The sequence below is a fragment of the Acipenser ruthenus genome, chromosome 4 (assembly GCF_902713425.1).
Source record: "Acipenser ruthenus chromosome 4, fAciRut3.2 maternal haplotype, whole genome shotgun sequence".
In the NCBI taxonomy this organism is placed as follows: Eukaryota; Metazoa; Chordata; class Actinopteri; order Acipenseriformes; family Acipenseridae; genus Acipenser; species Acipenser ruthenus.
Window position 1 is genome coordinate 96,322,941 of NC_081192.1, and position 255,986 is coordinate 96,578,926.

The 255,986-nt window shown below is 37.1% G+C and overlaps 6 protein-coding genes across 12 annotated transcripts; 4 read left to right on the forward strand and 2 right to left on the reverse strand.

The window, feature by feature from the left end:
* Window positions 1-12,135: 12,135 nt before the first annotated feature.
* On the forward strand, window positions 12,136-22,755 carry LOC117399529 (V-type proton ATPase subunit d 2-like). Its single transcript, XM_033998786.3, has 8 exons — window positions 12,136-12,384; window positions 14,097-14,268; window positions 15,650-15,828; window positions 16,558-16,637; window positions 17,108-17,185; window positions 17,824-18,000; window positions 20,032-20,109; window positions 21,873-22,755. The coding sequence occupies exons 1-8, from the start codon at window positions 12,255-12,257 to the stop codon at window positions 22,032-22,034; spliced, it is 1,056 nt and encodes a 351-aa protein (XP_033854677.1). The 5' UTR covers window positions 12,136-12,254; the 3' UTR covers window positions 22,035-22,755.
* A 3,098-nt stretch (window positions 22,756-25,853) lies between these two features.
* LOC117400357 (NEDD4-like E3 ubiquitin-protein ligase WWP1) lies at window positions 25,854-83,214 on the forward strand. Of its 5 annotated transcripts, none has more exons than XM_034000192.3 (26): window positions 25,902-26,038; window positions 42,739-42,796; window positions 46,924-47,014; window positions 50,871-51,009; window positions 52,115-52,239; window positions 55,472-55,609; window positions 55,672-55,759; window positions 56,485-56,657; window positions 60,449-60,541; window positions 62,563-62,890; window positions 70,187-70,282; window positions 70,721-70,895; window positions 71,894-71,948; window positions 72,037-72,121; window positions 72,564-72,692; window positions 72,803-72,875; window positions 72,981-73,052; window positions 73,321-73,409; window positions 74,644-74,803; window positions 75,220-75,353; window positions 75,468-75,608; window positions 75,852-75,972; window positions 78,898-79,002; window positions 79,140-79,236; window positions 79,668-79,740; window positions 80,816-83,214. In XM_034000192.3, the coding sequence occupies exons 3-26, from the start codon at window positions 46,945-46,947 to the stop codon at window positions 80,913-80,915; spliced, it is 2,859 nt and encodes a 952-aa protein (XP_033856083.1). In that variant the 5' UTR covers window positions 25,902-26,038; window positions 42,739-42,796; window positions 46,924-46,944; the 3' UTR covers window positions 80,916-83,214. The 5 variants fall into 5 exon arrangements, with proteins under 5 accessions (XP_033856086.1, XP_033856087.1, XP_033856083.1 ...); XM_034000193.3 differs by having other exon boundaries at window positions 55,693-55,759; XM_034000194.3 differs by having other exon boundaries at window positions 55,696-55,759.
* A 1,929-nt stretch (window positions 83,215-85,143) lies between these two features.
* Window positions 85,144-100,477, reverse strand: LOC117400105 (regulator of microtubule dynamics protein 1-like). Its single transcript, XM_059023446.1, has 9 exons — window positions 100,439-100,477; window positions 92,057-92,165; window positions 89,197-89,284; window positions 88,842-89,001; window positions 88,629-88,718; window positions 88,249-88,304; window positions 87,739-87,826; window positions 86,376-86,840; window positions 85,144-85,918 (listed from the first exon to the last, which is right to left on the reverse strand). The coding sequence occupies exons 1-8, from the start codon at window positions 100,475-100,477 to the stop codon at window positions 86,742-86,744; spliced, it is 729 nt and encodes a 242-aa protein (XP_058879429.1). The 3' UTR covers window positions 85,144-85,918; window positions 86,376-86,741.
* Window positions 94,062-115,703, forward strand: LOC117399563 (copine-3-like). The gene is made up of 16 exons (XM_033998837.3): window positions 94,062-94,221; window positions 100,537-100,674; window positions 100,924-101,103; window positions 102,031-102,105; window positions 102,390-102,461; window positions 102,991-103,071; window positions 103,486-103,575; window positions 107,689-107,787; window positions 108,474-108,560; window positions 109,136-109,195; window positions 109,396-109,529; window positions 109,955-110,009; window positions 110,102-110,153; window positions 110,454-110,599; window positions 110,949-111,185; window positions 111,797-115,703. The coding sequence occupies exons 2-16, from the start codon at window positions 100,543-100,545 to the stop codon at window positions 111,914-111,916; spliced, it is 1,620 nt and encodes a 539-aa protein (XP_033854728.3). The 5' UTR covers window positions 94,062-94,221; window positions 100,537-100,542; the 3' UTR covers window positions 111,917-115,703.
* A 156-nt stretch (window positions 115,704-115,859) lies between these two features.
* LOC117399561 (cyclic nucleotide-gated cation channel beta-3) lies at window positions 115,860-129,455 on the reverse strand. The gene is made up of 18 exons (XM_059023126.1): window positions 128,956-129,455; window positions 127,791-127,860; window positions 127,205-127,304; window positions 125,692-125,840; window positions 124,657-124,857; window positions 124,319-124,527; window positions 123,829-123,879; window positions 123,635-123,721; window positions 122,960-123,024; window positions 122,485-122,607; window positions 121,157-121,298; window positions 120,433-120,592; window positions 119,373-119,470; window positions 119,030-119,113; window positions 118,542-118,660; window positions 117,865-118,011; window positions 117,244-117,415; window positions 115,860-116,188 (listed from the first exon to the last, which is right to left on the reverse strand). Exons 1-18 carry the CDS (start codon window positions 129,079-129,081, stop codon window positions 116,171-116,173), a joined length of 2,121 nt encoding a protein of 706 aa, XP_058879109.1. The 5' UTR covers window positions 129,082-129,455; the 3' UTR covers window positions 115,860-116,170.
* Window positions 129,456-130,856: 1,401 nt separating this feature from the next.
* cnbd1 (cyclic nucleotide binding domain containing 1) lies at window positions 130,857-201,145 on the forward strand. Of its 3 annotated transcripts, XM_033998888.3 has the most exons (13): window positions 130,857-130,960; window positions 132,010-132,082; window positions 132,390-132,503; window positions 134,557-134,709; window positions 152,684-152,829; window positions 158,883-159,016; window positions 161,651-161,788; window positions 166,690-166,822; window positions 179,138-179,247; window positions 183,217-183,367; window positions 184,122-184,189; window positions 191,778-191,837; window positions 198,977-201,144. In XM_033998888.3, the coding sequence occupies exons 1-13, from the start codon at window positions 130,915-130,917 to the stop codon at window positions 199,100-199,102; spliced, it is 1,452 nt and encodes a 483-aa protein (XP_033854779.2). In that variant the 5' UTR covers window positions 130,857-130,914; the 3' UTR covers window positions 199,103-201,144. The 3 variants fall into 3 exon arrangements, with proteins under 3 accessions (XP_033854779.2, XP_033854780.2, XP_033854781.2); XM_033998889.3 differs by lacking the exon at window positions 191,778-191,837 and having other exon boundaries at window positions 198,977-201,145; XM_033998890.3 differs by lacking the exon at window positions 161,651-161,788 and having other exon boundaries at window positions 198,977-201,145.
* The last annotated feature ends 54,841 nt before the right edge of the window (window positions 201,146-255,986 follow it).

Sequence of the window (255,986 nt, forward strand, 5' to 3'; positions counted from 1 at the left end):
ATTTCAGATACTGTACTTTGTGGAAATTTCATGAAAGCGTTCCCTACAAAGAGTTTCTTGAAAAGTAGCCTGGTGTAACATACTATACTGTTCTACTAAAAGTAATCTTGATGTTTCAATAAGAAGTCTTTTTTTTTTAGTAATACTGAAGAGTAGTGGTTCTACACATACACCTTGAATGTTATACTTACAGTCATGAGGTATTGACAATGTCGACCCAGGGGACTCTTTCGACCTGAAAAAAGAAACAAGGACCAGGGGTCACAAATGGAGATTAGATAAAGGGGCATTCAGAACAGAAAATAGGGGGCACTTTTTTTACACAGAGAACTGTGAGGGTCTGGAACCAACTCCCCAGTAATGTTGTTGAAGCTGACACCCTGGGATCCTTCAAGAAGCTGCTTGATGAGATTCTGGGATCAATAAGCTACTAACAACCAAATGAGCAAGATGGATCGAATGGCCTCCTCTCATTTGTAAACTTTCTTATGTTCTTATGTTCTTATGAGTGGATCATTTTTTTTTGATAACTCCTTGGTTATCACAATGTTAGTGTGAGGGTGCCCTGCCAAGTCTCCAGAGCTGTGCTTAAGAGCTGTGGACAAGCATGTAATGATTAGTTTCAATGAAGGGCACACTGTCAACTCTTAATCAACATAAAAATGTAGTTTTCCAGATAATTAATTTTTCATGCCAGCTGAGAGTTTTAAAAAGTGGCTTCTATCAAATATACAATGATAAACTGCTCTAGATTATTCGGGTTGGGAAGTATTTTCATCCTCCGTCTAACAACTGTTCTTTTCAAAAGAGCTTTGCATGTAAAGCTTTGTGTAAAAGAAAAATATCTTGACTTGAAAAAGAAAAATACTGAGGTAGTACAGAAACAAATAAGAGAAAGTCTCTACTTACTTTCCAAAGTGTGGAAATCAAATTAGTCTTTCTATTGAATAGGCACTAGGAACAAAAAAAGTGGGTTAGTGCATGTAAGAAGAAGATCAGCATTGCACCGTGTGACATGGGAGCCAGGAAAACAACGGAACATGTGATTGTACATAGCCCAAGGTACAATAAAGACATGACAACAGATTAGAAGCTTGACTCTGCGGAGACCAGTTCATCGCTGCCCCCTCTCCACCTGTGATCTTCCTCTTTCCACACTGAGGCATACATTAAATTAAAGTTTATGGCACAGCCGTATTTATACTTTTAATGTCTATGCTGCCATCACCATTCTTTTGTTTGAATCCTGAGTGTTGCAGTGGATTTTGTATCAGTATCATGCTGGAAGTGAAATCCTAGGGTATTTCTACTTAGTAGGGAACGTTCGGTCAGTTTATTGTAGTCTTGCTTCTTATTTATGATGCCTTTAATCTTGACCAGATCTCCAGTTTAAAAAAAAAAAACACCAGCAGCCACACACAGTACTCTGTTTTAAACTTTTATCTTTTGGGTCAAGGGCAAATTACTAAAACATAATTTTTTGATGTTTGCCATTGATACAAAAGATTATATTGTTCTATTCCTGTGATGAATGGCACAAATTGACTTTCTTCTTGTCCATTAAATTAGAGCTACCCAAACTTTTTAGCGTTTGATCCAGCTCCAGTCTTAACCTCAAAAGCTTGATACCACTTGATTGCTTAACTATAATCTAGTTTTGAAACAGTGATATCATAGATGGGCTTTGCCTAGAACGGCAAGTTGCCTAGCACTGGCCCTGATCCAATACAATTACGAATCCCACACTCGCTGAGTTATTTTTCATTCGTCACCATATAAGCATTTTCATAACAAATCGGTAAAGATTCTTAAGTTAATTCTTAAGTCAAGGTTCTGCCTATAGAAAAAAGTACCGGAATGCAGTTCCAGCGTGTTCCGGCGCGTTCCGGCACGTTCCGGCTCGACCACACCAGTGCTGCCCACACACTACCCCCTAGGAGCTTGCAGGCTCTCCTTAAGTGTCCCTAGCCTGCCAACAACATTACAACATTGTATCACATTTTCGATCCCCTGACGAGGGGTCATTGCTGGTGCAAAATTGCACCAATGACTGTGAGGTAGACTGTTTATTGCAGTAACTTATTGAATTTGAGCTTTAATGGCATAACAAGATGGCTAAATGTAAAATGACATGTTCTATACAACGTTTCTTCTCTAGACAACATAACACAGTGTAACAAATTTTTTTTTTTTTTTGGTTCCTCTGTAGTAAGTGTTATTTCCTAATTGCTTATGCCTCAAAAGTATAGAAAATGGCTATTTATTCCCCACAAACTTTGCTTTTGTGACAAGGACAGTGATATTTTGAAATTTACCTATTTTCCAGAACATTCCAGATAGATTCAGTGCTGAGTAAACTTGGAGTAACTTCTAGAACTTTCTAGAACTTTCCAGTAATATAAATAGTAGTATAAATACAGGGGCCATAAGCCCACCAGTTCAGTTTAGTCCCAGCTGCCTAAGTGGATACATATCTCCATTTTTCTGAGATGGCATCAAGAGGCTGCAAGCATCCGGCAGACGCATTTTGCTATGTCTGCGGCCAATTTATCAAGACAAGAGCGAAAAAGTACTCGTGGAAGCATCTGCTAAGATGTGTGAGGCCTACAAGGCATATTTCGGCATGCCTGTCGGGGATCAAGACAAACCCTGGGCATCTCATTTCACCTGCGAGCACTGCAAAAAAACTCTGGAAGGTAAGATGGACAATTGTTGCTCGGAATTTTATGTTATAAAATTTGTTAAAATTTTTAAAATTGTAAAAGTTTTTAATTTTAAAATGTTTTACAATTTTCAATGTTATTGAAAAAATATATCATATATGAAAAATGTTGCGAGAATCTCTTACACATTAGTCATGGGTGAAATAAATGTATTTTTGTAGGATGGTACAGAGGGGAAAAGAGAGCCATGAAGTTCGCCATCCCAAGAATTTGGTGGGAACCCACTGACCACTCAAGCAACTGCTTCTTCTGCATGGTGGACCCTTCCAAATGTCGGACTGGCAAGAATGCACCTGCTATCACGTATCCGGACCTTCCTTCATCCATCGCCCCGGTGCCACACTGCCATGAGCTCCCCGTACCCACTCCTCTGGAGAGAGAGCAGCCGTCTTTAGAAGAGAGCAGCAAGTCAGAGAGCGAGGAAGACGTTGTAGATCCAGATGACAATTTCAGAGGTGGAGCTGAGGAGAGAAACCCATACTACCCCAACCAAAAAGACCTCAACGACTTGATTAGAGATCTTGGTCTCACCAAGTCCAATGCCGAGCTTTTGACGTCTAGGCTAAAGCAGTGGAACATGTTGGATGAAAGTGTGCAAGTCACAGATCAGAGGAAGCGTCACCAACCTTTTTCCAGCTTCTTCATCCGTCAAGATGGGCTCTGCTTCTGCCACAATGTGACCAGTCTGTTCGAGGCAATCGGAATCGCCTGTAACCAGAATGAGTGGCGCCTCTTCATTGACAGCTCATCCAGGAGCCTCAAAGCCGTGCTGCTCCATAATGGTAACAAGTACCCGTCTCTTCCCCTGGCTCACTCGGTGCACCTCAAAGAGGATTACAACAGCATCAAGACCTTTCTGGACGCCTTGAAGTATGATGAGTACGGCTGGGAGGTCATAGGAGACTTCAAAATGGTGGCATTCCTGATGGGTCTCCAAGGCGGTTTTACCAAGTTTCCCTGCTATCTTTGCCTTTGGGACAGCAGGGACACCAAGGCGCACTACCACAGGCGGGACTGGCCACAGCAGACCGAGTTCTCTGTGGGGAGGAACAACGTCAAGTGGGAGCCACTGGTGGACCCCCGGAAGGTGCTGATGCCACCACTGCACATCAAATTGGGCCTTATGAAACAATTTGTCAGAGCTCTAGATAAGGAGTCGGCAGCCTTCAAGTACGTTCAAGACTTCTTCCCTAAGCTGTCTGAGGCAAAGGTCAAAGCCGGTGTCTTCGTCGGACCACAGATAAAGAAGATCCTGGAGTGCAATGAATTCCCCAAGAAGCTCACTAGTAAGGAGAAAGCGGCTTGGAACAGCTTTGTCGCAGTGGTTCGGGGCTTCCTGGGCAATCATAAGGCCGAAAACTATGTGGAGCTGGTTGAGACTCTGGTGAAGAACTACGGCACAATGGGCTGTAGGATGTCCCTCAAAGTCCATATCCTTGATGCTCATCTTGATAAATTCAAGGAGAACATGGGAGCGTACTCGGAGGAGCAAGGCGAGCGCTTCCACCAGGATATACTGGACTTTGAACGCCGCTACCAAGGACAGTATAACGAGAACATGATGGGAGACTACATTTGGGGGCTGATTCGTGAAAGTGATTTACAGTATAATCGTAAATCTCGAAAAACTACTCACTTCTAAATCTTTTGTAGTCATTTTTGTATTACTTTAGTATAAATACATGTTAATTTGGATTCATATGTTGTTTTTTTCTGACTTTATGTGAACGAAAAGACACAAATTCACCTGTTTTCTCATTGGAAATAGGTCAATTTCAAAATATCACTGTCCTGGTCACAAAAGCAAAGTTTGTGGGGAATAATAGCCATTTTCTATACTTTTGAGGCATAAGCAATTAGGAAATAACACTTACTACCCAGGAACAAACTTGTGTTACATAGTGTAATTATTTTAAATTACTTTTTTTAATTACTTTTAGTGCGCTGTTTGTTCTTGTGCTTCACTACACTTTGCTATGCTTTAATTATTATTTTTAGCAGACACTTTTATCCAAAGCGACTTACAGAGACTAGGGGGTGAACTATGCAGCAACAACTGCTGCAGAGTGTGACCGAGCTGTTGTTGAGTGGCGTGTGGGTGGTGACGTCACGGACCAGAAAACCAAAACAAGGAATGGCGGTGGTGAAACTGCAGCGCTATGGCGCTCAGTGTATTTATTAAATAATAAATAAACAAAAGGTTTAAACAAACACAAAACAAAAAGGCACGTTGGCCAAACGAACAAGCCAGCAGTCTAGCAATTGGTTTACTCTCACTCTCCCACAGCCTTACGTCTCTCCTCTGACACTCTCCGCTTTCTGAGAGTGGGTCTACACGAGTTTAGTAAGGATGCGTTACTGTCAGCTAGTTAAATAAATCACTAGCTGATCAGTCACGCATACTCACAAGGTTTTTAAAATCAAGACACAAAACAATAACAAATACGTGGCGCTTCATCGTGGTATAAACATATAAAAATCATAATATAAATAAATAATAAACAAAGGGGCGGGACACTCCGCCACACAGAGTCACATACAATCAGATTTCGGTTTTATGTTTCATCCGAAGAACAGGGCACAAGGAGGTTAAGTGACTTGCTCAGGTCACACACAGTTAGTGGCTGAGTGGGGAATAGAACCAGGGACCTCCTGGTATCAAGCCCTTAGCTTTAATCATTCATCTATGAATCATTAAATAAAGTTGGCCTGACATGGCACCAGGGTGCTCCAAAGGGGTGAGGCCAAACACCAAACAAGTTTTTGATTTCTGTTTGCCAGAGATAATATACTTTTTACATAGCAAGACATTAACATGAATTTACTGTAGGCTTGAATGTAGGTTTGATTTCCATGCGTTTTTTTTTTCCTGCTTTGTTCCAAAATTTAAATTAATGCAACAGTAAATGACCTTCCCTGATATTGATACATTCCAGCCTTGAAAAGAGACAGATAGGGTCATTTGGATCTGGACAAGAGAAAATACTCTGAATTTGTGGAAAGACTATAAGAGGCTGTTTGATATCACATTTTAAAAGGGGTTGTGAACAGAGTGCTTGCTGTTTGTGTTGTTTATCAGAACTGTTGTGATATGATTTCTGCCTTCAAGGCAGCTTCACAAGTTTTTCTGTGGTTAGTCAAAATAGCACAAGAATGGTCTGTATCAGTGTGACAGAGAAAGAATGATTCTTGGTGATGAATCTCCCTCCCGATCTGTGACGGTGCTGCTAAAGGGAACAGAGTGCCCTGGACTGGATGGCCAGACAATCCATTCCCAGGGTTAGGCGGAAGTCGGCCATCTAGAAAGGGGGCAGAGCTAAGTTACACTAAATCATCGACCAGGAAGGGAAACGATGTGGCAGCCGCGGATTGGAGGAGCGGTTGCAATCGTTAACCAAGGGGGTGTGATTGACGGCATATAAGGGGACGTAGCGAGGTGATCTGTTCCTTTGTTATGGTTAATGCTGAACCGGAAGGAGAACCCGTATTGTTATCGCAAGTGTTTTGTTTGTTTTGTTGTGTCTAATTATACTTGTTTGTTATTATTAGACAGCTAAGACGATCCGGAGCTGGCGCTACAGGCCAGCACGAAACCCGGACAACACTGCACTTGAGTCACGTTTAACTGTATTTGCACAAGGAGTACTACAGCACTCACTACAGACTTGTGATTGTGTTTGTGTTTATTGTTGGTGATTATATATCGGGACTGAACCGTGGATTAAACAGAGCAATACACCACGCTGTGTACTGCCTGTTCTCACTTATTATTTACTGTTGTCATCAGACTGTGGATTACAAATAAATAAACCATCACTTCACCAGTACTGTGTTGTTTGTCCTTGTCTTGAGCACTGCAAACCACTTTGCCACAATTGGTGACAAAGTCTGCTTGTAATAATTTCCCTTGATTCAATATCTGCAGTAGAAAAAGTGTCCAGGATGATTCATGGATTGCAGAAATAGCTGTTTAAAAAATTCAAAATTTGAGCAGTCAGTATGATGATGATGATGGTTCTCCAGATACATGCAAAAATGTCAGTGTGACGTAAAGACAGACGCTTCCATTATACTGTATTCAAAATCTCAAACTATTAGTGGGGTATGCTAATTAATGTTAATACTAAGTTTCATGTCAATTGCAGATCTATGCAAGCATGTGAAGTGTGACATACAGACAGTTGGACGTCCTCAGAATCTGTTCAGCTAGGCTAAATAATGTTAATACAAAATTCCACGTCAGCTGGATAAGTGCTTATTCAGATATGCAAAATTGTGAAGTGTGACATACAGATGGATTGATGTAGAGACAGACAGACATACCCCAAAATCTGATATTTTCATAATTTACGCTAAATAACAGACAACTGTAGAGAACCAGAACAAACGGACGCTTTCAACATCAGCCTTGGAGCGAATGGTTCAATCTACCCCTTAATGTATAGACTGTGGGCCCATAAAGTACAGAAAGACTATTTTAAGCCAGATAAACTAGCTGATGTGTTACAGTTACATGTGAGCTAATATGTTTAGATATAAAATTAAAACACAGAACATGGAAAGAGCTAGAGCTATCAGAATTATTTTTACCAAGAACAAACTGGTTAGACTATGACAAGGGAGTCATTGCAGTTACTCTGACTAAGGCAGAATAAAGTAGGAAAATACTGTGACTATTTATGAACCCAAACAAACTTTTTGTTGTAAATCTAGGGTATTGTCACAGCTATCCCAGTTGTTTAAGTGCCATACAGATTATTTTTCTTGATAGCTACAAACACTAGAACAGGGGTGGCCAACCCTGGTCCTGGAAAGCCACAATCCTGCAGGTTTTCTGTGTACTGTGTTGAATGACCCCTACTGGCCGAATAGGCCCATTGTATGTGTGCATAACAGACATGACTACAAACCCACTACGGGGGAGTCCCCTTTAGTGAAACTGCAGTGTGTCTGCCTTTAGAGCTGAGTGTCAGTGGCTCAAATCCGGACCGCAGAGGAGGTAAAAATAATAAATAATAATAATAAAAAAAGCATTACAGTACCCTTAAATCACCAATGGCTAAATACCTGGAAGAAATGTTAGTGTTGACTAATTAAGAAAATATGTGGTCCAATTAAGTAATTGAGAACTCAGGTTGAACAAAAACTAGAAGCCTCAAAGTTTGACCACCCGTGCACCAGCTTATTAAACAAGTTTTTGTTATTTCTCTGGGTTATTAGGAAGGAGAGGCAGTCAAAGAGTTGAAAAAACTCCTGGCTCGGATCGGCTCTCCCGGGCTTTCTGTGTATTCAGGGTTAAAGAGTATTTTGCTTATCCCCTAGTATCTGGAATTCCCTGCAAAGATGGACACACACCACTACAGAAAATCGCAAACTGGCCCCAGTAGTCAGAGATAGACCCATTATTATTACTATCATCAGTCAAATATATGAAAGAAACTCAGTGCTGCTCTGTCTCGTGTTTACTGCTCTTTGTTTATCCACAACTTCAAACACTCAATCCCTTGTTATAACTTCTATTATTTAAAATATCAACACATAGCTGATCACTGACTCCCTCTGCTGGTTTTGCAAAGCAGGAACGAACAATTTAAAGCCCTGCACTCAATAGAAAAGGTTTAACTTCTCGTACCAGTAGTAAAATGTTAATGGCAGATTAGATATAGATGGACACAGAGCAACACAGAGAAAACTGGTTTCCAGTGGTACCTAGTCAGATTACTGTAAACAGTTAGCACTGCCTGATCATTTCTGCGAGTGGTAATCATGGAAACAGATGATAGGTCCAATCCTCTGTGAAACTGAAGAGGCTTGAGGAGGGCGGTCCTACAGCCAGGTAAAGTACTTGGATCATACTTGGAAATGGCAGGGGCTAAACCAGAAATTGACTAAAATGCATTTCAGCTTCAATGTTTTGTGACAGTGATTTTGATAGTTTTTAAAGTGCCCTAAAAATCGACCACAGACCCTCTATTCAAGAGAATGAACCTCAATAGAACCGAATTTTAGGGTGAAACTCTATCTTGTGTACTGTAACTCTGTGCTCTGTTCTGGACAGCACAACATGCTTAGATTATTGTCTACTGCATCTCCTCATGTGAGTACAGGGTTTTCTATCCAGGTAGTTGATAGTTTTAAGCAAGTGTTGAAGTTATTATTATTATTATTATTATTATTATTATTATTATTATTATTATTATCATTATTATTATTATTATTATTATTATTATTATTACCCCTACAAGAAGCCATGGGTTGTGACCACAACGACTACAACCACTTTTTTGTATTGATTTTGTGAATTAAAAGGTCCTGAAACAGGGGTATTCTGTTACTGTGTGTATCCGCTGAGAAACGAGAGCATTCAGGTTTTATTTAATAGGCTGTTGCAGTGGCCCTAGTGTGGAAGGACATACACACAGGTATACATAATACAAAAATGCAAAACAAAACATAGTGGGAAAACAACTAACAAAATGTGGCCAAGCTCGGGCCATGAGCTGCTCCCACTAAAAGGGAGGTCCCGTACCAGGAACCTTCTTCTTGCACAAACTAAATAAACTTAGGAGGGATTAAAATCCCTTAAATGCATCCCTCTGCTATGGTCCTAAGGATCCTGGTTAAACACACGGTGGTCCTCGGTCTTGGTTCACTTTCCCTGGATATCCACACAGCCATGAGTCTCCACACTGGTACACAAAGAACAGAACAAAGAAACTTCTACTTCTTCTTTTTAGGGGTTGTTGGCGCATGCCATCTCAATGGAGATGATGAGCGCCCTCTACCTTTATATACAGGTATGTACATTTCTGTTTCCCATTATTCCTCCCATTTCCCTGTACTTTTTATAAATTTGACTATACATGTCTCTTTCTCCATTTTTTTCTCTCCCTTCTACCTTCAAAATATAATTTACTGTTGTTACTTCAATTCCTATTTCCCTTAATTTTCTGTTTAATGTTTCTTTGCTGAATATATGTCTTGCATTTCATGAATATATGCTCCAGTTTTTTGTTCACTACAATTATTACATAACCCATTCTTATGGCTCCCAATCCTGTATAAATGACAATTTAATGCTATATGTCCTAACCTTAGTCTATTTATATTAGTTTTTTCCTCCCTGTTTTTCCCTTTCCCCATATTTCTCTACTTTTGAGTGCTTTTTATAACTAATATAATATAATATAATCTTCCCTTTCTGCTGTTTTCGCATTGTTTTTGCCATACGTCCATTACGTTTGCTTTAGCCACAGCATTCACCTCTGCAGGACTCAAAGGTATTATTATGTCTATTTCTTTATTTAGAGTTGCTTTTTTTGCTTCAAAATCCACAATTTAATTTCCTAAGATACCCGAGTGACTTGGAATCCAGGCTATCAGAATATTTTTACCATTTGTATAGCTTGTATGTAATTTCTGAATAATTTCATATATGATGTCTATCCTATCTCCTGTTTCCAGTTCTAATGCCTGTATTGAGCTCAGAGAATCTGTAAAAATCACAATATCCATTTCTTTAAATTCCTGTATTTTGTCTGTGGCCATAAGAATTGCCATCAACTCTGCATTAAATACTGATAAATAATATGATAATCTTTCCTTTTTACATATTTCAAATTTTTGTATGTAATAAGCATATCCTGTTTATCTGTTTATATATCTGTCAGGTCTATTCCTTATTTTTAACAGATTCCTGTCCTTTTATCTTATTTTCCATTTTATTTCCTTTCTTGCTAATTGTTGTGGTTAACAGTTTACATATTTTTGGTTTCTTAAACATCCATTTTGGCATCAATATTGTATCTCTATTTTCCATTCTTTTTATTTCCTCAATCTTAATCTCTTTTACCCAGTTTGTCATATGCAATGTGAATGTTCCACCAGCTTTTTCACATTTTCCTTTTTTATCTTTATGATACCAATTTTGATTTGCACCCCATGTGTTACCTGCTATTGCTCTCAGCAAATGTAATTTTCTTTACACTTATCTGTTGCAATTTTGATGTTTATGTCGCATCATTTTTTTTAATCTAAGTAAACCCCCAAATATCTGGCCTCATCCACTTCTTTAATTATATGTTGTCCATATTTTATGGCCACCTGCTGCACATTAGATTTCAATCAGGCACACACTTTGTTTTACAAAATCTAAACAAATGTTATTTTTAAACAAAACAAACCTATATTTTCTTTATCAACCCCATCAACTTTACTATTTATAAGATTTATTTAAAAAAAATAAAAGGACGTTTCTTAAAATACTCCAATTTAAACCCTTTTTGCAATAACACTAATAGAGATCTGTCCAAAAATATTTCACATGTACAAAATCAACCAAGTTTGCAGCAAGCCATATAAAGATATGATATCTATAAAAGGGGCCATGTTATATACTCAGAAAAGATCAGCCCTGTAAAGATAAGGTGACCATATGGCTTCGTGTTCAGTGGGACAGTTTGGGAGAGTTCAGGTTTTTCAACTCACAACCCAATGCATTCTGGTACGTTTTACCTGTCTCAGGTACCATTCTTACCTTTAATGAAGCAGGACTACGCTTAGAAGAATTGGTAAGAATTGGGTTGCGAGTTGAAAAGCCTGAACTGTCCCAAACTGTCCCGCTGAACACGGAGCCATATGGTCACCTTATGTAAAGCTTTTATGTAAAAGTGAAACAAGACACAATTGGGGCAAACTTGGCTCACACTTTTTTATTCATGTTGCTACTAGATCCTACAGCAATAAAAATGGGGAGCCAAGCTTGCCCCAATTCTGTCTGGTTTAACTTAGTCAATTGTATTATATCTTTACAGGACTGATCTTTTTTGTTTATGTAACTTGGCCCTTTTATAGATATCAAATGGTTGGACCCTTTATGCAAACTTGGTGGTTTTGTATATGTGAAATATTTTTGGACAGATTTTATATTTAAAAAAAACCCAGAACAACATGTTTTTTTGTTCACTTTTTGTCTCCCTATCTCTCCCAATATATCCACATATATAAAAATATTGTTCTGCACGTGATGTCGAGTGTTAAGAGCTGTCCAGAAAATGATATGAATGATGTTAAAATAACTGGGCTAGCTCTGGCAGCACTCTAGATTTCCTATAAAGTTCGGTCCTATATCGGTAATCCCAGTTGTTTTTCTCCATCTGTTATTCTAACTTGGATGAAGTTGTAATGTAGTATTCTGCACTCATATAAGCTATATTTGGTCACTTTATAGTGAAAAAAAATACTTATCTATAAACATGTTTCACATAACAGCCATAATTTGGAGTTTAAATACCATAACATGCAAATCCCTCAGCTTACTCAAACAGCAGCTCTGAGTTACATCAATGGGAGGAGACTGTGAGACCGAGTAAGAAGGGGAGGAGCTGTAATCAGCAGGATCAATGATCAGCTGATCTGTCTGTACTGTCTGTGTAATCCTGTGTGATAGGAAAGGGTTCTAAAATTCAGGCAGAACAGAAAGGTCAAGAGACAAAGACCAGCAGGTGCTGTAGATAAAGAGGTCACTGCAAGATGGCAGGGTACTCAGAATTGTACTTCAATGTGGACAGCGGCTACTTGGAGGGTCTTGTTAGGGGTTTTAAGGCTGGCATCCTCAAACAGATTGACTATCAGAACCTGGTACAGTGTGAAACAGTGGAAGGTAAGGAGCTGCTCTTTAAGCTTTCTGTTGTATTGTGTGGTAATAATAAGCACCAAGTCTGTTTTTCTGTTTATTGCTATCACAGGGTTATTTATAACAAAATAGAGTGAACGTAATGAACAAGAGTTTTGCTAAAACTGTGGGCGAGTTTTTATGGGATGTTATTTGGATGTTGAAATGCTTTGTGTCAATTGTCTGATAGTTTCAACACAGAAATGGCTCCATATAGTGTTGCTTAAAATTTGTGCAGACAACTAAACAATTGCAACTGAAGGTCACCCTGTTAGAATTAATGAAGTGAAACTGTGGGGGGAGGAAACAGCTTTTTCCAACTTGAAACTGGTAAAGGCTGGGGAGAACAGGAAGATTGATGTGTAAAGACTTGTGGCAGGCAGCACAGTCATACATACACTTTGTACAGTTGAAAAGATTATTAAAGAATGATTATTCCCAGTAGATTTGTTATTTCATGTGACAGATAAATCAGAAAATAAATGAAATTAACAAATACCTGTCCTGGGTTGCCAAATCTATTGAAAAGGATAAAAAAAAAACAATAGCAGCCAGGAACCAAGAGAGTGTACTTTCCAAAATAATCTCACCAGAGAAACCTTTCATGACTAAAGTGAATGATGTCAGCCACTGGTTCACTGGAACAAATGTTGAACACTGGAACTGTTCAGGCAAAGCACTGTGCCACCTCTCCTGCTTTACCACGGCAAACCATCTTTAATTACCATATTTTACCATGGGTTCTTTGCCATATTTGCATGTGCTTAGATCTGCAGATGATAACTAAGCAAAAAAGTCTTATTTTTCTGTAATGTCTGTGTCTTGAGGACTGTAGACTATCAACCAAAAATGTAATACTTTGTATACGGCATTCTAAATACCTGAGTTACCAGTGTAGCTTTGGCATTTTCTAACGTGTGCTATATACTAAACAAGATGTGCTCCGTTTGTTTGCATAAAACATATTTACTCTCATTGCTACAACTGAAACTGACCATTCAGTTCAGGTTTTACCCAGTTTCACTCCTGCACCAGATTAAGTCCTTATCTTTGTATCTACACATTATGTTATGGGTCAGGTAAAGTCAGTGTTTTTAGTATACAGACTGTTACATTCTATGCATAATAAATATCTGCTCCAAGAACTGAAATTGAAACATAGCATACCATAGTTGTCTTATGCTATTTAAATGTACGATAGGACATTTATTGTAATAAAAAATAGATAGGTTGTAGTTTAAACTATGGGCAACAAAACATTTGCTCCTAAGCAATCATTCTTCGTGCTTTGATGGACACTACAAAATACATTTTAATCATGTCTTGGGGCACACGCATATATTATGTAATTTTCCAATTTCAACTACGTATGGAATGATTTAGTGAAACTACATAGCAAGTTAGTGACAGAATTAAATATGACTTCTGAACGGGACTGTGCATGTCTGGGGAGCTCATCTAGACTTCAATACCCGTGGACCAATGGAGTAGTGTTCTCTGTACTGTACAGGTGTAGGAGAATGTATTTGGCTTTGAACATCATAACACTAAATCCCAATACATATTGCAGAAGGTAGAGTTTCAGTGCTCTTTTGCTTGGGTAATGGAGAATTGGAAACGCATCTTAATTATGGCCTGTGCCAAGTGAAGTTAACTTTAAAATATATCATTACAAGAAAATCTACTATTTCTTTTTTCAGATCTGAAGCTACACCTCCAGAGTACAGATTATGGCAACTTTCTAGCAAATGAAACTGGTCCACTTACAGTGACAACGATTGATGACAAGCTGAAGGAGAAACTGTTAACTGAGTTTCGATACTTCAGAAACCATTCCTTGGAACCACTGGCAACTTTCCTCAACTTTATCACGTAAGTTGAATGAACTCTCTGATTTACATCAAACTTGTATTCGCGAAATAAAACTAATAATTGCCTGCTTTTACAGTTCCCTTAAGCACTAAACATTTGGAAAAAGGAAGCAGGCTTATTCATGGTCTGATTTTAGTAAGGGTATTATTGTTGAAGGAAAATATTCCTTACAGGGCTAAACAAGTGCAGCTAGACGATCACCTGACATGAGTGATGTGATTAGGTACAGTGTGGCATATGATTATTCATGTCTCTATGACCCTGTATAATTACTGGGCAGTACTTCTGTCCCATAGTCACTGCTTTTACAGTTCTGATATTTAACTTCAGCATTTCAGAGGAATGATTTACCATTGAAAAGGTTGATGTTCAGTCAGAGACTGATTTCCAATGCCTGCACTACATAATGTCATGCTTCCTGGCTATTTGTTTGTTAACTACTGTTATCTATTCAAAGAGTTTTCTCCTGTTTGTTGTGCAATGCATGCAATTACAATACTGCTGGGGAACCACAAAACTGCCACATTATGTACTTTTTTCAAATCAGTTTTGAGCCAAAAAAGCAATCGGAAATGTTCAGATTTTAGAAACACAATTTGCTAAAGTAGTAACCTTTACACAGCTCTAAATCCTCTATTCTACAACGTCTTAAGGCCTCTACACACCGGACGCGATACGACAAGCGGATGTGTCGTACGACACACCATACCATCACAAAAAAAATCAAAAATGTATGCATTTCACACTGCATGCGATGCGACGGGCGACACTTTTGTGTCACTGAAGCGATACGAAAAAAAAATTGGATTGGTGTCTATATTTTGTCGCACTGCAACTATGGAACTGACCAATAAGGAACAGCTTCCCTTGTGCGCCTTCAGTAAACAATGGCAGAAGCATCTGGCAGCCCGTTTCCAGGGAACTGGATATAGCTGGTGTGTATGATTTGTTTACCTTACTGAAATAAGTATTCTGAAAAGCTATTATGTATTCTACATTTTATCGCAGGACAAATCGCATCGCGTCCCGTGTGTGGAGTCTTGCCACACTAATTATTTTGTCCTTCAACATCTCTTTAACTGTGTGGTGTCAAAGGCTTGTTTGTTCGTTTTTTTTTATTGATTTGTTATTAGTATTAACACCAGGCATTCCAATTCACATAAACCTTGTTAAGGGAAATCAGTTTTATGAATTGACCTACTCTAAATATATAAATGATAATAACGCAATATGCGAGAAACCTAGAACCACTACAGCTGATTGCGCACCATACAGTAGTAAGGAGAATGTTTTTTGTTTTGTTTTATTTTAAGGAAAAAAAACAATAAAAATGACATCTGCAGCTACTGCCTTACTTCAATACATTGATTGTTTGTTTTAGCTTCAGTTACATGATTGACAATGTGATTCTGCTGATCACTGGCACTCTGCGTCAGCGGCCCATAGCTGAACTGGTTCCAAAATGTCACCCTTTGGGAAGCTTTGACCAGATGGAAGCTGTCAGTATTGCTCAGACTCCTGCTGAGCTCTATAATGCCATACTTGTCGACACACCTCTAGGTAAATATATATAGTGAATATTTCGTTTTTCTCTTAACTATAAACTCAGTGGACCATAGGAAGTGACAGTGTTGACTGCTTTGTGGCTACAAGCACAGCAACAAAACAGCTGTATCATGGTGTTTAGACTACTATCATATCTTGTGGAGGTAACAAAGAAACCCAGACAAATAGAAATAATATGCAATGTGGTCTTCCACCAAATACAATATAAGTAAGATGTAGTTGATTCCCGCTTCTTGTACCGCTTTGTATGGCAAAGATCATGTGAGTGAATTTGACTTCCATCTTGAAGATGAAGTTCTGGGAATCAGTTAGTATTTGAAACCAGGTGAGCACTGATGGGCCACATGTTCTTATGTTCTTTTGATGAACCTGTGTGGCCACTAGGTGCCACTGTTTCTCCAAAGTTGAACCCAAACAGGTTTGGCACATCGTTGGATTAAATGGTTCACTGATGGTTAAATAATAATAATAATAATAATAATAATAATAATAATAATAATAATAATAATAATAATAATAATAATAATAAAAATAGATTTAAAAGTCACTTTAAGGGTACTGATGCCATAATACAAAAAATTGTCACCCCTTAATCATACATTACGAAGTATGAATCTATTTACTGAAACAAATGTCTTTGTTCTGGTGTGTAAATGTGTTAAATGTATTGAATATGTTGGGGTTGACAATTGCTACACTTGAATTTACTGGTTTTCATTTTAGCTCAGTTTTTCCAAGACTGTTTATCTGAGACCGACATGGATGAAATGAATGTTGAGATCATGAGAAATAAGCTGTATAAGGTATGTTGGTGTCTGTTTACTACATCCTTCCATGGCTGAGCTTTCACTCTTCTTTATCAGATAGGAGATCCAGTCATGCCATCCCCAAAGGTGGTTAAAGAGGCAGTATCACCGTTTAACCTTCAGAGTGTTGTACATGGATTATTTTTCCATTACAAACAATTTTACCTTACGCAACGACTCCAGCAAACTTGGGGAATTGTTTGTTTTTTCAGAATGGTGTTTCCGTTAGGCTCAGTAAAAAAGTTGGTCTTTTCTAACTATTTGTCCATCAATGCAATGTACTTGTCTTTCAGTACACCTTTCTTGGGCTGTATGAGAACTGTAGTGACATAATTTAAACTTAAGCAGTAATAAGACAATTATGGTTTCATATGATACCATACATGATCTATTTTACAGTGTGGTAAACACAACAGTAACATTGACATTTGTAGCATGCAAAATTAAAGTTTTTTGTTTTTTTTTAGTCTTATATAGAATCCTTCCATAAATTCTGTAAAGAACAGGGAGGTGCGACCGAGGAAACAATGTGCCCCATTCTTGAGGTAAGTGTAAAGTTTAGTAATGAAGACAACAGGGCAGGTTTTCAAAGTGTTTATTCCAGCCTGGGATTTACTGCTGGTTCTCATTTTGGTACATGAAGATGGATTTATGTCCTTTCAAAAAACAGAAGTCATTTACCGACTGGAGTGCAAGCTCAAACACTTAACTAAAGAGACTTACAATTAAGGGTCAGTATTACTGGACTGCAGGATATTAGTTAATGACTGATTTAAAAAAAAATAAAGAATAAAGTCATTCCTGGATATCACAAATAAAAGTGAAAAAAAAACTGACAAAAAAGTAGATAGATTGTAATGTCCTTTCGCAAAACCTTCCACAACTATTGAGTTTTTAGGGATTTACACCTATGCAATGTATTATTCTAGTTAAGCTGCAAAGTTACTTTCAATCAATAGGTAGCACTGTGGTAGTGCACGTTTGCAGATTTATAAGGTATAGAGATGGCTTTTCGTTCACTGTGGCCAGAGGGATATCAAAGGTTCACAGAAAACAGGGAGCTCTGTTAACACTGCAGACATGTACATTGAAGAAGTCTAGGAAAGATAACATACTTCTTTGAATATCATATTTTCTCTAATCCATTGTTTCTGCTTGGATCATTATTTTTGTTTTACCACAGTTTGAAGCAGACCGACGTGCCTTCATAATCACAGTGAACTCTTTCGGTACGGAGCTGAAAAAGGAAGACAGGCAGATGCTGTTCCCAACTTGTGGAAAGCTTTACCCAGAAGGCTTACGAAGGCTGGCCAATGCAGAAGACTATGAGCATGTGAAGGCCACTGCTGATTACTATGCTGTAAGTCACATGATTGGCTGCTGTTTGCAGAGATAACTGTAAGAATCAGTAAACTGCAAGGTCTGTGAATTGGGGGAACTGTAGCCTTACATCAGACATGTATAAGCAAAATATATATATATATATATATATATATATATATATATATATATATATATATATATATATATATACACTACCGGTCAAAAGTTTTAGAACACCCCCATTTTTCCAGTTTTTATTGAAATTTAAGCAGTTCAAGTCCAGTGAATAACCTGAAATGGTACAAAGGTAAGCGGTAAACTGCCAGAGGTAAAAAAAAAAGTTTAGGTTACCAAAAACTGAAAAATAATGTACATTTCAGAGTTATACAAAAAGGCCTTTTTCAGGGAACAAGTAATGGGTTAACAACTTACAGCTGTTCTGCAGCAATGGAAGTAAATTAAGCCTTGAAAGTTGATGCTAACAATTCCTACAGGTGTCCCAACTTTTGTTGATTACTTACAAACCCTCTGTCTGTATAAAAGCAGTGTTGGAACAGACTGTGTTACTACACCCTCTTAAGCATTATTTGGACAGTATTGTACTGCAGGAAGTAGTATATTGCTCTCATAATGGCGAGAAAAAGTTAATTAACAAAGGAAGACAGACAGACCATTATAACCCTTAAAAGTGTAGGTCTTTCCTTTAGAGAAATTGCAAAGAAAGCCAAGGTGTCAGTGAGTACAGTTTCCTACACCATCAAAAGGCACTTGGAAACTGGAGGAAACTCTGACAGGAAGAGGTCTGGCAGACCCAAAGCCACAACAGAATCAGAAGACAAGTTTCTGAGTGTCAACAGCTTGCGTGATAGGCGGCTCACAGGACAACAGCTTCAAGCACAGCTTAACACTGGTCAAAGTAAGCAAGTCTCAGTTTCAACTGTGAAGAGAAGACTTCGAGCTGCAGGTTTGACAGGTCGAGTGGCAGAAAGAAAGCCATTGCTAAGATGGCAAAATAAGAAAAAGAGGCTTGCCTGGGCCATGAAGCACCGCCAGTGGACTACTGAAGACTGGAAGAAGGTCTTATGGACCGATGAATTAAAATTTGAAATCTTCGGTTCATCACGCAGGGTTTTTGTGCGCCGTTGAGTAGGCAAAAGGATGGTTCCTTGGTGTGTGTCACCAACTGTCAAACATGGAGGAGGAAGCGTGATGGTCTGGGGCTCTTTTGCTGGATCCAGAGTCGACGACTTGCACAGAGTGAGTGGCACCCTGAACCAAAACTGCTACCACAGCATTTTGCAGCGCCATGCAATACCCTCTGGTATACGCCTAGTTGGTCAGGGGTTCATCCTACAGCAAGATAATGACCCAAAACCTACCTCCAGGCTATGTCAGAACTACCTTAGAAGAAAAGAACAAGACGGTAGGCTTCAAATCATGGAATGGCCAGCACAGTCTCCAGACTTAAACCCCATCGAGCTGGTTTGGGATGAACTGGACAGAAGGGTGAAAGCAAACCAACCTACAAGTGCAACAAATTTGTGGGAACTTCTGCAACAGTGTTGGGAAGAACTTTCCGAACAATATTTGATTTCCATTGTAGAAAGAATGCCACGAGTGTGTTCGGCTGTTATATCTGCAAAAGGTGGCTACTTTGATGAGTCAAAAATTTAGATTAAATTTTGTTAAACAAAACGATTCCATGATTTTTTTTTTTATCTCCAATTGTTTATTTGTTCTATGCTTTAATTTCAGAGTACATTGAGACATTAAACTGCGTAAATTTCAATAAAAACTGGAAAAATTGAGGTGTTCTAAAACTTTTGACCGGTAGTGTGTATATATATATAAAGTATATACGCAGTCCATTTTAAAGATCTAATCAACAAGAGGTAAAAATCCTGACACTGAATAGTAGTCCTTCTAATGTTTACCCCCAGGAGTGATTTCGTAAATTCATCAATAGAATAAAAACACAGTGAAAAGATGAGTGGATATTATTAAAAGAGTGATGAGGGACCATTTCATGCTATTTTTTTCTGACTGTGTGTGCTGTATTTCCCCACAGGAATACAAATTTCTCTTTGAAGGATCAGGACGAGGTCTGGATGAAAAGACACTAGAAGATAAATTCTTTGAACATGAGGTGAGCAATGTATATATATATATTTCCAATTCTTGTTTTGTTTATGTTTTCATTACATCCTGACGTTACTACTTTTGAACACGTTTGAGCACAGCAAGGCTCATAGCAATATATCCGTTACTATGTACAATTACAATTCTTCTTGTCTTCTTATTAGTTCCTTGCAAGGGCTTTTTGCAGCATCAACGTGAGACTAAAGAGACTAATTTAATGATTATTCTAACCTGTGCCATGAAAAACAAAACCAAAACAAGAATTGGAAACCGAACACCATGAATGATACATGGGTGAGAGAATGTACACACTATTTATTTTCATTTTAACCATCACAAAGCAGGGTCAATTAATAGTATGAGGATGGCAACAGCAAGGTAACATTACAGCACATATTTCTCATGTTAAACATGTATACAGCATACAGTAAACATTTATAGTGAGGACTACAGTTTGTCTGTGGAAAACTAAACAGGATTAAGCATTGATTTAGTTCTTGTATTTCTGTTTTCAATCTTAAAGCAGCATGAGTAAAACGGAGCCTCTTTTTTAGTTGAGAGCCAATGAGAAACACAAGTGGTGCAAACAAAAAGGATACGCCTCTTTGAAAACAAGAGTCTGTAACTCATGGGGCTAAACTGGTGAACAAAATGAAATAACAAATAATAAATGACTAAGATACAATGACGAATGCTTTTACCATATTGTTTTGTCCGATAGTTCCCTGTCATAGTCCATTTATAACAGACAAGCCTAAATAATTGCATACTAGACTTTTTTCCGTTCAGTGCGCATTTGTTTCCTACTTAAAATGCTTGGACATCATAGACATGCACATCATAAACTCTACAAAACATATGAGAAATACAAGTATCTTTGTTATACAGTATATTGGTATTTGTCACAGGGCTACCTCTTATCGTTTTAGGAGGACTGTCGCATGCATTCTTTGAAGGTAAAGCCTACAACAGCAAAGACAGCAATCCTAAATGATAAGAGGTTGCCCAGCAACACATATAAACAAATTAAGTTGTGTTACTGCAAATAGAATTGCTATTATTTTTTATTTTTATTTTACTGTAATATGTTCAATATCATCTATGTCTGAAATAAGAATGTATTGAATCACAGTGCTAGTTGAGAACATACAATGATAAAACCATACTGTAAAGAACAGTAAAGGTACTAACACTTGTGTAAACAATTACCTAAATGAGTGCCACTATATTATTATTATTTATTTCTTAGCAGACGCCCTTATCCAGGGCAACTTACAATTGTTACAAGATGTCACATTATTTTTTACATATAATTACCCATTTATACAGTTGGGTTTTTACTGGAGCAATCTAGGTAAAGTACCTTGCTCAAGGGTACAGCAGCAGTGTCTCCCACTGGGGATTGAAACCACGACCCTCCGGTCAAGAGTCCAGACCCCTAACCACTACTCCACACTGCTGCCTATATTTGTAACTTAAGATAGTGTGACCAAAATGCATAAAAGCATAGAATAATCATGTAGAAACTGCAAAATCACTGTGTAAATGTGTCATGGTAAACTTGAGGGAAGCTCTTGTTGGGCTGAACTGAATGCATACGGGTGGCAATGTTGGGAATGGAGCCATGCTCTGTTGTATTTGAGTTCTATTATCAGAACACAGGCTAGGGAAGTGATTGTTGCACATATGTGAGGAAAATGGGTTTTAAAAACGCTAGCATGCATTTAAAATGGCATTTTGTAAATGACCTGTTTCCTCTGTCTCTGTCAGGTCAAGTTGAATACTCTAGCCTTCATGAACCAGTTCCACTTCGGAGTGTTCTATGCCTACATCAAGCTGAAGGAACAAGAATGCAGGAACATCGTCTGGATTGCTGAATGCATAGCTCAGAGGCACAGAACCAAGATTGATCATTACATTCCTATTTTCTAAATCAGAAAATCAACGAGCAGAACATTTGACATGTTTGTTTTCACGTGAAATATTTCTAATGTAAAAAATATTAATTTAAATACTAATATGGTAACACAAGGAGCCTATGTGTTGTGATCTAGCAGTATAATATTTTGTATTAGCCCTGTGCTTATATGTGGCCAGGTTAAATTGGCAATCAGTCATCCAATTTAACCTGACCACATTCCGTACATGGTTTTCATTCCCTTCCAGTTTGGTCAGGCCTTTCATTGAACCATACACATTTTCACATGTTTGGTTGGTCTGCACAACTGGAGAAAAACTAAACAGCAACTCACTTTGGCACAGGCTTTCCCCCAGCCTGTGCCATCAAAACACATGACAGGGACCACTCACCCTGCCACACCAATGTTTGTTGGTTCTTTGCTTGTATTCTTTTTTATGTCAATCTGGAATATGTAGATATTTCAAAGACTGAAATCAGACCATGTGACCAATCGCAATGTTACCAGAGAGCATGACTTTATCTATAGCATTGTACAATACATGAAATATTTGTATATCCTTAATTAATGTCAAAAAGGAGTAAATCAACATATTCTTAACATTTGTACAGACCAAAAGGACAAAAAAGATCCAAACATTTATTATTATTATTATTATTATTATTATTATTATTATTATTATTATAGTTTGAGTACTGACACTTTTCCTAATAAAAGTAATCTACAGCATCTTTCCACTGCTCAAACCCTGTTTTGGAAACAATTGCTAAAACAACTGATTATCAATCTACAATTTACTGTATAAACAAACTGGTTGCACATCCTATGAGTTCCTATAGTGCAGATTCTTTATCGTGTATTGTGACTCAGAAGATCTGGCTGTCCTGGCAGCAGATAGAATAACTGTACTGGCCAGCTGAATGACACATCTCATCACATGAGCACCAGCAGATACAATACTGTAGTGTTTCTGCTGTAACAAGTGACCTGGATTGATGTGGAAAGAAATGCAGCAGATAGCTGACTCAGTGGACTTTAACTAAGGCAGTCTAATAAACACAGAACATCAAACTAGGGTCTTTTATGCGATTGCCACTTTGAAACAGGACTTTAGTTCTAATACAACAGACGCTGCCTCACACTCTAATGAAAACATTAAAAAAAAAACTATTTTCAGCCAGATTAGGTGGCTTCAAACTCAGTCACTCTTACAGTGAAAGTATATAAAAAGGAATAAGCGCTGTACATAAATGTGATGCAAAGGCATTCTCATAAAATGTGCATTATATCCATGACTGCATGTGAATAGCCTGAATGAAAGTGAACAGATTTACCTGAATGCAAACCCCTTTCTTAACTTGCCCATGTTTTTAAAGATACTTGATATTTGAAATTAAATATCAGTATATTTTGAAATATGTATATGTTAAACATATGTAACAACGGTGTAAAGTCAATTTTTAGAATCTTTGAATCGATCATTTTGTTTTAGCGGTTATATAGACAGTAGCCAGAAAGTTTCAAGATATAAAACCATTTTTCTAAATTTTATATTAGAAAACGTAACTCTCTATGTTATACGTTACTCTTCTTAAACAGCAGCAGTCTGTATTTAATATTAAATCAATTGGTTAAATATACAGTAAATGTACAATCATTGCTACTATGTCACCATGTGATCTAAATGGGCATGGTCCTGTAACCACTTGTACCAGTAAGGGCTGTAAAGTACATCTTAAAGCTCTTCCATATATCACAGGAAAATAAAAAAAATTACTTTCCAAGAGGCGTTTTTGCTGTATGATAACTGTTACTTTCAAAATAGTTATTATGTTAAAATATTGTACAATAAATGTAAAACCTAAAAAACTTACAAGAAACTATAACTTTACAGATCCAAAAAAAGAAAAAACTTACAAAAAACACAAATTACTGTTAATACCGTACGAAAACCACATATGAAGATACAAACACCAGACATTTCAGGATTTTTCAAACTGGATCGAAACAATGTCAGAACTTTTCTGTTCAGCATATTGGGCTTGTTGGCCGTTATAATAACCGCACCAAAATGTAATCCCAATGCAGTCGCTAAGGTAGAAACAAACTTATTAGAACTGCTGTAGACATTATACAGCAAACAAAGATTTTGTATCATAGTCCAATCAAAGCACAAAGTACAATGCCATCTTAAAACAGCCCTTTTTGCATGAAGTTGACTTTATACTTAGATTTTACCATTCCAGTCTCGCTAATCTTGGAAATAAATTATATATCCTGTCCTAAATGCTTGACACCCTAAATATTCCTGACGCTGCTGCCTGCAACTGGTATTGCAGTGCCTGGTTCTAAAGGGGAGTCTACATCACTGAACAGAATCTTGAGAGGAACTGCCAGGAGCCAACCCTTAATTAAATATGATGAACTTTGGCAGTAGCCAGAAATGTTGAGATCGTGCTTGTATTTAGCTGGCTCTGATGTCTTCATATGTTAACCTTTTTATTACTCTAAAGTAATTTAGAAACACAAAATGCCGTAGAAGCTAAAAGCCACACGTTTTGCATTTAAAAATGAAGGGTGATCTGACTCATACTTTGGCTACACTAAAAGTATTTGTGAAAACGAGTGATGTTACACAATAAACAAACAGTTAAATCTTGAATTATCATTACCGTATATGGAATAATATTAGAAAATGCAAAAAACTCAAGTTAGCGACACAATTAGTTGACCCATGATACAAATGTAAATTGGTTTCCTGGTTATATTGTTGTCAAGCCCTAAACACACCCTGGAAATGTATGCTGTAATTATATTTTCTAAACACCTCTCATGACGGACACGTTTTGGATATTTAGAAAATTCATAAAATAGAAACGTCAAGGTTTCAAATGATGTGCAATACTTATATGTAAAATTAAAACTGTATCCCCAGTTTGGGAGAATTTATTTAATGTGGGTCTAATGATGTTGCCTATTAATCACAGTTTTTGTTATTGCACATTATATATCCTCTGTTTGTATCCTGGGACACTATCACCCTTCATGTAAATGTGCTTTATTTTGCTCTTATCAGCCCCTATTTTACTGCATTTAATCCTGTACTTCAGAATACTGTAATCTGCCAAGTTTTTAACCTGTAGTACTTTGTATTTAATCACATCCTGATGTAACTATCACTATTTAATCATATCCTGATGTAACTATCACTATTACCTGCTGTATTATTGAATTGTGGTTTGTCAAACTTGTACTTTACTTGAACAAAAGTTATTGTATTTCTTGCTCTTATTGTATACTTGTATTGTAACGCTTGAAATGTTTTTGCTTACCATTGTAAGTCGCCCTGGATAAGGGCGTCTGCTAAGAAATAAATAATAATAATAATAATAATAATAATAATAATAATAATAATAATAATAATAATAATATATCTCCAACACAACTCACTTCAATAATCTCCAACACAACTAATAATTATTTGTATCTATGACAGCAACACTTGAAATATCACATTGGAAATCATTTATGTTTGTGTTTGAACTAGGGTTCCCAACTCTGATTTCCAAAAAACCAGGACACCAGAGTAATTTCGTACAAAAATAAATAAATAATAATAATAAAAAAATCTTATACTTTGAAATCATTAATGTCTCGGGAAGTCTTACAGATTTCCCGGAATAGATGCCTCAAAAAAACAACAATCCAGACAAAACCAGAACAGATGACAACCCTAGTTTGAAGCAAAATAGAATTTAAATAATCAAATAAATAAATATATCCCTAAGAATGTGACTTGTGTACCAACTATGCGTGATGACGTCTTGGAGGCGCTCTCCGCCTGCTACGTACGGTTTGCTGCGGCGTGGGTCTGCTGCTTGTGTGATATGGCATTCAGAGCTAGGTGCCGAGTTTGTGACTGAAACAGAAGCGGGCAGTGAGACTAGTGCTGCTGTAAGTGTAACCTCAAAGACAGCTAGGGAAAGATCCGGTGGGGAGCTACGGCTGCACACCACGGTAAGGGCCAGGAGACTCCATACATCACGGCAATGGTCACAATTTAAGACCGGTGTAAATCTTGATAAGGTGTATAATTTTGATGACCTGACTTTCTTTCTGTTTTGAATTCTGGCGACTGCGAATCTGCGATCGCAGAGAGTTGTTTGTGTGTTTTACGCTGTCGAATTGGATAATAAGATGGCGGGTGTACTGTACTGGTCACTGTTCTGTGCACGGCACATTGTGGGCCGTCTCCAGTGTTGATAAGGTTGTGTTTCACTCCTGGTTTTATACAGTTTGTCCCGAAGCGAATCTTAACAGAATTGTTAGTTGAGAGTTGGATTTGTTTAGTCTCGTCTTGTAAATTACAGCCTGACAGCTGCCCCGGTGTTTACAAATATTTTGTTGTACAAAGTGAACTTTATGACCTGGCTTGCCTCAGCACAGTTGTGTTGCAAGCGTTAATCACAGTAATGTATAGCTCTAGGGAACACCGCATGCTTGGACACTTTCATTAACGTGATTTCTCAATCTGCAAAAACGGCGCTTTTGCAGGCGTATAGGTATTTGATACTGAAGTGTCTTAAAAAGACGTGTATTTCTGACACGAAGGAGACGCACCTCGCTTTTTAATATCATACGCAGTGTGCGTAATGGTTGCCCTAAAGAAAACAAACTTATTCTTTTCGACAAAGCAAGGTTGTAGAGCTGTATTATTTGCTCGTCCGTTGTTTTGTATTTTGTTCTACATTAGGTAACTTCTTACTGCATTGTGATGCATGATGCGAGAACGAGAGTTCAAACTCTTATTAATTTTTTTTTTTGTTGATTTAAACATGCATACCGTTTAATACTGGTGGTGGCAGAGCAATGCAACTAACAAGGGGAATTAGGTATGTATCAGTACGGTTTTATGGAGCACAATCTTTACAGCACTCAGTAGTCGATTAGTGAACAACAACAACGTTTGAAGCTCATATTGGAGATGGGTGTCTTGACCATGATGCTGTAAATACAGTACTTCACTCAAGTCACAGCTCCAGATCTCAAAGAATTCTGGAGGACCAAAAACGGTTGCAATTTACCAAATTTGCATAATTGTGTGATGACAACCCGACGTATTGCATTACTTAAAGTATAATATACAGTAGTGGTTTCTTAAATGTGTGTTTTTCAAATCATTACATTAGTAGTACATTACAATACAAACCATGTATTGCATGAAATCAAATACAAATACGGGGCCTGTTTCACAAAAGTCCTGCGATTTGCTAGCGATGAGGTTGCGAGGACTCAGAGGTCAGCGCTGCGTGCGTTTCATAAAAGCACATCGGTTGCGCTCACTCTTGCGATCAGCGATGTGTGAAATCACTAGGTAATCAATTTTAAATTTAAGGCACTAACTGATTAGGTAAATACACAATAGCAGGGTTGCAAAGGAAAGCTTTTTTTTTTATAAGGGGAAAAAATGATAAAATTATTGAAATGGCAGGTCGACACAAATGTGTTTCATATAGCAAGTTTTCTGGAAGTTTTAGTTACGAAGAAAAAAAAAAGTTGCAGATGATCACTGGTGCAGTAAACAGTGTTTGGGAGGAGCAAATAACAGTAGCCAAAATAAGAAAGAAATTAAAAGGAGGTGAAAAAGCTGTAACGTTGATTGAGGAACTCCAAAATACCTCACTGTCAACAGATTTTGAGCTGTGTAGTGACAGGCTGTACTCTGAAGTTCTATATCTACAAAAGGAAAGCCCTTAAGCAGTGTAGAAAAAAAATCAACGTTGTGCAGTAAATGTATGTAAAGAAAAATGTATTGATCTGTCTTTACTTTTCTTTCTACACAGTCGAAAGTGGGCTTTTACACTCACTACCTTGACACTTGTGTTAGTCTTTACTGGCATGCCTGATAATCAGTTGCGTTTAGCTTCGTTATTTAAACATGTGGGGCAGGTAATAACATTGTGGCTGCTGCAACAAAGCTTTGCTATTGCTGTGGTGAACTGTAGCTGAGACGAATTGAAGATTATTAATTAATTAATTAATTAATTAATTAATTAAATTATTATTATTATTATTATTATTATTATTATTATTATTATTATTATTATTCACGTAATAATTGCTGACGGCATTCTCACCAGTTTAAAGCAAGGTAGCCTGCCCAATACTGCTGTTATCATACTGAATAAATCGAGACTTATGGTATATGATTGCATTTAATAAATAAACCGTGTTTATTTTTACAACTTGGCTTTGCCTCAGTTACTGTTATTTTTCATCCACATAACTTTGAGTTACACGTCATTAAATAATTAATTTTGTTTTGTAATTATTTAAACCTTTTGTATCTATCCAAATAAATAAATACATACATAGTATACTGCAGTTATACCTCAATTTCAGCCCTATATATATGTGTGTGTGTGTGTGTGTGTGTGTGTGTGTGTGTGGAATTAAGTACAATCTTAATTCCATATACACACACAGGGCAGCAGTGTGGAGTAGTGGTTAGGGCTTTGGGCTCTTGACCGGAGGGTTGTGGGTTCAATCCCAGGAGAGGGACACTGCTGCTGTACCCTTGAGCAAGATACTTTACCTAGATTGCTCCAGTAAAAACCGAGCTGTATAAATGGGTAATTGTATGTAAAAATAATGTGATATCTTGTAACAATTGTAAGTCGCCCTGGATAAGAAATAAATAATATATATATATATATATATATATATATATATATATATATATATATTATTGTGTGTGTGTGTGTGTTGTCATCAGAATGTTTTTCCTGAGAAAGCCGTTCAATAAAGTGTACAGTTCCACAGTGAGCTAGTACTATGATCGCCATAGTATGTCCTAAAACAGGATCTGTGATGAAAATTGCTACTTGCAGCTGCTGTCTGGCAGTCACAGGTTTCTGGTGAAAATCTGCGATCTCACAGCCCCGCGAAAGTTTTATGAAACCCAATGTTTTATTTGCGAGGTGCTTGCATTACTCGACGAAATTGATTTACCTGATTTTTAAAAGGATTTTGGACATGTGCATTATAAATATCATATGGGAGATACTGAAATTGAAGAAGGGAACTATGAAAAAGACCTAGGAGTTTATGTTGACTCAGAAATGTCTTCATCTAGACAATGTGGGGAAGCTATAAAAAAGGCCAACAAGATGCTCGGATATAATAGTGAGAAGTGTTGAATTTAAATCAAGGGAAGTAATGTTAAAACTTTACAATGCATTAGTAACACCTCACCTATTGTGTTCAGTTCTGCTCACCTCGTTAGAAAAAGGATATTGCTGCTCTAGAAAGAGTGCAAAGAAGAGCAACCAGAATTATCCTGGGTTTAAAAGGCATGTTGTATGCAGACAGGATAAAAGAATTGAATCTATTCAGTCTTGAACAAAGAAGACTACGCGGTGATCTGATTTCAAGCATTCAAAATCCTAAAAGGTATAAACAGTGTCGACCCAGGGGACTTTTTTGACCTGAAAAAAGAAACAAGGACCCGGGGTCACAAATGGAGATTAGATAAAGGGGCATTCAGAACAGAAAATAGGAGGCACTTTTTTACACAGAGAATTGTGAGGGTCTAGAACCAACTCCCCAGTAATGTTGTTGAAGCTGACACCCAGGGATCCTTCAAGAAGCTGCTTGATGAGATTCTGGGATCAATAAGCTACTAACAACCAAACGAGCAAGATGGGCTGAATGGGCTCCTCTCATTTGTAAACTTTCTTCTGTTCTTATGTGTATGTTCTGTGCATACATTTTATACCACTTATATTTTTGGTAGTCTCAGACTTGGGTACCATGGAAAAGTAATGCATACACTAGTGCTCTACAGTAGTGGATAACTTTATTAATGTCATTAAAAGATTTAAATGTGTACATATTGCAAGCACTTGTTTTTACATATTGTAACCTAACCTTATGTTTTGGTTGCCAGTGTAATCTCCTGGCATTTTATTTATTGTGTTAGTTAAACTAGGGGAATGAGATCAACTCCTCATGTACATGGGATCTATGTATCAACACTATTAGCAGTTATTGTGAATATCAGAGTCTGTATATACATGGATGGGAGTGTCTGTGTGTCCGTTCATCCATCTGTCTGTCACTTCTATTTTTGCATTCATTTGTAGAATGGCTTATAATTGTGATCAAACATTCCATTGCTGATTGCTATTCTGGGTAATTTCTCTGGCTGCAACAAAGTGAACATTTTGACCTTCGAAGGTTCGGAACACATTACCGAAGGAAGGTTCAAACCTTCGATGGTACTCATTTGCATAATTTACTGGTGACGTCACCATAGCTACTTGATTATATTTGATTGAAAATCATATTATTTTACAGGTAATCCATATAAATGGAATAAAACATTTACATGTACTTTATATTCTATATATTGTAAAAATATGATATATAGAACAGTAATCAGGTTTTTATAATTTAAATAAAAATAAAAATACACATTGTTTATTTTTACGTAATTGAAGATGTTTGCGATGCATACTGTAGCGGAGGTCCGCAGCAGAATAAAAGAAGACAACACAGGATGCAGCTTAAAACTGCTATTTTCATTGAAAGTGGAACAGCAGGCAAAAGGACGCTCTTTTTAGCATAAGGATAAGTAGCTCAGTAGGCAGGGTCAGCGACACAGCTACGCGCAGGTAGCTCATAAATAGAGATACCCCCCGAGCCCTATTGGCTCGCACACAAGGGCATGTTTACATACACACTGATCAATCGCTCAGACCCTCAGTCCCAGCTGACTGGTTGAACCGAACACAAATCATAGTGGTGCCAACACAGACCCCTCTCTCATACAGCTGCACTGTGCACGTGACGCCCTGGGTAGTACACTAGCACTGCCTAGACATGAAACACACTTCCACTCACAGACTCACGCAGGGTGACACACACACAAACGACGGGGAAGAGAGGACAGCACACACGCACACGCACACACACATACACCAATAACACGAACACTCCTGCTCCCCTCACAGCGTCCAGTCCCAAGCAGTGCAAAATGACTTGCCATTACAATACAGTAAGCTTTGCTTTGCTCCGTATAATGATTTGGTAGCAGATTTTATACAACAACATTTGTTTACGGAGTATGCATTGTACAAATCTAAAGATCGAATTCTGCATGTGAGTGACATTTATTGTGTGTTTTATAGTATTCATATACTGTCAAACTGTTTCTGTTAACTGGAAAAAAACCAAAAAAAAACCCACAGTGCATCAATGGCGTCTGACAAATCTTCAAAGGTTTAAAACAATCTTTGAATCCCTGGCTAGCGAACAAACCTTCGAACACAGCCCTAGTCATTTCGTGACAAATCAGGACACTTAAGGGTCATTTTAACACAATTCTGTCGCCAGATTTTAGTGAAACTTGTTACCTTTGATGATTTTTTTTTTTTTTTAAACCCATCTCAGAATTAAGTGCTAAATACCCTGACTTCAGTCTGCTTGACTTATATTTCACAGAGCAAATTCTGACACCTTTGGGCGATGAGTGTCGAAACTGGTGCTCAGGAGTGGAATAAAGTGAATGACTTTAAAATAGGATCATTCATATCCTGTGTAGAGTATATTACACTCATTTCAGATTTGGAGTGATTGAGAAGTCAAATTTGCTGATTTCCTCATCAGATTCGTGCACCCAAGTGGAATATCAACCCAGTTTTACTGACCAGAGGATGGTAGATGCTGGGTCCCAATGTGATCATCTACCAGGAAATACAATATCAGTCAAGCAGACTGATCAAAAACAGTCCGGTTATTCAACATGCATAACAATTCTGAGATGGGTGCACCTTTATCATTTTCCGCTGAAGTAATAAAGCAAATTGTGTCTCTAAAAGTGTGTTATTCTTTAGTTAATATGCTCAACTTTGTTCAGATTTTTTTAAAGGTGGGAAATTTAAAGATTGTTCGGATTAAAGGCCATTCACTTTTAATGTCATCAACGTGGTATTTTAATTAAATAACTTAACTGAGCAAGCAGTTTCCAACAAAATGACACCAAAACCATGTCTATCGCAAACCGATCCTGAGTTAGCGGTGGGTCTGCTCAAAACCTCAAACTATGACCCTGTATAACTTCTGATACACTGGTTCAGTCACGCTACAATTTGAAATGTAGTTTGCCAATAAAAAAAATAAATGGGTATTTTCATTACAGAGTGAGACGGTGCTGAGTTGGGGCTGTCCTGATTTGTCATGGAATTATTCTTCTACACTATTGTGTAATACTGTAGTGTCATGGTCATCAACATTTTCATTATACTGACTTCTCTAATCCTGAATTTACAGCTGTGGCTGGCAATGTAAGTTGCTGGCATACTTGTTTGAATACATGTTTGCTAGAATACAGTACTGTACTCAAGCTGCCCTCCAACAATGGACTAGTTTAACATTAAGTTAGTCATTATTGAGAGAGAAAATAAACTGTTCTGCACTGGTAGTATTAAACAAACAAGTATGCCGGTGACATGTAGGAAGTACACAGTGTTTTCATTTTTATTTAAAGTAAGAGGCTAGAAATCCTAAGGGTGCAGGTGGCAACGGCCCCCAGCGAAAATAAAATTCTGCGTTTTGCATATCCTGTGCCTAAATATGCTTTACTAGGGACCCAAAATTCAAAATAAGTGTAACTTTGTTATTTTTTTTTTATTTTAGGTGTCGAGATTTAAAGAGCAAGTAAACGTTATTTATATGTGTCTATGAAAAGTAATTACAAAGAAATGTATTTATATTAGAATTTTAAAACCACAAACTTGTCTTATCACACAGTAAATTTCAAACTAAGTAAAGACCACATATTTAAGCAAACTGTTTGGTTTTGCTATAATTTATTACACAGAATAAAGTGGTAAAAGACAGAACCAGACACCAATGAAACAGAAATTTTATTTCAGGCACAAAAACAAACAATGTTACATTATATCATTATATAGATACCATAATACCAAGTGAGGCAGAAGAGAAAAATGTGAAGCAATTTCTAAATTAAAGACAGAAGCAGTATTAATTGGGAGTACATTTGAATACAGAAAAGTTAAGCCATACGGTGTATTTTGTTTTCTATTTTTTCATGTATTCCATTTTCTTTTCCATTTTATACAAAAAAACAAGACCCATTAAGTTTCTAAAAATGTTAATGGAACCAACCTTACATACTTTTCCATGGTACTGAGTCTGAGAATGCGTCATAAATAAATAAATAATACATTTAAAAAAAAATGCACTTGCGAGAACTGCGATTTCAAACACTTGATTTTACAGTTTTCAGAAGTTTGTTTCTGTTGCATTTTCTGTAAACATTAATGTGATTTCTACAGTAAGTTGTATTATTTTTTTCTTTTGTTTAGTATTTTTTTTAATTCTGTTAACTGTTGCTTGATTAAAATAAATACAAATAATAATAAATAATGTATTGGCATTTACTTAAACAACATAGCTTGAAAGTAAAAGTCCAGTACATAAATATCAAGTTATAGGTATATGAAATGGAAACTACTTCAAATGGAAAAGAATAATGTTGAAACGGAAAAGCACTTTGGTCTACAAATTACATTTATATACAGAAATGGTTTTGGGTGTTTCTTATTTATTTTATTAATATAGACACAAACTGACATACCACTTCCTTAGGAGATTAGCATGAGCTGCTATAGGAAATCTGGAGAAGCTTCCCTTTTTGACTGGTGCTTGCAGTCTGCCACAAAACACTGCAATACACGGCCAACTAGCTTTAACTTGTATTAAATTAAAGTATGACTACTTACTGTAGAAATCACATTGATGTTTATGTAGGACCCTGGAAAAGGGTCAAAGTTATTAACGCAGATTATATACTCTACTTCAGACTTTCAATGTAATACTGTTGCAGCTCAAGTTTGCAAGAACGTGTCGCCACAAGAGGCACCCAGATCGATGAGCCAACTATACAGCTGGTGAGTGCGTAGGAGTAACAAGTTACAAAGTGAAAGCAAACACAGAGTTAACCCATTCATTAATGCCTACATTTATTACCCTCCCCTACTGTTGCCCTGGTCTAATATACAAAGAAAATATGGCTGTGTTTTGGGATGTGTGGCAAAGTGGTTTGTAGTGCATAGGTGTAGAGGTGATGCAGTGCTTAATAGTCCAACAACAGTTCAATGGTGAAAACAAAGTTTTATTAATTGCTTTTAAATAATAAGACTGACTATACACAACGATGTGTACAGCCAGTCAAACCCACGGGTTCAGTCTCGAAATAATAACACACACACTTTAAAACACCTACACGATCACCAATGCAACAGTGAGTGCTCCGGGTGCAAGTGGTGTTGTGAATACGAAACAAGTGCTAACAGTGGTGCAATGCAGTCGGGGTTGATGCTGACTTATCAGCGACAGCTCCCGGATATTTAGCCGTCTACAATGACAGTACAACACTTCATACTCACGGTTCCCTTATATTCCTCCAGGTCATTCTGTAACCATAACAGTGGAACAGATTCCTTGGCCACATCCCCTGATATACCTTCAGTCCCGCTCCCTTCAGTAGTGAGTGCAGTCACGTATCCTCCAATCCATGACTGACACCTCGCCTACCGTATTAGGGCGATGACTTCTGGCATTGTGGCTCCGCCCCCTTCCTGGATGGCCGACTTCCACCTGACCCTGGAATGAACTGTCAAACCATCCAGTCCGGGGCACACTGTTCCTGTTACACAGCAACCTCACAGGTCGAAAGGGAGATTGTTGACTCTGATTAATTTGCTCTCTGTCACAGAAGACATGGAAAGTGTGACATCAGAAGAGGAGGAGAAAGAAGAGATATGTACTGTACATAAGTTTGAACATACATTTCCGTTCGACTTGAACTTCTTAAAAAGGGAACAAACGTTAGTATTTAGTCATCTTAAGTACCGTGGCTATTTAAACAAGATAATCGCAGTATGTCTTTATGGTTATTTGTAGGTGTGTGTGCTTTTTATCTGCATTTTGTTTAACTGTCAATAATATCACTTGACCACAGTTTTACAGCAACTGATTATGCAGCAAAAGATCTGACCGGTACATCTTGTAGCTCATGTAGTGATAGGTTTCAGATCGATCTTCTAAGTTAGTGCATAAGAGATTTTACAATGCTATAACATATACTCACAGTATTTTGTACACTTCGAGTAAAAAAGACAATCTTACATAGAAAATGTAGGTTGTTTTTAAAAAAATGTTATACAATTTCATAACTCTGCTGTACGGTTACTGACAGGTACTGTATATGATTGTACAGTTCGGCCTTCATCACCAACATCGCTTGTAAGCTCGAAACTGATTGGTCCATCGCGATTCACGGTGTCCATGGAAACATAAGCCCGGAAACTAAATGCCCTCAGAAGAAATGTTTTACTCGACTTACATACGTAATGAATTGTGGAAATTTACTGGAAGAAAATCAACATTTTGAATACTAATCACTGGAACATACGAGCACTGTAAAATTGATTTATTTTTCTATTTGAAATAACTATTTTAGGCGGCTCATCTGGCAAAGTAGACGGCAATTTAGCCGCCGGCTGGAAATGAGAAGGCTGAGTACTCCCCCAACAAAAGCTAATATATCAGTAATACTCTATACAAATAATACACCGAGCTACGGGTGTTTATGCTTGGGTACACTATACTGCAGTATGCAAAACTCAGAAGTCAGGTATAAGCATCCCTAGCTGGTAATATCTTGAGTGCCACTTTATATGTTGTCAGAATTGCATGTAGCCTACTGTAGTTCATTATGGATTGATAAGTTCATGTGGTAGTGTACAACCTGTGCTAATAAACAAAGTGATCAACAGGTAAAACACTGTCAGAAAGGGTTCTCAAGAGTCATACTGGGTGATCTTCAAGCAGGATAACTTGGTGAAGATTAACCAGCCTCTGTTGTGTCGTGAAAATGGCAGGACAGCCTATTCCTCACATAAATAAAGCACTCAGGGAAAGGCATGCAATGTACTGTAATTGGCCAACACAGCAGCATCTGCTTTTTAATTACAAGAAAACAATTTTGAACATGATTTTTGTTTAGCATGAACATTTGCTGGTAATGGATTTACATAAGTGATAAACTTTTTTTTTTTTTTTTTTGAAAAGCTCATCGTATAGGTCAGAAATATGATCTATGTAAAAACTATAAAAGCAACATTGAAAATATCTAAATATTAAACATGTTTCAAAGGGAGGCATGATGTTGTGTTCTGCGGTATATCGATACCCACTGCTGCTGAAGAGCTGCAGAAAAGCAATAAAAAGCACATGCAGTTTATTATAGTAGCCAAAGTTGTTGTCTTTTGTCTAATTTACTTTCTTTGTGAGATTTTTTTACAACGAAAACAAGCATGATGGGCTGAATGGTCTCCCCTCATTCATAAAATGATGTTCTTATTTAAGGTGCACTGGGATGTTGTTTTGAGCGAGACATTTGGCTTGAATACTTTAAGTAGAATTCTGTTCGAATCGTACGTAAGAGGATGCATCTGCATAGGTAGCCTGTTTTGTTTTAGAAATGTAGCATTAAATATAATGCTTAACTTTGAATTTTTCAGTTGAATTGCCTTTTTTTTTACCAGTGTTTTTAGTAGCAGGTGTTTGCCAGTAATACATTTTCCTCCACTGAACTCATTTTATTAAATCATTTGGAAGTGGTGATTTTAAATATATAGCACTGTAAAAATGTAAAATGAATGGATAGTGTTTAAAATGAAGCCTTAGGAATACAATGGTTGTGTTAAATATCTAATGAAAGACAATACACATTTCGGTAGAATTTAACAGAGCATGTTATCCTTATACACAAACTGTATTACCTAATATAACACATTTCTGTGTTCATTAAAAAAAAAAAAAAAGTTTTTACATTTTCCATAAATCAATCAGATTAGTCTCGTTTACAATATAGTGATTACTTTATCTGTGCTGTTGCTAGGCATCAGGCTGGAAATTTCCAGCAGCAACACAAACTCGCAGTGGTAGAAACTACCGCTTCATCTTCTGCCAATCTATCTTTAAGTTCTTTCATCCTGTCAAACTAGTGACTTATGTTGTATATATGGGTGCATAATCCAGACAAATAATCATTGGCCAAGTCAACCAGTTTCTCCAGAGTGCTGAATCTTTTCTCTTGACGTGGATTTTGCTTTGAATTCTGTAAATGACCCATCTTTATGTTTTTTCTTTAGCAATGTGGTTTTTGTAACCCACTCTTCCCAAGAAATAAGTTTTTATTAAGTTTAGTTTGATGTTTTCATCTGTTGTGACAGGAAGTGTTTTGTTGCTGCATTTCTGACATGGCTGGTACATGCAGTCCATGTTGTCTTTGTTACAAACAGTCTCTACAAGTTCACTTGTTGATTTTGTTAAGATGACACCAAGCTGATGCAACTTCTTTATTTGTAGTTCAGAGTTCTCGTGGATTTTACAAGCACACTTTTCTCTGTCTGTCACTTGGTCTCACGATTCAAAAGGGTTGATGCTTACAAAACTGTGCCCTGGAGAGTTTTATTGCTGGATTTTCTGAAATACATTTTTTGTGAAGGTTTTCCAGTGTGTCCGTTAAATAGCTCTTCTTGAATATTTGTCCCTTTCTTCTGATTTCTAAATTTTCTCCATTTATTATGGTTGATGCATCATCTTGATGCAGGAATTTATGAACTACATACTTGTTTGTTGTTCCTTATGCTTCCTTTTGACAGACGGTTCGATAAGCCAGTTGGTATGTGTTTATTTTTTCTGTTGTAGTTCTAGAGTTTCTCGTTTTAAAGTTAACAATACTATTTTTCAATACAATTAGATAAAACAATTAGATAAAACAATACTTAATCCAATGAAGACGAACGCAAACCAAATGGAAAAAGTAGAAGCCTGTAGGTTTACGTTTTTTTGTTCACCTTGCCTGCGGTGTGCATAAGTTCATTTAAATTAACCTAATTATATATATTTTTTTAAATGGTAAAAACAGAAATCAGAAAAGAAAAAAAAAATGGGAATCAGAACAAAATAACACGAATTCCATAGGGCCCTAGTCTTAGTACTGTACATTATTTCAGTAAAGTGAATAGCCTGTGTGATTTAAGGCACCTCACGGCTCCATTCACGCCACAGTAAAACACTATAACACATTGGAAAAGAAAAACATGTAGCTACTATTTATTTATTTATAAAAAGAACAGCAAATAAAATGTCTGTTACAAAGTGCTTACACCTTTTTATTTGTCCATATTTTATTGTGTGTGTTCAACAGGACATCTGCAATTACAGAACAGCTTTTAGTATTCAAGCGAGCTGAAAGCTGGGAAAGAGAGGAAAGCTGGGAAATTAAGTCTTTATTTTTTCACGTGAATGCGCAAGCGCCGTTGTGAAGGGGAGGGACGCTGGGAACTAGTATTGTATCAGACAAGGGGTTTGATTTTTTAATGAAAAAAAAAAAGGTTATTGGTTCTGGACATCTTTTGTTTCCTGCCAACAATATACAAGTGAATGAAACTAAAAATGTAGTCTTGTCGCTGTGTTTTAAGTTTTACTCTAATTTAAATAGAGTGAATGTTTTTTCAATGTTGGATACGCACACTTTTTATGGAGCTTCTGGAGAAATGGTACGTTGTAAAATCGACTGTTTTTTTTATGCTATTAAAATAGATTACATTTTAGTGCTAATTTACAGTCCTCCTTTATGCTTTTATGTTTACCATTGTTTGTCTAAGTGGATCTATAGTACGCGCTTTGAATAACAAACCGAAGTTAACATATCCTCGAATCTCTGGAGAAACTTGAACAATTGTTACGGTAATGAGACAAATTGCTTTGGGCGTGTAGTTTTTCTCAAAAAAATCAGTAATTAAGGTGTACTTTTTTAACCCAAAGATTATTGTAAATTCTGAACAATTCTGAACAAAATACTTATTTGTCAGTGACATTTCTACATTTTTAATGAAGAAATGCTTAAGAAAATTAAAACAAAAACAAAACAAACAAACTTTGGACGCATTACGGTAATGAGATTAAGTGGAAAAAACAACAACAACATTTCATTTATATAGCGCCCTTCATAACAAGTATCCCAGGGCACTTCACAGAGGGGGAAAAAAACAAAACATAAACAATGTGAAAAATAAGAAAAAACAATAACCTTTTCTTTACTGATAGCACAATGTCCTTCTCCTTTGCAATGATTATAATTTTTTTTGTTACAGTTATGCATTCTTAAATACATATCCACCACAGACATGGTTTTACAGTCAGTTGGTGAGAATCACCCCATTGGTCATATTGATGAAGTTAGGCATATCTTAGTCCAGACATCCATGTTCGACATGCCGTGTGAATGGGGTGTGGGAGTGGGCGTGAGAACAGTGGATGCTGTCTGAAATGTGTACAGCGGTGGTGTTATAAAACCTCCGAGTGGGTGCTTTGATGAATGAGAAGCACAGCACATTTTTAATTGGCTTTTCTGATCTCTTGCAAGGGGTGAGATACTGTACTGTACCTGCATTTGCATAGTAATTTGGTATCAAACCCGGCACTTGGCTAATCGGTTTAAAACCCCTTGTTTGGTTTTACACACTATCAGCATTTTTCGTACTGTACATTGGCACAAACAGTAAGTTGTGCTGTTATCATTTGTAACTTGAACTGTATTTGAGGACATTTGTGCAAGAATGGAGCAATTGGTATAAACCACAATGAAGTCATCCCCACTGCTTCCTGCAGGCCTGATGCGCAGTAAACATTAGTCTTGTTTCATTTTGATAACACCGGATATAACAGTGTATTGGCGTACTTCATACTAATAAAAATGAATACTGATTGTTAGAAAAACAGAGACATTACTAACAAATTTGTAGTAATTCTAGTTTATTTTCCTGTCAAACTATGTGCGTGTTAACTTTTGTTTAGAATAAGCAGTTTTCCTTGTGATTTCTAGTTCTGTTTTTCAAATATATGTATTTTTTTGGTGCAAAATTCAAGTGCTCATTTAAAAAGGTACTGATCTAAAGGTATTTTTTATTTATTTATTTTTTAATTTTAGTAATCGCCAATTATTTTATTATTTTCTCCCAGTTTGGCATATCCAGTTATTTTCAGGCTCAGCTCACCGTTACCACCCCCGCGCTGACTCGGGAGCGGCGAAGACGAGCACGTCCAAAGCGCGTGCCGTCAGCCGACCGCTTTTTTTTTTTTTTTCTTCACACTGCAGACTCACCGTGCAGCCACCTCAGAGCTACAGCGTCGGAGGACAAGCCTGCAGGCGCTTGGCCAGACTACAGGGGTCGCTGCTGCGCGGTGAGCCGAGAACACCCTGCCCCCCCAGGGCGGCACTCGGCTAATTGTGCGCCACCCCCTGGGAGCTCATGTCTACGGTCAACAATAGAATAGCCTGGACTCGAACCGGCGACCTCCAGGCTATAGGGCGCATCCTGCACTCCACTCGGAGTGCCTTTACCAGATGCGCCACTAAAGGTATTCTAAATTTATTTTAACGCACTTTGCAGTATGGGAGGAATCAGACATGCATTCATTTATAGTCTGCCTTTTGTAGTTTCTTTTGACACATTTGAAAAGCTATTGTTTCCATTTTGCATTTGCACACTATTTTAATTATTGAGACTATCGTGATAATCTACACCAGGGGTCTCCAACTCAGGTCCTGGAGAGCCCCATATCCTGCAGGTTTTATAGGTGTCTTTACATCAGTGGATAAAGATCTGGAACACCTATTAATCTTTACGAATTAAGCCAATAATTGGTTCAATCAAGTAACTGAGAGATTGGTTGAAACGAAAACCAGCAGCCACAGTAGCTCTCCAGGACCAGGTTTGGAGACCCCTGATCGACACTAATCAGAAGATTACCAATAAAAATGGACATGTGAAATTGGTTAAATATTCCCAATAGTAAAAACAGCATTGACACGCAATACTGAGAGAAACATTGACAACTGGGGGAAATACGAGCATGATGATTGCGGCAGCAAAGGCCTTAGTAGCCATAATAAACAAAGACAGTTGGACATGGATCTTGTATAATAAAATGATGACTTGAAGTTATTGTGTAAAGTTTCCTGTTTCTGTACTGCCAGATCTGGCTAGAACACTAACAAGTTTTTGGAAAGATGTGATGTTTTCAGGACAAATTTATTACAAGCACACTATTCAAAACCCAGAGCATATTCTGTTCTCTTATTTTCAGTGGGAGTACAACAGAGATCCCACTCCATTGCGTGGGTCTCAAGTGTTGCTACAATCTGCAGATTCTTGTTTCACTTCAGCAACTGCCAATTGAGCAACAGACAAAAAATGAAAATGCTCATGAACATGGCCTATTGCATAGCAAAGAAGGGCAGGTCCCTGAGTGATGTGGAATCACTATATGAAATAAAATGCTGTTGCAGTTGGAGAAAACTACAGCAACCATAAACGATGCAGGGTTTTTATTCTTTATATTTAAGACCTTAAAACTAGAGATCAGGAGTGAAATTCACAGGGCCAGATGTGTCGGTGTTGGCTCATTGCAGTAGTGGTTTGTATGGAAAGACAAGCCCAAGACAGAATTGTCGGGTTTCGAGGCTGTGCAGCAGCAGTATGAAAGGCAATTGAAGATAGTCTCAATTCTGTTAATTTGACCTTAGAAAGCATGGGCTTATTTGAATAACCAAGCTCAAAACTAGTCTGTAAGCAGAAGAGAAATGGTCCGAGAGAAAGTGCTGCACTTTACCATATATTATTTTGTGTTCTCTATGACAGTGTTTCCCAAAGTTTTTGATTAGTGACCCAAATGAACACAGAAATAAAGAACCCACAACACAAAATTATTCACTATTCAGTATTTTAACTGAAATACTTCTTAACCAAAAGCGACATTTAATTTTTGTAACTACACTGCACTATATATTGATGGACTATGTGGATGGATTGAGATAATGGGTGGTGGGATGGCAATGCATGCCTGTGATCGGGGGAGCGCACACGACAGAGTGAAATGTAAGCTTGGCAGAGGGAGGGGCTAGGTGAAAACTCTGAGTTCTGGAACTGTGGGAGAGAACCTGTGAAACAAAATCTTAACAGTGTGCTCTAAACGTCCTATTCTTTAGATTGTTTGGCAACCCGTCCGAAACCAACGTTGCACTGTGGGTTTCGTAAGGCCAAGCAAAATTAATGTTGTGGTTCCGGTAACAGTGTGGAAAACAATAGTGTAGACAGGGCCAAAACCTTTCGGAAAATGGAATACAAAAACTAGGTGAAGCAAGTAACGTTAAACTATTTTTAAAAAATGTTTGTGTTTTTTTTTTAACTGAATGAAAACTGTCATTGTGAAACCGTATAATAAAGTGATTTACCTTTTTCTGTGTGTTTTTTTTTTTCTTAATGTTTATAAAGCAACATGAATAAGTCAGGTTTATTGCACTGTAAATATATATTTAATGTATTGGAATGGTTTTATAATGTTCCGACTGGAAATATTGTTTTTCAGTTGTTTTAATGTTGTGCTGTTAACTACTGGAAAACTGTTTAGAATTATTAGCACTATACTGTCATTGTCAACTAGTGTTCTTAAGATGAAAGTGTAGGAACCCATAAATGGATAATTAACTTTTTCTCCCCAAAGCTAAGGCCTGTTGGAGTGATACCGCTGATTTTTGTTTAATCTGTTTACAGTAAAATCATGGGCCACAGTGTTGGACTGGGATCATAAAGGCTTTGTAAACACACAATTGTAAGTAACCTTCATGTGCATTAATGTACAGTAGTGTCACTGACTTTGTAGAGCCATTATCATTGTCATAGCTATCAATCAATACATATATATATATATATATATATATATATATATATATATATATATATATATATATATATATATATACATACATACATAGAAGCACAGTCAACTTTGCTTTAAATTTACGTAAACATATGTCAAACATAAAACTGCTTCTGGTATTCAAGTTCAGTTTACTTCAATCATATCCAGAGCTGTTCAAAGATGGCGAAATCAATAAAAATCACCCCTAAAGATTGGGTCAACGAGTTTGGCAAGGACGAATTTCACATCGATGGTAATGTGCTGTTTTGTACTTCATGCAGCAAGGCTGTAGATTACACGCGTAGGTACACCATTGTAGAACACATGGGAAGTGCTAAAAACATAAAATGAATTAAAGGAAAAGTAAAAAAAAACAGCAGGGTCATCAAACACTGAAACGGACCAATCTGTTTGGATCATTTCAGCGTCTTACAACTGCCAAAGAACAGCGTGAAACTGCTGTTTCAGATTTTGTCAAAATGGAATGCTCTATTTTAACAATACCCATCGGATGACGAAGACTAACTCTGAGTTGAACTAACATGAACATATATGTGTACCGTATTGCTTTGAATTAATGCTGCTGCATTTATTTTAAATTGCTAAAAACATCTGCGGTGCTTATTCAAGGGCAACGGTAATTAGAAGCACTGTGGTTTTTAACTAAAATGTATTACTTTTCTTGCTAATTCCTAAATATGTAGTGCTTCTGTATTCATTCCTACACCAGTATCAGTACATAGTGCTGTGTACCTACGGAATTCTTTTTTTGTTGTTTTGGATTCCATAAACTTTGCAGTAAAATACTGGTATGCTCAATTGTGTAATTGTATTATTTTTAAATACATTGTATTCAAGTTTTATTAAATTAATTTTGTTTCTATTTGTAATGTTTTGCCATACTGTGTTTTGTATGTTTTTATTAAGTGCTGTGTTTATTTGAACTGGTGTAGGGAAAACATAACGTACATGTTTCATTACTGAGAGATGTATTTATTCGAGAGCGGCGTCTATTACAAATCTGATATCTGAGTGCAGGCTTATTCAAGGGCAGCGGTAATTCAGAGTAATGCGGTATATATATATATACAGTGCCTTGCGAAAGTATTCGGCCCCCTTGAACTTTGCGACCTTTTGCCACATTTCAGGCTTCAAACATAAAGATATGAAACTGTAATTTTTTGTGAAGAATCAACAACAAGTGGGACACAATCATGAAGTGGAACGAAATTTATTGGATATTTCAAACTTTTTTAACAAATAAAAAACTGAAAAATTGGGCGTGCAAAATTATTCAGCCCCCTTAAGTTAATACTTTGTAGCGCCACCTTTTGCTGCGATTACAGCTGTAAGTCGCTTGGGGTATGTCTCTATCAGTTTTGCACATCGAGAGACTGAAATTTTTGCCCATTCCTCCTTGCAAAACAGCTCGAGCTCAGTGAGGTTGGATGGAGAGCATTTGTGAACAGCAGTTTTTAGTTCTTTCCACAGATTCTCGATTGGATTCAGGTCTGGACTTTGACTTGGCCATTCTAACACCTGGATATGTTTATTTGTGAACCATTCCATTGTAGATTTTGCTTTATGTTTTGGATCATTGTCTTGTTGGAAGACAAATCTCCGTCCCAGTCTCAGGTCTTTTGCAGACTCCATTAGGTTTTCTTCCAGAATGGTCCTGTATTTGGCTCCATCCATCTTCCCATCAATTTTAACCATCTTCCCTGTCCCTGCTGAAGAAAAGCAGGCCCAAACCATGATGCTGCCACCACCATGTTTGACAGTGGGGATGGTGTGTTCAGGGTGATGAGCTGTGTTGCTTTTACGCCAAACATAACGTTTTGCATTGTTGCCAAAAAGTTCGATTTTGGTTTCATCTGACCAGAGCACCTTCTTCCACATGTTTGGTGTGTCTCCCAGGTGGCTTGTGGCAAACTGTAAACGACACTTTTTATGGATATCTTTAAGAAATGGCTTTCTTCTTGCCACTCTTCCATAAAGGCAAGATTTGTGCAGTATACGACTGATTGTTGTCCTATGGACAGAGTCTCCCACCTCAGCTGTAGATCTCTGCAGTTCATCCAGAGTGATCATGGGCCTCTTGGCTGCATCTCTGATCAGTCTTCTCCTTGTATGAGCTGAAAGTTTAGAGGGACGGCCAGGTCTTGGTAGATTTGCAGTGGTCTGATACTCCTTCCATTTCAATATTATCGCTTGCACAGTGCTCCTTGGGATGTTTAAAGCTTGGGAAATCTTTTTGTATCCAAATCCGGCTTTAAACTTCTCCACAACAGTATCTTGGACCTGCCTGGTGTGTTCCTTGTTCTTCATGATGCTCTCTGCGCTTTAAACGGACCTCTGAGACTATCACAGTGCAGGTGCATTTCTACGGAGACTTGATTACACACAGGTGGATTCTATTTATCATCATTAGTCATTTAGGTCAACACGGGCAGCAGTGTGGAGTAGTGGTTAGGGCTCTGGACTCTTGACCGGAGGGTTGTGGGTTCAATCCCCAGTGGGGGACACTGCTGTTGTACCCTTGAGCAAGGTACTTTACCTAGATTGCTTCAGTAAAAACCCAACTGTATAAATGGGTAATTGTATGTAAAATAATGTGATATCTGTATAATGTGAAATAATGTATAATGTGATATCTTGTAACAATTGTAAGTCGCCCTGGATAAGGGCGTCTGTTAAGAAATAAATAATAATAATAATAATAATAATAATAATAATAATAATAATAACATTGGATCATTCAGAGATCCTCACTGAACTTCTGGAGAGAGTTTGCTGCACTGAAAGTAAAGGGGCTGAATAATTTTGCACACCCAATTTTTCAGTTTTTTATTTGTTAAAAAAGTTTGAAATATCCAATAAATTTCGTTCCACTTCATGATTGTGTCCCACTTGTTGTTGGTTCTTCACAAAAAATTACAGTTTCATATCTTTATGTTTGAAGCCTGAAATGTGGCAAAAGGTCGCAAAGTTCAAGGGGGCCGAATACTTTCGCAAGGCACTGTATATATATATATATATATTTTTTTTTACAAAAGGGAACTATTTGTAATATTTGAAGTAAAAAAAAAAAAAAAAAGTAAGTTTGTTTGTTTTATTGATTAATGGCACTGGTTAGCTTGTAACATGTTTAGAATTTGAGGATTTTAAGGATGTAATGCATGTAGGTCATGCGGGAGGGCTTGTAAGTTGTTTGCATCCGCACTACTTTCATCATTTCATGAATCATTGCTACAATTCCTATGTACAGTAGCTATCTGTTTTGATATCACACTGATAGTTCTCCACTGTATCTTAAATACCAGGGGTACAATGTGCAATAATACGTTTATATTTACAGTACTTTTCATGTGTTAAGCATTATTTATAAACTCAAACCCAGGTACAGTGTAAAAGGTACCATAGCAAACTGTATCATTAAGGAAGATTAGTAGCCACTGTGGTAGCACTATAACATAGACCGGCAATGCTATCATAGGCCATCAATGTATTGTAGATACAAAGTTTGTACTGTAACTTTTTTTCCTTTTTTGACTTGAATAATGATGGTAAAGCTTCAAATGAAAAAAATATATAAATGAAAGAATAGTTGTCCTTTTGCAGTTGTATGTGGTTTATAGAAATGTGACACTGTAGACTTTATGCTGGTTAGATTAGAAATGCATATTATTATTCTTATTTATTTCTTAGCAGACGCCCTTATCCAGGGTGACTTACAGGGCATATATAACAGCCCTTGAAGGACAAAGTCCAGAGTTAATTCTAGCTTTATCTAGATCTACTGTACTCATGAATGCTTGCTTTGTAGTCCGTCGGCTGTATTTTTAAAATGGATACTGTATGTGGTGGATTTAGGTTAATACATGTGACTATTGTTAACCTAGCGATCATAATTTAATTATTTAGCCAGAATGTTTAATATGTCTTTAAAGCTGATGAGAAAACAAAAAACCTGTTTCTACAGTGGTGAAGAAAAGCTGACTGCCCTTTTTATTTTTTCTCTCCCCCCCCCCCCGCAGGCTAACACTGCAGCAAGTGACATGGCCACAGCTTCCCCAAGATGTGACAGCAGTAATAACCACAATGGGAGATCACAGCTGTATGCAACTGGTATGTGACTAATGCATGTTCCTGGATTCATTTGCTAAACAAGGAGTTTCTAATTAAGGTGCAATATGAGTCAAATATACTGCTCTTACTTGTGGATATTTGTTTTGCACTTAACACTGCATACCTGCATTCAGATCGAGGAAAGATAACTCCGCTCAAAAATGCAGACCAGTTAATTAGCTCAAAATAAAAAATGTCTGGTTACTTTTATTTATTTTTCTGTTAGACACTGAAACTACTAAATCCAGCTCTCTGATTGGCTAATGAGCATTCCAAGCTGACCGGGTATCTCAGCTCCCCAGGGCAGTTCAGATCTCCTTCACTTAATCACAAGCATGATATCCATACACACACAGAACTCAGCTGACCAACTGCCAAACCAGACACAAGGAGAAATAAATTAGAACACAAACAATGAGTGACTTCCCTGAAAGTCGCTTTGACATATAGCAGGCCAAAATGGATAAAGAAGGTGAAGATGACATAAAACACAGTAAGAATGAAAAATACAGAAACACAGTGTATGTGTCTCCATATTTACTGACCTGGTTAAAAGTTTCATCGGCATCAGTGCTGGATTAAACTATCAGTTGAACAGTATGGGGAGAGCGAGAATATATAATGTCACCGATAAGTTGCAGCACTGTCCACGAATAACATACGCTAATATAAAAATGAAGGCAGAGCCATGTATCATCCCCCAATACAGCTGTCAGCCTTGTGAGGAAGGTGTGGTTCGATCTTCATTTCTTCCTGGTTAGACAAGGTCAGGAGGGGCAGCAAGAAATGAAGAGTGACTGGTTTGTGTTGACACAAGACAAAAACGGGCTTCACTATATCTCTTTCACATTCAAACAGGAGACTAAGTCATAAGAACACCATGGGAATGAATAAAGGTAGTCTCTGCGGTTTCATGGTTGAGAAACTGGGAGATCCTCAGTACCCTGTGAAAAGCTTCAAGTAGAGTAAAACGTCGCAAATCTGAACGCCTCTGGGGATATACTTTCAGTTTGGAATTGTGGTCGTTCGGATTTGTGATTTTTAGTTCTTGTCCAATATCTAGTTTCTTTCTTGAATAAGTATGGTGTGTTGCATAGACAATACCAATATACAGTGCTTAATGGGGAAAAAAACTACAGTACTGCACATTTAAACACTGTTATATAAGTTTAAAACAACAATACGATTGAGTACATAGTACAGTACTGAAACGGTTTCAGAGTTTGTAGTAGCAGGCTACATCACTCTCAAAAGAAAAAAAGCCTAATATATAGTACAGTACGCTAGAAAAACAACACTACAGCACATACCTTGTGTTTTAATGTCCTTGGGTGAAAAAGTCCTTTTATAGTTTTTTGTATCCCTGACAACATTCTCTTTGATGCAGCATTCTGCTGCAAATTTCACAGTAGCAAGAAAGTGCTGGCTGGGATTCTGCCCACAATTATCACTTTCACTGCCTCTCTAGAGTTGGGGTTGGAGTATGATGTTGAACGGTCTCCGTCACTGGAGTCATCGTTGTTCTCTACGGTTGGCTGCGTAACATAATTCACAGTGTCTTTTTCAGTTAAATAAGTGCCATCTAAATTGTCATCAGACCTTATCCATTCATCAACTTAAGCCACATCAACATCATTTCCCACTACAACTCTTGCTAAATCCGCAAGGTTTTCATTCTCCATAGCGGGTGCACTTAGCACGTTCTTCCACGCATTTGCCAGGCCTGTGGCTTTCACAAGTGTGAAGCACAAGTGTAGATGACATAACGTAAGGTAACACTTAAGTACTGTACACTTTGCAGTGATACTCTTTCTGATGAACTGCTGTCTGGAGCGGGCTCTGATCCATTGAAAACGTGGAGCAGGAGTTTGCATCTGTAGAGGGTTTTCAAAGCCTGTCGTACCTCCTGGTCAACCAACTGAATTTTACAATTTGTGTTTGGGGAAAGAAACATGCAGCAAATCTTCCCATCCTATGATTGAAGCTCCTCGGGATGTCCCGGGCAGTTATCACACAGCAGCACAGCATTCATTTTTAGTTTAAGTGAGTTTTGATGAACTGTTACGGCACGCACAAAATCGTTGTGAAACCAGTCTTTAAACAGTTCTTTATTCATCCACGCACTTTTTTGGGCTGCATATCTCTCCGGCAGGTTTTGCATGTTCACGTGTTTAAAACATCTAGGTGATTTGGATTTGCCTATCAACATCAGAGGCAGTCAATGTGTTCCAGTAGTTGGCACATGGCAGCAAAGTACACGCACCTCGCACCTTGTACCCCTTGGCATGCTTTTCATTTCGGGATGCAAGTGTTTTGCTTGGCAAAGTTCTCCAGTACAGTGCTGTTTCATCTGCATTATACACTTGCTCCAAAGTTAGCCCGTGTTCTTCCATAACTTGAAGTTTTTCACAGAAAGAATCAATTCCCAACGTGTTAGCAGACAGCTGCTCACCTTCGATGTCTAGCTCCCTAATACCGTGATGTTCTTTAAAACGCTTTAGCCAGCCTGTGCTTCCAGTGGAATTCTCAGCATCATTGGGTTTGTTTCCATGCAAAAAAGTCCTTGCTTGTTCACAAAGAATTGCACCAGACAGTGTGGAGTGCCACGGGATTGTGCTTGCACAAACAAGGACCACATTGCATTATCCAGGTTTATCACCTGAAGTTTGCAGTGATTTTCCTTTCATTGCACTCACCGAATCTACATTTTGCATAAATGCTTAAATCATCTCACGACTTTTTTTTAATGTCAGAAACAGTGCTTTTACGAATTCCGAAATCGTCTGCGATCTTGCTTTGACTGTCAACATGAATAATTTGTTCAAGAACTGTCTGTTTTTCTTTTGTGTTAGTTGAATTTACTTTCATTTCGGTGCAGCCATTGTAATTTAAACCTTGTTTTAATGATATACTCTGTTTACTGGCACTGAACTAAAGTAGCTTTACCTTTTGCAGTTATTACAGGTTTTGCACATGTACACTGTTTCCTGGGTAATCTCTGCTGCCACTAATCTGATTGGCTGAATCTACATATATGCCTACAGTACTACAAAATCTCGGGACACCAACGTTGTTTGGATTTTTGATCAGTCCCGATTTTATTGATGTCTGGATTTGCAATGTTTTACTGTACCTTGAAAAAAAAGATGTCCAGTTCAAGCACATGAACCGCTGTAGCCTGCCTCCCTGCTAACATGTTGCTGCCACCAAGAGTAGAACAAACCAAACTGCCTTGCTTGCATCAGTGCACCATCAATGGAAATGTTAATTTTAATATTTATCAAAATGAAAAGTAAAAAAAAATGTAAATTTAATATTTGTCTTCAAAGAAAACATTACATCTATTGAAGGTTTTGCTTATTACAGTAAACATTTTGCAGGTGCATTAACATGAAAAGCAGATCTAATGGAACAGGGATTTAATGCTGTCTAACAGCTGAAAGTCTTCCAGAATGGCACAGCAGAACACTGAGGAGGGAACCCACTAAGTTACACAGTCACAGTCAGACTGCAGCATTTATTGTGTGCACATGTATGTGTCGTACTCAGTTGCACAATGATCTGCAGATATTAAACGCTAGTTATGCTGAACAGTAATACACAGTTTTTAATAATTTAAGTCATTATATAAACATAATTGTGGTATGGAGTGGGGTGCTTTGTAAAGCAGCTTATCAGGAATGTAACGGTCTGGCCTTATACTTAATGAATGACATTACTACTGGGTCCATAGTTATTTTTCAAAAACCTTGTATTGCTGTACAAGATTTAGTTCCAGGTCCAGATGGGTTTAATAGAAGTGTTGTCACTGTTGCATACATTTCTTAATACCATCTGTTTTGGTTTGTTTTAACAGTTTCCTGTGCCAAATTTAAAAGGAAAAAGAACTGGTTTGGAACTGCGATCTATGTTGAAGTAGCAGCTGACGGAGAAGCCAAGAAAACTGCAAAATCCAGCAGTTCTTCTCATCCAAAGTGGGAAGAACGTCTTACAGTGTAAGAACCACACATCTGTTTTACAAACCTTTTGTGCAGACCTTGGTTTGGTCCCCCCCAGCTGGTCTATATGCCCCATTATGCTTTCCACTTTTTGCCCCCCTGGACACTGCAGGATATAATATAATGACTATCCTATAAGATTATGGAAGTTTTCTTCACAAACAAATATGTTTTTCATTCTCTTCTAATCTAACCCGGGTCCGGAAGGAAGTTGGCTACGATTTGCTATGTGATGTAATTGCTCGCGCTCATGGCCTCAAGGCGTCGGCGGCATGCATTCATTTTTCATTGATAGTTCATCATTGTCCATAGTTGCTCTATAAACCTTTTCACAGTGGATTGGCAGAAAATTATATTCGATACTTTCTGGTTGAAATGTACTCTAAGAATTGCTGTTGCGTTGCTTAAATATGCATTTATCTGGAAAGACATGATTAGACAATGTTCTAAATTAAAATTATTAATGTTTTTTTTTTTTTTTCTAACACATTTTCATTGTATGTAAATATTGGTATTAGTTTGGTTTAAGCTTTCATTCTTTGGTCGCCGTCTGGTTTTTAAAGAGAATGTCCGTTGCAGTTTGCACCCCTAGCCTGCATGCATTACATAAGAAAAAAAACGATGTTGACAAAGCACAGCACGCTATCTCATTGTAAACACTCAGTTACTGCCTGGTTTTTCTCATCCATGATGCTATTTGAGATAGTGAATGTTCAGTGATGACACAACTTAGTTCCGCCTCGTTTCTTCTGTTGTAAGTTTGCCCCTCTTGTTGTTGTTCCAACAGAAGTTGATTGGAATAATAAATCAGACTGCATAGTTCTACAAAACTATTTGAAGAGGAATAATTCATCCTGTTCTTTGTGGTGTGTATTAAACAGATATGAAGACTTGAAACTATACAATTCAGTGCAGTGTTTCTATCTCAGAAACAATACATTGTGAAGTCTTTGAGAGTACAATGAGTGTTGGCAGACTGCAGTCCACCAAGAATATCCTTCCAAAGTCATGCAATCAATGACTTGCAAGGCTATATATGACACTTAGCTGAAGGAACTAGGTAGGTCTAAGGACTAACATCTTGTTTTGTTTTTGTCTGCAGGAATGTAACGCCACACACCGTATTGGAGTTCAAAGTATGGAGCCATCACACTTTAAAAGCAGATGCTTTACTAGGAAAAGCCACTCTAGATATAAGCCAGGCCCTGGAATTGCACAATAGAAAATGTAGGTTTTCAGTTTCTTACTCCTGCTGACATTTCCCATATTAACATTAAATGCAAGCAAAACGCATTCTGCTATTACTGATCTGTTTTAGATTTCTCAAATGTGAGCGTTTAGTTCCGCCTTAATCTTAGCACAAGCTTAATGTTGGAATGATCATTTCAAACACATGACTGATGTCTGCAGAAATGCATTACAAAAGCAACTGTTTTTTTGTTGTTGAAATGTTGTACAAATGTCTTAGATTTCAATTTAATGTATAGGCCAGCTATTACCTTGTTTCCACTGCACATCCCAAACAAGGCGTCACACAGAATTGATTCAAATTGATTTAGAACAAAAGCAATGCACGGGAAAGTGAAGCATAGTTTTATTATATATAAAGCGGTGCTATACCAACAAGGCACAGACCTGGAAAGTAACAATGTTACCTTTTCATCTCTTCACTCTTAATACAACACTGAAGGAAATTGTATGTATTTAGATTGCATTTTGTTTAACTTTAAAACCTATTATATTTGTAGTTAGCCTCTGTGATTTAACGCGTTCATTTCTCTGGAGATTCATTTTTTTTAACACGCCTTAATCACACTCCTCTGTCTTGATCCTCTTAGGGCCATTTTAATATCCGTGAGTGTAGTCAGCGTTTGCATAGAAAGTTAGTCATATAACTGCATTATGGGGCAAAGTACTAAAAGTGAAGGACTTGTGAAGGGGAAGTTTATTATAAATGAACTTTCTGATGTATCTGCTGTCAAATTTGAGTTTCAGTATCACAAACGTAGGCTACATCTAATCTGAAGTATCACCTGCGTGCTGAACACTCTTTCACATCTCAAAATACATTTTCTAGCAACAACACAACAAGAAACCTATCAGTTTAGACAAAGTACACTTTGTTTTTTTAGTTTTTTTTTAGAAATTCCGCATTGCTGCAAGCCCATCAATCAAGCTAACTATGATAATATAACCTATATATTCGCATCCTGAGCCATTCTAAAAAAAAAAAAAAAAAGGCATAATACCACAGTAGTGACGTCAAAAAGTGATAATTCCTCTAGAGGAAAATATTCTTGCTCTTTGACCCATTCGACTCCTCGAGACCATCACTTTCAATTCAGAGAAACGGATAACTTAGAGAAACGGATAACGACATAGAACGTCTACACAGCACTGAAACACTGTTGAAAAAAAAACAAACTGTACTGCTGAACCTCGTCTTCTTTAATGTTAGTATCACAAGGGTATCCATGTATTTTAAAAAAAAATAATAGATGGGCCTCTTCAGTGCGTTACAGGAAAACAATTCCATCTCAGGTTTCTGTGCCAGTTTATAAATTACTCGACCTTCAGTCTTATGACGAATATAAATTTATAAAAAAAATATAAAAAAGCCTGTGTCTTGATAAATAATCTAGTTATAAATACAGACACAAACAAATATGTTTTCAAACAGGGTTTAAAAGATTAAATTGTGTTAGCATTCCTGATATGAATCAAGAGCAAGTTCCAATGATGAGGGGCGTTATAACTAAATGCCCTGACTCCGACAGTGTTGAAACGAATTTTAGAGACTGTCAGAAGATTAGCATTTTCTGATCTCAGGGAACGACCCGGGACATATGGGGTCAGCAGAAGATAAGAAGGTCCAAGACCATGTAAGGCCTTATAGGTAATAAGAACTTTAAATTATTATTATTATTATTATTATTATTATTATTATTTATATTAATAATAATAATAAAAATAATAATAAAAAATAATTAATATCAGTAATAAAACATACTTGAATGAGCTGGATGCAGTAATTATTAGTTAAATATGCGATAAACCAAGATTGACTATGATAAAAAAAATAATCGCGAGATTAATCACAATTAATTTTTGTATTGCTTGACAGCCTGTGTGTGTGTCAGCGTGTGGGTGGGTGTGTGAGTGAGTGTGTGTCTCAGTGTCTCTACGGCAATGCAAGCGTTCACATTTCTTTCAGCCAAACTATATTTAAATGGCTTACCAAATGAAATTCATAATTTTGCTTCAAAGAGGTTTAAATACTTGACTCCCGCTCGTTTATATTCTTCATCAAAATCTCTTTATTGATTTAAAAAAAGGACATAGTTGTAAAACAAACAACCCGTTTCGACACTAACATGTCTTCATCAGGTATATTAACACCAGCAGAATACGTAAACCCCAGTTTCTTGCAACAGTTGTGATGGTGACCAAACGTGTGAGTACTGTTGTGTAAAAAAAGTAGCTTAAAATGAACAGTTGTTTAGGAAATGTAGAACAAGAACAGCAACAAATGAAAATAGACTTAAGGTTTGTGTCTTGCACACGTGCCATTAACAAAGTGCCCTGAAAACGTAACGTAATTAATGAGGGGCTGTAATGCAGCAAAAAGAGCAAAAATTAAACAAACAAGGACATGAAAAGGTTACTGTACCAAGCTGAAAATAAGTTGTCTGTGAACTCCAGTAAACCAGTGTTATCTTTCGCCAGTCAAATCGTAGAGTGCAAAAATAAAGTTTGGAGTCAACACGAATAGATTGTTTTCATCTCTTGCGTCTTACATCCCAGTAGATTTTGTTACATTGTTTACCGTCAGGAGTTTAAGTGATTTAATTGCACAAGATTCCATGGTTAGATGATGAGCTGATAATATATGAGCAACGTTAGCATTATGTAAAACAGTATGTAGCGCGAGCTTTGCGCTAAAGTAGGGGCAGCTGTTGAACAAAGTTTATTTCTCAAACTGACCATTTAAAAAATGCGAAAGCAGAACACACAGACACGCGTGCGGTCAGCTGGCTTGCATTCCCTTCCCTTCTCCCCTGCTCCAGCCATGATGTACAAAGACATTCAAACTTGATTATTTCGACCTACAGCCACAAACACTCGCACATTAGTTTGTAGTGCTTTAGGGGCAAAAACAGTGTAATTAACCCTTTCCAAGAATCAGGTAACCTGATTCCTAGAAGCCCTAAAACCGGCTCTACCCAATGTCATGCTTAATAAATATATATATATATATATATATATATATATAGCTGCCTCACTGCTTCTTTTTACTGCAGTTTTGTCTCCAATATTTTGATTTTTTTTAAACCACTGTACGCAATAGTTTTGTCTATGAACTGTGACAGTACCTTTTAAATTTCTTAACATTTATTTAGTGGTACAACAGCCCCTGGTAATGTTCTCTGTTTTTTTACTCATTTCTTTTCTATTATAGTGGAGAATGTAAAAGAAGTATTAAAACTCACTTTAGAAAACAAGAACGGGATTGTACAAACAGGGGAGTTGACTGTTGTACTTGATGGCTTGACTGTTGATCAGGAATCACTACCTAATGGCACTGCACCAGCAACCAGTAAGTAATTTGTGTACAGTTCACTCAGACAAATTAGGCAGATTTATTAAAAACTGAAAAAGTAATAATGTTCTGTTCCCTAGAAGTTCAGCAGAATGGTGATGCTATTCATGAAAACAGAGGTGAATCTTCTACAGGGGCTAGAACAAGGTAAAACCCCCTTTTTTTGTTTCTTTCAAATATATTGCTTTTTTGGGGGTGGGGGGGGGGGGGGTGTTAAAACCAGTTTAAGAGGGACTGAAATACCTTTACTGCCTAAACCAAAGTAGGTGGAAGGGACTCTTCTCCTGCATCCAGTCCTGGCTGTACAGGTGCCAGCAATGTGAACAGCCAGGGTCTTGCCAAGTCTGACCTGAACTGACTGCGTGTTACACAACACCCTGCAAAGTTTACAGAAAACAAATAGCATTACGTTTGCTGGGTCCTGTGTTGTCTGTATGTGTTATATATTTTTTAAACATATTCTGACTTTTGACATTTTTAATCACATATCATGGGTCATAAATCAAGAATTTCTCAAGAGTTACTTGGGAGTGTTGGCCAGGAGACGGAAAAAAAAAGTATTGTAGGATCGCAGTGTATCCAGATCACGTTCCCTCCTGCAGCAGTGCTGGCTTTCTGTTCCCACATGCCACTCGTTACCATCGGAGCACAAGCATTGTTGCAGGAGACAGCATGAACTGGATACACTGCGATGTTTAGAAGAAAAGTTCTTTCAACTGGCAAATGTTTCCAAGTAAAACGCTGGGGAAAAATGTAAGTCCTAGTTGATTTACCAATTTTATGTAAGAATAAAAAAAATTGCTGAGATATGGGCTACAGCAAAGTTAAAGATCTGTATGCTGAATTTGCATTTACTGATTGATTCATTTTAGATCCACTAGCGGTGCTTCCAACGGAATCGAGTGTCAAGCAGCATCCACATCTTCAGGGCAGAGTGAGTCGAGTACTCCTCTTGTAAATGGGGACGGCACACCATCTCCCTCTCATGTCGCTGCCAGACCTAATGCAACACTGTCTCCAAAACCACCCAATAACCATAGTACTGGTAAGTATTTGTAATGCTGCATAGTAATATAGGCGCTAGCATTTTCCAATAGATTTGTGATTTGGGAGACAGAAAAAAAAAATATATATATATATATATATATATATATATATATATATATATATATATATACACACACACACACACAGTGTCTTGCAAAAGTATTCAGACCCCTGACCAATTCTCTCATATTACTGAATTACAAATGGTACATTGAAATTTCGTTCTGTTTGATATTTTATTTTAAAACACTGAAACTCAAAATCAATTATTGTAAGGTGACATTGGTTTTATGTTGGGAAATATTTTTAAGAAAAATAAAAAACTGAAATATCTTGCTTGCATAAGTATTCAACCCCCACACATTAATATTTGGTAGAGCTACCTTTCGCTGCAATAACAGCTTTAAGTCTTTTGGGGTAAGTATATACCAGCTTTACACACAGTGTCGGAGTGATTTTGGCCCATTCTTCTTGGCAGATTTGCTCCAGGTTGTTCAGGTTGGTTGGACGACGCTTGTGGACCGCAATTTTCAAATAGTGCCACAGATTCTCAATGGGATTGAGATCAGGACTTTGACTGGGCCACTGTAGGACATTCACCTTTTTTTTTCTTGAGCCACTCCAATGTTGCTTTGGCCTTGTGCTTGGGATCATTGTCCTGCTGAAAGGTGAATTTCCTCCCAAGCTTCAATTTTTTAGTGGACTTAAGCAGGTTCTCTTGCAGTATTTCCCTGTATTTTGCTCCATCCATTCTTCCTTCAATTTTAACAAGATGCCCAGTCCCTGCTGATGAGAAACATCCCCACAGCATGATGCTGCCACCACCATACTTAACTGTAGGGATGGTGTGTCTTGAGGCATGGGCAGTGTTAGGTTTGCGCCACACATAACGCTTTGAGTTTTGGCCAAAAAGCTCTATCTTGGTCTCATCTGACCACAAAAGCTTTTCCCACATCGCAGCTGGGTCACTCTCATGCTTTCTGGCAAACTCCAGACGTGCTTTCAGATGGTACTTTTTGAGTAACGGCTTCTTTCTTGCCACCCTCCCATACAGGCCAGTGTTATGCAGAGCTCTTGATATGGTTGACTGGTGCACCATTACTCCACTCCCAGCCACTGAACTCTGTAGCTCCTTCAAAGTGATTGTTAGTCTCTCTGTGGCTTCTCTCACAAGTCTCCTTCTTGTTTGAGCGCTGAGTTTTGAGGGACGGCCTTTTCTTGGCAGTGCCTGGGTGGTGTGATGCAGCTTCCACTTCCTGATTATTGATCCAACTGTGCTCACTGGGATATCCAAACACTTGGATATTATTTTGTACCCTTTCCCTAATCTATGCATTTGTATTACTTTATCTCTAACTTCTGTAGAATGCTCTTTGGTCTTCATTTTCCTTCAGATTCACAGCCTGACCAATGATCCTTCAACAGTGGGGTTTTTATCCAGACAATGTGACAGCAACTTTAATGGTTCACAGGTGGAGGCCAATGGTAAGGTAATTGTGTCCTCGTTGACTGGGAGCTTCCACAGCACGGGTTGAATACTTATGCAAGCAAGAAATTTCAGCTTTTTATTTTTCTTAAATATTTCCCAACATAAAACCAATGACACCTTACAATAATTGATTTTGAGTTTCAGTGTTTTAAAATAAAATATCAAACAGAACGAAATTTCAATGTACCATTTGTAATTCAGTAATATGAGAGAATTGGTCAGGGGTCTGAATACTTTTGCAAGGCACTGTATATATGTATATGTGTATATATATATATATATATATAATATATCTATCACTAGAACCGCCACATGGATCACTGTGAGCCATACATTTTTAAACTGCTTTGTTATGAAAATTAGACATACTATCGGATACAACTGAAAAGTTTTATTCATGAACATCATATCTAACATTTGCATCGCAGAAACACCGTATTTAAATGGAAAATTAAACATAAAAGCTTTATTTTTAAAATGAGTGCATATACAGTACGACTACAAACAGTGACAAAATACAGTAAGATACATATAAAAAAAAACAGGTATGTACATACACCCGTGTACAGGTGTAAACAGGTTCATGTACACATAAAACTATAAAACCGAAATCATTGTTTCTAATACTACATAAAAAGAAAATATAACACTACTTCTGGTATGACGACTGCATTACTCTACGGAGGAGCGTACGCGTCTGCCAGCTGACTGTGCCTGCATCCAGGAGCTGTGTTGTAAACACAGACGCAGTTCCATTGAACACTATTGTGTAAACTGGTACATACAAACTTGTAAAACCAAAATGTTATTTTTTTTTCTAATATATAAAAAAATAATATATAACATGTTTCATATTAGGCACATAAGTTGTTATCCTACCTGTCATTTCAGTTTGCTGTATGCATCAGAGTGCAGCTTGCTGTATTCCAATCAAAATGACAACTTTCAAGATTAAATATCTCCTTCTGTTATATTCCCAGTTGCATTTGTGGAACAAAACGAAGGATTGTTGTCTCCAGGTACATTGAAAAATAAACAACTAGCCTTTCACCGAGTTTTATTTTTTTTGTTCTGTCGACTTAACTCTTTTAGGACCAGTTTAACTTTGTCAACTACTGTAAAAAAAAAAAAAAAAAAAAAACTATAAGTCTGGCTTCAGTGACCCCAATAGGCACCAGGCTTGGGGAATGTAGCGCAAGATTATTGCTCATCAGGGTGTCTCGTATGGAGAGAAACAAAAAAAAGTAAAAAAATATATATATTTTAAAACCTTGTATGACACGATGGCTGGTGGTGACATCAGACCCGGAAGAGACGGGACACTGAGTGCTGAGTGAAATGCGCTGTTGTGCCGGTTTATTATAAATAAAAGATTTAAACAAAAAAAATACTGAGACACCAGAATAAACGGCACACTGGCCAAAACAATCAGACACTAAACAAACATGTGAGACAAACCAAAAACAAGTAACGTGCTGATTTTAAAGTCAGCACGATAGCAATTGTGATTCTTTCTGTACCTCCCGACTCATTAGTTCTCTCCTCACCGAACACCCAGCCCCGAGTGAGTGATTCGTGCCTCTCTATATACAGCTGTGCCGGGATTCAATTGCTAATTAATCATTCACTTGAACCCTGGCACGTGAACTCAATCGTGCAATCCCCGTGCCCACATACTACACATTTTAAATCACTCGTGCTACACACCTTACACCCTGTGCACCAATACATACACAACAACAATAACACCCCACATAAAACATACAATACGCACAGTGATGGGGCGCCCCGCCACTCTTACTACTTAAACTTTTCTCATCCTCTCTTGGAGTTGAATTTGTTTCTGTTAATTGTCATTTTGATACCAGCAGTCATTGTCATTGTGTACAGTTTCCTCTTCTATTTAATTGGTTAACACTGGAAGCATATCTCTGGGCAGATCATTGTACACTACTGTACTAAAGTTGATACATGCAGCAGTTGGGTATCTGACCTCATCCAGCAACTACAATAATAAAATCCTCACCCCTGATCTTTAGGAGGAGTAATTATCCCTGTTGAACATTTATGTGTGTCTGTGTGTGTGTATGTATCTATCTATCTATCTATCTATCTATCTATCTATCTATCTATCTATCTATCTATCTATCCTATCTATCCTATCTATCTATCTATCTATCTAGTACAAGCAGGTGTATTTTTAGATACTGTGTCAATGTGCAGCTGAGTAATTAATTTTGGGATTGCAGTTTACTTGCATATCCCTCTTTTTAATAGATTTTTTTCTTTTTAAACCCTAGATGATCCCACCAGTGACCCTCAATTGAAGGACCACTTAGAGGAACCCCTCACTCTCAAGGAAATAGCACAGGCTGCCACAGCATTGCATCGTGGTAAGGCCCTGGGTCTTCATGGGTTTCCTATTAAGCGTTGCTTTGCTTAGTAGAAAAGCAGATATGCTCCTGCTTGTGCCCTGTCTCTGTCCTGTTACCCTTAAATAAATGTAGTTTCGTGTGCCCTATCTCTGGCCTGTTACCCTTACATAAATGTAGTTTCATGTGCCCTATCTCTGGCCTGTTACCCTTACATAAATGTAGTTTCATGTGCCCTATCTCTGGCCTGTTACCCTTACATAAATGTAGTTTAGTGTGCCCTATCTCTGTCCTCTTACCCTTACATAAATGTAGTTTCGTGTGCCCTATCTCTGGCCTATTACCCTTACATAAATGTAGTTTTGTGTGCCCTATCTCTGTCCTCTTACCCTTACATAAATGTAGTTTCGTGTGCCCTATCTCTGTCCTCTTACCCTTACATAAATGTAGTTTTTGCTAAAGCTGCAGCCTTCCCCCTGCCTTGGTTGTATCTGTTCTTCTGCATCTTTTTGTGCAGTCAGGCTTCATCATACACGGTGCTTGCCGTTTGTCTTATACTGTATTATGCAAGATCCCCTTTTAAACATTGTTGTCTTGAGATGCTACTTCCACAAGTTGCAGATTGTTGTGGGGGTTATTTAGTGGAAGTGAGATAAAGGGTATCCTTATATTCAAACAAGGGTCTTTAAAACTCAGTTGGCTAGATTTCTGTGTTCATCTCATTAAGCCATTTCAGGTGCCAACTTCATATTTACAGTGTTATGGAAAGTCTTTGGCAAACTCTAATAATGCCTCCCACCCTTGACTTGCTAGCTACAGTAATAAATGTGTGTGTGCTGTATTTGTGATCCTGTGTCAATTACACTGGGTAGTATACTGCATTATATTACCACTGTACTGTTTAAAAGTAGGCTTATGTACTGTAGTAGGAAATTCAACATTATTATTTTAGGCATTCTAAAGTTTTAAAATTGGAATTCACAAGGTTCACCCTTTTTTTTGCACTTTTTTTGTGATTGCATCCTCCTTTGCTTGCTTAATTTTATCCTACTGCCATTATTTGAATGCACAGGTTTTGAAGATTGCAGCATTCCTTCATATTAGTGGGATTTCATACTTTCTTGATACAGTTTGCAATATTGATGCCTGTCTACCAAAAATCTAGCCATGTTTTATAAGCCTGTGATGACTGCAAACAGATTTCTCTTTTTCATTTACTTGCATAATGTTCTTAAGGCTGGTCCCATTTTTACTCTTACTTTTATTGGTGTAGTTAAACGAGTGCTAACCAAGATTTTAAAATATAGATATTCTGACATCTTACCAGAGATTAGTAATGTCACGGTCCCCTTTTTTCCATTAAAGATAATGTAATACTAATACTTCATGTGCCTAGTTGTTCAGATCCTAACTCTCTCCAGTGCCAGGTCTAACTGCAATTAGACCATGTGACCTAAAGGACCAGGATGTCAGGGTTTTGCTTTGAGTTGTATTTAAAATATATGCGTAGTGAAGAACCAGAAGATTCTCCATCTCATAAAAAGGTGAGACCAGGAATACAGCTAATATCCATTAAACAAAATGGATATTACAAAATTGGTTGTCACTCCTTTAACACCTTAATCAGTGTATTGCTCTTTTCAGCACAGTGACTCTTTTTCAAATTTTCTTTGGCACACTTGCTTTGGCCAGACCCTTGTTCCTGATTAACCGAAAGCATGCAGCCCCACCCATGTCTGATTATTGACCGAGGTGCTGTACGAGATATTTAATTTTGTATGGGAGACATAACACTTTATGTTGTATATACAAATTGTGGGGGTAGTACTGGCTGCTGTCTTAAAAAAAACAATGTGCATTTTATTACCAGGCTTGATTTAAAAAGAAGCCATGCAGGTCTTGGCTGTAGTGGGTAACTGTAGTGTTTAACAGTAGAAAGACACAGTATTCAGAAGGAGTTGCTGCAACCCGTTGTTGATTGTTTGAATCATGCTGATAAATGATAAAGCACTCCCTAAAGACTACTTTTATTTTTCTTGCAGTAAACGGAGAGCCCTCACCCTTGACATCTACCACAGAAGCTGTTGAGTCCACCAGTGGTGCTTCTACAGAGTCTCCTGAAACTGCCATCCCCGGTCTTTCCACAAGTACTGCTGCAATGTCTGTATCCACTGTGCCAACTGCAAGTGTGTCAGAAGGCTCCCCGGCTGTGGCAAGCAGTAGTGCTTCCCCTTCAAGTACAACAACTACAACCAGTGGAGTGGCATCATCCACAGATTCCACGGTCAGCACAGCAGTGGATGGGGCAAAACCCAGACAGCAGCAGCAGCAGCCGCCTAACAACTCCAGCACTGAGCCGCTGCCGTCTGGGTGAGTGCAGTGCCTTGTAATCGCTGTAGCTCTTCTGGACATTGTCACAGTTTATTTCAGTCCCCCGTGCAAAACGCCATCAGAATCCACCTTGGGTTGCAGTAATATTGATGTTCTTTTTCTTTTTTTTAACCATGCTAAGAAACTTAAATCTACAGAAGAAAAAACTAAAGTTTATTAACATTCCTTTAGGCAGAGCTGTGAGCTTGTAAATACCTGTGCTTTGTCTCTCTGGCTCAGCCAGCTCTGTCTGGAAAGCAAGCGTCCGCATATATCAACATTTCATACTCCCCGTCGTTTATCTAATCTAGTGCTAAAATGAATAAATACAAAGAGTGGCTGCATATAACATTTCATACTTGCCGTCGTTTATCTAATCCAGTGCTAAAATGGATAAATACAAAGTAGTGGCTTCTGGGGGCAGAACTCACTTTTCACAGTACAGAGAACCATTTTATTTCTTCAGGTGTATTTTATGTAGAAGCAGTAGTAAGACATTTGATTTGGAAGTAATTCATATGTTGCCGAATACCCTTCAGAGTTGACAAGGAACTCATTCCTTTTGCTGTGTTCCGTATCGCAAAGGTTATATTTCTAAAGATACTGCCAAATCCTTTGAAGTTTATCACACATCATAAATCAACTGGGCAATACATTTCTCAACATTCACTCGCCAGGAGAAAGAAAAAAAAAAATTGTAAGCATTGCACTGTATCCTGATCTTGCATTGTTGCAGGAGGGAACATAACTTGATACTTGATCCTGGCAAAAGTTCCCAAGTAAAACATTGGAAAAATGTGTATCCCTTGTTCATTTACCTGTGATGTGTTCATAAAAATATTAAATCGAGAATATGTTAAAACAAAATGCATCGATACGAACAAGACGGGATACAGCAAAGGTAATGGATTCCTTGTAAACACTGCAGGGGGTCTGTAGGATAGCCGAGTGTTGATGACGTACCCAGACCATACACCTGACTATATGCCTACAAAATCCCTGATTTTGTGCAAGTGTACCTAGAAGAATTGATGCTGTTTTGAAGGCAAAGGGTGGTCACACCAAATATGGATTTGATGTAGATTTTTCTTCTGTTCACTCACTTTGCATTTTGTTAATTGATAAATATAAACTATTAACATGTCTATTTTTGAAAGCATTCTTACTTTACAGCATTTTTTCACACCTGCCTAAAACTTTTGCACAGTACTGTATATATTCATTCACATTTATATAGAACCTTATGTCACTCGACACCAAGGTGCTTTTGCACAAAGTTAAAAATCAATCCATTGTAATACCAGTTAAATACTAAATTTAGTAACAGAAAGAAAGCCAGTTCATATAAAGAATAAAAACAACATAGTAGGAACATTAATAAAATATGAAATTAGAAAGGACAACAGTAAAGCTGCTACGATTTTTGAGGTTCTGCTAGGGCGAAGGGGTATAACACTACGATTTGTATTCAATAAATAAATGATGGATACTGCCTGAACGTTAATGAAATATTATTTCAATACCATGTGTCTGTTTTCCCGTTTTCATTTTTTTAAACTAATTAATAGTTCTTAAATTAATACTGTATTTCACTGACAGTTTATTGTGGCATTTTAACTGACATACTAAAAGCTCTGAACCGGGTTGCTTAGTAACCAGTTTAGGGGTCCTTCAGAAACCGCTGCTCCAATGTCGCCTTGCTATTGTTATCAATCGCAAGTTTACTTGCTTGCTTGTCAGTAAGGCTATGGTGGACACGAGTTTGGTGATTTTAGTAGAGAACATTGAACTTTACCAACACAACTTGAAATTCCACCTTAACCAATAAAAAAAAAAAAAAAAATGTGTTCACGGTTTAGCTAATCATGTTGAACTAGCTCAGTTGCTTTACTGTACAATGTAGCCATTCACACTTTTGACTTTTTTCAGCGCTGTCAATTGATTTAAACATGCAGGTGCAACTCTACTGCCCGATTTTGTCAACCTGCAGCTGCATTTTTAAATGTCTGTCGGGTCTTTAACCCAAATCAAGTGAAGTATCTCGGCATAGCTAGCAGTGTTTTTGAGGCCATTGTACTGTTTGAAGACAACTGTGTAGCACAGCTTGAATACTGTGCTTACTGCGAAATTGTCAGTGAAATGAAATGCGACATTTACCAGTACTGGAAAAACATGGAAATGAGTTTCCCAGCTCTTGCTGTAATCATTTTCTGCATAAAAATGTTTTACGTAGGGATGACCTGCTCACCAGAAAGGCATCAAACATGTTGTATCAGAATATGTAAACAAACAAACAAACAAATCAAAACATAAAATAACTGCAAACTGTACCACAGCAGAAGCAATAGATGCACAGTCTTTCAACTTTAAAAAGTTATTTTTTTAATGGTATGTCAAACCTACAGTTTTTGTTTGCTGTCCTGTAGAAACCCAAACTTCAGAAACTTATCCATTATTAAAACAGGAATCACAAATCAAACTAAAAATGTCACTCTCCTCAATCAAAAAGATGGCTCGTCAGAAATATAGAGAGGAATTTACCACAGAATGGTTGTTCATTAAAAGAAGTTGAGTCTCTCAATCTAACGTCTACTGTGAATACTGCCGTACAGACTTCTTTGTGAAACAAATGGGTTTTAAGGTTAAACTCGCTTTAAATAAATAATTCATTATTGGATACTACACAGCATTTTGTGTTTTTTGATAGTTGCAGAGTAGTTAAAAATGTAAATTAAAAAAAAATCTGCTACTATATTTCCGCTACTATGCCACTTTTCTACTTTTATAGTTGGCAACTCTGTATAATAAACAACTATGATAAGAAGGCTAGTTTTGTAAAAATGTGTTTTCAGTCTTGATTTAAAGACAGTAAGAGTCCCAGCTTCTCTGACAGAATAAGGCAGAGTTCCATAGTGTTCGAGCCTTACAAGAAAACGCCCATCCTCCCATACTATTCACCCTCGGAATAACCAGCAGCCCCGCATCCTGTGATCTAATACGACTTTCACACACAAATGCCGCTACTGAGCCGTCTCGGACGTTTAAAAAATTCTTTAAAATACCCATTCACACAACACGAAATTGTGCAATCTATGCCGGTATAATACCGTCATAACCCTTTCACACAAGCAAAGGGATAGTGTGAGTACAACTTTCAAACCTGTCAGTCAACAGATCGTTTTCATGGCAACGGAAACAAAATAAATAAATAAGCAGAATAATGTGGGTAGACTACTTTAAAAAAAAAAAAAAAAAAAATAGAAATATAATATATTATTTATGCAGCAAAATGCTTTCTGTCTATTTGATTATAGTACTTCAGTGCAGGCATAGTCTTTCACACAGGAGTTGAGACGCTCTGTGACGGTATAGGCAATTCACACAGTCCAAAGTGCTGCATCAGTGCTGGTTCTGAGCCGTCATGACTCGTCTGTGAAAGGGGTATTGGAGTGCTCACATATTAAGTACTTTTAAGTGCCTAAATAAAATTATACATTTTAAATACTCGTGCTCATTACCCACTTTATATCCAGTGTATCAACTACAATACACCAACATTAACACACGCAACAAGTATAGCGAAGTGTCATCTGTGTATTTAATCTGCAGTATGCTTCAACGTTGTGTTTCAATCTCAATAGGAAAGTGTAGGTACTGTGATAAACTTGGAAAACAGCCCTATAAAAGATACAATTGTACAAATAAACTGTATTTACTTACTAAAGAACAGCCGCAGAATTAGAGAATTTGATGCAGAAATCGGAGCCCTGGCACAAAATGTGTAAACATGTGCCAAGCTTTTCAGAGGGAACTATTATTTGAATAATTTAAATGGTGGTGGATCTTTAACTCTGTCAGACACTAGAAAATTGCAGCTTCATCATGTAACCTTTGGCAAAGTCTCTAGAAAGGCAATATCTTGATTTGAATTTCGCTTTTAGTAAAGTGCACTGCTACAGTTTGAGGTGCGTCGCACACTGTACTCACAGCAGTGTCCCATGAGATCAGGGATCATTTACTCGTGTTGTTCAGACTGCTTAGTCAGCTGCATGCAAGCTCAGTCACTTTTATGTCTTGCTGTTTTTTGTTGGATCTGTATGGAGCAGAAGTAACTGCATTTTCACATGGTAATTAAACAGAACTTGCAATTGCTTTTTATTTGTTGGCATGATATCTTTACTTAAACAGGAGTTATAGTAAACCAAGTACCCATGGTTCTTGAAGATTATTATTATTTTTTTTTTACAAAATAATTAGCAAAGACAAATAATAATAATAATAAAGGTACTGCAATGTAGAAGGTTTACATTCATTCTTACTAATGTAATAATGCACATTGTGAGTAGTATTTAATGTGCCTTTTTTCCAAAGATTTTTCATGCAGCAGTGTGGAGTAGTGGTTAGGGCTCTGGACTCTTGACCGGAGGGTTGTGGGTTCAATGCCCAGTGGGGGACACTGCTGTTGTACCCTTGAGCAAGGTACTTTACCTAGATTGCTCCAGTAAAAACCTAACTGTATAAATGGGTAATTCTATGTAAAAATAACGTAACAATTGTAAGTCGCCCTGGATAAGGGTGTCTGCTAAGAAATAAATAATAATAAATAAATAAGAATTTAGGAAATTTCCCTAGATTCTGCTGTGAAGATACCCTTATTGAGGTCCTACCCCAACTGAGAGAGAGAATAAAATAATGTATTACAAAACCTGGAGATATGGAAAAAGTCATACATATTTACTTTTGTCTATATTCCAACTCTGTCCCAGCAAAATCCAGTATTTAAAGATGATACAAAAATGAAAAACAGTAATAATTCATAAATCATATATTACACAAACCGTACAACCAAATAGCCTCTTCATCCATTCTTTCAACCAGTCCTGCAGTGAAAGTTACACCATAACTTGATTTCGATTTCTTTTTACCTTAATATAAATTATTAACACAGAACAGCTTTGGAGGTGGCAAAATACCAAACATGTGTAGAAAAAGAAGTTGCGTGAGAAGTTATAGAGGAGTCATACAGAGTTAGGGTTCTTCTATTTTCAACAATGAAACCAGCTTTGAGTAACAGAAAGCAGACCTGGGGTCAGTTGTAGTTACAGCAGAATGGTTTGCTCAAATTTAAATTACAATGCTATTTTATTAAATTACAATGAGTTACAATTGTATTGCAGTAATTGCAATTACCCTGTAAAGTAACATAAATAGCAACACCCATGAACATGCTTTCTACCAAGTATTAACATATATATATATATAATATGCAATTTTTGAATATCATCAAGCAAGAAAAAGAGCCATAAGCTAATGCTAAGAAATATCATATTGAAACCAATATGATTATTTGTGTAATAGTTTTATTTATTGAGGAGTGAATGTTACAAACATGTTCATAAATATGAATAAAGGCTGTTCTCAATTCAGATCTGTCTGATTTTCTGTAACAAAGCCACACGCGAGCCAGGACAGATTTTATGGTCAATGGGGAACTTTACGGGAAATGTAACGGCTCATATTGTAATCATTGTGCCAGTAAAAACTCTTGGAATAGCTGTGCCATGTTTTGTTAATTAATGGAAAAACAAAGCAATATGTATGATTACACAGTGTAACAAATTTTTTTTTTTTTTTGGTTCCTGGGTAGTAAGTGTTATTTCCTAATTGCTTATGCCTCAAAAGTATAGAAAATGGCTATTATTCCCCACAAACTTTGCTTTTGTGACCAGGACAGTGATATTTTGAAATTTACCTATTTTCCAGAACATTCCAGATAGATTCAGTGCTGCGTAAACTTGGAGTAACTTCTAGAACTTTCAAGAACTTTCCAGTAATATAAATAGTAGTATAAATACAGGGGCCTTAAGCCCACCAGTTCATTTTAGTTCCAGCTGCCTAAGTGAGATGGCATCAAGGTCTGCCTAAGTGAGATGGCATCAAGGTCTGAGATGGCATCAAGGTCATAGGAGACTTCAAAATGGTGGCATTCCTGATGGGTCTCCAAGGCGGTTTTACCAAGTTTCCCTGCTATCTTTGCCTTTGGGACAGCAGGGACACCAAGGCGCACTACCACAGGCGAGACTGGCCACAGCGGACCGAGTTCTCTGTGGGGAGGAAAAACGTCAAGTGGGAGCCACTGGTGGACCTCCGGAAGGTGCTGATGCCACCACTGCACATCCAGTTGGGCCTTATGAAACAATTTGTCAGAGCTCTAGATAAGGAGTCGGCAGCCTTCAAACCTTCAAGACTTCTTCCCTAAGCTGTCTGAGGCAAAGGTCAAAGCCGGTGTCTTCGTCGGACCACAGATAAAGAAGATCCTGGAGTGCAATGAATTCCCCAAGAAGCTCACTAGTAAGGAGAAAGCGGCTTGAAACAGCTTTGTCGCAGTGGTTCGGGGCTTCCTGGGCAATCACAAGGCCGAAAACTATGTGGAGCTGGTTGAGACTCTGGTGAAGAACTACGGCACAATGGGCTGTAGGATGTCCCTCAAAGTCCATATCCTTGATGCTCATCTTGATAAATTCAAGGAGAACATGGGAGCGTACTCGGAGGAGCAAGGCGAGCGCTTCCACCAGGATATACTGGACTTTGAACGCCGCTACCAAGGACAGTATAACGAGGACATGATGGGAGACTACATTTGGGGGCTGATTCGTGAAAGTGATTTACAGTATAATCGTAAATCTCGAAAAACTACTCACTTCTAAATCTTTTGTAGTCATTTTTGTATTACTTTAGTATAAATACATGTTAATTTGGATTCATATGTTGTTTTTTTCTGACTTTATGTGAACGAAAAGACACAAATTCACCTGTTTTCTCATTGGAAATAGGTAAATTTCAAAATATCACTGTCCTGGTCACAAAAGCAAAGTTTGTGGGGAATAATAGCCATTTTCTATACTTTTGAGGCATAAGCAATTAGGAAATAACACTTACTACCCAGGAACAAAAATTGTGTTACATAGTGTTATGATGACATGCGTTCATTAAGTAGCTTGTTATCCTTAAATCGGTAATGGACCTTCTCGTTGAAAAAAAATAAAAATGTAATGAATAAATAGGCAAAATATTTATAATCAGAAAATACTATAGAGTGTAAATATTCCTAGGATATTAACACGACAGTTTTACCTGAGATTAACCGTGAGGTTTATAATTGTAATTAGAAGTTAATTTTGCATACAAATGATTACTTTGATTGGTGTAAGTTCAGGCACTTTCTGCCGAATCAACTCTCTGTTATTATTCTTACATGGCACCTGTCTAACTGATTTGAAATATTTAATTTGAAAGGTGGGAGCAGAGGAAAGATCTGCATGGTAGGACCTATTATGTTGATCACAACACCAGGACAACCACGTGGGAGAGACCGCAGCCATTACCACCAGGGTAAGTGTAGGGCAACTTCAATCTGCAATATACTGTCCAATACACAGAGATGCTATTCGAATTCTTTTATCCCGCTGGGATGGACGATATAGTAGAGGTGCAAACATGTGCACCTAGAGAGCTGCTTGTCCAATTTGTGATGAAACATAATAACTTTCTTTAGCACAAGTTATTGATAATATCGTAAGTTGGGTTATTGTCACATTTGCCCTTTTAGGCCATGTGTATGTAACTGACAAACTTGTTTAGTCTATTTAAAGCATCAATGTAATTTATGACATATGACTGTCATCCTAGGTCAGGATTATTTGTTAAAGATTCTGTGGATGGAGGGAGAATGAAATTGGCTCTTACGACTCTTTGGTAACCTACATCTAGCTACAAATCATAGAACTTGGTATTATAAATCCTGAACAATTTTTTTTTTCTCTTCTCCAGCTGGGAAAGACGCGTTGATGATCGAGGCAGGATTTACTATGTGGATCACAACACCAGAACGACCACTTGGCAACGACCCACAATGGAGTCTGTGAGGAATTTTGAACAATGGCAATCGCAGCGCAGTCAGCTACAGGGAGCTATGCAGCAGTTTAACCAGCGATACCTCTATTCGGTAACTACAGTCAAACTTCTGAGTTGTGAGTGTGGTACCAAATCTGGTTAGATGCATGTTATTCAAACTTCATTTCTTGTACTGCTTACTGTAGTTCAGTTAATTGCCTTTAAAAGCGAATTGAGTATCTTGCACAATTTGTTCTATTTCCATTTTTTCTTTATTTGAGTTTGTGAGTTGTAGTTATCACTGGCATCTAAGGCAGTTGAGAAAGTATGCACTATTAAAATATGTTTTTAGAGCATGACTAAGGTTAATTATTATTATTATTATTATTATTATTTGTTTATTTAGCAGACGCCTTTATCCAAGGCGACTTACAGAGACTAGGGTGTGTGAACTATGCATCAGCTGCAGAGTCACTTACAATTACGTCTCACCCGAAAGACGGAGCACAAGGAGGTTAAGTGACTTGCTCAGGGTCACACAATGAGTCAGTGGCTGAGGTGGGATTTGAACCGGGGACCTGCTGGTTACAAGCCCTTTTCTTTAACTACTGGACCACACAGCCTCCTATCGGTATTAATAATCGGTATTTCCCAAAATGATGTGATGCATAATATTTCCTGTACAGTATATTGAAAAGATTGATAGGCACTTTGTATGCCTTAAATAATTAATCCTTGGAATTTGCATTCAGTAGTTGTCTGTAAAGTTAGACAAAGCATGTTTTTTTCTGGTTTCTTGGTGTGTCTTCATCTTACCAGACTTTTTTGGAACTTGTCTACTGGCAGAAGTAACAGGCAAAGTTTGCTGCCAATAACATAGTGTTCTCATCAAATTATATAGACTAGAAATGGTTTATAATGTGTTGGAGTTTTTAAAATGCATATTTTTATTTTCTTGGGGTTGTTCAGCTGGAAGGACTACCACAGAAGCACTAGCATTGGCACAGAAGTGTCGTACCGCTATGGTAGAAAGATGATCTTTATCACACACACACACAATATCACTTCCATGCTTTTTCCATAATATATCTTTTTTACTCTTCTGAACAGGCTTCAATGTTGTCAGCAGAAAATGACCCACTTGGACCTTTGCCACCTGGATGGGGTATGTGGTTCATTTAGTATAATCTCTGTATTGATCAGAGTTCACATATATGCCATTTCTGTGCTAAAGTGGTAACTCTCCTTTTCAGAAAGACGAGTAGATTCCAACGACAGAGTATACTTTGTGAACCACAACACAAAAACCACACAGTGGGAAGATCCACGTACACAAGGGTAGGTGGTTATTGTTTTATTGTTAGATTCATGGGATAAAAGACACCAGGATTCAGGTGGACAATGTCTTTGTTTTGAGTAAGTGAATTGCTTTCTGTCTCCTGTGCTGTATGTCCTCCTGCAATACCTTGGAGGACATCTGTGATAACAGCTGTGAAGGTCCAACACTATAGAGCAGCTCTGTGCTTCATGTTGGTCTGCAGACATCAGACAAGTACAAGTGGACGAACTTGAATAGGTCTCCTTTAGGGCTGCTTTACTCGCGGGTCCCACACAGCAAAGAGTGCAAGAGAAAAATGTCCTCAACTTGATCAGCCCCCTAACACTTACAAGTGTACATTCACTGGTTTTCTGCCACTCTTTTTAATTAGACGTCAGCTGACATTTTTAGGTATGGGAGTACTATGTTTGTGAGTTACTTAAAAATTGTAAAATTTTGCAGCTTACAAAATGAAGATCCCCTTCCTGAAGGCTGGGAAATCAGATACACAAGAGAGGGTGTCCGATACTTTGTGGATCACAACACAAGAACCACGACTTTCAGTGATCCGCGCACTGGCAAGTCAACAGTGTAAGTGTAAACCAATGACACTTTTAGGATTGCTCGATATCAAATGGTTTCCAGTACATTTATTTGTGGACTGTTTATACTTGTGTTTTATTTGTATTTGTTTTTTGTAGTACAAAAGGCCCACAGATTGCATATGAGCGTAGCTTTAGATGGAAGCTAGCTCATTTCCGGTATCTATGCCAGGTAACTCTTCTTTAAGCATTATGTACATTTGGTCTCTTGGTAGACTTTCTGGTATTCCTGTTTCAGCAACACATACATGTTTTTAGTATTTATTTTTGTTTTCAGTCGAATGCACTTCCCAGCCATGTCAAGATCACTGTATCCCGACAGACATTGTTTGAGGATTCTTTCCAGCAAGTAAGGGCAATTCAATAATAGTACAATAAATTGTAAAGATATTTGATATGTGTTCCGTTCATGTGCCATTCAAATGTAAGTGATTGATTTGATACTTTTTATTGCTTTTATTAATTACCTGGTTTTGCATTTTTAGTTTAATACATTTGTTGTTTTAAACAAACAGTAATTATTTCACTTTAAAGTTTGTAATGCTGTGCTAAATAATGAACAATGTACTGTGTTGGAACTATATGCATTTTTATAAAAATTGATTTATACTTAACAGATCATGGCTTTAAAACCATATGACCTGCGGAGAAGACTGTATGTAATATTCCGAGGAGAGGAAGGGTTAGACTATGGTGGGCTAGCAAGGTAAGCTTTGTGTTTTGTTTAACTGTAATCTTGCGGATTTGTATCGACCACATTCCTTTGAACAATACGTTGCCCCATCAGTGATGTTACTGGCTCACTGGTGTGAGTCTCTTATTTTGTGGATTCGCTCAGTACAACAATTAGTCAGTTTATTACTAATACTTTAATATTAAACATCAAAATCGGCATGCAATACGAAAAACACACTTTATGCACGTATGCCAATTTTGGGGATGAAGGAGTGTGCAATCCTCATTCCTCTGGTCAAACAAATAAACTCTCTACAAGCCTTTTTATACCCAACCTGTGCTTACATCATTCTTTAACAATTCTTTTTTTGTAACTGTTTCGCAGTTATTGGTACTCCTCAATACATTTTGTAACTTTTTTCCATTACAGCTGTGGTATCCCGTTGGTCCTTGTATTAAAGATACTCATATTTGACACACACATACCCTGCTAATAATATATTATTACAAGAGATTACAACAGAAGAGTACCAGACACCGACAACTTCCATACCCAGATAAAGAATGTGTCCTTATCAGTAACTTGCCTTTACATATAAAATAGAAAAATATTACAAAAAACCAGTGAGGGATATCTTATATTACAGTGACTACAAAATGTGTCTGTAAAAGTCTGGCCAAACCTGACTTCAAGTCAGTGCTTTGGTCTAACCATGGCAAGATTAACATTATTTCCATGAAACAACTGGGTGTGCAGTGGGAGCAGGAGCATTATCACTCACTATCATTAAATTGCAGGAATGCTGGTAGAGGCGTGGTATGCAATTACGCATCTTGTAATTCAAAGTTCAGATAACCGCCTGTTACTTGTTTATCTATCTGCCTCAGTATCTTCTTGCCTCATCAAAGGTCATTTTTGAGCTTTTACATTTTACTGGAAGTGGCTTGGATGCTAGTTAGCTGTGAAACTGTTTGAAAAAATATCCCACTAATGTGGTAACCAATGACCATTAATCTTTGAGTCTGTCTGCTTTGAACTACACAGCAGACAGAGATCCTGTGGCCGGTGCAAGCTTCTATAACTCATGAAATGCATGTGATACAAACCAGCAGTCTCTAACATTTAAGCAGAGGGGGTGTCTCATTATCGAAAACAAAGGGAGTGTACATTGTAGAGAGCAGTGTTTAAGTGCTGTAATTATGCCAAGTGTAGTTACTCTTCCTCCTCCCCCAAGTAATATAATCCATTACTCTCTCTTTCTTAGAGAATGGTTCTTTCTGCTTTCCCACGAAGTGTTAAACCCCATGTACTGTCTATTTGAGTATGCTGGCAAAAGCAACTACTGTCTGCAGATCAATCCAGCCTCCACCATCAACCCAGATCACCTCTCCTATTTCTGTTTCATTGGGCGCTTCATTGCTATGGCAAGTATCTTGCTTTTCTCCAGTCATTTCTCAGAATTATTTATTTTGTTGACCCTGTACAGTTCTAGATATTGGCTTTTCATGGCCTGATCATCAGTACGTTAGCAATGTTAGGTGACATGTTAATCTTAAGAATAACATTTAACTGACAAATATGGGACCTTCCGGCCTTGTGGCATCAGCTGCATTCTGCTCACTGTTTTTCAGTACCGCAGTGGAGGCTGCTGTGCATATGCCAGTTTGTATCTTAAAAACAACTTGTCTAATTCCATTTAAACTTGGTTAGTAAATTTTAAATTTGTGCTTTAAGAATTTGAATAAGCAGAATCGGTCTCTACCCATAAGGTGCTGTTTAAGTATTTCCAAACTTGCCCTAACTTCTTTATTTTTTTTTCCTTTCTTTCTTTCTTAATCAGGCTCTCTTTCATGGCAAATTTATAGACACTGGGTTTTCACTACCATTCTATAAGCGCATGTTAAACAAGAAGCTTACAATCAAGGATTTGGAGTCTATTGATCCAGAATTCTACAACTCCCTAATCTGGATAAGGTTTGCGCTGTTTTTTTTTTTTTGTTTGTTTGTTTTAAAAATAAAATCCTAGACCAGCTGCCATTTTCTACTGCAAATTGGTAAAAAAATACAAACAACAATTGCTCATTCCAGGGATAACAACATTGAAGAGTGTGGTTTGGAAATGTACTTTTCAGTCGACATGGAAATTCTAGGAAAAGTTACCTCACATGATTTGAAGCTGGATGGTACTAACCTGTTAGTAACTGAAGAAAACAAGGAAGAATACATAGGGTAAGAGACGTTTTTTTGTTTTTTTTTAAATCCAAACTAATGTCAAAAAAGCAAAAAATATCAGAACTATGACATTGGCAATACCTAACACTTGATTTAGTTGTAATGTTACCAAGGCTATCCTATCAAATCCATGCAATACATATGATACACACTTGTATACCACATTGTTAGGATTCTAATATGTTCTGGTGAATGTGGTGGTTACACGTTGACATTAAAGTCTTCTATTATTTGTTTCAGCCTGATGGCAGAATGGAGGTTTTCTCGGGGAGTGGGAGAACAAACCAAAGCTTTTCTTGATGGCTTTAATGAAGTTGTTCCTCTTCAATGGCTCCAGTACTTTGATGAAAAGGAGCTGGAGGTAAATTATAACACACACACACACACACACACACACCCCTCGGTTAACTGTCATGTTGTGTACAATGTGTTCGGTCCGGTTGTAAATTGCCCTGAACAGCAAACTGTACTAGGGTTATTGATTTGTCATATTTTACCAATTATATATAATTGATTCTCCACAACCCCCTTGGTCCTAATTAGTTAAAGGATCATGGAAACACTTTTGTATTTTCTGCTCCTGGCAGAGATGTCACTCCTGCTTCTTCATTTGCATTACATGGATTATACTTGGGGCTTCTGATTTTAGTTTTAACCGATAAAACACCCAGATACAAAGAAAATGAAATCAGTGTATAACCAATAAACACCAGAAAACACTGGAAAAGCAGTGCAAATGGTTACTCAATTCACGTTGACCACCCCCTTTCCTTTTAAAAAATAAATAAATAAATAAATACCTTTCCCAGTGTATCTATCATTGATTCTTTATGAATACTTTAAATTCACCCAACTACTGAGTGACAGCACATTCCTACATTTCTATTGGAGAGATTTAAAACACGATTACAATTAGGAATGGAGGCTTGTTCGTGGGATTTAATGCTGTATTACAGTTCAGATAAGGAGGAGTTTAAAAGAGAATTGCAAATTGTGGTGAAATGTAAACAATGCCTACACACTAAAAACCCCAGAAGAATGTGCCCGTGACCATAGGGATGTCATTGTGGAAGACAGCAAAGGAAAGAAGCTCAACTTAAGTGTGCCAGTACTGTTGAGTTACTACTAAACATATTTTGACAGAAAAAAATGCTCAAGCATTTTGGAAAGTAACCGAAAACAATAATTTCATACAGTATATAAAAAGCGAAAGCTCTGGGGGGGGACGGGGGGGACCATTTTACATAAACCTCGATAATAGCTATATAAGCATCGAAAAATTAAATTAAGTAAAACAGAAGCCCTAATTATATTAGTGAATAATTTGATACTGCTGAGCTTATTAATCTTATTAATTAAGCAGCACATATACAGTACTGTGCAAAAGTTTTAGGCAGGTGTGAAAAAACGCTGTAAAGTAAGAATGCTTTCAAAAATAGACATGTTAATAGTTTATATTTATCAATTAACAAAATGCAAAGTGAGTGAACAGAAGAAAAATCTATATCAAATCAATATTTGGTGTGACCACCCTTTGCCTTCAAAACAGCATCAATTCTTCTAGGTACACTTGCACACAGTTTTTGAAGGAACTCGGGAGGTAGGTTGGCCCAAACATCTTGGAGAACTAACCACAGTTCTTCTGTGGATTTAGGCAGCCTCAGTTGCTTCTCTCTCTTCATGTAATCCCAGACAGACTCGATGATGTTGAGATCAGGGCTCTGTGGGGGCCATACCATCACTTCCAGGACTCCTTGTTCTTCTTTACGCTGAAGATAGTTCTTAATGACTTTCGCTGTATGTTTGGGGTCGTTGTCATGCTGCAGAATAAATTTGGGGCCAATCAGATGCCTCCCTGATGGTATTGCATGATAGATAAGTATCTGCCTGTAATTCTCAGCACTGAGGAGACCATTAATTCTGACCAAATCCCCAACTCCATGTGCAGAAATGCAGCCCCAAACTTGCAAGGAACCTCCACCATGCTTCACTGTTGCCTGCAGACACTCATTCGTGTACCGCTCTCCAGCCCTTTGGCGAACAAACTGCCTTCTGCTACAGCCAAATATTTCAAATTTTGACTCATCAGTCCAGAGCACCTGCTGCCATTTTTCTGCACCCCAGTTCCTGTGTTTTCGTGCATAGTTGAGTCGCTTGGCCTTGTTTCCACGTCGGAGGTATGGCTTTTTGGCCGCAAGTCTTCCATGAAGGCCACTTCTGACCAGACTTCTCCGGACAGTAGATGGGTGTACCAGGGTCCCACTGTTTTCTGCCAATTCTGAGCTGGACATCTTCCGATTGCGAAGGGAAGTAAGCATGATGTGTCTTTCATCTGCTGCAGTAAGTTTCCTTGGCCGACCACTGCGTCTACGGTCCTCAACGTTGCCCGTTTCTTTGTGCTTCTTCAAAAGAGCTTGGACAGCACATCTGGAAACCCCTGTCTGCCTTGAAATTTCTGCCTGGGAGAGACCTTGCTGATGCAGTATAACTACCTTGTGTCTTGTCCTGGTGTATGACTTTTGACAGTAAACTGTCTTCAGCAACCTCACCTTGTTAGCTGAGTTTGGCTGTTCTTCACCCAGTTTTATTCCTCCTATACAGCTGTTTCTGTTTCAGTTAATGATTGTGTTTCAACCTACATATTGAATTGATGATCATTAGCACCTGTTTGGTATAATTGTTTAATCATACACCTGACTATATGCCTACAAAATCCCTGACTTTGTGCAAGTGTACCTAGAAGAACTGATGCTGTTTTGAAGGCAAAGGGTGGTCACACCAAATATGGATATGATTTAGATTTGTCTTCTGTTCACTCACTTTGCATTTAGTTAATTGATAAATGTAATCTATTAACATGTCTATTTTTGAAAGCATTCTTACTTTACAGCATTTTTTCACACCTGCCTAAAACTTTTGCACAGTACTGTACATTGTGAAGTTTGTTTGCTAATGAAGACACTTGCCAATTTATTTGATTAGTTGTTTTGTTTGATAAGTTGCATCTTAATACAATTTACACATGGCTTGCAGTTTAGACGGCAATTCAATATTTATTTCACACAACTGAATATCATATTTAAAACACTGTTTATTCATTTTTAGGGTAACTGTCTGAATAGGTTTTGGTGGCACAATGTATTTTCCTAGTATAGCTAAAATAGGAGTGGTTTTGAAACACCCAAACGAAAGAAGTGTTGGCAATCGGCTCCTCAAATCTACATCATGGTAATAAACTTCTGATGCTTCATACTTTTATAACAAATAATCTCTTTGTGATTTCAAGGTTATGCTGTGTGGCATGCAGGAAGTTGACCTCCAGGACTGGCAAAGGAACACAGTGTACCGCCATTACACAAGAAACAGCAAGCAGATTATTTGGTTCTGGCAGGTATGAGCATATTTCTTGTTACACTTAATATGAAAATAATAATTTAAGGAAACAAAACATTTGGCATCATCACATTCATCATATAATATTGTGCTGTGTTGCCTTTTTAGTTAATATAAACATTTATTTTTTTTCAGTTTGTGAAAGAGATGGACAATGAGGTCCGTCTCCGGTTAATGCAGTTTGTTACCGGAACGTGCAGATTACCACTTGGAGGCTTTGCTGAGCTGATGGGTATGTTTTTATTCAACAGATGTGTTCATGGTTTAGATTCCATAGTAAACAGCCATTAGTGGTATGAAATGTGTGGGCACCCACATGACTCTGAGCTTTTTGCAATGAAATACAAGGTATTTACTTTCTTGTACAAAATACATTTGGATGGCGGACAGTGGATGTGGTGGTTTAGAAGAGTGAAACGCATGGTGTATTCTGGTGTATTGCAGGTGTGGTTTGGGACTGCCTATTTAGGCATCCCAGTGAGGGGAGCTTGCATGTTTTTATAAATCTGCCCCCACCACTTTAACAGCTTGTATCTCGTAAAGCATTTCAGATGGTGACTTCATATTTTCAGTGTTATAAAACTCCTTGTATCAATGATACAGGTCTTTTTCACATATCTGATTAGCCATACCCCTTACATTATGCTGTTTTATTTTGAATAGGGAGCAATGGTCCTCAAAAATTTTGCATTGAAAAGGTTGGTAAAGAAACATGGCTACCAAGAAGTCATACATGGTAAGTCCACATACATTTCTAATCCTCTCTCTCTCTCTCTCCTCTCTCTCTCCTCTTTCTCTCACTCTCTCTCACTCATATGTTCCGTTCAGTCACTCGTGCATAATTGTACCACGTAAAGTTTCCTATAGATGTATCTATTTTATAATGCATTATTTTTGTTTGCCAGGGCAACTTCTCGAACTCCAGAGTTCACACAAACTGTTACAACATTTCTTAAGTTGTGACCGACCAGAAGTTTTGCATCACCTTGAATTTTTAGGATTGAGACATAATTTAAAAAATTATTTAACATCATGTAATCATAGAAACTACAAAATGATATTGCAAGTGTGTACCGGAAGCCATAATAGTTATCCAGTATTTCATGTTAGATTTTCAAATGCCACATTTTTCAATTGTCAGTTTTTTTAAGTATATGGAAAACTACAAAGCGGTATGTAATTCAGTATGTTAACGTAACATTATTCAGCAGGTTTCATTCGGCTTTATGGAGCAAAATTAGTTAATTAAATAGGGTAGTGCAAAACTTTTGGCCATAGTTGGTATATATAATAAATTACCCTAAAAAAAAGGTTTTAAAAAATAAATGTAAAAATTGATCAACTGTTCCCAACAAGTTTTGGAAACCAATTTGCAGTACTTTTATTTAAAGTCTATGCTGATAGACTAATCCCACTGGTATGTCGAATAATGTCCTGTGTACCTGAACGTTGGTGCGGATCATGGCCACACCACAATAATACATATCAGGACACTACAATCCAGTTGAGCATCTGTGGAAGGAACTTGAACCACTCACTAATTTGTCGCAATCTTCTGCCTGCTTTATTGACCTAGATGTGAGCCATGTCACTGCAGGAACAGCCCACAGTCCTGCAAGACTCCTGTTCAGGCTTCTGGTGAAGACTGCCACACGTTAAATCTCATTTTTGGATAATTGCTTTATGGTTGAAAATAACCTTGGTTTTGGTTTGGTAAATCCAGAATTGGAAATTAATCAGCTGCTATGAAAGAGAATATCTACACAGTTGTCACTGACTATCTATCGTTCCTTTTTTTCCCTCCTTTTTAGTTTTAACCGATTGGATCTGCCACCATACAAAAGCTATGAACAGCTGAAAGAAAAACTCTTGTTTGCCATTGAAGAAACTGAGGGATTCGGACAGGAATAAATGGAGCACTTTGCCTTGTCTACAAAAATGGATCTCATAAGAGCAAAACTTCTCTCCTAATATAACCAGCCAAGTAAAAATTGCACAGATACCTATTGGTGTACATAAGCTATTTCTTGTTTAAAAGCATTTGGTTTCTGAAACTACAGAGCAAATGCAGTACATTCTTCCACATAAATATGCAATAGAGGGAGACGTATTACCTTTGGCTGGTTTTGGAAGCAGAGAAATGTTTTTTAGATTAAATACATAAAGCTCTAGTTTTATAGAGCTTCATAAAGACATATGGTAGGCAATTTGATAGGCCAAGCCTAAGTTGTTGCCCTTGATGCACACTTCTAGAAAACTGTGGGTGCTCCCCGTTTCCACTGATGCAACGTCACCTCAAACCGAGGTTATTTCTTGCATGTCTTTAAACTATTTAAGGCTAAAGCCAAACTGTGTCTTTTGAGTATCTAAAAAAAATATATGCTGCTGGCTTTTCTGAGACGAGAATGAGCAAACCCCTTGACAAGAAAATGTTTGAAGTTTTCACAAGTAGTTGCAGTTATCAGTCATTCCTTGTTACATCAAACAACCACAGTAACAGGGTAATCGTCTAACTGCAGTATACAATAGTAGTGATGTTGTGGAATGAATTCCAGGCACCTTACACCAAAGCCACTAAACCCACAAAAAGCTTGGGCAAGTATCAGTGGTTTTTGCCAGCTCAGAATGGACTTCTGTTTGAAAGAAGACATTGTTACAAGAGCTAAACTGAGGGGGCAATACTGCTCAACTTAACAGTTCCAGTGTAGGACCATCTGATTTGCAACTTGGGATGTTTGCAGATGTTCATGGCCTCCACTATCTGTCTGTTTATCCACTTCTTAAACAGCTGATTGTATTCACTCATGAGACACCGGACAAAAAGAGTTCCATGATTTAAAAGATCGCAAGGGCAAAACATGTATTTACAGCAAAGTGTTTCAACTGCTTATTAAAACTGCGATTCTAAAACAGTTGAATACTAATGTAACCATTTTAATTGTTGTGTACAGATGAACTACTAATGAAGTTCAGTTGGTAAAAAAGCCTGTGGAGGTCGATTTAATGACATCATTTTAAACCTTTATTGAAGTCATTGCCATGTTTAAAATGCTCTTCCCCATTCTGGCTGCTGCATTAGCACTTATCTTGGTCCTCTTCCACCAGTGTGAGGCTGGCTGATATGTCATTGCTGGAGCTTAACATTGTGATGCAAGAAATAGTGGTTAAATCGATTAGTTAAGCGCTTGAGGTTCTGATTTCTACCAATAAACTGCAAACAAAAGGACAAATGTGAACAACTTCTCACTGTGTGCTCTATCCAACTATTACCTCTTTGTGGCTTTTCTTTTTTTTTTCTTTAGTGAGTCTACCGGGAATTCAAAGCCCAATTTGAGTAACTAGTAATATGCTTTGCACATTATATGGAATAGTGTGTAATTACTATTTGTATGACAATATTTAGCTGCATCATGGTAATTACATTGATTTTCATTTCATTTCTGAATCTGCTTTATACTTGTAGATACTCCCCAAGTTTGTTCTTTATAACATGCAAGTGTTCTATATGTAATTTCAAATATATGTACAAAAAATAAATACATATTTGTAATTTACACTAGTGTTGACGGGATTTACAGTACTTCTAAAACAGTAATGTGAATCAAATTGCAAATACTACTTTTAGAAAATTGTTCTTCCTCACAAATAGCATATTTTAATTGTAAAATGTACTGTTTATAGCAATTGAATATACAGTGTATAATTCCATTACATTTTATTAAGTTTTCTAAACCCATGGCATTGATCTTTTTGGAGTTGTTATATTTTATTCCCATAATTGATAAATACTTTAACATATCAAGTGTAGTCAACACTGTTTAATATATATATATATATATATATATATATATATATATATATATATATATATATATATATATATATATATATATATACACACACATAAAATACACAAATGTACAGAAAATGTGATTGTTTTTACCTGATTTCTCATCTTAATAATTGGGTTGTCACTAATTCTTCCACTTGCAGTAAAATGTAGTTTTGGGTTACAAATTCTACCTTTTGCTTAGGATTTTTTTTCTCCCTCCGGTTACAACTTGCCTGTGGAGTTACTATTCAATAAATGTACCTGACCATCTTTTGAACTTTGTTTTTCATATGACCTTGATGCAAGTGATTACTACTTTTGAAATGCTGAGATTGCTGCAAGTTCCAATTTCACCAGCTCTGCTTTTTTTTTTTTTTTTGTAACACATCAGTTTCTTTAAATTCAGTATTGGGTTACTATTTAATTTACTATTGGTGGGATCTTGGAAACATCCACTGCCAGTGGCGGTTTTGTATAAGTGATATTTTCTGAGGAGGCGCTGGAAGGTGGTCAGGGACTGGGCAGTCCTGACATCTGTAGGAAGGTCATTCCACCACTGCAGGGCGAGGGTGGAGAAGGAGCGGGCTCTGAAGGCAGGGGAGCGTAGAGGAGGTAGAGCCAGTCTTCTAGTGAAGGAGGAGCGGAGAGGTCGAGTGGGGGTGTAGGGAGTGGCTTTACATCGCTCTATCTTATTAAAAATCACAAATGTTGTGCAATAATATAGGATTTCCCATAATCCTCTTAGCATACATGCTAACAGTCCCTATATGGTCAGGACAGTCCCATTTTCCTAGCAAATGTCCCACATCCTCATGCATCGGAAGAAAGTCCTGATATTTACCCATAGAAAAAAAAAAATTTATTCTGCACAGTAGTTAGTGAAAACCACATGCTGTGCTCTTCGTGCGGCTGACACATCTGCTGATCACTAACTTATACAAAGGTAAGAATGCTTCATTATGTTTATTTTTACTGTCATGATGGTCATGTTGTGTTGTGTTTTTCGGGAGGGGGGGGGGTGATATGTCTATTATATGATAATGACTGTTTTTTCGACTCCTCCCATGTGTATGATGCGTATGACCCCCCCCCCCCCCCCCCCCGAGACGAGCGTCCCGCTGAACAGTTTCCAAATGTTGGCAAGTATGTCTTAGTGCAAAACCATTGTATCTGCACAAAAATGGCTTTTCTGAGGAAAAAACGACTCACAGCTCTAAAAGCCTTAGAGCTAATTGCTAAAGGGCGGCAGTGTGGAGTAGTGGTTAGGGCTCTGGACCGGAGGGTCATGGGTTCAATCCCCGGTGGGGACACTGCTTCTGTACCCTTGAGCAAGGTACTTTACCTAGATTGCTCCAGTAAAAACCCAACTGTATAAATGGGTAATTGTATGTAAAAATAATGTGATATCTTGTAAGTCGCCCTGGCTAAGGCCGTCTGCTAAGAAATAAATTGTTATTATTATATTATTAAAGGCTTTGATTGTAAGTACTATTTTTATTGATTCATTTGGATTACAAGGTTATGTGAAACTTTCACTTATTTTTTATTGCAATTTTAGTTTATAATTTTGGTTACAACTAGTTTATTACCATGGTATAGTGTTTGTCTAAACTAGGCCGAAATGCAGCCTGCTGTATGTGGTAGGCCTCAGATTCATAAATACAGAAGTGAGGATGAGAATATTGAGCACACAGGAAGAAAAAGAGAATCCCGAAAGAGGAAGCAATATAAAAGTAATTGGAAGTGTACTGTACGTAGTAAACAATACAATTCTGGGAAGATTAGGCTGAAGTGGCAACGTTATATGGAAGAGATGTCAAAAGAGCTGTCACACATAAATTCAGATGAGCAAGTACAGATTCACAAGACCTTTTGGGGTCTTAGCAACCAGAAACAAAGAGCTGATTTTGTTGCTGCATATGTGTCCAGAAAACAACTGTTCATTTTAAGCTACTTTGTTTTACACAACAGTACTCACACATTTGGTCACCATTACAACTGTTGCAAGAAACTGGGGTTCATGTAGTCTGCTGGTGTTAATATACCTGATGAAGACACTTTAGTTGTTTGTTTTACAACTATGTCCTTTTTTTTTTTTTTTTTAAATCAATAAGAGATTTTGATGAAGAATATAAATGAGTGGGAGTCAAGTATTTAAACCTCTTTGAATATAGTTTGGCTGAAACAAATTTGAACGCTTGCATTGCCGTAGAGACTTTCAGTGTGTGAGTGTGAATATATATATATATATATATATATATATATATATATATATATATATATATATATATAAAAATCAGACCGACATCATGTCACATTCGTAAATATTGACACTTGCTTTAAAGGGAGATGCGGCTGTTTTTTTCGGTTGTTCTTGCATTTCTACCCATTTTAAGCACAGTCTGGAGCTCTGCATTATAGTTTCTCATTTGTCTGTTCTTTAGTGGTACAAACAGATTGATACACGATGGTGCGATTGACAGCAGTGTGTTTTGAGGCATCATATCGTCATAAAGAACTGTCGGTCTGTCCCATACCAGTAAAGGTACGCGCACCACAGGTTGAAAACCACTGGTCTAGCCGGTCAGGTCGAGTGGCTCCACTACAACAGGTCACGTGGAAAACTGAGACGATCGATTTTAGCAAAAAGGGATTCGAAGAGGAACTGAATCCTGAAAATGGATTCAGGAAATTGCCATGGCATCAAAAGTTCAGAAGTACCTCCACTGTTTATTTTCAAACACACTTTCCATTGACAAAGGTATGTTAAACATACTGAAACATTGGGAAGTTGGCTTCTTATTTTAATACATGATTATTATAGGAATACTACTGTACATTCACAGTAGTATGCCGATAACTAACTGACTTAAGATCAGGGTCTTCCTGGAAATGAAATACAATGTTTAATCTCTATTGTGTTTAGTGCATGTATGTGTTGATTTATCTATCCATTTCTTGATGTGAATAAAAGGATCTATTCAACAAGTGTATGAACAGTAGATAAAGCTACATGATTGTGCTTGGTCACATAGTTTTAACCACTAAGTGTTTTGAGAAGTTCCACCGCTTCTTTATGAATCTAGAAAAAAAGAATAAAAAAAAGCTCAGTTTTGTTTTTACTGATTTAAGAAGTTTGTTGTCATAGAAGACCAAAATATCAGCACTGTGTGTTTTAATGTTACTGGTAACAAACACAATTTGGAAGAGCTCAAACTTTAGGGGAAAGGAGCTTTCAACAGATATATTTAGTATGCACATGATTGCTGGACACTGCTACATTAAGGTACTTAACAGTATTCAACGGCATCCAATAGATGACCAGTAGGCAGATTTTTTTATATTTCATGCGCAGTTATAAAATCTAAAAATACTAAAAGAAACTTAATAAATGCAATGACAAACAATTTGACTACAAGGTTTTCTCAGTGTCTTCAACAAGGATGATTTCTAGATTCTTTCTTTTCCCTGCTGGGCTTTACTATTTCATTATTCCAGAACAGGGTTCAGGCTGTTGCACTGCAGCGTCAGGATCGTACCTGTTTATCCTCCTCTGTGTGAGCTGGGTAGTCCTTAGCTTTGCTGAGCCACAAGAGGGACGACTTCTGGTCCTTCAGCATCATGTAGCTTTTTCCCAGCATTAGCAAGTTTTTGCTATAAAAGGCGATATATATATAAGTCAGTAAGGGGATGCATTAAAATTCTGCATTGTCATTAAGCATGTTAATAACAAATCACTCAATGAATCTTAAAAGTGGTTTTGTTATGTAGAGAAAAAACAAAAAAAAACTATAAAATACATTCTGTACTAAAGTATTAATTAACATGTTAGTAAACAAAATGAACCATCATGACCTACCTCCACTGTGTGTACATATACAAATGTAACAACTTGACAATGCAAATTAAAATGGATCCCATTGCACAGACTGTAAACCATCTGCTCCACCTAATTCAATCTGTAGCTTCATACCTTCTTCAGCCTTGAGAAAGTAGCCAAGAGCCTGAAAGAATACACAAGGTGTTACTGAGTAACAGTTTGGCATAGTTAATATAATGTTTCCAGTCCCTCTCTGAGAGACAACAAGGACTGTCAGTAGTTACTCGGGACAGGAATTATGTACACTTGCATACTTTTCATGTATGCAAGTGTGGAGTAGTGGTTAGGGCTCTGGACTCTTGACCGGAGGGTTGTGGGTTCAATCCCCAGTGGGGGACACTGCTGTTGTACCCTTGAGCAAGGTACTTTACCTAGATTGCTCCAGTAAAAACCCAACTGTATAAATGGGTAATTGTATGTAAAAATAATGTGATATGTGAAATAATGTATAATGTGATATCTTGTAACAATTGTAAGTCGCCCTGGATAAGGGCGTCTGCTAAGAAATAAATAATAATAATAATAATTTTCCTTGAGAAACTATATAAAATAGGTAGTAAAAGAAAAAATGATTTAAAATAACTGATTAAAAAAAAAAAAATCAAGTGATTTAAATCGACTTGATTTAAATTCAGTCAACCCTGCCAGATGTGCTGTTGTATGCCTGTCAAAAGCTTTAAGATGCAGTCTTAGAATAAAGCAATGATGTCGGTGTACTAGTTGTCCTTACTTCTCATAAGTTTGAGGTCATGATCATTTTTCTCTCTTGATATTCCAAAATGTACAGGGATATTAAAATACAAAGTTACGAAAGTGCACAAAGAGATTTAGAGCCAGAGTAGTAGATTGCAATGCCTTTAGCTCTACTACTACATTATTATTGAAGGGTTCCAGATTGTGTCAGATGGTATCGAGTGCACAACACTGATCTTGCAGGCAAAACTTTGCCCACAGGCACAGCTTTAAGGACCACTGGTGAACTTGTTGCATCTAAAAACGCCCCTTCTGTAATTCTTCATTACCTCTTCATACGTTGAACTTGGTGGCGATGCAAATAGTATGGCAGCTATTTTGCGCTGGTACCAAGGTAGTTCCGCAAAGGCAAAGCACCTAGAAGAAAACAGTAAAAACATTCACACAGCAACACAGGTGCATACCACACCTCTGAACTGCAACCCTGGCTTCATTCAGTCGAATGTTCACTTAAGAAAGTGTCTGGTATGCACTGTCCAAAATATACAAGTAATATTAATGAAGAACAGTGAGCTGCACGTCTGGTCAGAAGAACTTTTATAAGGCAAGTGTGAGAACAGGGCCCCCTTCATCGACCACTCTTATAACATACAGATTTCATTCCTTCTGTAATCTAACATTTTTTTTATTTTTTATTTATTTTTTTTACATAAACTTGTTCTTGATAAAATATACACAAGCACTCAATAAAGTTCCCACATTTATTATAACTACCAATATAAATGTGTTGACATATACATATTTAAGATTTAAAAAAATCCTGCTCAATAAGTACTCACCACAGGCCCAAGATGTGGATTGCAGTGGCATCTTTTGGATTTAGCTCAATAGCTCTCTGAAAACAGTGTTTATTATTATTTATTTCTTAGCAGATGCCCTTATCCAGGGCAACTTACAATTGCTACAAGTTATCACATTATTTTTACTGGAGCAATCTAGGGAAAGTACCTTGCTCAAGGGTACAGCAGCAGTGTCCCCACCTGGGATTGACCCATGACCCTCCAGTCAAGAGTCCAGAGCCCTAACCACTACTTTATAATTAGATAGTTAATTAATATATTATAAACACAATAGTAAATTACTGGTTATCAATAAAACAAGTTGGATCTTTCACAATTAGTCTAAAGTCAAAGGCATTAATTTTTTTTTTTTTTCTTACCTGTAAATGTTCTTTTACTAAATAAGCGTTTCCAATTTTTATTTTAGTTCCTTCATAGTCTCCAATCTCACTGATACAAATAGCATACCACTATTTAAAAAAAAAAAAAAAAAAAAAAAAATTAAAAATTAAAGTATGTTAAATTCTGTATAATGTCATTTTAAAAGACCTGGAACATATTTTTACCAAACACTTCCTTTATAAATAACTCACCTTGTGTGCTGCTGAGCTAGATTCATTTTTCTCTAGTGCATTCCTTGAATAATCAAAGGCTTCATACATCAGTCTTTTCTTGTCTTCTGCAGATGTGCTGCTTAGAAGAGCCAGATCCCGTGAAGCCCGAGCTAGTCGCCATAGAAACTCAGCATTGTCACTGCAACCAAACACAGCTTTAATATCAGCATTGTCACTGCAACCAAACACAGCTTTAACATCAGCATTGTCACTGCAACCAAACACAGCTTTAATATCAACATTGTCACTGCAACCAAACACAGTTTTAATATCAACATTGTCACTGCAACCAAACACAGCTTTATTATCAGCATCTGCAAAATATGTATAGTACCTGTCTTTGTACTTTACTAATAGATGATAAAGCTTTTCTGTTTCTCCACTGCCATAAAGGTAATCAGCTTGTTCGATGATTTCTTCAACTAGAAAAAAATAATAAAAAGTGGTCTTAAATACTTTTAAACTTTTTCTTACTTTCAAGTACACACACACACACACATTTATCCCTGTCTCTACCCTGCCAAGTAGAGACAGGGATTTTAGTAATCACACACTGGCCATGAATTTAGCAGATATTAAAGGTTTGCTGACATAAGGCATAGGAACCGCAAATACTTTGTTTTGGGGGCCAGATTAGCTTTTGGCCCCCCAATAATCACAGGAAATGGTGTCACAATTATTATTTTTTTAAATATTTTGCTAGTCCAATGGAAATAACGTTAATTTGTTGATGCATGACTTAAGAACAACCAATGAGAATCGTGTAACAAGACCGGAAATTACAACATGCCTTTTTTTCACATGCAAGGAAGTCTTCTTGAAGAAGGCCTGGCAACAGTTCAGTGAAGAGCTAATGTATGTATTTTGCTATTTTTCTTAAGAGAATATTTAGACTACTAATGCGCATTACCCTACATGTAAGCCCCTTACAGACGAACAGCAAATAGCTCTGAGAATGTTTAATTTTAAATTACCGTAATATATTATTTTTCATTTTGGGTGATATGTCAGATGATGTTATGAGCCTAAGTTATTAATCAAGTTACTGTCTGTGCATATAAGATACGGTGTCACAAAAGCAGTTTTAAGTACTAAATGTCCCCGCAGATTTCCTTAGTTTTTTTCTTTGCCATCATTATTATGAATATTCTGGTGCCTTATCCACTGCCTTATCGATTCCAGGGTTTTTCAAGCATTACAATTATTATGCACCTGTAAGCATATTTTTCATTCCATTTTTTCTGTACTAATTTCACTGTTTGGCACACTGCCTGAATTTAACATTACAAGACATCGCTCGAAGTGCAAGTGTATTCGTGATGCTCTTGACTTTGCTGCAGAGTTAATCCAGTTAAGACAAGTGTTGTTTAAGCAGGTTAAAAGAAGTGACACACCTGGTTTAAAACCAGTCTGTCCACTAGGACAGGAGCCATAAGTGCAATTGTAGAAAACTAGGCCAGCCTGCATGAAACTCTGGATACATACCAGTGAGAACAGTGATGCGTAAGCCCAAAGAGAAGCAGTCTTCTTGCTATGCTGGAAAAGTACCATGCCTACTTTGGACTAAAATGGGCTCTACTGATTTTCTCTGCAGCTAAACAGCTCTCGGTTACCCTTCAAGGCAAAACGATATCTCTGCAGGATGCCCATAAAGCAGCAGAGGCATGCAAGAATGACTGTGAGCGTCATCAAATTGAAGCAGAGTTTGAACAATTCTACAGTGGTGTTGTAAAGACATCAGAAGGAATGACTGATCCACCTGTGCTACCACGCTGCAAACACATCCACCATAAGCTAGACTCTGGTTCTGAAAATCACAAACATAGGAGGTAAAAGTCTATTATCGGCAACAGCGCTGAGGTTCTGGACAGTGTAACAGGAGAATTTTGACTAGAAAAACTTCTTAGTGCTAATGGATATAGAAGCTATTCTCTTGTCTGCTGCCAATGGAAGGGACTGCATTGTTAGTGAGTCCATAAAAAAACCTCTTCAGAATGACATTAATCTCAGCAAGTTGGCCACTCACCTCACCATGGTCTAGGATGTTGTTAAGGTAGAATCTGTGCAGCAAGTAAGCCCACTGTTTTGTCTGTATTTAATCAAGTAGATTTAAAATAATTTAGGGGGGGGGGTTAACAGTAGAGTTTTAAGCAAAATACAGTTGAAAAACTGTCCCGGGAGAAGGGTTCAAAATACGCGAGACTCCCGGTGAATATGAGAGTGTTGACAGGTCTGCAATACCCAACTTCCTGAAAATGTTGTGTAGTGATTTTTATATAGACTGTGTATCAAGGCTCGAAGTGAACATATATTTGGTAGCATTTTGCTACCCAAAACTCTTAATTTGCAACTAGTTTTTTTTTTTTTATGCAGTAGCATTATTCTGATACCTTATGCTGCTGTATATGACCGACCCTGAGTGAACACGTACATAATTACTGATATTAGTTTTTTTTTGTTTTTTTTTTTAAACACACGGGCGGAGGGTGGGCTCGAACCCAGCCACGCCAGAGCTGGCTCTTTTGTACAGCGATATCTGCTCTATGCTTTAGTGTTAGAGGTTCCGGTTTCGCGTCCGCCCTCCGTCTGTGTGTGGATTGCCTCGCCCTGTGTGATGCATCTGCCTGCGTTAACCGAGATTGCTACAATATTTATAATATAATCCAGGTAGCTGAATCAGTTGACCAAAGTATCCATCTAATAGTCTAGTGGTCAGATCTAAGTGTACATACTTTAAAGAATTCTGTTTAACAAACTGTGTCAACTTGAGGCATAAACAAATCATTACAGACTTCCATGCTATTATACTGCACTAAATAGTGTTCCATATGTTATGGTGTGTATACAACTAAATGCAACCTTTTTTATGTAATATTGGGCCCTAGATAACTGTATAGCTATGTACAGTAATCTGCATCCCAGCTATCCAATATTCAGCTATGCATAGAAAGTAAATAACACTTGATTGTATATGAGACTGGTGCCCAAAAAAATTAATCCAGTAAACAAAATTCCTGTGTTCAGCTACCAGCTAAGTGTGGAGTGTAAGTATTAAGTACTTATCTAAATGTCATCTGATAACAAAGATAATATATACAATCAAATAATCTCCAGAAGAAAACCATTACCAGCACTTGGTGTGAGCAGACCCTCCCTCCCTCCTCACACTCACACACACACATTACAGTTTTTACCATTACACTGTGCATGAACCACTCCTGCATAGTTTATGTGTTTGTATGCTTCATATCCAAGATAAGGCAAAACTGGAAAAGTGAACAAAAATCCAGTATTCCCAGATGCCTGAAAAAGGTAGAAAATAGCAATCAGGTGAATGCAAGCTTGTCTATTTGTCAAGAAGAAACCAATACACAGATTCCCATTATAGGCCTAATCATAAAAACACAATTAAAAAGTCAGTTTTATTTAGTCAGAAGTATTGACCAAAGTGAATACACAACTTCGACTGAGAAAGCTTGTCATAAAGAGTTTTCTGTATTATCATGGTGTAATATTTGGGTTCGGATGTATTGAAGAAATGACTCTAATATCAACAACTCAATTAGATGCAGACAGATTACAATCCAACAGTTTTATTTAAAACAGCTCACACGATGTCAACAACAACTGCCACCCCTTACCCTCTCTTCCTGGTGTTGTCAATAAAGCTTATCAATACAAAACCTTTAAATAACTTTATACAAACAATTAGAAGGCAAACACTCATACACTATTAAAGCAATACTGCCAGGAGAGTTTAACCAACTTACTGCTAGCCTTTTAACAGTAAGTATTTTCATTTATTATTAATAATATCTTATTAATGCTGTTTTACATTAATTATTAATTTTGTAAATATAAATGTTAACCTAATTTTAAAATACTTAATAATCCTAAACAATAACAAAAATAATCTTACAATGGCATGGACGTTCACATTAAATTCCCACCAACGAAATATATTTGAACGTTTTATTAAAATGCTCAAAACGCAATCATGTCAAAAGAATAATATCGACATCGCATACTGACTATTTCAGATGCATTTCGTGCACATGAAATCATGAAGTTTGAAACATCTATAAAACACAACACATAAAATATCATTGCTCCCGCGGCCCACCCTTTGGGAACCCCTGTACAAGCTCAACTCTGACCCCGGCTCTGAAAAGAAACAAGAACAAACACCAATAGTTCCGCCTGCAGTCATGCAAACGCTGTTCGAATAGAAAACATTTTTAAAGAATTGAGACCATAGACATCGTAAATCATATGATGATTGAGAAATTTCTCAACTGAAAAAAAAAACTAGAAACAGTTCAACTGAAAAACTTTCTCTTCTCGGCTTGAGATCACCCACGATACATTGCGCGCCAAAGCCGCCTCGGTTGATTGGCGTGTTCGCTGGGTCCTAGTGGAGACCGTTTCTTTACTGACTACCGTAGTGATTGTATAACAATACTGTACTCTGCAGTAATACATTATTCAGAAACACAAGTGTGACCACTGCTGCAATTTGAGCGGGGCATAGCAAAAAAAAAAAAAAAAGATATCCACCATACATAATAAGATAGATAATTTTGCTTTACATAAGTAAACTGTAGTTCTTTCTGTGCATTTTAGCATGTTTAAAGCAGGGCATCTTCTAAGATGTGTATCTTAAAAACAGGGACAGTCCGATGCACAGGAAGAAAGTCCCGATATTTACCCATAGAGAAAAAAAAATATATATATATATTCTGCACAGTAGAGCGAGTGAAAACCCCACGCTGTGCTCTTCGTGCGGCTGGCACATCTGCTGATCACTATACAAAGAACGCTTCATTATGTCTATTTTTACTATTATGATTGAGTTGAGGGGATGCGTTATATGAAAATAAGTGTTTTCTTGCGTATGACTCCTCCCATGTGTATGATGATGCGTATGACCCCCCCGCGGGCAGAGCGTCCCGCCGAACAGTTTCCAAATGTTGGCAAGTATAAGTAACCCCTCGATTACGCGTAGTCTTTCTAGTATTACTAGGGGACTATATCACACTCCATTTGAAAACGTTTAAAATTATTGGTATGGCTGTATGCATGTTTTTTTTGTTTAAATCATGTGTATAATCTAGCCTTTCTACAAGTGGTGTCTATGGTTTTAATTTAAGACAGATGTCAATACACGTCATACAGCGCATGCTCAGTGAGTATGTTTGGGCAGAGCAAGAGTAACTTCCATCACAGTCAATCTCGGTTCATCTTGGTTTCAGCCAAATAAGTACAGTACGATCTGTGTAGAGGTACAGGTGATTGCACAGTCTGGATTAATACACTACGTTTTATTCCTAAAAATCTGTCTAATCGGTAATCTACTCGGGTAAGCAATAACAGTTTTTGTTTTTAATATATATATAGTTAAATCGTAAAACTGCCACACAATTGTAGTCCTAATTTTATCACGAAAAGGTTCAGGAAAATGCAAGTTAATGGAATTAGTTTTGTGTAATTTGAGATTTAAAATGTCTAACATTTTATTTCAGATTTAACACGATTGTGTAAAATATTGGTTGCTAAGTGTTTGGGTGTTATCCGTTAGTACGGTGCTGTGTGTTACACACCGCACTGTGGTGGGCGTAGGTTTTAACCAGGAAATGCTAATAAATTAAGTTTCACAACATTATTAATATTTATTTGTGTCTGTTAGATTACCCAGATTTATAACTTTAGATAGCGGATGAATGGATACACCATGTGCAAACTGTATAGTTTTATTTGACTATTGGTTCGCAGCTGTAAAAGGTACAATTCAACTCAAGAGGTTATCACATGCTGAACTTTTAATTAAAGCAAGAAAAAATGGACACACCTTTTTAGGGTAGGTAGGATATAGCAGTGGCGGCGCTAGGATTTACTGGGCCTGGTGCAAAACTGAAATAGACAGCTGCAACATCTGAATCGGTCGAAAACCTTTATTTTTCCTTCAACAAAACATATTCTAACGAGAGTAATCAATCACGTACCAGTATATGCAAACATTTTAATAAATCCATTATGTCATTGATATTTTTTTTTATTATTAACTCGATTTAGTTAATATTTAAACATATAGCTTCAAATTAGTCACACAACGGATTAATCCCAGGCATACTTTTTATATTTATGTTATAAAGTGCAAAAGTTAGTATGAAAACGTTTTTTAAAAAATGTGCGTCTCAAAACCTAACCCACTGCATTCGGTACAAATCATAAGCGAAAACATCACTCTATGAACACCCTTAACAAATAAATATCCCATGTTGTTGTTTTTTTTTTGAATTTTTACCATCCGTTAGTTAAGGCAGAGTTTTGTGAGGCAGATTCCAACACGTTCAACTTGTTCGCTGTGGAACAGGAACAGCTCAGCCTTTTCGCGAAATCATTCATTTTAGTTCCATTTCTGTTCCAGTTCATTCCAAGGGTGTGAACTCAACCCTCTGCTACAGTGAATGTACGATAACATTGAGCTGTTTCTTATGGTGGCCCTGAAGTGCAAAACACAAATACAAATTGAAAAACACAAATACAAAAAGCCCACAACACAACAGAAGTAACGATTGAGGCCACTTCCCCAGATACCCCAGCACAGTTGAGTCTTTAGTAACTTAGTTGGCTGTGGTATACTTTTGTCAGTTTTGTAATTGGTATTGCAGCAACAAGTATCATGTTTACCATAAATGAGTTTTGTGTTCAGTAATACTAGCGATTAAAAACTAAGTTAGTTAGACAACATTCGACTTGTTTCTTTGTAGCTCAAAAAAGTTTGGCTTCGATGCCTGTGAATTTCTAGTTGTTTTCAAAAAGCATCATAAGTGTTTTACACGATGACATTGAGGTTAGTGCAATTTCAATGCACGAAAATCAAAGTTTACTTCTGGGGCACAGCATATTGATAATTTAAATATAAGTGCACTTCTCAGTTATTGTTTTTATGTCAAACTTTGGGTAAATACTATGTGCTGTTAGATGTATATAAAGTTCATCTTTCGCGCAGCCATCATTGTGGAATATATTAGGATAAGCTAGAAATTCACAGACATCGAAGCCAGAATTTTTTGAGCTACAAAAAAACTAGTCAAACTAAAATAATAGTTTCTAACCACTATTACTGTACACAAGTCATTATGGTAAACATGATACTTACCTTTGTGATACCTATTATAACACTGACAGAAATATACCACGGCCAACCAACTTATAAAACTAGTAGTACACCACTCTTCTTGTGATTTTGAATGTGAGATTCTCAAGAACGGTATTGTCACTGTTTGCTGATTTGCCTGACAATCACACAAGCAAATCTTATTGAATGCGTCACCTTTTGCTAAAGATATTAATTTAAAATAAATTGCTCAGTACCCCCCCCCCCCCCCCCCCCCCGACTGCCATTTGTAAATGAGAGAAGTGTCAGCATTATTTTTTATCATTTCAGATGTACACAATAATAACACAAACTGAGAAATAATGTTGGAATTTGTTAATCTTTTTAGTAATTATTTTCTCCCATTTTAAAAGTGGCTTTTTGATTGGCTGATTTGACGCCACTAGTCTCCTCGGCTCAGCTGAATGTTTGTTTAATTTTGTGTTTTTTTTTGTCATCAATTTTATTTATATATATTATTTTTTAACCATGTAAGCTTTTAGTTTCGAGGATGGAATAGGTAACGGATGCAAACCTGAATCCCTCGAGGATGGAATAGGTAACGGATGCAAACCTGAATCCCTCGAGGATGGAATAGGTAACGGATGCAAACCTGAATCCCTCGAGGATGGAATAGGTAACGGATGCAAACCTGAATCCCTCGAGGATGGAATAGGTAACGGATGCAAACCTGAATCCCTCGAGGATGGAATAGGTAACGGATGCAAACCTGAATCCCTCGAGGATGGAATAGGTAACGGATGCAAACCTGAATCCCTCGAGGATGGAATAGGTAACGGATGCAAACCTGAATTCCTCGAGGATGGAATAGGTAACGGATGCAAACCTGAATCCCTCGAGGAAGGAATAGGTAACGGATGCAAACCTGAATCCCTCGAGGAAGGAATAGGTAACGGATGCAAACCTGAATCCCTCGAGGATGGAATAGGTAACGGATGCAAACCTGAATCCCTCGAGGATGGAATAGGTAACGGATGCAAACCTGAATCCCTCGAGGATGGAATAGGTAACGGATGTCCCTGGCACTTGTCAGTGGCTTCCTCAAAGGGATCTAGTATTTCACATAGTTCCCCTATGAGTTTCAGTTCATAAGGCGTTAACTTACACGTGGCATGAAGCTCGCAGGATGGACCTCATCATCTTCAATTGGCTATTCCACCTAGTGGCATTTGCAATCTGCAGCTTGAAATGTCCTTCTAAGACCTCAATGGCTTTGGTGGATTTGTGGTAAAATTATCCAAGTTTGGAAACCTTTGCTATCACTACCGTTATAGTGCCAGCCTGCTCCAGGGCATCACGGATAACAAGTTGTAGTGTGAGCAAAGCAGGGGCTCCGTTCAGGTGGCAAATAATCAAGCTCCTGAATTACATCAACCAAATCAATAACATCAGAATTGAATTAGAATTGACAAGAAAATTCCAATTCCATTCGGAATTGACCCCAACTCTGATGAAAGCAATAAAAAGTACTTACAGTTTATTATAGTAGCCAGAATGGCTGTCTTTTGTCTAATTTACTTTCTGTGCAAGATTTTTAACAACCAAACGAGCATGATGGGCCGAATGGCCTCCTCTCGCTAGTAAAATGTCTTTTGTTCTTATTAAGGTGCACTGGGGCATTGTTTTGACGGAGACATTTGGCTTGAATACGCTTAAACAGAATTCTGTTCTAATAGCACGTAAGAGGAAGGCATTAGTGGCATTAGTGGCCTGTTTGTTTTAGAATTGTAGCATTAAATATAATGCTTAAATCTGAACTTTTCACTACTGAATTGCGTATATTAGCAGCTTTTTTAGTACTTTTTTTTTTTATATGTTGAACTAATTTTATTAAATTTATTTGGAAATGGTGATTTTCAAAGTATCGAACACTATACAAATGTAAAATGAACGCTATTGTTTAAAATGAAGGAATATATCATTTGTGTGTATTCCCTAATGTAACACATTACTGTGTTTTTTTTTTTTTTTTTAATATGTGTTACAGTATATGTGAAGCCTAGTTTAGCTATATACTCTGTGTTTACTTGTTTTACTTTCTAAAAGATTTGAACAGTATAGATTCATGGAGGCATTATGTTGTATGTGACTTTTTAAGAACATAAGAAATGTTACAAACAAGAGGAGGTCCATTTGGCCCATCTTGCTCATTTGGTTGTTTATTGATCCAAGCAAGAACCTCATCAAGCCATTTCTTGAAGTAACTGTAAATCAGCTTCCACAAGTGTTTCGTTTTTTCATTCCTTGCTCACATTTTTTTGACACTTCTAAGATACCCCTGTATGTAAAACATCTGGCCTAGTTATAAAAAGTCTGCTTCAAGGAAAGTATTTCTGTGTTATTTTGTTATAAGAATTAAGAGATTCCTTGTAATTGGAGTATTTGAAGCTGGCCGAAACACCAGAGTTCTCTTTTTATATGTAAGAAATAAAGAAAATGGTGTTTTTTACACAGTGTTCTGCTTTCTTACCACTTTTATTTTAATTTTATAGTCGGTGGCAATTACCTTTAAACACACTGGAACTTGTTTTCAGCAGAATATATATATATATATATATATATATATATATATATATATATAACAGCAAGCATTCCACCATGCTGTAGCATTATTAACTGTGTATTAGCCTCTTATGCATTTTGCACCTGCAAAAAAAGGAATTTGGCAGTCATTTCACATGTAATGGACATAAGATCCAAAGTATTGCGATAGTATCGAATATCATGATACAGTGTGTGGTATCGTATCAATACTCCCTAAATGAGGTATTGCAGAACACTTATATATATATAAAATTAGGGGTGTGTACCTTTAGCTTGACGACGATACGATATGTACCTCGATACCTAGGCGGCGATACGATACAACTAATAAAGCACAAAAAGTTGCTTATCAGTATAATCCAGTAATGCAAACTGCAAAAACTTGTGATCCTGAATAATTGTAATGTTAATGAAACATCAATCTCATTAACTGTGTTCCTGAAACAAGTGTAAATAATCATTTTTACAACTCCAAGAGCAAGGACAGAGCAACCATACTCATTCTTCAATAAAGAAATAGCTCTATACTAAACAATATATTCATATTGACAATAAGGCATCAAAACAAATAAGAGGCATTACCTTTTTTAAACCAAAAGTTTTTTTTCTGTGTATAAATGAAATGCTTACAGCCCTGAAATTTCCAACATATGTTTATAATAAGTAACCTTCTAAAATAAATAAAAAAATTGTGTGGGACACAATACTCCTTTTTTTTTTTTAAACCCATTTATTTATGCAATATGGCATGGTGGTCTGCTTTGCAAATGGCAAGAACACCTACAGCAGGGGTGCCCAACTCTGGTCCTAGAGGGACGTAGTCTAGTAGGTTTTATAGGTCTCTTTAAATCTCCAGCTGCTTCAGAGTAAGAAGAAAGGGATACATGTGTCCAATTAAGCAAATAATTAATTCAATTAGGCAATTCAGGGCTCAGGTGGAACAAAAACCAGAAATCTTCCGGCCCTCCATGGCTGGAGCTGTGCACCACTGAACTACAGTGTTGTTCACTTAAGGTTTTGCTTCAAAAGCACTAACTGGTCAACATGTTTGGCCTTGAGAGTACTTCTCTGTGCACTTACTCTAGCACCTACTGTACTGAACACTCTGATGGCACACTGGTGCCAGGTATACACACACAGTGCTTTGCTAGGTTTGCTAGCAGTGGAAGTTCTGATTCATGCATGTTCCACCATTGTAAAGCATTTCCACTTAGAGGCAGAGGTTCTTTTTCTTTAGATTTTGTAACTTCCTCATTGGCTTTCTGGACGATTTCAGTTCTTGTTTCAGTATGAAGACGTTTCCAAATAGCTTTGGAAGAGGGACTTCATCTGAAACTACAAATGTACAGTTTTGCTTCATGGCATTAGTTTGTATTATTTATCTACAAGTAATTTATTAAAAGGATGGAGTCTCTAATCTCTCTTCATGCATCTGGCAATGTCTGAAAATAAATCATAAGGAATCATATACAGTATAATGTTACTTTGCAAATTTTTGTCTTCTAATTCTATTCAAGGAAGCCAGGGAAATCGTACCAGTAAACTTTGCAAAAAAAAGGGCTGCAAAATATTTATTACAGCAATAACAGGTTTTTTTTTAAGTTTTGATTTATTTATTTTTTTAAAAAAAAAATATTTCCCTGGAGAATAATTCAGTCTTACTTTTACATGAAGTGAATCTTCTGCACCTCGAGGGGATCATTCGCAAGACAGCCCCAAGCTGAACATGACATTATTTCAGCTATCTAAAAAAGTAATTTAACCCCAAGCCGATGGGGTCGTATTTCGGCTTGGGATCCTAACATACACTGGCCCTTTTGCATGTACCAATTAACATGGTTGTTAATCATACTTGTTCATCATACTGATAGAGTTTTGAATTTGCAGCCATAGCGGTGGTTGTATGTTACTGATGTACTAAACTGAGCTGTGTGTTTTGCTTCCTTGCAGTCCCAGATGGCAGCACAGTGTGTAACAAAGGTGGAGCTGAGTGTCTCCTGTGACAACCTCCTGGATAAAGATGTGGGCTCCAAGTCTGACCCTCTGTGTGTGCTGCTCATGAACACATCAGGAACGCAGTGGTTTGAGGTGAGGGGGGCAGCCTTCAAAACGTATTGTAGGTGTAAAAAACAACATGGTTTTGGCACACGACTGCTTTCTTATTTTTTTCTTTTTTTTATTAAAAGGGTTTTAAAACATAAGAACATTAGCGCTTAAGAATTCTGAGAGGAGAAGACCATTTTGCCAGTCCATGCTCTTCTGTTTCGTAGTTGCTGATTGATCCCAAGAAGATCACAACAATGTAATGTTTTCCATTTTGTTGTTTTATCTTCCCAGGTGGGCCGCACAGAACAAGTTCAAAACTGTCTTAGCCCGCAGTTTGCCAAGAAGTTTGTCATTGATTATTACTTTGAGTTGGTGCAGAAATTGAAGTTTGGTGTTTATGACGTTGACAATAAAACGATTGACCTCAGCGATGATGACTTTCTTGGAGAAATTGAATGCACTGTGGGACAGGTAAGTAAATTGGCCTGTACTGTACTTGCTGTGATGAACAGCAAGGGGAATGGATCTGCATTATTATCTTTCACTTCCTAAAAAGGCATCACAATACTTTGGAGGCCTGGTATGTGGTCTTTCCTGTTATCTAAGCTAAAGCAAAGGCAGTTACAGTACAAACAAAAATGTGTTCTTGAAACATTTCAATTGGGTTCAGACTCACTGTACACCTGCTCCCTGTGCGTCATTTGTATACATTTGTCTGTCCTGCAATAATAATAGAAAAATACAATGACCTTAAATGAATATTTTTGCAGACTACAAAGCTGAATTTGTTTGACAAAATGTACACACAGAAATATCGGGAGAGGAAAGTAGAAAATACTGACTGAGTACAAGTTTCAATATGTTTAAATGTTATGATATGTTGCATATAGGACCTGTGGAGTAAACCGAGTTATAATGTTTCTCTAAATCAGTTTACTACATAGACTTGTGGTTTGTTGGGCCTAATGAATCAGGGAACTGGTAGTAGTTGCTGGGTTACCATAGCTTTATTTATTGTTGTGCCTCAATTTATCTAGATGAAAACTGAAAACAAACAAATGTTCAGAAAGCAAACTTCAGCTATTTTACCAAAATCAGAACAAATCCTCTTTCTTCAAACAAAGTTTTTTCTTATATAAACTCTTGAAAAATATGTAAAACAATATGTGCTGGAAAACATTTAAGGATAATTGTGTTTTATAACATTACTTGACGCATATAAAAATGACATGTTTTTTGCTTTTTAACTCCCTACTGCTATTACATTGTATATTGTTTTTACTGTACTATATCTAAATTAGAGACACATTCTTTCATATTTTTCAATAATACCAAAGATATTCTATGTTGTGTAATACTGTCCTTAATTGAGTTTTACTGTTCTGTTTCCTCTGTTAGATTGTGTCAAGCAAGAAACTGATTCGACCACTTGTTTTAAAGAATCAGAAGCCTGCAGGGAAAGGAACAATTTCAGTAAGCTTTCCTAATTACTAAGATTTTTATCTTGCTGGCAGCAGTATCTGCTGTAAATGTTTGCTGTGTGTCTATTCATTAGGAATGTCTGAATTACACATTTTACCAAGTAATCTTATATATTATTATTATTATTATTATTATTATTTATTTCTTAGCAGACGCCCTTAACCAGGGCGACTTACAATCGTAAGCAAATACATTTCAAGTGTATATTACTTTTGGTGAATTGGGGCATTGATGATGCTTGTCTTACCATGACTGTGTATTTTATATTTCACCAGATTACTGCAGAGGAAATAAAGGACAACAAAGTGGTTAATTTCGAGGTGGAAGCCAGAAAACTCGATAATAAGGTAAAAAAGTTATAATTTTAGATAAAGGTATTATAAGGTATTGTCTTAAGGAGGCCCCATGCTTATTGCAAGGATTCCCATATACAAATACAAAAGTATTACATCCCAGAAGACTAGTATACTGACAGTTACGCCTCTTAACAGCTGCTGTGCCATAAAGAGGTACTCTAAGATGATTTGTTCAAAATACAATGCTCCCCCTTTGTGACGCTGTAGTCGGGAGCCACAGTTAAGAGACCACGCTGTTTGTGTTCCGCCTTATAACGAGAATACTAGTGGTAGTGTAATGGCATTATAGGGCAAATGGGAGCCGTGACTGTACCGCCTTATAACCTGTTCCTCAGTATAAAGGGCCGCCTTATAAAGGGGGAGCACTGTATTCTTATTTTGAAATGTGATTATTATTGGTCACGTGCAGTTGAACATCTACTGAACCACCAGCTTCTAGTTTTGCGCAGCACATTTTTTGCTAGTAATGAAGATTAACATTATCATATTCTGTTCTAATAAAACTTTATGTAATATTTAGGATTTGTTTGGCAAATCAGACCCTTACTTGGAGTTCTACAAGCAAACTGACGGAGGATGGCAGCTGGCACATAGAACAGAAGTAAGGTTTCTCTTGTTTAGCTGATAAGGATGGGCTGAGGTTACTGCAGCTTTAGACAAGACCCAAATGGATTTAGACAAAGTTTAAAATACTGTGTGCCTCATGGAAAACATTGTAATCACCTGCCTGGTAGGCACCACACAAGAGAAAGGCCAGTGTTATTGTATGCAGCTGCACACCCTCCAGACTTTATGTCAAGTGACCAAGCGTTCATCAAGTTTTTCCTTAACAGATTCCTTATGCAACAATTTTGAAAATGTCAATATATAACTAAAACGAAAAGTATATGAATAACTATTTTTTTTAAATGACAAAGGACTAAACAGATCATATTTTCTGGGAAAGGTTATTAAACAATTCTAACTACATTCTACAATGTATCTTCTTTCTAATGTGTGTTTTTTCATTTTGCAGGTCATCAAAAATAACCTGAACCCTGCTTGGAAACCATTCAAAATACCTATGCGGTCTCTTTGCAATGGCGACTTGGAGAAGCCCATCAAGGTTCATCCTATATGTCTATTAAATTCTTATTTATTTTGTACAGTGGCTTGATTTACTGCAATGCAGCAGAATCTTGTACTCGCATGGCCACTTCTATAGCGTTGAGGGTGTTTGCCTCTTAATCACAAAATCTAAATATGATTTTTAAATACAGCCAAGTTATTTTATAGTCTTTGAGTTACTACTCTTGTTTAATTATCTAACTAGTGTGGGAAAACATGGAAGGACAGGTGGTGTTGGAGAAAGCAGTTTACTAAAAAAAAAAAAAAAATCTTCCAAGGGGAATGTAGAGACTTCTACTTTACTTTTTATCAGTAGGTGTAGCATGAAAAGCTAACAACCAAATATGTAGTAGTACTGAAATAAACCTACAGAGTTTTATGAAAAATGTTTCGCACTAGTGTAGGCCTATTCACACCTTTGCAAGCTGGATGTCCAGTAGGTGTGATAACCAGCATACTCTTGTATGCTGGGCCATTGAGATATTCAAACGCTGTCAACTCATTTTAGCATTAAAAAGGACTTGACGACCGTTTGTCATTGAATAGTTTCTTTTGGTATTACTACATATACTGTGCCACCATTGAGTGTTATATAGTAGATGAAATTAAAACAATGAAGTTAGGTACAAAAGCACTAACAAAACTTGACCTGTGCAACGTATTCCTTCATTTTACTAAATCAATGCTATGATACTACATTTAAGTTGTCGTTATAAGAATGATGCTTGTTTTTCTTCAATAACTTCTAACGACGATGAAGGTTGCTGATAACAACTAAGTACTCAAGTTGTCTGTATTTCAAGTTATTATGAGCCCATATCAGTACATGACTGTGTGTCTGTCATTAGGACTCTGTTACAACAATAATGCAGCATAAACATGATTTACTAAAGACTGATTTTAACTTTTATAAAACGCTTTTCTTATAAAGAAGCTGTGATCCCCAAAGAACAAGTGAGTTTCTATATGTGAGTGCCACCCACATCCGATGGATGCTGTGAAGGAGAAGGAGCTCAGCTGTGCTGAGACAGCCCACACCAGATAAAGTGCCTTCAAGTGTGTTATAGTGAGACAATACCATGGGCTGAAATCCTTTCCAGCCATTAAAGTATACAGAGCTAACAAAATCGCCATCATTGCTTAGAGCACACATTTCCATATGTGAAAGATGCAGAGGTTATTGTAAAGGTAAATTCAATTTTTTTTTTTCCATGATATTTTTTTTCTAAGCTATTAGTGAAGAGAAATGATTGATCACTCTGTGCTACAATGCTGCACTTCCTTTTCACTGTAATCTACAGGGGTTTTCAACCTTTGTTTGACACTGTCAGGAGGTTTCAGCTCAAGTACCCCTTTACAATTTCTGCTCACTGAATGGTACAACAGTTGCAATAAAAGGCAGAATAATCTGGTTAACACATTTTTTTATTTTTTTTTCCCGTTTATTTAATATATAATTTTACACAACAGTCTGGGACTGACAAATTGCTGAGACAGAAAACCAAACAGTAGGCTCCATTCTTAAAACTTAATTATATGTCTTTGGATGCAAATAATTAAAAGGCAGTGTTTAGGAATCTTTGGAAACACTCATTTTCACTTGCTATTGGGCAAAGTCATTATAAATAATACAAAATAGTCTGCAATGTAAATGTTTATCGCGTTACTATTTACTTCCCACCTCAGCATAATTGTGTGCCGTTTAAAATGTTTACAGTATCAAAAACATTAACCTCAAGATAAAACTATAATTACTAACAATACACTTTTTTTTATTAAAGCCAGTATAAAATGATCCAAAGGGACTCTGTATAACTTTCTGTCTCTGCACTTTCTGACTTGTGTTTTCCTTTTGCAAGTAAGAAATGTATGAAACACTGAAAACATGTTCAACCAGCCGCTATTGCAGTTAATAAAATGCAGCTGCGGTAATAAACAAAACCCGTCAAATATGAGTATTGTGATGACTATTTATATTTACCGGAGCATTTATACTTCTACAAAAAAAATATAACACTGCTTCATTGATACAAGTAAAGAGCAAAGATCATGAGCAGCACAGAGCGCTCTCCAGGCACAATCGCCAGATGCCTGCTTCACCTATATATCAGAGCGGAAATCCACGCAATCGAAATCACGCATGCGTACAGGTGGAAAATGTAGACATGCTAGATTCTTAGTGCACATCAAGGAAAGGTAAATACGCAGAGCCTTGGCAACATTTGGAAATGTGGAAATCACAGGGGCATTTAAAATGAGGCGAAGAAGTATTGCTGCTCCTGCGTGAGCTGAATTTCCAGCTCAATTCTCCCAGCCTCCTGTCGCATCGTACACCACATAAGCATAGGTCACGTATGTTCTGACAGTTAAGCCGTTAAGCCGTTGTTACACGAGTCAATTTACTAGCAACTTTTATCGCCTGCGACCAAATCCCGTGAGGATTGCCCCGTGTAACAGCCCTGACAACGTATTGTCAACGTTCTGGCAACTGCGTGACAACGCGATTGCTTGAGTAGACCGATTGCTTGAGTAGACAGCAATCCTACTCCAAGCAACAGGTTCCAGGCAATATCCAATCAGAGCACTGGTGTGTGTCACGTGATTCTGTCTGCTACAGTGAAAACAACAGTTGAAATGGAAACTGGTTAGATCCACTGTTGCTGTCGTTGGGGCATCGTCTTCGTCTTGCAATGATTTAAACCCGAAATTTGATCATTTGGGTATTTTACTAAGCAAACTTTTTCACTTGCTTGCTTTTCTTTCTTCCGTTTAGCTGCGCCGTTCAGTCTCTCCATACTTGACAGTGACATTCGGCCTACTACAGTATAAAAAAAATTCTACGTCGTTTGTGGTTGCATCAATTTGACGTGAAAGATGCCAGCCCACCCCCATATAAGGTCATGTTGTACATCGCTCATCATCGTCCTGGAGTCTGTGTTGAGGGAGTGTGTTTGCGGCACACAGCGGAGATAGAGAGTGGGTGGAGTTGCGGCACCGCACCGTGTGACACTTTGTGTTTTAAATTAAAATGCTGGGTTATTTATTTTAGACCCTGAATTCCTGTCTCTCGTCTCTTCAGTCTTTGAGACAACATGTGAACAAACAATACTACTCCCCTGAACAGATGTCCCGTTGGTCCCCCCTTAAATTCGACCCTGGTGGCAGGCATTTATAACGTTTTGAGTTTTTATATTAAAGACTAGCTGAAGTACTCGGCGTTGCCCGAGGAAATTCAATATTTAAATATTTCCTGCATGACAAATTGGGGAACGGTAGGTAGCCTTATGGTTTCCTATAAGTTACCGATCTTAGGTGTCGCACAATGCGCTCGGACCCCTTTTACCTTTTTGCAAGCAAAAAAAAAAAAAAACATTGGTAGAAAAAGCACAAAAAATCAAAACGTGTTTGTAGTCCAACCCAGGAAAAACAAAGTAAAAAATATCCAAGGAAACTAAAACATCTGCGGTCAAAATAAATCAGTTCGGTCTCTCCGGTTTGTGTGGTAAAGGAAAAGGTGCCGTTCCACAGTGCATCAGTGCAGGGTTTAAAAAGGTCAAGGTCCCCCAACACATTTAAAGGGGCAATGTTTACTAAAACCAGCTCTTAAAAGGGGAACAGCAAACATACATTTAACTCTTGTTTTTTATTTTAATTTAAACAACGAATTTAGAATGCCTGGCCAGGCTAAAAGTGGTGCGCTCCAGTGGACCACTAAATATTCATTTTGTGTGACAACTGGAATTGTTTTGTTAGCTCTATGTACTTTAAGAGTTGTTTTTGTCCAGGCTATACTGTACTTATCATAATGCTGTCATTTATTTTGAAAAAAATAATCGGTTAACATGCATTGTCAAAACTTTGCATTTAATGACATCTCTTTAGGAACATTTCAGTCTGAATCTATTTGCTTGTGTGTGTGTGTGTTTTTTTAACAGTGTTATCCAAGCATCTTTAGCTAATCATCATATTGTACTTGCACGGCACTCATAGTGTAATAGGTACCTAAGCATGTGAGAGCATGCAATTGTCATTTGCTGTATATACATTTCTGTAAAGATGCATCTTTTTTATTTTTATTATTTTGCCCTAAGTAAAAGTTTGTGCTTTCCAGGTGGAGTGCTATGATTATGATAATGATGGCTCACATGATCTGATTGGAATTTTTGAGACTAACCTATCAAAACTGCAAGAAGCTTCACGAACTACACCAGTAAGTCTACAATCGCCACAGACGCAGTGTTTGCTCAGAAGTTTTGTCCAATTAATTTAATTTGAGATAGCCTGCCATGATACTTTACCATTTATACTCTTAAATATCAAAGTAATTCGAAACCTGTGCTGTACTGTGCTCTTAAATAGCAAAGTAATTAGAAACCACTGTGCTGCACAGTGCTCTTAAATAGCAAAGTAATTAGAAACTTGTGCTGTACAGTTCTCTTAAATGGGCAACAGTACTGTGTGTTTTCACCATATCAGTGTTATGTTATTTATATGAACAGTATGTGTGTCCAGAGAATACAGATAAAGACCTGAATCCACTTTTTCAAAAGGTCACAGTCTGTATTGTATAATAATAACTAAACCAGAAACTTTGAACCCATATCCTGCAAAAAAGAAGTTTCCCCAACAGTTAAAGGCTTTCTCAATCAAAGGAAGTGGCTCCATACATTCTGCACGTATCAGTTGGTAGTTTTAGATTGTCACTGACAGGCGTGGTAGCACCTTGACTTTCCCATGGCGCTGGTGGATCCCTAATCCTAATGCAATCGTATGACCTTCTGCTAGTGCCGATGTGTTATTTCAATCCTCTCTTTGTCTTTTAAGATATTTTAATTGTACCACAAACCCTTTGTTAAGTCCCATTGTTGACCAGTTGATTTACATTTTCTTATGCAGGCTGAATTTGAATGTATTAACATGAAGAAGAAGCAGAAGAAGAAACACTACAAAAATTCTGGAGTTGTTAGTGTCAAATCTTGCCAGGTGTGTACATGACAGCGGGTTGTTTTCACTTTGTCCTTAATTCCACCCTGGAGTCATTTAAATGAGTGTGTGCTTCAAGTGTGTACAAAGCAGAGAACTAAACAATTGGCTCTGTTATATTTGCAGACTCCTGCACAAACTGGTCATATCTCAGGGTCTGTGGGCTTTACTGTAGTTACTCTTTTTGGTACTGTGGGGAATAACTGGTGATTAAAGACCCCAGACACTATTGATACTGCATGTCCAGGGCAGGAGTACCAGACGCCCTGAATACTTTGCGTAACCTTTGGACAGGAAATAATGTATTTCTTCATGCAGTGTTTCTTATAGATAATGTCTCTTTGTTCTGTCTTTGGTTTTATCATATATAACTGCGTATAACATTTTGCTGAATATTTAAATCACAAGTTCCATAACTGGTTACCGGTTTCTGAATGGTTTGTGTTATTATACTTTCATTATCTTAGCAGTAAACACACAAGATCAATGCAATCTTACAATAAGTTAATGCAAAATGCAAAATAAAATTATAACAATTGTGTTCATGTTGCTTAAGATACCTTAATCTTTTACAGGTTGTGAAGGAGTATACATTCTTAGATTACATCATGGGTGGATGCCAGATTAATTTTACTGTGAGTACCGATTTTCAATAGATGAATATTTAAACCAATGAATTTGCAACTAATAGTTTTTTTTTTTTAACTGAAAAATATAATTTACCATTTGAACAACATTAAAAGCAGCACACTTTCCATAAATGGATACTGCACCATATTACCAGAAAACATCCTTTGTTACAGGATTCAGAGCAAATCGTATTTCTGTTTATTAGGTTGGAATAGATTTCACTGGGTCTAATGGGGACCCTCGGTCACCAGAGTCCCTTCACTACATTAGTCCTCAGGGACTTAATGAATATCTCATGGCCATCTGGTCTGTTGGGTTGGTGATTCAGGATTATGATAGGTAAGTACATACATTACTGTTCTGACATGTACTGTATTTGTAGGTCTTTTTTTCTTTTATTTTGCTCCCTTAATAACGTCACTAAATAGAGCATGTTTAAGGCCTAAGTGTAAATATACACTATTTATATGAAAAATGAGATTAAAGTCTGTTTTCCTTATTCATTATAAGTTTTCCTTTAGCACCCTCTGCTGGAAGTTATCAGGAAATGCTTCCCTTTCGGAAACTGTATTGCTCGTCTTTAACAGTGGTTGATTTACATGTGTTAATGTACTGTGTAGCGTGTATAGTCATTTATTTACGTCTTTTAGCGATTAAAAAAAAAAAAATATATATATATATATATATATATATATATATATATATATATATATATATATATATATATATATATATAATTTGTATACAAATTATTCTTTCAATAGTGACAAAATGTTCCCGGCTTTTGGGTTTGGTGCCCAGATACCACCATCTTGGCAGGTAAATATATGTCATTTTACACTTGCACTGTATTATTTAGTGTTCTATGTTTTATTTGCTGATGTGTATTTACCACTGTGGTCTGTTTGCAGGTATCACATGAGTTTCCATTAAACTTCAATCCAGCCAACCCATTCTGTGCAGGTAGGAGTATAAGATGTGTGCTAATGTGCATTTATTTAAATAATAAAAATAAATAAATAAAAAATTCATAGTGGTTATTAAATTGTTATTTGATGTTAAAATGTGACTGTTTTTACTACACTCTTCCTTAATTTAGCCTTTGTACAATCTACTTCAACTACATTTACTAAAGTTTGCTTTAGTTGTTCAGACATACAGTACAATAAGCTTCTTCCACCACATCACCATGACCAGACTTCCAGCACACCTTGCAGCCTCTTAGACGGATGCCTTGTTAAATTCTCTTTTCTTTCAATCTAGGGATACAGGGAGTAGTGGATGCTTACAGAGTCTGCCTTCCTCAAGTGAAGCTGTATGGACCAACTAATTTCTCTCCAATAATAAACCACGTTGCCAAGTTTGCTTCAGAAGCAGCACAACAGAACTCTGCAGCCAAGGCTGCCACTGTAAGTATCTGCTGTATTGTAGGTATTGCAAACATACCAGCGCATGGGATTATGGGAGACTCATTCTGTGTATTTAAGGTTTTTTACCCTCCTTGTGCGGCTTTTCTACAAACAACAGAGCTCAGCACATTGATGGGTTAGCAGTGGGGACATGGTTTATTAGACACCTTGATGTATTGGTTAGATATGTGTTAGGTAGCGAGGATGTGGCTGCACAAGCATTATTTTAAGTTCTGGCATTCTGTTACTGCACAGTTTATATCATACACCTTTGTTGGTACTTATCATTGTAAGGCACTGTATTCAAAACTACAGTCATTTACTTTTTTTTTTTTTTTTCTACACATAGCAATATTTTGTCCTCCTGATCATTACTGATGGCGTAATAACAGACTTGGATGAAACCAGGAATGCTATTGTAAACGCTTCGAGGCTTCCCATGTCAGTCATCATTGTTGGTGTGGGAGGAGCAGACTTCAGTGCCATGGAGTTTCTGGACGGAGACGACGGGACTCTCAGATCACCCACTGGCCAACCAGCTATCCGAGATATTGTGCAGTTTGTGCCTTTCCGGAAATTCCAAAATGTGAGTACTAAAATAATCACTGAGCTGTCACTGGCTGAAGTTTCATCTACCTTACCGTCTACTTTCTTCTATAGGATCAGGAAAACCCGGTTTACACTGGCTTTTTGCTGGTCTGATATAGTATCTGCGGCAATCATAAGCATAAATCACTAGCCTGTGGCTATTACAAGTAATACATGTCATTTTATTTAAACTTATGATGATGTCTCTGTAAATAAATAATACAAAAACATTTCTTAAGCATATTATACTACGAACACTGTTACCAGACGTTAGACATGCATAAGAATGAACTTTGTTAAGCACACCAGAATTCTACTGAGTCAAAGACACAACGGGGGCAAGGTAAGTAATTTAGCAATTTCTCAGTTCTTTGCCCACAGCATCTTTTTAGAAATATGTAGGGCTACTGCAACAGTATTGCAAACATTTGATTTTAATGCCAAAAACTTTTCACGCCACCCACAAGCGACATGTTTGAAACAATTATTTCAGAATATTTGCGAGCTGCACATTACATCAAAATATGTCCATAGATGATCTTTATGGGTCATGGAAATCATTTGTATTTTTAAAGCTTCAGTTTTCGTTATCTTTGGATGTCATTGCAGGCCCCCAAAGAAGCTCTTGCCCAATGTGTATTGGCAGAAGTGCCTCAGCAAGTGACGACCTATTTCAACATGAACAACCTCCGTCCTCCCAATGACCCTACCCCTGCTGCAAGTTCATGAGGAAGCATGACTCTTATGCCCTGCAGAGCAAACAAACAAATATTCTTAACAAGTATGGCTGTTTTTCTGAGTACAAGTAATACACAACTCATTTCCTTATTACTCGTATTCGGGGGGGTGGGGACAAAAAAATCTATGTAAATAATGCTTTGAATCAGCTACTGGTTCCAATAGGATAGTGACAACTGTCAATCTCAAGTCTGGAGCCAATCCAGTGGGGGACCGAGGAGGGAAATTAGCACGCAGTCTAAGTGGTTGAATTCTTTCATACATACTCTTTCTAAAAACACATTATTTTAAAAGAAAGTTTTTTATTTTATTTTTTAATTCATATTAGGCCCTAGGTTTATTTAACCCTTGTTTAATCCATGTGCTTGTAAAATAACTTTGCACACACACACGCTATTGTACATAGTCAAATTATTATTCTTTATTTTTTTTGATAAAGATATTTTCCACGCCTATTTTTTTCATGAGTTGTGTGCCTTGTTTGAAGGGCAATGCATTGTATTTTCATCTCTTATTTTTCACGACAACGTAGATGCATCTTTTCACAAGTATGTTTTTTGGAAAACGTGTGTGTTTGTGCATTTTTGAGGTTACATATTCAATAAGCACCCATTAACCTAATATTAAAAAAACAAAAAAAAACAAATGACACTCAAATAATAAATAGTATGTCTTGTCTTAGTTTATCTTCTCTGATTTATCTCATCATACTTTACTGTGCACTGAAGTGCACCCCTCCAATCACAACAATAGCTAGTAAAAAAACACAAGTAAATAAATACATCTTGAAGATTTGCAATCTGCTCTAAGTGGTCTCCATTTTAACTGTCTGCATTAATCGCCACACCCATCACAGATACCTCATATAATTTAGTAGTACATGTTAATAAATCTTGCTCAACAAAAGTAAAATTGACACATTAGAACTTGAAAACGATAAACAAAAAAAGTGCAATAAACATTAAAGCACTGTATGGTCCATTTCTGAGTGAAATGCATTTTATGAACGTTGTTAGCCTCGCCCACTTCCGCTGATGTCACCCGAGTCTGAATAAGTATTGTTTTTTGAGTATGATTGCAAGTACTGGGCAGCAGTGTGGAGTAATGGTTAGGGCTCTGGGCTCTTGACCGGAGGGTCGTGGGTTCAATCCCAGGTGGGGGACGCTGCTGCTGTACCCTTGAACAAGGTACTTTACCTAGATTGCTCCAGTAAAAACCCAACTGTATAAATGGGTAATTGTATGTAAAAATAATGTTATATCTTGTAACAATGTAAGTCGTCCTGGATAAGGGTGTCTGCTAAGAAATAAATAAAATAAAGTACTGTAATGGGTTTTTTGCACACACATAATTCATGGTGTAATCCATGTTCAACAATCACAAAACATGCATCCAACTTTGCTGATTAAATCATATTTGTGATAGTTTTAAGATTTAAACTGCATATTTTGTATATTATGTGTTTTAAGTGCCAATTAGTATAGAAAACTACTCTGTAATGCTTAAGGGTGGTTTGTGATTGGATATTCATATCTGCAAACCCTGGACTCAAGTGTTAAATCATTGGGCTGCTTGTATAGTATGCCAATTTCCTAGCATAGTTTACAGAAACAAATGTAAACATCTGTAAAGAAACTAATATGTTAAATAAAGACTACCAGTAATAATATTCAAATATATATTTCAGTAAAGTGTCATGAAAATAAAATCATGTAATAATCTTTCATAAACATTTAATATTGAAGTAACGTGCCATGACTTTCAAGTAAAAGTCTTTCTTGAGACTTTCTCTCCTGCTGAAGCAAACCATGTCATTCAGTTTAAAGGTGTTATGTTCTTTTGTCAAATAAAACAAATTGGTTTGCTTCAATAATTTTGTTCACACACTGTGTTATTTACCAGAATTATTGCAACTAGTTTTAGGTTCACTTAGAAAAATGTAGGTTTCCAAAATCTCTGATGGACAACCAGACTTTGTTGACTGTGCCACCTCCTCAAAAAGAAACGGTTTTTAACCCTGACACTCAATCCATGTATGTTTGGAAAGAGAAAGAGAAGTAAACTTGTGTGGTGATTTATTTCAACTCGTACTGTTTGTACTGTAAATAATCTGTTACACAGGATAATCACTTTTAGGACCAGAAACGGATGACTAATTAAATGCTCTCGTCATTAGTGCAAACATTAGTTTTTATACAGTTGTATTTTTTTTTTTTTTTTTTTTTTTTTTTTTTTTATAGGCCTTTGCCTTTTATTATTATTTATTTCTTAGCAGACGCCCTTATCCAGGGCGACTTACAATTGTTACAAGATATCACATTATACATTATTTCACATTATACAGATATCACGTTATTTTTACATACAATTATCCATTTATACAGTTGGGTTTTTACTGGAGCAATCTAGGTAAAGTACCTTGCTCAAGGGTACAACAGCAGTGTCCCCCACTGGGGATTGAACCCACAACCCTCTGGTCAAGAGTCCAGAGCCCTAACCACTACTCCACACTGCTGCCCAACGAGACAATCAGAATATCTTGACAGGGATGTTATGGAGGTGCTTATTCATTCCTGCATACAGTATCTCACACTTGAGATTTTTACATTCAGCTGCAGGGCCATTAGTGATAGTATTTAGAGGGGCTTATTCTGTCTTTCTGCATGCATTATATATGTATGTCACACTTACAATTCTACATATATCTACCAATTAACCACTTATCTAATAATGATACAAAAGGAGATTATCAGTACACTCACTGGCAGCTTCAACCGTGTAGCTCCTCTTAATGTGACATCACATGTATCCCATATACATTTTGACACATGTATACAATATAGGTTGGTCATAGTGATCTACGTTTTCAATTTGTAGAACATCAGTGTGGCGTATAAACTGATTAGAGCTTTTCATATCTCTTTTTATTAAAGCATTATATAACACGTCCAGTAGACCACATGTGTGGTTGTAAGTTTTCCAAAATGAACTATTTACATTTTCTGTACTACAGTAATTTATACTAACTATTGAGGATGATAACACTGTTTCCAGTTAAGAATGTTTGCTACAAGGGTTGTCGGGACAAAAGAAAACTCCATAAAACACCCACTGGACTATGTTGTATTGTAAGTGTTTGTAATTCAGATGTTATGATAAACTAAGTGAAATTGCCCATCTAATATACTGTATAGTATGCAGTATATACTGTCATTCTTATTAGGTTAAGAGCTGTCCATGTTACATTCCCAGATTATTGTCTATGATCTTGATATGAATTCATCTTGAACAGTCATTTCAATTAGAGTTGCAACATGCAGTACTAAAACATTTCTCCAGTTCTTGTTCATATTGTTACCAATATGAACAGGATTTTATGTCCTATACTGTACTATACAATATGACAGTTCTCAACTCTTTTAGTTATTTGACTATGTAAATAGAACATCTGAATTTGAGACAATCAAGTGAAATAGAAATGTCCAAAAATTACTTATTCCTTTCAGTTTTCATCTGTATTGTATTTGTATTTAGCAGTATGGCTTATAGCTTTTTGTATTGAAAAAATGGGATGGGATTTACTATGTCGGATAAAAACTATGACAAATGAACAATGAGAGCATAATAGTGGCTTTGCTACATTTTATTAAATGTGTAATATGCTTAGGGGCTGTTAAGCCAGACTCTAATATACATTATATACTGTATTGCTGCACATTATTATACATATTACTGCACTTGTTCAAACAAATAAAATCTAATTACAAACTTGTTTTTATCTCATGTGTTGGGAAGTGTATTAATTTGTTAACTTAATAACATTATTTTTGTACCATAATGTAGACATTTTTGCTTTTGGCTAGTTACATGTACACATTTTGGCTTTCACTGTTAATTCAGTTGTGATTTCAGGGACTGTGCAGGGTGAATCATACAATCAGGACAACACAGTCTCACTTCCTGGCTGTGTGAAGTTGATGACATTTGCACATATTAAATGACCTTGAATCACCTTTCCTAAGTTTGCAACAGTAGTCATAAGCTTTTTTCTTAGTTTTTAATGTTTCAGTAAAGTTAATTTCACTTCACGTCCACTTTAAGGACCTCTCCTTCCACTGTAGGTGTCATGCTGATGATGAGTAGTTTGTCTGTGGTGCCTCTTGAGGTGGTAACTTTTGGGTCGGCAGTTGCAGCAGGAGAAGGCTGTTGTATCTTGGGTTGAGGTTTGGGTTGTGGTTGAGGAGTCTAAACATGAGCCTGAGTCTAAAAAAGAAAATAGCACAAGAATGAAAATCAAAATGCCTTCTCTTTTTCTTTTGTAAAGAAAAAAACTAAACAATCTACAACTATGACAAGCAATAAAAAAAGTACTATTCATTTTTTTTTTAATTTCGCAAAATCAGATACATTTTCATGTAAAAAGGACTTGTGTTGAGCAATAAATGTAGACATGTTGTTAGGAGGCCTATATATTTCAAAGGAAAGGCTGGCGGCATCACTACAAGATCAATTTCTATCAACTTCAGTCAAAATTCATTTTTCTTCCATGCTTGGTGACAAAATCTCAAATATGCAGTTAGTTCGTGCCCATTTGAGCACACAGGCCCCTTGGTCAGTAGGACAACAGTCTCTAACCCACAGGAGCACCAGAGGCAATGCAACACTCCCTGTTGAATCCCTGTTATGACGAGTTAGTCACTCACACCTCTGCAGTCTACCAGGTGAGCCACTCAGGGACTGTGGATACTCACTTCAACCATTTAACCATTCCTTCAATTAATTTTTTTTTTTTTTTTTTTTAATTTAGTCGTTGCCAATTAGTTTTTATTATTTTCTCCCCAATTTGAAATGCCCAATTATTTTTAGACTTAGCTCACCGTTACCACCCCTGCGCTGACTCGGGAGGGGCGAAGATGAACACACGCTGTCCTCCGAAGCGAGTGCCGTCAGCCGCCCGCTTCTTTACACTCTGCAGACTCACCATGCAGCCGCCTCAGAGCTACAGCGTCAGAGAACAACGCAGCTCTGGGCAGCTTACAGGCAAGCCCGCAGGCGCCCGGCCAGACTCCAGGGGTCGCTGGTGCGCGGTGAGTCGAGGACACCCTGGCCGACCTAACCCTCCCTCCCCCCGGACGACACTCAGCCAATTGGGTGCCGCCCCCTGGGAGCTCCCGTCCACGGTCGGCTGTGGAATAGCCTGGACTCGAACCGGCGACGTCCAGGCTATAGAGCGCATCCTGCACTCTAGCGAGTGCTTTTACTGGATGCGCCACTCGGGAGCCCCCCATTCCTTCAATTAAAATGAAAGAAGAAAGCACCTTTGCTTGTTCTGCCTTCAATCTGCTCAACAGCCCCCCAGCCCCTTTTGCAGACATGAATGCACGGAAGAGCTTGGGGGTCTCTGGCTTGATGCTGAATAGGGTGGTGAAGCCTTTAGTTCTTTCCTTTGGACCACCATCGTCCTTTTTACCCTTGTCCTTCATTAGTTTCCTTATAAGGGGAAAAAAGGACAATACTTAATTGTTAATCCATGGTTATAATCTTGCAGAACACTTAAATATAGGAGGCTGTGTGGTCCAGTGGTTAAAGAAAAGGGCTTATAACCAGGAGGTCCCCGGTTAAAATCCCACCTCAGCCACTGACTCATTGTGTGACCCTGAGCAAATCACTTGTGCTCCGTCTTTCGGGTGAGACGTATTTGTAAGTGACTCTGCAGCTGATGCATAGTTCACACACCCTAGTCTCTGTAAGTCGCTTTGGATAAAGGCATCTGCTAAATAAACAAATAAATACAATATACTAACTTGATTATTAAGAAATCAGCTTTAGCACTTTCTCCAAATTCAGTATTTGAAAATTTACATGGAACTGAACCCATAGTGGCTAATGGGGATCTGACCCACATTAAATACGGCTTTATATATGTTTTGGTATCTTACTTTCCTTTCCTCGCCAGGACCTTCTGTGAGTCAGGATAGTGCACCAAAATGTCATTGAGCTCTTTTTTATCTAAGATGAACAGGTTTGCAAACCCATGAGCAACAACGTTTGCAGTTCTTCTGTTTCCTCCACTTGCTGCCAGCAGGCTAAAATACAAATTGATACTCTATTACAGTATTTAGTAAAAAATAAATAAATAAATAAATAAAAAACCTTCCTGATAACTGTTTTATGTATTTACACCAGTCCTAATTTGGATACTTTCCAGCAAACTGGGATTATAGGTATTCCAGTAACACTATTTCTGCCAATTACACATCATTCTTTACTGTAGGTGTTAATGAGATAAAAATGTTTTGATTACAATTAATAGCTGGTCCTAAGAATGCCATGCTTATGTAAGGGTGTGGTGTTGTGTGATACACTGCCGTTACAGATTCTGTCCCGTCTGTCTGATGAGGTGAGGATAAAGCTTTAAAACCATGAATTTACAGATGTTATCTATTCATCTACCATCCACTGAGATATTCAAAACATAACAGGATATCTTCTGGGAGCTCTTTCCTGTTATTAAAACAAACACTGCAACAATTCTTAAAGGTTTTAAAAGAAAAATGGGTTTATTCCTCACACAATTTAATATTTATGATCTGTGAAGAAGAATGACACAAATTACCTGATCTCTCCAAACACAGCCCCGGCTCTCAGAGTGACCAGGACGACAGTGCCGTCAGGTCCACCAAGTACCTGAACCTCTCCTTGCTTAATGATGTACATTTCTCTGCCAATTTCTCCCTGCAGACACGGACCATAACATATACCATCAGAACTTCAGTCAGAAAGAAATCTCCCTTTCAACAAGTTAGTCTCCTGCTGTACATTCAAAAACACACAAATGGCTTGGTTGCGATGTGTACCTATTCAAAAGCAGATATTCAGAAAAAACTAAAAAGAAACTGAACAAAGCTTCTGTATGTTCCCCAGTTCCAAGAACAAGTAGCATAGAAATGAAAATACAATTTCTGTCTGTAAAAAATATATATTTTACATCTTGTGCTGTTGTTATATACACATGTGTTTCTATAGCCAGAATCAATAAGGACTATTTCATCAGTGCTTGAAGATAATTTAGACATGCTGAATACTGAACGGAAATATAATTACCTTTTTGCAGACGTAATCTCCTGGTAAATATACAATAGATTTAAGCCTCAGCAACATGTCGCAAATCATCTGATTATCACAGCCCTATGAAGAAAACACATGAAGGAAGAGTGCTACTAAATGAATCAGAGATATTGTTATGACACGACTGGGTAGCATTAGTGGAAAAGATTTCTTCTCCTATGTGTCCCTGAACATTATGAAACCCAACATTATGGTTTGTTTCATTCCGGATTCATAAATGAAATGGATACAGTGGCTGAGTTGAGATATCAAGAGGAAATGGTTGATATCACAGTTAATGTTACAGAACTGCACGTAAAAAAAAAAGAATTGAACTCACTTTAAAAAGCTCAACATTGCTGACGATGGAGAAGTTCACATCTACTGCAATAGCCAGCTGCATACTTACTGGCAACTCTTCCAGTAATTCAGACTCATCTGAAGAAACAGGAAGCAGTTTAATAACAACTTCAAAAGGCAATTGCAAGCCTCTGCTTTTTTTTAAATATGATCTTTACTTTTTAATACAAGCTCACAAGTTATCTCAGCTTTAATATCTAGTCTCAAAGGTTCAAATTGACATCATCATAGTTTGTCCAGAAATGACAGAATTGACATCATGAGCACAGAACACACAGAATTTCTTGTTTTGTTCTGATTTGTTCCAGCTATAAATTAGATTGTTGGATTACGCACAGCCTGGTCCTGAAGATGTAGGGAGTAGTGCTATGCAGTACTACATCAGCCAGACGCTGCTCTCCAATTGTTTTCTATGGAGGTCAGACACGTAAGCTAAATAACTTTTTGAAAGTTGTACAAAAGTGATAATGGCACTGCTCTGGTGTGTTTATTTAATCACGGAATTCCACTTGCTTATCTCTTACTTGTAACTAATAATGTATTTTCAGACCATATGACTATACGTTTATTTTTCAAGGTGATACGTAATCAATACAAAAAATATCAATACTATCACATAAAAATATAGTCTATAGACCCTGGAAATGAAGGAAACTTGAACATGAAAGGAATGATGTACCAGCACATGTAAATCTGTTTTAAGGGACAAGAGTACAGCATGTCATTTTAAATCTTGAGTAGTGCATTATATGCGGTTAATAGAACACGCTGCTATTGTTCAATACAGGATTTCTAAGGGTAATGCAGATGAATCATTTCTATTGCTATGCTGCACTCTAGTGGTGTACACTGAAAAAAAATGCAAAGCTATGAGAATATTAGTAAGGTATAAGCATTTAGATGCAAGAGTCTGCTAAATAATATTTGTACAATGTCTGCCAAACAATTGACTGCACTTTGTATTGTAATAGGATTAAGAAAAGGAAAAAAGTGAAAGCAGTAAACAAATTCACTAATTATCCAAGATAGACTGTACATACCCAGCATGCCTTGGGATGCCCAGGTGTAGTTATACCAGGTGCGCACTCTGTTCTGTACAAGCTTGGTTATCTTATAAGTGTTCATGTAAGCCACAGTATTATCCATTGAACTCCGAAAGTAAGTTTGTCCTGCAGTGGCTGCCCCAATAACATCTCTCATCTACAAAACACACCAGTTGCGATCATACCAAGGCCAGTACATGTAAAATAATAGGAAGTTATTTGGAACAACCCCACCACCATCAAACAAAGGTGATCACAGTATTTCCCTGTAAACCCAAACACTGTTATTAAGTTGCTAATGTGGCCCTTTACAAATACATTTTACCAATTGTAACATGGGAAGCTGGAAATCAGTATGAACTGAATTAAACCCTTTAATTGCACTCTAAATCCTACAAAGTGTGAATATAGGGTCATGATGTAATGCCCATGTTTGTTTTGGAGTTAAATGTCACAACACAAATATGATAATGCAATTCTGTGTGTATTTAGTGCTCTTCTGTAGGGCTCATTGAGACTAGACGTAGGTAAGCCTGCTTGCTCCAACAGACAACTACAGATTTACTAGAAACGAAAGGGGAGGGGGGAGGGGGGAGGCAGGGAGAGGGTTGTTTATCGACCTGGGTATACTGTGCAACACAGGAAATCTGCTATGCTAAAAAATATCATCGAATGAATTCACTGGCATTTAGAGGTGATTCATTACATTTTTTTTATTTACCTGACCAATCAAGCTGGAGAATACAAAGACACCTGAGAAATAATTTAACAACTGAAATACGATCTCAAATACAGTCACTGGCTCTGGAAGACCACCAATAGTAATCAGAGTACGGACTGCAAAATAGTAACATCTCAGGTACCTGAGGATACAGAATTCATAGGCTAATACTACAACAACAACATCATCATCATCATCATCATCATCATCATCATCATCATCATCATCATCATCATCATCATCATCATCATCATCATCATCATCATCATCATCATCATCATCATCATCATCATCATCATCATCATCATCATCATCATCATCATCATCATCATGTGTGCCATGCAGTGGCCTGAAATCTAGTCTCCTGAAACCAAGTACCAAACCACAAAGTGGCTTTGTGTTCCCTCATCTTAAGTCACTGTAAATTCATAGACAGTAATGGCAGGCAAGAGACTTTCATAAATAGTATCCAGACAGGCCAAAACCCAAACCCCAAAGTCCTGTGTAGATATACTGTGTAGGTACAAGATGTCATGTGCAGTTACAATGTTCAGTGCAAATGAGCATGGGTTTATCTGCATTGTTTGTAATGATTGATGTGTTCACACAAGGTACATGGGATTACCCTACTGAATGTCAATGAGAAACTGCACTGCAGATATATCATTGACAGAAAAAACAAAAATGCAAGAAAGCAAAAAAAAATCCAAAGAAACAGGTTAGACATTATACCTGGCCAAGAACTGTTGAAAGAAAGAATGCTCCAAAAAAATAGTTTGTCATCTGAAAAATGATTTCAAACTGGGTGGTGGGGTATGGAAGCTCAGCAATCATCAGCAGGGCTTTCTCCGCATAGAGGAAACAATGCAAGTAACTAAAAGAGTAAAAAACAAAAAGACTAAAAAAGATAGCAAATTGTTCAAAAAGGACAAACTTCCGTCCACCTCCATAAAGAAGAGACACAGTAAACATGTTAAACCCTCTTATGTTCTTGCAGCATTTTTACCCTATTTTACCTTTGTGCAATGTCTTGCATAATACACAAGGCAGCAGTTTTACTGTGTGCTCATGAATGTTACAGCATTACTTTTTGTTACTTAACATTACCAGTTAGTATTTCCGTTTTGAAAAAAAAAGTTCAAATTCAGCACTGCAGAACAGTGAATCTTGCCCAGAGTTTGCTATCACTGTGTGGTAAATGAACTGTTTTGTATATTATTTGACCAACTCATATTAGGTGCTGTATTAACTTTAATAGAGTAAAACAAAAGTACGCTCATTGAAAAGGCAGAATCGAATGTGATTATGTAAAGTGAAAAAAAACGTACTTGTTTCCTTCTCCATCGTAAACCCATTTGGTGCTGCCAATACCTTCATATTCAGAGGCCCAGTAGTATAAACATGCATTAATGTGAAGGATAAACAGCAGATATCCTGTTGTTCGGAAGACTCTGCAAAAAATAAATACACACACATAGCCACAGGCTTCCATAACATTAACTTCCCCTTAAACCTCCCCAGGCAACCTCCGTTTCAACTCTGCCTGGCACTGCAGGCATGCAAGCTCATGTTTTCCACCTGCCAAGGATCGATATGGCAACATGCTGGCACAACAGGCCACTGCGCTCACCTGCCATTGTCAGGTCATCCCTATACCTCAGCGGGAGGCACCTTTCCACATGGCTAATCAGGGGTAGGAATGAGGGAATAGATAGATAGATAGATAGATAGATAGATAGATAGATAGATAACAAAGCAAATAAAGCATGATAACAGAAAAAAAGTGCTTTTGGAAAATCATACCTGTAAATGTATGCTTTTGATAAAATAGCTTCTAGTCGTTCATTAAATTCAAAGAATGACTCATACTGAGAATGAAAGAAAAAACAAAACAACTAAAACCATTGATTGTTCATAGATTCCTGATTCACACTTATCTGTGTTATAAATGTAGATATATGATTCAAGTTTACATTACACCATGTTTTTCATGGTTTATCCAACTATTCATATTGTAAAACCATACCACAACCAACCATTAACTAGTAATGACTTTACTACAATGTTTCCAGCAGTATGACCTTGTATCAGGACGACATATTGTCATTGAATTAACTACATTGAGCATATAGCTGACTCCAGGTCCATTACTGGGTGATTACATAGTTGAAATCACATACAAGAGCAGTGTCAATGAACTACTTACCCTTATTAAAATTTACCGTAGTACAGGCATAGCAAAGTGTGATTAAGCATAGTGAAAGCTTGGTAAAACATAGGTAAGACTTGTAAAGAATAGCGAGGGATAGCAAAGCATATTAATAAACATGGCAAACCAGGGTAAACTTTGGTAAATGCATAGCATAACTATTGTACATAGCTTGTTTAGCTCAATCATAGCTGATTGTTTTTTTAAATAATAATAATAATAATAATAATAATAATAATAATAATAATAATAATAATAATAATAATTACCTTCATTAAACGGTTTGCTCTAAACACTGATTTAATCCCAAACTTTAAGTAAAGCACCTCAAATGGCAGGAGACAGATCAAATCAAGCTGTGGAAAAGTAAAATAGACTTTTAAACTTAAAAAAATAAAAATAAATAAAAATAAGAATGACTCCCTCAAAAGTTCAAAATGCTTGTCCTGGATCATGCACTTACCCTAAATCTTAAGGAGGCTCTGTAATGTTTCTTAATTTCTGCCCTATCATACTGGGAAAAAATGAACAAGGAACATTATTTTTAGCAGCACTCAAAGGTGATGTTAATATATATATATATATATATATATATATATATATATATATATATATATATATATATATATATATATATATATGGCAGCTGGCTCTTTGAGCTCTTATATATATATTCATTAATTCAATTACATTTCTTATTGGTTCGCACAATTGGTATTTGAGTTGACATTATGAGTTTAGATAAGGATATTTTTAATTGTGAAACTGTGGCTGTTGTTAGGAATGCTGTGTGGTGAATGTATATTTGCTGGGTGTTATATTTAACAACAATCCCATTGGTTTCAATACCCTTGGTACTATCAGTAGTGTTTTGGGGTATTAACAAGAACTTTTCAGCAATACTTAGATGCTACAGCTATTTATTCTTGTAAAATGATCAGATATAAACTTACAATGATATCTCCACCCTTTACAAACTGCAGCCGAGGCTGAAACACCAACATATCCACCAGGTAAATGAGGTCACATAAGAAGTCCATCATGAACCAGTAGAGGTTGTTCTCTGGAGTCTGGTAAGGGAAAGCCCAGCGCATTGGGATGAACCAGCAGTTCCAGTTAAAAGCCAGAGTCACAAAAAACAGCCACAATATATATCTGCGGTCTGGGAAGGAAAAAAAAAAATTCAGTTGACAAAACACAACCTAAGTAGTAGTGGTGTCTTCAGTGTTCACTGTGTGTATATTAGTTAGCAAAATACTATTCAGCGTTTCTCTACAGCTGTTTAAATTACCTGTGCATCCATCTAAACTGTCAGGTAGCCTACACTTTTTCAGCTTTTCTTTAAGCGGTTTTGTCTTGAATTTACAGCAGAGCATGTCACAGTAATGCTCCTCCTCCGGAATGGCTTCTTCTGCCTTTGCCTCATCCTTCTTCTCATCCTTTTTCTCATCCTTCTTTTCATCCTTCTTTGGGCGCTTCTTTTTGATAGGAGCTAAGGAGAGGTACAATGGTAAAATTATTACACACAAAGAACAAATAAGACTGTTTTGTACAGCACAAAAAGAAAATGAATATGCTAGTATGTGAACAGCTCATTTGCTTCCAGTTGTATTGGTTCCCATCAATGTCAAGTGAGCCAGTCTAATTAGAACATGATTGTAGACCATTGTTTAATCTACAATATGCCTAAATAGAGCAACTTGGCACCATCACAAGGACACTAAACTGTGAATCCCTTCCACTCAACATTTTTTTCATCAACACAATAACATTTAAACAAAAGGTTATAATTGCAATAGTGACCACAAGTTTCCTCTGAAAAAAATGTATCTTAATAAAATGTTATAGTGTTAGAAAGTCCCCTGCAGTGCTCTGATTAAAGTGAGTGGTGCATTGTGGGAACAGAGTAGCTGCACTGTTGCAGGAGTGAGCATGATCTGGACGCACTGCAATTTTTAGAAGGGATTTTGTTTTCTCCTGGCGACACTCCAGAGTAAATGTTGAGAAATGCATTGTCCTGTTGACTTATGACCTCTTTTGTGTGATTAGTGTGTGATTAAAATTTTTAAAAAAGGCGGCAATATATTTCAAAATATAATGCTGCAATAAGGATAACACAGAATACAGTAACGGTATGTAATACAGCATTGTCATTAAGCTATGTCCTTAGGTTAATTAAGTATAAGCTGCTTCCAACCAGAGCTCTGAGTGGATTATATAGGAATTTTGTTTGACAAAACACAGAAGGGGCCAAATGACTTTCTAAGTCATAATATAGGCGTCAACTACTATACTAAACTGAAATTCCTCTTTGAAAGACACTTACAAACAGGAGGACTCGGCTCAGGGGAGGATGCATCTTTATCAAGCAGTTTCTCCTTGAAAAGGTCTGTCCTCTGCCTCAAACGCTTCACTATGTCCTGAAGCTGGGTATCCGCAAACTCACTGACAACGGTCTCTACAGGATCTTCTTGACTTGAAACAATTAAAATAAAATACAATCACACATCCTAGTCACTGCAGGGGTTATCAGACCTTGGAGAATGTTGAGCCCTAATCAATTGTTTCTGTTGAGCATCTAGATTTTGTTTTAGCAGTTCTTGTGACTCCAGCTTTCCTCTTAGTCACTGGGTGGGTTCAACCACTAAAAGACAGAAAGACACAGGAACCGATGTTGAGATTTCCCAGGATTTATTTTTTGTAGCACACAGGAAAAGCCACAAGCTGTTACCAACAATGGTATTAGCCAGGCAGGCAATATGCAACAGTGTATAAAAACAGAAATACAAAAAAAATGCAAAAATAAACACTGTGAACAAAAGGTGCCATGAACACGGCAGTGCGCTGCTCCCACTATAAAGGAGGTCCCACTGACACAACTCCTATAGGTTTGTTGGGATTTTTAAAAATCCCAAAGGTAGTCCCTGTCCCTCCTGAAAAACACGGTGGTCAGATGTGAAGTATGTTTTTAGTTTTTGCCTTTCACAAAAGAAGGGTCTGTCCTGCCCCACGGCACAAACATTTTTTTTCTGGTTCTCGGCAGGTTGTGGGGGTGTCAGCGGTTCCTTTTTATAGTCGGGCACTCCACCTGGACAAGCCCACCTGTTGGTTAGGGACCTGCAGCTGGTCAATCTCCAGCTGTTTTTCCCCACAACCAAACACAGCAGATAGCAAGTTCCAGGCAGATAGCAAGCAAACATGTGCATGCGTCCGAGAAGCCAGTGACGAGATGCTGTCCCCATCCCAGTCACAAATACTGCCAATCCAATAATCTTTGAACTCCTTTTGGAATCAGGCATAGATCAGACATGGTAAGTCTAAACTACTTAAAATAAAAATAAATAAATAAAGATTATGTTCTATAACTGGATAGCTGTAATAATTCCACTGGTTACATTTTCATATCAAAATCCAATAGGAATGTCTCTTTATGGTTACACCCAGAGTGGCTTCCTGTAACCCCCCCCCCCCATGGTATCTTTTAACATCGTTGCTTAGAACTCACAGATCGAGGGTTAGACACCCAATTGGCAATGTAAACAGGCCTACGCCTCTCTCATTGCTTATTGATCCCATCCCTCTTCTTACTTTTTCATGTGCTTCCCTGTAGCATCCACCTGTCCGGGCTACAATCAGACATCCTGGGCTCTGTAACCTATCGACGCCTGATTCTGCTTGGTTATACTCAGGGATCATATTCTACACAGTTTGTCAGCTCCTTTTGACACATCTCAATCAGCTCCAGCTCTCTAGCCTCTGTTGACACTCTCTTTATCCTATTTCTTGCTCCACAGACCTGGAAAGACTAATGCAGACTAGATAGAGTACAGAGCACTTACACTGCTGGAGCATCCTGCCCATTGTTTGCAGGTTCATCCGGTTTTACAGGCTCTGCCTGTGGCTGGGGAGCAGCTTCTGGGGCACGGGCAGGATCAGCGGCTGCAAGGAAATCATGTGTAGTTACATCTCAAGCCACAAAGAAGACTGAAGTATTCAGACATTGAAAAGATGACAGAGAGAAAATGTTTTCTTGATAAAGAATTATGAAAAATACAGCAACCTTAAATTAATTTAATCCGAATATGACAGTACTGTAGGAAGAAGAAATGAAATATTCTTAATCTGCAAATTGCAGGAACAAAATTGTATATTAAATGTATTACAAAATAAAAAAAAAAGGTTAATGATCATATTATTTTTAGCAATATGAGAAATGAGGGAGGAATGTTTGTGAACTTCTTCTTCGCTATTATTATTAATAAGGTTAGCCCTTACTGGATATGGGAACATTTGCTTATAGGTGAGTATGGACTGAAAACATGACAGCACCTTTTCTCACAGTAGCATTTTACAATCCTTGAATACAATAGTAGATGTCCTGAATACAAATTTGGCAGCATTTCTTGGTTGAACTTAAATACTGACCTGGCTGCTGTGGATTTGCTGGTGTTGGTTCAGCCTCTTTCTTTGGTTCATCTTCTTTTTCTTTAGCTTCCTTTTTAGAGGACAAAAGCACAGAATGGGATACATTAGCTTTAATGTACTTATATGCAGTTATCTTGTGACTGCAATACAATAGTTATACTTGAGTAATGTAAGGAGGGTTCAATACTTCTAGTAAATGTGATTTTTATAACATATAAGATTTACTGGCACAGGTCCTTCTGTATTAAGTCAACACATGGGTGCAAGGTCCCCTCTTTAGAATTACGCTTTATTACTCATAGTATTGAGAAACAAACCCATTATATGTGAGTTGAGGATTTTTCCTTGGTTTGATTTAATAAAATGCAATATAGGATAAAGTTAAATCCTGGACAATAGGGCAATACACATTTTTTCAGTCAACAAATTCAGTCTACATAAATAGGAAAATGTTCGATAGACTGTGAAGTTCTGAACAAGAGGGAATCTACAAGTTTTAGAAAATTATTGTATTTAAAATCCTACCAAGATGCTGTGTCCAAGCTAATACGCAGAATTCCTATTGTATTGCACTAGGATTAAGTACCTTTCGTAATGGCCTCTATCCTGATTCAGGCCTTACATCCCTTACAGTAGGACAAATACTGTTTTATTGTATCGGTAATCAAATACATGTGTCTTTCTTTCAATAAAGTGTACTAGAAAGAAAAAAAGAAACCTGCAATTATATATGGAACCTATAAAAACTATATATTTACAGCAAATTAGGAATGGAAATATTTATATGTATCCAAATTAAGACTTTAGGAAATAATGCTGGAACTGACCACATCACCCCTGTTTTAAAGGTCTTTCCTTAGCTAGGTTGTATATTTATTTACAAAAACAAAATACAGTCCAAAACTATTGTTTAATGTGAGTGTTCAATTACAGTACATTTTTACATGCCGTGTACCAAATCCTACATATATAGTTTGGAGTGAGAATGTATACTGAAAACAATATCCACCACAGGTATCACTCTTTTATATGAAGCCTATTATATAACAATGAGGTCTGAACATCACAATTTAAAGACAACACAACCCATTTTCTGTTTCTCAAAGGCTTCATTAAAAATGCAGCTTGTTTGTCAGCATGAACTCCAATACAGAGTACAGTTTACCTCTTTTGAAAGCTCTGTTCTTTCTGGAGCTGGTGATGCTTGTGGCGCAGGATTCTCGGGAGCCATTGGTTCATCTTCTTGTTGAGGTGTTACTTTGCCAAAACCTGATTTTAGTTTACTAAACATGTTTGAATGGGGAGGTTACAGTGGTTCCTGTCCTAAAAGAACAAACCCCATATGTTGCTCTTCTCCTGCGCGCTCCTTAAACACATGCTGTGGTGAGTTTGATGTAATTAGCTTTTAGTCTGGTTAATACCTCTGTGGAACTCCCACTTAAAGATCTATTCTAGTGCAGAGAGCTAATTTTATCAGCATTTGTTTTTATCTGAAATCGCCTGCCTGCTTAAAGGTTTAAAATTGCACTTTGTTTGATCTTCTTTGATGGACCCCATACATTTTGTTTTTTTGTTATTGAAATATTATTCTACCATGCAAATGAAAGTTACACAGAAGCATTATAAAGTATGTGACACGGGAGAATGTCTTCTTGGACCGTGCCGTTATCTTTATCTTCTGCTGTTCTCACAAAGATCACTTAGTTAATTGAAGTTCGGAATCTGCTGCTAAGTAAGAAGATTAATGTTCCTGCAGCAGCCTGGGAAACAGTATCCTTTTAGCTTCTTACAGTCTTCTTACATTTGCTTGCTAATTTTTTTGTGGATGCATTCAACACACATCTTTGCATACTTCACTTGCACCATTGCATTGGTTTAATATGAAAATGAAGGTAAACTGCACAGATTCAGAAATGAGCAATTCATGGCATGGTTTGGTATAGCAACCTAAATATATATATATATATATATATATATATATATATATATATATATATATATATATATATATATATATATATATATATTGTATGTTAGACAACTTAAATATATTGATTGCAATATGACAATGGAACATTAAAAACAAAAACAAAAAATGCATTTCATAATTTAACCAGGAAGTCTCATTTTGAAAAGGTCATGGAAGCATTACTGATATCAAATATCGCATTAAACATGTACATAAATAAACAATAACTTAGCACTTGTGACATAACATTGGCACGGTGTTACTTCAATGCATCCCAAACACAAGTTTTAAAATGTTTCTATGTTCATGGTAATTGGTAATCAAAATACCATTCTCCTATCTGCATGTGAAATCTAGGTATGTTAAAAGTATCCTGAGATTGCAAGGTACAGCCAGTATGTAGGTTATTAATTAGCAATGCACTCAAATAAGATGGAGCAAGACCCTTTCTTTAGATACAAAGCATTACAAAAGAAAGAGGCTACCTGCATTAATAGTAACTATCCCAAACAAGCATGCTGCAAGGAATGGCAAGTCAGTGGAGAACAGGCCAACATAAATCTTACACCAGGTGTAGTATCTCGAACATGACCTACATATGGAGAATGTGTACCTACCAGGCAAGTGGTGCCAAAGATATAGTCTTCAAAAGCTCATCCAGCACCACAAGGAAGCATGTCAACAAGGCCAACATTCACAGCACTTCTTTTAAAAATAAAAATAGTATGTTTTAAACTTCTACCCTGTTTGGTCACATGGTGATGTAATCTTTAGCACATCTCGGTGAAAACGTGACACAACCTCCTGGAGAACCTGAACTGTATACATCTGCAATAACTCCAAAATTATGTTAATACCTGTTTTTTTAACACAAGTTTACAACCTTTATTGTAGAAATACTTTTGTGCCATTGCAATGTTATGCAAACCGAAGTCATGTGGGTTGTTTCTTCGTAGGATTACGTGTCATGCATGTATAAAGAATGGCATTGTGACGCCACAGTATCTGGTCTGTTGCCATAGTGAGAGACGCTGTGCAAACTACATTTCCAAGGTAAACACTTTTCGCGGGGGGGGGGGGGGGGGGTTACCGTTCTGTCAAGTTAAGGGAAGTCAGACGAGTCCAGTTCTCGAGGATCGTTTCATTAATTTGAAAATGTCTTTGGCTGCTGTTCAATCAAGTCGTTCACTTCAGAAAACTCGTAAGTTAATACACTTAATAATAATAATAATAATAATAATAATAATAATAATAATAATAATAATGAATACATATGTATTTTACTGTGCATGTGTATTTCTGCTTGTAGAAGTTATTTTACATTCTAACCCGTTTCGTTTTATCTGCAGCGCAGAATTTCTTTTCTGTACATCAACATTTTGCTTAACCTTTGGGCTGCCTGGTTACCCAATGTAACATTAGGTAGTCCAAGATTACTTATAATCAGCGTCTGTGAAAGTACCATTAAAAAAGTATAACTTTAATCTTAGATTACAGTGGTTGCCATACACATACAAGCATGGCGAATCACAGATAAATTATGGTTAAAGGTGGTAAATGCATAGTAAAAACATGGCAAACGCATAGTAAACTGCAAAATGATCATGGACATCCCCAACATCCATAATGACAAACTACCCTTTTATTGTTTATGTGCCAAGGGTAGACTGTACTTGCTTTACCCAAGAAATAAAAGGAAAAAAAATAGGATTGTACAATCAATTCTCTCTCTCTCTCTCTCTCTCTCTCTCTCTCTATATATATATATATATATAATATAATATATAGTTGAAGACATCACCATTGGGATCACAGTGCTATGTAACAAATTCTGCTTGGAAACAAAGGGAATGAAACAAAAGAACTTTGGAACCACTTGGAACGAACATTCTATTCTGACATAATCATGACATCATCCAGAGAATTGAAAAATAACAAGTTCACTGCGCTGTTTTTACTTTTCTTTCTACACAGCTGAAGGGCTTTTGTACCAGACTTCTTGAAATAAACGATTTCTTTAATCATTTAAAGCTTTTTTGTGTACCCCCCCCCCCCCCCCCCCCCAAAAAAAAAAGCATTTTTGTACACTACAGTTATACCTCCTTTCAATATATTCTGGATATAAAACAAAATTATATATATATATATATATATATATATATATATATATATATATATATATTTAAAACCCTTTTTTTAACTTGAAAATGTGTTATTAACCCTTTCATCTTTTTTTGTTTCACTTCACAGAAATACAGCCTTTCATAGGGATAGACTATTGTCAGCTAGAAACAGCATGTCAAATTAATGGGCTCCAAAACAAGTAAGGATAAGTTTTAGTTGTCTTTTAAAAGAACCTGCAACGTGGCATCCCGTGGTAACTGTGCAGCAGAGTCGTAAAGCACAGTGAAGTAATATTAATATAATATAATATTAATATACTGCGGCAGACGTGAATCATATGGTTAATAATGGGTGAAAAAGCCTTTTCTACAGTAATTTCTAGTTTGGTGTGCATTTTTGCTAGATTGTACTATATTCCATGTGTTCCATACTGAGCTACATGGGTATCTTGTGTTACCACGTGTGCCACAGATTAAGATTTTATTTTTCACTTTTCTTTTCTTTAGACACAACCCCCACACCACAGACGAGGCTCATGATTTGTTCATGAATGCCTATCCTAACATTTTTCTCAAACCTAAAATGAAACTGCCACGGATCCCTATCATGGAAAAGAAAACGTAAGAACTGTAATTTCTACCAATCTAAATAGTGTAACCACTAACCTGTCCCCTTGAATGTCAGAAACGCTGCATCTATGTGGGTCTTTAAATGGTTTAATTCTTACTGTATTTCCTACAGTCAGAGGCAGGTTTGCAGGGGGACAGGTTACACTTTGGTGTACCAGCTGCACTTAGGGGTTAGACATTATTCTTAGAGCATTGTTAACACTTCTGAAAAGTCACCAGGATGTACTGGAATACTTCACCTGGTTTTGCATACTGGCCTGAGTAAATATGATATGAACCAGCATGGGCCATTTATTTTTCAAAGCCTTTTTAGGCCAAACCTTTTTTTGGGGGGGTCACTTAGCACTTTGAACACGGCTCTTTTATTGACATTCACAAGTTTTTTTTTCTTCTTCATTTATTTGTGTTTATTCTTATCCTTAACTTCTGATGAAAGATCTATACCAGGTCACAGCTCAACTGTAAAATATGAAGACTTGCTAATCCTCAATTCATTTAACGCTTGAATGGGAATCCCACTTTACAAAAAACACACACTTTTTAAAAAAAATGTGTATAAAAAAGTATTTCTTTCAAATGTGCTGCGATGCAAAGAGAATGCTCATTAGAAAAATCAATTTTTTCAACCCTCGTTTGACACCAGTACAAAACTCTGGACAGACCTTTACTCAAACCACTCATCCATAACTTTCCATACTTACTATTTACTGTGCCTAATCCATAATTTTGACAATATTAATTCATTTTAGAATGAATGGAGTCATTGTTCTTGCATTAGTAAAATAGAAGTCAGTTCTGTTTAGTTATTGAATTACACCAAGCTAATAATTGAATTTAATATCTCATTGCTTTGTAGGAAATCTACATTAGATTTGTAGGATAATATTTTTAAGCAACAGTTTCCTAGTTGTAAAAAATATAGGAATCACATATGTCTTGTTTAAACAGCAATAAAACAAATTGTTAAACATGGTTTAACAAAATGAGCAGCTCGGCTGCATTAATCACTGCTTGACTGAGTGTGTGGAAGTTAGAAGTCTGTGAAGACCTAGAGTAGGGGCTCATGTATTGCAAATCATAAAAAAATTACGAATAGGATAGCATTGGGAGATAAGGGAGGCAGGCCACTGGAGACATCCTTTAATGAGTACACACTCATATAACAACACAGTGACCACCCTGAGGCCTGTCCCCTCCAATGAAATAATGCTATAGAGCTGTGTAGTTTTTGTGCTTCTTGGTTATAAGTATATTGAAGAACATGCAGTTAACAGATAAACTATCTTGTTGAGCTTCATTTAATATGAATTCTATACCGTATATCATCAAGGGAATGAAGGTTGGAGGTCAAGTTTACAAAACAGTTCAGAAACATGTTCCTTTCTGCTGCATTCTATTGATCACATATTATTATTATTATTATTATTATTATTATTATTATTATTATTATTATTATTATTATTAATAATAATAATAATAATAATAATAATAATAATAATAATAATTTATTTGGCAGACACCATTATCCAAGACCACTTACAGGTGTTGCAGGGCAGTACAGTATTACAATGCAAGATTAATATTTAAAGACAGTATAGTTTACAGTAAATGCAAATAATACTACGAAAGTACGATATGAACTAGGAAACAACAAGTAAGGATTACAATAAGTTATATCTACAAAGAGTGCAAGGGTGGTGCATTAGCTGAGGATCCAGTAGCATGGTGCTTAGGTCAGGCAAGTCCAGTGCATAGTAGACACTTTAAACAGGTGGGTCTTGAGGAGGCAGCTGAAAAGCAGTGAGAGATGGAGCAGTCCTGAGGTTCTCTGGTAGCTGGTTCCACCACAGAGGGGCTAGGGAAGAGAAGGAGCGGGTACGGGAGGATGGAGAGGCATGACCAGACGACCAGTAGAGGAGGAGCAGAGATGGCGAGAGGGGGTGTAGGGAGACACAAGGGATTGGGGGTAGGAGGGGCAGGGTGGTGAAGAGAGGGGTACGCAAGAACCCATATTTCAGAATATGTACCTTTTTATTCATTTTAGAGTATTATCAAAAGGAATGAGTGATGTAACTGAAGAAGATTCCCATGACATCCGCATTCACCTGGAAAAGCTACAGAGGAGGCGAAAGGTGGTGGACCTTGCCTTTGTGTACAGAAACCAGATCAGCTGCCTCTTAAAGATACTCAAAAAGATGTAAGTCAAATTCAACTTTGTATTGTTATTTTTTTCTGTTCAGCTGTTTCTACAGAAGGGCCAGGTCATGGAATTCAGTACTGTAATACCCCTGAAGCTACTTCAGGACTGTTAAAGCCTCACATATCAGACTTGCTCGGCTCTTTGGTCACATATCAGCAGTATTTTACTACAATAATGTCAAAATCATTGAAAATCTAATTTTGAAAATGCCAGACCCCTAAAACCCCCACTGCTGCATTTCATTTGTGGCTCTGGGTTAAAGGCCCTTGCAATAGACTATATTCCCTGTTGGGACGTCTATTTCTAAAGATAACATTTCTGATTAAAGATGCAGGCTTTCTGTCAGTGCTGAAGTGTATGTGCTCTTATGATATGAAAACAGGGCATTCTGAAGCAATGCTGCTAAATGCATGTCCACCATAAAGATTAAACATATATTTAGCTTAATTCCACAAGGGGTTGTAGTGTATTAGCAACATTAGTGTTACTGACTTGTTATAGAATATACAGACTTTGTGACTTCATTATAACCTATTCAGGTGTCACACATCTGAAGTGTTATTTTTCAATGATTGCGTGTTGAAACTGACTACTATAGCAACCTCTCAGGACTCTTGTTACAGAAGAAGCATACATTATTCATTGCATTCTTTATTATTTCTATCAATTAAAAAAAAAAAAATTATATATATATATATATATATTGCATTTTTTTATTTAAATGCTCCATATACTGTATGTTGTTTTTTACTGAAATGTCATGGACATTTATAGCAGGCAATTGTGTTCATGTTCTGGATTTAAGTCATACTGAAAGATGAATAAACATATCCTGGAAAAAGCTAAGCTTTTGTGTTTACTAAACTGAAAAGTAAAAAAAGCTATCCATAATATTGTCACTAGAGGGCAGTACATTCTCTATATAAAACAATATTATTTAAACAACACTAGTGATTGCGGTTTTCTTTGTGTTACACTATAGAATGTTGCGTACTGCAGAATCGCTTTTCATGAGTGATGTATTGCTCAAAGACCATCCATTGGACGGCACAGCCGAATGATCGATTCTATTGAAATCAGACTCAGAGCAGACTTGAAAAAATGTTGCCATGTAGGATCGAGAACTGCAGGGTGCATATAGTGTACCTGGAGACAGCAGTTTTCTTCACTAGTTTAACATATTAGACTGTGTTTTGTCATTGGACACTCGATGCTCCCTGTAGTTATATTGCTTAAATAAATACGTGTCATTACCAGAGATCACATCACACTCTAGTTGGTGTTAATATTAGTGTTTCTTAAATGTATTGTTCTTTTAATCATTAATTCATAATATTAGTAAATAATGAACTTCTGTTGGCACAGCTGGCAAGGTACCAAAACAATACAGTGTTATACATCACATGTACTCTAACAACATTATGATTTCAACACCAAACCTCATCATATGAACAACCTTTAAACATACAGCCCACTTTATTTTAATGTACTGTAGTATAGCAATACAGTTGCTGTTATTTATTGTAGTAGATTTTCTTTCTTTATTTATTTATGTATTTACATTTCCTTTTATTTAACAAGATGGTTTTCCTTTAAAATCCCTGCTATGATATATCTGCTGTATTTGAAACGTGAAAGACACATGCTTAGGTGTACTGTACAACAGATGATAACACCCTTTGATCTCCTGCCATAGCACTGTGTGAGTGCCGAGCTTGTTGATTTTATTTTCCACAAAGGAAAGGAAAATGGAAGGGTTTAGTGTTAACATAGACTTCCTGCTCAAGCGTGGCATTCCCGTGAGATTCTGAGCTCTTGCCAGGAGAGAGATGCTCACTAGTGAAAGGAAGTACTTTGCTTACTTTAACGCTAGCCTTTCTAATGACAAGAAAGAGGTGACTTAGTGGAATAGGAACCCCTGACGCAAACACCAGCGGAAAGCATCGGTTTGTTTTATGAAAGAAGCACACTGTAGGATTGCTTTGTCTGCAGTTTTTTGTTTGTTTTTCAATTAAAATGGAAATCGGATGGTTTTCGCTGTCAGATTTATAAAGGTTGATGGAACTGTTCTGCCATTTGTCAGAGTTCATAGTGCTCTTTCTGTTTTATCCCTTGTGTTGACTGTTCACCCCTTTCACTTTCATGTTATTAAACATGTGAAGAATGGGTGTGGGTTTAAACATGAATGGTGCCACATGAAAAGAGAATTCCTGGGTTTGTGTACTGTTATGGGAATGTTTTTTATTTAAACTTGCATGAAACAATGATGTCAGCAAACACGATTCCATGGATGTCAGCCCATAAAAGAAATCCTCATCTATAAAGATCGTCCTTGACAAACGGGGTATAAATTTGTCATCCAGTGATGTCACGTCAGTGATTAAAAGAGCTGATGCAGCGATAGTGTGGATCTAAAATAACCTTCATTTTGCAGGTCAGATTGACACAATCAAACCCTGCAATTAGTTTTGTATTGCAGGATTGTTTTTGAGGGATACAACATTTGTAATGTTTATAAATAAATCCTACAACAACCATGTCAATTTGTGTTGCCATGAGCTAGACAAACCCAACACAGCAACAAAAGCATTTTGTTATTTAACAATTGATAGTGTTAAGGGATAAAGTATCTACATAATAGCCTTCCTAAGAATTGGTTTTGTTTTAAACAAAACATGATTTAAATGTAAGTGCAGTCACTGCCGAATCCATGCAGATGTCGCCTCATTTGCGTGTTAGCTTTGAGCGATAAGGGGAGGTTTATTTGAAAACGCAGATGCAGCTGATCCCATTATGGGAAGGGGAAGGAAACAATAAGGGGTGAAAGAGAGTGAGTGAGTGAGCAAGAGAGAGAACACACTTTTTCCAAAGTTCTGTTATACAGTTCTAATATTTTAAAAAGTAATATAGCTGTGTAAATTGTGATGTGGAGCGTGCCTTCGTAAACTTCAGGATTTGTCTGAAAAAAAGCAATGTTGCTAGGAGACAGCAATGCAAGCAGAAAGAGAAGTTTCCACAGCAGCTGGCTTTTAGGGAGCTCAGCCCACTACACGTGCCAAGATTTAGATTTAGGTTTTCTTGGACGTGTTTACATTTTCTTGTTGACTCATGAAAGTCTTTGGTGAAAAAGTTGGAACATGTTCGAGCTAATCTTGATTGCTAGAGAAAGTCGTATTGCACAGGTATCCCAACCGTGCAATACAACATTTTGACGTCACAAAAGTGCAATACGACATTTTTTTTTTGCATGGGCCAAAGGATAAATATAGTTACTATCCACGTAATTATATATATATATATATATATATATATATATATATATATATATATATATATATATAGCATAATGTACAACAAGTTAGCATATATAAGCATTTAAATTTCAGAGATGTTGGGTTTAGTGGCCAAGAGTTGTGTCGCACAGTGAAGAACTTATCTGAAGCAGCAGAAAGGAGCAGCAACTGGCTGCGGTTGAGGCGGAAAGATTCTGGCTGGGGATCTCAAGCACAATAGAAATAAAGCAACGCTGATGTACGGGTAAGTAAGCTGGGCGGAGTTGAGTGGGGGATGGAGGGGCGTGATGCTGGGACACCAGAATCACCGTTGAGCCCTCATGAGGTGTCGTGGGCTAGTTGACGAAACACCGAGCATGGAAGGTGCCCACTTGAAGACTCCAGAGATGTACTCTACGTAGCTCAATCCAGACGGTTGTCATGCTGATGCACTGGGGAGGCCGCACTGTGGTTGATACCCGGAGCCAGCATCGCAGGCAAAATAAGCTGATCCCTGGAGCCAGCATTACACTTCAGCCATCAACACCAGGCAGAAGGATATCTACAGATGGATCACATTAGTTTACTGTAAAGCTACGTCTTAGTTGGTGCTTATCTTGGCGAGAGCCGAGTTCAAATCAGCATGAAGTTTAAACATCTACTCTCATGTAATGGAAATCATGTGAGAATAACACCTACTCTTAAAACTCAATGTACCCAATTCCATCCTTAAAAATGAATGGTTAAGTTGTATTTTTATTTTTATATTTTAATGCATACATATGATAACTTGTTGGACATTATGCAATAACATGTCTATATGAAACATTGTGGTTTTGGATTGGCTTACCAGACTCTACTGACATTTTATCTTATCGAATTCTGCAGGGTTTGGAGACAATAGAATCACAATACAGGCTGCAACAGCAGGTTTTCTGGGTCTCAAAACATCTATTAAATGAGAAAGAAATGATATATTATGCCTCAGCTTACCTACTTATACTCTCCATTTTTTGAGTTTTTTGTATTTATTTTAAAAGCAAGTATAACTGATTGCACATTGATTTCCGTGGCTGCCTTTACTATCTTTGTATTCTGTCTGCTTGTGTTTACAGTGACATAAGCACTAATAGGATTTGCCTTAGATGGAAGCGCAGGACAGTTCCTTGTATTGTGATTAGGTTGAGGGCTGAACAGAAGTCCAATTCCAATGCACAATGTCTCAGAATTAATTTAGGGGCAGGTATCTCAGGAGTTTAGTTTAAAACTTGACACCTCTTGTCTCAGATAAAGATACAGTTTTGGGAACAGCTCTTTAGGAGTTAAATGTCCAGATTTAGTTTTACCTTGCTTGAGTGCCACGTTTGGTACGTGAATAAAATTGCATTTTTGCAAAACTGTTAACAAATAATGATACTGCAGCTAGCAAACCCACTGGAGAAAAACAGTAATTGTGAATCCATTTTAAACCAGAGGCAGAAAATATGAAAACCAGATATCAAAAACCAAGATAATAAAAAGTGACAGTTCAAACCGATTATATTTATTTCTAGTCATAAGGCTGGCACAGTTGAGGTTTTCCACTGTTAAAAACACCATTCCAGTTAACTGAGTCTATTTCTAAAACATTTCTTGATAAAAGGTTACATCGAATCAATACATTTTTTTTATATCTGATATTTGTTCAGTCCTGCCATTTGTCTTCAAACAATATGTCAAACAGTATCCATATCATTTTCAAATGGCTTGTTACCCAGTGATGCCCACCTTTCTTGCACCAGTGCAACATTACCAGTCATTTGCAATCCTCTGTTGCATATACAGTGAAATGACATCCTGAACATGAAATATTACTGTACATACGGTTTTTAAATGAGTTAAGCTGATAAAATAATACTCTATCATTTTAAACATTGTACTTTTAGATGTACTTTTTCAAGAGATTTTATTTGCATAATTATAATTTAAGGTTGTCTCCTACAGAGCTATTTCCCCTGACTGCCTTCCTACCTAACTACGCAAATGAAGAATGACAAACTACATTCCAAAATACCATTGAAGTCTGCAGCAGATATTTTAAAGATTGTACAGCCTTATAAAACATAGATATAGCCTACTGGACCTCATGTAAATGGCTTTTTACTAAATGGCTGTTTTTATACAATATTAGTATGATAAAAATCATACCATCCCTACTGGTAATACTTCTAATAATAATAAATATGACTAATACTATGTGTAGGCATACCCATACATAGGTAATAGGCTACAGTAATTCAGGTAAAATAAGTATTACTGTAAAATATAGAGATTTTTCTTTAAAAACAATGACCTAATATACTAGCACAGCATCTCTGCAAAAAGCAATTTCTGTTTCCTGTCTTATTCGTTTACATGGCACTACCATTCCTTATCTTGTGATGCAGTATGGAACACTATTTAAAATAGATTGGTTCATTGTTTAGTGAAATGTGCATTTATTAAAATGTTTTTTTTTTCAGTTTTGTAGTGAGCCTGCACATGGGTGCTTGTGTGTGTGGGTGTTTGGTGATGGCAATTGGGTTTAATTGAGTGATTGATGCGTGTCTGATTGAAAAGTGTGCAATGTGGCCAGGAGGTAATGGAATGATTGGTTGTCAATTACCCCTGGTCACACCCTATCAGAGCACAAATAATTGTTTGTTTGGGGGGCTGGGGGGGGGTTGCTGTGTCAAGAAGCTCCAGTGTGCTCACTGGACCCGAAGGTATTGTGCTTCTCGTGCAGAGGTGTGCTTTTTGTGTGTGGAAAACAATTACTTTATGGTATTTCAATGTAGAAGTATATTACAAACATTTGAAAATGGATGTGGAAAGTAAAAATGTACGCGTACATATATTACTGATACTTGAAAATGTTGTACAATATGACCTGTCAGAGCTGAAATATTCTCTATTTCAATTATACAAGTTTTAAAGCCACAAGTACATGTCATCATACAAACTTAAATACACTAAAGAAATAAAAAAGTGACCAATGTTTCTGCCTTACAATTTGTTGCTGCTTCTAGAATAGCAGACAGTTATGAAGGCTAGAGAAAAGTACTGCCCTTTTCACATTTACAATTATCACATTCATGGCTTCATTTGAAGTAACTTTGACAAAAGGTTTGCTGTATGCTTGTAGGCATCAACTCTACAATAAGAAATTTGATGCATTTGGTTGCCAGCAGAATTTTACCACAGTTTGAATTTTCCTATGGAATAATACTTACATTTCAGGTTGCATTAGGCTATAAGAGTAAACATTGTATTGAAATGTGTTTTAACCTTCCAGGTAATGTGTGATTATTACACAATTTTAGGACCCTCTGTATGTGCGTGCACTTAGAAGAGTTTAGCTTATTTAGACCTCTGTGGAAAAGGGGCCTACTTCTGAAACATGTATTGTTTATCCATAATTGAAACTCTGTCATAATTGTCTATAATATGTTAAAAGATTAAAACATATCTTTTTTTGAGTTTTGTTTAGATTTGCTTAGGCTACCAGTGTTTTTCATTCATTTTGGGAAGCAGTGTGGTCCAGTGGTTAAGGTTCAGGGCTTGTAACCAGAAGGTCACTGGTTCAAATCCCACCCTGTCACCGACTGACTCATTGTGTGACCCTGAGCAAGTCACTTAACCTCTTTGTGCTCCCATCCTGTGGATGAGATGTTAAATCAATGTCCTATTGTAAGTGACTCTGCATATTATGCACAGTTCACAGCCTACCTCTCTAAAGCGCTTTGTGATGGTGGTCTACTATCAAAGGCGCTATATAAAGATATTATTATTAATATTATTATTTGGAACCTGTTCTGTATCATCATTAAGCATCTATGGGATACCATCAACAAAAACAACTTCACAAGATATTACGATACTGGCCAAGTTAATGTGCCATCCCATGGGTTAGATTTTCAGGGATGCAGGCAAATGAGAAACCACTAGATTAATTATTATTATTATTGGTATAAATTGTGTCTTTGGGAAAAGGCCAAGGTTAATTGTTGGTGGGCATTTAAATGGAAACACAGCCAGTGCTTTGAAAGTGATTAATGAACCCAGCTTTTATTGTTTACACAGCCGTGTCACATAGGATGGCTGTAAAGAAATCCCTTAGTCAAATTTCCACATGCAGCTGTCAAGATTTGGACAGTAACTCCAGTCAAAGGGCTGAAATCATAAAATAATGGGAGCTAATACTGTAAATAATGAAACTATGATAGTTGTCCAGCAATTGTAATGTGTTTGTGATGCCATGAATATAGACTTGCCAGATCAGTTCTCATTTTTAATTGTTGGTATGTTGCTCACACATAACATACAGTGAACAGAGCTAAGGAAGGGCATGCCTGCCAGTGGCAGGAAAGTTCTGAGAGCAAAAAATCGAATTTGCCAGCTGTCTCATGAGCGCTGTCAGACTTGCAGATGTTCCTCGCTGGGTGACAGTACCTCATTAGTACTGCTAGAATATTCTGTTCATCTTAACTTGCACAAAATAGACTGACATGGAAGGTAATTAGCTGAATACACAGGTGTTTAAGCCATGTATGTATGTGTTTACGTACTTTTGGAGACTTGACAGTATACCTGGTTCTGGGAAAGTAACAGGGTCAATCCTGTTTATTTGAAGAGAGGGAGCCATTTAAAAACGAATAAGTGCGTTCAAGTGGTGTCCTGTTTTTGGGAAGTTGTAATCTCGTGAGACGTCACAGCAGAGTGATTAAAACAGGTTTAAAATGCAGATGCAGTCCTTGATCTGAGGATTTTTCAGTGATCTACAGAAAACACAATAATAATAGATACAACACCTAATAATGTAGACAAAAACACACAGAAGTCTTTTACAATACAATTAATTTTATTCCTTTTTGTAATCAGGATTTGGTTTCTGAACAGCTTTTTTTAAAATAACTCATGCATTACAGTTTTGTATATATGACCCACTGTTTCTGATACTGTACAGTATATGGTTTGAAGTGTATAGTTTATCACAGCACCAAAGTTTTTACTCTTAGATAATTCAAAGTTATGGGGTTGCAAAATTATTAAACAAAGATTGCTGTAAAGAGTGTTGTAAAATGTGCACTGTACAGTGGCACAGCAAGAGAGGCAGCATTCTGTTTAGCTTAAGAGGAGGGAGGAGTACTGCCAAGGAGGCAACAGCCAATGAAATGTCATCTTTCATTTATATGTTGATGACATTTGTTGTCATTATTGTTACACAGTTCCTATGAATAATATGTTCAGTGCTTCCATAGTCTCCTTTAATGCATCTGTAAGAAGGACATTTAAATAATGTGGAAACCATGTGGATTTTGCTAGCATGGTACGCCAAACTGTCATTTAGAGATAAAATGAGGGGTTCAAAGATATCTCTAAATCATTTGAAGATATTGCGAAATAACTTCCTGTTCATTTACAGATATCTCAAAATGAGCAGGAGGTTATTTCAAGATATCTCTAAATGACTTCCAGTGAAACTGCTCAATGTTTTGAATAGGGCTGCTACAATTAAATCGAAAATTGATTTTTCGACTGATTCCATTCCTCATTATATAAATCGATATAAATACTGGATAATCGATTCAATAATTACATTTTTGTAATGTCGGGGGGGGGGGGGGGGGGGGGGGAATGGAGAGAAAATGTATGTGGGCAGTACAATCATCAATATTTATTCAAACGATTTGATTTTGTGTGCCCAATTAATCGATTGCTATTTTGAGGCTTAACTGACAGCCCTAGTTTTGAATGGAATTCCTGTCTATTTAGAGTCCAAATGAATAGGAAGTTATTTCGAGATATCTAAAAATGAACAGGAAGTTATTTCAAGATATCTTCAAATGATTTAGATATATCTTTAAATCAACAGGGAGTCATTTAGATATATCTTCAAATGATTTAGAGATATCTTTTAAAACCCTCATTTTAAGATATCTCTAAATGACAGTTTGGCGTACCATGCTAGCAAAATCCACATGGATTCCATATTATTTAAAGATATCTGTAAATCAATTTGAGGTATCTTTATTTCATTTTTAGATATCTCTAATTGATTTACAGATAACTTCAAATTAATTTTAGATATCTTAAAAACTGCACAATTAAAGATATCTGGAATTCAATTTGAGATATCTGGAAATGTTTTACAGATATCGCTAAATATTTCAAGATATCTTAAAATGCAATTAGAGATATCTCTAAATGATAATTTGGCTTGCCATAAGTAAATCCCAATTCTCATTTGTGGAATACACAGCTATAGCAACATGCACATTTTTTGTAGATGGGTCATGTGTTGTCATATCACATAGACCAATTTAGAGTAAATGAAATCTAGACAAGGTTACGCAATAGCATTTCATTATGCAATTCTTGATGTGCTAGCGTATAATAATATGAGCTGCTCAGGCATACTTTGACTAGAGGCAGGAAATGGTTACACATTCTATCAGATCATGGTTGTGTAGCTGTCAGACAGGAAGGAAGTATAAACATATTTTCATTTCCGTAACAATGGAGAACCTTAATTGCTCTTCTCCTAAACCCTCAAAGGTCATTTAAATAGTTAAATAATGCATATGGCATTTATTTATTGATACATTGGATACGGAAATAAATACATAAAATAAAATGGGGTGGTAGGTTGTAGATTGTAGGTGGTAGGTTTGCTTTTAACATTTACAGTAAAATTTGGAAAGATATTTGGGAAAAAAACAGCAGTGAGCATTGTTAGCACCAAAGATTTCTTTGTTACATTTCAGTTATAGAAAAAAAGAATGCACCAAGTTCCAGGAACTGGTATACCTGTGGTGGTATACCATTTCCCAGTATTCTCTGTATCTGTTGAAAGCTTTACAACTCTTTAGAAAAATTGATTATCTGAAGTTACTGTGCCACCTTCAAAGTTAAGAGGAAGTTAATAGAAAGAGATCTCAGTCGACACGCTCGGTTTTGTGGCTTGACTGCCCTCGCCAAGAGATAGTATTCATCAAATATATTGTATCCATGATTTATTCTACTGGCTGGGATGAGTTTTTTTTCTTCTTATAGCGTCTCTTTAACATCCTGAAAGGTGCTTTAAAAAACCTAAGCCTCTCTGTGAAAAGCCTTTGCAGTGCCTGGGCTGAACTGTCAATGAAACAAAACGCAGTGATTTGTATATAAACAGGGGGCTCAGCCACTGACAGCCAGACCTAAACAATTTGCTGCTGCCTGACAAATGACCTGAGACACAGTGCATATCCTTTCACTGAAATTGGTCTAATAAATTAAATCTCTTACCACACTGTGTCTATCATCTTCTTATTCAGATAAACAGCTTCCTCTGCTCTTCAAGTAAACAAACTAAAACCATGTGTGTGTATGTGTGTGTGTTTTTTTTTAGTTTAAATTTAAAGGGTTTAAAGGTAGATTATTTTATCTTAGCACAGACTTAAGCACTCAAGCTTTTCCATCTGAATAATGCTGTCTTGCCTACATGATTTGAAATACAACCTAAAGAGCGTATGTAATAGAGCAGAGATTTCCTTTGATCAAGCCAGGAAAGGGAACATTTAAAAAAAAAAAAAAGATACATTCCTCGTCAACAGAGCTTAAACATAATTTGAAAGATAACATTTTCTGATTCCCTTAAGGAGGAGAGCTTATGTGTTATTGTACATCTATTGCAGGTATTTCAACAGGGTAGAAAACCAATATATATATATATATATATATATATATATATATATATATATATATATATATATATATATATATATATACATATATGTTAACTGTGTTTATATACAAGATATGTATAAAATACATTTGAATTACAATTGACGCTAGAAAATTAACTTCAACAAAAATACATTAAGCTAATATAATAATTCCAGTAAAGCTTATGTAGTGTTTATTGCTGTCACTTCATAGATCTCACATTTTCCATTTTAAAATCTGCACACATTATGGTAAACCAGTATTTGATTATAATTAAGCAACAGAACTCTGATTAGAAGACATTACCATCTGGTAGTTGACAGTTGGGAAGGTACAGACAAAGTCAACTATTAAGGTAATACCTGATATTCACTGTACCAATGTGTAGTGTATTTATTGCCTTATAGCAGGATTGTCAAACTCAGTTCCTGGAGGGCTGCAGTGTCTTCTGGCTTTTCTTTCACCTGAGCTCTCAATTAGTTAATTGGTCTAATTATTATTATTAATTAGTCATTTAGCAGACGCCTTTACCCAAAGCGACATACAGAGACTAGGGAGTGAACTATGCATCAGACTAGGGAGTGAACTATGCATCACAACTGCTGCAGTCACTTACAATAGGACCTCGGTTTTATGTCTCATCTGAAGTACGGAGCACAAGGAGGTTAAGTGACTTGCTCAGGATCACACACAGTGAGTCAGTGGCTGAGCTGGGATTGAACTGGGAACCTGCTGGTAACAAACTCCTTACTTTAACCACTGGACCACCAATTTGATTAATTGGACACATTTAACACTTCTCTCCAAGCCTCAAACAGTTTAATAGGTAGGGTACCTTGAATCAAGTATTTTTTTTAATTATCAACTGTAAAAGACCTTGAAAAATAATAAATATGTTAAATTGAACAAATTAGATCAATTATGTTAATTGAGAGCTTAAGTTGGAATGAAAACCAGAAGACCCTGCGGCCCTCGAGGACTGGAGTATGACACCCCTGCCTTAAAGGGTACGAAAGCCCACATCAATTTTGTTCAACATTAACAGAGCTGCTGAAGTAAAGATGTTCCCAAATTGCAAAGTCCCAGTCCCAGTCAGAAGGGCACAGTATTTTCAATTTGTCAGTCAATATGTAAACAAAAAATGGGGTTAAACAATGGAATATAAGTTTATGTGAGTACATCTCAGTATCAATTCACTAAAACATGTTTTCCATTACATTTTTTTTTGCAGTGAATCAAGAAAAGTTGATTAAAAAATTTCAGTATTTGAATATATAATATATATGTAAAAGCAGTATTTTCAAGTAAGACTTGTTTGTTCAGTATTTTCTGTCCATTAGTCCATTAGTCAGTCAGTTGGGTATGAGAAGCACTGAAAAGTGCCTAAAAAGCACCCTTAAAAAGAATGCCATTTATAGATATGATGTCAGCTGCTAGGGACTTCTACAATCAATCTAGAAAATCTTAAATGGATAATAACATTTGCTTCCAAAAGACAGAGCACTTGTGTTACTGGAAATATAAAGATTAAACCAATTATGACATCACCATTTCCAGGTCAATAATTAATGGTTCTCAGAATGTATCCTATTTTAGCACAGTTTTATATTTTAAGGTTAGCCAAAGCATAGCTGTCCACTGTTGGGGAGTTAATTAACATTCGCTAAATGCCAATCACAATTACATTATTTGATTTCCATTACATAAGAGTAGATGTTAAAACTTCATGCTGATTTGATTTGAACTCGGCTCTCACCAAGATAAGCACCAACTAAGACGTAGCTTTACAGTAAACTAATGTGATCCATATGTGTTTCCATCCATTTACGTTTCCTTCCATATGATGATGTAGATATCCTTCTGTCTGGTGTTAATGGCTGAAGTGTAATGCTGGCTCCAGGGATCAGCTTATTTTGCCTCCCTGGCGCATCAGCACACACAACGGCTGCGATGCTGGCTCCGGGGATCAACCACAGTGCCGTCTCCCCAGCGCATCAGCATGACAACCGTCTGGATTGAGTTAAGTAGGGTACATCTCTGGGGTCTTCAAGTGGGCACCTTCCATCCTCAGTGTTTCGTCGACTAGCCCACGACACCTCAAGAGGGCTCGACGGTGATTCTGGCGTCCCAGCATCACCCCCCTCCGTCCCCCACTCAACTCAGCCCAGCTTACTTACCTGTACATCAGCGTTTCTTTCTTTCTATTGTGCTTGAGATCCCCAGCCAGAATCTTTCCGTCTCAACCACAGCCAGTTGCTGCTCCTGTCTGCTGCTTCAGATAAGTTCTTCACTGTGCGACGCAACTCTTGGCCACTGAATCCGACGTCTCTGAGAAACCGGGTTGTAGAGTGTGCCACAAATCTTCGACAACCCACTTCCACTGGGTAAACCCGGACTCTCCATCCTCGCTGTTCCGCTTCAGTGGCTAGTTGAGCATACCGCAGTTTCTTCCTCTCATACGCCTCATCTACAGCATCCTCCCATGGCACTGTTAACTCTACCAGGTGAACAAGGCGTGCTGATCCAGACCACAAGACAATATCTGGTCGAAGGTTAGTGGTGGCAATCTCAGGTGGAATAATAAGCTGTTGACCAACATCTGCCAGCATTTTCCAGTCTCTAGCAGCTTCCAGTTGTCCTGGGCGAGGATTGGTTTTAATACCTTTTCTTGGTGGTTGCTGTCCTGGGTGGAGGAATGTTGTCTTTTGTGTGTAATGTTTTGATAGAACAGGTGGCAACTTATTGGTCATGTTACGCTTGTCTTCCAATGCTAAGGCCAAACATCGCAGCACCTGGTCATGGCGCCAAGTAAACCGTCCTTGGCTAAGAGCCACCTTACATCCTGTCAAAATGTGACTTAATGTTGCAGGTGATGAACACAAAGGACATGAGGGATCCTCTCCTACCCAGAGGTTTAGGTTCTGTGGTGATGGGAGAAAATCATATGTTGACCTGATGAGGAAACTGATCCTACTCTGTTCCATTGACCATAGGTCTTGCCAGCCAATCTTGCGTTGTTCCACACTCTCCCATCTCATCCATTCTCCCTGCTTGGCCTGGGAAATGGCCTTTATACACCTCATCCTCTCCTCCTGCTTTTGCACCTTGTTGACTACCAACTTCCTCCTTTGAGCTGGGGCTGCCCTGTGCCCTGTAGGAGGAGCTGAACTGAAACCAAGACCCCCTCTTCCATGCTGAACTTGCCCCATGATATCACCAATTCGAAGGGCAGCCTTTGCATCTTCCACAGCTTTCTTTGCCGCCCACTTTCTTCCAGTTTTCAACACAGGTGCTGCCTTCCTTACGCATTTGTCGCGTGACTCTACTGATGTCATTTCCAGTCTGACCTTGGCGCACTTAAACTCCTCGGTTAGAGCGGAGACTGGTAGCTGCAGTATTCCTTTATCATAAAGTCCCACTCTGCTGAGGCAGCGTGGAACTCCCAACCATTTCCTGATGTATGAACTGATTAAAGCTTCCAGCTTCTCTACTGTTGTCAAAGAAACCTCGTACACAGTCAGTGGCCACAGCAACCTCGGCTGTAGACCAAACTGAAAGCACCAGAGTTTTAGTTTGCCTGGTAGAGCGCAGCTGTCTATGCTCTTCAACCCTTCCCCGTCGTACCATCTCCCAAGACTCTTCACTGGTTTCTCAGACACTGTTGGTATTGCCTCACCATTAATGAAGAATGTTTTATCTACTACTTTGCCTTTAATTATAGAGATGCTCCTTGATTTAGTGGGCTTGAATTGCATTCGTGCCCATTCAATATTATTGGTTAATTTGCCCAATAACCGATTAGTGCAGGCTACTGTTGTAGTCATGGTTGTCATGTAATCCATGTATGCTAGAATTGGTGGTAGTCGCATTCCAGAAGCCAAGCGCTCTCCTCCTACTACCCATTTTGATGCCCTAATGATTACTTCCATTGCCATGGTAAAAGCCAGTAGAGAAATGGTGCATCCTGCCATTATTCCAACCTCTAGGCATTGCCATGTAGTGCTGAATTCTGAAGTTGAAAAACTAAATTGCAAATCTCCAAAGTAGGCTTTCACTAAATTTGTTAAATAAGTTATATTAGAATTGTACAGACAGTATAATACATACCCCCATTCCCAATGGAAAATCATTTTTGTAAAATCGATAATGATACTATTTAGAATGGTGTACAGTACAGACTTGTTGTGTTGATCACAGGCTCTCACGTTCTGTACCTGCCACGTCAAAAGTCCTCATCCATGTTGGAATATTAAACAATGAAATAGTCAACCAAGTGGTGGACCCTCAAGACACATGGGTTTGAAGCAAATGCTTTGATGTTAAATAATTGTCAATAAAAAATCAGGTAATCCTGAGTTTGTACTGGCAGTAGATTATTTCACTGATTCAATAGACATTTTTGTTTATCCCTTACATAATGCATTTTCTTTATCCCAGTAACTACAATATAAAAAGGAGCAAACTTCCTTTGGGTAAAGTGAATCAACAATATCCAATTTGCACAGTGAGAGTTTTATTACAACAGTGAAAGCCAGTGTGTGCTTGTATATGAACCATGTACGTTAGGATCCCAAGCTGAAATACTCATACATTGCACATAAATAAATACATACAGTTTTCTCCTTAGCATGAATTTTGCACAGTTTATTTTACAGTTGTTGTAAGCGCAATTAACTCTCACATTCATTGACAAGAGCTACAGTGTCTTGGTACTGGCATTTTGCTTTGGAGATAATAACCTTCATGAAGACTCCTTGAATAGCTGTAGATTACGATGGATAGCCATATCTCTTTGCTGTATCACAGGGAACTTGTAAATAGTTCATTATTTCAATTATAGATAGTGTGGCACCTGGTAATCCCTAGTCAAAAGCTTGTTTTTAGTTGTTGCATGCCACGTTTGTGTTTGTGTCTGTCAAAACTGAAACCATGGTCAAGATGTATTTATTTTATTTCCCCAATTAATAAAAACAGCAGCTGTGCAATAGTAAGTAAACCATTACAGCTCTTAGTTTACTATATACACGATTATGTTGGACAAAAGCAGCCTTGATGGGAAGCTGAAGATCACATTTGGGTGTATATTGCTGAATCACAGTTTTGACAATTTAAATGAAACCCTGGAGTGGATTTTTTCAGTCACCTCAAGCTGCAAGTTTTATTCTATTGGTTTCACAGAATGACACCAGGACAAAGAGGGCTTAGCTCAGTTAAAGGTCACAGAGTTCATTTGTAAAGCTTTAGCATTAGCTCACTGTCCTTGCGAGCCAGTTATTCGTCATGACCTAGAAAGTCATAAAAAATATTGATTTGAATAGACTTTAATGTCGTAGGGAGACAAAGGAAAACATACGTTTTCAAAATGATTTAGAGGACAGATCTCAAGCCCCAGTGCACTAGAGTGGACATTTTGAAAAGAGCTTTGAAACAGACTTTAAAGTTGTAAGTGTAAAAAGTTGTTAACAATGAAAAGAAAAAATTACAGGTACATTATTTAAGCAGTTGTAGCAACACGGGGGACATATAATGCTACCACTACCAGAGCATGTGAGTGGAGTGGAGCGCTCATAACCGCCACTCCTTGCTCTCTTCCTCATTGAAACCGCTTGCTCCAAGACATTTATTTCCCGAGTCCGCTCCGCTCGCACGCCGCACCGGTGCATCTAATTCTGCAGCCAGCTCCGCGCCACTGCTAGTGTGTATCGCTTCCAAAATGTAGAGATGTGCGAACTGGTTCCTTTGAAATCGGGTACCCGGTTCCTACTTTGGTACCGACGGACAAGATACAAATATCAGGGATCCGGTTCCAGATTATTATGTTTTTAGTAAAGCTGATTATTAAAACATTAATTTCTATTAAAAATACATTTGATAAATATAATTGACACATTCACACTTAGAAAAAAAAAAATCTGCAAAATATTTACAGCAATTACAGGGTTTTTAAAGTCTTTTTTTTAATTATATTTATTTCCCTGGAGAATAATTCAGTCTCACTTTTACATGAAGTGATGAAAACGCTTTGGGTGAAGTGAATCTTCTGCACCTCGATGGGATCATTCGCAAGACAACCTCAAGCCGATCACTACACGATTTCAGCTATCTAAAAAAGTAATTTAACCCCAAGCCGATGGGGTCGTATTTTGGCTTGGGATCCTAACATACACTGACCCTTTTGCACATACCATGTGGTTAAAGATTTTTTTAATTTAGAAATTTGCATATACAAGCACACAATGGCTTTTGCTGTTGTAATAAAACTTTTACTGTGCAAATTGTATATTGTAGATGATTTTGTTAACTTTAATTATACAGGGTGATTTCATAGATTGCACAATATTGTCGGAGCAACGCAAAAGCTGCATCGTTTATGGATCATATCTTATATGTACAGTGTCAAATGTTTTTCCTTTGCAAACGGAACGGGAGCGGTGCCAGAGGCTTTTCATTCTCACACTCCATTCAGGAACTTTACCCACTCCACTCCACGCTCCTAGCAAAATGGTCCCACTCCACTCCTCGTTCCACTCCACTCCACTCCACGCTCCTAGCAAAATGGTCCCACTCCACTCCTCGTCCCACTCCACTCCACTCCACGCTCCTAGCAAAATGGTCCCACTCCACTCCTCATTCCACTCCACTCCACTCCACGCTCCTAGCAAAATGGTCCCACTCCACTCCTCATTCCACTCCACTCCACTCCATGCTCCTAGCAAAATGGTCCCGCTCCACTCTTCGTTCCACTCCACTCCACGCTCCTAGCAAAATGGTCCCACTCCACTCCTCGTTCCACTCCACTCCACTCCACGCTCCTAGCAAAATGGTCCCGCTCGCGTTCCGCTCCGCTCACATGCTCTGCCCACTACTTAAGCTTTCAGAGACTTTAATGAAGTTAACACTGGATGTATGAACTAGTATAATTAAGTGGATATCTGTATCCTTTGTGTGAATTCCAATTTTAAAATGTTTTACAGTCCTGCTGAGAGAACCCAGACTGAGCAACAAGATGTCTACAAAGTGCTAAAAGTCTTCCCTGATATCGCTGCTCAGATTTCGAATAGGGAGATGAAGCAAGTGAGCAAGATTGTAACACTGGAATCCTGGGAGAAAAGACACACAAGTAGGTGACCCCTTTCACATGGAAGTGGTATCCATTCTTTGGCTTACTAAATAAAGATGTCTCTCTGTCCCTATATATGTTGGAGGGCAGTAAGTTAACTGGTCCCTCAGACTGGATTTGTGTGGAAGTCCTCTATTGCAGTTTGACCACCAATGGGTTCTGTACGTCTGAGTAAAATGGTCTTAATAGAGAACTGGTTCTGATAGAGGGAGCTTCAGATAGTCTCTGGATTAAAAGGGATTGACAGTTATTTTAATATGAAGCTGATCTTTAAATGGAGTTGTTCACAAGGATGTATATATATATATATATATGGGTTTGAGATTACATTTGAGTACCCGCAGTAGAATGAAGACGGCTTAACAGGTTTCTTGAAGACTTCATTAGAAAGATACTGAAACCTGTTGAGTTGCATGCATACATAACAAAATATGGAATAAATAACTCCACACCAATGCAGTTTGTAAGGAAAGGCTAAGGAGTCATAGAGATTGAAGATGACTTCCATCGGGCTGTCAGAGAAGATTTGAAGTAAAATAAAATAAATAACTTTTACAAAACAAACAAAATCAGCTTGTGCTTTATTAATTCTAAGAGTACATGCCATTTCTAGTCTTCCAGAGGTGTATAGTGCTCTTCTTCAACATCACTTACATGGATCCTTATGCTAGACCCAACCCAACCCTAAACAAACTGCACTATAGAAAAACTGAACATGTAACATACAGCTCAGAAAATTCAACATGTTTTTGGAACCATCAAATACCAATAAATAATAATTGCAAAAAAAAAAAAAAAAAAAATACTTGATTTAGGACACATTAACATTTACTAATGTTTTTTCATTGAAATTTGTATACTTTTACCCTGACTCAGTTTGCTTTGCACACCATCACTTATTGATGTGGGAATTTGGGACCGGAGCTTTAACCTATGCAATTTTCTTTTTAATATATCGTTTTAATTATTGAACTGTTATTTTACATTATTTAAAAGGATTAATATTTCATTAACTGAAATAGGCACTTTGAAGAAAATAGCTGGTTTCTGTTTAATGCAAATGCATTCATATGCATAGCAATTGCAAAATGTTGTTAAGTGGTGAAGAATAAACAGATTAAATAACTGAATATTGTGCATGCATCACAAGAGTAAAGTAATACTATTAGTGATATCACATTGAACAAATACATGACTAAAAACTGCACTGTTTGAGTTTTAATTAATACATTTTACTCAAAACCCAAACCACATGTTAGGGGTGCAACTAAACTCAAGGAAACATATTCATGTTTGGAGGACAGAGTTTTCTTGTTTGTAAAGACTGAAGGACAGGGTTTTCTCATTGGTTAAGAAAAAAGGACATGTGTTTCTTCTTGGAAAAGTGGGAAGGACAGGGTCAGTAGAAAAGTGGGAAGGAAAGTAAACCCTGTTATTCTTTTCTGTTGACATTTTTCCCATTGAGAAAACCCTTTTTGGCACTTTTATAAGTTCCCTTGGCAGTAGAAACTCTAATACTTTTTTATTATTATTGATAATTACGGAGATTAAAGAAGCTACATAATGACATGTATTCAAAATAGTATCATTATCAATTAAATATATAACATTGGGAACTGGGGTATATATTATACTGTCTATATAATTGTAAAATAACTTAAATAATAAGAAAATAAGTGCTCTGTCTTTTGGAAGCTAATGCTGTTATCCATTTAAGATTTTCTAGATTGATTGTAGAAGTCTCTGGCAGCTGACATCATATCTATGACTGGCAGCTGGGTATTCTTCTTTTTAAGTGCTTTTTAGGCACTTTCAGTGCTTCTCAGATCCAACTGACTAACTGACTAATGGACTGCCAGAAAATGCTGAACAAACAAGCCTTACTTGAAAATCCTGCTTTTAAATATATATTATATATTCAGATACTGTAATTTCTGAATCAACTTTTCTTGATTCACTGCAAAAAAAAATGTAAAGGAAAAATATGTTTTGTCAACTGATGGTTTTTATTAATCACAGACTGGCAGCAGACATAAACCATAACATATAATGGGAAAACATCATTGACGTAATTTTACATTTTCACTCACATTGCATTGGAGAGAGCACACCCTCATTATAAAACTAAATCAAAGCTCAGACTATTACTGTACTTGAATAGGAAGTATTTTGTGCTGAACTGATGAAAATGCATTTGGGTTGCATTTAGATTGCTGTAATTAAGGAACCACTGCTGCCAAAGCTGACTGAACATAATTGTGTGGTGTTCTAAAAGGATTTCTTTCAGGAGAATAAAACAATAAGTGATTAAGTCAGGTTTTATTGTACTTTTATTGTTGCTTATTGAAAACCAGCTCAAACCTTTGTGTAAAACGTCTAGGTTATTTAACAATGGACCCACATGTTAATGAATCAGTATATGATTGTACCACAATACCAAAAAATACAATTTGTGGATTTTGTACAGTATTAGCACCCAGTAACCGTACTAAAACTGGTTTTATTTTTACTGTCAATACTGTGTTATTTGAAACACAGGGTTATGAAGTCAGATAAAGAGTTGTCTGCATTGTTTTGAGTTTCTATTCATTTATGTACAGTAAAGAGACTTTTTCGTTTGTATTTCACATTTGGTTAATTACCCAGTATATGTGATTAATAAAAATCGATGAAATCAGGATTGAACAGGAAAGTCTGAAGTTAACTGTCTCATGGATTTCGGACTAAACACAACCCAAGTTGTTATTTTTATTAGAAAATATAATAGGTACCAATATTGCATATACCATTTCAAATTTCCTGTTTGGTTTACATGACTGGGTGAGATGTATGCAGTATCAATACCATTTATTCAGTTTTTTTTTTTTTTTTTTACATTTTTAATAGTTCATTCAAGGACACAGGATTGTAAGTGAAAGCCGAATCTCAGCCCTCAATCATGCACTGAATTGAGACGATCTGAATGCCTAACTATGGCAAGTAGTGCTGTCTAGACAGTTTACCCTCAAAAACAGCAATTCTTTCCATGGATTTTTTTTTCTCATACATTTTTGTAACCTTGTGTGATTCGGGGGGCAGGGAGCCTCCTCCCTCGTTCTGTCGCGGCAATTATATCTGCCAACCTCCTTATTTAAACCCCAAGTTATGCCTTTGTTCTGTGTCTTGTGTTTTTCGTTTTCCACCATCCTCTCCTCGACCTCCACTATGCCTTCCTCCTCCACTATGCTGATCCAACTCCGCAACTGCTGCTCCATCTCTGCAACGGTCTCTTCTGGGGGCAAGTGAAGCTCACTTCCCAACCTTGGAGGTCCAGCCACGTTGGCCTAGTCCTTGGAGGCCAATTGGTGCGGTCTCACCTCCATGAGGGTAACTCTCTGCAAGCCAAGGGGAGAACCATGTACTTCTTCCTAAGTCTCAAAGCACTTCTCTCCCAATTCCCAGTTCCTGAGGTTCTTCCTCCACGCAGCCCTCGCTCCTGTCCCGTTGTTCAGTCCCACCACTGTGATGTTTTGTGTTAACCTTTAATTTAAGCTTGCAGGCCCCTTTCATAAAGCATATTATATAAAAAAATAAAATAATAAAAATACCTTGTGTGCAGCAGGGTTCGATGTTAAAAGAGATTTATAAAGTAGCAGATCTCAATATTATTGCTCTGAAAAAACGGGGGTGGGGGTGGGGTGGGGGGTATACTCAGGAAATGTTGGCTGTGTTTACAAAAACGTGGTGTCCTCATACTGTCATCTTACTGTACTTTTCTAGATTTTGGAAATGCGCATTGCAAGTGTGGAACGAGTAGGCCACTGCCAGTTTGGTATAATTGACACCGTTCCATGGGTCAAAATGCTTCAAATTCAAGGGACAAATTGAAGAATCATCATTTTACAGAGACACTTACTTATCTCATGTAACCCTGTAGCAAGTCTTGTGTTAAGTAATGCTGATCGCACAACTTCAGCACAAATAATCAAATAATGCAGATGCACTGATCTCAGTATAAAAAAAAAACAAAAAAAACCCCCCAAAAAACAGGGAAAGGGCACAGAGCTAAATCAGTGCTTCCGCATGACTGTCAAAAGTACATTATTAAGAGTTTAACAACATACGTCTCTGAATAAACAGGTTAATCTGTTTTTACTGTACATTCTTTATAAATATAAATTACAAATACAGTACAAAGTCAAGATATACCCACCTCCAGACTGCTGCTGATAAAACCACTGAAATGACATCACCAAGCACTGTGTACAGTTTACGGCCTTTAAGATCATAGCACAGGAACCTGCTGTTGGAAAGTATTTTAATACATAGTACAGTAGTTAGAACCTCTCTTTGAAAATTGAATTTATGTGGAGTTATGAAGCATCTGTCTTTTACCAGCCATATTTTGTTTTAACTTAAAACTGTACAAATTTGACCATGATTTTATTCATATTACAGTAAAGCTGTTGATACTGATGAACCCTGGTGATGAGGGATAACCATATGAAACACATATTAACAGCACACATTTAACAAATAATTACATTGAACCTTCCTCAGAGGCAAGTAAAACGATCCAGTTACACCTGTTATTAACTCGGGTGGCCACGACTGGGTAAGGCAAATTAAAATGTTTCTGTAATACAATTCTAACATCTTACAAAGTTGTTGTAAACACCCAATGCACATTTAATATATAGCACAGTTCTTTTATGATTGACATCCAAAATATGAACATAAAATGACACCCACTGGTGCGGTACTTAGTTTGTTGTAAACCCATGTCTTAAAAGGACAGGGTCAAATAGATTTCTTTCAGGAATGACATTGCTACAATCCTGTGGTGACTCGTCACAGGAAGCAGAGGAGGCACACACTGCTCGAAAGTTTAGCAATAAATATGCTTTTTTATTTGTTTATTTATTTATTTATTTATTTATTTATGTATGTGGTACATGTAATATAACAGTAAATACATAGCTTTACCATGGAGGCAGCCGTCCGATCCATATTCTCCACTCAGTCACCACTGTACGTTCGGAGGAGGCATTTTTAAATCTGTCATTCAAATATACAGTAGCTTGTCAAGGTATTTGAAGAAATTATTGGAGACTAAGCTACAGTCAGAAATAACTGGGTAGGTATTGGGCTAACCTCTCAAGGTAGAAGCACTGTGATGTGCTGAAGTGTAAAACTGTAGATGGAGATGTGTCAATCTGATGCAACCGACACCTGGCATAAGAGTACCACTGTACAGTATTAGTAAAGTGGGGTTTAATACTCACTGCGATGAGCTAAACAGGTAGCGTACGTTTTTCAAACCAGCTGGAGCAAATAAACGTATGCATGGTACCACCTTATGATATTCAATCCTTTAAATAAATGACTGAATAAGGGTTACTTTGTCGTTTTTTCTATTTCCCCACGTATTTCAAGCACAGCAAGTGCAGGGGTTTTTTTTTGTTTTTTTTTTCTAACAATAGTAGACAGTTAACCAGCGCATGAGGGATTCAATTACAATTTGTATTAGGCCAGGCAAAAAAAAAAACAAAAAAAAAAACATGTAGCATTTAAATTTGCAGAGAGATGAGTTGAAATGTTGGGTGTAACAAGTTAGGGTGTCAGTTGTTCCTATGAAACAATACAAACACAGATAATGAAAATTCTGTTCAGCTACTGGTTGAATGCTCCTGTTCCACATGATCAAACAGTCCTGGATTCCCTACACTATATACCTTTGCTGCAGGTCTGCATATTTGTTTTTTTTCTTGTCATGTACTGCAAATATATTACACAGGACAAAATGCTTTGCTTTCCAATTTGAGTTACTCCTAGTTAGCCAGGACATGGGGCTGTACTGTACTGCAGCAATTCATTCATATGAATGACTGTGTTTTAATTACACAGTCCCATTTTGTTCTCAAGGCACTGATAGCTGGTAATACATTAATGAGAACACTAATGAGCTGTCACTGAGGCCACAGTATCCATAACGGGTTAAGTAATTGTAAGCCTTGTTTTTCATAACTTCTTTAAATATATGTTATTCATTTTAATATTTCTTTACCTTGCAGTATTTGGCAATAATGGATTCTATGTAATACTGAAAGGCTCTGTCAGGCCTGTGACGCTGCCATACAAAAAACTGCTTGGAGAACCGTATTTGGCTGGGCCTCATTCTCCTTTGGTCTCCTCATGTAATAAAGTGGTAAGACTTTGTTTAAACAAACAAACTGTGATTTGTTCTACAGTTTACAGATAAGTTTGAAAAAGATGCATTCTAATACAGTTAATCTGGAGGAATCCCTAGCAGACCACACCATTATCAGCAATGGTGGCACAATACATTTGTATTAAATATTGCACAGTGGTCTGATACAGTAGCAATGTCTTCAAAATATTAGTACATCTTTTCAAAGTGTTTATTCCAGTTTGTATGCAACTCCTATTTTCAATTTTAGTGTTTCAAAATGTGAAGAAAAAAAATCGGAGTAAATTACAAACGTAAACACTGTGAAAATGTGTCCTGTGCTGAAGTTTCATTTTAAGTCACTGAATCCTTGAAAAAATAATTTTAAATAAGTAGACAAATGTGTTCAAGTAATATGTTCAGAAGGGTGGCCAACAGTTAATTAAATGTTACCAACATTCGGAGATTTTTACATTTTCGGTCAGCTGTTTTCTCTTTACAATTTTTTTAAATTTAAATGAACAGGGCGAGACACTGACAGAACAACTGGTTGGTCTTACTGTAGCAGCCAAAACTAAATAAACACAGTTTTGTTCATCAAAATCCCACAGTTTACTGGCCTCCATGGTGGACAAACTACAATCCCTGAGCATCACTACTGCAAGGATCCAGGATTCATGTAGTAGAACAATAAATATGTTCCTATTGTTCATCACAGATTAAATGTCAAAATGCAGCGTTTGAATAAAAGGACAGACACCAGCAAAAGATTTTAGAATAATACAATCACTACACAAGTTTTCCAGATCTAGAAGACCATAATCATTTGTTTTTTAACCCCAAAGCCAACCTAATTCTAATAGAAATATGAAGGATTTACAGACGATTAGCTTTTACCGTCAGCCGAATGTAATATTTATAGATTTATAGTTTAGTATTTTCTTGTCACAGAAATGGGTCTTGACTTGACATTTCTGTTTTTATTATATATATACACTGCTGTGCAAAAGTTTTAGACATGTTGCATTTTTCTACTCTGATGCATTATGAGCATAAACAATTTACTCAAAACCTCCACTAGTGTTTTCTACTATTATAACAACCTTGAGTTGCATAAAGAAGGAAAGACATTGAGTGAAATAGCTCGCATCACTCGATTTTCAAGGTGCGGTATCCGAAGCATAATCAACAAGTACAGAGAAACATCAACTGTAATTGACAAACCCAGGATGGAAGACCCAAAGAGCTGTCTAACAAGGATGAGCAATACTTGAAGATAATATCCTTAAGGAATAGAAAGAAGACAAGCGTTGAATTGACAACAGAACTGGCAGAAGGCACAGGTGTCGTTGTTCACCCATCAACAGTCCAAAGCACCTTTGACCATTCATTGTTCCATAGTCCAGTTGCTGTGTTCTTGTGCATATGCTCCCCTTTCTTAGAGGTATTCTTACTGAAACACATCCTTTAAGTCCTGATTTCAAGAGTGACCTTCGTACTGTTGATTTGATGGACAACGAGCTTTTGTAAACTACCTACCTGCCAACTTTAGAAAATACAAAATCGAGAGCGGGGGTGGGGAGGGGAGGGGGGGGGGGGGGGGGGGGGGGGGTGTGTGCAGGTGTGTAGCTAAGTATGTGAACTTGCCTCATGCACTGAATGCATGCCTGCTACAGGACTCCCCTGGGCCCTAAACCCTGCTATGTGTACAGACGGGGAGTGCAGTAATCACACACCGGCCAGGAATTTTGTAGACATTAAAGGTTTGCTGACATAAGGGGGTTTAACAGTAGAATATGGGAGAAAATCTGTCCCGAGAGATGTCCGGGAGAAGGGTCCAAAATAAGGGAGACTCCCGGTGGCAGGTCTGGTGTATATATATATATATAGGTTACTTGTTTGTCAAGTTCTGTCTGTACACAAGACTCCCTGGGGGTGGGGTAGGAAAGTCAATAAAATCAATTCTAAGCTGACAGATGCAGGTCATTAAAAACAGGTTAAACCTACATTAGTGTTTCCCTCCTGAAACTAAGTATGTATATTAGAAAGCAGCTGCATGCTGACAGTAATTAAATAGATGATGTTTTTCTGTATTGTAAAGATCTGCTGTTTAAATCATTAATATTGACTGTGCTATGTGGAAGAGTTGCAAAACACCTGTTTTTTTTTGTTGTTACATATTTAATACATTATATTGTCCTCTCTGCCTTGCAATTTGTAAACACAACCATGACTTTTTGATGTTTGTATTCTGATTCTAATATTATCAGTCAGTGGTGTCACTGTAAGTGTTTTCTAATTTGTATCACTGCCTCTTGTCATTATACATGCACACTCAGCCTTCTCCTTTAAGTCGATATTTGGTTCGAAGCTCTCCCGTAACTGGGGGCTGATGGACCACCAGCTACACAGAGAGAAAAAGAGGCCAAGTCTTTCATTCAGTTTCTCAAACCATTCTCACGACTACTAGATATTCAGTCCATCTTGGATAATCTAACCAGAATAATACAAGTTTCATTTATTTATATTGTATTTTCTGGTTTGATGGTATAATAACAAAGCGACTGAAAATACCTTTTGTTTTTAAAATAAAATACCTTCGAATATGAATAATGTATTTCACTTTAATATCTCTTTTTGTGTCTTTCGTAGCTCACTGTTGGATGTTGCTTTGGAACTCTAGAAAAAATACCAAATTGTGAATTAAACAGTAAGAGGCTGGCTGTTACTGCAGAGGAGGACTGTGAGCTTCTTAAGATCTCCAACAGGGATTATGCAAGAATAAAAGCGGTAAAAATGAGCAACCATATAATTAAGCAACCTTCGAAGGGGAGCATATTTTTTGTTTCTGCTTTTGTTGTTTCTTCAACAGCTCATATCTCAAATTGTTTGAGCTGTTGAATGTATATAGTATTTTCAGTGTAATGGAATCTCCGTTGACCAAGGGCCGGACCAAATTAAAGTTAGCACTTAGCGAACGAGGACGTGAAAGCATTCGTGGTAACACAAGAAAAATTCCAAGAGAAATCTCGCCCTTCAAAAAGCAGCTGTCGCTTGTTGACTACAAGTGGGTTGAGAAGCTGAAGTGGTTTGCTATCGCCCGACCAAATCTACTCAATTCCAGCTATAAATCACATTTGCTAGATTTTCGCAGGACCGGATTTTACAGTCAACTTCAAACTTGTCGAAAGCAATCGCGTTTTAAGCAAATAGTAAAAAAATAACACTAAGCATCCTGATATTTGCAAAAAAAACAAAATAAAACGGTACATGCCTCAAGACGCTCCACAGACATCATATATCGAACACTTGCACACAACACTGAATAATTTAAAATTAATGATTTACAGTATCAAGTATTAGTATATGTATTATACCTATTATTATCATAATATATGTTGTGTTTGTTGCACCCTTAAACGAAACACGCACAAGACCGCTTTCTTCTTTAGTCTACTTTTTTTTTTTGCCACAGTTTGAGCAATACATATTATTTCTTTAATACGTACAAACAGTAAACTGTTTTCTACCCACGGAGAGGTTTGCTTGAAGCAGTGTCACTTTCAGTGATGGTAAAGTTTTTTAGATATATTTTCTTTTATCTTTGTAGTAAGCTACAACTACTTCTTTTTCTTTTTTGGTTAACGGCCACCAAGCTTCCGCCGAAGCTTATTGTCGCCACCTACTGTTTGTTTTGATTATAGTTATTGTGAGCCCAACACTTTGATTCCTGATTTATTTTATTTTTTTTTTTTTTAAGACTGGTTAAATCTCCCTGTTTTCCTAATGAGTTTCCCTATATACCTGACCATACCCCAATCTATTCTATTAACATCCCCTATGCCGTCCCTAAAAAAAATATTCTGAATATTCAAAGCCCTCAACTCTTCCCCTACCTCTAATCTCACTTCCCTATATCTAGCACATTCAACCATCAGGTGTTCCACAGTTTCCATAGCCCCACATCTCATACATAACCCATTCTCATGAGCTCCAGTTCTATAGAAATGTTCATTTAAAGTTGAATGTCCTATAAACAGCCTTATTAGGTTAACTTCCTCCTGTCTATTCCCCTCATACCATCCTTCCCGCAAACTGACTCTACTTTGTGATTTATATAATTTACGCCCTTTTTTCCCTATTCCACATATTCTGCCATTCATCCACTATAATTTTTTCTATTAGTTTATAATACTCCCTTAACCCATAATGAACATCCATACCCACATTCACTTTCCCCTCTATTCCTATATGCGCTGGAATCCACACAAAAACCACATAGTCCTAAACACACACATTCTGACAGTAGATACATTACCTCCTGTACTAAATCCCTTCTAACCTCTTTTCCTTCATTTTTAATTGCTTGTAGCCCTGATAACGAATTTGAAAAAATGACTGCCCTCTCTACCTTACCTCTATAATCCATTGTAATGCCCAAATAATCCCTATTAGTTCAGCTGTCATAATAGACACGTTATCTGTAATACGTACACATTTTCCTACCTCAAATTCTGGAATGTAATAAGCTGTTCCAACTCTACCAGTATCTGTATTTATGGACCCGTCTGTACAAATCTAACAGTATTTTCCCATACACAGTTTACCCATTTGCATGTCGTATGCAGACAGGCTAAAAGAATTGAATCTATTCAGTCTTGAACAAAGAAGACTACGCGGCGATCTGATTCAAACATTCAAAATCCTAAAAGGTATAGACAATGTCGACCCAGGGGACTTCTTTGACCTGAAAAAAGAAACAAGGACCAGGGGTCACAAATGGAGATTAGATAAAGGGGCATTCAGAACAGAAAATAGGAGGCACTTTTTTACACAGAGAATTGTGAGGGTCTGGAACCAACTCCCCAGTAATGTTGTTGAAGCTGAAACCCTGGGATCCTTCAAGAAGCTGCTTGATGAGATTCTGGGATCAATAAGCTACTAACAACCGAGCATCTTGTTGGTCTTTTTTATAGCTTCCCCACATTGTCTAGATGAAGACATTTCTGAGTCAACATAAACTCCTAGGTCTTTTTCATAGACTCAATTTCAACTTCAATTTCAGTATCTCCCATATGATATTTATAATGCACATTTCTTTTGCCTGCGTGCAGTACCTTACACTTTACTCTATTAAATGTCATTTGCCATGTGTCTGCCCAGTTCTGAATGCTGTCTAGATCATTTTGAATGACCTTTGCTGCTGCAACAGTGTTTGCCACTCCTCCTATTTTTGTGTCGTCTGCAAATTTAACAAGTTTTAAATTATAAAGACTACTGACCGCTTCAAATTTGGTATACAGCTGTTCTATGAACCCCTGGGTCAGAACTGATTATTGGTATGTTGAGGCCACATTTGTATTAATTTCCTGTTATATATATATATATATATATATATATATATATATATATATATATATATATATATATATATATATATATACACATATACAGTACTGTGCAAAAGTTTTAGGCAGGTGTGAAAAAATGCTGTAAAGTAAGAATGCTTTCAAAAATAGACATGTTAATAGTTTATATTTATCAATTAACAAAATGCAAAGTGAGTGAACAGAAGAAAAATCTACATCAAATCAATATTTGGTGTGACCACCCTTTGCCTTCAAAACAGCATTAATTCTTCTAGGTACACTTGCACACAGTTTTTGAAGGAACTCGGCAGGTAGGTTGGCCCAAACATCTTGGAGAACTAACCACAGTTCTTCTGTGGATTTAGGCAGCCTCAGTTGCTTCTCTCTCTTCATGTAATCCCAGACAGACTCGATGGTGTTGAGATCAAGGCTCTGTGGGGGCCATACCATCACTTCCAGGACTCCTTGTTCTTCTTTACGCTGAAGATAGTTCTTAATGACTTTCGCTGTATGTTTGGGGTCGTTGTCATGCTGCAGAATAAATTTGGGGCCAATCAGATGCCTCCCTGATGGTATTGCATGATGGATAAGTATCTGCCTGTACTTCTCAGCATTGAGGAGACCATTAATTCTGACCAAATCCCCAACTCCATTTGCAGAAATGCAGCCCCAAACTTGCACGGAACCTCCACCATGCTTCACTGTTGCCTGCAGACACTCATTCGTGTACCGCTCTCCAGCCCTTCGGCGAACAAACTGCCTTCTGCTACAGCCAAATATTTCAAATTTTGACTCATCAGTCCAGAGCACCTGCTGCCATTTTTCTGCACCCCAGTTCCTGTGTTTTGGTGCATAGTTGAGTCGCTTGGCCTTGTTTCCACATCGGAGGTATGGCTTTTTGGCCGCAAGTCTTCCATGAAGGCCACTTCTGACCAGACTTCTCCGGACAGTAGATGGGTGTACCAGGGTCCCACTGTTTTCTGCCAATTCTGAGCTGATGGCACTGCTGGACATCTTCCGATTGCGAAGGGAAGTAAGCATGATGTGTCTTTCATCTGCTGCAGTAAGTTTCCTTGGCCGACCACTGCGTCTACGGTCCTCAACGTTGCCCGTTTCTTTGTGCTTCTTCAAAAGAGCTTGGACAGCACATCTGGAAACCCCGGTCTGCCTTGAAATTTCTGCCTTGGAGAGACCTTGCTGATGCAGTATAACTACCTTGTGTCTTGTTGCTGTGCTCAGTCTTGCCATGGTGTATGACTTTTGACAGTAAACTGTCTTCAGCAACCTCACCTTGTTAACTGAGTTTGGCTGTTCCTCACCCAGTTTTATTCCTCCTACACAGCTGTTTCTGTTTCAGTTAATGATTGTGTTTCAACCTACATATTGAATTGATGATCATTAGCACCTGTTTGGTATAATTGTTTAATCATACACCTGACTATATGCCTACAAAATCCCTGGCTTTGTGCAAGTGTACCTAGAAGAACTGATGCTGTTTTGAAGGCAAAGGGTGGTCACACCAAATATGGATTTGATTTAGATTTTTCTTCTGTTCACTCACTTTGCATTTAGTTAATTGATAAATATAATCTATTAACATGTCTATTTTTGAAAGCATTCTTACTTTACAGCATTTTTTCACACCTGCCTAAAACTTTTGCACAGTACTGTATATATATATATATATATATATATATATATATATATATATATATATATATATATATATATATGTGTGTGTATATAATATATATATATATATATATATATATATATATATATATATATATATATTAAAACCCATTAGTGATACATACTTCATATATACACCTTTCTATTGATTTTCACACATATCCATTAAATGTCATCAATATATCCATTTATTTCCATTAGAACCATCAGAGATGCTATTCCCCTACCCTATGCCCATGAGGATAATGTGCAGCTTATTTTATTCTGGGTTTACTAATATGTTAAGTAAAGTTTGAGATTTAGAGGGAGGTATGCTGTGCAGTAGTAAATACAAAATGTGAAATGTTTTATTTTCTTCATATCACTTGGTCTAACATATGGCTCTAGCTAATAATTGACAACAGCCCTCTAGCTTCAGCATTAACGGCTTCGGTATTTGTTTTTCTTACTTCTTGTTTTCTACGGAAAGAAGTGTTCAAATGTATTTTAGCATAAAAGTGTAGTCAATTCGGGCTGTATTGATATTTAGAAATGGAATAATGCATATATTAATATTTGTGCTACTCATTAACGTTAAAAACTGACAATATGCTCACAACAAAAGTAATACTGTTTTTTTTTTTTTGGAAGGAAATAGCTGCACGGGATCCAGTACAGAATCAAGAGTTGATTCTGCATTGCCCATTCTACCAACAATGGCCTAGACTGTCCATAAATAAACTAGCAACTCTGATTGAGATGAGAAAACTACCAGCTGGTTACGGTTAGTTCTTTTAATATATGTTTCCTTAGTAAACACTGTGCAGTCATACCCGTTGGTTATGAAATACAATAATGTGACGACTATAAGTGTTACATTCTGAAATGTAAAGTGTTGCATGAAGGTCACATAAATGTGGGATTCAAATTGATTGATTTATTTGTATTTATTCATTCTTTAACCAGGAATTTAACATCATAAAAACACACCCATCTGCTGTACAGATATTATCCTACATTCAATCTGGGGTCAGAAGCATTTACAGTTCGATAGTCTTGGAACCAACTTGTTAAAGTAAAAGCAAACATTAAATGGATAGTACTGAACCTGAACAGGCCAGCTGTGAGAAAGACTTGGGCAGCATTGTAGCAGATTCTTCATTGACAGCAACAAGCAGTATGATGAGGCAATTAAACAAAAAACAAACAGGTTGCTTGGTTATATAGTTAAAAGCGCAGGAAGCAAATCAAGGGAAATCATGGTGATGTTTTATAATGTACTGGTTAGGTCACAATTAGCACACATGATTCAGCTGTGGTCTCTGCACTACAAAAAGAACACTGCAGCTTTGCAGAGTCCTGTGCAGAGATACGAGGTACAGTATGAGCTGTGACGTTAGGGATAGGGTATCTGACCCAGAACATAGGAGCTTCAGTGTGGGCTTGATCGACATCCTAAAAGGAGTTGACAAAGCTGATGTTAGTCACTATTTCAGAGGATCCTAAACAAAGTTGTGTTGTGTTTTGTGGTTTAACAGTACAGACATTTAATAAAATGGTACTGGCTATGGAAAAGCTGCAAACTTGGATCATTTTCTTTAGTAATTTGCACTCAATTAGGCAGTCAAATGACTTTGTCACCAGTTCAACTCAAATCTAATACAGTAATCCGTCATGTATACGCCTGTCACATATCCGCCCTAACCGTTTTATCTGCCATGATCAAGCTCTTCAGCAACTGTGGCAGGGCAGGAACCCTGTGGCAGGGCAGGAGCACTGTGGCAGGGCAGGAACCCTGTGGCAGGGCAGGAGCACTGTGGCAGGGCAGGAGCACTGTGGCAGGGCAGGAACCCTGTGGCAGGGCAGGAGCACTGTGGCAGTGCAGGAGCACTGTGGCAGGGCAGGAGCACTGTGGCAGGGCAGGAACCCTGTGGCAGGGCAGGAGCACTGTGGCAGGGCAGGAACCCTGTGGCAGGGCAGGAGCACTGTGGCAGGGCAGGAACCCTGTGGCAGGGCAGGAGCACTGTAGCAGGGCAGGAGCACTGTGGCAGGGCAGGAACCCTGTGGCAGGGCAGGAGCACTGTGGCAGGGCAGGAGCACTGTGGCAGGGCAGCAGCACTGTGGCAGGGCAGGAACCCTGTGGCAGGGCAGGAGCACTGTGGCATGAAGGTTTTTTTTTTTCGCGTAAATGTATATTGTAAATAGTGTGTATTTATTGTAATTAATGAATGAAGTACCTTACGCTCCTGGGAGAGCTTGCCTGCTGAGTGTGATTACCAGCTGTGGAATGTAATTAGAAGGTAGGTGTGTTCCAAGAGATTTAGGGGATCTCCCTAATAAAAGCTGAATCTCAAAACAATAATTGTGTGAATATAGTAATACAGCTGTGTATCATGGTATTTAAAACAAGATTCATTTATCCGACTTTTTACATATCCGCCCTTACTCTGGTCCCACTGTAGTCGGATACATGATGGACTGCTGTTTATCATTTTTATGATAAAGGGGAATTTCCAAAGGGCTGTGTGGTGGAGTGTCCTGCCCCTATATATACTGTATATATTTATTATTATTTGTATTTTTGTTTGCGGCGCAGATCAAAGAGCCGCGTATTTGTTATTATTTTTATAATTTAAAAACCCCGTGAGGATGCGTGACTGATCAGCTAGTGATTTATTTAGCTAGTTGACAGTCACGCATCCTTATTAAACTCGTGCAGACGGTGACCATCTCCTGAGTTAATTCATTGATTAATTGTTGCTGATCGGGAGATGGTCACTGTATATAAACCTGCAGCTCTCTACCCTCAGGGGAGAGTGTATTAGGTGTGAGAGCGGAGAGAGCGAGGAGAGAGAGAGAAAACGAAAACAAAACCAAAACCAAACAACTGCTAAACGTTATTTGTTTGGCCAACACACCGTTTTGTTTTGTACTGTCTTGTTTGTTTAAATCTTTTGTTTATTTATTATTAAATAAAAGCACTGAATGCCGTAACGTTCAGTTTCACCCACCACCATTCCTTGTTTTGGTTCCTGTTTCTGGTCCGTGACGTCACCACTCACACGCCACTCAACAGCACTCGGTACAGGCTGTCTTAAAAGCCTTGAGTGTTTTTCTTGCCTAATTATTTAACTTGATGACTAATTAATCCTGGAGATTTTTGGAAATTACTTATTCAATCAGTTAATTGTTTCTTCTTCTGATTTCCTTTATATAAAAGCATTCCACTGGGAAATTGCCAAGTACAGCGAGTGCAGAATCGGTTATCCTGGTCGAAAACCATTACCTGGCGAATAAAAAAGTACATGGCTGTAATTTGTTATTGTATGTATGCAGTCTTTTCTAATTACCTCTTTTAGTCACAGTCTTAAGTACACATCATTTACTAATACACAGTATTACAATGTAAGACCAATTTTATATATATATATATATATATATATATATATATATATATATATATATACACACATATACCCCAAATTTATAATTTCTAGAAATTTCTCGAAAACAAGAATTTTAGGGAAAATCTTTTGTAGCAAAAGTTTTGCTTTTGTGGATGAGGAAAAAAATACAAGAGTTCAAGAAATAGATATCTACAATTATTTATTTCAGCAATTTTTTTGCAAAACTCAAAAAATGCTAATTCTAAAGTATTCATACCCTTCAATGCTATAACAGTATTGTCTACAAGGTGCTAGAAATTTCAATATGATAATGCAGAACCTAATTTAGAAAATGCTGGATTGTAGGTGAACATTCTTAGTATAACATTCTTAGGTTTAGGCATAAGGATGATTGCTGTCATTACCAGTAAGTCAATATGGGAAAAAGTCTGAAGACCTTAGGCAGAAAATGATTTATTGTCATAAAGCTAGAGAAGGCTACAAGAAGATTTCCAAGCATTTGAGTATCCCAATTTCAACTATTGTTTCTATTATCAAGTACAAGGCTCATGGTACTGTCACAAGGTTCGCTCGGTCTGGAAGAAAGAATGTTCTTTCACCAAGAACAAGTAGAAGAATTGTGAGGAAGGTTAATAACAATCCGAGATTGACTGCCAAATATATTCAAAGTGAATTGGCTGCAAGTGGGACTGGGGCTTCCATTTCAACCATGGGTCAGGTATTGCATGGTGAAGGTCTCAGTGGTTGCAGGCCAAGGAAAAAGCCACTCTTAGGAAAACGTCACAAGGACAATCACTTAAAGTTTGCAAAACAGCATTTGAATGATGGATGTGAGTTCTGGTCAAAGGTTTTGTGTAGTGATGAAACAAAAATCGAGCTATTTGGTCACGCTGATAGTCGTTATGTTTGGAGAGTCTTGTGAGGCATACAAAGAAAAGAACACCATAGCTACTATCTAGCATGGAGGTGGTAATGTCCTTATATGGGGCTGTTTTTCCTCTAATGGCACAGGAAATTTAGTTCCAATACATGATAAAATTGATTCCATAGCCTACCAAAAGATATTGGCCAATCATCTGAAACCCTCTGCTACAAAACTGAACGTTCCAACACAACAATGATCCAAAGCACACATCAAAATCTACTTCAGAATGGTTAAAGAAGAATAAAATCAAGGTTCTGGAATGGTCTAGTCAAAGTCATGATCTAAATCCGATGAAAATCTTTGGTATGAGTTAAAGAAGGCTGCGCACAAGAGAAGAAATTTGAATAAACTGAAACAATTTTGCATAGAAGAATGGTCAAAAATCACTAAAGAATCATGACAAAAGCTCATTGACAAATATCCTAATAATTTAAAAGAGGTTATTATTACTAAAGGTGCCTCAACTAGCTATTAATTTCATTTCCCTTGTCAGAATATGAATACTTTTGGATTAGCATTTTGAAAATTGCTGAAATAAATAATTGTAGACATCTATTTCTTGTAACTTTTTTTCCTCATCCACAAAAGCAAAACTTTTGCTACGAAATATTTTTCCTATAATTCTACAAATTATAATTTTCCATTGGTGTATGTAAATTTTTGACTACCACTGTATATCGTAATCCGTGCAGGTGGAATGTAAGAACATTGAAAACTGGTTTCCCATTAACACTAATCTTAGATGATCTTAACCTTACCTACAGCCATGGCCAAAAGTTTTGTATCACCTGAAGGACTGAGACATCATTCAAGAAAGAAAAAATACTATATGAACATAAGTTAGATCTTTTATTTAACATCGTGTAATCAAAGAAACTACAAAATGATATTGCAAAAGTCTACTGGAAGCCATTATAGTAGTACAGTATTTCATGTTAGATTTTGAAATGCCACATTTTTCAATTTGTCAGTTTTTCATTAAGTATATGGAAAACTACAAAGCGTTATGTAATTCAATATGTTAACGTATCATTATTCAGCAGGTTGCATTCAATCTTATGAAGCAAAATGTGTTTATTCTATAGGGTGAAGCAAAACTTTTGGCCATAGCTGTAAGGTAACATAAGGTAGTCTGAGTTCAGTACTATTCAGGGTCTGTGAATCCAGCCATAATGGAGTAATGTATTAAAAATGTAGGATACAGTGACACTGTGGAAAATAATTCAAAATGTTCCTTGCTGGAACAAAAGTTAAACGCATAGCATACAAAATATCTCTGTAACCTGAATCCCTGAATAAAGCATAAGCAAAGCAGACCTGATATGCTTCACTGCTCAATGTACTGTAGTTTACAAGGGTCCTCCTGTCTTGCCATGTTTAAACAGTGAACACAGACTGTATTGTTGTTCTTTTTTCAGTATGTTAACGGTCAAAGGTAACCCAGTGGTTGATTATGAGATTGACTGTGGGTGACTGTGGGAGGGTGCGGGTATTCACTGACACGGGAGACAGAAATGGTAGTTGACAACACCACACAGGTGCTCGGTTTTATTATTTTCTTTTTGTACTCTGGTGAGGTGTACTGATTTCTTTGAGCCCGTAGAGGGCGCTTGTGGTCCGTGGTCTGGCTACCAGCTATGGTATCCAGAACCAACAGGGAATACCACGGCAGGGTACTCAGCTACAGTCCGGCACTCGCAGGTGCTCACAAATTATAAAAACGAAAAAGGCAAAAAGAAACAGGGAAAATAAAACACAGTAAGGAAAAACTACAAAATAAATGTGCTGCACTTCGCAGCGTGAATCTCCCCAGTCGCCGCTACCCGTACGACCCGGGACTCCGTCCTACACTCTGCTGTCTCACTGTACAACAATACTGGGGCTGCCCAACGATCCCCCACTTTTCCCTTTCTTTCTTTAAAATTATTTTCTTTGATTTTTCTTTCCGGGCGTTTGTTATCCTCCTGTCTTTCGGTAGTCAACGCGAGACCGCCTTGCTCGCTGTTCCAGTTTAAAGGGGCCGATCTGAGGAAACAACAGAGTGTTACTTTATAAGTTAGCAATCCCATTAAAGTCCGCCTCCCAGCCACTCAGAGAGGGGAAAAGCACACACACCCTCTTCCCCACCTCTCCGTGTCACCGCCATGACTGGCAGGCAGACCCAACGGGACTGCCGCCCCCTTCCTGCAGCATCGCGCATGCGTCAGACGGCCAGTCCAGGTCTCTCCCTGTTACAGTGACAGAACAGCAATATTAATTGTAACTAGTAAACTGCTATTGTAAATCTGTCACTGTTCCTGAGCTTTTAAAACTGGATTACTCAGGACAGCCTCAATGAGAAGGTATTTTGAATCATGAACAAAGTGTGACAATAGAAATATTGCTGAATATCAATGGGGCAGAGTGTGGAGTAGTGGTTAGGGCTCTGGACTCTTGACCGGAGGGTCGTGGGTTCAATCCCAGGTGGGAGATACTGCTGCTGTACCCTTGAGCAAGGTACTTTAGCTAGATTGCTCCAGTAAAAACCCAACTGTATAAATGGGGAATTGTATGTAAAAATAATGTGATATCTTGTAACAATTGTAAGTCGCCCTGGATAAGGGCGTCTGCTAAGAAATAAATAATAATAATAATAATAATAATAATAATAATAATAATAATAATAATAATAATAATAATAATAATAATAATAATGTGTGCCAGAAAACAAGAACAAAAATCCTGTGTGAAAATAGAAACAGTAGTCTTAAATTTGAAGACCTGTAAAGGCACGACCAGGCGGTTTGCATCTTGGCTGTGCCAAGTTTCCACAATCATACAGATAGTTCCGTGGACTGTATTAAGAACATAAGAACATAAGAAAGTTTACAAACGAGAGGAGGCCATTCAGCCCATCTTGCTCGTTTGGTTGTTAGTAGCTTATTGATCCCAGAGTCTCATCAAGCAGCTTCTTGAAGGATCCCAGGGTGTCAGCTTCAACAACATCATGTCATGGAATGTATTGTCATAGATTTAGTTACATTGTTTACCGTCAGGAGTTTAAGTATGATTTAATTGCACAAGATTCCATAGTTAGATGATGAGCTAATAATACCTCTTCAGCCAAAGAAGCAGGCATAGTAATTTAAGAGCACTGTTACCATTATGTAAAACAGTATGTAGCGTGAGTTTTGTACTAAAGCAGCACCCAATCTGATTAGAATCTGTTGATTGAATGGGACGTTATCAAGGAAAATCAAGCAGGGTCAGCTGTTGCAGGGAAAACAAAGTTTATTTCTCAAACTGACCATTTATAAAATGTGAAAGCAGAACACACAGAAATACTTTGGACTGTAAATAGGAAGAGTACTGAAGCTTACCTGATTACAGTAAACAAAACAAAACAAAAAATGCCATTTGCTAAATTTAGCGCTCAGATTGTGCAAAATATGAAATATAACCATGCTGAATTCATTGCAGTCATCAGCTGCATAGACTAACCATTCAGCAGAATGAGGCAACAAACACGTGAGTACAGACATAGTTAGTGGTACACCTGGTGGTCCCTGCTGGAAACACTGGTACTCGAGAGTCTGGTACCTCCCTGACATCAGCTTTCAAAAGTTTAGGTGTAAAGGGTCTTTAAAATCTCATGACTTTTAATTCTCATGATCTTTGTTGCGGAGAGGGAAAAATCACTGTAAAGCAGATCAAATGTATTATTATTATTATTATTATTATTATTATTATTATTATTATTATTATTATTATTATTATTATTACTTGTTGGACTATGAGTATGAGTATACAATTACAACTTGCTGTGTGGTTTTTTACTCCACCAGATTGGCTCTAACTACTGAAGGAAATGACACAGCTGTCAGAGCAAGTGATTTTTTACTCTGTGGTCTAAATTTCCGGAGTCTATGATGGATTTCAAAGCAGTTCCCAGTCATCGTGGACATTAGAACAGCATAAGCACTGCACTGCACTGCAGCACGCCCAGACACTGAGCTATCTAACACATGTCTCACAACTGATTTCATCTCACTGTATAGTATTACAGTACAGAAGTCCCTTGGTAGGGATGAGGCATGCTGCCTGTTTGTTGTTTTCATAATTTGTAGGCCCTTAAGAAATACAGGAGTTTTGTATCTCAAAATAAAAGTATCATTATTTCTGTTTTTTATTTTTAAATATATGCTTTTGAGGAATGCGGTTTAGAGCCTGGTGGTGGTTAATTATATGCTGTATTTAATATTTTTAAAGTAAAATAAATAAAAAATGTAAGATATTTTTCATAGTATATATTTACTGTAGATACATATTACTATTTACAGGACCTCATGTTCAATATACAGTCAGGTTGTAGTTTATATATTACTGGAAACTGTGTCCTTACGTATTATACTAAAAATCAATAAAAAGCTTTTAGTGGATGATGTCTAAAAAATGCACCATGCTTTATATCATGCTATTCACAGCAAACAGAAGAGACACACAGGAAAATTTTTACTGTGCGTAAGAATGGGTCACAGAGGAGATGCGAGAAATGCAGAATAGCACGTTTAAACCGATTTTAAACTAAAATAACACATGTGATATGTCTTCTTAGTGGGCTTAGTTTGATAAACAGATGGAAGTAAGAAGCTATGTTGTTGTCAGAGGATAGAAACACAGCCTATATTAGTGTCTGTGGTGCACCCAGAAATGGGGTTTTAAAACTGCTGTCAGGATTGATATACAGTGTTGCTGTTGCTGCTAAAGGCCTCATAAATCAGCTCACCTCTAAAACTTGACCTCAGGTTTGTCACACAAAGAAATAGTTTTGATATTGTGTGGAATGAATAGTCAAACAAAATGGCGATTCAACTAATTTTAGCTGTGTGTTTTATGGTGTGTTCAGAAAGGAGACATCCACCAATAGAATGAAAATTAACAATTTATTGAATTGACAGATAAACATGCCCGTAAATATACAGTATTAGCCTCCCCTATGCTGGCAAAACTATGATGAAAAAATGAATTAAATAAATAACTACTGCCAGCGGGCAGGACAAGTGGCACTTGGAGCCACCTTCCCCCAAAAAGGACAAGACCACCTAAGCCTCCACCACCTTGCAGAATTAAACCGCCCTGCGCTAAGGAACCACCCCCCCCCCCCACCCCCCGCTCACCCCCCGCTCACCCACAAGGTGACAGGAAGAAACCTCAGGGAATCCATGGCCAAGGGTTGGGGGGATTAACAGCGATTAAACAAAGTAATATTGTAAGCCTGATAAGTAACGGCATATTGTAGAGAGACACAAATTGCATTGAGTAAAGCAAAAGTAATACAATTCTACAGTAGAATTTTTGGTAAGCGACATGACCGAAAATATGATTGCATACAGAATTAGATAACAATTGCCACCCTGTATTATAGGATGCTCGGGTGCTTTGGGGAGCCTAATAAGCCATTCGGTTGGATGCTGAATCACAAATGTGTGTTTCTGAAATAGGTTTTTGATTCAGTACATTATGAGGTCCTAGAACATTGGGCATGAAACCGGAGAGGGTCTCCGGCTGGAGACTCATTGATCCGGGACAAAGCTTTGGAGGGAATTGATAATACGAGGGCTGCTTCTACATCTGTATGTAAGGCATACTGCAAAATAGAATCGATTTTTTACATTGAGCCCTAGAAAATGCCACTGGGGACAGTGAGTGGGCATGGCTTTAAAGCATCTGTAACAACAGCTTTAGAAGCCCCTGCTTTGTAATGAAACGGTGGCGTCATCAATTCTAACATAATGAAGGGAAACCTGGGCAGGCTAGAAGAAGGAATTTGGAATGTGTAAAATTTTAACTGAACCCAGTTCAATTCCAAGAAATTCAAGACAAGTAGTGTTTTTACTGCAGTATACAGTGAGAGGAGACGAGATATGATTGTCATGGCTTAAGGAATAATGCAAACGATGAAATTGAAAGGCCCCCCCCCCCTTCCAAGAGTGAAAAAATTGCTGTTTTGAATGTGTTCGTTGTTCTGGAAGAATCGAGTGTGTGTGAGTGTGTGAGTGAGTGTGTGAGTGAGTGGATACGTTCCAGTTTATTGGGGTAGAAGCAATAAGAACGGACGGTTGACATTTCGAGAAAAGCAGGCATATGGAACGAGAATGAGCGTCACTGCAATAGCTGCATGTATGAGGAAAACGGCCCTGTTTGTTTGCTGAATAAGTACTGGTGGACATTGACTTTGCTGCTCCAATAATATTACGTCTGATCTGAGAAGAGGGAGAGGTTTGGTAAAACATAAAAAAAAAAAACATGGCAAACTAACCCTTATAAAAGTCCCTTTTTTATTTGATAGGGGATCCCCGAGTTCGTGACTTACAGATTATGCAAGTGTCTGTATTGTCTTGGGGACAGGTGATTTGACTACATACTACACTAAACATAAGAGAATACAGTGTCTGTTATAGGAAAGAAACTTTGCCAGTCAAATAAAATTGAAAATGACAGTTGCTGTTCGGTTTACTCAACAGCATCATGGGGGAATAACCGGGAAATGTTTTAAAAAAAGGTTTACTGCAATTACTTTTAAAAAAAAAGAATGAGAACTTTGCCTGAGCCCTGCAACAAGCACCAGTGGCAGCTGTATTACTGTTTCTGAAGCTGTGAACTGTGTTGGCATTAATGTAGTTTTGGAAAGGCTAAAATCCACTAAAGTCGTTTAGTAAAAAGGGAAAAGAGAAATACTGTACAAAGATTTCCAAGTAGTGTGAAGCTAAACAGTGTTTTATATAAAAGAACACCCCCCAAACAAACAGAACATGCAATCGCTAGTTCTTTTTAACAGATACCATATTTTGAGAACTAAAGGTCTGTGGGACTACAGTTTGAACATTGTCAGATGAGATTTCATATGCAGAATTTCCTACAATTTGAATTAAATCTTAAATATTAATGGCAATAAGCAATGCTTAAAATAAGTATCACAAAATATAGCAGACTTATTCGTAATGAAATGTGTATCCAGTAGCAATGTTTTATGTACAGTATGTGTGATACCATGGTCTGCAGCTTCCGATTAGTCTTTTTGCATAATTCTCATTTGTGGATTATTTCATAAAATAACAGTAACTTCAACTCTGATGGAAAACAATGACTCCAGTACCAGAGACAAACGTTTTTGCCATGCCTCCCACGTTATTATCAGGAGCGTAGGATTGGAAGATAATTGAGACTGGCATGATAGATACAGACTGAGCTAAAATGAAGTGATCCTGTTGTATGACTCGCTCTCTCGAGATTCAGTGGAGGTCAAAGGACGTGTGACTCAGGGAGGGGCAGGGAGAGTCCCCGGAGTATATGTACTGTAACTGCGTACCATGTGCATGTTCAATAAATGTTCTTTTAAATGAAACTCGGTCTGGTTATCCTTAGTAGAAAATACCTATGATATTCAAAGTATAGTAATTGTAATTAGCCATTCATGTACTATGCAGACAAATGACTAATTAAGAGATGTTATTGTACATTTTATCAAAAGGTGAAACCCCATAGGGCAGATTACTGTGTGAATTGTGTTACTGTTGACCTTAGATGCAAATTTTCAACCATCAGCACAAAAAAGATGGAAATTACCAGGCACCTTACAAGCTGATTATCGATTCATTAAACAGAAGTCCTGCTTAGCTGTATAGATCCTTTACTAGAATGGATTTATGTAATGTCAAACATTCATTGGGATTAAAATAAATGGATAGTATTTCAAATGTTTGTATTATGATGCTGAAGCCATACCGGTGGAGACACAAATAATGAATTTAACATTTATCAAAGACAAACAGCCGGTCATTGACTTAGAAGGTTGGTTTACATCTATCTCCATTTTTAAAATGAAAGCTTTTACTGTCTACTCTACTTCTGTGCAAGAGAACAGATTACCTTGAAAAATAAATAAATAACAGAAATGTTCAAGCTGAGAAATTAAGTAAGGCTGTATTTTGATTATTTCAAATAATGACTCACTGTTCTAATTATGTTTGCGGGAGCCATCAGTAGCACTGTGATCCATACAACTTTGATGCACCCCTACCTACCACTGATAGTCTTCCACAGTATAACTATAATAAATATTAAAAAGATTGGATACATATTTTTACAAAATAAAAACCAAGGTCACATTTAAAATTAGGTATTAAACTACATTAGAGAAAAATGCCTGATTAGCAGTGCCTGGTTAGCAAACATGAGCCACAAAACAGAAGCAGTATTAAAATATGAAGTTGCACTTTCAGAATGCCTCTCCAAAAAGTAGAAAAAGTTTAGTTAAATGCGCTGCACAGCATGTAAGAAAAGAGGTAGTATGTATTGCTGGCTCACTTCAGCTCAGTAGGATTGTGAGAGGGAACATTATCTGTTGCAATGTTAACAGCACTTGTCCTTTGAAAGATTATTACACTTGTGTGCTTTTGTTCTGAAAGTCTTCTCAATTGTCTTTCAATCCCACGTGTTCGAGCCTAAGCAACAAGACAATTAAATTTTTTTAAAAACTGATGTAATAAATGGGTCACGTGGTATAGACTGTATTGCACGGCAAATATATGGATCCTCAGGGTTATTTGACTTGGGACGCCTAAGGTTTTTCATGTTTATTCATTTGTAAAGTGTTAATAAGTACTACTCATTCAACTGGAAATCTGCGACCTATAAAACAATCAAAAGGTCATGTGTCCCATCAAGTTTTAATTCAGTCAGCAGGCTTTTTAAAACAGATGCTCATTATTTTCTCTTGTTCCTGCAGTGCTGGTGAAGGAGGGTGAAGTCAGTCCCTTTGCAGGATACATCAAATCCGGCCAAAGCAACATTTTACGAGATATTGGGGCATTCGTGAAAAGGCCATTGGGAAAATTGGTAAACGCATCGTAATTTTATTAAATAATGCAGAATTGTTGTCAATTTACTTAATTTAAAAAAATATTTAAAATCAACAGCAAAGGAGCCCGAATCAATTGTATCTATTTAAATTCAGAGAACTGTATATAAAATATAAATATAGCGTTACACGTCCCCACGTGTTGCTACAACTGTTTAAATAATGTACCTGTAATTTTTCTTTTCATTGTTAACATCCTGCCAGAGCACTTGTTTTTGTTTTTTGTGTTTTTTGTTATCGCTCTTCCTGTAGTGATCTCAAACCCCAGTGCACTGGAGCGGCCAGATCGGGGGGGTAATTAGAAAGCTTCTCAAATGTGCAGGTGACACAAAGCTTAGGGGGGGTTCTTACACGCTTTCAGCCACCCAGGAAATCCAAAATGATTTAGACCGCATATAGAACTGGGAAGAGACATAGCAAATTAAATGTAATGCCAACAAATTAGGTAGAAAAAAGGGCTATCATGGCCCTCCCTGAGTTGGAGTTTTACAGAAATTTACTAAAATATAATTGTATTTTTTTGTGGAAAACCCTAATGCCTTATACTGAACACTGTACACTAAGTCCAATTTTAGAACTTTTCACCCCCAAGAGAAACAAAGATAGCATCTAGATCAACTGGGATTGCTCATGCTGAGGAGTGCTCAGAAACCACAGGAGCTAACAGACGTAACATTTTTAATATCAGTGAATGCCTATTGATGTCATCTGTGGTAATGCAGTTTTTATAGTTAAGTTTTATAGCTGTGTACCATTTTCTGGTATGCACTGTATTTTCTTGTGTATATTTACGTGGGTGGGTAAATGTGTGTAACGTTTTTAAATTATACTGCAAAATCCAGTTACAGCTGAGACCACAAGGACTGGTGACATTATTTGACATGTTCAGAGGAATGTAAAGTTTTAAAAGTTCTGATTTTAGATTTTGGCCTCAGATCTAACCTGTCAACCAGTGCAGCATTAATGTAGAAGAGGGGTCAAAGATTTGCAATCCTTTAAAATAGAAGTGATTACAATACAATCAAAGCTGATAAAACATTCATAGCTTACATGAATTCTGTGTCATAAAGAACGGCTTCATGATTGTACTTTTTTTTCTAGATTGATGTGCAGTTGATTAGGTTACATACTGTCATTTTAATGTTATCTGCTGGTTTTGCCTGGTATCCCTGAATAGATAATCGTCCTCATTTTCAGATATATGCAAACTGGGGGTGGCACATGTATTGTCTATTAACCCCACTTAGACCCCTTGTCTAAATATATTTTTTTCCTGATCAGATAATCATTCTGTCATCCAAAAAAGCTAACGATTTGAACAAAATGTTATAAATTTACTACCAATGCAGAATGACTGGGTGGGATATTTGTTCTTAATTTTACTCGCAGAAATCATTTTTTGCAATTGTAACTGTCAAGACCCATACAACATTCAACATAACCCTCTGAGTAGGGTTAATAGTGATAGCTACAGGGGGAGATTAAAGTCTTCCGAGTGGATAAAATCCAAAACAACGATAAGGATGTTATGCAAGGGAGTGAGGCTACTATATGCACTTTGTTGTTATTATATGACAATTTTGTTTTTTCCTTGATTTTTGCTTCTGCTCTGAGTCGGACCTACCAAATCAGTCATCTGGCAGGGCAACAGCTGCTGTTGCTACGGACCCTTTGTGATGCATGTTTATCCAAATTGTAAAATGCGGAGTTAGGATCCCAAAGAAAGGGAATGGCAGTGAGATGCCATATAATTAAGCGATAACTTCTGAGCTGGTTGAGTGTACAAGGAAATAAACACACTTGACTGGATAAACGCCCAAGACCTTGTCGACCTTGCTAGTGTGTCATAAGAAATACTGACTTGGAATCCCTATAGTAGTAAGTGGGACAGCCAGTTCCACTGTTGTATAATGCGAGATTCATGTCCAACCCCAGATGTTTGTCAGACATTGTAAATTGATAACATTTTGGAGTACCACTACTTTTAAGGTGGCTGGGATTCAAAGGGTTAAAAAAATTTGCTGTCTGTTTTTAAGAATGACTTGTTAAAGAAGCCCTTTCTATAAAGGTTAGTCAACCCAAGACTCAGCAAAGCACTTTTTATACTGTATTGTGTTTGTAGAAAGAGGATCTGGATTCTCCCGAGTAAAAAAATTATACTGCCCAAGTAATTTATTGTTCTCAAAAATGGGCCAATTCATGTTCACAATTTATATTTTAGGTGGAAACTGTGCGTGTGTAGGCATAGTTAGAGTGTCTTCAAGGATCAAACAGTTGGAGAGCATAATGATAGATATGAAGACTTGGGTGTTAATTAGTTGTACAGTATGTACTGTAATTAGATGGTTGTCTTGGGAATGTATTTTCTATAGTTGCACAATATATACTGTAATTAGATGGTTGTCTTGGGAATGTATTTTCTATAGTTGCACAGTATGTACTGTAATTAGATGGTTGTCTTGGGAATGTATTTTCTATAGTTGTACAGTATGTACTGTAATTAGATGGTTGTCTTGGGAATGTATTTTCTATATTTTCTATTTCAATCATATGCCATTCCTGTTACATGCGGGACCCGGGGATGTTTTGCTTTTGGTGAAAAACTCAAACAATTTCTTGCTTTATCAAGCCTTTAATTAAATAAACATCGCCTTAATGAACATTCTAGAGTTGATTAGTGAAGTCTGAGGGCATGTATACTCATTAATGCTCTTACCTGAAGAAATCACCCCCTTTCTATGTACGTTAGGCAGACATACAAACAGGCTGCTTCTCTACCAATCACTGTGTGAAACTCTCGGTTACAGTCACAGTTTGTCTAGTTTTAGTATTGTATTTATTTGTATTAACTACATTTCAATGTGTTATTTTCTTAAAAACCACATCAAAAGAAATATATGACCCCTTATTGCAGCATAGTGTAGCTAATTCAGGCCTAAAATAACACCTGTTACAAAGCCCCCAAAAAGTGATGTTGTTACTTTATATATTACGCACAAGTAGATATAACTATTATAGACAAAATTAACTATCCATTCAATGTTGTTAACAACAGACCCTCAAACATTCTTCCTCCAAACCTTGATTTGGTATCCACAGCGGAAATAATTTATATTTTCCATTTTTTTCACATGTAAAGCTCAGACTTAATGCCACTGTTTTTATAATTGGTGTCTTTTTTGTGTTTCAAGCTGGTCATCTAGAACTTATCTGAGAATAATTTTTTTGTCAGATAAATAGGATTTTAATGAATTTGTTATAATCCTTCACCCTTAGATAACAAAATTAATTCTCACTGGAGGAAAAGCCTTTATTGCCCTGTCCTTGTCAAATGAAAGAAAGCAAAACGTGAATGATTTTTGTGACACTGAATGAATTTAGTGTGTTATATTCCTGACTTTTTTTAAAATTTCAATGGAAGGCAAATTCCATAATCAATGATTCCATAACCATTATAGGACTTTACAGTGTAGTTCACTGTCAGGACTGTACAGACAAGGTAAACTGTCAAGGTTATTGTATAATCTAATCGGGGATTCATTTCAATGATACCTCAATGGTAAGATTCCCTGCACTCTGATTGGCTGAGCTAGATAGAGCGAGATATACTCCCTAGTATATGCCCTTACAATGTTTGTAACTGCATCACAAAAAACAAATAAAATAATATCACTACACCAGTTTTATTTGTAACAAAATGCAATTTAAAGTAATTTTCAAAGATCTGTTTTTACACAGATTTGAGCAAATACTCTGTACAGTATGTATTTACAGTTATTTACATATTTACCAGGATACAGGCATTTTGATAATTACTCCTTTGCAGTATTGTGTCACCTAAGTCTGTCACCTGTTGTCATGTCTGCTTGTTGGTAGTATTATTAATTAGTTCTTGTCTAATTGTTATCTTCTTTTTGGGTAAGATCATTAATATTTTTGTGACCCAGGGTATCCGGGTAAAGCATGTAATTATATGCAAGCTTGTAGAAAATGAATCATTCGGGGAGGTGAGCATTCTTCTCAACCAACCTTCCACATGCACCATCGTCACAGAAACAGAAGTTGAATTAGGAGTCATCCTTCCTTCTGCTTTACAAAGTAAGTTTTTTTTTTTTTTTTCTGTTACAACTATGAGTTTCAAGTTAGGCTTTCTAGTTAATTCCATTAGCAATCAATTAGTTACCCACTCTTTTACCAGTGAGTTATAACTTCTGCTGCTGGCTATCGATTATTGAATTTAAATGTGCTTAAGACGTAAAATAAACTTTATCCTACAGCTTTTGTACATAGTGAAATTATTAGATTTCCCAATGTTAATGATTCAGTCCTTTTGATTGCTGCTCTGGGCATTTTGATAATGTGTAAACCCATTAGAAAGCATTGGTCTTCATTTGTATTGTCCTGTAATATAATTTGGTTTACTGAATACAAATAATGAAAAAATGTGTTAATTTCTGTTTCTGTACCTCTTCTGGCTTATACTGTTGATAAAATATAATATTATAAAACAGTTATGTAGTATATATATATATATATATATATATATATATATATATATATATCTATCTATCTATCTATCTATCTATCTATATATATATATATATATATATATATATATATATATATATATATATATATATATATGTAGTGCATTACAGAAATATGTCATTATCAAAAAACATAACAGGTTCTATTAGATAACATTTATTGACTATCCAATCATAATTAGTAAATGTAATTTGATAATTTTCTAAAGGAGAATTTACCTGAATACAGATCGGCAGGGCTGCGTTTCACACTGATTAACCATACAGGAATAAACTCTGCTGTTTTTCTTTTGATTTTTTAACAGGTCTTGATTCAGTGACACAGGCTCTTATGCTTCAAACAGCACAACCAACATTTGAGGAGTTAACTCAGGTTTGTTATAAGTAATGAATAGCATAAATAACATCACTGGGAAAAAAAAACAACACAAAAAGCAAACAAAGATCTTTTGTCTGAAATGAACTTTATTTAAGTGGGAAATATTTCAATTATTGGGTTATTGTAGTATTAATGCAAAGCACACAGCATTAAAGTAAGAAATGTTGTTTATTTCTAGAACAGATATCCCCTAAGGGTAGAATTGAATGTTGTTGTTGTTGCAGCCCACTTCCCATGGTGTTATAATGAGTCGAGTCATATTTTCTAATCTGTGAAGCGGTGGAAATCGGTTGAGTTAATGCCCTTTTCTCTTGTTGATTAGCTTCCATATTGCCTTCCTCATTAAGAATGATTACTTTCCCATAGCGCTGTTCCAGTTTGATGGAAAGTACTGTTTATCCAATGTAAATAACCATTGATCTTGTGAAAATGGTCCTATTTATATGAAGAAGTTATATGTTGTTTAGTTTTAGGCCTCAAGAAGAAATGATGTTGCAAAAAATGTGCATTATAAATGTCATATGGGAGATACTGAAATTGAAGAAGGGATCTATGAAAAAGACCTAGGAGTTTATGATGACTCAGAAATGTCTTCATCTAGACAATGTGGGGAAGCTATAAAAAAGGCCAACAAGATGCTCGGATATATTGTGAGAAGTGTTGAATTTAAATCAAGGGAAGTACTGTTAAAACTTTACAATGCATTAGTAAGACCTCACCTAGAATATTGTGTTCAGTTCTGGTCACCTTGTTACAAAAAGGATATTGCTGCTCTAGAAAGAGTGCAAAGAAGAGCAACCAGAATTATCCTGGGTTTAAAAGGCATGTTGTATGCAGACAGGCTAAAAGAATTGAATATATTCAGTCTTGAACAAAGAAGACTACACGGCGATCTGATTCAAACATTCAAAATCCTAAAAGGTATAGACAATGTTGACCCAGGGGACTTTTTTGACCTGAAAAAAGAAACAAGGACCAGGGGTCACAAATGGAGATTAGATAAAGGGGCATTCAGAACAGAAAATATGAGGCACTTTTTTACACAGAGAATTGTGAGGGTCTGGAACCAACTCCCCAGTAATGTTATTGAAGCTGACACCCTGGGATCCTTCAAGAAGCTGCTTGATGAGATTCTGGGATCAATTAGCTACTAACAACCAAACGAGCAAGATGGGCTGAATGGCCTCCTCTCGTTTGTAAATTTTCTTGTTCTTGTGTTCTTCTTATGGTCTGCATGTTTTTAAAGATTGGTTTCCCTCTGAAATTGTCACACAAATGTATGAACAGAATATTTGGTTTAACAACAACTGTAATTAGGAATGGGCAAAACTGTTTAACAAACTATTTAAATAGAAAATGGAAAGTAGCAAAAACAGAAAATAGTGGAAACAGAAAATATCAAACTGAATTTACAGTAGTGGTCAGCAGGCCCGTCATATTTTTTAGATTTAAACAGAAAAAAAAATCTAAATGGATTTTATTAATTAGTTTTAACCTAACTTAAATATACCTGACACAAAAACTCTAGTTGCCTTTTATTGTGCAAAAATCAACTCTTTATTTAACCCGAAGTCCATCTTGGATTTTCGCTAAACTAACTTTGCATTTCAATAAAAATGATTATAATAAAATAACATAACAATTTCAATAAAAAAGTGAACATGTACTGCATTGTTTTGTTCAAATAGCAAATTGTGGGCTTGGTTGTACAATATGTGTCTGTTAAACCCCATCTCTCACCGCAGCAAGTCCACAGTGCCGAGACCGGCCTGTTAAACTTGAATGCTCATCACTTATTCTGACTCCTATATCTCCAAAGCCCCCCATAGCATTACTTAACTTGATTTTACCTTTGACTGTTTTCAAATTTTATATGTATATAATTATTGTAACATGACAAAAAAAGTTGTCCCGTTCATTTCAATACAGCTGGTTAAGATACATTTGAAGATCAAAGTGTGTTGGGTCAACAAATTTTAAAAGTTAATTTTGCTGGTATTACTGATGGTTAATCAGTTTAAGCCCTAGATATTTCTCTTTTGAAATGATTATTTATTATTATTCATATCCAATCCTGTAAGATATGGTAACCTCAATTAACCGATTGACCTGTGGCAGGTTTCATTTGCACATACTGCTACCAACTGAATGGTATTGATGGAAACTGATCAATGCACGTTTTATTATGAGTTTAAAACAGTAAATTCAGCTTTTATCAAGACAGAATGGATTCAGTTGTAGATACAAAAAAGAAGGTGCTTTTGGGAATTACGCTTCACTTTTTACATGCTGTCACATCACATAACTGCCCAGTTTAACCATGTTAAATACAACAAAATAAGGGATGGGGTCCCAGAGTGGCTCGCCTGGTAGAAGCGCAGCCGCATGTTGCGCAGGGTGAGTCATACAGGGCGGTCTTTGCTCTGGTGCTCCCATGGGTTAGGGAGGTAAAACCGGCAGGGACTGTTTCTCCTCGTCGCTCTACACCGAGCCCTGCTGGCCAGGCGCCCAGTGAGCTCAAAGCCGAGACCTGCAAGGCTGACCTTTGTATTCCAGAGGTCGGTAGCTCGCTGAGATCCACTCTCGAGTTCCTGGATAAAAAAGGAAGCTGGCTTGGTCGTGGGATCAGAGGACGCCCAACGAACCTTTGGTTCTCCTGAGCCATGTGGGGAATTGCTGCAGTGAGGGGAAAAACAATTGGGCATTCCAAATTGGGAGAAAATCTGGAGAAAATTATAATTGGACACGCTAAATTTAAAAAATAAAAAATAAAAAAAGGGATTAATATAATCACTGTACGATTAAACAGCTAAAACAAGATTTTTTTGCCGACTTACAAAGCCAGTTTGTGTTTGTGTGTGCACTTTCTTCTTGTTGTTTCTGTCTCGGGTTAACACCCACTGATGCAAAAAGAGCTGTTGGATTACTTTGGCATAGACTGAGAAAGCATGGTAAGAACTGTTTTTGAAAGACTGTTTTGTAAATTGCCAATACTGTATTACAGGTGCTTTGTTTTGTAATAATTTTCACAGATTTTCTTTGTATAGTATACGTGCAGTACCATACTTTGGTGTTTTAGACACACTGCTGTACCTGACATACTTAATTTGTAATGCCCCGACATTAATAAAGCAACTACAATCTAGAATAAAGACTCCCTGTGATAAATTATATTTTTACATATCTGATAGACCCCTGGAATCAATTAAATTGGATATGACAGGTTCTACTGTATTTATGAAGCACTGAGAAATAAAAATGAAATGGCTGTCTTAATATTGCAATCTGTCCGGCTCCTTGAGAGTGCCTTTGAACCTCCTGGCTTAGTACTGAATGCAGCCAGGCTGGTATTGAATGTTATTACGTTGGACCTTAACAATGAAGGGATCATGTATGACAGTGCAAGCATAACAGTACAGTAATTGCCGTAAGAAGTTTGGACTGATATGAGTGACACCTAGCAAGACTGATAATAAATAGAATTCAATCTAAATTCAGCTAATGAGCTTCAGTCTGGAGGATTGGTGATGAGATTAAATGCAGACTTGACGTTTGGGGGAGGAAAGTTTTAAAGGTGCAGTAATTTCAAAACTCAACTTTACATAGCAATGTATATGAAAGATGTATGTAAGCAGTTGTGTAAAGTCTGGTTGCTGAATGGATTGTGGAACCCTGGGTTGATAATGGAAGGAGATTGAGTTTTACACATTGTATTTATGGTGCTGGTGGAAACATGCAAATTGAGCCAGGCAAGAATTGACACATGATTAATAACAGTCAAACTGTTGTTTCATAAAGTGGAATCACTTTAGCTTTTTCAATTACCGGTATCTGGGAATGTGTCTCATTTGAATTGAAAGGTTTAGGAAGTGAAGCAGTGGTGATATTGCTAGCATTCTTCAGTCGCTTAGATTTCATGTTTTCTAAACCCATTGATTTATTCCTGCAGTGCTGTAATTCTTTTTGACCTCTGAAGGAACCGATGGGTCTAAGAGTATATTTATTATGAAGCATTCATGCAGCTCCAGTTCTGTTTCAGTAGTGTTGGTAGCAAGTTATCTGTTCAAAAGATTAATACTTTGTTAAGACACATGTATTCCCTGAATCTGTCCAAGTGAATGAATAAAAGATTAAGGTAAGGTACAAGACTGTGGCTCGTATTTTATATTGAAGACCAGAGAGCTCAAAAATTACATTTTTATGTTTGAACAGTTTCCTTACCTGTTATTTCTCTTGGAAAAGTGTCGTGTTTTACATGTGTGCAGTAATTTATCTTGTCATTGTAAAGATGGCTTGTATGGCATTGAAGCACAGTGAAGTTTAAGGTTGGAACTGTCTCTTAAACCATGTCCTGGCATAACTAAGGGAGTAGCCAGAGAATAAATGTAAGTTTCTGAAGATTTGAATCAACAAACATAAAAAAAGATTAAGGTGACTTTTCCAGCTTGTGGTCAGGTGATTTTCCGTATTTATTTATTTTTTAATCAGTTCTTAATTTTGAGTCCAGTAGGGCCCTGTTTACAAAGCTTTAGCTTGTGAGCTACACTTTAGATAGCGAACGAGTAAAGCTGCTTGTATATTCTAATGTAAAAAATGTTAATGTTATTAATTAAAGGTCCTTCTTCAAAAGCATCTGTTTGCATGTTATTTTGGAAAGGCATTTGGTCTATTTTTTTGGTACCACAATAGCAAAGAATGAGAACAGGTACATTAACTACACTGTAGCTACACTGTACTTATACAGTTGTTATATTCTTTGATACGTGTACTTAAAACACAATGGGCTGAGAGCTTTAGTAGCAAGTGATTGTCAAACGAAATGTGTTAATTAAATCAATCTGTTAATGCTTTAAAATTGAGTCGATGAGGTCGTTAATGAACGCATTTCTCATTAAAAAGCTTAATTGTCGCAGGTCACCTACATCACTTCCTGTCTCAATGACTAAATAATGGGAACTCAAAATCAAAATGCATGTTAACAAGATCAAGAAAAATGAATAGAAGCATAATTCGGTGTTATGGAAACACCAGCGTACAGGCAGACGGCTCTTACCAGCGAGCAGCAGAATTATGGGAATATCTATTTTGTGTATAATTTGTAAACTTCATTTATAATTGTGTATTTTATCATACAGAATATACATTTATTTAGAACACTTCACATATAAAAATGCTGATTTACAATTATCTGGCGTGTGGGTAAAAATCGGACGGCACGGATTAAAATAAAATAAAAAAATGAAACGCCATTTGTCATTTCCCCTCATTCAGGGGGATAGTTTGCCACATTTTACTATACACGACTCTTTTAATGTGCATTTTGCAATCTTTCTTTTGGTTAAAAAGAACAAAATACCATAAGCCATCTATGTACAGTATATTGGTTGGAATTTATATTCTTATGATGACTTCTACTTTTGTATGTATTTTAGTATGTATGATTGTAGGCTATAAATACATACATTTCAAGTGCCATTGGTGCTTGTAGTTGTTAGTTATTATACATGTATACCGTGGATGTAAGACTTCATTATATATTTATTAAGCTTTTAAATTACACTAGAACTCCCTAACCCAATACATTATTTGTTTATAATTGTTCGGTGAATTCCTCAAATCATTCTTTTTCTCTGGTACTCTTTGCTCGCCTCCGCAATAAATAAACTCAACTTGATTAGAAGTAGCCACTGAGCACCTACAGTATTATAAGAACATTTTCTATGCATACAAGCAGTGTGAAGGTGAAAGTATACAACATTGTACATAAAGTGTGGGGGGAGTCTGACAACATTACCAATACATTTAGGCAAAGTCCATGTCAATGATCTCGATCACATTCCTAGAGCATCGCTGTGTGCCCTTGACGCCTGTTCTTCGTTCTTGTGTGGATAAGACACCGGTGTTAAAAGCCAAGGATGCATTGCAAATCCACAATCACCTTAGGAAACTTTATTGTAATATCTAATATGCTGTTTTCTGTACCAAGATTTCAGTTGTATAATTCAAGTATAATCTACAGTAGATGTCGGCTGTCAAAATCTACAGTAGATGTCGGCTGTCATATATGCACATATAAAGAATTCAAATAGGCTACAGTTGCATTGATAATTTCTTGGTAGTAACATTACACTGGGTGCAAATAACTGTGTATCATTTTAGCAATACAAGGTTACAAATGGTTAAAATAAGTGAATAAATCTCATTCATAACCACAAGTATAGAAAAGGCTAAAATATTTTTGTAACTACAAATATTGAAGTATCGAGGTAGTCTGTAAGAAATTAACCATGGTCCTGCACACTCTCTCTCTCTCTCTCTGTAAAATGTCTGTTTCAAGGTTATATAAGAGTTATATACTGTTCCATTAATTAAAACCCTCTTTTTCCAAGTGCAAATTTACTCCTGATAAATGATGACAATTAAAACAGATTTGGTTTTAAATTCCGACGCAAACAAAATAAATAGTTGGAAGAAGAACTGCTTGTTAAAATATTAAAATAATGAAATAGGCATAACGACCACTTCAAAATGCCAAAATCAATACTACATATCGATTTCTTGATTAACACTGGAGTTATCATTTACAAATTTTTGAAAATCCTGCCCAATGTGTTAAATACATGATGGTTAATGTATGCAGTTCCATCCTCTCATAATCACAGAAAAGTGAATGCGGTATTAAATGGCATCTACAATGTAACTATGTACTGGTAATGTAACTGTATTTTGTTTTTGTTTTTTTTGTTTTTTTAATTTAGTCGTCGCCAATTATTTTTACCCCGGTTTTCACCCCAATTTAGCATGCCCAATTATTATCTGTATCCCCGGCTCACCGCTCGCAACCCCCCCGCCGACTCAGGAAACGGAGGCTGAAACACGCGTCCTCCGAAACGTGCTCCTTCCAAGCTGTCATTTTTCGCACTGCAGATCCACAGCAATGCTACCAGACCTATAGTGCCGGAGGACAACACAGATCTGGCGGCTCCGCTGCAGAGCCACAGGCGCCCTATCGGCCACAGGGGTCGCTGATGCGCGGTGAGCCGTGGATTCCCCTGCCGACCTAAGCCCTCCCTACCCGGGCAGCGCTCAGCCAATTGTGCGCCGCCCCCTAGGAACTCTCGGTCACGGTCAGCTGTATGTAACTGTATTTTGAAGGGCACCCCCAAAAGCAAGGGAGCACCAACAGTCAGATCAAACAGAAAAGATAAGAACAGGGAAGATATTATTTGGAATTAAAATATTAGTTAGGCAAATACTAAATGCATTACCTGCAATGACTGGCATAAATATTGCTTTTGCATCATGACATTTGCTCTGTTGACAAGATTGCAAGTAGTAATTAAGAGAATGTTTGATCACAAAAGTAAAAAAACATCACATACTGTATGATTGTCATTATAGTCTTTGCTAAACGTTTGCTCTGAACATTTAGATACTATTTTACTTACACCAGTTCTGAGTAAAAGCATTTGGCAGCAGCATTCTAAAGGAAGTCTAAGCATCCCATTTCAATTGTGGTTTTCAAAGAAAAACATGGACAATTAACGGCTAATCAGTACCTTTTCCCTTTCCCCTCCCACAGGAAGAGATCAACAAGAAATATCTCAGTCAAGAAAAGCAAAAGGATTGGGAACATTTTAAGGTATAACACAGATATAATGTACTGCTCTATAACACGTGGGTGGAAGGACTCTCAGGGAGGGTTAGGAAAAGTCAATTTAAAAAAATGTTGGTTTGTTTTTAATAGATCTTAATTACAGGGCCGCAGTTTATTTTTCCTGAGGCAAGAACCCAGTAAGGGTGTGGGGACGCTGGCAAAAACACCATTTTATTTGCAGGACCTTTATATTTTGGCACTGGACATTCAGGTAGTTGTGTGTATGTGTGTATATGTGTGTGTGTGTGTATATATGTGTGTGTATATATATCATCTTCAGCCTTTTTCAGTCCACTGCTGGATGAAGGCCTCCCCAAGATTCTTCCACAAAAGTCTGTCTGCAATTACTTATTATTATTATTATTATTATTATTATTATTATTATTATTATTATTATTATTATTATTTATTTCTTAGCAGACACCCTTGTCCAGGGCGACTTACAATTGTTACAAGATATCACATTATGTTTACATACAATTACCCATTTATATAGTTGGGTTTTTACTGGAGCAATCTAGCTAAAGTACCTTGCTCAAGGGTACAGCAGAAGTGGCCCCCACCTGGGATTGAACCAACAACCCTCCGGTCAAGAGTCCACTACTTAAGAACATAAGAACATAAGAAAGTTTACCAACGAGAGGAGGCCATTCAGCCCATCTTGCTCGTTTGGTTGTTAGTTTCTTCTTGATCCCAGAATCTCATCATGCAGCTTCTTGAAGGATCCCAGGGTTTCAGCTTCAACAACATGACTGGGGAGTTGGTTCCAGACCCTCACAATGCCCCTTTATCTAATCTCCATTTGTGACTCCTGGTCCTTGTTTCTTTTTTCAGGTCAAAGAAGTCCCCTGGGTCGACATTGTCTATACCTTTTAGGATTTTGAATGTTTGAATCAGATCACCGCGTAGTCTTCTTTGTTCAAGACTGAATATATTCAGTTCTTTTAGCCTGTCTGCATACGACAAGCCTTTTAAACCCGGGATAATTCTGGTTGCTCTTCTTTGCACTCTTTCTAGAGCAGCAATATCCTTTTTGTAACGAGGTGAGCAGAACTGAACACAATATTCTAGGTGAGGTGTTACTAATGCATTGTAAAGTTTTAACATTACTTCCCTTGATTTAAATTCAACACTTCTCACAATATATCCGAGCATCTTGTTGGCCTTTTTTATAGCTTCCTCACCTTTTTTATAGCTTCCCCACATTGTCTAGATGAAGACATTTCTGAGTCAACATAAACTCCTAGCATCTTGCATCACTTCCTCATAGATTTAGTTTGCCTCGATTTCTTCATCTTTTTGCAGATCTTGAAGAGCGCTGAATCTATTCTTCAGTTTTAGTTGAAACACCAGCATTTCTACGTTGATTGTGTTGGATTTCATCATCACGAGTTTCGCTCTCCCATGCTGTGTTTAGGTGTATTTTGCATCTTACAAGTCTGTGGTCACTTCCTGTGTTAAAATGGTTTAGTACTGAGACATCTTGTACGGTGTGCTTCCTGTTAGTATGTAGTCAATTTCATTCTTCACTCCGTTGGGTCCTCTCCATGTCCATTTCCTGATGGGTTTCTTCTGGAAGAAGGTGTTCATGATGAATAAGTTCTTGTTCTCTGCAAATTCGACTAGTCTGTCGCCCCTCTCGTTCCTGTCGCCATGTCCAAATTTGCTGACCGAATTCTTGTCTTCTTGCTGGGCTCCTATTTTGGCGTTGAAGTCACTGATGATGAACTTATAGTGGCTCTTCCCATTTTCGTGTAGTTCTTGTACTTCCTCATAAAAAGCATTGACTTCTTCATCCGAATAGCTTGTTGGTGCATATACTTGGATGACCTGAAGTTCATACTTCACTATCTGACGCACTGTCAATCTCTACTACGTTGTTCTTGATTCTCTTGAATACAATGAATCCAACGGCTCCTTTTTGTCCATCTGTAGTGCCTTGGTAGAAGAGAAGATGTCCACTCTTGAGTTCTAGTAGTCCTTTGTCTTTTCGCCATACTTCACTTAGTCCTACAATATCCCATTTGATTCTTCCAAGCTCTTCTTCCAACTCTGGAAGTCTTGCTTCACCTGAAAAAGATCTGCAGTTGTACATGGCCAGGGTGAGTGTTCTGTGGCAGACTCAAATCGTAACCCGGTGATTCTTAGCACCCTCTGCCTTCATGCCTAACCGGCCGCTGCCTTGGTTGTCGGCAATCCAGCCTCCGGGGAATGAGGGCCATGTTTTTGTCTGTGCTTTCATCATGGGGGGGTTGGCTATAAGTCACCGCGCTGGCCAGGCTTGTTGGTAAGTGCCCCTTCCACTTTGGCTGAGTATGTTAGTCAAGCTTTCACAGCATGGTTGAACCTGCCAGAGTCAGGGGACCCCGCTGTGCTTCATCTTGAGAACCCGCTGTCACCCTCCTGCCACTTTGAGGCAGTGGAAGTTGGACTTTAGGAGGGATATATATATATATGAAATTGATGTATGAAATTGAACTCTGTTGTACACAATCACTAGTGATTCTATAAAATCACCAGTGCTTGTACACAGTCACTGTCACATGTTAGTGAAAGTATGAGAAATGTATAAAATTGTACACAAAATAACACAATTAAAACAAAAATAGATTTGTATTAATAAAGGAGCTACTGTAGTGTATTTATTACAACATTAGCACTCATAATTTAGTCCAAACCAATGATATTGTTTAAAAGAAACATATAGACTTGTAGTATTCAATGATTTATTAAACAAAATGAACAAACATATGGGGAAAACTTCATCTTCTTAAGAAATTATAATGTAATAAACAATAGATGCATGTAAAATGTCCATAGAATAGAAATGCAAATAAAAAGCAAAAATTATATAGTTCCAAAAATGAGTACGTAGTTTAAACTGTAAATGCATGTAAATTGTCCATAGAATTTATAAGCATAAATAAAGTCATCTACGCAATTGCTACCAGTAATTCTATACAATTCTTAGTGAATGTGTGAAATGTTTGTGTCTCTTAATACACTCACTAACAGCTTCCAGTGATTCTATACAATACCTGGTGAATGTATAACATGTTTCAGTTTTCTCAATATTTCACACATCCACTGACCAAGTTTAGTGATTCCATACATTCACTAGCGATTCTATACAATCTGATTTCACACTTTCACTGTAACATACCGTATTCCTTAGGTGCATTTGTTCCCTAAGCTGCATATCATCTATATACATCAGGATCTGAAATAAAAATGAGAAATATTCCCTCTTCATCATTGCCTTTCCCACATCTCAGAGATATCACCTGGAACCCCTTCTGTACTGACAACTGAAGCATTACCATCTGTTTAGTCTTCAGCTCATTAGCTTTCTGTTTTGCCTGCTGTGTGTATCTGCTCTTTAACTCCTCATGTTATCAATGTACCTACTGTGATTATCTAAAAATACAGCTCTATATATTTCCATTTCACCAGCTGCATCTCTTTTCTATCAACTAATAACAAAAAGAAAAAGCAGAACCTAGGAGGGAGCGCAGATATACAGTACCTAATTGTGTTATTTGTTTTTCTTTAGGATATTGTGAAACAGCTCGGCTTCAGTTTCTTCTTTACAACAGCTGCTTCTTTACCTTTTCAGTGCCATTGACAAGATTTTCTGCAGGCATTGTCCTGCACCCCTGATATTTTTAATACAAAACAGGGGGTCTGCTCTGTGAAATCTGCCTAAATTAGATGTTATCACGACCAAACAAGTAAATGCTTGTTAGAATCATGTCAGAAAACTTTGAAAATTGTGTTGAATAGAGGTGGGTTTATAATGCAGATGGAATAGCATCTGAGAATTATTTTCCAGTGATTTACTTCAGAAAACAATGGAAATTCCGTTTATAACCATTATAATTTCTTATGTTTTTTTTCAGTATAAACAGAACATACAAATCAGTTTTCTGTTTTCTTAGAAGTACTTTCAGAAAATGTAGGTACCCACAACTTATTTTAATTCAAGTTCACAAGCCAATGCATTTCCTTGATTATAGAAAACAAAGAGGAGATTCATTACAATGTTGGTAGGGTTATTTGTAAACTCAAGCATGGGAAAGTCTGTCTTTGGCTATTTGTTCAAAGCTAATCCTCTGTTCTTAAGTGTAACCTTTTATGGTTTTCTAGGGAGAGGCAGTTGCTGACACAAACAGATTGTCCCAATATACAGTTTAAAAAAAAAAAAAAAAACATACATATGCAGAGTTGTTCCCAGACATGTCTTGGCAGTCAATAAACGTAGCAAACTACACCAGATTCTCAATATAAAGTTTACTGAAAATAAGTCCTGAGCTCTCTAATTAGTAGCACATGTACAAAAGCATTCAATACTCCTACAAATAATTTGACTTTAATATTTTGATGGGTAGTTTTTTTTATTTTTCATTATCAGTTGATGGATATTTATCTCATGTAGGCTTCAGGTGAAAAGCAGATAATTGGTAAGGTAAAGTACAATATGATAAGCTGGAAACATTATATGGAGAGATGTCATGAAAATATTACATTTACGGTTACAAAATTCAGTCAAACTTGAATTTGTTACTTAACAAAAGACGGCACAATAATCAATTTCTGATTCAAAATGCCGCCAAATACACCCGCAACCAATGCAGATTAAGCAAGATCAACAAAAATTAGAAAATGTAATTTTGAAGTACACTGTGTAATAATAATATTAATAACTTAAACCATCAATGTTATTTAGGATTCAACCTAAAAAAAAAAAACATCAGAATGATATTCTACTCCCAGTTCATCATTGGATTTAATGTAGCACCAATTCAGCTGTCCTTTTTTTGTCTTCAGATATTTTGTAAAAATTCCAAACCGCTCTTCTAAGACATATTTACTGCTGGTTGATCGCACGCTACGCAGTACTGCAAGGGAAATGACTGTCTCTGTGTTCTTACGTCATTAGTAAGCGCGCCAAACTAAACATTCAATTCTCTGCTGGAAGAAATTCAAGCATGAATATCGGTGTACATTATCAGCTAAAATAACAAACTGCCGATAGCCGATTGTGATTATTTTCCTTATATCGGGGTGCCATGCCAATAAGCAACTGATCATCGGTGAACAGCTGGCTCTTTGAGCTAATAAATATATTGTGGTCCAATTGAAAATATTGGATTTATTTTACAAGTTAACCACAGAGGTTATGAGCTATAATAAGGAATTATAATATTGGGGTTGTGGCCTGTTAGATGTAAACAGTGCTTCCTCTAATTAAGTGAGAGGGAGAAAAATGGTTTAGTGAACTGCAGTTTTAAAGCACTCAGTGGATTTCAGCATGCAGAACTCACTGAGAACAAGATGAGGAACAAGTACTGTATATGTAAACCCAGCAAACCAACATCCACGGTGTGCATGTGTGTGTGTGTGTCAAGTGACACATCAAGTGAAAAGGTAACTCACATGGATTAAATATACAGTACCGACAAATTATGGAAACAACAAATGAGATACAGAATGGCTGGGGGTGAGGATTTCATTGCCCATTTCTCTTCTCTCAGAACCCTTATTTACTAAATAGCTTGGTGTCCCTCATATAAATCGATAGTCTTCTCTTTAAAAATATGCTAAATATTTTAAGGAGAAAGGTGTCTCACAGGTATGATGGTACCCTGAAATGTTCTCTTTTTTCTAGGAAAGCAGTACACCTGGGAATGGGGAGTTTGTTGCCTGATAATCTTATTTAGGCTCATTTGGCTGAATAAATAATTGACTCATTTTAATGAGCAGTATGTCCCACAGATGTGGTGGTATCCCAAATATGATCCACTAACTACCAATAAGGAATGACATGGTATGTAATATTCTCTTCATTTTACCCTATAGGTTTCTGGCTAAGGACTGCCAAGATAAACACTACATTGTACCAGTCTTGGAAGTCTCCTCTCAGGAAACTATTTTGGGTTCAAATAGAGAACTAATGCCCCACACAGTCATTCAGCATTGGTAGTAAATGGACCATATTTAGGGTATTTACTCTGCTTTTGAGATGGTTTACTGTGGCAAAGTGGTTAACAGTGTGCAGGTGCAGGTGATCAATAATCAGACAAACAACGATAATCCAGGTGCAATGAAGGTTTAATTGTATAATCCAATGCCTGATGGCTAACAGCAGTAAACAATAACAATGTTAATGAAGCAATACAGCAGCGTGTATTGCTTATTTATAATCTGCGGGTTTGCCCCGAAATAATAACAGTCCCGTTTCAGTTCACCCAAACGTAACACATACAGAAACACAAACACCAGTCCACAGTGCATGCTGTAGTGCTCGTGGTGAATACAGTTCTTTAGTGAAAACAAAAATGCAGTGTTGTTGATCCGGGTATGTTACTGGCCTTTGGCGACAGCTCCAGATCATGTTACCCATCCAAATAATTACAAACAGTATTATTAACAACAAACAAAAACAAACAAAACACTCACGTTTCACAGCACAGGTTCTCCTTCTGGTCATTTAATGTAACCATTCACAAAGGAACAGATCACATCACTACGTCCCCTTTTTATAACATCACCCATGACCCCTTGGTTAACAAGCGCATCCGCTCCTCCAATCCACGGCTGCCACACAGTTTCCCGTCTGGGTCATTGACTTCCACCTAACCCTGGGAAAAAAACAGTCGTGCCATTTAGTCCAGGGTATTCTTTTCCCTTTATGCAGCTGCCTCGCAGGTCAGGAGGGAGATCTAACACCAAGAATCATTCGATTTCTATCACACTTGCTCATTCATTTTTTTACATATTTTTAAAGCGGAGATGATTTTCTGTAATAATATATTTAGTAAGTAAGGGACCTGTGTAAATAAAAGGGCAGTAAAATCCTTTCTATAAACCATGTGTTGTGGTGGGATAATATTTATCAATTTTATAATCTTTTTTTAATTCTCAGTGTCTTTTAAACTGAGACTGTTAAATAGATCAGTCATTTTCTGCCAGCTGCCAGTAACAAAGAAAACATTTAGGCAATTTAGTTCTGTGTCAAATGTTTTTTGTTTAATATTATTAAAACTAGCTGGACATGTTTAAAATTGTAATTCCATTTTAGAGAACAATTTGTTTCTAAAGTACTGTTTTTTCACCCCAATCAGCATAAAATCATCTGGGAGGCCCTGCATTACAACGGAGTCAGGCCTGGCAGTGGAAAATGGGTCCGGCCCTGGGGTAGAAGAAAATTACAAAGAGGAGGAAATGTCTCTCAGTCTTCAACAGCATAAAATCGTAGTGTGGGAATTCTTAAAATGGTGGGCCTGGTGTCATTTAATTACAACTCAGCGTCTTGAACACCATGCATGATTTCCAGTTTCAATTTATAAGAAACTTCACTTTTCCTGAAGCTGTACCCCAGACTGAACTTGCCAGATTATACTTCTTGTCTGCTGTTTCCTTTGCCATGACCTCCAAAAACATGATACAAGGCAAAAAAAAATAACTCGTAATTATTTTCAATTAGCTTTCCTCAATGCCATACTGATGATGCACGAGAAGGAAATCTAAACTTAGAATTAACCAATTTATCACAATAAAGAACAAGCCTCAAATACTTGCATGACATTAAGTATATTTAATAAAAGACAGAACCCATGTTTGAATCAGAGTCGATTATTAAGGCTAGCCAATTGAAGATGATATTTTTTTGTAATCCCTTTCAACATTTCCCCAGCTCCCTTTAATATTTTATTGATTAAACCTCTTAGCAGTTTTTAAGCATTTTTTTATTTGATTATCTTCCGAAGGAAACAAGCCCTTTTTCTTTTTCCTTACACAAACTCAATCGTCTCTGGAAGCAAATGTGCATTCTAGGACTTTTTTAAACTAAAAGTATTGTCAGGAATGTTAGCAGCATTTTATTGACAACCAGTGGTACTCCTTTGTAGATCAGGCAAATAACCCTTTGGGTTATTACATTAGAAATGTTTTCTGAATTCCCTGAATAGGCCTATTTTGCTCTTCTTTGTTTGTACTTTTAGGACTTTAGTAAAAGGCTTTGTCAGTATCAACCATCACTTAAGCCTTCAGAGGCCTTTCTAAAATTAGTTTTTGATTTAATCCCAGTTCTTAAGTGGAAAGTTCTTAACGTGTTGTGAGGTGTCTCACTTACAGCTCGTTCAAAATACTGCCACTAGAATTCTGACTAAAACAAGGAAAAGTGAACATATTACCCCTGTTTTAGCCGCCTTACACTGGCTCCCTGTGCAGTATAGAATTGCTTTTAAAATTTTGCTGTACACCTATAAAGCCCTAAATTGATTCATACCTAGTTATTTGCAGGAGTTACTGACCCCATATCATCCAAATCACTGGTTATTCCTAGGGTCAACAAAATTAACACTGGAGGAGGAGCTTTTTCATGCATGGCCCCTAAATTATGGAATGCCTGCCCTTCTTTCATTAGGGAAGCTGGGACTGTAACAGTTTTTAAGTAAAAACTGAAAACATACTTTTATAAAATGGCTTTCGTATCTTAGTGGGTTTTAATGTAACTTCTAAATTTCTGCTTTTTAACATCATTTTTTTGTATACTGTTATTTAAATATGCTATTTAATATGTAGCAGTTGTGTGTGTGACATGCCTGCGGACATTTATACAAATGTATTGTGTTGTGTAAATGTAAATGCTTTTTGCAATGTACTGTACAGTGCTTTGCGATACTTTTGTATGAAAGCACTAATAAAGGCAACAAATAAATAAATAAAACAACAACAATAAATCTCAGAAAGGCCCTGTCTATGTGAATGGGGAGGGATGCTTTCTTCAGAAGCAGGTACTTTGTGTTAGTTGAGGTGCTCTGGGAATTGTGGGCCTGGAAGGGTTCTATACTTTACCTAGATATGCAATTACAAAACCACTTGATAGTTCATTAAATATCTATTACATTTTAATAAGCAGTCCAATGGCATGTTTTATTTGTGGTAACAATAGCTCTAAAACATCTGAATGAATTACTTTCAAACTGACACGCGTCTTTGACTTACATTTAAGGTGTGCCAATTAGGTCGAGAGGTAGATCGAATAGAAATGGCCGGCTGGCATCCATATTTCATCCCTTTCTATTTATAGAAAAAAGGGAAACATATTTCCTTCAAATTTTAGTAACTGTTACGCTTCATCTTCCCATTTTTGAGAGTCGCGATTGTCACTCCAGCCAAGTTTGAATGAAGGATGGAGGAAAACTACCATGACTACCTGCACAGGACCGAACTGTATGGGAAATCCAGTATTACAACAGCTATCCCAGTTGTGTCAGCACCATAATTTTTTTTTTTTTTTTCTGGACAATGCTCTAACATAACATACAAAACTACATTTTGGTAGCGAGATAGGGAGTCAGAAGAAAGTGGAAAATGTTCTTGTGCTTTGTCTTCTTGTTCTCCTTGTTGAAGAGTCACAACATATCGTAAAGTGAAGCCTTATCTTCAGTGAGGGAAATGATATGTACTCTAGGACGTGTTATTTTGTATGTATTTTTTCCTTATTTTTTTATTGAATTGGCACACTATTGTTATGCTTATGTGTTATATGCTTATATTAATATGAACTTATTTTCTTTGCATTATTCAAGGTCTGACAACACTGCATCTTTTTTGTTATTTTGACCAGTTGTCATTTTCTGCAAATAAATGCTCTAAATGACAATATTTTTATTTGGAATTTGGGAGAAATGTTGTCAGTAGTTTATATAATAAAACAAAAATGTTCATTTTACCCAAACACATACCTATAAATAGTAAAACCAGAGAAACTGATAATTTTGCAATGGTCTCTTAATTTTTTCCAGAGCTGTATATATTTACACTACCGGTCAAAAGTTTTAGAACACCCCCATTTTTCCAGTTTTTATTGAAATTTACGCAGTTTAATGTCTCAATGTACTCTGAAATTAAAGCATAGAACAAATAAACAATTGGAGATAAAAAAGAAATCATGGAATCATTTTGTTTAACAAAATTTAATCTAAATTTTTGACTCATCAAAGTAGCCACCTTTTGCAGATATAACAGCCGAACACACTCGTGGCATTCTTTCTACAATGGAAATCAAATATTGTTCGGAAAGTTCTTCCCAACACTGTTGCAGAAGTTCCCACAAATGTGTTGCACTTGTAGGTTGCTTTGCTTTCACCCTTCTGTCCACTTCATCCCAAACCAGCTCGATGGGGTTTAAGTCTGGAGACTGTGCTGGCCATTCCATGATTTGAAGCCTGCCGTCTTGTTCTTTTCTTCTAAGGTAGTTCTGACATAGCCTGGAGGTATGTTTTGGGTCATTATCTTGCTGTAGGATGAACCCCTGACCAACTAGGCGTATACCAGAGGGTATTGCATGGTGCTGCAAAATGCTGTGGTAGCAGTTTTGGTTCAGGGTGCCACTCACTCTGTGCAAGTCGCTGACTCTGGATCCAGCAAAAGAGCCCCAGACCATCACGCTTCCTCCTCCATGTTTGACAGTTGGTGTCACACACCGAGGAACCATCCTTTCGCCTACTCGACGGCGTACAAAAACCCTGCGTGATGAACCGAAGATTTCAAATTTTGATTCATCGGTCCATAAGACCTTCCAGTCTTCAGTAGTCCAATGGTGGTGCTTCATGGCCCAGGCAAGCCTCTTTTTCTTATTTTGCTTAATATTTTGCTTTTTCTTAGCAATGGCTTTCTTACTGCCACTCGACCTGTCAGACCTGCAGCTCGAAGTCTTCTCTTCACAGTTGAAACTGAGACTTGCTTACTTTGACCAGTGTTAAGCTGTGCTTGAAGCTGTTGTCCTGTGAGCTGCCTATCACGCAAGTTGTTGACTCTCAGAAACTTGTCTTCTGATTCTGTTGTGGCTTTGGGTCTGCCAGACCTCTTCCTGTCAGAATTTCCTCCAGTTTCCAAGTGCCTTTTGATGGTGTAGGAAACTGTACTCACTGACACCTTGGCTTTCTTTGCAATTTCTCTAAAGGAAAGACCTACACTTTTAAGGGTTATAATGGTCTGTCTGTCTTCCTTTGTTAATTGCCTTTTTCTCGCCATTATGAGAGCAATATACTACTACCTGCAGTACAATACTGTCCAAATAATGCTTAAGAGGGTGTAGTAACACAGTCTGTTCCAACACTGCTTTTATACAGACAGAGGGTTTGTAAGTAATCAACAAAAGTTGGGACACCTGTAGGAATTGTTAGCATCAACTTTCAAGGCTTAATTTACTTCCATTGCTGCAGAACAGCTGTAAGTTGTTAACCCATTACTTGTTCCCTGAAAAAGGCCTTTTTGTATAACTCTGAAATGTACATTATTTTTCAGTTTTTGGTAACCTAAACCTTTTTTTTTTTAACTTCTGGCAGTTTACCGCTTACCTTTGTACCATTTCAAGTTATTCACTGGACTTGAACTGCTTAAATTTCAATAAAAACTTGAAAAATGGGGGTGTTCTAAAACTTTTGACCGGTAGTGTGTGTGTGTATATATATATATATATATATATATATATATACAGACATGCTCAAATTTGTTGGTACCCCTCCACAAAAAACGAAGAATGCACAATTTTCTCTGAAATAACTTGAAACTGACAAAAGTAATTGGCATCCACCATTGTTTATTCCATGTTTAATAGAAATCAGACTTTGCTTTTGATTTTTTATCCAACATAATATTGTAAATAAGAAAACAAATGAAAATGGCATGGACAAAAATGATGGGACCGCTAACCTAATATTTTGTTGCACAACCTTTAGAGGCAATCACTGCAATCAAACGTTTTCTGTAGCTCTCAATGAGACTTCTGCACCTGTTAACAGGTAGTTTGGCCCACTCTTCCTGAGCAAACTGCTCCAGCTGTCTCAGGTTTGATGGGTGCCTTCTCCAGACTGAAAGTTTCAGCTCTTTCCATAGATGTTCGATAGGATTCAGATCAGGACTCATAGAAGGCCACTTCAGAATAGTCCAATGTTTTGTTCTTATCCATTCTTGGGTGCTTTTAGCTGTGTGATTTGGGTCATTATCCTGTTGGAGGACCCATGACCTGCGACTGGGCAGTACGTTTCGCTCCAGAATGCCTTGATAGTCTTGAGATTTCATTGTGCCCTGCACAGATTCAAGGCACCCTGTGCCAGGCACAGCAAAGCAGCCCCAAAACATAACTGAGCCTCCTCCATGTTTCACTGTAGGTATGGTGTTCTTTTCTTTGAAAGCTTCATTTTTTCAACTGTGAACATAGAGCTGATGTGACTTGCCAAAAAGCTCCAGTTTTGACTCATCTGTCCAAAGGACATTCTCCCAGAAGGATTGTGGCTTGTCAATATGCATTTTAGCAAATTGCAGTCTGGCTTTTTTTATGTTTTTCTTTCAAAAGTGGAGTCCTCCTGGGTCTTCTTCCATGGAGCCCACTTTCGCTCAAAAAGCGACACATGGTGCGATCAGAAACTGACGTACCTTCACCTTGGAGTTCTGCTTGTATCTCTTTGGCAGTTATCCTTGGTTCTTTTTCTACCATTCGCACTATCCTTCTGTTCAATCTGGGGTCGATTTTCCTCTTGCGGCCGCGCCCAGGGAGGTTGGCTACAGGAGGTTGGTTCCATGGACCTTAAACTTCTTAATAATATTTGTAACTGTTGTCACAGGAACATCAAGCTGCTTGGAGATGGTCTTGTAGACTTTACCTTTACCATGCTTGTCTATTATTTTCTTTCTGATCTCCTCAGACAACTCTCTCCTTTGCTTTCTCTGGTCCATGTTCAGTGTGGTGCACACAATGATACCAAACAGCACAGTGACTACTTTTCTCCATTTAAATAGGCTGAATGACTGATTACAAGATTGGAGACATGTGTGATACTAATTAAAGGAACTCATTAGTTTGAAATATCACTATTATCCAATTATTTATTATCTTTTCTAAGGGGTACCAACAAATGTGTCCAGGCCATTTTAGAATATCTTTGTAGAATAAGCAATAATTCATCTCTTTTCACAGCTTCTTTGCTTTATTCTATGACATACCAAAGGCATGCAAGTATACATGATAAAATAGCTTTTAATTTCATCACTTTTCAGGAGGAATGAAGCATTACTTCAATGAGCTGTAAGGGTCTGTATATATATACACACTGGTCTTTGATGTATTTATTTGTGAATATTCTGATGCCGGAAATATTCTAGAACAGTTAAGTGAATATAAAACTATTTCGTCTATCAAACTGAAAAACCTTTAAATAGCCAATGAAATCATTTTATATTAACTATCAATTTGAAATCCCTTATTTAATAGTCGTCACAGGCCACTTACCGTTCGTGAGGGCAGAAGAACAAAAAGCAACCAACATTACCAATGTCAAGCCCATCATCCACCGACCCAAAGCAACAGATTTCATCAAGCTACTGAACAATGATGGGAAGGGCCCCGCCTGGCATTAGTGCTTGCTGAACCACATTGAGATGAACTAGCCCCAGCCGACTACTGTCCTTAACCAAGCGACAATGCAAACTCCAAAGCAGCACTCTCTGTGGGTCCCCAGCCAAGATTGGCAACTTGCAATGACAGGGATTGTAACCGATTGGCAGGGCTTCTACTAGTTGAGCCACTAGAGACCCATGACCTTTCTGAATATAGAACATTGTAATAGATTGGTTACTTGTTTTGATTAATTATATTGATTAATTACTATATATATATATATATATATATATATATATATATATATATATATATATATATATATATATATATATATATATATATGCATATATACTTCATTTTTTATTGACGATTAATATAATAAATATAGAAATGTCGAGATCACAAGATAATTTATAGCATTTTCTATATGTCCTCAATGAGCCAACAGGTCAGTTGTTAACTACTTACAATACCATACAAGAAAAATGCCTTACTTTGAATAACATTTTGTGTATAGGAATGGGTGTGATCATGAACAGTTATTAACATTCAAGTCCAGAACAGATGCCTTTTACATATAAGTTTACTAAGCTGTCAGTTAAGCTATAGTAAAATCAACTGTCTTTCTGGTATTTTGTTGAGACTCCTAACGTGTTTTAAATTAAATCACAGCTAAATATATTCGTATTCAGTTAAATCAGGGATGAACAGCAGGACTTGTCAATTCTTGTTACCAAGAAGAAAAAAGGCAACATTACCTCAAATGAACAGCTAGTCAGTTTCTCCACTACCCCTCCCATAGAGTACAGTACTGTGTGAACTGTACACCTCTAAAATCTTCTGTACTTCAACACAAGAACGTGCCTGCAAAATACATTGGGTTTCTGTATTGTTTTTAAATGAAAATGATATATCCACACATAACATAAACTCACTCCAGTGCAGTTTGGGCAAGTCACCCTTAATTCACATGTATCCCTGTGAAACTAGAACAAGCAATCCATTTCATTTAGCTGACAATAATATAATACCACACACAACATCTGCAGTAGATCCTACGTGTGCAATAGGTCCTGCATATGCCTGGTGAGACTGTTGGATTATTGATTAGGGCTCATCAATTCTTGTTACTAAGAAAAGGAAAAAGCAACAACGCTATCTTACATATCCTTGGTACTTTATTGGTACTGCATTCTAACAGTCTACTTAAATTATTACCGTTACTATTGTGTACCAAGATTCTAATACATTTCACTGCATGTAAAGTGAACCCAGCCTTTCTGGTGCTGAGGAAAAGAGATATACATGCACTGTATCTTATCAGGACACACTAAACAAACCATGGTAGCTGCAATCTAAGCATTTACTAGATTCACTATTGAAAGTATTTTAATTTAGTATGCAGCTATCTAATTAATTAATACTACTGAGTGTTTCCCAGCCTGTGCTTTTCAGAAATTCTAAAGGCAGTAAAAGCACTTTTTGTAGATTAGCTCATAAACCCAAAGCTAAAGTATCGATTTAGACAACGGCAGTACACTATTCCCAAGCTCTACAGGGTTGCTTAGGATACTGCTTATTAAAAACATTTGAAAACAGAACTTTGATCATTACTTTCTGCATAATGTTATTGATATTATGTTCATGGGGAGATCAGTGGAAGACTTTCTGTGTTAGGTGGAAACAGTGCTTTATTGTTGCTTTCAGTGTTACTGGCTCTCATACCTTCATCACTGTGTGGTTCACTGGTTTGCTTTAAACATGCAACACAAACTTGAAATAAATCATGTTGACAGGGATGTACTTCCATATGTCACACATTTATCTTGAGATCTGCTCATCCAATTGTCATAAAAGTGTATCTGGGAAGTCATTTTTGCACTTCACGTTGAATGAACACGCCTGACACAGACAAGTTGCTTCTGAGATGCTGCAGGTAAAACAATTGAGAAGGTTGTTTTTTTTATTCTTCCAGACAATGACTTTGAGTGTAGAATATATATTGTAACCGTCCGGCACTCACGGTCATTCGTTTGCCCCTTTAAAAGCAGACCCAGGACACAGGAAATTGAGTTTTAAGCGCGTTTGAGCTGTTTTTAATAAACAAATAAAACACAAACAGAAATAAACACCTAGCTCCTTGTTGGAGCACTGACTATACAGGCAGGTCCCTGACTAGCTCGTAGGACGGCTAAACCGTTTACCTGCCAAACAAACACACCAAACCACACAGGTTTAACACAAAAACAAAAAGATTTTTACACTACCTTTTCTTTGTACGCTTGAGCACACTGTCAAGCGGGCTTCTAAACACACCAGCAACCCTGAACAGACTGGCTGCTTCCTTTATATACCCTGCACCTGGCTCTAATTTACAATGATCACCAGGTGCAGGGGATAATTACTAATAAAACAATTAACAAAATAATTACACAATTAACCAAAAGGTGCATATGCACATATTTTATGCAGGGAGGACATTAACCCCCCTCCTTGCTGTGTTACACATCCTCCCCCTCAAGTGTGCAACACTGATCGGCCATTCCAAGGCCACTTCCCCCCACCCTTAAAAGACCACCCACCCTTAAGTCCGATTTCTTTAATCTTCGCCCTCTTCCACGGGCGGGCTTGAGGGTGGGTCGGTCCCTCTGGCGCTTCCAGGGAGGGACCACGAACCGGCGACACAGGACCCCACCGGAATGACAGGGGCGACTGAAGCGACGGCTGGGGAACAGGAGGATGCAGCAGCAGGCAGAGGTCTTCACCTGGGGACCGGCACAGCGATGTCCGATCACCCAGGGGGAGCAAAGCAGTGAACAGGGGGAGCACCAGCGACATCTGGCAGCAGCCCAGCAACATCTGGGTGCTCAGGGAGAGCGGAGTAAGGAACCAGGGGCAGAGCTGTGGCCGATGGTACAGACTCCTGGGCTCCAGGTCTAGCGCAGGGAGGTCTAGGCAGACCGGCAGGGTGTCCAGGAGCAAGGAGCAAGGGACTGCACTGACCAGCGCCGGACAAGCTTCAGGGGCAGGGGGCTGGAGCTGTGGTGGAGGTGCGCTCTTAACCTCCTTTGGCTCGGGAGACAGCACCTCCTCTCCCTTGATTGCAGCCGGTGGCTCCAGAGACAGCCACGGCTCCGCTTCCTCTGGCTTCGGGAAGGACTCCTCCTCCTCCCGCCCTTGACTCAGCACCAGCTCCTCTGGTGCAGGAGACTGCTGGGCTTCTTTTGACGACTCCAGCTCCCACTTCTGGAGCAGCAGTTCCAGCTCTGTAGGCTCAAACAGGTGGACAAACAGGTCACTTCCAATGCTGCAATCTCTATTACTTCAAGCCCAGTATTCCCCACTCCTGTCAGGCCGCCGTCTCGGTTCAGCGCTTCCGGACTCCACAGCTAACATTCCCACTTACAATCTGGCATCAGCTGCACGCAATGGTCCACAGCAAGTACCTGTAGTTCGAAATCAAGTTCAGCGACCACATATGGCTTCTACTTTTGATATTTTTGCAACATTAAGGGCTAGATTCTCAAAGCTATTTTTCCAGCTCATTTTAATGTATTTTTCTGAAAGAGAATATTTTCAAGTACAGTTCTAATTTAAGACTGCTTGCAAGTAATAAAAGAAATGGCTGAGTTGTTGTTTCTGTTAAGTATTTTTTTTGGAAACAGTCTTCACACTGCTATTTGTACTGGACTTTCCCATCCTGTACACTTCAAGTTTTCACTGCTACTGAACTAAAGATAGTTTCATAATGTATCATTGCAATCTACGCTTTGAGAAACTTCACACCCAGAACAAACATATAAGAAACCAGAACATTAGGTTTTAAGGTAGACTAACAATATTGTCAGGAGCCATAGTTACAAGACTGCTATTTATGATTTGATATTCCTTTTTCAAGGTCCTTGACTTCTATTAAATAAAAAAAAAGAAAAGTGTGTATGCAATTGACCTTTTATGATGTGGGTTCATAAAACTTACACTCAGTAACCTTGGATCCCTAATTTCTATCAGAAAAAATGGGACCTGCTATCCTTACTGGGCCATTTCAATGACGCAATTGCGCATCATCCCACAGGGTAGAACCTTCATTTCATGTCTCCTCGCTCCTTTTCTACAGCATCAAGCCAGGTAGCTCAGAAAAGCATATACGCGGAATCCAGGAAGGACATCAAAATGTGTGCATTATTAATTCAAGACTGGAACAGGCTTTCACTATTCTGCGAAGACTATTTCTCAGCCCCCCATGACTGTTTGATACGTGATTTATATACTGTAGGATGCAGTACCCATCGTGTTATTAACAGCATGCCTGTATGATATGTGATTTATATACTGTAGGATGCAGTACCCATCGTGTTATTAACAGCGTGCCTGTATGATATGTGATTTATATACTGTAGGATGTGATCATGTTCAGGTTATTTAAATTACCATAATAATTGTTAATGTTCCTTTGCTTTGCAGGACATACGCAATTAAATGAAAAACACTTGTAAATCAATTATTTCAATTATTACTAAAAAAAATATGCAGTGTTAATTACGAGGGCATCAACTTTTATATGAACACAGTTTAATAAAAAAAAAAAAAAAAGCTGTAACAATTTCTGTCTGGTTTTTTATTATTTTTTTTATTTTTTTATGTATTTATTGGTGGGGATTTGTTAAATACGGTCAGATCACTTTTTTGACAATGTCATTTTGATGTTGTCGTTAGTTTAGACTCCACCGCACCCAGTGTTCAATAACTTCAAGTTGTTGACAGCATTTTGCTGTTGTTCACTCTTATGAATAGCAGGTTGATGCTCAGGACCGATGAAAACGTTATGTTAATGAGGTAAGCTTTATCTCAATTCATTTAAAACATGCCTTCATAGACGAAAATCGCTGGGGCTTAACGACACATCTCAATTAGCTCTTATGAATAACAACTGCCATAAAATTGGGGGCTATGAACGAAATTTGATCATGTACTCCTGTTTTCTCATTTCGACAGGTGTTAACCCTTTATGAATAGACCCCTTTGTGTCTAATTCCTTGGAAGAAACTGCCTTATTAGTATTCTAAACCATTGTGCCTCATGACTACCCAAATAATGTTTATATATATATATATATATATATATATATATATATATATATATATATATATATATATATATATATATATATCAATGCCATATCAAAAGATCAGATGTACACAGGCTTTTTTTATATGTATTATTACATCTTCTTTTGTATGTCAATCCCATTTTCCAAAAAAGAAACAACTGTGCAATGCGTTAAAATAAATGATTGATCCTACAAACAGTTTCAATACCACTGAAAATCCCTCAGACAAAATGTTCTTTAAGCAATCTACCAGCCCACAATTGATCTGTGTTCCTGACATGGCCTCATCAGATTTTGCTTGATCAGGTTCTGCTTTAAAGCAAGTGGTTCAGCTAGCAAACAAAGAAAGCTTACACTCTTTAACTCGACGTGCTAGCTGGTTTCAAATCGCTCCCTCTCTATTGAACTTATTCACAATTTTCCTGTCATCACACACTAGCTTAAGAACCAAAAATATCTTCCATTTTCACATATCAGACTCTCTTGAGCAGTTACTGTAGAAAAATAGTTAATTGGGTTCCTTAAATTCCAATCAAATAGCTTGTAACCTTTAGTTACAGAAGCTCATGCTCTAATTGCAAGTCTTGGAACCCTTTTGCTAACCACATTTCATTCGCATTTCATTGAAAAAAATGAATACCAAAAAAAGGCCAACTCAGAATGAGAAGTGACTAAAATCACATCTCAAATATTGATAACATCAGGCAGTGCATTATTTTAATCATCAGAACTGTATTTCTCGTTCTTAATGGTTCAGACTATATAAACTAGAGATTAAGGGAATTACAAAAGATCTTAAAGAGTAAGTAGCAGGGTTCCGAAAAATATAGTGTTATATGTCCCCACATGTTGCTACAACTGTTTAAATAATGTACTTGTAATTTTTCCTTTTCATTATTAACATCCTGACAGCGTTTTACACTTATAACTTTTAAGTCTGTTTCAAAGCTCTTTTCAAAATGTCCGCTCTAGTGCACTGGGATTTGAGATCTGTCCTCTAAATCACTGCAGGAAGAGCGATAAATGAGCTTTTCTGTTCCCTACCACATTATGGATTGTTATTGCTGTTACCTGTTTGACAATGTGGGCAATAATCCTTACACTATCAGTGCACTAGAGACATTTGGAAAAAAATCTTTGAAACAGACTTTAAAGTTATAAGTGTAAAACATTGTCAGGATGTTAACAATGAAAAGGAAAAATTACAGGTACATTATTTAAACAGTTGTAGCGACACATGGGAACGTATAATGCTATATTTTTATTGATATATGTTTCTTATTCTTTAAGGGTGAGTTTATATATATATATTATTTGTTTATTTAGCAGACACCTTTATCCAAGGCGACTTATAGAGACTAGGGTGTGTGAACTATGCATCAGCTGCAGAGTCACTTACAACTACATCTCACCTGAAAGATGGAGCACAAGGATGTTAAGTGACTTGCTCAGGGTCACACAATGAGTCAGTGGTTGAGGTGGGATTTGAACCAGGGACCACCTGGTTACAAGCCCTTTTCTTTAACCACTGGACCACACAGCCTCCTTTGTAAACTCGCTGTTGCACTCTCTTAGCATTCTCTGATAGATCTGACAGAGTGCTTCAGATTGTGGATTTCTGTTGGGAGTTTACAATCGGCCATTCTAATTTGGAGATTAAACCTGGCTACAGAAAACAAGAAATGGGATTCAAGAGACAATACAATGACTGTAGGGGTAGTAAATTTACATGGTTTGGTTGAGATTTAATCAGACAGTGCTGAGGAGGTTAGTGGTTCATTCTTTTCAAGTAGAACCATACATTATGCAACATAGTCTTATGAATTACATTGATGATAAGTCTATTTATCTATCATGGGCAAACCCCAAACCCTGGCAGTATTTTCATTCTATTATGAGGTAGAATTATATAAAATGATTGAGAACCGCCAAAAACACCTATTAAGCTGGAGCAGTCACAGAGATAATGGTACAAGCTAATGCACATTGTAATACTGCCAGGATTGTTATAGCTTATCTTGAGCAGACTATAGAGATTAAGGACTGGCCAGCAAGAAGTCCAGAACTTCATCCCATAAAACAACACATTTAACAATTTTTTCTCTAAACAGATGCTTGCGAGAATTATATTTAAACACAGTAGCTGACGACTGGAATGTAATTACAGTATACTCATATAAAAAACTCCTGTTCTTGATAATATATAAATATTCTGCTGCATAGCATTTTTCATCCCTGAAATCTGTTGCAATAATACTCAAAACAGAGCCCGGTTATATCAATATCTGTGAAGACTGATGAGGCTTGCCATGCAGGAGAATCCTTGTAAAAGTCAACACTGAGATATAGAGTTTAAAAATGACTTTTAAAAAAAAGTTGTTTAAATTCACATAACTTCAGGGTCTATACTTTCAGTTCTAGTACAAATATGGGCCTTTCAGTGTATTGAAGAGAATCCAAACAAAATGGGGCATGGGTTAAGTTATTTAAATACACAATTATTATGTTTCTCTTTAGAAAATGTGACTGCTGTATTTGTTACGTAATCATAGAAATCCTGCTTGGATACAGGAAAAAAGGAGATGGCTGGTCTGGTAGATAAGCAGATACGACAACAGGAAATCAAACCAAAGGAAGTTGATCTACTTTTCTTTCTGAGCCATAAATCTTCATTTTATCAAATGAAGAAAGCACCAATGGTGTCTGCCTATGGAGACTCCTGCAGACCAATTACCACACTCAGCAATTACTGATCAGATACAGCATTGAGGACTGATCTTTCTTTTACAGTGGCAGCTACACAGTTATCTTGCAGCTAAATTTCTTAATGATAAATTGAGTGGTGGACAATTTTGTTCTGTGAGGACTTTTCCTTTCTTATGCATGCAGCTGTCAGCTTAATTTCGGGCCAGCCTTTTATAATGTCACTTCCTCTATACGTTTGGCTGAGACATCATGATATTCTGCCACGTAGACAAAAAATACACAGATAACATGTTCTAAATTTAGGAACATGCTTTTCTAATGAGAAAAAAAAAAAAAAAATGATACACGTGCAGTTATTTTAAAAATCACAACAATAACATCTTGGACGCTGTAAGTTGGATTTTGCATATTCTAAACACACACACACACACACACACACACACACGCATATAAATAATTGAAATACAAACGATGCTTGTAATATTAATTGGCATCTTATTCTGTTAGGTCACAGTGCTGGCAGAGGCTTCAGTAACGTTGGCATGTTAATACATCTGGTACCTTTGTCATTTCATTTTCAAGTATTGCGAGATTAAATGTCAAGGTACAAAGAAAGCCCATATATGTATTGCTTGATTAAGTGACAAAATGAAGCAGCACTAAAATGAATTGGTTTCTGTCAGGTTTGACAAAACAGTACACTTAAGTTCATTCCAATTCATTTTCTTCATGTACAACTCAATTAACAAATGTGTATTCACTAGCATAATAAATGTAATTGATTTAAATAGAAGTGAACTGGTGGAGGCTAACACAAAACTCTTAACCACAGAACCGTTTGCCTATATTGTTTATATTGCTCTTCTATCATTATCTTATCTCACCTGTAAAGGTTTTGATTTGTCATATCTTTCTTTCACATAGTGTCATAACCGGATCTGCTACACTTTGACAGGTCATTTTTTTAACGTTAAGCACTAAAAATGCTTCCATAAACATCAGGCCTTTATAAAAAACATACCATATTAAAACATCTTCTGTAAAAAGCACATTAAGGGTTCTATAGATAATTGGATATTTTTCATGTTTTGTTGCCAGTCTAGTTTCAGAAATGTCTCCTTCAGATCCTCTTGACCCGTGCAATTGGGCAATGTCCCTCCTCCTGCCTTGTATCTCACATTGATTCGGAGTACTTTAAACCAACCTCAACTACTGAGTGGCAGCAAATTCCTACATTTCTATTGGAGGACTGTAACACGCTTGCGAGATTTAAAATGAGATTGCAGTTAGAAACTGAGAATTGTTCTTGCTTGTGAGATTTAAAGCTATATTACAGTTTGAGAGAGACAGTATTTACATGCTTGTGGAATTTAAAACAGAATTACAAATTGTGGCGAAAGAAGGTACTAGCCACTAGCCAGCAGAGAAAAGAAAACAGTAGCCCATCACACTTTTAATGCTTACACACTGCCAGCGTATGTTTAAAAATGCACTGTATGCAACATTAATATAGCATTTAGATTTCAAGACCACATCATTAACATACTTTGCATTAAATATTTTCTTGTTGAGGCAGGAGAAAGACAAATAAAATCAAGTACATCCTATAGACCTAATTTAAATAAATGACCAACAAAATAATGATATATTATTCTGTACATATGAAATGTATCTATTTAATAAAAAGGAAGCAATTCAGTCAAGCTTTAATTCCAGATCAAGGTACATTACTATTCGAAGAAACAATCAGAAACAATACTCTTAATTATAACTTTTTTAAAAAAATGTATTCAAATTTAAATGAATCAATCTATTGGCATCCATTACGTCCTTCTACCGTGCTTTGTTCCTTTCACTCTTGTCAGTATTAGCATCCAAGGTCATCAATGTGGGAGGGCACACATCTGGGAGGGTGTGGGAAATTCACTAAACACATGTGAGACAGAGAGGTGTCATTGAAAACACCGCTCAGGCGCACCAAATTTATTTTGTTCTTTACCCATTCCAGCCCGGGTATAGAGACAGTCTTCTGTAGTTAAAATAATATTTATAATCCAAAGGGAAAAAATAACAAGAGAAAACAAAAGACTTTAAATTCAAAAGTACAAATACAAGTTTGGCTCACAGCCTCCGCTATGCATACAATGATTTATGAGCGTAACCTGTAGTAGCCTGTTGTTCTTAAGTGCTTAGTGATTGCTGCAGTACATTGATTTCTAGAAGAGCTCTTTTACTTCAGCTGCTAATAAATTATGCATTTCAGAATGTATGGTAAGTAAACATTTATATTTGCTTTTGATATGTTTGTGAAACAGCAGATGCAGCAAATAAATAAGGCTACTGAAGGCATTTGGATTTTTTTTTATATGGCACTGACAATAAACAGTGCAATTTCCATTAATTTTATACCTTTATCTTTACCGTTAGCACACAATAATTCAGTTATTTCACAATATGACATACATACATTGACCTGCACTAGTACTATTAAACAGAATCCCTAGAATGTTCCACACACAGACTGACTGACAGCTTGATCAACTTCAGGCCACTCAGTCATTTGGGGTATCCTTAGTGATCTACCGATGTGTATTTAGTGCAATGCACCATATAGTAATATTGTCAATAAAGGTCACCTGCATTGCTGTTTTTTCCTTTTACAACACTATCAGTTTAATGGTTGTGAAAATGTCAGGAAAGCATTTACTGGTAAATGTGGCAGTGTGCCCAGCCCCTGTGTGTATTTTGTGTTATATGTTGCATGTGTTGTGCTAATGTTGGTCTATATATATGGGTGCACGGGATATAATGTGGGATAGTTAGCACAAGTGTTGTTAAATATATAGTTGTATTTAGGCACGTGCAGATAAAGTATGTAATAATCTGTGAGCACGGGGATTGCACAAATTAGTTCACATGCTGGGATTCAAGTGAATAATTAATTAGTACTTGAATCCCGGCACAATCGTATATATAGATGCACGTTTCACTCACTCAGGGTTGGGTGTTCGGTGAGTAGAGAACGGGAGAGAGAAGGAGAGTAAAATAAATTAAAATAATTAATAACAATGCTATTTCGTGCAGGAAGGACCAGCCCGATACTTGTTTGTTTTTGACTCACTGTGTTTATCTGTTTGTCCACTGTTTGTTTAGTGTTAGTCCATTTTTGTTTGTCTATTTATTTTGGCCTAAAGTGCCATGTGCTGTTTTTGTTTAAATCTTTAATTTGTTTGTTTAATAAACACACTGAGCACAGCCATAGTGCCTCAGTTTCACCCCGTATCATCTGTGTTTTACTACTGCTTACTGAACCTGACGTCACCACCCACACGCACCACTCAAGCCATCCGTGACAGTGAGATATATCAGTCAAAAAATCCTTGTTCATGATAACAAATCAAAAAAGCGCAGTAATTTTAATTAGTTATTTTAATTCTCACTGCGGAAAGATTTTACACTGTAAACAAAGTGTTTAAGAAGCCTCCGGGAGGCTCAGCTCATTCACAAAAGATGCTCTGATCACTGTGCAGGTAACATATAATCCCAAGTAAATAAAATAAGCAATTGCATCCACGGTATGCTCTTTTCAATGTTAGACTTAATCACTGAGAAAATAAAAATAAGTACCCTTTCCAATTATAATGTACATTTTGCCATTTTTTATATTGTACATATTAATTTTTTATATGAGCGACAGACATCGTCATAAGAATATTACGTTTTCATAAACAAAACTCTGGAAAGCCAACAATTAGATGATGCAACTGAAAAAATCTATTGTCGCAACTGACAAAGTGAAAAATGTCTTCCAACAAACAAAAAAAAAACTCAGGCAAATGTCTACTTTAGCACCACAGTTGGCCAACAATAAACTCAACTCGTCCAGACTAAAAGATTATGTTGACTGATTTGGTTGCTCTGCAGTGTTGGCAAACAAAATCATCTTTGTGGAAAAGGTTGATTTGAATGCTTCTATATTTGTTTGGGTTGTGTGCTAGTTGTGGTCTCTTGTAAAGGGCTGGTAACCACTGTACCAAGGAAACTCAATCTGGCTGGTCCCCACAGGGGTCAGATGGAATACACTCGAGGAGATCTTGCCAGTGATGTTTGCACATTTGATTGTCACCATTGTCTGTTTTGCCTTCCAGATATTTTATTGCACAGAAACACACTTAATATAAAATCCTTCCAAGCCCAATAAAGTTCAACTTGGCTGGAATGACATGTTGGTTTGGTCTGTGTTGTTTTTTGAAGAAAGATTATATGTATGTAATGGAAACCAAAATGGATGATGTGCATGACAGAGAAATTGGCTTGGATATACTATAATCTCTGTTCCATATTAGGTTTCACAGGCTTGCCTGGAGATTCTAATTGAAGTATAGCTTTCTTAAAATATCACAATAAGTATATGTATCATGTTCCTTGTGTAAGCTTAATGTTTCCCCACGATTACCCATTCAGTTGCATTGTAGGGGTTTTCTCTTATAACTTAATAACAAATTGCGTTATCACCATGGCCAAAGGCAAACACGACTGTCATTCAGAACTTGTATCCATGGAGCTTCTAGGTTATTTTTATGTATCGTTCATAAAGTCTGCCGTTCCAATAAACAAAATGTGCACATGTAAATGGTATAATTGAACTATTGTCAGACTGGGTGTTTGAGTATACTTAAATTCTCACTGCTTTTTACAGAGTTCTAGAATACAGATACTGTATGTGCAATTTCTGAGCTCTACAATGTCAGGTCATTTTATAGGTACTTTTTATAGTAACAGATATTATATCTTTTTTTAAGGATATTAGATTAATTTTTAAGGATCTTCTTTAGTTTATGACATTATGTGCTAAAAAAAACATTGCTATTCCTTAACTTGTTTGTTCTGATAATGAATTTCAACATGCTACCTTCTAAATGTATTGCTGCTGAGAGCGAATTTGTGTCCAATGAACTGCCATGTTCTGTGACTCACAAGCCAGTCACATGAATCTAAATATAGAGTCACAATGTGATTGGCTCTTGAATGCAATATAAGTGATTTTAATTAGGTTCTAGGCAGCTATTGGATAATCTGACATTCTAAAATGATTGGTTGTTAGTGATCGCACAGCCTGCAGGGATTGTTTGCAGTACTGCATGGGAACTTTTTTACCTTGATCACAATTTTAAAACTTAACAACATAAATATCAAAGTGTGTCTGGTCAACAGCTTTTAAAAGGGAATTTCGCTGCTATTACAGCCATGGTTAAAAACAACAGGCCACTTAGATATTCAGCTTTTTCCATAATTATACATTAGTGTAAAGGTTTAAAATGTTAATCAATTTCATTGGATTTTTTTTATCTCGAAATCTCGATCTGGTTGGCCATGGCGAGAGCGCCTTAGTATGCTGAAATGCGATAATTTGGAACAAATAATTTAGAAAGGAAACACCCACCAGTGGAATGAAATTAAGGATTTACTGAATTGACAGATAAAAATGCCCATAAATGATTTGTTATTTGAATTTAGCCCATGGCCTTGCTCAATAGCTGCCCCCACCCTGGCAATACGATAATTAACTGTATGAATTAATTGAAAACTAAAAATATATATATATATATATATATATATATATATATATATATATATATATATATAAACAACTAGCTTTCGAGTTAAGGTGAATGAAAGCAATAAATTAAAAAACAAATAGGTTGTAGGGAGATATGCAAATAAAGCATTACAAGAGCCAATCAAATCGCGTGAAAGTTGCCTAACGGCTTCTACATTCACAGCATTTTAAAAGTCAAAATACAGTAGCTGCATACATGTTGAAACCAAAAAGGGCGAAACATGTATGCAGCTACTGTATTTTGACTTTTAAAACGCTGTGAATGTAGAAGCCGTTAGGCAACTTTCACGCGATTTGATTGGCTCTTGTAATGCCTTATTTGCATATCTCCCTACAACCCATTTGTTTTCGAATTTTTACATATATATATATGTATATATATATATATATATATATATATATATATATATATATATATATATATATATATATATATATATACAGGTCGATGATTATGTATTTGATTAGGGGGAGCATTCTCCTTTCAGAAAAACAAATACGTTTTCTAGGAATAGTAATGTTTTAGTTATGCTGCTGTTGTAGCAACTTATGATCTATCCTTAAACAAAGAACGTATGGGTAGCACTTTATAATAAGATCCAATAATAAACACTTTATTAACCCTTTCTATATTATGAATATAGAGTATATAAACTATGAACAAGCAGGTTATACATATCTATAAAGCACCTTCTAGCACCATTATTAATGCTTTACAAGGTACGCTAATAAACACTTTATTAACCATTTAGTAACGATTAATAGATGTTAAATTGGGTTATTAAGGACAAATTAGTGTAGGGAGCTGAGATTATTCAAGCACATCATAAATGTCATTACTAATACTTTATAAAGTCTACTAATAAACACTTCATTAACCCTTTACTCGTGATTAATAAATGACAGATACAATAAATTAAGAACATTAAATAACAGTCGTGTATTATTTTGAATTTAGTATTGGCTTTTTATCGTAACCCTTTGAGTGTGAAATAAGCAAAATTAGATCTATGTATTCCTAAGAAAAAGAATGAATGTTACATTACATCAAAGTTACAACATGCATTTAAAAGTTACGTTATTTTATTATTTTGAGGTACACACAGCTACCGTGAAACATTTCTCCATGACTGCTAAAAAACAATACTGTAAGGCATGCAAGATTAAGAAGACACCCATTGATGTTCAGTCCTCTGGGGTTGCTTAAGATGTGCTGGGCTGAAGGTATATACACAGGAATACATAGACTTGGTGGTCCGAGATAATGTATCTACTTGAAGACCCAAAAGTGTTACACCTACCTCTGTAACATATAACATTCATGAACTATCAGATATAATTTTGAAGTATCAGGTTCCCCATACTACTCAAATGTATATGGAGGCTGTGTGGTCCAGTGGTTAAAGAACAGGGTTTGTAACCAGGAGGTCCCCGGTTCAAATGCCACCTCAGCCACTGACTCATTGTGTGACCTTGAGCAAGTCACTTAACCTCCTTGTGCTCCATCTTTCGGGTGAGACGTAATTGTAAGTGACTCTGCAGCTGATGCATAGTTCACACACCCTAGTCTCTGTAAGTCACCTTGGATAAAGGTGCCTGCTAAATAAACTAATAATAATAATAATAATAATAATATGCATATCAGTAAACAATAGATAAATAGACAGATAGATAGATAAAGCTGTTTAAAAACACAGCTATAAATTGTGTGAAATACAGGTACAGTATATGGTGCAAAACCCCCTGGGGTAACACTGTTAAAATGTGTATCTATGATATAATGTAATTTATAATACTGGTGGCAGCCGGATTTGCATACGACAGGAGCGGCACACGCTGGGATCTAATTAGCATATGGCCGGAGTAGGGCATGCTGGGACTGAGCTATTAGACATTCTAATGCTCCAGTTGGACTGTTTTGCTCCCCTTTTTGGATGTTAACCCTTGTGTTATTGTTTCCCCTTGTGTGTACCACCGTCCTGTCCTGTCTGGGGTAAGTGTGAGTCGTTTGGTGTGACCCCCCTGCCTCTCCGGACTGTGTGTTAAATTCCCTAACATGTGTTATGCTCTGCAGCTGTACCGGTTGGATGAATAAAGCTTGGTTGATTGAACACTGTTGCAGGTGTCATCATTTCTGGGTGAATGCATGTGTGCCAGAAAGGTTACAATATATTAATAAACGAGTTATACATCCTTAATAGATATCTTTAAAGTCTCTCTAAAGGAGCTACATGGTGCTTTGCATTACCCCAACTAGTGTACCACTATTCCTATCTATAATACATGAATACATGAGTTATACATCCTTAATAGACATCTACAGACACTGAATGAGTTATAGCACTAAACACAAACATGCTGTTATCTTAAGTACCACATACCTGGATTATGTGCAATAAAAAAGAATGCAAAAAAGACAATTGTGTAATAAGAACAATATGTTATAGATATTATATAAAATATATTTATAGCTTGCTCTTTCATATTTATGTAGCATCTATTAATCATTAATAAATGGTTAATAAAGTGTTTATTGGCAGACCTTATAAATAGGGAACTACCTAAATCGCAATTTTGCGGATTTCGCGGAAATCGTGAAATTGAGGGGTCACCGCGAAATCCACCTCTTAGGGGCCAATGCATATAAACAAGTAAGGAGAGGAAAAAAAGAAACCTCGTTTAAATGAACTACTGCACAACGCAAGCGACGCAAACTACGTATCTTCCTTCTGTAGATAGTCCTTTTTTATTCCTTCGCCGTCCTGTGTGCATTGCACTTAATCAAAAAACAAACAAACAAAAAACGTCCACAAGTAACATTTACAAAATAAATTCTCCAAAGCAGTTAACATTCTTGTTTACTATTCAAATGACAACGTTTTAATCAGCCTATCAGTGCGTCTTTACTGCTTTTATGTGATCTGCAGTACTGTGCAGTAGGGGGTGGGACAAAGTTGGTGCTGCATTGTTTTCATTTAGGTTGCTAAAATCTAGTTTTCAGCATTGGAGGTAAAATAGTAGAAATGGACGACAAAAAAAGCAAAGTATATTTTGGCTGATGATCGTTTGAAGATATTTCCCAAAGAAACTGTACATGCAGACTGAGGTAATTGTTTTCCATATCTTAATGTGTATTGGAGAAAATACATCAATCGCTATTTAGCTTCAGAATCACACATTAAACAAAAGGCTACTACAGAGGCTGCTGAACAGAACGTAAAATAAACAGCTTTCAGAAACCAAACTGGAAAGTCAGCCCAGACAAAAAATATTCCTGTCTGCAAGTTAAATCAGTACTAAAATGACCCAGCACAGCCACCTCGCTTCAACCTGCTGCTTACAGTTTGAATTTTAGACCCGAATAGCCACGTCTTCTTTGTTTTGACTCGGTACTAATAAAATAAATTATTGGATGGGACAAATAACATGACAACGAACGTACTGCATACATTGACTTTATTAAAGTATGCCAAATGCTCCCCTGTTTCTAATCGATTTCCACATCTGTATAACTTGGCAAAGCTTTGCCTTAACTTCCAACCAATTCAGTGGATGCAGAACGTGCAGTCTAAATGTATGGGCAAGTCAACTGCAGGGGGATGCTGCATACTCGCCTTTAACAAATGACAGCACTCTGTTTTAGTAAGGAAGCAAGTACCACTATTTTTAGGCTTTATAGTGTTCTGAAATACTGTCTACTTAGGTTTATTTAATGTTTAAACAGGTCCGCGAAATCCTAATTTTATTCCTCAACATACCCGTGAAAAATACGTAAATTTACCGCGATTTAAGTAGACCCCTACTTATAAAGTATTAATAATGGCACTAATAAGGTGCTTTATAGATATGTATAACCTGTTTGTTCATAGTTTATATATTATGTATTCATCATCTATAAAGGGTTAATAAAGGGTTTATTATTGGACCTTATTACAAAGTGTTACCAACATGATATTGTAAGTTTGTAAATATAAGCATAAATTAAATCGGAAAAAGGAGAAACATGTGTAGGACTCTGTAACTATAAAAAGTACCTGTAAAGTTACCTGATGGCACTGATTATGATGAAAGTTCTGAATGACAATGTATTTTACTTTTGCCATGGTACTGCTTACAAGTCAGCAGACCTCATTTCAAAAGGGCAACATAATGTCACATTGTGTGCATTAAAACTGTTTCATCTAGTACTGGGGTAATTGACACATTTCCCAGTGCAAAAATGTCAACAGAATAAAATAACAGTGATTCAATGGTAAATTCCAAGTTTATTTATTTATTTATTTTTGGTTTATGGGTCTGTCTGCCATTTTTTAACAATCCTTGCAAATCTGAAGCTCTTCCCCAGCAAACTATTCACTCTCATATGACCCATGTGCTAACCAAACAGTGGCTGGGACTACATGACCCACAAACTCTTCACTGTCTCTCATATGACCCATGTGCTAACCAGACAGTGGCTGGGACTACATGACCCACAAACTCTTCACTGTCTCTCATATGACCCATGTGCATAACCAGACAGTGGCTGGGACTACATGACCCACAAACTCTTCACTGTCTCTCATATGACCCATGTGCTAACCAGACAGTGGCTGGGACTACATGACCCACAAACTCTTCACTGTCTCTCATATGACCCATGTGCATAACCAGACAGTGGCTGGGACTATATGACCCACAAACTCTTCACTGTCTCTCATATGACCCATGTGCTAACCAGACAGTGGCTGGGACTACATGACCCACAAACTCTTCACTGTCTCTCATATGACCCATGTGCATAACCAGACAGTGGCTGGGACTACATGACCCACAAACTCTTCACTGTCTCTCATATGACCCATGTGCTAACCAGACAGTGGCTGGGACTACATGACCCACAAACCCTTCACTGTCTCTCATATGATCCATGTGCTAACCAGACAGTGGCTGGGACTACATCACACCCAAACTCTTCACTGTCTCTCATATGACCCATGTGCTAACCAGACAGTGGCTGGGACTACATGACCCACAAACTCTTCTCAACAAATATCAACAAAACTATTTTAATACAAAGGTTATTGAGAATATTAGGGGGGTTCTTTATTTCCAGTGTTAAGCGAAAAGTTACAATTCAGGTTTGAAAATTTAGCTAATGTTTAGATTTGGTTTGATGAGTGTTGGCCTTTTAAAAAAAGAAGTGTGTTTTTTAACAAAAAGAAAAAAAACCTAGGGTCTTGATTTAATGTGTAACCATCAAGTTATAACACAGTGAAAGCAAAGGTTCTAACATAACATCTGACTGACAGAAACATCTTTTCAATCTTGTCAAACAATCTAAGCATTTAAATGTACCGTGTCTTGTGATCTACTAGACCTACAGTACGGTATATATAAGTTGTGTTTTATGCAGAGTAATCTCAGTGTTGTCACTAGAGGCATGGTATTCCTCAATGCAGAGGCTATCTGCACCACTGTGACAAGCAACAGACATGATACATATTGTTGATCTTTTTTAAAATTTCAAATCTATTAGGAAATATATTTCTCAATATTTGCCTGGGAGTGCCACAGGCAAAAAATCTCTTCTAAGGATATCAGTTTATCCATTTAATGATTACCTTTGTTAAAAAATGTTTTTTAAGTTTCTTATAAAATGTCCAACAAAGGAAACCAATGCTCTGTGGCAACACAAGTATCTGTGTGACTTGAATTGTTTAGAAAATGAATAGGTTCTTGAAAAGAAAACAGCAATTTGAGTAAACAGCCACATTATCTGTAATTGAAAAAGAAACCTAATACAGTCAGCATTCCATTCTGCATAGCGGTACTGATAATAATGTCTAGAGTTTCACGAAGAAAACAAATAACAACACTTCAACCTTGGTTTGGATACTTAAACCAGATGATGTCTTGTTTATGAATAGAGTGAAGGTGATTAGAATACATCATAAGAAATATCACTGATCCTAATAAAACTAGGCTACAGTACATGTAAAGCCCTGGGAATGAAAAATAGGCAGCTTTTCCTGTCAGTCATCAGTCAGCAGATGTGACATTAACTGCCATTGAGACTCAAATCACTTTGCCACCCAGAGAGAAACAATTCTACCAGATATTAGATCTTCAAAGAAAATAGGCATCTGTGATGTTATTTCAAACACAAATATAAAAGTACACTTTGGTTTTTAAGTTGCTAAAATAATCATTTGTTGGCAGGGCTTCTGTAGAACATATATTTTGACGGAGACAGAAATGTTAATGCTAACAAATAATCGCCAGTTCTATGGAGGGAGATCACTGTCACAAATATTCGTATGCGTATATTGAATATTCATGAGAGCCGGCAATTTCGGACAGCACTTCGGCGAAAAGAGCCTTTGTCAGGCCAAGTGAATACATCGATCGTAGAAATAATAACAGGTATGTGTTAAGGAGGGGTGTCTCTAAACAAATCCAGGTGAATCTGCTAAAAAAATGCAATCGTTTTCAAAACAGAAAGCTTTGAATAGGAAATGAAGCAGACTACATTAGAGATAGGAGAAAAGTCGCCACCGGAACTCTTTGCATTCCCATGATGCACCGCATCGGCATGGACGGAAAAAAAAGAGGGAGTTGATTATCGTGTGTCTATAGAAGATCTTTGCTGAGACTGAGACTGTCCATCAGCTGGGCAACTTTGTGCCATATTCCCACTTTGAAAATTCCACCTACACATTTCACCAACATGCAGCCACTCCTTCCCTTCTATCAGCAATGCAAGGTGCTGGACGCATGCGCTGTTAAATACTCATCGATTGTTCCCCCAATCAACAGCCTGTCCTGTTACCTCTATGACGTATTTTTGACAGTGATTTCATGCTTTATCCAACTCGTAACTTTTCGAGTCATAGTAGTAACTCTGTTATTTCTACCCATAGCTTTTCTTGATTCGTACTCGTATTTTTGATTCGTACTCGTATTTTTGATCGTACTCGTATTTTTGATTCGTACTCGTATTTTTGATACGTACTCGTATTTTTGGTTTGTACTCGTATTTTTTTTTTTGAGTTGTACTCATTTTTGATTTTTTATTTTTATGCATGCGAATATTTTTGACAGTGATCTCCTTCCATATAGTTCTATGAATATCTGTTCTAATTTTAGCATCGATTGTCATAGCCAACACTGTCTGTGACAAGCCATTAAAGTGGTATAATAATCAACTGGTTCCTAGTAGCTGATTGATCTAATAAAAAATGAGTTGTTTAATGAATGGAATAATTCTTAGTACAAATTAACACTTTTGTACATAATCTTTTTATACCACAATTGAGAAATGTCCCGCACATTTAAAATGTACATTTTAACTTTCTAATTGTTATTTATAAGTCACTGTGCAGCTGTCTTTTTATGCAGAAGGGGAGGATCAATACAGAGTTCCAGTATTCCCTTAGACATGAATTGCATTGCATTATGGGACGATCTCAACAAACAGTACCGTACCATCCAGTAAAAATAACAGTGGAGAGAAACTCTAATGTAGGGATTATTAGATACTTGTACGCAGCCTTACATGTGGAGATCAAGGCACAGTGTAACTATAACCATAGGTACATCTGCATGTAAGACACACACATCACCAAGTTTGAATATTTAGACTGCAGTTAAGTAAAGATATATTGATGCTTTAGATGTTTTGGAAGCTTTTTCTACAATGGTTAAATGTGTATCTTGAAGTAGATAGTATTATGCTGCTTATGTTCTTGTTAATAAACAGTCCTATGTGGTATGGTAACTGTTAATGCTATTTTTAAAAAATGTATGTTAATGCTATTTTGTTCATCAAAAATGGACAGCCATTTTTGGAATGTTATGATGATTTTTATCCCATCCTTACTAGTACATTGTTGTCTATTAGATGCTTGGCTTTTATGCCATGATCTTCATGCGATACTGAGAATTATACCATGATTTTTTTAATGGTGGTTGTTACAAAACAAAAGGTGGTCTTGTGGCACTTCTGATATGAGGTGGCAATGCATTCCTCAATCTGGGAGCTCTCTTTCCCTTCCTTTTCTGTATACTAGTGGGAGGTATATATGTGTGGAGCTATAGTGTATGTGACTAACATCTCCTTTATATAATGTGGTGCCATACCATTTGGTGCTTTATCAGTCAAAAGCAAAATGTTTAAAACAACTCTAAACTCCACTGGGAGCTACAATGGGTGTAAGAATAGAGCCCTGAGGAATGCCACAAGCAACAGTTGACACCCCAGAGTCTCCTAATGAAACAGATTGCTGTCTGTTAGTGAGATACACAAAGGCAGGTCCCCTCACCAGGAACCCTGTCTTCTCTAAACTAAACATCAGTTACAATTTGCAGATATACACCTGCAAAACTGAACTAAACTACTGTAAATATTTTACTTTACCAGCTCCCCGCTTATTAAAGAGCTATGATCCTCTTGACTGTTCACAGTCTTCTCAGCCTGGGTTAGAACAAAGAAGCTGGTCCCTATAGCTCCTCTTTTATACACATTATCAGACTCTAATTGGCAAGAAATGAATCAATTAGAATCTGACCATATTCTATACATGTTTTCTTGGGATGGATATTAAACCCCTTGGTGGTACGATGGGGCGGGTAGAAAGTCCAGGCAGTGTTGTAAGTTACAAAAACAAAGAAGGTTTATTTACAAAAATAACTCAAAGGAAACAGTGAGGGGATTGCTGTGAGGGATTAAATAAGTAAACAAAAGAATAGAGCTGGACATATCTTCAGCTGCCGTCTCTGTCTGGCTGAGGGCAGACTCGCTGTTCCTTTTCGTCTTCAGTCGTGTCAGGGTGGACCGAGTAAAACTACAAAAAACAAAAAGTAAACAAACAGTCAGCACTTACATGCAACAAAAACCCTACTCACTCCATCCCTCCAGCTCTGCAGACTCCTCCTGTGTTCCAAGCCCTGCCCCTGCAGCCAGTGGAACACCAATCCCTGTATGACAATGTTCTTTACCTTCACATGACTCAAGTGGCAGGGATTTGCATACTCACACTTCCACGCCTCACCAAGATCGCCCCCCCATAATGGTGACTTATGTCAAGGTCACGTGATCTTGGTGAGGAAAGACTTAGGTTGATTCGATACCTTCTGTTGTCGGGAGGCTGAATTACAAACCCGAAACCCCTTTTGACTCATCACACCCCTTACAAACACCCCTTACAAAACCTTTCAAATTGCATCAAACTTTATTTACATACCCCAAACAGACCATAACAAACTCCTTGCCACCACCACCCCATTCTTGTTTTTGTTCTAGGCTGAATACATTTAATTCCTTCCACCTATCTACATAGCTCATTTCTTTAAGCCCTGGTATTAGTCTGGTTACTCTTCATTGCACTCACTCCAAGGCCACAATGTCCTTCTGTTGCCATGGTGACCAGAACTGAATGCAGTATTCTAAGCAGTCAGTGTGTTGTATATCCTCATCATAACCTCCTTTGATTCGTGCTCTACACCAGAATATATACACAAACACTATGTTTGCCTTTTGAATTTCTATCCCACGTGATTGTAAATTTAACAAATGGCAATCTGGGGATTTAAATGTCAGTTTGATCTCACATTATGTAGATGGTGTTGATTGAGTATTATTGTATTTTATGGAAATGTCAGTATAAATCACCTATTATAGAAATTGAGTAAATTGGGCATGAGTTTCTGCATTCAAAACCAAATTAAGCCTAATTGTGTTGGAGTGAAGTGTTACCTTAAAGATATGTTAAACACCACATTACTGTATACAGGGAAGTCCTTAACATTGTTCTAGATCTAGTGCTGATGCAGTAGGCTGTGACATCTTCAACATCTGTTGTTGGTGCTTTTGTGCAGCATGGTTTGACCAGTTTTTATGAGTCCCTTTATCACACAATACAGGTACACAGCTGGCTTTATTTAGGTACTTACTATGACACCATCCTTTCAAAGCTGTTAGCTGGCAACATTATTGAAAATAATTCTAATGGATGCAAGAAATGTACAATTATGGTCATGTTAAATAATACATAGTTGTATTTTAATTAAAGGCTGTACTCAAAACATTACTGTCATTATGCATTTTAAGATTAGTCCATTACCATTTTAAGTTTTCATTTTTCTGCTTGCTTTTTTCTCTAACAACTTGTTACAATCATAATCCTGGAGCGACGTCAATAACAAGTATACATGAACTACCCTGAAATAATACAAATACACAAGGCAGTAGGACTGCGCGACAGACCCAAGAAAATTGCTGGGAAAGACAGGTTCGTTTACAACAAATATAAAGAATAAGAAGGAAATCAAATCAAATACCAACACAAGAATTCAGATAGCAGATGGAACTCAGTACATGCAATAAATAGTACAATCAATATAAGCAGAGTTTAAAACATTGAGAAACCAGAGTTTAATGTATTTCATCTTGCAGGTATTAAAGAATATCTCAAAAACATACATATAAGTATTTAAACCACCCAAATAATCCAGCCACCAACATTAACACACAAAACCTTTGATAATCAATGAGTCAACAGACCTCACTACTTAAAGAAAATGTCCTTCGAACAAAAACAAAAGTAAAAATAATCCAGAGTCCAGAGCCGTTCTGTATCGAGACAATCTCTCTCTCTCTCTCTACACACACACACACACACACACACACACACACACACACACACACACACATATATATATATGTATATATATATATATACAGTACTGTGCAAAAGTTTTAGGCAGGTGTGAAAAAATGCTGTAAAGTAAGAATGCTTTCAAAAATAGACATGTTAATAGTTTATATTTATCAATTAACAAAATGCAAAGTGAGTGAACAGAAGAAAAATCTACATCAAATCAATATTTGGTGTGACCACCCTTTGCCTTCAAAACAGCATCAATTCTTCTAGGTACACTTGCACACAGTTTTTGAAGGAACTCGGCAGGTAGGTTGGCCCAAACATCTACCACAGTTCTTCTGTGGATTTAGGCAGCCTTAGTTGCTTCTCTCTCTTCATGTAATCCCAGACAGACTCGATGATGTTGAGATCAGGGCTCTGTGGGGGCCATACCATCACTTCCAGGACTCCTTGTTCTTCTTTATGCTGAAGATAGTTCTTAATGACTTTCGCTGTATGTTTGGGGTCGTTGTCATGCTGCAGAATAAATTTGGGGCCAATCAGATGCCTCCCTGATGGTATTGCATGATGGATAAGTATCTGCCTGTACTTCTCAGCATTGAGGAGACCATTAATTCTGACCAAATCCCCAACTCCATTTGCAGAAATGCAGCCCCAAACTTGCAAGGAACCTCCACCATGCTTCACTGTGGCCTGCAGACACTCATTCGTCTTCCGCTCTCCAGCCCTTCGGCGAACAAACTGCCTTCTGCTACAGCCAAATATTTCAAATTTTAACTCATGAGTCAAGAGCACCTGCTGCCATTTTTCTGCACCCCAGTTCCTGTGTTTTCGTGCATAGTTGAGTCGCTTGGCCTTGTTTCCACGTCGGAGGTATGGCTTTTTGGCCGCAAGTCTTCCATGAAGGCCACTTCTGACCAGACTTCTCCGGACAGTAGATGGGTGTACCAGGGTCCCACTGTTTTCTGCCAATTCTGAGCTGATGGCACTGCTGGACATCTTCCGATTGCGAAGGGAAGTAAGCATGATGTGTCTTTCATCTGCTGCAGTAAGTTTCCTTGGCCGACCACTGTGTCTACGGTCCTCAACGTTGCCCGTTTCTTTGTGCTTCTTCAAAAGAGCTTGGACAGCACATCTGGAAACCCCTGTCTGCCTTGAAATTTCTGCCTGGGAGAGACCTTGCTGATGCAGTATAACTACCTTGTGTCTTGTTGCTTTGCTCAGTCTTGCCATGGTGTATGACTTTTGACAGTAAACTGTCTTCAGCAACCTCACCTTGTTAACTGAGTTTGGCTGTTCCTCACCCAGTTTTATTCCTCCTACACAGCTGTTTCTGTTTCAGTTAATGATTGTGTTTCAACCTACATATTGAATTGATGATCATTAGCACCTGTTTGGTATAATTGTTTAATCATACACCTGACTATATCCCTACAAAATCCCTGACTTTGTGCAAGTGTACCTAGAAGAACTGATGCTGTTTTGAAGGCAAAGGGTGGTCACACCAAATATTGATTTGATGTAGATTTTTCTTCTGTTCACTCACTTTGCATTTAGTTAATTGATAAATATAATCTATTAACATTTCTATTTTTGAAAGCATTCTTACTTTACAGCATTTTTTCACACCTGCCTAAAACTTTTGCACAGTACTGTATATATATATATATATATATACATATATATATGTGTGTGTGTGTGTGTGTGTGTGTGTGTGTGTGTGTGTGTGTGTGTGTGTAGAGAGAGAGAGAGAGATTGTCTCGATACAGAACGGCTCTGGACTCTGGATTATTTTTACTTTTGTTTTTGTTCGAAGGACATTTTCTTTAAGTAGTGAGGTCTGTTGACTCATTGATTATCAAAGGTTTTGTGTGTTAATGTTGGTGGCTGGATTATTTGGGTGGTTTAAATACTTATATGTATGTTTTTGAGAAATTCTCAACAAACAAGTGCAGGTACTCATATGTCGGGTGTAAACATTTGCAGACAATTTGAGTGCCAATGAATCAATACTTTTTAAATGTATACATATCGGTACATGATACATTTATGAATACAAAATAAGCCTTAAATAAATGATCAATTATAACCAATTCACCATAAACAAGGATGCTGAAAATACTGAAAGCGTTGTATCCTCTGCATGTATCATTCAGTCATCTACTGTACTATACCACTTGTTAAATCATAAATGACAGGCATTAACACATATTACACTATGCAATACCTGCTGTAGAGAGGGAGTTTTGTTTCAAGATATCCTAAAAAAAGGGATATCTTATAACAGTCTTCATAAGATTTATAAAAAAAAATGGTATAAAAAGAAATTGTGCTATGAAAAAATGAAACAAAGTCAAACAATGCCCAGTAGAGGCTAAAATGTAACAGGCACTCCTACTAATGATGTACTTGGCCATTTTAAGCTCCATAGTATTCTCAGCAATCATCCCCATACTTTCCAGACCCTGGGTACTCACCTACAACAGGACCTGGCCATGCTACAATTATAGCCTTGGATTAGAATATACTGTATATCCCTGTTTCTTTTATTTACTTTGTACTTATTACTTATCTAACAATAATATGTTCTGTGTACTACTCTGTTGTGTTTCTGTGTAGATTAATTACCATGATTTATTCCAAAAAAAAGATTTTTCAGGCAGAAATAATATAAAAGTAGACTTTTTATTTTACTCCTGGTATTGTGGTTTCTGAACAAGAAACAAAGTAGCAAAAGACACATTTTCATGAAGTAATATCATTACTGTGGTTTACTTATGCCTTTTTTTTTTTTTTTTAGATGTAAATGCAAGTGAAAACTCATGTTTAACTGAAATAAACTCTTCAAAATGTTTTAGAAAAGAGGGCATTGTAAAGAAAAAACACCTCACTGTTTTGGTTTTCGTTTATTAACAGTCTTCATAATAGAAAACGCTGATCACTATACGTAACATGTACCTTGCAAGTTGGGCCCGTGTTTGAAAAGCGTGAAGCACACTTCCATCTGTATCCCGATTCTGACTCGCTTACCAAAATCTGACGCAGCACTTTCTTAATCCTGTATTTTTAATGTTAATCCCTACTCTCCCACACAACACTTCCCATTGTAGAAACTTTCATGGAAATTCTGGCAATGTTGTAAATCGGTGCAAGGCAAAATGTGTTGATGATAATTATTTCTAATATTTATGAACTATGTAATTTATGGAGAACACTGATGTGGCTTTTTGCCTTCAAATTCATGTGCAGCAATGTTCGTTTCAAATATTTCAGATAGTTTCTCCGCTGCACTAAAGAAAATAGTGGCCAATAGCAGCTAACAGAAACAGTATGAGGAAACAGAATGCAAGCAGCACAAACTGTGCTGAATGAATATATATATATATATATATATATATATATATATATATATATATATATATATATATATATATATGCACCCAAACAGCAATAACAAAAAGAAACCCAGAGACTTTTGTACGAGGTGCTCGTTTAACCCTGATCAGAAATAATATATGAATGAGTCTTCTGTTCAGGGTGCTCGTACTGACTGTGTCAATCTCTACAGTAGTGAATGCTTTAACCTCTGCAAGATTAAATACTTTAAATTCTGCTTATTCAATGTTTTAAACTCTGCTTATACTGATTGTACTATTTATTGCATACACTGAATTCCATCTGTCTTGTGTATTTGTATTATTTGTAGTTCCTGTATATTTCCTACGAAAAATACTTGTTATTGACGTTGCTCCAGGACTGTGATTGTTACAAACTTCAATGAGGATGTATGTCCTTTGATTTCACTAAAGTAAGCATATTTCTATGGAAATAAAAACTGTGTTTGATAAATGCTGTTTCAAGGAACCTGACAGTGGTTTCAGAGTATTTTATTCAAGGGCAATGATAAAGCTGTTCCATTTCTCCCCTGGGATTGTAGTATACTATAGTCCTTGGTTTGTTCAAGGAAACATTTCTGTTTGTCTGCAGTGTATTCTCTCGCTTTGTCCCTGGGAGTGTTGTCTGGTTTGCCGTAGGTAGTAAAATGTGTCACTGTTAATAACTACTTCTTATAATGATCAGTGTTTTTTTGTATTATCTGCCCAAACTGCATCACTTCAGCTGCTTGGGTAGCCTGCTGAACATGGCTAGAATAGAGCTGAAACACAGAACCAAATCATACCACCTTTTTGAGATGTATATTGGGTTTGAGGGCAAATGTTAAATCTTGTACCATACTCCATAAGCATCAAATAAAATACCATTCATTACAGATTATGTGTTATGGGTATTTGTCCTGAACTACTGAAAGCAGTAGCAGAACTGCATCAGGGAAACCACACTTCACATTACTGATACTATACAGTTAAGTACTGCTTATTTGACATTTATGTCAAAGGAAGATTCTTGCTTACAGCGTCCTGTCCTTTGGTTTTTTGATGGCTAAATAATTGAAACCAAAGGAAAATGGAAAATATGTTCTGTGCTCTCACATTTTATAAAAACATTATTACTGTTATGTGTAAAACATTTAAGAGATTGGATTAGACATATTAATGTTTTTTAGTTATTCCACAGAAAGCATGTTTTAGTTAATTTCCTTCAATGTGACCTTTCACTGAGCTTTATTAATTTTACTCAACTTGAAGAGGAAATAATTTCAATTAAGGAAGTGCAGTCAAGCACCACCAGCCTGGAACAAAAACATAAAATGTGGGTCAGATTAGGCTATTCAAGTATAATTGGATGCATTATGTGTGAAAACTGCCAAAGATGAAGAGATACATAAGAATGGAAGGCAAATGGCACATATGGTTTGGGTACTTTCAAAGGTGGTGAGCCAATAATGAGTTTATAAAAATAAAAAAGGCAGCATGCAAATCTAAAAATAACTGTTTTATCACATATTTCACTCCTTCTCACCCTTTCCCTCACTGAAGCATAGGCATTTTTTTGTGTGCCCTGTCTGACAAGTCCTAGAAGAGAAATTCTCACAGCGATTTCTTATGATAACAGTACATTATGTAGTATTTGTCGGATCAGTTGTTTAGAACTAACAACTGTTAGTTTAGGACTAACAGTTGTGTAGAAATAACTGAATCTTAATACAGTTAAAGACAACATCCTGAAAAAAAAGCTTTTGTGTACCAGTGTTAAAACAAGCATTGCCTCACACGGTTAGGATACCCATACTGTATATTTAAAAAGATAAAGAAATATCTATACTATTAAATCGAACATTTTCAGCTTTATCATCCATAACTATGAGCTAATTAAATTTTTTTAGTATACATAGCTTAGATAGATTAGCTTAGATCAGTGGTAGACTTAAAATAGAGAGAATGACCTAGTAAAACACTTTGGGCCCTATTTAGCAACGTTCGCAAATCCCTAAGGCAATCGCAAAACACTATTGAGAACAGTTAGCGCACCAGAATCAGGCGCACATTTAGGCAAACAGACTTTGCCCACATATGTGATTTAGCAACGCATGTTTTTGTGCCCACTTGGCACGTTAGCGTCAGCGCTTCACATGGGCTGAACTTGGGGAGTGTCCTCATTTAAATACAAATGTAGTGATTTAGCAAACCATCAACAGCGTTAGCGTTTCAGTAGACAACTGAAAAACAGGTCTAAACAGTGCACAAATTACATGGTCAACTATAAATACCAGTGAAACTAACAGGGAAGCAGGCAAAGAAAAGAGAGAAAAAGAGAAATAAAAGAAAAATGGAGTGCGCACTGGAATAATGTGATATTTGTAACAATTGTAAGTCGCCCTGGATAACGATGTCTGATAAGAAAGAAAAAAGAAGAAGAAGAAGAAGAAGAATTTCTACATGGCCAGACAAAGAGTGTAGGAGGAGACGTCACCAAATATTTAAAAGCCATCTGTCTTTTCTGTCTGACACACAATGTATGCAGCAATTTTCACCTCAACAGACAAACAATCACTGACATCTGCTTCAGGATGACCTGGAAGGAGACGTGCGGAGAGCACTGTTTGCCTGTAGCACTAAAGTACACGCACCAACACAGAATAGGAACTTCTACGTAAATCGTAAGGGGACCTATTCTGTCAACGTGCAAGTAGTGTGCGATCTGTGATGCAAACAACTACATCACAAATATGTATGCAAACTATCATTGTTCCCTCATGACTTGTTTATCCTCGCTAATTCGCAGGTGGAAGCTGCGTTTCAGCGATATGAGAAGCTGGTTGATAGGGGACAACGGGTATCCACTGAAGCGGTGGCTACTGAGACCGCTGCTCAACCCCACGACCCCTGCCGAAGGTATAACCATACCTTTAAATGTGCTCGTACTGTAATTGAGCGAACATTTGGAATCCTCAAAATGTGATTCCGATGTTTGGATGTCTGTGGCGGAACACTACAGTTCACTCCTCAGAAGGTTAGCAATATCATCCTGGCTTCTTGTGTTTTACATAACATAGCTCTCTGTAATGGACGTTGAACTTACAGAAAAAGATTACAGGGTTTGAAGGAAGCAGATGCTGAACTTGAAGCACCAGTGTTGGCGATTGCAGATGCTGCAAGTGCCAGGCAGGTCAGACAAAGCCAGACAGGGGTTCACAGGTACGCATGTGGACCAATAAAAAAATGCAGACTTTGTTATTGTTGTATAAGACACAAATGCGTACCATCAGTATATTTGTAACAGGAAAACATTTATAATAAAGGCAGCAATGGTACTCAAGGTTCAAAGGTGAGCTATACATGCCTAACTTAAGGAAAACTCCTGATTCAAAAATGTTCGCCCCACTCTGACACCAACCCCAACCCCGTTGCTCGCTCGCTCAGCAAGTGAAACAGAAAGAAACATTTATGTAACTTAATTTTGCCTCAGTGATAAGCGGCTGTCACAATTAAATGAGAGGCATTTGAGACGACTTTAGTCACACTTTTTTGTTGTAAATGAAAAGAAAAAGAATGAAATCACATCACATTATGATTAAATGTTAAATACATCATTTAAAATACAAGTACCTTTTTTTGCAAGAGGAAAGACATATTTGTAAGGGTTCAAAATAAATGCAGTAGGCCTATATGACAATTTAAACGTACATCTCTTTATTAAAAAAAAAGCATCATGTTCTTACACAGAGAATTCTGGGAGTCTGGAACCAACTCCTCAGTAATGTTGTTGAAGCTGACAACCTGGGATCCTTCAAGAAGCTGCTTGATGAGATTCTGGGATCAATAAGCTACAACAAGCAAATGAGCAAGATGGGCCGAATGGCCTCCTCTCATTTATAAACTTTATCATGTTCTTGAGACTATTATTAAAGGCTTACTTCCTTCATTGGTTTACCTCAATCACTTAAAAGCAGAGACTTAATCCACCCTTCTGTCATAATGTTTTTTTCATCCTCCTGCCCTCTCTTTCAAGGGGTCAGTGGGTCCTATTCAGGCAAAAAGGTGAGCTACTGGCCAACACCTATCCTATTATTCCCTTGAATAAATATTCTAATGCACATTGTATTCATGTAACCAACACCAAGTAGGGGTGGTTGGTTCAATCAAGAAAAGATTGGTTTGATAAGGTTATCATACTGAACCTGTTTAACTCTGGAGCTAGCTTATCAGCCAAACTAATTAAAAGTCAAATTAAAAAAGATAAAGAAATAAAAAGTTATTTAATCTGGGAGAGAGACACCGTAGCACAAAACAAAGGGAGGAGGCAGGATTAAAAATGCAATCTGTTTATTACATCTCTCCAATAACACCGAGGGTTAAGCAGCTAAATAGTAAAGTGCTAACAGTGCTGAGTGATCAATAGCAGCAGTTCATTTCACACACGGTGGCCCCAAATAAACTAATTCCAACTACTTTAAACACAAATCATTCAAAATAAACCAAACACAAATAAACTCAAAACCATAATCAAACTAATTAGTGTTTTAAAATAATACACCAAATCAACATAAACAAAAACAAAGTGTTTTAACAGTGCAAATATTTCACTCAAATAATAATAATAATAATAATAATAATAATAATAATAATAATGCAATAATAAGGGAAAGGGGGCAATGTGTAGGCAATCAAACAGTATAGTTAACAATGGTTCTAGCTCTTGATAATGTCTCTTTAATTTACTCACAACACAAACATGCAATAAATAGAATAAAATTACCATTCATACTTTAATATAAACCCAGATAAATGCACACCGGTGAACTCCTCACCCATTCACAGCAGAGCTTCTAACAAAATAGCTCCACTATTAGTAAGTTTTACCTCAGTATTAACTACCATTCACCAAAAAGTCTGGTTGGTTAAAATACTTAAAATATACCAATTCCACATCAGACACGCTCAGCCCGCTCTGCTCTCTTTCTGGTTCAGGAGATTACCTTTAATAATCACAGAGACCCGTTCTCTGTGCACACACCATTTACAGAATGCAAGGACATTTACATACAGTGGATGAAATAGGAAGGGATAGATGATTGGATGGGTCGGGAACATGGAGGCCGATGACGCGTTGTGACAAAGTGGTGAGTGAATACAGGTGAGTGCAGTGTAGAGCGGATACAAAACAGACAGACAATGATTTCCAGGTGCAAGGGTGTTTATTGATTTAATTAACAATGTCCAGAGCCTTATGGCAAACACCTGTAAATAATAATGTTGGAGTGATACAGCGGCGTGTATCACTCGGTATTTGTAATTCCCCGGGTTTGACCCATAACCAAAAGTCCAGTTTTACACACCAACAATAAACACAAAACACAAAAACAGTTCTTAGTGATAGTGAATACGTGCAAGTGGTGTAATTCAGTTCTCAGTGAAATGCAGGGGTGAAAATGATGTCCGGGTTTATCCTGGCTTTCGCTACAGCTCCGGATCGTGCAACTGGTAGTCTATTAAAAACAGACGACAGTTAACAAAACACTAACAAACACAAGACAAAACTCACAGTTCACGAAACAGCACAGACTCCTTGTAGGTTTTCAACACTAACCATTTACCAAGGAACAGATCACGTCAGCTATGACCCCTATTTATATCCTCGCTCATGACCCCTAGGTTAACGAGCGCATCCGGTCTTCCAATCCTCAGATGTCACACCGTTAACCGTCTGGGTCATTGAGTTTGGATACCGTAGCTGCGACCGTTTCCTAAATGACCAACTTCCACCTACCCTACGGAATAAATTGTCGTGCCATTTAGTTAAGGGTACTCTGTTCCCGTTACACAGTGCCCTCACAGGTCGAGAGGGAGATCTAACACCAAGCACCATTCGATCTCTGTCACACGCGCATTGCTCAGCTTCGCCAACCTCAGCCCCGGCAACCTCAGCCCGAGTCAGGAAGTCAGGACACAACCAGGGGAATTAAACAGAGCATGTAAAACAGAAACAACAATCAACACAGGCAACGCAACCGGTAAGAAACCTTTAGAAAATAAACTATAACAACGTAAGCCAACCTAAATCCATACACTGTAAAAGGACAAAAAAAATAAAAGTAATACGTATTACATTCACACTCAAAATATCATCCAAGATGTTCACTTAGCTTGGTGCTCCAATACATTCCTGGTGCATATATCACAGGAAGTATTTCTTCCTTGCACGTTGAAGGAACAAAAGGATGGAAATGTCGAATTTAAATCTAGAAGAAAAAGCACACAAAGCTTCATTCAATGAAGACTTCTATATTTAGGCACATATGGCAGCAAGTAGAAATCAAAAACACATTGCCAGAGTTTTACATATGTCCCAAATTTCTTTTAGCCACAGGAATAATAGAGATTATAATGAAGTGATTATTGTGTGGTTCTACAACCTCAAATACTAAGACTAAACAATCTATGTAACTGGTTTCCAGACACATTCATATCATTATATACACTGAACAGCTTTCCCTACAGCTGCCCGCTGCCAAGCTAACCCTCTCCCTCCACCTATAGGTGTGTCCCTAACTATACCTGAATGTCCCTTCACATCCAGGTGCTCCAGGTTCCCAAAATAACCACAAGAACAAACCCATGGGACTCAGCATAGCCCTAGCATGCCACAAATACTGTCCCATCCCAATAGTTGAAGCATAAACCCCCATCCCATCACACGTCCAGGGGGGTGAGACTCACTTTTCTTTTGTGTTTCTGAGCAGAAATCCCCATCAGATTGGTGAAACAAATTGCATTAAAAGAAATCCATAGTTTTACTTTTAATTTACATAAATTTAAACTATATCTTAAAAAACATTTTCAAAACATGTAACATAAACACCAAAATAGTTATGCATTTGCAAACTTTGCATGCATCTTCAAAATGAAGTGATTATTTCAAATAAATTTGCTTGATCATGCAGTATACCAAGAAATACTATCAAGTAGACACTTATATATAATTAACCAAGCATCAGGCAGAGCACACTGTGACGTTCCCTTCATGTTGACCTATTTCAGTAATACATACAGTAATCCTGCTTAGACGGTACACAGAATATAATCAAATTAGTCTCTTACCCTAACCTTTAATCTCACATTGATGACACAAAATAAACCCTTGTGGAATAATGAACTAAGGCAACTAGAAATGATCTTCAGCATCAAGGCTTGTGGCTATTATATGAACCTTGTTGAGCTTCAGCTGTTGAGAAAAAACAAATTCTAGCCCTGAATTAGCCAGACTGCAGATTTAACAGCACTATGAGGTGCTCAGAGCACTGTCATGAACTCTACTTAATCTCTGTACAAGATCAGTTTGCCTTTAAAAAGAGGGTCCTCAAAAAAGGACTCTCTTCTAATTAGGTATAGTTTTTCAAATACGACGGCTTGAGTTAGATAGGTAGATCGGTCATAATTAAAGAACAAAACAAAATCACGTTTAGTATTAACCATGCTGCTTCGCATTTACATAACAGTTTCTCAACATGGTTTCTTGTTCCTGGGTGATTACTATAAATTGTCTAAGTATAATTCCTTTATAATCTATTGTTAATTAAATATTTTAACTGTGCCTAATTAGCTCAACATAGTTTATATCCGAAAACTGCCACAGTGATTTTCTTAACAGAATTCATCATTCTTTCATAATGTCATAATGAGTATAATATTGCTGTTTATTAAATTGGTGCAATCATATGATGCTCTCTTTTTAGTATTCATTAAGATGTAGGATGGAAGTGCTCTGCAGCTCAGAATAGTCTATCCACAGGGTGCACGCAGCAACAGTGCAAAACTTGTCCTTTACCACCAGCTCAGCTAAAGGCAGCTTATAGAGGTCATTGCTTCCTGTAAACGGACAACATTATGTTATGTAATTCCTGATTTTGTTAACCTATTATAATTTTTTTTTTTTAGTTTGTTGGACCCAGATCACACTGACAACTAAATTAATTGGACAATGTTGTATTGGGTTCTGACCTCTAGGTTAGACCATGTTAAAAGCTCTGTACATTAAACATGTAAAAGGAAACCCAAGTAGTCATGTATAAAATAGGGTTTTCGTCAGCAGCAGTTACAAATTATTGACCTCATTTACGCTGCTGAGTACTAGTAGCATCGGTATCATCCAAATGGTTATCATTTTTTGGAAAGTCTTATTATAATTAACTTTTTAATAAACTCAGCCCAACTGCAATGATATGTACTAATTATTATCATATCGTGGTAATTTGTTGACTGATCCTATGAGTATTACAGACCTTGAAATTATAAGTTGTGGGTAATAGTAAAAACATGTAGAAGAGCATCATTTCACAATGCAAATTCTCTGTGTTGTAAGTTTGGTATAATTTAAAGTTTTATTGTTACATTTTTAAACAAAAATCGGTAACTTTATATTAAGGTGCTGCTTTTTAATGTTTTATAAATATATACGGTATGCTTAATAACTATGCTATAGAGTGTTAATAAAGCATTATATATAGTTTATAACCTTGCAATAGCCATAGACGGAATTATGTTTAAACATTCCAAAGTACAACAGGTGGCTAAAAACTGTTCCCTTTATAAAACTGTACATCTATCTATGGCTATTACATGGTTATAAACCATCTATAATGCTTTAGTAATGTTCTATAACATAGTTATTAATCATTTATTATATATTTATAAAACATTAATAAAACATTAATAAGCAGCACATTAATATAAAGTGTTACCCAAAGTTCTGTAGCGCATAACTGAACTATAACAGTTTTTCAGGAAAACTGTTGCCCTGAGGGTTGAAAAGTGACACTGAGATCACCCTCTAGCTGCGGGTATTATTGCCCACTTCCTCTCACCTTTTCAACACTTAGGGCAACAGTTTTCCACTATAAACCTGAGCTCCAGTCAATATATGTATACTGTGAAACACAGATCATAGGAAATCACAGCTGCTGTAGCATGGTCCATAGCTCCAAGTTTAGGTAAATAGGATTTCCCTTGACCACCTGAGAAGTATTCTATTGGATATGGGTAACACATTACATTAAGTGTCTTAATTATTGTATTTACATAGGAGTTACTTAGGAGTATACTTACACAATTACAATGTTATTAAGCATAGTTACAATGTACTTAATGTGTAAATATTTTTGCACAATGTATGTTAGTACATAATTGTATGAGAAAAGGATTAGGGTTAGGGTGATATTCTGCAAAAAGATATGCAAATTAAGTGCATTAAGTACATTGTAACTATGCATAATAACATTGTAATTTACTAACTAATTACTGTATAAATACACAGTAATTACAGACACTTTATGTACTGTAAACTGTTACCCAGATTTGTTTAGTAAAATACTAGTCTAAATACTAAAAATACTATTCTTAACTCCTGTCGCCTTTGTCACAACTGACATGAAGTCCCGTGCAGCAACAATCTTAAACCAAACCAAGTGTGCTTCCCTGGTGATGCATGTGGGCCCCCATGGACATCTGGGAACTGGTACCCAAAGACACGGCCTATATTTAAATAGATTTAGTGAGATTTTACATAACTGGGGTTGACTTATTCTAGCTTTATCTTTACCACAACCATATAAATTTGGATCAATAAAGGTATATAGGTTTAGCTCTATAATCTGAATCCAATAGAATCAGGGATGGCATTAGGTTATTTAAGGCTTGGGAAAAATCAAGTGCATTTATTGGATGCAGTTTGTTGTCAAGAATTGCAAAACACTGGCTAAAATACAGAGATGAGGCACAAAGACATCAATTTAAACTGCAGTACAGATGTAGTTTGACATGCTGGGAAATATGTATCTGTACCCTGGAAGGATGTTGCTTTATGAAGCGTTGTTTAAATTGTAATGCCATGCCGTAATTTACATTCATTTTGTATATCTATTAAATATTCAAGTGTTCTGCTACCCAATTTAATAACAGCCCACATTGCGTTTAATTGTAATTGAATCTCATAAAATATCGCTGAAATGTTGTTTTTAGCTTCATATTTTTTAAGTAAGTGCATGCCATATAAATGTGTACCATGGTTAATTTTTCAGTACTATACTATTATGGCTTTTGATAGATTTTTGCAATATTATTTTGTAGTTTCTTTAATTACATGACCCACCTGTTCTCTCTTGCTTTCCATGCTCTTTAAGCCTGATATCTGATATTAGCTGCTGTGTTGCTGCTACTATTTCATGTATGTTACTATCATGTATTATGCACTTTCCACTGTATTTAATGTACTATTTCATGTATTATGCTACTATCATGTATTATGGACTTTCCACTGTATTTAATGTATTATGCATTTTTTTACTGTATCATGTATTATGCATTTCTCTGTATTTAAAGTATTATGGATTTTCTTGTTGTAAAATGCTCTGTGATGGTGGTCCACTATGAAAGGTGCAATATAAAATAAAGATTGATTGATTGAGTGATATTAAATAAAATATCTAAATTGTGTTCATATATATATATATATATATATATATATATATATATATATATATATATATATATATATATATATTAATGACATCTCAATCCTAACATTCTAGGTGAGGTAAAACTTTTGGCCACAGCTGTAGTTTGGTTCCATTGAAGTCTATCTAAGTCTCCTGTTTATTATGGATTTTGTGGTTGGAAACTTAGTGCCTTTCCTCTTCGAGAAGGTTTCTGCAGCCTCTCATATGAGCAGTGAACAAACTCCCCAATGCTGTTACACTTGCACACTTGTAATATCTGAGTTTACCAGCAATACCTCCTACACTACAAGATTATACTTATACATATCACACAATAACAGCACTGGACATTAACAGCTAACAATCAGCACATGTATTTGATTGACAAACAGTTAGAATAGATTCTAGGTTTAAGTCAAGGCTCAGCACAATTAAAGTGTGACTGCAATGGTTATCGCTTAATAATACTTGATGCATTTAGATCAGAGGCCACAAAGAATTGTATAAAAGCAAAATAGAAAATAATAAAAACACTGACCAGCATACAATTAGAGAGAGAGAGAGAGAGACAGAAAGACAGATACAGAGAGAGAGAGAGACAGACAGACAGAGATACACAGAGAGAGAGAGAGAGAGAGAGAGAGAGAGAGAGAGAGAGAGAGAATCGACAGTATTCAATACCATAACCTCTGGCCAGGTACTGATAGGATTAAAAAAAACTACATTTACTCATTATTCAAACCAGCATACACGCAATCCAATTTATCAGTCCATTTTGGGGTTCATTTTACTAACCTCTCTGTATCTCTCTCTCTCTCCAGTCCACTCCAAGGACAGATGACACAAATACTGGAGGATGGCCACCCCGTTTTCTAAATGTAGTCTATTTTCAAGTGCTTAAAACTATCAATAAAGATATTCCTGAGGGAACTGAGTGTAGAAGTGTAAATACTCGTGTGTGGATAATTATTACTTATTGATGCTGACTCTTAGTAATTTGAGCCCCGATAGTCCAAACTGACCTATAATTCATACCATAATAAAATAATAAAATGCATTCTTAATGCAGCTAGAAACCAAACTTCAATAGCAGAATTCTATGGTGTGTACACTATTCCCACTGTCACTGTATTTTTTATTCAAATTGGCATTACTGTTGTATGATGAAATATAAGTGTCAAAAACAGATGGCTACTTTAGTCACAGTAATATCTCGAGTGCTTTGTTACTGTAAGTGGTGTTTTTAGGCCAGTTACTCTATTTTAAATTGAGTTTAAATGAAGAAAAAAAAAAAGATTAAAAAAATAATGTTTTCCCCTGAGATTTAACAAGGGGGAGGGGATTTATTCGTGGATGTATATGCAGTACCCCCTAATCCAATGCACATGCAAGCAAAGCACATATCTGTTTAAGCATTGAATACAGTATTTTGATTAGTTAAGGAATCCATTTTGATGATGTTTTATTACCATGATGCAGGCTATATGAATTACAGTTAACAAGGCTATAGAAATATGTCCTGCTGTTTTTTTTTTGTTTGTTTGTTTTTTTAAGTTTAAAAAGTTCTCTGTTGAAGCTGCTGCAGATCTGTCCTCACATAAGCTATTGATTTATTTTTGTGAAATTAAGGAATGGAAGGCAGATAACACGAAATCAAATGATTTAATCACATAATAAATGTTTTCATGACAGGATTAAATACATGCTGTTATAGTATTGTATGTAAACAAGGTAAGGCTAAAGTTGTGAACTAAATGTTTTTTACGAATACACATCATCTGTCATATAGACACTCAAAACATGTTAGACATAGAGAGAGGTGCAATTTTTGAGACCATATGCATAATCCAACCCTACTTTTATCCTTTGATATCCTCTTCAGTCACTGTGTGTATAATTGTACCAAGTTTCCTATCTATGCATCTATTTTAAAATACATGTATTAATTACATTTTGAAATTTGTGATGGAAAGGGATATGCAGTATTTATTAGATAAAGATGGGAATGGCTAGACTAAGATGTAAATCCTCTTAACCCCCGCCGGGACAAAGCAATTTTTGAGAGGACTTTAGTTTCCCATTCTGGTCTGACCTTAGTGGTTTGATACTGTAAACAGCCTAATTGAGGAGGAAAATATAGAACTGTCTCCGCTAGGGTGCTGAGGCCTTATTCTCATTTCAAGCCGTAGGCGCCCGGTCAGACTACAGCGGTCGCTGATGCGCAGTGAGCCGAGGACACCCTGGCCGACTTAAGCCCTCTCCCCCCTGGCGGCGCTCGGCCAATAAAAGAGCCTGGACTCGAACCAGCGACCTCCAGGCTATAGGGCTCAGACTTTTTTACATCAGAGAGCATGATGCTCACATTTTTTGCTTGTGTTAGCAATTTCCCCTCCCACAGCCTATAATTTTTTTAATTAACATAAACAAGTTTTGCAGGTTACATATTTAAACAACCTTTCCTGCGTGTGACAAGTAGGTTTGTATTTGAATGCCTTTTTCCGTTCTTCCCTCCTGCTTTGTTTGGTGCATGCTTCAGTGTCTCGCCAATCTCTAACTCGATGTCTGATATCGTGGCCTTGGTTGGTTCCTCACACATGCTCCTAAAAGGGAAACAATGTAATCTGAATATTATGTTTTATAACAATGTGCATTTGATAAACAAATTAACAAAACAATTTCTTGCAGAGAACAAAACTCAAATATTCGCTGATGGAACTATGGTGTTACCATTTTCTAAAAACAAGTATAAATTTTACCTCCCGCCCTGCCTCATGAACTTAAGAATAATTTGCTCCCATCCCCAGACAATAAAGACAATGGAAGGTTCTCAAACTTATTTTTATATCACACTAAAAATAATTTGTTGTTCAACTAATGGATGACTGATCTGCTTATGGGAAGGTCCTCAAACTTCTTTCCTTTTCTCCCCTTCAGACTGTAGTTGTAATTTGTCCCAATCTTCTGCAGCATGCGGTGCACACTTGCCCCAAGGTTTGCACCACCCAAAGAGGCAAGATACGCAATCTGAAGAAGAAAAAATACTAAATGTCATCGTAGCCTAAACGTTTTATGACTACATCAGTGCTGCAACTAAGGTTTGACAACTTGGTGGTCCACCAGGGCCACCAATTTTGTCAACTTACTCGCCCAGGTCAGAATTTAGTGGCCCTGAAAAAAAACTGGTGTGGCCAAACGTGTCCTACACAAATCATGGAATTGCAAACATTGACTGTTTCCTAGGAAATATTTTTAAGTCACAAAACATTTACGTCAATGCAATCAATGTTCATCTCACACTGTGGTAAGTTGGTTTGTTCTGAACATTTCAATTCAAATAGTTAAATTGTTGTTCTTTCACTATATATGATACTAAAATGTTTTTATAGTATACATCTGCGGGAAAGAATTTGTCTTTCTACTGTCCTTTATTTGTTATCCTCCAAACTTTTAGGAGTTTGTCCTCATGCAAATCATTCTCCGTCATGTTTATAAGACCTTAATCCTTCATCATATAAAGAGCCAAAATCCCCCCCTCCTTACTCTTCTGAAATTTGACAGTCCTGCAGTAGTGCAGCATACAAAAAAAACAATAAATTTGTAGTTTATCCTTGTGCGATCACATTTGCTTGTGTATGGATACATCAAACACCATGAATCTGCCAGAAAGATAACCCTTGTGTTCAATTAACATCAGTCTTAAAGAAAGCAACCATGAGTTTGACGCTTTTCCTTTGGCAGGGGGAGCATGTTCACATATCTTCACATCTTTTATATTATTGACAGTGCATCACTTCGTAAAGCGTCCTTAAAGTCACACTGAAAGGCTTTCTTTGATTGGCTTAAATATTCGGTTATTTTGTCAGAAATACAGAGTGAAGTCGTGCGCACTTGTATCAGCCAATGAAAAAATGTGTTTAATATTGACTTTGGATTGTTTTTAGCGATGAAATTATCGCTTGAAACGGGAACATTTCAGTGCAGATTTGCTCAATTTCTCTCTGATAAAAACACTACTTGGACCATAATGATTAGTCGCCAATCTGGGCAAGTAAGTTCGGGGTTCAAGTTGCCCAAGCAGAAATTTGGTTGATCTGGGCGACCGTCTAAATGCAGCACTGCTATATTATTCAAACTAAACAATAAAAAAGTGTTTTTTTATGCAAATGTAAATTTAAAATTTAATTACACATACACATCAATGTTTGTGTGTGAAATTATATTTGTCTCCAGAGATCCAATCAGTTGTTGATTATAAAGTAAATTTCATCATACTTATACTCCAAAATATAAGTGATGCATACCAACTGCTTGGTGAAGGTCTGCTCTTTGGAGATCCTATCACACAAAGCAAGCAGCTGCTGTTCTGTGTTGACAGGCTCTGGAAGGACATCCTCCATGTCATGTAGGCTGCCTTGTCTGGTGACCAGCCTCCGCAGCAACGACATCTGCTCACTCTGGTTCTCCAATATTTGATCCAGTCTTATCAACATTCTCACCTGAAAGTCTGTTGCAATAATACATTTGAAACACCATATTACAAATTTTAAAATAGCACAACAGAATGCATAAATAATCTGGATGTGACACAGGCCAAGGGTATGACATTTTGAGATTAACTAGCACTTCCTACAACAAGAACACTGGCCCAAGAAAAATAAAATTTTACTTTTGACTTTTAAAACTTCAGAAACACAACATTGGTGGTACAATAAGCTTGTCAAATTATAGTATGTTAAAAATGCATGTTTTTTCCATGCTGCACAAGGTTCCAATTTTATATTTACTTCCTCCAATATGGATTTATTTTTTAAATATTTCTTCCAAGATTTATTTACTTTTCTTGTTGTTATACAATTTGACATACTTTCATTGATGGCATCATCCTTGTTGAAGCTTTTTGATGTCATGTCCCTGGATACTAGACCTTTTCCTGCAATTAAATTAAATTTACATATGAAAGATATGTAAATGTCAAGGCTACAAAATAATTCAATTTTATTACTGTTCGGCCTGTCTAGTTTATATTGTGCATTCACAAATTCTAAGATTATAAACATTTCACTTACCAAGTGAAGTCTACTTGGAATGATGATGGAAGAAGCAATTATACTATTAAAACTTACTGGTGATTTCTGATGTACTTGGTGAGGGTGGTACAGTATAAAACGGTGTCTTAGGAGACACTGTTGCGGCCTTTGCAGGTTTGGCCCTATCTTCATCACTCTCATCAACTTAGTCTAAGGTAATTGTTAATAAAACAGAAACAAGAATAGAAATAGTCTTACAAAATACACTTTATGGCACTCCTCCATATACTGCAACAGAAATAGTCTTACAAAAGCCATTTTAATGTGTTAATATATTAATGTGAGATTGGATATCTATGTTGTACTTACCATCTGCTTGGTCATCAAAGTCCCCATCAGCCTCAAAGCGAGAAGGTCTCTTCTTCCTTCTCTCCCCAAGTTCTTCATCAGACTCTAGATCTGAAGTCTCCTCTGCCTGAGGCATGTTGATTTGCCTTGACATACGTATCTAAAGAAATGTGTATAATCAAAAAGTAGCTATACTGTCAGTCCCCAAAAATACATTTACTAAATCATTCTATTTAGTCTCGTCTCTGACTTTCACAGTTTAGGACATCAAGTTTCACATTTTACTAGACCGTAATCTTTGTAGACTTACACAAATTTGCTTTGGGGGGGGCAAACTTGTTTTGTAATTGGTTAGACAACCTTGTTTAAGACATCAAATGGACACTCTCTTACCAGTAGAGCTCATTTTCCTGACAGGATAACTTTTCCACTTCATCTTGTCAGGCATTTCTCCTACTCACAATAAAAAAACAACAAATAATTTGCCAGAAATTAAAATTCTATTAAACAGTTAAGACAATGGGCATACATATATGACATATTGATATTTCACATACAATATATATTTAATTGAGGTCTGATTTATATTTGACGATGATTCCTGAATATTCCCAAACAAAAGGAATAGTTTTGTGAAGTTTTGAAATATGAAGACTAACAAGACAGGGAGAATATAATTATACAAAAATTACATAATGTTTAGTTATACAAACTTTTACTTTATGATTAGTTTTACAAATGTTACTTAATAATGAATAATTACTTTAATAAATATAGGCTACCTTATTTACATTTCAAAATGCATATATTGGATTGTTATGACAGTTTGTTATTTTATTATATTTCAATATTAACGTTAATAATAAGTCACAGCGCATAGAGTTTATTTAACTTTAGTCTGTTCATTAATTTGACGGCTTGCGTGGAGGTTTATAAGCCTTCCGAAAAAATAAATAATGCTAATAATAGGGAATTTGTGGTTAAAGCTTTGAGTATAGAGCCCATAATCACCTTAAAGAATTCGATTTTTTATATCGTCCTCACAGCTTTTCCACCTCCTCCAAATACACATATTCTTCTTCGAAAAGCTGCAGGAGGGTGATTATGTTGAAAATAAATCTTCATTCGCAAACATTTTCAAAACATTTTGATCATCCCTCATAGATAGACAGATTGATAGATAGACTTTTTTTATTTTTGTTGTTGTTACATCATTAGTGTTTAAGAAGCAGGTAGCATAAATAAATAGATAATTAAATAATTAATATTTATGTATCTTATGTATCAATTTATTTTATTTATTTGCTTGTTTATTTATTTATTTATTTTCATTTTGGCACAAAATCATCCTTACTAATGTGCTAATTTTACCCGTTATACCACCACCCACTCGGTCCATATTCCCTGGCCAAACAAACGTCTCGTTCTACCGACAGCGAAATCGCAATGAACAAAAAACAAAAAAAGAAATAAATTAATTTTTGACTCGCTTTTTCACAACATGGCTCGATCCCGTTTATATTTTAAACCAGAGCCAAATAAAGAAATGTGCATGTATGCATATGAAAAAAAATGCAAGGTTAAACGCTAATTTGATCTTAATTAATGAATGCATTTTGTTCTATCTTCACTCATTCTCTCTGTTTGAACAGTTGACTGTGCAGTGAAGCAATATCTAACGTACAATTAACAATTAAGCAGCAAATGCCGACATAATCACACAATAAAAATAGATCCATTTTTTCATTCTTAGCTTAAAGTTCCTTCGCAGCACTCACAATCATCAAAATGTCCGATCTGGTCAGCCTGTCTTCAAGATTGCAGTCCTCTCCTCTAATTGGCTGATCGCCGTTTCTGATCCGCCTCTTACTAGTGTTGTTTATCTGATTCGTTGGCTCAGCTGTCTGTTACAGCCAAAGCGGTCTAAACGGTTTCTTCTTAACAGACTGGGGGTAATTGCGCACATTTTGTACCTGAAAATTGCAGTGAAATATATGCATTAAAAAAAAAAATCAATGTACAGCATCGATTGGGGAAGGGAATTTCATTGTTTGGGAGGATATTGTATATTATTAGGAAACAAAAAAAAACGCTGACAGACTTTTTACTTTCAATTGAGAGAGAGAGAGAGAGAGAGAGAGAGAGAGAGAGAGAGAGAGAGAGAGAGAGAGAGAGAGAGAGAGAGGTGAGGACGGTTGGACTAGGCCACGGCCCACTAACTACTATTATTCTCAGCGTTCTGATTTTATTTAATAATTTTATGTTTTATGCATACATTAACTGTGGATAAATAAAAAAAGCAGTCACTGAATTCACAAAATGTTGGATTTTAGGATTGAGACATAATTAAAAAAAACAAAAAACTAGATGAACATAATTTAGATATTTTATTTAACATTGTGTAATCAAAGAAACTACAAAATACCTCCCGAACAGATCAGCACCGGGCGAGCCTAACTGCTCAATTGGTTGCCCGGCAACGCGTCTCCTGTTCCGCGTCCCAGCTGCACACGTTTGCGCAAGAACCAGTGACAGGGCTCTCCCTGTCACAATTCTATAGGATGATGCAAAACTGTTGGCCCTTCCTGAATGCTACACCTTACACTTCCACACACACACACACTATTTACAGCAGCAAGGCTTTTGCCCTGCCACAAGGCCTATAACAATTGTCCACGGAACCGTTACCTAACACTGCACATCCTGAGCAGACCCGGGGCTGTGCAGGGCTGGCCTGGTACGACACCAGAAGGGCCTGGTGTAGTTTTCACTCTGGGGCCATGGCCCAGGGGTGGGGTAGAGCTCTTAAAAAGGAAACTGAAGCAAGTTATTCTTTTATTTAAGTCAGTACTATACCAACAGAGCACTGATACAGTACTGCTGTCTATCTCTGTTTTACTGAAGCAAATGTATTTATTAAGATTGGTTTAACCTTATTAGATGTTACCAAGCTCAAAAAATATGTTGCTCTAATTTCCAAAAAAAAGCTGCAGGCTTTTTATTTTACAGCACCAGTTCCTTTCTTGCTTGTGGTTGTAATTTACTTTCAGTTTAAATGAAAGCAGTGAATTGAGGACTCTTGTTGAGGGCAGGATTGCAGGTTCGTTTATTGTTTAGCATATAATCATCATTACTTTATCTGTATGTGTTATATTATAACTGTGCTTAATTATTTGTGTACAATAATTGTTGTTTTCCGGTACATCCGGTATAGCATGCAAAACAAAAGTATATTGAATTGGGTTATGGTAATAAAATGAAATAATACAACATATCTTATATTTCTAGAGTTAAGTATGCCATTAAAAATCATGCATGAGAAATCAAGCAAATTTATCAACAGTCAACACATCTTATCATCTTGGGTAAAGATCTCATCCCTTACATAGAACGTAATGCATAGTTCTAAAGTTGAAAAACAACAACAACATTTTTATGTTTAGCTGAAGAACAATCTTTATTTTTGCATTATTTAAAATCAGATATTCCGTTGTGTGTAGGGTGTTTCATATAACAGATATCGTTTTGCAGTTTGGAAGTGAGGTCTATGAAGCGAAGCTGTTATAAGAACAAGCAGCTCACTTCACAGAATGTATAAACTTATTGTGCATGCAGCTGTTAGCTTACATCATTGTAGCACCTACACTGTGCCTTTTGAAAAACAGTGAACATGCCATTTTCTTTTTAAAAGATTTCCTTGAAAATGAACAGGAGCCCAAAAATATATCTGAATCACATTATCATTCACCAGTAAGGTTTTTGTTAGTTAGCACTCTATTTTGAGACTGAGACAGTCAGTGGGGAAGTAAGGATAACAGGCAGATACAAGGTAAAGGCAATTAATGCAATTGACAGAGGACAGGATTTAAAGATATGCAAAGGGTTGAATGTCTCTAAGTGGTAATTAGCATATCGCAGCAGATATGCACTAATAGAAGGCAATTAGAATTAACAACAACATTGTCTGTCTAAGTTTTTAAAATGTCTCATTGAAAATACGATGGCATTTTTTTAGTAGAACGCTATTTTACAGGTCACAGGAGTACTTGCGCCCTTCTTGGCAGTATGTCTTCCATTATAACAAGACCTTGGGGAAATCTACAGTATTGCAGAGGCGATCAGGTTATCCTGCTGCTCTCTTCTAACTAGAGTAGTAATTTAACACCTACACAACTTCATATGGAAATGACAAAACATTATCTACAGTTCTAGAATAACATATTCATTAACATTGGTACTGCTGGAGCTGAATCACACACGAAGCAGATACACAGTTGAGGCTTTGTAAAGATATCAAATTGTGTTTTGCTAGTTTTTGTGGTCAATGTGCCTAATCTGTCTATCTATCTATCTGTCTATCTAACTATCTATCTACTTTTTCTGTCTGTTGGTGCATGCTGGTAGTGTGAGGTGAGTGTGAGTGCTGCTGCAGGAGGGTGGAGGGGAAGAGAGAGTAGGCGAGTGATTGTTTTTCTGTTTTATATTTATTTATTTTTTTGTTTTTTGTTATAGTTGTCTTTCGTTGTGCTTTACTGACTTGGTCAGCCTTGAGAAGGCCAGGGTGTCCTCGGCTCACCGGGCACCAGCGACCACTGTAGTCTGGCCGGGCGCCTGTGGGCTTGCCTGTAAGCTGCCCGAGAGCTGTGTTGTCCTCCGACACTGTAGCTCTTGGGTGGCTGCCCAGTGAGTCCGCGGTGTGAAAAAAAGCGGTCGGCTGATGGCACACGCTTCGGAGGACAGAGTGTGTTCGTCTTCGGCCTCCTGAGTCAGCGCAGGGGTGGTAGTGGTGAGCTGAGCCTAAAAATAATTGGCCATTCCAAATTGGGAGAAAATAATACAAATAATTGGCAACGACTAAATTAAAAAAAAAAAAGACCAATGTGTTTGGAGTTGGGAAAAGTTGTTGGGTGCAACAACATAAAGTCTGCGTCCAGAATGAATGGGTTGGTTGTTGCTTTTTTAAGCAACATCAACCTTGTGTCTAAAGTAGTGGAAAAGGGGATCGTAATTAATAATTATTTTGTTACTGTAACTGTAAAGAGAGAGGTGAGGATGGTTGGACTAGGCCGCAGCCCACTAACTATTATTATTCTCAGCGTTCTGATTTTATTTAATAAATCAGAACGCTGATTTTTTTTTTTTAAGAACTTTATTATATCCACAAAATATTTGCATTAACAATATCACAAGAAAAAAGTAAATCTCAAACCAATTCCACAGTTTAGTCAGGAAAGTGACAAAATAAAACTATTTCCAAACATTTCATACTGTACTTAACTACATTAAAACTCTCCCCAAAATGTTTATGGAACATTACAATTACCAATTTACACACACATCACTAGTTTGCAGTCTTCAATCAAACACACCATCCCCAATTGCCCAGATCATCTTGAACATGTCTAGCTGATTAACCAATTTATAAAACATGAAATCCACTTTGATTCATGCAGTCACCAACACTTTAAAAACAGGCACTACATCAGCAATTAACACCCCATTCACTTTGTTTTTCCTGCTCTTTAAAATAGCCATTTTAGTCTGGCCCAGCTGACTTGGTCTTTTGTTCTTTTTTGTATATTTCATGCACTAAATAAAAGTGGTTTGAGTAAATAGATATGCCATGGCCCAACTTAAAGTATCACATTAAGCCTCTTCACCTTCGAAGAGGTAAGGCTAACAAGTAAAAATAAATCTGATATTTTCAGTTGGGTCATTATTTATGGGATTTATATACTATAACACTTCTATTGAGTTGCTTTATGCATTTTTTATTTTCTTATTTTTTATTTTATTCATTATTTCTTCTGTTTAAATTGGTACTATGTTGTGTCCTTCCACAGTCTTCAGAGATTTTATTTATTTATTTATTTATTTATTTATTTATTTATTTATTGCATTTATATAGCACTTTTTCTACAAAAATATTGCAAAGCACTGTACAGTACATAGCAGAAACAAATAGCAAACCGCAATACATTTGTATAGCATGTCACACATCCAATTTTAAATAACAGATTTAAATACGGTAACAGTATACGCATAATAATAACACAAAAGCAGCAATTTTGGTATGTCAGTGTTACTACTGGTTGTATGACCGGAGGAACTTTCACGTCATTGGTTCTTTGTTTCCCGTGGGTGGCGGTTGTGGGAATAGTGTCTTTGAATTTCAGTTGAGTTGAGATGGCTGCAGAGGCAACATGTACTGTTTGAAGTGATGGATCTGCTCACCGAGGCCTGGCTTTTGTATGAAGACATGTATTTCTTAATCTAGCTTCTCTGACTCACTCTTAAAAAAAAAAAAAAGAAAAAAAAAACAGGCACATCAGAGGTTAACAGTGGATGTGAATCCTTTCCAGGCTATGTTGTTGGTGCATTCAGTTCCACGGTCAATGCAGTGATTGGCGCTTCATAGTTAAAATTTTTAAAAAAGCATTGCAACCATTCTGATAACGTTTACTTTTGTAAGTCCGGGTAGTTTGCAATTAATTGCTATGATTTAAACCGAAACACCTAATTGAGAATTTTTGCATTTTAGAGATCCAGCTACTTAGTTTTATTGTGATGACTAAAATTTCATAAAAGTTAAACTGTACTGTAAAGGATTGTTATACAGTGGATTTTAGTGTGGAAGACATGTAGATCCCTTTGGATTTTACCTGTTTACTGAATCAATCCTTAATATAATTTGGGGTTTAAAATGATTTGGCGTGTAGTTTCTCTGCTCATTTCATATTCATGTGCGATGTCTGTTGTGCGACTGTAAACCCCCCTCCCCCTCTCCTTCCAAAACATTCCAAATGTTAGCAAACATATGAGAGGCACTACCCTTCAGTATTAGCAAGGCATGCAGTGACTGCTTGTTTAATCTTCAAATGCCTACACTGCTTAAGAAGGGACGATTGGGTGCCAGGTGTAAGGCTGTTTTCGAGGAACTTGGCTCAAAGTACTGAAAATCATTCCATATTGATTTCTACAGACAACAGATCAAAATGACTTTCAGTCACCGCTAACCTTGACTGGAATCATACAAGCAAAACAGACTACAGGCTTTATATCTTGTGTTTGGCTGTTTCCTTTACCTGAAAAAGGACACTGGTGGTTCAAAACAGAGCAGCAGACTCAGTGTTACAGAGCCCTCAACCTGTTACAATTTCTATATAAAAACGATTGTGATTCCTCCTTAAAAAAACAGCTTAAACCAGGCCAGAGATTTACGCTTTTATAATGTAAGGTGTGGTTAAGGTGCAAGCTTTTATTTAAACACAGTGTTGTGAAATATTATTTACATTATGTATGGTATTGACTTAAAAGAGTATTTAAATACTTTTAACATATACTATTCTTTCAATCAAACAACCAAAAACTCTTAACT

Bases quoted from the DNA above. Each gene is read 5' to 3' on its own strand.
- LOC117399529 (XM_033998786.3), top strand. From the start codon at position 12,255: ATGGCAGGGTACTCAGAATTGTACTTCAATGTGGACAGCGGCTACTTG. The intron at 12,385-14,096 runs GTAAGGAGCTGC...TTCTTTTTTCAG, and splicing joins ACAGTGTGAAACAGTGGAAG to ATCTGAAGCTACACCTCCAG. The intron at 14,269-15,649 runs GTAAGTTGAATG...TGTTTGTTTTAG, and splicing joins ACTTTCCTCAACTTTATCAC to CTTCAGTTACATGATTGACA.
- LOC117400105 (XM_059023446.1), bottom strand. From the start codon at position 100,477: ATGGCTGCAAATTCAAAACTCTATCAGTATGATGAACAA. The intron at 92,166-100,438 runs GTATGATTAACA...TACCTTTTTCAG, and splicing joins TCTATCAGTATGATGAACAA to GCATCTGGGAATACTGGATT. The intron at 89,002-89,196 runs GTACTATACATA...GTTTGGTTGCAG, and splicing joins TTAGTAAAGTACAAAGACAG to TGACAATGCTGAGTTTCTAT.
- LOC117399563 (XM_033998837.3), top strand. From the start codon at position 100,543: ATGGCAGCACAGTGTGTAACAAAGGTGGAGCTGAGTGTCTCCTGTGAC. The intron at 100,675-100,923 runs GTGAGGGGGGCA...TTATCTTCCCAG, and splicing joins CAGGAACGCAGTGGTTTGAG to GTGGGCCGCACAGAACAAGT. The intron at 108,561-109,135 runs GTGTGTACATGA...AATCTTTTACAG, and splicing joins TTAGTGTCAAATCTTGCCAG to GTTGTGAAGGAGTATACATT.
- cnbd1 (XM_033998888.3), top strand. From the start codon at position 130,915: ATGTCTTTGGCTGCTGTTCAATCAAGTCGTTCACTTCAGAAAACTC. The intron at 134,710-152,683 runs GTAAGTCAAATT...AATGTTTTACAG, and splicing joins TTAAAGATACTCAAAAAGAT to TCCTGCTGAGAGAACCCAGA. The intron at 184,190-191,777 runs GTTTGTTATAAG...CCCCTCCCACAG, and splicing joins CATTTGAGGAGTTAACTCAG to GAAGAGATCAACAAGAAATA.
- LOC117399561 (XM_059023126.1), bottom strand. From the start codon at position 129,081: ATGTTTAGTAAACTAAAATCAGGTTTTGGCAAAGTAACACCTCAACAA. The intron at 127,305-127,790 runs GTCAGTATTTAA...ATTTCCTTGCAG, and splicing joins AGCAAATCCACAGCAGCCAG to CCGCTGATCCTGCCCGTGCC. The intron at 119,114-119,372 runs GTGAGTTCAATT...TTTTCTTCATAG, and splicing joins GCAATGTTGAGCTTTTTAAA to GGCTGTGATAATCAGATGAT.
- LOC117400357 (XM_034000195.3), top strand. From the start codon at position 46,945: ATGGCCACAGCTTCCCCAAGATGTGACAGCAGTAATAACCACAATGGG. The intron at 73,410-74,643 runs GTAAGCTTTGTG...TCTCTTTCTTAG, and splicing joins GACTATGGTGGGCTAGCAAG to AGAATGGTTCTTTCTGCTTT. The intron at 75,973-78,897 runs GTAAATTATAAC...TGTGATTTCAAG, and splicing joins TTGATGAAAAGGAGCTGGAG to GTTATGCTGTGTGGCATGCA.